Below are 288,358 nucleotides of genomic sequence, written 5' to 3'. Positions count from 1 at the left end.
TATCATAGGCGAGTAGGAAGGAGTTCAAAGTTTCTCCATAAGTATTGTGTGGGAAATGTGTAGCTGGCTCTCCAACACGGTTCAAGGTGCCACACAACATTTGATTAGAGAGAGGGCAAACAGAAATGTTAAAATCTCCAACATATATGAACTCAAAAACTGTATTAGAAGCTTTCATCAATTGTTTGATTGCGATGTCTAATTCTAAAATAACCATATGTCTGCTAACATCAAAGACATTATTATACATGTTAATCAATAAAATATTTTTGTCTGCCTCATCAGCTAACCACAGCAGTTGGGAATTATTGCCCACTGTGATATGCTCCTTCACCCTAGTTCGCATTTTCACAGAAATCAGAATTAGCAAACCACCTTTGGCCCTCCCGGAGGTAGTTGCCACCGCTGGTAGCTCATATGCTACAAAACCATCGAGGCCCTTAAAATTTAGACACCAGGTCTCTTGTAGACATAAAATATCAAATGATCTGATTAGTTCTAGCCACCCTAATACTTCAAATTTAGAAGCTAGTCCTGCTATGTTCCAACTAGCAATATGGCAAGATGTTGATGCCCCCTCTAGGATATTGCAAGATGTACTCACAGGCTTAAGCAGTGTACTACCTATAGTATTTGGGGACAGATTTAGGTCTACTTCTACGGATGCTCCGGCAATCTCATGTCTGACCTCTTGTCAATCACAATTGTTAAGACCAGACAGGGCATCAAACCTGTTGTGTAACAGCAGGCTTGGTACTGGGGGAGTAGGCCAGCGGTTATGCATATTCAAATTGTTATCCCATCCTAATGCTGGCGTTTTTGGTAGGGTTACGTGTTGTTGTTCCCCATAGAAAAATTTTAATGTTAGGGGAACCACCGTACCTCTTCTACGCTGGGGCGGAAAAATATGAGTTAAGACATTTGGGAGTACTTCAGGGTGTGTAAATGTCACCGCCACACAGTCCCCTTTAAATCTTTTGGGGCGATTCCCAATCCAGGGGACGCGTTTAACTGCTTTAATATCGTGCGCCAGTTGCTGTAACCCTCCAGGTGCTAACCTCATATTACCAGAAAGCCAATGGAGGGCCTTACTAGTCAGAGAGCTAGATGACTCAGTGATGCCCTCGTCCAAAAGGGGAACATTAGCTAACACCAGTACAACAGGTGAGGCTTCCTCAATAAACTGCAGTGGGTCTGTACCGTGAACTTGTGCTTGTGGTAAGGTTACTATCAACGGACGCCCTTCTGCTGTTGTTACATGTTGATTATCTTTTGGAGCTGGCATATGGACTTGATTAGTCAGTACACCAGATGTCCCTTCTCCTACTAGGTTAACCCCTTCGGTACCATTTCTTGCTGTTAATAAGGTATTAAGACTGCCTATTTCCTCTGTCAGCTTTATTTGCACACCTCCAAGTCTTTTTACTTCAGCCTGCAATTTATCGATTTTAGAGATCAGAGGTTTTACAATTTCGTTCAATTTACCCTCTACAACCTCGAGCAATTTACTAATCATTTCATCATCTCCTCTGTTTCTTAAAGACCCTTCCCCTACAGCCTTTTGGGGGGCTCTCAAGGAGCTTGGGGATAATGTTCTCTTCCTTTTCACTCTTGGCCTTTGTCCGCCCTGTTTCCGCTGGTTCTTCACACAGGTGCGCACAGGCCGAGGTGTGTGCTCAATCGGTGGTAAGTCGTCCTCCACAGGACCAGTTACAGTTTCTAGATCTGAATCTATAACATTGTCAGTGTCTACATCCAGAATAACAGGGGATGGTAACACGGTCAATGGCTGGCTACCAGACTCAATAGTAGGTGATGCATTTGGTGAAACCCTAGTTTCCACCAACACAAAAGGGCTATCATCAGTTGACAGAGGTAAAGTAGGACTTAGCCTACACAAATCTGGTGACTGGCTTAGCCCAAGTGATTCCCTCCTTTGTTCGTTTATTTTCTTTACTGTTTGCACAACATAGTTATCCATGGTGTTTGCGGACAGAGCAGCAGGCTTCTTTTTGGACATCATCTGTATATAACGCAGTTAGCAGACAATACAGGGACAACAACAGAGTCTTACTTGTGGGGGCGCCTCCAAAGGAACAGGGGGTCGTGCCCTGTCCCTGCCTCTTCCTGCCGATGAGGGCCGTAGAGGGCCCGCCCTTTGCCCGGGCTTAGCCCCGGGCGTCCCGCTCGCGTCCCGCGCAGCGGGTAACTGAGGCGCTTTATTGCGCCTCCTCCTGGCGCCCTCGCGTCGTTGGTAGGCGCGCCGCCGCGTAGGCTGCCGGGAATTGAAGTCCCGGAGCGGCGGCGCGTGTGGTCGTGGAAGAAGATGACTCTCGGCGGTGGCGGCTTTCAACCAGGTGCCTGTTTGCCCCAAAATGACTCCTGGCGGTGGCGGCGTAGCAGCGACTAGCAGGTAAGTGCTTCTCTGTGTCCCCCGCTCCGCCGGTAACTGAGGCGCTTTATTGCGCCTCCTCCTGGCGCCCTCGCGTCGTTGGTAGGCGCGCCGCCGCGTAGGCTGCCGGGAATTGAAGTCCCGGAGCGGCGGCGCGTGTGGTCGTGGAAGAAGATGACTCTCGGCGGTGGCGGCTTTCAACCAGGTGCCTGTTTGCCCCAAAATGACTCCTGGCGGTGGCGGCGTAGCAGCGACTAGCAGGTAAGTGCTTCTCTGTGTTTTAGTCGTTGTTTAATTATTTTATAAACTGTAGAGAATCAGGAAATATAAAAATCATATCTGTTTTTTTGGGCTATGTTTGAGTCTTTCACTGATAGGAAAAATGCAGTTTTCATAAGAATCTTTCCCAATATGTACCATCACATTTACCCTCAGAGATACATCAGCTCCCTTTTCTAGTGAGTTAGTATTGATAGTAGGTAAATTGCCAAACACCCCAACCTTTAAATATTCAATGCAAGGTATAGTGACAGGTATATGTGAAAAGAGTGACGTCACCAAGCATCTGGCATACTGGTGAAAAGATGACACCAGACTTTTGGAAAACATGGAACGCAGTGTCACTTGAAATGCTGCTGCAAAAAGTTCTTACCAAGTTCAACAAAGATTGGAGTGATATTGTTTGTATTTGCAGTGATTCGGCTACATATATGAAAAAGTTGTGTAATGACCTGTCAAATCAATACCTGAGCTAAAGTGCTTCCCTGTAAGAGATCCTTGCCACTTGTTAGATGGTATGCTGAAAGCATCTTTACAATCTTCAGAGTTAATGAAGAAAGCTATTGACGTTTTAGTCCGTTCTGGTGCACTATTTTGTTATGCACGGAAACTAAAATGCAAATATTTCAAATTTTGTGCTTTGTTTGGCATCAAAGAAAGAGTCACCCCAACTGTGTAATTTAGCTGGTGGTTCTCAGTCTTAGAGTCCATGAATGCTATATTATCCATGTGGCAACTGTTTGCAGAACTTTTGCTGAGTAATGATGCCAAAGTCAAGAAATGTGAGGGTCTTAGGTCACATATTGATAGTGATTTGAAAAAAACTACACTCTACTGCAGTCTTATATTTTTGCATAAAAGCTTGACTGCTGTTGTGGACATAATAACATAACTAGAGTCTGAAAACACAGTTGCCTACCAAGTGTTCAGCATATTTGCTGTAGATGTGAAACATCTCATTGAGAGTAAGCTGGTCAACACTTTTAGTGACTTTGGCACTGCAACATGTTCCATGTTAGAGTGCTTGCCACTTGGTAAGCAAAGAAATGTTGAGGAGCAATTCAGGAACTTTTATTTTACAATGTATGAGAAATAGCCCTTCACCAACCATGGCATTTGAAGTCAATGAAGCCTCACTGTGGTACTATGCACAAGTTATAGATCCCTTCAGTAAAGGTAAAATTTCTCCGGAGTTTCAAAAGTGTTGCTTCATTTCTGACCGCTTCAATAACTCTGAGGGCATATGCGCCGAGTTCAACACATATGTTGCAGAACCTGTCACAGAAAACCACAATCTTCAGGTGCACCAGTATTGGCATGGAAAGCTATGTTAGTGGCCAGAGATAGCAAATTGTGTACTGGCTATTTTGGCGTTGCTCATCTCAAGTGCCAATGTTGAGAGGGCCTTTTCACAAATAAAAGTTTACATGGGAAGGAAAGAGCGAGCGTGCATGACCAAAGAACTCTCTGAAGAAGTATTGTATGGTGTACCACGATAAGTTTGTTTTGTAAAAATTTATTTGGAGCTCATATACACTGTACGTACACTGTCTATATACCATGCAATATCAGTGCAGAAAGCAAACACTAATAAAAGCAAAAAGTTCCATAAACACCAGAAAAACACTGTTTCTGTTGCTTTTTCATGGCACGAAAATGTGCAACCACTATTTTTTTCAAGGTATTGAAATCACTTGAATACACTGAAAAAAAAACAGATTATACCAAAAATACAAACCAAAACAAGAAAGCCTAGGTATACCACAACGGGAGACGGCATACAAGGTCATGATGCACTGGTACCTCACACCTACCTGACTTCACACTATCTTTCCCTCAACTTCTCCCAAGTGTTGGGATGTACCTCGGCACCAGGAGACTTTCTACACATATGGTGGTCATGCCCCAACATTACCACCGTCTGGAAAGAAATCCTTTGCCATTTTAAGGGGACAATAGACTACCATATCCCAAACTCGTACCCGACAGTGATACTTGTTGGCTGACCCCAGTACCTGTAGGCTATGACACATGCAGAGTGGCACCTAATCTCTCACACGTTGGGAGCGGCTAAGCAACTTATTGCATTGCACTGGAAACAACCTGCTGCCCCCACAGCCCTATGGTTCACACACCTGTGGCAAGTCCTAGCCATGGAATTGCTTTCCCACACAGTAGCCCATACAAAGGGGCAGTCTACCCATGTTTGGCAACCTCTTCTACAATATTTCTCCTGTTTGGAATACACATGCCTTAAGCCACCTACACTTAAAGCTCTCCAGCTCTTCGACTGAGCCTCAACTGCTAGTCGTGATTCTAGTCACCACTCTCCTCCCTCACCCCACAGATCCCACATATTGGCCCATTCAGGCAAGTGACAGTCTATTGAAGAATTGTTTCTAACCTAGTATGGCATGCTTCTTGTCTTGTACACTCTTTCTTGGTACTCCTTTTCTCTTTCTGTTAAGTTGTTTGGTGGAGGTCTTCTAACAATGCATTGGTACTCCTGGGTACCCTATTACTATATGTGAAGAATTAAATTGCTTTCCTCAGCTTTGGTGGCTTCTTTTCTGTACTGGGATAATGTGGCCTTACTGCGTTCAAGGCATCATGGCATTTGTTGTTGTCTTTTTACCACAAACCTTCAATAAAGAGATGTTTTGCATAAGAAAATAAGAAAAAGAAGCATAACTTTCAGTTCTGTTATTTAAACAGCTGCTTTAATCCGTGGCTTGTTAGCAAGTACGATGGGACCCCCTCAACAGACTAAATATGGCCAAGGAACAAATGTGAAGTTTTCTTTATTTACAATATCTCAATCTTTTTGTATTCTTCATTATATTTTTGATTTATAGGAAACATTTCATTACACATATAATTTATAAATATATACATAATTCATATAGGAAAAAAGGAAAGAAAATATAATAGAACAATAAATACGTACAAAATTGGTCACAAAATATAGACTAGACCTAGTGCGGGGTCTCATACTGTGTCTTTAGACCTATTAATTGGCGTTACTTTTCTGCCGATTAAATTTCAGTTTTCTTCTTCTTGTTGTGGTTGTGAATGAAGAATAGGTGTGATTGTGGTAGTACTTTTTTGATTGAGTGAATGGTACCAGGGTTCTATTTACTTTAGATATTTTGTGACAAATTTTGTACGTATTTATTGTTCTATTTCTCTTAGTAATGTTAATCCGTGGCTTGACCTGCCTTTCCCCTCGGATACTGACTCTGGCAGCAGACAGTGTGACGTCTTAGCTCAACTGTAATAGGTTAGTACTGTTGAGCGCCTAGTTATTTTCTTATAATAGGTGACCGGTTGTGTCACAAATCGCTGATTACAAATAAATTAGAGACCTGATTTTAAAACAGGGTTTGCAGAGTTTCATAAAATAAAATACCATAGTTGAAACCCTAAATTCAGCCAAATGATACATTTCAAACCACAAACGTATGCTTTAAATTCACTTAAAAGGTTTCACAAAGATACCTCTGTAACTCACCTATTACATAGGTGTCAAAAGTGTATCCTGAGAGCTTTTTGACTGTCACCTTTATTCTGAACTCCTCCTGGAAGCATGGATATGGAATAAAATTGTTCCACTCATTAAGCCTATCAAAACGGAGTCCAAGAAAAATGTAGCAAGAAGCCTCAAAGACCAGAGAGTTTCGCTAAAGATAAAGTTTGAAGCTGCCTTAATAATTTCACATAATAATGATAATAATAATTTATTTATTTAAACTATTAGCTTAGTTAAGCAATTTATAGACCTAACACAGTGGGCTAGATATACAAAAGTACTGCACATTCACAAAGTGCAGGTGGTTTTCTAATTTAATGTTTCGTTCTCATTGAAATAATGTGTATTACAATTGGCAGTTCACATTTCTGTATACAAATTACCAGGTCTTGTGAGTAGCAAAGGAAATGGGGTCGTAACTCTGGAACTCAAGTTTAGTTGCTAACCCGATGGTTATTGGCTACTCACAAGTGAATGTACCAATGGTTTGTTACTTCCTGCAGTCACAAAGCTAAGAATTGTTACTGACCACAGAGTGCAAACAGTTACCATTCGCAAAGTGAGAGCTGTCCTTTCCTCTCAGTCTCTTCTGGTGCAGACAGTGGTCTCTTGACCTCCTGCATAGACCCCCTGATGTCACTTTTACACTGAGACACTTTTTGTGGCATCAGGTGCAGCCAGCATAGGTAACATCGGTGGGGTGGTGGACAGATGACGGGATAGGGAAAGTAAGATAAAAAAATAAATAAAACCAACTTGGCGATGCAGCGAGCACAAGGTAAGTGTGTGGTATTTGGAATATTTATGATGTAGCTGTGATGCGGTAGAACAGCATCACAGCGAAGATTCTAGAAATGGCCAGTATTTCTGTATCTGCTGGAGGTTGTGGATGTTTATTGAACTTACCAATAGGTGTGGGTTGATCGTGAGGAAATAAGGTCGAGAGTTTTTGATTGTCAGTGGCATAACAAAATCAACTTTGACAATCGTAAGAAGGTGAAGGATTTGGATATTGTTGGTGGTGATTGGGTGGTGGTGAGAAAAGCTGGTTTTGTGAGGAAGGGTGAGAGTAAGTTTTCCCAACCCCATAAAGTCATGCTAGTTAAGGGGTCAGTAGCTCAGTTGGACGATGGGAGAAAATGGAGCTTTGGAGATTGATGTTAAATATCTCATTCAAGTAGCGTAAAATGCATTGCTGTACTGATTTATGCACATTGTATATTGTTGTATGAATCGTTTTTATTGTAACATAGTTTCTTTCAAGAACCGCATAGTGCATTGCTGTACTAATTATTTTATGGGTATGGGTACGTTGTTTCACTGCATGTTTAACTATCATTTTGTTTCCCTTTTAGGATAATATAGGGGGAGATGTTGGTATTTGGAATCTTTATGAAGTAGCTGTGATGCGGTAGAACAGCATCACAGCGAAGATTCTAGAAATGGTCATTATTTCTGTATCTGCTGGAGGTTATGGATGTTTATTGACCTTACCAATAAACTACATTTGGAAAATGGAACCAGATTCTCTTTAGAGTACTACAAAGTGGTTGTATTTATTTTTTTATTTTACTTTCCCTATCTTGTCATTTGTTCACCTCCCCCACCGCCCGCCCCGCCCCACCCCACCTCTGTTACCTGTACTGGCGCGCCAGTGTCGCACTGTGACCCCTGCACCTCTAAGTTGCGCTAAGTCACAAAGATCACGATAGTGGCACACTACAACAAGCATTGGTAATCCATCGGTTTCACCTATGTAATGAATAAAGAGCTGTTTTCATCAATCATCATGCAGGAGAAGGAAAGACCTCCCTGACAGATATCATGGGCATGGAGCGGATGTGGTGCAGTGACCAGAGCGACTGACTCGAGTCCTGGGGATCCCGGTACAAGTGTCAGCAGCTTGGCGCAACATCCTGTGATTCTGTGCAAACCACTTAATCTCTCTGGGTGATAAATTGTTATATAAATATGCTGCAATAGTAAAAAACAAACCTTCATGAAAATATAGTTCCACCAAAGCGGATATTAACAGTATTTCGGAAGTGGGAAACTGATAAGAGAAGAAGACGAGGAACAAGCATTGGTAAATGAAGGAAAATATGCTACAGCCAATAGAAACAGAGGAAAGGTAATTGGCACACACAGGAACCAATGAGCAGCAAGGAAAGAGGGGACGCAGGATGTATGCCCCTTTTAAGTGTATATTAAAAACAAAAGATTGCTCAAGTACAGTGCAAGCGATGTGCAGGCAAAATCAAAAAACTAAAGCTGAGACAAATGTCTGTTGCATTAGCTATAGTGAACAATGAAGAACACTTCAAGCTCATGCATCCATGATGTTAATGAGAAGAGCCTTTGCACAGCGTGGAGTTAGTGAATCATTTACTACACAAACAGCGAGGCTCCATGCATTGAACTGTGAGGAGCATCAATATAAATGGAACCCAATGTAAAGCAGCCACAGTACAAGAATGTTAAGTGCGCTCAATGAAAATACAGATTATGTCACAATTTCGAAGCAGCACAAGTCGGTTGGTCAAACCTCAATACATTTGACCACTGAAGTTATTGCATGGGAGAATGTAAAAGCAGAACCTTGAAGGTACATTTCTAAATGTCTCTCATAATAAACAAGTGCAATTTAAAGAACTTTCTAGTTATTTTTCCTGTGCATTGATTTATATTAAACACGTTTTAATTTAGAAAAGATTTCTCCAGAACCTGTCCTGTTTTTCTAAAGTAATTGTCAAAAAGTAATGAAATATAACCAATTGGTCTTTTGTGTGTAAACTCTCCAAGTGGGCATACCACACCGTTATTTTGTTTAAAATTGTTACTGTAAATACCCTTTGTTTTGACAAATTGAACCCTGATCACTTTAAATCTGTGCTGTTTGACTCAGATTCTGAAGAAAAAAAATATTTGATGCATATTTTCCATGTTAACCATGAAAATTCCATTAGTGTTCTACGCGTTCTTGCATGCATGATATTTTAAACCGTGGAGTATCAACATCTGTGGTTGGTGCAGTTAGAGAGATAAAGATAGTTTTGCACTCAAATTCACATCTTGTAGTGTTGTGAAATAATCACCACTATTGGGGTGTACTTTTCTCCTTTAGGCATAAGGGTTCCGTAATTACCCCCAACAGGACTACATAACAGTTGTGGCACTGACCTTTTACCTAGTTAGGTGCTGCATAAATGTTGTGTTGTTTTCTCTCAAAACTAGCCTCATTTATAATGCAAATGATTCTTAGTATCACAGTAGCATGACCATCTTCTGCATAATAACTCTGTATATGGGTCACCCCTATTGTCATCCTCGGCCTACATACCCACAGTACCAGGACACATCTAGGTAGAACCCCTGAGGGTACCTTTCGGGTATATAAGCACCACATCTTGGCTAGGAAAATGAGAGGAGAAGTAACTTCCATGCTAACACACTGACACAAGATGCTGATGTCCCTGTGCGCAGACACTCCAGCACTTATTGAAAACATCCCCACCATTTATTCTGTGTGTCTCTCTGAGACAAAGTGAGCATGAGTGACTGAGCAAAAAGTACTGTACTGTTTTCACAATCCCATAGGGTTCAGGGTTGTCATGGTCAATAGCTGCCAGACACATTTCGCTCCTTGGTAATAGGGGCTCATAGTGGCACTGTGAGCTAGCTGGTCTACATGTGAACATATCCTGTGGGGGTGTCTGGGATCACCATCAAAACAACAAAATTGGGGAGTATAGAGGTAGTGGATGGAATCCGCCTCCAGTACTATCTTCATAAACACAAAGATTCAATCCTTAGGTTTTTTATTTGTTTTTGTAATTACTCACGTTATGTGCACAAAGGTGGGTGCTTTTACTCCGGGAGATGTCCAGGAGGAACACTATGTGTTTTTAATACCCCTCACACACTATGAGTCCCATACTGTCATGCTTCTTCATGGGGGTCTTCCCGTCCCTCTACGGGGCGGGGCGTGCTGCGACCGACGGATACATGGGATCACTGTTTTTCTGTAATAGGCTATGTGTGGTGCGGACAGTGGGAGTGGTAGGGAGTGTGATGACTAGTGAAGAAACTTAAAAAATTTCCTGGCTAGTAGAAAAAATATATTTTATTCGCTTCTCTAGCTGGAAATGTTAAAAAGGGGTTAGGTAGGGTGTAATTAGTTTACCCTCCCTGGTCGACATGTTTCGTAAGCAGTCCCCCCTGCTTTACTCATCAGGACCATATGCGATCCCTACTACACTCCAAAAAATCTAATTATGTGTAATAAGCCTATTGTTCTAGAAACAGAATGCAAAAATAGGCTAATCTGTTTACAAAGGGGTTGATAATTCGCCCCTACAAAAATTGCCCGCTACGCCATCTGAAAGAAAAAATCAAAAAGAACAGTATTCGTATGCTTTGCTTCACGACACATCATCATAATGTGGAAATTACGTTGCGCAAAAGGAGTAAACTGTGATATCTTATGTGATATATTGTTACGTGAAATATTTTTCAGAGATATATATTTGTTAAAGATATATTTCTTTAGTCTAGAGAGAAGTTTTCTCCTTAGTGAGGTAGCGTTTCCAATTAAATTACCTTACTATAACTCTTATTTAAAAATTCACATCACTTGCAAGGAAACAAGAAACAGCACTCACACAAATGCTTGGGTAGTATTGAAAATGGAGCGTGAAGACAGACATTTGCACACACACATTCACATGTATTAGACACACGTCAGATTTTTTTAGAAAAACTGTATATATGTATACAGCGATTCAGACATTGTACTGGAGGCGGATTCTATCCACTACCTCTATACTCCCCAATTTTGTTGTTTTGATATTATTGACAGCGCACAGCTGTGGGTGTCCTTTTCCCTTCTTATTGAAACTCCTCTGATAAAAAAAGCACACTTTTTTTAGAAAAGAAAACGACAACACACACACACACCATGACAGACAACACAGGTTTAACCTTCACAGAAGAAGAAATTGAGGAGATTATGGCATCCCTGGGAACCTTTGAGGGACTAAACACGGCTGAATCTTCAGTCAGTAGCAATGACTGGGATGAAATGGAAGAACTGAGACAAACCCAGATAAAAACCGCCTTGCATGGGTTACTAATGTCTGAATACCTCAAGGTGAACCCAGCACCACAAGGGCTAATAGTCCGTAATGAACCCTATATTTTCCAACATGATGAAAGTTTTAAAAAAGATTGGTCACAGATTTTGTGGCACTGTACGAGGGACTGGATCGTACTGATTATAAAAACTGCAAGTAGACTAGCACAGGAATTAAAAATTGAAATACTGGCAATTGAGGTACGCCTTCGCAGCTATGAAACACCAAGCAGCATGAAAAAACACCTTGAAGAACTCAATAAAACACTGAATGACTTTGAAACCACATTAAAACAAAGCAAATACAATAAACTGAAAAAGGACACTAGCCGCTTTAGTCACGAGAGAGTATACCCATATATCAAGGATGACTATAGACCAAACCGTGGCGAAACAACTGACGATGACTCCTCAGAAATGGGGTCCAACAGCTCTGGTTCTAGTCGCAGTAGAAACACTAGATATCAGGACACACGCAGCAACTACAGATGCCCGTATCAACATGGGCCTAGAGGATGGGGTAATTTCCAGGACCACCAATGTACCCACCACAACACTATGGCCCACCACCTTTCCCACATCCACAAGGCCACTACCCGCCCTGGGCCTACCCACCACAAGATTTCCCTCAATATGAACAGACCCATTTTTTAGGGTCACGCCAAGGAAGAAACAAAGGCAGAAATCGGAGAGGCAACAATGTCCACTGGACAGCAAGAGAAGAGGAACAAGCCAGGGTATCAACCAGGAGCATGACCAAAGCAACAACAAACAGGAAATGAGTCTGGTAGTGTACCTAACAGAGGAGAACCTCACTAACGCCCAGATTGCTGTTCTAGAAAAAGGATTAGGGTATGTGCCAACTAACCACATAGACAAATTCCTGCTATGCAAAGAGATGCAGGAGTTTATAAGCAGACTGAAATTACAGGTCTTTTTTTAAAACAAAGAGAGTGATGAATCACAGAAAGGGGACACTGGTCTCAAACCAAAGTCGAAATTTACACCTTTAGACTGCACTCTTCCCATCGAACTGCTAACCTTCGAAAAAGCAGTAATGAAAGACCTAGAAGACCTCGACAACAAAAATGTCTTTCAGAACATTACAAATGAAGAAAAGAGAGCACTGCAAGAACTAGGCAACAACACCGAGCTAGTAATAAAACCAGCAGACAAAGGGGGAGCCATCGTTATACAGACAGCATCCAAATATGACCAAGAATGCAGACGACTACTCCAAGACCAGAGAAATTACTAAATCCTCTCCGAAGACCCCAAAGACAAAATCGAAATCGAAATAATGACCATGGTGGAAAAAGCAATCACACACGGGTGGATGACCAAGAAAGAAGGAGAATTCCTCATCCAAGAGACCCCCATGACACCCTACCTATACACCATCCCTAAGATCCACAAAAGCCTGGACAACCCCCCAGGCCGTCCCATCGTGTCAGGGATAGGATCTATCCTTGAGCCGGTCTCTAAATTTGCGGATGCATATCTTAGACCAATGGTGCAACGTACATCAACATATCTTAAAGATACTAAAGATGTCTTGATCCTCCTGCAGAACCTCGCCTTTGACCCCTTCAATCAGCTCCTAATAAGCTGTGACGTAGAGAGCCTCTACACGAGTCTCCCTCACAATGCAACATTGAATATCATTGAAGAAGTTTTGTTCGAAACTGACTGGGAATATCAAACACCGAGAAACATCATGATGGAATGCTGCCATCTAGCACTCAAATACAAAAAAATTTAATACCACAATACCTTGAACTTCCAAAAGCATGGGACCAGCATGGGGAGTACATTTGCTCCCAGCATACCTGGTCTCTATGTGTACCATCTAGAGACCACAAAATTATTACATCCAAACAACCCCTACCGCAAACACATCAATACCTGGAAAAGGTATATAGATGATATTCTGATCATCTGGACGGTGATGAGGCAACTGCTAGCCGCTTCATTACCTGATTGAACTACCAAGATGATTTCTTGAACTTTACCAGCACTATTTCCAATAAACAATTGGTCTTTTTAGATCTGAACATTTTTCCTAAAGATGGAAAACTAGCAACGACCACCCACTTCAAGACAACATCCAAGAACTGCTTATTGATGTACCAAAGTTTCCATCCTAGACATCTGAGGGATAACCTTCCCTATGGGCAATTCTTACGCCTAAGACCTAACTGTATTGAAATCACTAATTTCAAAATTCAATCTGAAGAGCTCAAAAAGAAACTGGAAATACAAAAATACCCCCAAAAAATGATAAATCAGGCATACAAAAGGGCACGCAACAATTGCAGAGAAAGTCTTCTGGAACCACCGATTGCAAAAAATTAAGAGCAAAGACCTTTCTGCATCACAACATAAAATACCAATTCAAACCAAGTAACGAAAATTGTCAATAAACATTGGAGTATTCTCAACAGCGGCGGTCTGAAGATCCCCAAACCCATTTTCTCACATCGAAGAGGTAGAAGCATACGAGACACAATTGTCCACACTAGACCGAAGAAAATGGTACCACAAGACCCAACTTCCACTCTGGCTAACATACAAGGACATCATCCATGCGGGAGATGCAAAGTGTGTCACCTCACAAAGAAGAACAAAGACATCAAATTCCAGAATGGCACAACATGGGTAGAGAGGAAATTCACTACATGCAACAGTGCCAATGTGGTATATCTAATCACCTGCCCATGCCACCTGGAATATATCGGCATGACAAAAACAAGAATAGGAGGACATAAGAGCAACATAAAATGTAGAAAATCAACTACGAAAATGGCATCCCATTATCTGGAAAAAGGACACGACATGAATGATATCTCTTGGACTGTGATTGAACAGGTGCAACTTGAGAGGTATTTGTTTGAGAAAGAACAGAGATGGGTTTTTCGCCTTAAAACTAACATGAATGGGCTGAATGATGATATTCCGTGGGCTCAACTTTAATTTGACCGACCATGCACACCATATGGTAAAGTTTCGACATCCCCAGCCGTTACTATCCAAGGCGCATTCAAATGCTGACAAACTCTGATATTTCATTTACTTGCGTGCATAAGGTGCCAACAAATATGTGCAAATTATGTCCCCCTTGGAAAAACCTTTTTGATAAACCTTTTTGGTACTAGTTTCTATTATACTATCTACACAAATGCTGCCATCTACATGCTCCATGCATGGCCTTTTCGAATATAAGGCCACCCCAGCCTTTACGAACTTTGAACTCACAACCAACAAGGCACAAAATGTACAGGACTTTATTGCTTTACCTTTGTGCAATTGACATTTTCTACAAATTAACCTCTTGCTGATACACACATATACTTATACTTATATTTAATTTCATAACCTCTTTCCCCCGTATGCACCGGTTTAAAACAGATCCGGAAGTGGGTAGAAAATTTTTTACCATTGGACCAACAGTGGCGGCCATCTTTGTCAGCGCACCAGTCTTTTTCCTCTCGCTGACACACACTTGTACAAAATACGAAGGCCGTCTACCTGTATTTAGACTAACCTCCGTTTTCTATATAGAAAACCTTTTTTTCAACTTTGAAACTTCCCTCCCGCCTGTGTTGGTCTTAAAACAAAGCCGGAAACGAGTAGTCAAAAATTGTTTTCATTGTGCCAACAGTGGCAGCCATCTTTGTCAGCGCACCAGTTTTTCATTTTCCACCGCGCAACACAGGAAGCAAACAGAATGGGATCACACACCGGGCATAGCGCTAAACAGCAGCTTCCTCGAATCAACCGATCAACTATCCAATCAGCGGGTAGTTAAATAGCCCGGCCACTGCACTCCCCTTCACCGACGGAGCAGCACGGAGGCCATTGTGCAGACGAGGGCTGATTTTAGGTCATGTGAGTAATAGACCCGGACCAGGGTCTCTAATAAACGGCACGAACCTTTGAGATGCGATTTCATCAATAACTTTATGCATGGGGTGCTGTGCCAAACTGTCCCACCGTAGCACCCATGAGCATAGCAGAAAGTCTGGATTTATATCGAAAACACTTTCTCTGATTCCCTCGCAGTGTCTACCATTGAAGACACCCTCCCCTCCGAAGCGAGCTCATGTGACCAGCTTATAAAGAAGACAATGTATGTATTATATATATTTTGCTACGTCTCTTCACAATATCTGCCAAACATTGCAAAGGATATACAAAACCTTTCGTTGTATACATATATACAGTTTTTCAAAAAATATCTGACGTGTGTCTAACGTGTGTGGTAATATCTGTCTTCACGCTCCATTTTCAATACTACCCAAGCATTTGTGTGAGTGCTGTTTCTTGTTTCCTTGCAAGTGATGTGAATTTTTAAATAAGAGTTATAGTAAGGTAATTTAATTGGAAACGCTACCTCACTAAGGAGAGATCTTCTCTCTAGAATAAAGAAATATATCTTTAAGAAATATATATCTCTGAAAAATATGTCACGTAACACTATATCACATAAGATATCACAGTTTACTCCTTTTGCGTAACGCAATTTCCACGTTATGATGGTGTGTCGTGAAGCAAAGCATACGAATACTGTTCTTTTTGCTTTTTTCTTTCAGATGGTGTAGCGGGCAATTTTTGTAGGGGTGAATTATCAACCCCTTTGTAAACAGATTAGCCTACTTTTGCAATCTGTTTCTAGGACAATAGGCTTATTACATATAATTAGATTTTTTTGAGTGTAGTAGGGATCGCATATGGTCCTGATGAGTAAAGCAAGGGGGACTGCTTACGAAACATGTCGACCAGGAAGGGTAAACTAATTACACCCAACCTATCCCTTTTTAACATTTCCAGCTAGAGAAGCAAATGTATATATATATAAAAACGAAAGTATGTCTGACTGTCTGTTTGTCCTTTATGCATTACTACACCATTCATCCGATCGCTATGAAACTTTGGGACGTTGTTGAGTACACTCCCGCAAAGGTTTCTGGCATAATTTTTTTAAAAATATCGACCCCCCAGGGCCCTCATAATCTTTTGAAAACTGATGTACGCACCAGACGGAAAAACAAAAAATCATGTATCCACAAGCACTCGAATAAATAAATAGAATTAAAACACCATTCATCCGATCGCCATGAAACATTGGGAAGTTGTTGAGTACACTCCCGTGAAGGTTTCTGGCATAACATTTTTTTAAATATCGGCCCCCCAGGGCCCTCATAATCTTTCGAATACTGGTGTACGCACCACCCATGATGAAGCATGACACTATGGGACTCATAGTATGTGAGGGATATTTTAAAAACACATAGGGCCAGATGTAGGTAGCCAAATACCGGTCCGTAACGGCCGAAATTCGGAAATTTCAGCCGTTACCGACCGGTATTTGGAAAATGAGATATAGGTGGGCATTTTACCGATTCAGTAATTTACCGAATCGGTATTTTAATGAATCGGTAAATTACCGATTCCTTAAAATACAGAATCGGTAAATTACCGATTTTGCTATGTAGGGAGCACTCAAATGAGTGTTTTTCCCATTTTAGGATTAGTTATTTACCACCAACTACAAGTTGGTGGTAAATAATGAAAACTTTGGAAAAAGCTTTTTTTTACTTTTCCAACAGTGCCATGTTGCAGACATACATGTATGTCTGCAACATGTGCACCCATACACAATTGAGTGGTACAACAGGGTGTCAAAGTGACACCCTGCCACCCTTCAATGTTTCCCCCAATTACCGAATCGGTATTTGCCGATTCAGTAATTGACATTCATTCCAATGAATGGCAATTACCGAATTACCAAATCTTACAGATTTGGTAATTTTTCTTAAAAAATTACCTACATCCCATTTGCCTGTTCTTAAATACCGAATCGGTATGATTGGGTAATCTGGGATTACCTACATCTGGCCCATAGTGTTCCTCCCAGAGTAACGGCACCCACCTTTGTGCACAAAACATGAGTAATTACAAAAACAAAAAAAAAACCTAAGGATAGAATCTTGGTGTCTGGGATCAGTCTGGACTCCAATCTCTTAGTTTATGTTGTCTATACGTGCAGATCCTATATAGATTTATAGGAACTACGCCACATGGCACCACCAATGTTGGTTTGGTTCTTATTTAATGGTCACATCTGAGTAGTTCAGTTGTGCTTTCTCAGAAACCACTACTCACATTTGACCAAAGACGTCTGGAATGGGAAGGGAAAAAACCGCCACATCTGAGTAGGTATACCCTATGTATTGGCTGCAGGTTTATTCAAGCTTGAAGGATATAAATTTCCATATTGTGCAAAACTCTTATCTCTTTTTCTATAACCTTAAACGCAGCTGCCAATGACAATGTTAGTACTAGTAAGGAGGAAGCTGAGCAGAAAGGTGCTATAAACATTTAAGAAAATTGCAGAAATGTACTCGTTTCAAAATTAGAAAATTTTGGTCTCTCAGCATTAGGAGGGACCATAACTTTTGTGATTGAGGCACACAAAGCATATAGGACAGAGGTGTTCTAATCATGGGTTAAATTCCCATCTGCAGATGCATGAACAAATACATTCAATTTGTATACTATGGATGAAATACCAGATGAATACTGTCTGTACGAGGACATAGAAGTTCCGCTCACTTACCAAGAGTATATAAATTGGTTTAATGGCGCCCTCCCACATACTAAAGATAAAGTGAGACTCGGTCTGCTCAGCAGAGACGGAGCGACTTAGCCGTTCTTGGCTGCTTACACACTGCATCCAGAAATTGACACACTACCAGAAGGAGAATTACGTCCACTTCACAAAGAAATAATAAATCTTTACAGACACCTGACACAGTTCGTTATGAGAACACTCACACTTCATCCTACAAGGGTTACTCCAGCAGGTCGATTACAAGGGAGCGCAACTAACATCACCCCACAAACACTGAACGCATTTATAGGAAGATTGGCCACTAAGAGTGAGCAAATGCCATTCTGGATAGCACAAAAAATAGCACAGCTAGAGGCAGTGTTCCCACACACAGGCCCACAAGAAAAACATCGATTAACAATCTACTTGCCAATGGGAATAGCCTCAGAGAAAGAGGACTGTACCACTTGGGGCACAGTTTTTGCTGCCAACTATAGCAGGACTCATGGCACAATAGCAGTGATACCAGAGGTATTAAGACAAATTCAGAACGAGTACGGGGCAGAGCCTGCTCTGAACTTACAGATGAAATTAACAGGCAATTTTTCCCAGGTATCTATGAATATGTTGGCAATCATAAAAGGGGAGGCAGCAGCGATGGCTATACACTAAGGGTGGGCGGCAAATTCCGTTCCGCTTGCCCAATTTGTGAAATTTCGGCATTTCTACGTTCCGAGCGGAATGTGGAAATGTCTTAACTTCCACGATCCACAGTGGAACGGAATTCAGGGGCATGAGGTATTAATTAAACGTCACAGGAAGCCCTTACAGATATAAATAAAGCAGGAGCCCGAGTAGAAGTTCAAATTCTGTAACGCATTAATCAGCCCAAAAACCTTGTGAGTTTGGAGAATCCTAGAGGAACGGTAACCAAATTAAAAGTGGCTCTGCTTCCAGATTCATTTTACACGTTATCAGCCACACAAAAAAATCAAAGCTGAAATTGTGTTGCAACTTTTCTCCCACTTATTGCATCTCCTGAGTGAGCCTGATAAACAGTGATTGCAAAACTGAAGATGTCATGCTTTGCGGTGCGGCGAACGCCCGGGATCTTTGCAAATCAATACGCTATGTAATTAATTAGAAAACAATTGGAATACCCAGCCTTGTTTTTCAGCAGCCCTGGCAAACAAATTATGCTTTTAATGCTCGAAACTGAGGCATTATTCCCTGGTTTGCTTTATTTTTCTTGCGAGTTGTGATCGTTTGCAGCTTCCTCCTGGAATTGCAATTGATCGTGACGTTCCAGCTTGTTTTGTTTTTTGTTTTGTATGAAAATGGGCCACCTAGAGTGCAATCTACTCATTACAAAACCAGTTCTCTCATGTAGCCATGTGAACATAAATGAAGATATATGGTCATTTCATAGACAATGTTGTTGTGCACCTCAGTTTACACAACTGTAGCTACTTTAGAATGGAAAAGGGCTATACAATTAATCAATGAGGTGGCACTTACTGATTAGCCAGTAGAATATACTCCAGCTGAGTAGAGGAATTGCACAAAACGGTGGTATCTTCTTTGATAAATATGCAGGGCAGGATTCATTCCGGCACAATGCTCGTCTGCCCCTGAGACCCTGCATAGATTACAACGGGTGTAACAAGAAATCTTCACGAGCAAGCGAAATTCTGCATGCTCGCAGAGATTTCTTGCAGTTTCGTGGAATTTTGCGCAGGGCAACTACGCAAATTCCGCCCACCCCTACTATACACCAATGCCTGGGGGAATGCACTCCTGCCCAACAGGTGCGCGAATTACCAAAAATGATCGAAGATACCTATGCTTCAGTAGGTAGAGATAATTTGGGAGCTAGACCTGAGAAACCACAAGTAATGGGTAGTCCTGAAAAGGATAACTCCAAGCAAACACCTGATTCTTCTAAAAAGAAGTGGGATATCAAAGAACAAAAAAGTAGGCAGAATAGATCACAATCATGGGGTGGGTCTCTTCAACAGGATCGCTCTGACAGGAGGTATAAACCTAGAAATCATAACAATATTAAAACAACTGACAGGTATCCGGACACTAGTACACGTTCCTCTTGTTCCATTCAGGGTTCATCAAAATACTCAGAGAGGGAAGGACGGTCAGCACACAGATCAGAAGAACGAGCAAAGTCAAGCGAAACACATCACCCTTAGACTATAATATAAAAAAAGAAGATTAACCAAAATCCAAACCTCAATTTAAATAGAAGAAAGTAGCTGGCCTTAAAACAAAAAATGGCCAGGTTGCTGAAGACTCAACTTTTGAACGGGGAATGGGCTCTATGGATGCTAGACAGCGCAGGTGAAGTAACAATAGACCACCAGAACCTGATGGAATGTCTGGTGACACCAGAGTTGAATGAATATATCATTGTGGAGACATCTGATACTAGGGTAAGTGTCCCACACAAGTTATACAAAATAACACTCCATATGGAGGGGGACATACCCCAGAAAGTTAAGGGTGTCTTTTGGGAGAACCTGACTTTTGGATATGATATCCTTTTGGCTGAAAAATATTGGCCACCTGAGTTCATTATGGATTGCTGAAAAGGAGAAACAGTAATTTTACTAGAATCACTAAAATATTAAAAAGCACAGGAGTGGGTGGTAGCACTAGCTCCTGCATTATACTGCAATCATTTAGGGCGGAATGCTGAGTCACCTCACCATGTAAAACCAGTAAAAACTTCTCCAACTCAGCAGAGACTGTATCCAATAAAACATGACATGAAACATCAAGTCAGGGAGATCTTAGATCGACTTGAATATCAATTAATAGAGAATTGTACCTCATTGATGAAAAATTCTTTATTTCCCGTAATGAAACATGACAATTCATACGTCTAGTTTTAGACTACAGGCATTTGAACACTTGCACAAAAACATTTGCAGTACAGAATGCACACAGTGCTGCATTAATGAATAACATTAAGCGGAAAAAGGACAAGAGAACACTAGATATATCAAATGGATTCTTCTGCCAAAATATGGCACCTGAGAGCAGATATTTGACAGCATTTTCAGCCCTCGACTCTCAACGTAAATTCTGTAGATTGCCCTAAGGATATAAGAATAGTCCCGGTCTATTCTCAGCAAGAGTATCAGAGTTCCATCAAAATTTTGATGAGGAGGCATTGTCCTATGTAGATGATATCTATCTGACGGACGATTAATTATTGGATCATTTGACACGGGTGAGCAACATAATTTTGGGATTTGCCTATGAGAGCTACAAATCTAACTTTAAAAAATCAAAAATTGCCCACCTCAATGTCCTATTTTTAGGATATGAGCTCTCTAGTGAAGGGAAATGTCTAGCTGCAATTTTTTTTAGAGAAAAGTACGCTGCTCCAACCTTCCAAGACTCTGAAAAACTTACAATCTATTTTAGGATTCCTACATTTTGGCAGAACATACATTTTAGATAAACCTTTCTATGACTTAATTAGACCTGACTTTTCAGTTTGACATGGTACATTGTACACAAGAACATATAGAAATTCTTCGGTCCCTACAAGCTGACATGATAGCTTCGAAACACTTACACCACGAATTTGGTGGCCCGTGTAATCGCGGGTCAATCCAGGTACAATCACCTGACCTTCAATGAAGGAGAAACAGTACTCATAGCATGCAAGTCACAATTTTACAGCAACGCTGAAATACGTTTTGCATCCACTGAAGAAATTCAGACAGCAGTACCGACTGCTGTAGTGAGAGAAAGAGCACTGGCTCAGGGGAAACGAATAATCGTCGTAACTTCGGTACCAACCTTAGAGGCTGTTACTAAAGTAAGCGTTCCTAACGCTAGCACATTATATCCACAATGGGTACAATGGGTTAATTCTCTCACTGCAACAGATGTAGATGACACGTTTGATTCTACATTAAAAACGGGAAACATCACTTACAACGAAACTTTTACAACGCACTACCATTACAACGTGGTCATTACAACGCAAACCATTACAACGCATTACGCTGGGGGGCGCTCTAGGATAGGGAATAGGTTAATTTACTATCCAATAACCTTCCCTAGTGTCCACGGGGACTGGAGTTGGAATAGTAAATTAAACTATTCACTATCCAACACCCAAAAGCGCTATGCGTTGTAATGGTATGCGATGTAAAAACCGCGTTGTAAAGGCATGCGATGTAAAAGCATGCGTTGTAACGTCATACATCCATTAAAAACACAAGCATTTCTGCAGTACGAATAAGAATGTCCTCTTCCAAATGAAATAATGCCTCTAGATCAGTATGAATATATTATTTACACTGATTATTCTGCTCAACCTGCCATAGGAAGTAAACAGCAATACATTGCTGCATGTGCGATGGTAAAATCACATATGCGGGTCGGCAAGTTCCGTCCTAGCAATACGCAGATGCAGTCTCTAGAAGATTGCACGGCACAGCTAGCAGTAATCAAAGCCCTGATACTGGAACTCAAAAATATGGATCGAGATTTCCCCACACTTATTGTGTGCAATTCATTTGACTGTTTCCAACCTTACAATGAATCTCTTCACGACAGGGGCACAACTGCTTTGGGAACGAGTGGCAGAGCTGAAAAAAGGCTTGCCACCGGCTCACATGGTTCATACGCTGAGTCATCAAAGTGTTGGTGTGGACGTTGAAGGGGATTCATTGGCTGATGAATCCGCCAAGGTGCCATTGCTGCAATCACTCGTTCTAGCACGAGAATAGACGGACAGATAATGGTAGCTGTCATCGCTTCGCACAAAAAACAGCTCAGCCTTGCCAAAAGGTTTTCCACTCAAGTACTCCTAAAAGTTAGATGCAAAAAATATTCTGTATTCTCAAATTCCAGGAGTGGGGGATAGAGTAATACCAAACATGGATCGCAGATTAGGTTTACTTCTAGCTGTACACGAGGATCTGGGTTCAGCACATGCAGGTATTACTGTGACAGTTTAATTACTGAAACAACGTTATTGGTGGCCAGGTCTTACAAAGCAGACCAATGGCTTTGTCCTTAAGTACGATATCTGTTAGCAGATGAAAGGGTTCTACCGTAGCATGTCTGTCACAAACACCACTATTAATATTGAACAGACCTCCTGCATGTGTCTATTTGGACCACTGCAGCCCATTGCAATCTGATGGGGCTCACAAGTGCATATTGCTGACAGTGGATTCATGCTCTAGATTCCTGTGGGTTTGGCCTTAGTGCTCGGCTGATGCCTGAACTGTTATAAAGGATTTGCGAGTCTTCATAGGGGCAGACACAATTTGCACATTACATTCTGACCATGGCCCCACTTTTAGCTCTCGGGCTTACAAGGAAGCCATGAGAAGTTTGGGTGTTGTATTGCAGTACTCCTCTCTGTATCATCCCGAGGGAAATTAGATAGTGGAGAGGAAAAACAAGGACTTAAAGCAGTCCTTAAAAGCAAGGGGTATTAGGCTTGTGGCAGTTGTGTCAATCACCTATACGGGGTCCAGAGGACACTAAATAACATGCCTGTGTTTCGTTTGGTCAGCAGTGGGAGCTTCGGACTGTGAGCACGCTGGAGCTGCTCTTCCCGTAATCTTCTTTGTTAACTACTCGCGGTACCCGCTCCGCGGGTCCCGCTTCGCCTTGGTGCTTTACCAGCGCTGCTGGAAGTGCGCTGTGACTGTGTGGACTTCCTACAACTGAGCCTCTGTGGTGTGGTGTGTGCAGGGCTGCGAGCGTGGTCAGGCGTGGACTTCAAGTCCCAGGAGCGCCTGACACTCGGCATCACCAGCAGCTGACCCGCTCTCCCTGCTGGCTCCTCCCCCGCCTCAGCGCGGCTAAATCCAGCTCGTCAGTTTCTCTGGCTGTTTCCTCACCTGTGTTTCGTTTGGTCAGCAGTGGGAGCTTCGGACTGTGAGCACGCTGGAGCTGCTCTTCCCGTAATCTTCTTTGTTAACTACACGCGGTACCCGCTCCGCGGGTCCCGCTTCGCCTTGGTGCTTTGCCAGCGCTGCTGGAAGTGCGCTGTGACTGTGTGGACTTCCTACAACTGAGCCTCTGTGGTGTGGTGTGTGCAGGGCTGCGAGCGTGGTCAGGCGTGGACTTCAAGTCCCAGGAGCGCCTGACACTCGGCATCACCAGCAGCTGACCCGCTCTCCCTGCTGGCTCCTCCCCCGCCTCAGCGCGGCTAAATCCAGCTCGTCAGTTTCTCTGGCTGTTTCCTCACCTGTGTTTCGTTTGGTCAGCAGTGGGAGCTTCGGACTGTGAGCACGCTGGAGCTGCTCTTCCCGTAATCTTCTTTGTTAACTACTCGCGGTACCCGCTCCGCGGGTCCCGCTTCGCCTTGGTGCTTTGCCAGCGCTGCTGGAAGTGCGCTGTGACTGTGTGGACTTCCTACAACTGAGCCTCTGTGGTGTGGTGTGTGCAGGGCTGCGAGCGTGGTCAGGCGTGGACTTCAAGTCCCAGGAGCGCCTGACACTCGGCATCACCAGCAGCTGACCCGCTCTCCCTGCTGGCTCCTCCCCCGCCTCAGCGCGGCTAAATCCAGCTCGTCAGTTTCTCTGGCTGTTTCCTCACCTGTGTTTCGTTTGGTCAGCAGTGGGAGCTTCGGACTGTGAGCACGCTGGAGCTGCTCTTCCCGTAATCTTCTTTGTTAACTACTCGCGGTACCCGCTCCGCGGGTCCCGCTTCGCCTTGGTGCTTTGCCAGCGCTGCTGGAAGTGCGCTGTGACTGTGTGGACTTCCTACAACTGAGCCTCTGTGGTGTGGTGTGTGCAGGGCTGCGAGCGTGGTCAGGCGTGGACTTCAAGTCCCAGGAGCGCCTGACACTCGGCATCACCAGCAGCTGACCCGCTCTCCCTGCTGGCTCCTCCCCCGCCTCAGCGCGGCTATAATCCTCCTTAGTAACACCGCAACGCGGGAGCGCGCGGGAGCGCGCCGGGAGAAGCCCAGGACAAGGGCGGGACCGTCTGAGGCCGTCAGAGGCCGAAGGAGGCTGGGCTGGGCCCCCTCCCTTGGTTTTATAGCATCAATTTGAGCTGTTTTTATCATTCATAGGCTTGTATTGTATTTTAATGATTTTGTTTATTTGGCTTTATACCTTACAATCGTTATTATTTTAATTTTTCTCCCTTTTTTAATTTAGCCTCATGACGGCCAAAAAATTACGCTCTGGACGAGTGATTGTGGGGAGATCTGGATCTAAAACTAAATCAAACCCCCTACGAAACAAAATAGCGTCTACTATGCAATTGAAGGGTCAATGCCAGCTTTTTAATTTATGGGACAAAGGGAAAGACAAACCTACTGAGCCACAGTCTATGAATGAAATTCCAGGTTCCAATGACGTGGTCCCTGTTAACGGGGTTATTGATGTCTCCTCTAGTTTAAGCTTGGCGGTCAGTCATTCTCTGCCAATTCTAGTTAGTCCTGATGAACTAAGGGGCTCACCGTCGACATTAAATAATGTACATCTGAATCAGAATACTCACCTTAATTCTTCGGGCAATATGCCCTCAAAATCTGATGACATTGCTCCTTCCCAAGTTACATTAAGGGATGTCCCTAAAGTTTCAATGAATACAGATTTTTTACCAGCTATGTTAGTTACATCCCCTGTATTAGGGAATGAATTCACTCTGCCTGATATTGATTTAACAGCTCATAGGGCGCGGATGGGATTGTTGCAGGGGAACTCTAAAGGTGTGCCTTTAGAGGAAGTAATAACGATTTCAAGTACTGGTCCCCTAAGTAGCACACCCTCTAATAAATTAGATTTCTCCCTTCCACAATTAAATCTTACATCCTGTTCAGGTCCAATGTTGAACAATTTAGCTGAGGGCTCTCCAAATATTAACGGGAGGCTAATTTCTAACTCTTTGTCCTCTTTGGAATCAATTTTGTCTTCGATTCTAAGATTACTTGAAAAGTTTGTGGGAGGTTCGGAATGTATTTTTGATACTGTAACGCAGATTTTGCAAGTTCTCTTGTTAAGCAAAAACGAGTTAGTGTCAGATCCTCCTATTTCAGTGGCTTCTCTGTTGATGCCCCAGAAAATAAGCGCTCCTTTCACTTCTGCAGTTTTGGATTTAGCGCCTTCTTCTCCCTCGAGAGAAGGTCAAAAGGAAAGTCAGCCCATAGTACTTTCAGCTATTCCCAAACCCTTCAAAGTGGTTTCGGCTGGTGCTAATTGTATAGCCCCACTTAGTGATAAGATAGAGATAATAGCAACTTCCCCTCTTACTTCTAGATCCGAATTGCCTTCCCTCTTTCCGATATTTTCCTTGCCATCAAATAAGGAAGAGGAGATCCCTAAAGTAAAAACGGGATTGATGGGAAATATGAGTCCCCAGAAACATAAAAAGAATAGAATGAAGAAGAGGAAACCTATCCGTAGGTTTGCCAAAAAAAGACAGAGGAAACTTCTCTTTGATAAAAATGTGGATTTAAGTGTAGATGATTCTCCGCAGGTGGAGCAGTCTCTCACCCCTAAGGTAGAAATTAGGGTTGTATCGCCCAAAGAAGACGCCCCCCCCTCTGGTCTAGGTCCTATAAATTTAACTAACCCTTTCCTTCCCAAGGTTTTCCTCCCTCCCGCTAATCCTTTTTCTTATTGTAAGGTTAATTCAGGTTCTTGCCAAGTTATCTCTAAGGTTACCTCTCCATTTGTTGTTCCGCCCCCGTCTTCTTTAAATCCTACGGCAACACCCTTTCAGGCTCCACCCTTAACGACAGTTGTCCTCCCAAAAGAAAAAACATATGTGGATACGTTATATCTTGATTTTTCTCCCCTTTTTGAACCAGATTTAATTTTGAATAGATCTGCCCTTTTGACCTGTTTTAAAGAGATCGAAAGCTTGAAATTAATTCAAACCTCCGATTTAGATCTTGTACTTCTCCTCAATCCTTACGTGGGGAAACCTTTAAGATCAACAAGGGTGAAATTCTATTCTAAGGTTGTGGTAAATCTTGTTCTTCAATGGGCTGAGGATCTACAAATTAGAGGGATAGATGTGATGCCACACTTTGGGGAAAAATGTATTTTAAATACTGCCGCTAATGCTTCATTATCGCTTTCCTCCAATTCGGGTGTGCGATTGTCGGATTGGTCTAATCTTAGATCGGAGAACCTAAAAGTTTGTGTGGCTAGGAATGAAAGGCTAGTTTCCTACAAAAACCCTCCTCTTAAGCAGACAGTGAAGGATGATCAATCTAAATGGAGTTGGCTACCTGGAGTCCTTGCGAGTAAATCTGCTCCCCGTTCCATTCAGGATTCTAATTTTTAACAGGGAGCTGAAATTTATCTCATGGAACACTGCCGGATTCAAAGATTATAAGGAGAAATTGGGTTTCCTTCATTCTCAAAAGGCAGATATAATCTGTTTGCAAGAAACCTGGGTGGATGGAAGTTTCGTTTTGGATAAAGACTATTTTGTTTTGGATTTCAACGCAACCAGCACTAGAAGAGGCCATGCTAAGGGAGGGTTAGCATGCTTATTATCTAATAGATTGCAATGGAACTATTCACACTATCTGGATCCAGGAAAACTGTTTCAAGCAATAACTCTAAAAGATGTATTTGAGGATTGCCCTAATAGATTGCTGATTGTGGTAAACATTTATATTCCCCCCAATTGTTGTTTTAATACTGGTTTAAAAACTCTATTTACTTTTTTAACTAAAGTCTTGGAGTTCTCACCAACTCCGCATGTGTTAATGTTTGGGGACCTAAATTGTAATATATCTAACTGCGGGTTGGAGTTTTTTAGAAATGGCGCATTGGAAGAATCTCTGAATATACCTTCAGCCCAGTTCCCCCCCAAAATTAAAACCAACAAAAGAGGTAAACTTATCTTAGATGGTTTACTTAAAGCGGATTGTTTAATTGTAAATGGGAGGCTTCCATCTGATATCCCGGCAGCTTTTACTCGTAAATCTAATAAGGGAAAATCTATTATTGATTTTATCATGATAGATTATGCCGGTTTTCACCTATTGAAGGATATGAAGGTCATTGAATCGAATCTTAGTGACCATAATGCATTGACGCTTTCTGTCTCCATTAGTCTTCAGAAAGTGGTTCCGTGGAGTCTGGATATAGATTCTGTGAATTTTGATTCCAGCTCAGGGAAATGTTTTTGGAACCCTTGTATTGTTGAAAACCTAGCGCCTCTTTTGTATTTTACCGTTGAGAATCTACCTCTCTGGGAAGGGAGAGTGCTGTTATGTTTTATTAATTTTTTAGATTCCGTAACTGCTTGTGCAAAAAAGAAATCAGGTGTGAAACAGTCCCTTGTAGCCCCTCACCCTCTACGGGCTATAAACAGAGAAATAAATAAAGTTGTAAGGGGACAATTTTTATGTTTTACCCAAGAAGCTAAATGTAAGTTGTCTATTCTAAAAAGAAGGAGAGTCAGGCTTAAGGCCCGTTTAAAACGTTCTAAGGAAGATGCCCTCTGGATTCAACTGAGGGAAGCTTCTTATAATCGCCAAACCAAGACCTTTTGGTCCTTAATTGGCAAAGGCTGTGGTACTAGAGCCAGTCCTACGCCCATTGCCATTGAGGAACAGGTGTGGGTTCACTATATCGAGAAGTTGTACAGTAATAATAATTCTTATGAGTTTAATGTTGAATCTGATAATGTTTCATTTAAATTGGACTGTCCAACAGTAAAGGAAATTGAATGTGCCATTAAGAATATGCGTTCCTCTGGTGCGATGGGTCCTGACAAAATCCCAATTTCAGTATTAAAAAACCAGAGTGAACTTTGGAGTAAAATACTCTTTCCAGTGTTTAAATTCTGCTTTTTTAGCGGAACAGTCCCCCCCTCCTGGAAAGGAAGCATCATTGTCCCTTTATATAAAAAAGGGGCAAGAGATCTACCACAAAATTATCGTCAAATTGCCTTGCTTGACGCCATTGGTAAAGTGTTTGCAAAATGTGTGCTTTCTTTAATTAACGATTGGGTATCTGAACATAAAATCCTTCCCTTGGAGCAAACTGGTTTCAGACAAAATCATGGAACTTTAGATAACCTGACTGCATTACAAGTTATCAATGAAAAATATGTGAAAGTTCGGGGTGGTCAGGTATATGGCGCTTTTATTGATTTCTCCACCGCTTTTGATAAAGTTGACAGAAATTTGCTGTGGAGAAAGTTATTTAACCTAGGTATGCCTGCATCACTTATTAAGTTAATTCGCGCCCTGTACTCTGACACTTGGTGCAGAGTATTACTTGGAGGTGATCGCGGCGTATCGAGATTAATTCCAACATCTAATGGGTTGAAGCAAGGTTGCCTTTTGGCTCCGTTGCTATTTTCCTTATATACTGTTGATTTACCCATCGCTCTTTCGGCTTCCGCCGGTATTGCCCCGTCCTTGGGGGGTGTTCCAATTGCATGCCTTATGTATGCAGACGACATCCTAATTTTGGATCTCACCCCAAAGGGCCTAAATAATCGGTTGCATGCACTTTCTGAATATGCTGAAAGTCATTTTTTATCTATAAATACGGCAAAAAGCAAGGTGATTTGTTTCTCTGGTAGAAAGAAGCCTAAATGTTTTAACTTTTCATGGGTTGTGGGGGGGGAAAAACTAGAATGTGTGAATTCTTATACCTTTTTAGGTAAAATTGTCACTCATAATTTAAGTGACAAACCACACATAGACAATAACTCTCGGAAGGCTATTTCTCAGGGAAAGAGCTTAGTTTCCCTGTATAAAGCCACAGGTAGAAGGCATTTTTCTATTCTTTTAGATGTTTTCAGAGCGAAAGTTCCAGCCTCCCTGTTATATGGAATTGAGTTAGTTGATCCAAAAAAATGGAGTTTTTTAAACTCTGCGGAAGGAAAAACTCTACGGAGTTTAATGTCTGTAGGCACAGCAAATTCGACTGCTTCCTTGAGACAGGAATTGGGATTACGTAGCAGCAGGGTACAAGGTCTGGCTAGTATCATACGCTGGGTAGTAGCGTTATCTAAAGGTGAACCCAATACCTTAAGAAACCTCATAAAAAATGAATTATTAGGATCTTTTAATGACTTCTCATCGATTGTAAAAAACTTCAGATTTGCTGTGTTACAATTGAAATTAGATGAGGAGACTCTATTTCTATTGTCCCCTCATCAATTAAAAACTGTTTTGAAGTCAGCTTCTTGGGAATTGGGGTTTTGTCTTGATAGAGACTTTTGTCTAGCGAAAAAAGGTTGTACGCCTGTTATTGAATCTTATACCTTGCGGAAAGCTCAACCGTATATGTACTGGAACATCTCCCATGGCGTGAGACGCCTGGTGTACTTATTAAGACACAATTTGCTTCCGCTAAAAGTTCTACATGCCAGCTGGTTTGGTTGTTCGGCACGCTGTGATCTTTGCCAATTGTATGATCAGGATCTAGATCACGTCATGTTCGTTTGCCCTACACTGATGCCCTGCAGGCGTAGATGGTTAAGACCAATTTGCTTACAACTTAACATATTATCAGCATCTTTGTTTAAGGCAGCCTTGATTAACCCACCTAATGAAATGTTTGCTTTTAAACTGTACAACTTTTTAAAATGTTTTTTGGACCTGTATTAAGTTATCTCATGTGTTTGTGATGGAAACTTTTTTTTTACACATTTGTTGCTTTGTATGTATATGCTGTTTTATGTGGACCTCATAAAGAGTTCCTTATCATAATAAATAAACTTTGAAACTTTGAAACATGCCAAGAAGTTCCCTAGGAGGCCGTAATCTAAATGAAGTCCTGTTTAAGACGGAATTGTGGGTACCCAACCTCGATTGTGGCAGCACAGTGGTGGATGAAAAAGCATTTGACATCAATTATCGTTTGGATGTTTTACAGCACTATAAAGCAACGTTAAAGTAAAATGAACTTCCACTGGGGAAGTGAAAGCTGGTACGACAAGACCTGCCTGGGTCCCGAATATCCGGGACCTGGTCAGAGAAAAGATTGTGGACAAGAAATAATTTTGGCCATCTTACCGAGTGCCTGTTCCTGACCTGGCTGTCAAAGCAGCAAGAACAATACTTCTACCGCCTCTTGCCAGCAGAAAAGAAAAGAGATTTGTCTCCATTGATCTGATCAACCCACACTATGTGGCCGATACTGAATAGCAGGCCATGTGGGCTCCTCGGTAATTGTCGATCTCCTCTCACTACCATATAGGAAGTTCAGACAGAAAGACTGATAACGTTTGAAGATTCTACTTTACTAAGTAATGGAGTTACCAACAACGGAATGTAATTCGTACCTGTTGAAAAGGAACAGCTACAAAACACAAATGAAACACGAATCTCAACTCAACCTAATACCGACATCTATGTGAATATGTCTCAAAACGAGTCAATATCCAGTTCAAAAAAACCTGCTGAGCTACCGAAGATAAATCTAACGACGTCTGGCTACTTCATAGATTTTGACACCTTTTCTCTGGATCCGAGAGAGCCGGAGTCACCACCAGCTTCTGTACCCCTCAAAGAAAAAATATTTAAACTCTACCTTTGGCTAAAAAAGTCTTATTTTGTTTCTCCCTGGCTACACCTTTGGGTGGCAAATGGTCTACTGTTCCCAGACCTCTGGATTAGTGTAGTGACTGTCTTTTTCATGCTCCTGAATGGGCATTATCTCCACAGTACAACATGTGAACTTGGTTCTGAAACCACATATATCATCTCATCGTGAGCGGAGAGATCTGTCCTTTGTGAACATTACAGCAGTTCTGATTCCTGAAGGAATAGTGTGGAATATGGTTTCGTATACTGTATTTGGTCGTACTGAATTTTTAAAAATGCCATATGTATTTAAAATTACTTTGGATTATATCATCACCTCCAGTACATTCTCTGATGATTTGGACTTTGAAACTGTGAATGGTATGCTGTCTGATTTAGAAGAATCTGCTGCATTCTCTAAAGATGAATTCTATGATTATACATGTGATTTTGATACCTTGTATTGTTACCAACATTATGGTCATAATTTCTTGCACACAACGGGTATCCCACATAATGTTTTTGCTTACCATCGATGAGAACATTGCCCGACACCACCAAAAGGTAATTCACACAAATGTTCACAAAAGTTTGATTATTTTTCTGGGTTTAACACTTTAGACACCTGCAAAGAAAAATATGCTTACCAACACAAAACAGATATACTATGCTTCCTTTATTTCCCAGCTGTCTTTACAGGGTTTCAACATTTGGAGCAACACCATAGACACAAAATCTGTCTAGGGTGCTAAAGATTAACAATTTCAGGGGGACTCCATTACAAGCATTTTTCTTTTCTGTAGCCTACCTTCGTTGCTGGGGGCATAGCGTGCCGAACACTGCCACTTGCCTGCTGGACCTACCGCTGTTTGCCGCAGTGCCTGCTCTCCCCCCGCCGCCGCATTCCTGCACCATCTGAGCGCGGCTGCTGTGTGGGGGGGCCCTGCGTGAGGGAACTACATCTCACAGTCTGCCCCGCGGCCGGAAGCCGCCTACTGTTAATTCGCGCCAGGAGACGCTTAAAGAACGGCGCTATCCCCCGCTACGTGAGCGTCCCGGGAGAAGCCCGGGACAAGGGTGGGGCCGTCTGCGGCCGTCTGAAGCCAGACGAGGCTGGGCTGGGCCACCCCCCTAAACCTTGCATCAGAACTGTTTGAGTAGGACATTATAAGTAACTGTAACGTGGCAATACTCCATCTAAAAGCGGTATTTGTTCTATATGTAACCGTCATATTGTATCTGCCTGCATATTTATATATTCTGATAACCTAAGCTAAGTAAAACGATGTCAAAACTGGGTAAGCTTAGGAAGTCCGTGGTGGGTGGTACAATAACAGGGACCTTGGAGCAGTTCATTACCAGGGCAGCCTCTGTTTTAGAACATGAGATTCCCATTACGGAGTGTCGCATATCACAAGAACTACTTAATAATAGGCGGTCGTCTTTAGGTCCTATGCAGTTAGCTATAACACCCCCAAGATTGCCATTAACATCTAGCAATGATATACACCGAATTAATTCGGAGAGTACCTTGTCCCACCTAACTTCTCTGGACCCATCTAGAGTCTCAGATAAAGAAACTATTAGAGAGGACTTAAATGTCGAGCAGATATTGGATATTATAACTGAAGAGAGTGACTCTTGCCCATCATTTCACAGTACCCAAATTACTTTACAAGACCAGGAGTATACCTCTAAAAGAAAGCGCGGGGTCAAAGCACAGGGGTAGAGCGGCTAAAACCCCAAATCTGTGTGTAATTCCCCCTAAGGACAATACCCGTGCCTCTAGGAAAATAGTGCCAAAGCCGCCAGCCACGTTGTCCCTTCAGTCCGAAGCTCTACTTGAAAAAACCGAGCAAATGCTCAAACTATTTATCATTCCACTGATGGAAAGGTTAAAAAAAATAGGGGAAAAGTTGGGTACTTTAGAGGAGGAAATAAAAATCAATACGTCACTAATTAATAAAATGGCTGCTTCTCCTAAAAAACAGATTCAACCGCCGATCCTACACCACGATAACCTACCAATTATATCTGGGCCTAAGATTGGTAATGATCAGAACGAGGTGTGGCAGAAGTCATTGCTCGTATCCAATACTGACCCAGCGCTGAATAACGACAATGGCCATATAACACAGAAAAGGGAGCTCAAGGCGGACAGTGCTAAATTAGCCCCTAAAATTGATACATTTGATAAAAAACTCAGTACGGGGAAAAAATAAACAGACGCTTACCCCGTATCGATTTACCACCTGAGTCAGCCCCTTACGTAGCTGTGTTAGTGAGGGTCCCTGAACTATCTGAAGGGAAAACTGAGGGGTACTCTGAGTTGAAAAATAAAGTAATTCATTGGTTGAGTAAAAATAGACCTCTCCCGACATATATAAGTGGGGAAATCCTTCATGTAAGGAGAGTGGGATGGATGGGACATAGCACAAAAAACCTACAGGGGATCTGATCATTGTCAATTTCAAGGATGGGCGCGTAACTTTCTTCTTACACGGTTGTCGTGCTCAGAGGGGGGAGGGTGGTATATCCACGTTAGACTTAAGTTACTTCTATCCTAGGCTACAAGTTATGCCCCGGACAAGATACCAGCAAGGAGATTCTTATATAGATAGAACACCTATCCCAGGGGCAATGCATCATTTTGGTGCTTACCATTCGATTAGACCAGTTGACCCTTTTTATGATGGTTTCAATATCCCAACATGTAATCAATTTGCCCCGTTATCAGAGTTAGAGTCTGTTGACTGACTCACTAATGAAATGTCTGGTTCTGATGTAAGTAAAATAACCTTTGAGAGTCTGTCTAATGGTGATCAGCTGGAAGGGAGAGCAGCGAGGGAGCCGAAGGAGGGGAAGTGGCATGGAGACCAACTCCCACTAGAAAGAGGTGAAATGGCTAAATCTGGAAAAAACAATAATATACAGGAATGCTTTACTAAGGGGAAAAGCCGTGTTCCTGGTAACCTATACACTAGGGGAGATGTAGATGGGGAAATCCCTGCAAGAAATGAACCAAGTAGTTCTACTATTACAGTGGAGAATGGGGATGTATGCCGTATAATGTTTTGGAATGTGGCAGGCCTCAGTGCCAAAATAGCTAATTCTATATGGCTAAATATCACAAACAAGTATGACATTTTATGCCTACAGAAGACATGGTCAACAGTGCCACTCCATCTCCCTGGTTATATAACTTTATTCACACCAGCAGAGGGCGTTCCACATGGTAGGGCTAAGGGGGGTTTGTGTATATTCTTATCAAACCAGCTTCAATACCATAAAGCTCACTTATTATCTGACAACATCTATTATCAGTTAGTGAGTATATACACAAAAAAGACGGAGTGTGTTATAATTGTAAACTTTTATAATAATATTCCTGTAATTGATATAGAAGTAACATTAAAAAAACTCTGCTATGATAAGATCAAACAAACTGACACATATTTGAAGAACTTCTCGGTGATTTGGGGAGGTGATTTTAATTGTAGAATTGTAAAAAGGGAAAGCTAGGAGTATGTGGAATTATGCTTGATCAGGACACTAATTTAACACATTTTGAGCATTCTATGTGCGGGGATCTGTTAAATGATATTGTCTTTTCTGGCGACTTAGGGTATGCAAACGAAATTGGTCAGAGTAGGTCTGGATTTGTTCCAACTTTTGTTGGCAGGGGCGTGTCCTCTACAATTGATTTTATTTTAGTCTCTGTTTGCTTTGGACCCCAGACTAAGTCCTGTCAGGCTTTGAACGTTACATTAAGAGACCATTACCCTCTAACTTTAGAGATATTAAACTCATTTGTTGAATCAAGTGTTGCCCAAATTTGCAGGCTGAAAGTCCCGGATGTGTGTACGGGAATACAAAATGGTTACTCTCTGAAATGGAGTAAGGTGGTCCCTGTTGATTTCTTGGCTAATTTGCTATCCAGATGTCTATCTAGTTTCCTGGTCGTCTTAGATGAGAAATCTGATTGCCGGGATATTATTAAACAGTTTGATAACATTGCATCCCAAATTAAGGATAGTTTATGGGTGGACTCCAAAAAACGGAAAGTGTACTCGAGAACCTGGTTTGACTCTCTCTGCACAAAGGCCCACATTAAACTTAAACAAGCATTACAGGCCATTCCCCTTGAACCTTTACTGATTAAGGAGTCTCGGAGATACTATTATCAGGTACTGAAAAAAAAGGAAAATGGCAATTAAAAGGGAGGCATGGGAGTCTCTATGTGAGGCTTCACTGAATAGGGATTCCTCTGCTTTTTGGAAAGCTGTAAATGCTCCATTTTTCAAAGACAATACTAAAGCCACTATTGAAATTGCCATTCCCGAAGATGATTGGGTAAACTATTATTCTCAACTGTATAGTAACCCAGAAGGGGGACAACAACCTCAACCCCAAATGTTAGGGGAATCAAGAGTTAATGATTTGAAACTAGAGGTCACCTTCGAAGAGGTATTAGTGAGCCTTAATGCAACTCGGGTAGGCAAGGCCCCAGGGCCAGATGGAATACCATCTGATCTCTTTAAAAATAATACCGATTTGTGGGGACCTTTTATAGTACAATTTTTTAATGCAACTTTCATGATGGGCATAAATCCATCTTGGTATGTTTCTGTTATTGTGCCCATATTTAAGAAGGGAGATAGACACAATCCTATATGTTATCGACCAATCTCCCTATTGGATTGTTCTATAAAAATCCTGGGGAGAATAATTTTAAGTAGACTTCAATGTTGGGCGGAAGATAACTCCATTATTAGCGATCTACAGTACAGGTTCCAAAAAGGGGTAGGAACTGTGGATCAAGGCCTAAATGTATTTATTTTACAACAAAAATATATCAGGGCCAGGCAGGAGCGCATTTATTTTGCTTTCGTAGATTTAACGTCAGCATTTCACTGCGTTTCACATAGCAAATTATGGTCCATTCTGGAAAATTTAGGGGTGGAAGAAAAACTTATCGACTTTCTTAGAGAATTATATAGAGGTACCTCCGCGACAGTGCGCTATGGAAAAAATGGAGAATGTACTAGATTGTTCCCAATAGGGCGCGGGGTACGGCAAGGGTGCGTTCTCGCCACTGTTCCCACGAGGCCGCGCGCCTGGGCGCGCGCGCATTTCGCTACCCCCAAGCGCGCAGTCCCATGTGTGGAGCGCGCACAGGGGGCACATCCGCAGAGAGTAATCGCGCCGCCACCGCTTTTAAAAGGCGCGCGGCGCGAAAAACGGGCATTTCCAGATTGCGGCGAAAGGAGTGTGTGCTTTTTCTATTGCCCATTTGTTTGCTGTAATGTTTCATTAGTAACATGAGGCTGCGGGGGAGATTGAGTGCTTTTAAGTTTCCATGTTAATTGCAGCCTCTTCCCGAGCGGCGATTAACATGGATACTTAAATGAAAGCACTCAATACCCCCCGCAGCCTCGCTTTGCCGGATTTGAGTGCCCTCCTAATTAGGTGAAAGTTCCCGGTAAGGGAAGACCCCTCCCCTTTCCACCTCTTTCAGCAGACAGGAGAAAGAGGCATTTAGGGGTCGTAGTTGCTCTGTAGATTACTGTAAAGGTCAGGCACAATGGCCGGGTAAAGAAGCCAGGAAGGTTTTTTTTGCAAGGACACACTCAGACCACGTTTCTGAGGCAAGGTATAAGAGGTGTTTGGCTGAGGAGTGCTGTCCTGGCTCTTGATGAAGGTCAGAGAAACATCAAAATACGGAGCTACCTTGCCACTACCTACCTCGTTTGGGGAATACATTGTATTTCTTTTCCATCGGTGTCCCTCGTATTTGCGTGTAATTATGTTCCTGTGAGTGTGCAAGTTAGCTCAGGGTTCTAAACGTCCACAGGTTTGGGGCCGCCCGGTACTTAGCGGATCAATTTCAGTTTGTTGCATAAACCTGTGTGGCATGGAAGAGGTTAACTGCGCGGCTGCGAGGAGTAGATGTTTATTGTGAGCAATTCGGGTTTGGCCATTAAGGTACATTAATAAATGCAGGAACATGCTAAAAGTAAACTTTGGATTTAAAAGCTGCTCGCTGCAATGTTTCACTGTTCACAAAATACGTTTGTAATTTAGGGACGGCTAGTTCCAATGCATAGCTGGCAAGGTTTCAGATTGCCATGTGTGACATTTTCATAATTTCGAGGTAATTATGAGTGACATTTCAACAAATATGAGTGGCATTTTTATACGAACAATATCGAAGAATGAAGATGAAGATGAAGGAAACATTTAAAAATCAGAAACTTGTTGGAGGAATGAGAAACTCTAGAAATGTAAGGCCACTAAACTATTAAAAACAGTTACAGCTAATCCTCATGAAATAAATGCAGTGTTTCAAACCTGCGTGGGTCATGTCAGTTGACCTATACTGTGAAAGGCTATAGTTTGTACGTTTCTCTTTGTCAAAGAAATATGTCCAGGGTGTTAGAAAACCCATGTTTTGCCTAAAATACAACGCTTTTCCAGCTGAGAGGCCTTGAATGAGGCCTGTAGACCTTTTCCCCAGACTCCTTTCAGGCAATGCCTGCCTGTGCCTTCTCCAAAGCGTCACATTAACATAACACACAACAGAAAAACACAGAAGTGCAAAATAGACACAAGAAACTGCAATTTGCTGCACTCATAATCAACTGCATTCTTTGCAAACAAGCAGGTGCGCGATGTGTGCCTATATAATGGTCAGCTGTGAAACGTGGCCATAATTAAAGAGGAATGTATAACCGCACGGGCTGTGCGTGGAAGCACATCAAGTTATTAGGATATTAAAATAAAGGTACCTCAGGGGCTACATTGGGCACTTCCAGGCGCGGTGCGTCCATTGGGGCGTAGGGACATTGCTGTTCTCCTGTTCTCACCTCACGCCCGAATATCGGAGTCCGCGGCGCCAGGGGGTGGGGCTGGGCTGAGCTGCTGCAGCTTGAGTGACAGTTTAATCACTCTGCTGCAGCAGCCAGTAGTGCACAAACTGCGCATGTGTATTTATGGACATTATTCAGCCCGCGCATGCGCTTACTCTTCCCCCTTAGCGAGGGACCCAAGGGGGGTGCTGTTTCATACAGCACCCCCAGGGTCGCAGTCCCCAGGGTTGATAGGGGCGAATCGTATCTGTGCCCCCTAGCCAATCCTGGCGTTGCATGCAGCGCCAGGATTGGTTAGTCCCAATGGTCCACTGCGCAGCAAATGCCAGGGTGCCAGGGTGCAAAGAAGTAAACAAGGGTCAGCCGCCTCCCGTCGCATCCAGTCTCCTGATTTAGCAGTTTAGAATTTGCAAAAGGAAAGAGCGGGGAGAAGTTAGTTCCACCACGTTGCAGAGCAGAGCAGAGGAGACGCACAGGATCGGAGGAGAATGGAGATGCCCGGTAAGTTTATTTTTGTATTGTATTCATTAAATTAAGTGCTAGAAATTGCTGCCACGCACTCAGTCTACTCTAAGTCTAAGGGCCGTTATTAGTAGGGAACTCCATACCGCACTCGGGAGTCTAACTGAAAGAAGCACGATGAGGATTCCTTTACTTTTTTCGCTACACAGACACTGATGTTCGCCGCCAATCAGATTGCAGTAGTAGGTGAATGTTCCTGCATATGACTGTGGCATGGTGAGGTAAGTTTTGCTTGCTTTTGTTTTATATTTAATTTACCCCCCTCCCGTGCGACATCCCTCTCCCCAACCCCCCCCGCGAGCCGTGATTGCTGTTTGGTTGCTGCTTCTGGACAAAAAGGGCCTACGTGCAGTAGTCGTTCATTGTTTCAGTCACATGGACTTTCAATTTGATTGGGCCCGAGTTTGACAATGTTTCGGCTAACTCCTGAGGCAGCAGATCTTCAGAGTTTACAATGTTTGGTGCTTCCTGTCACAGCCACAGAACTTGCGCTTTTTAACGTGGTATATAACACATAGCAAAAGGCTTTCTGATTATCGCTGCATCGATTGAACAGCTAGTCAGAACACTCTAACTCTTTCCGGCAGTTTAGACCAATTCTCAAGTATTGGGTACCTGCTAACAAATGGTTGTGAACTGGGCAGATTAGTCTTCGGCACAGCATCCCGCACGGCCCTCCTGCCTGACGCCAGTGCAATGCACATGACAAAGCTTCAGGTATGCCGGCTTGAGAGCAGAAGAGAGGCAGGCCACTTGAAAATAGAACAGTGCACATATTCACGTGACCCACGACCAACTGTTTTTATGTGCTTGTGGGTGAGATAAAAGTGGACATCATTAAATGTTTTTCATGGACTTCGGTTTAAGATTGTTCTAGTTAATTGAATGTGTACATATGAGCTCTTTAATGAACTAATCAAAAGTGTGTGCTTGGGCAGATATGCAACACACAGTGAAAATGTGTCTGACAGTAAGCACTGGGTATTGTGCAAAATAGATTAATTTATTTTTCTTGCTCAAAGAGAGCATTTGTTAAAGTTTTCATGTTAATTGCAGTGACCACCATGAGCTGAAATCAACATGAAAACTTGAACAAATGCACACAATCACCCCGCAGCCCAGCTCTATTAAGAAAAGAAATGCAGCAACATATCTGCTAAGGTTTCAACTTGCTATGTGGGACAGTTTCAAACCTGCCTTAACACCGTTCACGTGGATCTGTATGTGAGGAAATGCACTCTTTTCACTTTTTTAAGCAAAAGTTTGGAGTGATATTTAGCACTGCACCCACACGCACACCTGGTTACTGGCGCACACAGCCTTGGAAGCAGCGCACATAGACCTTACACTGCCGCACACAGAGGAAAAAAATTAGAGGGAACATTGGTTCTCGCCCCCTTTTTATTTTTAGTTTATATAAATGGTCTTGTGAAAGCCTTGATGAATGAATCTAGGGATATGCCTATGGTAGCAAGGAGGCCGATACCTGCTCTTCTTTACGCAGATGATGCGGTTATCATGGCTCGGACACCTGTGGCACTACAAGGCTTAATAACTTCTTTTAACATCTTTATGTCAAGTTTAGACCTGAATATTAACTGTACCAAAACATTTTCTATGAATTGCAGTTCGGGCCCTAATATTAAAAGAAAGAAGAAGGTTATGTATATTAATGCTAGTCCCCTAGACTCCACCCCTACCTTTCCATATTTAGGCATCCTGTTCCTTGAAGCTGGCACATGGGCAAGCGCTATAAAAGCAAGACGAGTTTTGTTCTGTAAATCAATTATGGCCTTAAAAAATATTTCTAAAAAAATGGGGGAAAAACCAATAGTTGAGCTTTTAAAAAATTTTTATGCAAAATGTGTATCAATTGCTGTTAACGGTGCTGGCATATGGGGATATGCCAACGTAAAATCTATCCAACTGACAGAAAATATGTTTTTGAGACACAACTTAGCTGTACCTGAGAGTGTTTCAAGCTATATTTGCCACATGGAGCTTGGACAACCGTATATTGAAGACACAATTAGAGTCCAGCCAATATTAACATGGCACAGGGTCTGGACTAGTGAGGAATGTGCATTGAACCGCGCTATCATAAAGGATGCTCTATCTTTAGATCATGTGAGTAGGATAAGATGGTTCACTTATGTGAAAGATTTCCTGGAGAAAATGGGTTGTCACAATTATTATGAAGATCCATTTTCAATGTGCAATACCTCAAGGAAGTCATTGAAAGAACTTTGTATGAAACATCTTGAGGATATAAGAACTAGTGAGGAATCAAAGAAAAAAACTGTTGTAGCTCACCAAATGTTATTGGCACATGATAAAATACAACCATATCTAACCCTTAGTATGAGTGAACATGAGCGGTTCATTTTAACACGTTTTAGGTTAAATATATTGTTTAGAGTTTTTAGCTTCCCCATCATGAATTTATGGTCACGTGATTTAATTAAATGCCCGTGTGATGCCCTTTCTGAACAATCAGATATTCACATTAAATTTTTTGGGAAATTTTATACATTACCACGGAGAAGACTGATTATTCCCATTCTGAAAGAGATGGAAGTTAATCGTTGCCGCCCTGCATTTCTTATACTACAGAGATTAGATGTTATCTGGATTGTGGCATCTATGTCTGAATTTTTAAAAAATGTTTTTAGACTGCGTAAAACAATTTGTATTATATGAAGTTTAAGCTTATATTTATATTGGTATATAACTGTGCAATGTATCGTTTTCTTTTTCTGTGCCCCTGATTAATGAAATTTTGTGTGTACTTTTATGGTTACTTGTTTTAACCGAATAAAGTTATACTGATGATGAAGAACAAGTTCAGGGAACAGAGGCATTATCTAGAGCATTTCACATACCACAGCAGATTATCTTCCTGAACAATACCATGCAACAGACTTCTTGTCTTGGCCTAGCCAAGATCAAGGACATGACACACCTTGGATTCCTATGCTTTCACACTTTGAAGGATTGCAAAACTATAAAAAACATAGTGACGGTACGCTAGATGACATAATACATGAAGTTTCATGCAATTCTTCAGACCCCAATTGGAAGGGATGGTTAGTTTGGCCTAAGGACACAAATGGGTGTCAGTCAAGATTCAAGGGTACCACCGAAGAGTTTAGTATCCATATGCCGGACCAACGCTATATATCTGGGGGTGGTGACACCCTACAGTGTTGAGAAGTTATGCTTAGATTTGCTCAGAACCTCAACACTGTCCCAGGTGAAACAACACTTGTCCTTATTTTCAGATGACATGGATCTAAGGGATTTTTTACTAGGTCCCCGGTAAAAACCACGTCATAAATGCTTCTTATGTATTCAATTTACAACGAAGTATGGAAGATCTCTCAACAGGCAGCTGCGGAGAGATTGCGTGAAATTGAAAGGGTTAACCTAGAAGAGGCTTTGGCAGTGGTCGACAATGGCATGACCAAACTAATATCCAGGACGTATTCCCTGGGCTAAATTGTGTCTTCTGCAATAGATATAATAGAACAGGACCTGTCCCTTCTTCAACACGGGCAATCGCAGTTGCGATCCATCCTGCTATTAAGCTGGACGCTACAATCATTGCACTCTGGTTACATGCCCTGGTGATATATCAACAGTACGTCTCTGTCTGTTCTCTGTTTATATTCTAACTGAAAGGCAGACAACAATAGCACAATGGGATGCAACATATACAATGCTACACATTGAAAAATTGGACCAATTACCTTTCACCGTGGCTGAGTCACCTTCCACAGAATGGTTAATCCATGGCTATATAACATTGCCAGTGACAACATTCCATTTTCAAAATTGTCTACAACACCACCAAGTAGGCAGATATTAAGCATTTGGTAAAGATTACATCCATGAATCTTGGGAATTACCGTACAGATTTAAATACAGGAATAGGGACACTGAAGTATTTCTCAGCAGTATAGACTGTGAGAATTCATTAAGTGGGTCTCTAATTTGTCAGGAAATATTATCTTCATGGAGCTTGCAATGCTTTGGTTGCAAACCTGTCTTGTCACTTGAAAGGATCCCCAGCTGCCGTGATTCTTCCGGAGTTCAAACTACTCTCGAACAGGAGTTATTTGATGTTGAATGATCAAGGTTGTTGTTCTTGTGGGATGCTGCCAGGCATTGCATAGCTTGTCACAGTAAGTTCCGGGTTACTTGTTGTATGCAAGTATTGTTTCCTCCGACTCACACAGTCAGGGAGGTACCACTGTGGTCTTCATTGAATGTTTCCCTTATACGATTTGATTCTCTAAGCAGACTGAAAGCCATACTTTTACAGAAGGAGGTGACCTTAATCACAGCTCGAGGATCTTTTGATCTCCAGGTAGCAAGGCCTGCAGCTGAGAAACGGCACTAGTTCGAACTAACTTCCTGCTCCGTTTCAGGGAAATGGAACATCGTATCTTTAACATTTCTGATATGAGTGGGATAGTACACCTATTTAGGAACATAGGTTCCAGCTCTTAAGCGTCTTTCAGACAATCTTCAGAATTATTCCATCATTAATGCACTCTGTATTGGGAAGCTTCCATCGAGGGCTTCCGCTGGTCCTACTACTTGCAGCGGGTATTGTGGTTTTAATTTTCCTGCTACACAATGACATCCCAAATTTCAAAGAGATCCAAAAGGCTCTATTGGAGAGACGCTGCCGTGAATGCATGGTACTCCATCTGGGCACACCTTGGCTTCGGATGCTAAGCGACCATTGGTTTCTCTCATTCAGATCAGTCTGGGTTGAGTGCGTCTTGCCTGTACTCCACTGCTTATTCTGCAGACAAGAATGCTTGTAGGACATCTGTCTAACACTTTCATCCGTTGCGCCTTGGAACGTAGACATACTGCTGGACCCGTTAAAGGCCAAGTAGTGCAGTGTCGTCATTGTATTCCAATTCTGATGTTGCCATTCCTGGAGCTAACAAGGCATGCTTTAGCTCCTGTTGGACTGGACACCGCTCTGTACCAGGCTTACAGGCATCAAGCGCTTGCTCAGCAACGGCTGTGGGACCCAGAGATCACCTTTGCTCCATGGACCTGATACAAGAGGTGTTACATGGACCGTCGTCTGCGAAGGCAAGCAGCAGTAATGTTGTGTCTCCCACACAGGACACATAAACATGTGGCTCTCCGTGTGCTGGGAAAAATTTGCCCTTTTTCGAAAACAACATAAATTAAAATTCGAAAATATAATTTTTGTTTTATTTTTTCTCTTTTGCTCTCACTGAGCACCATGGTTTTCGGCATACTCTGTTAGTTTAACAGTATATTGATTATTTAGAAGACTCATAGAGCCTTTATAACTTTTACATCACTTTTTTAACACATGCTTACTTTTTAAGATGTTTTTCTACTCACATATTAGAAATGTTTTTTATGCTTTTTTAAACTGCCACATTTGAACATTTGTTACTTTGTCGTCCAGTCAAATGAGAAGTGGGTGTTATGAACTCCAAATAGGTCTAGGTTTTGCACAACCTTTTACCTACATTTGTCCTACCATTGTTCTACATAACAGTTCTGCCGCTGACCTTTTACCTAGCTAGGTGCTGCATAAATGTCTTTTGGTTTTCTCCGAAAACTAGCCTAATTTATAATGCGTAAGGATTATCAGTCTCACAGCAGGATTACCATATTCTGTATATTAACTCTGTATAAGAGTCACCACTATCTTCATCCTCGGCCGACATACCCACGGTACCATGACACATCTAGGTAGAACCCCTGAGAGTACCTTTCGGGTATATAAGCACCACATCTTCGCTAGGCAAATGAGAGGAGAAGAAACTGCCATGCTGACAAGCTGACATGACGCGCTGAAGTCCCTACACGCAGACACTCCATCACTTATTGAAAAGGTCCCCACCCCTTATTCTGTGTATCTCTCTGAGACAAAGTGAGCAAGCGTGACTGAGCGAAAAGTACTGTACTGTTTCCACAATCCTTGAGGGGTCAGCATTGTCATGTTCGATAGTTGCCAGAAACTATTCGCTCCTTGGTAAGCGGAGCTCATTGTGGCACTGGGAGCTACCTGGTCTACATGTCAACATATCCTGTGGGGGTGTCTGTAATCAGTCTGGACACCAACCCCTTAGTTTACGTCATCTAAACGCACAGATTCTATATAGATTTATAGGAACTACACAACATTACTGTGCAATAATTGCTTGTCATTCAATATTCTGCAGTAATATTCCTCATCACGCACTAAGCACCCCACTCCTATTGGCCAACAGTTCTCCTACCATTATACTCCAATCATCTGGTAGGCCTCTGATCAGGCTGTAGTATTTTCCACCAGAGAGTAGCGCTCGCCAAACTGTCCACATGGAGGGTGGACTCTATAGCTGAGCGGTTCTGGTGACACCTGCTTCCCTTGCCTAAATCTTCACTGACTCCTTGAGGGACCGGGCACAGCCATTGAGGTTTGCGAGATAACAGAGGCACCAGTTCTCAAGGCACAATGCTGAGGGCTCTGGCTTTGAATACCCACTGTACTTTGGATGCCCAGTGGAGTGACCAACAGTGACCAATATTTACAGGTCTTTGCACAGGTGTGGCAACGGTTTGATCTAAGAGGGACGGTGTACACAGGGACACAGATGGTAGTTTATCTGTGTGAGTTGTGCCCCATTGTTATTCTATTTAAAAGTGTTTCTGTAAATGAGCTTTGTTTTGACCAGCGACAGGCCTGCTTAAGGCCTCTACACATGTTAGATTAGTGTGTCACCAGGACCAAACAAAAAGTCAAAATACCAGATTCATGAGCAATCAGGCTCTCAAGGCAGGGGCACAGGCCTGTCAATCAGTAGGCATATTTTTCTTACTACAGCTCCCTGTGCCCTCAGCATGCTCCTGCCTCCTCAGCTAGAGCAGAGAAACAAAAGACTTGTTTCAAGAGTGTCTCAGAAACGATGCCTCATGAGGTTGCAAACGCCGTCTTGAACTTACAGCAGGGTTACTCAAGGGCCCTACAGCACAGCAAGTATTTCAGTATCAACCATGGTTCACACGACTTTGTCTATGAGAACGATAGCATGATTTTTTAGCAACTCGTTGCTTTATGTATTTTGATATTATTTGCAAGTTTATATTCAGAATTCCAAGGCACTGAAGGAAGTTATGTATCGCGCCCAGAGCCCTGAGAGCAATGCCTAGTAGAAGACTGTCAAATTTCTGTGTGGCTTACATCTGCAAGCCTGTTAGCAAAACATATTTACCTACAGAGTCCCTTCTTATAATGCATAAAGTAATTTCGGCCTGACATGTTTTTTGGGGTGGCTTTAATCCACAACTAGAGAGAAACTCCTCTCAAAAAACGTTTTTTTACAAATATTGCTTTAAACCTTCCAGCGTGCGCTTTATAGAAACACAAACCGCTGAACTAAGTGCTGAGCTGCGTCTTAATAAAAAGTAATTATCATTCCCACTGATTAACGCCTGATCAGTAATTGCTCATTGAGCAGAAATTAGTGATCTCATTACTGGAGCAGCCGTAGACGATGACAAACGTGGCTTTAGAGGACTCTCTGTCTGCACTAATAGATCCAGTTCGACGAGACTACTCCATTATTCATCACAGCAGAACTGCAAAGGCCTGTTATTTGTTTTCAAAGACCCTTCTAGGTTGAATATTCAACCGATAGTAGCTTCTCACTACTCCTGCCATGTTGAATACTTAACTGATTATAGCTTCGTCGCTTCACCTGACATTCTACCGGTTGAATATGTTCTCAATTGTAGCTTCCTAACTACTCCTGAATATTACAGGATAAACATATTATTTATTGTAGCATCCTCACTTCTCTCGACTTTTTACAGGTTAAATATACAACCGATTATAGCTTCCTCACTTCTCCCGACGTTATATGTTGAAAATACAACGGATTATAGCTTCTTCATGTCTCCTGGCATTTCACTAGTTAGATATACACCCAATTTTACCTTCCTAACTATTCCTGAAATATTACAGGTTAAGAATATTATTGATTATAGCATCCTACTTCTCCTGACATGTTATATGTGGAATATATATCTGATTATAAATCAATCAATCAATACATTTGTAGAACACACAACTCACCTGTGATGGTCTCAAGGCCTTGGGGGGGGGGTTAGGGGGAGCGGCTACTACTCGAACTGCCAGGTCTTGAGGAGTCTCCTGAATGCTAGCAGGTCCTGGGTCTGTCGTAGGCAGATGGGGAGGGTGTTCCAGGTTTTTGCGGCGAGGTGGGAGAACGATGCGGGGGACGGGGGCGAGGGCGAGGTCAGCCAGGAGTTGAGGAGGATCCCCCCTCCTTCCTTCTGAGGCTCAGTGACTCTGCGAGCTACAGGAGGCTGGAGGGGGAAGGCTCCGGTGTGCCCTGCAATACAGTGCTTCCTTTTCATCTCACCACTGCCTACTCCATGCATTCTTGAGAGGCAGGGAAAAGAGAAAGGCAGAGGCTGTTTATTAGACCATTGAAATGTTGAGAGCAGTGGGCTCCAGTTTATCTAGGCTGCTGCTGCTCCATTGTCTTCAATGGAGCTCTCAACATTCCAGTGTTCTAATACAGGTTATATATTATTGATTTTAGCGTCCTACTTTCCCTGACGTTTTAAAAGTTGAATATATAATGGAGCTTAGCTTATCAACTTCTGACATGTTATTACAGGTTGAATATACCACTAACTGTGGCATCCCTACTTCTTTGTGTAGTAGTAGTAGTAGTAAAAACGTAATTTTGCCCGATTGGCCATTCAAGTACAGACATAAAAGGCACAAACAAGAAATAAACAAACGGAGTACAAAACTTCTTGGCAAATTTACATAATCCAACAGCTCATTCTGAATACTGAAGATTGCATACACAATAAAAACATTGACGACCAAAAATTAATAATGCTCAACTGGATGAACATAGGATAGCTCCATACAACAGCAGAATACAAAAGATCTATTGATATAATATAATTGAGTACAATGTTGGGCAAAAGAGCGTCATTGTGGCTAGAGACTCTAATCGAATGAATAAAAACATTGAGCATTAAAAATTGTAGCTGCAATTTAACATTCAAACAAACGGAACGATTCAGGTGGAACTCGCCGGATAAAGTGTGGTAAGAGAAAAAAAACACATGCCGGCATACAAAAAAACTCTTTTCGGATCCTCTATGCACTCCTATCAGTACATTAGGGCTCCTAGACGTCTAAACACCACTTTAGAACAGATGACCCTGCTCTATCAATAAGAGTTGTGCAAACAGCAAAAGTATAACATTGTTTAAATGGTGTTTAAAATATACCAACTTCATAAAATAATAAGCCTAGTTTAGATAGTTTCTGCCTTAGAAGATGGAGTGCAAGCTTAGAATAACATTCAATTCTGAAAATGTCACAAAATATCAGCAAAATACCGTTGATATGGACACATACCGGGAAATAGTCAATTACGAGCACTTCTAATCACAAGTATTATGGGTGTTTTGACTAAATAACACATAGATCTTAAGTCAATAATACCTGCCTTTGTATTATGCCCATTCTGCCCAGAAATTTTGCAACTGCGCAAGTAAATACAGGCTTAAGGTAGGATCTCAGTATTATAAGGGTCACATCAGTACAGCGAGTACCAAGTTTCCTGCACATAAACTTGATCCATATGGACTGCAGGCGAGCAGAAGCCTTGCAGGCATATAGGACATGTGCCATAGTTTCTTTAATAGTTTTGCAACATGGACAAAACATTGCAGACAATGATGGGGTGACCTATTAAGCAGTGAATTTCAGAAAAGGCAGGGATCCCAACATAAATTGAATATACAACTTCCTATCCGTAGGTAATATCCAGGTATTGCTCATATGCATCAATAGCTTTGAAATCAACAAACGCCCTTGTCAATATCCCATGTGTGGTTTTCAGCTCATCATTTTGCTCTACCCATGCCCAATAGGTCATCTGCAATTGGGTTTTATATGGATGAGATCAGGACACCAGGATTTCCAAGCCTCCTGCAAACCCCAGGGCAGACAGGGACTTTTTGACATTGCCATAACATACTATTTTATGAAATAATTTATACAGTCTGACTACTTCCTTAAATGCTTCGGAGTGGGTTGCTAGTTCTGGTGTGGTGAGAAGTCTCCTCCAGAACAAAAGTAGATGTGGCCTAGTTTGTTCTTGTTTTGGTTTCTTGGCCATGTTCAACTTTATAGGGAAGAGGGGAATACTAGTTGGTAATGATACTAATATTCTTAGATATTTGTTTTCTGACCTCTTAGATTTGTGATTTACAAAAACCCCCAAAGTTCAACCCATAGAGAGCCATGCCCACAGCCTTAGCATCATACATCTGCAGAGCTGGTCTAAATGGCTTGCTATCAGATATGCAGTGTTCTTTGAGTAGGGCACCTACAACTTGTTTATGTTTTAGACCCATTTTATCTAGATGAGGCTTCCAAAACATGTTGACTGATAACTTGATACCTAAGTAATCAATATCCTCCACCCTTTCCAGTTCAGCCCCTCCAAAATAAATCCTCTCTGGTGCAGCTTCCTGGCAGGAGATGGAGACAGCATTGTCAAAGGCAGACCAGGCCCATTAAAGTGTGAAAGACATCTCTTCCCCCCACTCTGAATGTAACCCAGGTCTATTCAGCCCAGCCCTGACTCTCCCTGGAAAGGCAGGACACACCTCACCCCCCTCCAGTAGCTGTCTGAACAGAATGCACATCCCCAGCCCCTGTCACTCCAAAGCCAGACAGTCAATAAACAAACCTAGCAGAGTCACAAAGGATTGCTAAGCAAGAGAATACCTACTTTCTAAAAGTGGTATTTTCAAACACAGAATGTAAAAACCATCCTCACTAAAAAATGTATCTTTATATTCTGAGTTCAGGCATACTAAACTTAATTTTCCTATCTTGTTCCCATGGGCAGTTATCCTTATAAGATGTTATAAGCAAATTCCATATTCTATCCTATGGGACAGATAGATTTTCAATAGTGAAAACGAAATTGGTAGTATTTCACTATCAGGACCTGCCACACACATCAGGGTATGTCCTACCTTTCACATACACTCCACTCTGCCCACAGGGGTACCTTGGGCCTACCTTAGGGGTGTCTCACATGTAAGAAAAGGAAAGGTTAGGGCCTGGCAAGTGAGTGTACTTGCCAGGTCATCATGGCAGTACCAAACTGCGCCCGGACACTGCAGTGGCAGGTCTGAGTTACATTTATAGGCTGATTAGGTGGGTGATGCTGCAGGCCCGCTAACAGCATTTGATTTGCAGGCCCTGGGAACACACAATGCACTAGGGACTTATTAGTAAATCAAATGTGCCAAACATGGATAACCAATCAGTAACACAGTTTGCAGAGGGAGCACTTCTACTTTAGCACTGATCAGCAGTGGTGAAGTGCACAGAGACAACAAACCTGCAAAAACGAAGGCCAGCATACAATCAAAAACAGGAGGTCAGGAAGCAAAAAGACAGGGGAAACACACCAAAAGATGCCAGGTCAAAGAATGCTATTCAACTCTATGCCATTACATTGTACGCTATTCCACTCTACGCTACTTCACTCTACTGTACACCACTCCAATATACACTATTCCACTCTACGTCATTCCACTCTATGCTAAACCACACTGTTCCACAACACTGTACTTCTCACTTTATGCTAAACCACAGTATGCCAGTACACGGGACTTCACTCAGCTGCACCTTGATCTACTCCACAACACTCCACTCTATGCTACTCCACTGTACGCTATTACACTCTTCCACAGTCTTCTCTTCACCCCTCCACTGTACACTATTCTACTGTATGCCACTCCACCATACGCTACTCCACTCTATAGTACTTCCCTCTACAACACTCCATTGCACACTAGTCCACTCTGTCACTCCACTCTACGCCCCTCCACTGTACCCAACTCCACTCTACGCCACTCCACTTGATGCTGTTCCACTGTATGCACCTACACTCTATGCCACTAAACTCCACACTACTCGACTATTTGCCACTCCACTCTACGCCATTCTACTCTACGCTATTCCACTTTGTGCCACAACACTGTGACCCTCTCCACCATACGCTGGGCCACTCTATTCCACTCCATGCTACTCAACTGTATGCTATTACACTCTATCATCCTCCACTCGACCCCACTCCACTCTTTGCTATTCCACAGTACGCTATTGAGCTGTTTGCCACTCCATCATACACACCTCCACTCTATGCCACTCCACTCTATAACACTCCACTGCACGCTATTCCATTCTACACCACTCCACTCTATGCCACTTCACTACACCCCACTCCACACCATGTGACTCCAGTATATACTGTTCCACTGTAAGCAACTACACTCTGTGCCACTCTATTCTACCCCACTCCACTGTACTCCACTCTACTGTATGCTCCTCTACTGTAAACTACTACAGTGTACGCCACTCCACTCTACACCACTCCATTATACGCCATTCCACTATACACTATTCCAGTCTATGCCACTCCACTCTATGCTACTCCACTATATGCTTTTTCACTCTATACCATACTACTCCAACTCTACTGTACACTGATCCACTGTATGCCACTCCCCTCTTTGCCACTCCACTGTACACTTTTGCAGTGCATGCTACCCCACTGTACCCCACTCCACTCTACACTACTTCACTCTATGCTTTACCCCCTGTATGCCATTCCACTGTACGCTGTACCACGGTGCACCATTCCACTGTACCCCACTCTACTCTATGCCACTTCACTCTAGAGGACTTCACTAAATCTTATGTCAATTTATGCCACTCTACTCCACACCACTCTAATCTGTACCATTCAACTTCGCGAACATGTACTCTATGCTATTCCCCTGTATGTTATGCCACTCTATCCCACTCCATTTACACTGTTCCATTCTATGCCACTCCACTCTATGTCACTCCACTGTAAGTCACTCTACTGCATGCCATTGCACTGTACACAGATTCACTCCACACCACTCCACTGTATGTTAATCCATTCTACACCACTCTACAATACTCAGCTCCACTCCACTGTACTCCGCTCAACAACACTACACTCAACAGTCTACGCCCCTCCAATGTACCACACTGTACTCCTCTCTGCAGCACTACACTGTACAACAATGTACTCCTGTAATGACAGTGTTCAGCACTCTACTTTACTCTATACCACTTTATGGCACTCTACTCCTCTCTATGATACTATACACAACTCCCTCTATGTCGCTCCACCCCAGTTAATACACTCTACTCCACTCTACTCCCCTGCATTCCACTACTGCACTATACACCACTCCACTGTGAACTACTCTATTAATATTAATTTAATTTATAATGTGCACAAATCACACCAGGAGGGGTATCTTGGTGCAAACCAGGTTATAGGCCACAGAAAACTAAAAATTAAAACAGCACTGTTTTAAGTAATTTTCTAAACTTAAAGTGATCAGTGCACAAGAGAATGTGCAGTGGCACCTCATTCCAGTAAAGCGGAGCAAGGTATGATAAAGACCTTCCCCCAGTTTGGACTTTCTGACTGTGGAATGGTAAGTAGGGCTTTGTCACTAGGTCGTAAAAAGTCTGCCAGAGCATTACAATAATGGATAAGTTTAGCAGATGGGTAACTGGGGCCTTTTCTAATCCGAGCTTTATGAGTAAGGCAACAGATTTTTTTTTTTAACTCTGAATTGGTAGCCAACGTATTGAGCGCAAAAGGGGAGAAGACGCTATCCAAGAAGGAAGAAACTAAATGGGCTGCAGCTTACTAAACCACTTGCAGCATGTACAGCTATGTCTCATTTGCTGAGGCCAGAAGAGCATTACCATAATCCAGACAACTAATAACCAGAGCTGGACTAAGGTTTTCCTTGCTAAAAGTGGAAGAAAATGGAAGGCTCGCCTCAGCAAACGCATCATATGAAAGCAGGTACCAGTAATAGATAGGACCTGATCTTTCATGGTGAGTGATTGATCGAGTGGTATACCTAAATTCCTGACTACCTCTTTGCAAGTCAGGCCAATCCTGGTTCAGTGGGCAACTAATCAGGGGTCTAAAGTTGTTGGGCCTTACCGAACAGCATGATCTCTTTACCAGCATTTAGCTGGAGGCAATTCTCCGTCATCCAAGCAGCGATAGCTTTCATCCTGGCGGAGAAGCTATCTTTCACTTTGGACAGGTATTTGTCAAAGGAGATTATTAGCTGCGTATCGTCAGCATAAGATAGTATTTCAAAGCTGAAGGCTTTGAGATTCTTAGCAAGAGGAGAGACATACATGTTAAAAAGCTTAGGGCTCAGGCACAAGCCCTGGAGCACACCCTTATCCATGCGTGATTTATAAAAACCCAGAGTGATACTTTGGGTTCTATTGTTGAGAAAATCATGAAGCCATTGTAGCACAATGGTATTTATAGCAATCTTAGGAGCAGCCTAGAATGAGACACATTATCCAATGCTGCTGACAAGTCCAACAGCGCCAGCATGGATGGTTGATTCGCATCAAGAAAATGTTTGATATAGTCAGTAACTGCCAGCAGGATAGTCTCTATGCTACTTGAAGGTCGGAAACCATATTGTGACGATTCCAAAAGCTTATTAACGTCTAGATAGTCCATGAGTTGTTGATTTACTTGTCCCTCCAATAGTTTGCCCAGTAGAGGAAGCAGATTGATATACATATAGTTAGTAAGATTAGTAGGTGCCTTATTGGCCTTCCTGTGAATCAGTATCACCGTGCCACTTTCCATGGCAAAGGTATTTTCCCAGTATTAGCTGAAAGATTGAATTGAGAGGAGATCACTGGAGCAAGCTGATTAGAAAGAGCCTCACAGATCCTAGGGGGACAAATATCCATAGGTGAGACTGATTTGGCTGATGCAAGCACTTTCTGGATTGACTCTGGCAAAAAGTCATTACATTTTCCAAAAATTGGTAGCGCCATAGAAGGAGGGTGTGTTCAGGTACCTGCTTAGATAAGCTGTAGAAGTTCTGATAGATCACATTGATTTTGCTCTCAAAGAAATTAGCTAATGAGTCACAAAGTGCTTGTGACGCATCTGTTTCTTGAGAGCAAGCACACGGTCTAGTAAATGCATTATGCACTTTAAATTAATTGTTCTTTAGATAAGTTTTCTGCCTGCTCGATGTGATTGGAAATGTAGAATTTCCGTGCTTTTTTTTATTTGCCAATGATACACTATTAAAGAAGCTCTGTAGGCCTCCTTATGTAGTAAGTTGTTTAAGTTGTTTGTCCGATGCCATTGTCTCTCCACTTCTTTGCTGGTAGCTTTTTCTTCCTTAGTTCTATTGTATACCAGGGCTCATTTGAAACTTGGTTAGAAATTGAACGATTTTTTAAAGAGTCTTTCTTATCAAGAGCCAAATTTAAGGCTTAATGATAATCCATTAATGCTTGATCAACATCTAAGTCTACAAAAGTAGTAATCGACTCAAATTCATTGGCGAATGAGTCTGGAGTTACCTTTCTCCATTGCCTTGAAGCATTTTTATGGACTTTAGAGGTGGTTTCACTCACTTTTGCCTTGGGAATCTAGAAACAGATCAGAGAATGGTCCATCCAGAGTAAAGGTTGACTGGATTTGCAGGTCAGAAGTACTGAATTTATAAAGATTGGATCAAGTGTGGGCTCTGCAACATGTATGGGCCCATTAACTTTTTGATGCAATTCAAGTGTGGCTAGGTCAGAAATGAGCTGTGCAGGCTACACCATTAGGGAATCTTCACTATGATAATTACTTTCACCCAACAAAAGAAACTGTTGAGATGACAGAACATGAATAGCAATAAATGCAGTTAGGCGCTGGCTAAAATACTTTTAGGGCCCTGGAGGAGGATATACTAAGGCACCTTTTTAGCAATCTTTGGGGGAGAGTTCAAGTTTGAAAATGCATATCTTGGCCCACTCTGCCTGTAAGATGTCAATAAGTAAGAGTTTGACAGAGTCTTTATACACAATACCACCAACTGTCCTACTCTCACTGTCCAATCTATGCATACGATAGTTGTCTGGGAGAGCCAGCGTAACAGCCGGTAAAGTAGTGGAACTTAGCCGGGTTTCCATGTTTCAGTAAGGAAGCCAAACTCTGGTGACAAGGAGGAGAACAAGTCCCAGAGTTCTATTATGTGTTTTGGCAAAGACCAGACATTGCAGAGAAGGTTGACAAGCTGCTTAGGCACAAAAGAATATAAGGGGGAGAAGTGGTGTTTAATAAATCTTTAGGTGTGTCAGCTTTCTGGTGTTGATCATTCTTTGCCTGTCAAGTTAGCCCACATGTTACACTGAATACATCATGGGAACAGTGACATTTGCATTTTAAACATGCTATAGGGCCTTCCAAATAAAGTGGAAAAGGACCATTACAGTGGGTAGCTACAGCATCATAAGCTTTATGGAGATTCTTGACTTTTTCTAAAGCTTCTGAAGTATAGGTGATCCTGGTGGGGTACCTGGGTTCTGAAGTGAAAAAGGCATAGGTCCTGGCTCCTGTAGATGGTCTTGTGTGGACGGGCGCAGACGAGCTTGCCTTTGGTGTGCCATTGGCATGCCCGCTGCACGTGACTGCTTCGTCTCTGCACAAGCATCAGCTTTATGTAGCCTGCTGGATATAAGCAGCTGGACCACTGACCTCCCTTTTTTAAGCAGGAAGTAGGGTATTAAATGCTTTCTCCACATGAGTGGAACAGATCGTGGTGGACCAGAAAGCATAAGCGTCGCAGTTTAAAAGCACAACCAAAGTTTTTAGAACAGAATATCAAATTAAAACACAGCAAAGTCTGCCTGCCTGTAACCTAATGGCAGCACTTCGGCACCGGGGTCAGCTTTATGTAGCCTGCCAGATATAGGCAGCTAGACTACTGACTTTGCTATTATAAGAAGGATGTGGGGTAATAAATGCATTCTACACATGAGAAACCATAAGTGCCACCATTTAAAAGCACAACCAAAGTTTTTAAAACTCTATGGCACTCAACTCTACAAGAGTCAATTCCACTCCACTCTACCATACTGTACCGCACTCTATTCAACTGAATTCCACTCCACTTTCAACACTTAAATTCACTATGTGAAACTCTACTCTAGTCCACTCTAGGACACTACTCTACATTACAGAGGTCCATTCCGCTGTACCACACCACACCACTTCACAACACTTTAGTTAACAACACTTTAACCCACTCTATGGCACTGTGCTACACTCCACTCTACACCGCTTCACTCTATCACACTCTACTCCACTCTATGCAACTCCACTCCACAAGACTCTACTACACTCGGTGCCACTATACAACCCAGTGCTCCACTCTAAGACCCTAAACTCCACTGTGCAACACTCTACTCCAATTAAAAACACTTTCAAACACTCTACAACACACCACTCCACTGTACCGTACAATACGCTACTCCAAATTATAACACTTTACTCAACTCTATTCTACGCCCGTCCACTCTAAAGCACTCCACATCACTGTACTATACAACACGCCACTGCACTATATAACAATTTACTCCACTGTATGCTACGCTACTCCACTCTACTCTGCTCTATGACACTCTACTCTACTCCACTCCACTCTATCCCACCCCAATGTATGCCACTTCACTCTTCAGTACTCCACTGTATGCTATTCCACTGTATGCCACTCCACCATACGCACTCCAATCTACTCCACTCTGCAGCACTACACTTTACGACAGTACATTTATGACACTCTCAACCACTCTACTGTACCACACTCCATTTAATGACACTGCACGTGATGACACTAAACTCTACTATTTGAAACACTCATATTTAAAGAAAGGAAATTCAATGAGAAAATCAAAAGTTAACCCTTTCAACTCGGTAGTCACACTACATTAACTGTAATTTGCACTTCACCATGCACTGTATTCTCACAAAAGATGTGATTTGCAATGTTTGTAATTATTATTGTAGCTGCTAATATTTTAGGTGGTGAAAGTGAAATAATAAAAACAAGCATTTGCAGTGCAATCGGTCCGGCCTTTGGGACCTTGTATTTATTCAGCTAGGCAGCACATTAGCCTGGGTGCTGAAACATCGACTGTTCTTTAACATGGATGGAAAGTAAGCACCAAACTGCATGACATGCCAGGTATGGGAACACATGGAGAGAAATATTCCCTTTCAGCAGGAAATGGTATAGTCCAAAGCTCTGTTTTTAATATAAATTCAGGGCCTTCGGTGGTCATATTACTGAAGATTTGAAAAAAATATTATTGTCTACGGGTGTTCGTTATGGACTGGAATCTAGAGAATGCCAAAGTGATTCTGGTATTTTACTGACCTCTGCTGGTCGTTTTATATCAAGAAAGTTATATAGAGGCAGTTGCCAGAGAAATAAAAAGAAGAAAGTCCCTCAGCAGAAAGCAATTCTGGTATTCTACTGACCTCTGCTGGTCGTTTTCTATGACGACAGATAAATAGAGATAGTGGAACAGAAATAAAAGTCCCTAAGAGGAAGCAGACAAGTCCTAGGGCTGATCTCCAGAGCCCATAAAGTACAAACACATATAAGTATATAATAAGTATATACTAAGGTATATACCAGAGGTCCCAAATGCTCGACCTAAAGAGTATAACCAGTGCATTGAGAAGGCGCACATTATAGTTAATGTAGTGTAGTTAATGAGTTGAATACACTGTGTACTGAATTGCATGAGTTATAATAATTTGAAGGTGTTGCAGAAATTATAAACTGAAGGTATAAGTAAAACTCTTGAATTCTGCATTTTTTTGTAGTTTTAGTTTGGTTTGTAGATAAAGAATAAGTAAAGTTTTATTAATTTAAAGGACCTGCATAACTCACAATTTTAAGGTATAACTATAACTTTAAGAATTGGTTATATTTGTGTATTTTAAATTTTATTTGTATAGAAAAAAAATAAAGTTTTCCTAACTATAACAAAAGTTTAACCTTTTGCTTTGTAGAAGCATTGCCCTCTTATGGAAAAAAAGAGTGGCTTTCCCTCAGAATCATAGAAGGGATAGGTTGGGAGAAGATTTACCTTCTTATGAGTCCAGCTGTAAACAGCTTATACAGCTGTATTCTACATGATTTTGGTATAATTGCATGTCGCCACTTCCTTAGGGTGAGATCACTTTATTTTCTTCTGCACACAGAAATGCTACAGGACATGATTTGGTCAGCCACGGCCACTGCAGGTAAGAGCAGTGGGGTGGTGTGGCCGGCTGCTGGGAGATGACCACAAGGGAAAATTAAATAAATAATTAATTTTCCCTCATGGTTGTCTCTGAAATCTCCCCCAGCCGACCCCACCGCTTTTACCTGCAGTGGTCGTGGCTGAATTTTGTACTGCTTGACCAACAACTATTTCCTTTTTAATATGATTCTGTTACCAGCATACCCAGGGCACTGCATATAGAGATCTGTTGCGCTCCCAGATATGCAGGCCTTTACATGGGCTGGTGGGAGGAACGGGTCACAAGTAACATTCACCTATTTGAGGAAAATGTAGTGCTCTGGGTCCAATATATAGATTATATTTTTGTCATTTGGAAGGGCTCTATAAAATCAGCACAAGTTTTAGTACAAGTATCAAACAGTAATGACCTTGATTTTAGATTTTCCAGCCACTTGAGCAGAAAAATAATAGATTGAAGTTAAGGAGACCAAATTTGAAACTAAACTATTTTGAAAGACCACAGTGGGTAATGGCCTCCTACATGCTTCCAGTAACCACCCAAAAAATCGAACTTCTAGCATCCTGTATTGGGAACATTTACGAGCAAGACTGAATTATAGCAATGAGTTGAAATTTCAGGTCACAAAAGAAAACATGATTAGGAGATTTCAGTAACAGGAGTGCATCACACAGATGATAAAAGATGCAGCAAAGAGAGCAGAGATAATTGAAAGACAACTTACTAACATCTAGGAACAGAATTAGGAAGGAGTACAATAAAGTTAGATTCATTACAACATACAACAACAAGGCCAAAGATGTGAGGAAAATACTCCAGAAATACTGACACATTTTACAGACAGAAGAAGCTCTTTCAAAATACTTGGAGGATTATCTGCAAATGACATTCAGGAAAAGTAAATCTTTAACGGATATTCCCTGTGAAAATATGATCCTTAAAAACGAACCTAATAAGAAACAAGGTTTACCAACTGGTTTTATCATATGTACTAAATGTAAAACATACAAATATAGAGTGAATGTACAAAAAATAATGGGCCCGATCATGATGTCGGGCAGAAAGCCTCCGACCAACTGTCCGATGCTTCCTGCTCGACATCATAGGCTTCAGTCCTACCTCCGTATTAGGATGATGGCAGTCGGAGTGAAACCTGTGGGGGGATTCTGACGCGGTTCCTCCAGGCTCAAGGAGCCCGTTGGAGCATTGGAAGCCACCATAATCCCCTAATGAAGGCGGCCGGACCCAGGCTCACCTCTGCCATCGGGATTATGATGGCACTTTCTGACAGCCTTTTCATGTCAGGCTTTCCGGCATGGAAAGGCTGTCAGAAAGTGTCTTTCCGGGTCCCTTGCAGGCCCCCCTTTCCCCTAGCCCTCCTCTATGGGGCCGAGAGGCACCAATGGTGACCCCCTAAACTCCACGCACTGTGTGGCAGGCACCATGAGTGCAGGGATGTATAAAAACATCCATTTCCCAATGGCAGCCTTTTTCGCCCACCGCACAATCCTGCCATTGGGAAATAAATGTTTCCCACTACCTATAGGGTGGTCGCATCGAAATCCGGCAGTGAGAACCGTCAACCTATGGCCGGTTGGTTCCAGACTGCTCCACCCGACGTCGTAATGAGGCTCTTAGTTTACATCTGAAGAAAAAGAGTTTACAATTCGCAAGATGTTTTCCTGCAACTCTGATTATTGTATTAACAGCATGAAATGCCCTTGTGATAAGTACTATGTAGGTAGGACTATAGATAAAGCTAACAAGCATTTGCAAAGCTAGTAGGTCTTTGCAATGGCCGAGATAGTGGCCTTGTCAATGGGAATGCCATTTTGCCATGTTGTTTAGAAGCACATTGGCTCTTTAGCATGGCTAAAAGTCACTAAACAAAGTGTTATGATGCAGTCAGTGCAGGCCACGTTATAGCTCTTTTTCTATGTGAAGAGGGGATGCGGGTAGGTGTGGGAAAAGAAACAACATGAAAGAAAATTAATATTATTGTATTAATAGAACATTCTGCGTTGTGAGCAGTCAGTGTGCCCAGACTATGTATTTTGGTTGCAGCATATACTATTGAGGCATCACGCTGAATCAGGCAGGTAAGTCAGGCTAATTAGATGTGCGCAGCTCATCTAGCATTGTGAGTGGTCATTATGCCCAAAAATGTTATGTGTTGAGGCCACAGTATATAATAGAGCAGTTACAACAAACTACTAGAATGGGGCATGGTATGCCCTTCTATCCCTCAAGGGTTGAATCCTAGTCTTCCGATGTATTTGATGTTTGGACAGCGTTGTGTTTGAGCGCCAATTTTAAAGGGGAAGGGAGTATTAGTCCCTCTACAGTTATTGTTAGCATCACCTGGAGATATCTTAAAATGTTGTTTTGGTCACCATTTTGGCGTGTGGTGCTCTTGTATATGTGGTAATGAACCTGAGGTGATTTTGTCTGTACGGGAAGCATAAGAAATCAGACTAATTTAATAATCAGGTGACTGGGATACTGTAAATAATGCACACATCACTCAAGCACAAGATTAACAATAATTGAGAAATCCTACCTTCTCTCTTACTGTAAATGTATTTACTTTGTACATTTTTTTTCATGGCTCCCTTTTTTGTCAGGTTTTTTCTCACAATTTTGCACCAGTTGTTCCTGGTCTAGTTAGACGTAAGACACGTGTGGCTATAATTGTGTAAAATGCATTGCTAAATGGTTTGTGTTGCATTTGCTATACCACTCTCATTCTAAGCACCTGAGTTTAACCACTTCTCAGATGTCATTAAAAATGAAATGTTTGTGTTTTAGGATCCGGCAATGTTTTAATTACACCTGTGTAATTTTGCAGATATTTCGATTAATTGGTTTCACACAGCTCACATTATTTTTTGTTTTCTCCCCTTAGTTGTAGTTTTCTTTGGCGGAATCCTAGCTTGAGCAGAAAATGTGTTGCAGGAACTGTCAAACTGAATTTGTGCCTTTACTGAAGGCGCTGCACGTTGGTGTTTACCACTGAGTGGAATAGAAGAGGTGTCTTTTTACTGATGCCTGATGATCCTTGATCTAATCTCGTTTCATTTCAAGAGTCCTTGCAATGTCTCCTGTGCTGGCAAAGCATTGCAAACAGCACTTATCAGAATGAGTTACAGTTTGCCAACAACAAATACATATTTGTGTCTTAATTAATTTAATTCTCTAAATCAGCCACAACCTAATTTGCAAGCTCCCTGTGAATATGAAAACTTGGGCATGCGAGGTGATCCGTCTTTTCCGCAATTGCTTATCCAAATTTGCAGCAATGCTGCTGCCAGACTTTCGGTTTGTGCTTTACAAAGTGTGCAACGGGAAGAGAAAGGCGTTGAGCAATTAAAAAACATAAATAGCAACTTTAAAGCATTCCCGTGAAAGCCGAAATGTTCGCAAAAGAAACAGAGCATCTCAGGGTCTTGTTTGTCAGCATTTGCGATACAAAAATACATTAAGGCCCTGCTTATGGATGGTCCGCAATCGGGCAGAGATATTAACTGCGCTCAGTAATTACCGACAGCCGAGGGAAGGGGGTTTAGCGACAGTAATCGTGGGTGTGTTAAAGTTTTGACCTGCAAAAATGTACTAATTTATAAGGGTAAAATTGCATCATTGTGATAATTACCACGGTATTCCTACATACCGTTTGTACAGAAGGCTGCACCTCAAGTGTGAGTCATAGTTATAATTTTAATAAATATATCGACTTGTTGACATGAGATAAATTGCACAATGAATTTTCCCAGGTCTTATGTATGTGAATCATTCAAATGTTGCATACAGTACACACACGAAAGGCCTAATGGCAGCTGTAGATCGAACGGAGATTCTGCTTCGTGGCCAAGTATGCTGTTTGTGTGCATACATTATGGTCCGCATTTTACAGGTGGCCATTACTGAACGTCAGTTACTCCTAATATGACGTATTAGTCAGTGCCCTTCAGGCAGCTGAGCAGAGATGAGCAGTGTGGTCCACCACCAGTGTATCCAGAAGAGTGGAAGGTAGAAGTCTGTTCTGCTGGTTGGGAAAAACATTTCATGGGGGCTCAGTGCTTAATTTGAGCAGGTGTTTTCAGGTGCTCAGCACCTGCACTTCTTTCACAGGGTCGGGGATACAATTTCTGAACTTGCAGGTGGTGGTCTCAATATTAATTGTTCAATTCAAAATAAAAAGAATTACATGCATTGCATGGTGACTGGCTGGTAAATGTTCATAGGCAGGCCGGCATACGCCTGTCCGGGCAGGCATGATTGTGTATCATCACTTAGTGATGATGTCATCACACTGATCACAAATCCAAGAAGTCATCGACAAACTATGGCTTGCATTCTATTCCCCAAGTCTGCTGCACCCTGCCACTGCCTGAGCCGAAACCTCCCATTGGATAATTGTAGCTGGGGGCTGGCTCATGACGGAGTTGAGGCAAGGAAGCTGCAAGAGCGCATTTGGAACTTGGGAGTGAGGGCTCTTGAGGAAGAATAAATGAAAGTAAGTGTGGACTTTACACTTGTTGCTTAGCCACAGTAGCATATCCGGCAGCACTGCATTGCTGCTATCCTCAATGTGCTCGATGCGGCTGTGGCCCGACACAACTTTTGTGCACCGTGGCGTCACCAGTAGAATCTGTGCGCTGCACGCCAGCATGGTAATTGCTGAGCGTGAGTGAGCCCAGTAGGCACCACTGCCAATCTTACCGGCATTGGTAGCATTACTGCTGGGGACAATGCCTGTGCTGTAGCAGGCAGGATCACAGCAAGCTGAGCAGTGGATGCCGATGCCGTCGGCATCCCTGGACCTACTAATTACAGGCAGCACTAGCAGTGACATGACCTGCTGTGCTCAAGCAGCCACCTGTTCCGCAATAAACCCAGTCATAGCACACTGATTAATATATGTAAAAAAGCATTTTCATTTGGTGTAGATTTTGTTTTTGCACTCGGTGTAGGTAAGAAAGTAAAACACGTAATCTTCCGCTTCTTTAGGAATGACAACAGGAAAATGCAGAGTTCAAAATAGCAGGGACATGTACAGGCTGACGACAGGTGTCACAGGCAGCAGCAGTGTTAGAGATGAGAGACAGCAAGAGTAAAGAAGAGAAGAGACAACAAGAGAGGAGAGAGATAAAACGGAGTAAAGTAGAAGAAAAGGAGGAGAGCAAATCAGATACAAAGAGAAAGCAGCCATGATGTGAAGAAGAGAGCATTAAGAAGAGAGAAGAAAGAATGAAAGGATGTGGAGGACAGGACAGGACAGAGGAAAAAAAGCAGACAAATGATAACATGGAGACAGAGCTAATATCTGCTAGAGAGTGATAGTAAAGAGCCAAGATCGAGGGGAGAGAGAGCAGAGCATGGATAAAAGTGAAGAGAAAAAAGGGCAGGGCTAAAATGAATAGAGGGCAAATCAGAAATACAGGGTGTGACAAAGACGATAGAAAACAATTAGAGAGGTGAGAGGATAGACTCTTAGAGCAAAGACTTAGGGGACAGAAAACAGATCCAGGTTAGAAGATAGAGACTGAGGCAGTGAGAGTGTTGAAAGTGGGGCTCACCGAGGAAGACGTGAGCGGTGGCCTCCTTGGCAACATTTTCAGCACCAGCACTTCTTTTTTTACAAATTAAGCACTGGTATGCAAGGCCCTATCCACCACTGCTCTCATGTACTGGGGGTGGTAAGGCTGGCAGGGCCACTTTCGTGTTGTGTGTGGGATATCCCAGTGGGTCTCTCCAAGATCGATCTGGCAGTGGGGGTTCCTAGAGAACGCCTGTTACCCCTGGATGCAGGTTATTTGGGACCTGTCCTCCACATGTGCCAAGCAGGCTATTTCTACTTCACACACCAGTAGATTTACAGATGGAAGAAATATCCGGGTTGGCAGGTTATACATGATTCAGTCTGTTTTTTGGCACAGCTAAGTGAAAATGGATTACTCTTAGTAATCCCATACAGGTGAGGCTTTCTACCTGTGACCTATTCCACTGTCTCACAGATAAAGTGGTAAAGTGTGTGTAACAAAGGCCTATGACCTTTCCCTCGGTGAAATTCAGGCTTAATCTGTGAAAAAAGCCCGGGGGGTTACCCCTGTGTGATACCTCACTGAATCACATTCCCATCGACAGAACAATCTGAAGAATACCATCTGGTAAAGGGTTTTCATGTGTTTGCAGTTGATAAGCAACTGTCAAGATTACACATTAGGATTTAAACATGTGTATTCTCAGTAATGTAAACTATACAGATGTACAATAAACAATAATGAATCGCTTAGGGAAAAAGGAAAATGATGAAAGCCATTTATAGTAGGTAAACATTATTTGTTCATTTATGGTATTTCTTCTTACAAGTGATTACTTTAACAGTGACCAGGTGCGCTGCAGTATTAATGCACTGCTTCTTGGCTTCTCACTGGGGTCTCTGCTAACTTTCACCACGAGTAGGTAATGCTAATATGGCATGCTCTCTGAAGTGTAAGAAAAAAAATCACTTTAGTGTGAACTGGCTGTTGGGATCTGAAGGCAGGTATTCTCTGCTGTCGCGTAGGAATACCACCAGGCACTGCTGGACTCTGGCTGACTTCAACCAGAATATTTCATGTGCCCAAGGCAAATAATGTGAAGAGCATGAAAAAGCGAGATAAGTGGAATGAGCATTAACACACTGGATAAGCAACTTGGTCTGTTTGACTGATATATTATATGACAGGAAATTCCGTGAATGGCAAATATTGAAATAGAAAAAAATACCAATTCGTATAGTGAGAGCAATGTGTGATGTGTGATAAACGCTTAATTGGCTGAGAACGCAAGGAGTCATAAAAAACACACACATCAAATATCTATACGAAGGCAAAATAAGAGAAAACCAAATATGAATATCAAAAGGCTCTGCTGTGCTGTTTTATGATGCCCAAAAATACCTTTGCGCTGTCTGTAGATTAAAAACATACTTCAAAGAGAATGGGACAGCAATGAAGAAAATGTGAACTCATGCATTGCGAGTACTAGTCGACATGTATTTCTTTTTAAACGTGTACTACATTTGTACTAATATTGGAATTTTTTATACCGATCCATCTTTATTTTTTTATCCCTTCGATTTAGTAAGCATTGAAAGGTTATGTAGAAATCTTTTCCTTTAAAGATTTGCCTATCTTTTTAAGTAAATTCAATAATTACTCTTAGTAAGCAAACTTTTCTATGAAGTTATCCTATTTATCCTATATTTTCTGCAACTCTGTCCTCTCTCCTTGTGTCGGTATATATTTTAAAATAGCTATATATAATTGATATATACATACGCAACTATATACATATGTATATATTTAGTTGTGTGTATATATAAATAATATATGTTGCCACCTTCCTGGGTCTAATTTAAATTACATGGGGGAGCCTTGCAGAACCCCCTGCCCTGGGCCACACTGTTTAATTAAGTAATGCATGGGAGACTGTAGGGCCTCCCCCGCTGCCCTGCTCATGCTGGAGTGTTTCCAATTCCAGGGTGTCCACAAAAGGAAACCCCATTGCGGAAAAGCAGGAATCAGCTGAGAATACCACAAATGAGGAATAACAGCTGGGAAATCCCACTGAATACGCAAGAGAAAATGGAGTGGATAAAAGCCGGGATTACTCCAAAGATGGTCTGAAAAGAACTAAAGAGGCCGAAGCCTATAACTTAAAAAAAAGTGGACAATGCCAGCCGCACTAGAGACAAGTGCAGGGGAAGGTCAGTGTTTAACAATGACTGTAATTCACTAGAAGTTCTAGCCAAATGCAATCTAAAGGTCTCATAAGCATGTGTAAGAGCTACATCTTGTTGAAACAATGCTTTGAGTCTGCTCAGCTTGTTGAAATCTGCCTTCAAAGTCAGAATGGAAAGCCATAACGAGCTATCTATAATCCCATGTGGAGGGGGAAACAAGACATTGTTGCAACAAGTAACTAACTGAGAAACTGACAAAATATACAGGACCCCAGCCCACATTCCACAACAATCTTGATCATTAGGCATGAGATAACTCCTGTTAGAGAGTACCGTAATGAAAGGGAGATTTGCAGGAACCGGAATTCCTTTTAAATAACAAGCTAAATTGGGCACTTAAGTGTTGCACGTGCCGTGGATTTTAACATGTTTACAAACAAGTGAATGTCCAACTGTAGAATTGCTATGTTCACAATGATAAATGAAGGGGAGGGACCTTAATTCATGTATGTAACTGCTACCTAGGGGTTTGTATCTACCCACAGGAAAATGTTTCATGAAAGCTGTGAATTGAAATGTTGAAATAGGCAGTCAAATAACTCCGTGTATTAACCACATAGCCAAAAGCGTTTCAGCTATAGTGAATGGGAGTTGTTCCAATTTTTCTAAATGCAGCATTGAATAGGTTATGTTTTTTATGGCCATCAATTGTTGTTTACATGTCAAATTAAAATGCAGAAATAAGTCAATCAACCAATCAATCATATCATTTGTAAAGCGCACTACTCACCCGTGAGGGTCTCAAGGCGCTGGGGTGGGGAATGCTGCTACTGCTTGAAAAGCCAGGTCTTGAGGAGTTTTCTGAAGGTCAGCAGGTCTTGGGTCTGCCGCAGGTGGATGGGGAGGGTGTTCCAGGCCTTGGCGGCGAGGTGGGAGAAAGATCTGGTGCCGAAGGTCGCTCTTCGGAAGCGGGGGGACTGTGGCGAGGGCAAGGTTGGCGATCGGAGCTTGTGGGTGGGGGTGTAGAAGCTGAGTCGTCTGTTGAGGTACATTGGTCGGTGTTGTGGAGTGCCTTGTGTGCGTGGATGAGGAGCTTGAAGGTTATCCTCTTCTTGACCGGGAGCCAGTGCAGGTCTCTCAGGTGGGGTGTGATGTGGCTGCGGCAAGGGATGTCGAGGATCAGGCTTGCAGAGGCGTTCTGGATGCCTTGAAGACGTCTCAGGAGGTTGGCTGAGGCTCCTGCGTTGAGGGCGTTTCTGTAGTCCAACCTGCTGCTGACGAGGGCCTGGGTGACTGTTCTTCTCGTTTCAGTGGGGATCCACTTGTAGATCCTGCGGAGCATGCAGAGGGTAATGAAGCAGGAGGAGGAGCCGGCGATGACCTGTTTAGTCATGGAGAGGGTGGGGTCGAGGACGACCCCTAGGTTGCTTGTGTGGTCGGTGGGTGTTGGGGCGGTTCCCAGTGTGGTCGGCCACCAGGAGTCGTCCCAGGCCGAGGGGGTAGATCCGAGGATGAGGACCTCCGTCTTGCCCGAGTTCAGCTTTAGTCGGCTGTTCCCCCTCCATTCAGCGACGGCCTTCATTCCTTCGTGAAGGTTGATTTTAGCGGGGTGGGGGGTCCTTGGTGAGGGAGAGGATCAGCTGGGTGTCATCGGCGTAGGAGATGATGTTGAGGTTGTGCGGACGGGCGACATGGGCGAGTGGTGCCATGTAGATGTTAAACAGAGTTGGGCACTGGGATGAGCCCTGGAGTATGCCGCAGATGATCTCAGTGGCTTCGGAGCGGAAGGGGGGAAGGCGGATGCTCTGTGTTTTGCCAGAGAGGAAGGAGGTGGTCCAGTCCAGGGCCTTCTCTTGGATCCCGGCATTGTGGAGGTGTGTTCGTAGTGTGTGGTGGCAGACCATGTCGAAGGCGGCTGACAGGTAAAGGAGGATGAGGGCCGCCGTTTCTCCATTATCCAGCAGGGACTTGATGTCATCGGTGGCGGCGATGAGGGCAGTCTCAGTGCTGTGGTTGCTGCGGAACCCGATTGGGAAGGGTCCAGGATGTTGTTCTCCTTGAGGTAGAGGGTCAGTTGTTCGTTGACGGTCTTTTCGATGACCTTTGCCAGGAACGGGAGCAGGGAGATGGGCCAGAAGTTCTTGAGGTCCTTGGGGTCCGCCTTGGGTTTCTTGAGTAAGGCATTGATCTCTGCGTGCTTCCAGCTCTCCGGGAAGTTTGCTGTCTTGAAGGAGGTGTTGATGACTTTCCGGAGATGGTGTGCGATGGCTGCGCTGGCTTTGTTTATAATGTGGTGTGGGCATAGGTCTGGCGGAGATCCGGAGTGGATGATGTTCATGATCTTGATGGTGTCGTCGTCGTTGATGTTGGTCCAGTAGAGCAGGCGTTTGGTGCGGATGGTGGTCATGGGGGCGGAGGTCTCAGTGGTTGTCGGGGCAGTCGGGGCGTTGAAGCTGTCGTGGATGTCAGTGATTTTGCGGTGGAAGAAGGAGTCGCACAGGACTTGCGAGGGTGAGACGTCGCTGGTTTTGGAGCTGGGGTTGGAGAGTTCCTTCACGATGTTAAAGAGCTCTTTGCTCTTGTGCGCATTGTTGTCTAGGCGGTCTTTGAAGGAGGCCCTTTTGGCAGATCTGATGAGGTGATGGTGTCTGCGGGTGGCGTTCTTGTGGGCAGCGTGGCTGTCCGGTGTTCGTTTACGGAGCCAGATCTTCTCCAGCTTCCGGCAGGTTTGCTTGGAGGCCCGGAGGTCTTCAGTGAGCCAGCTGGCTTTCTTGATGGTGTGACTGTTGGAGGGTTTCTTGATCGGGGCGAGGGTGTTGGCGCAGTCGTTGATCCACTGTCTAAGGTTGCGGGTGGCGGTGTCGGGGTCAGTGGGGTCGGCGGGTGGGCTCTGAGCGAGGGTGGTGGTTAGCTGGTCTTCAGTGACTTTGCTCCAGCAGTGGCGAGGCATCTGTTGGGTGCGATGGTGCGTGGTGGGTTTCTTGAAGGTGAATTGGATGCAGCAATGGTCAGTCCAGTGGAGTTCGTGGTGTGGTTGAAGGAGACGTGGGGGTTTGCGGAGAAGATGGGGTCAAGCGTGTGACCAGCGGAGTGGGTGGGTGTTGTGACGAGTTGTATGAGTCCGAGGTTGGCTAGGTTGTCGATCAGGGTGGTGGAGTTGGTGTTGTTGTTGTTCTCAAGGTGGAAGTTCAGGTCCCAAAGGAGGATGTAGCCTGTGGAGGAGATGGCATATGTGCTGCCGAAGTCGGCGATGGAGTTGCTGAACTTCGGTCGGGGTCCGGGGGGGTCTGTAGATGAGGGTTCCTCTGAGGATGGTGTTGGGGTCGGTGTGCATCTGGAAATGCAGGTGTTCGGCAGTGCTGAGGGTGTCGTCGGTGTTGGTCGAGACTCTGAGAGTGTTCCTGTGGATGATGACGATTCCTCCTCCTGCTCCGTAGGTGCGGTCCCTGTGGGTGATCTTGTAGCCTTACGGGACGGCTATCGCTATGTCAGGTGCCGATGCGGGGTTCAGCCAGGTCTCCGTCAGGAAGGCGATGTCTGGAGAAGTTGAATTCGAGTAGGTCCCAGAGTTCAACGGTGTGTTTGCGGGTGGAGCGGGTGTTGAGAAGGATGCATCTGAGGTAGTTGGGTTCTTTCCTGGTCGGCAGCATCGTGGGGCGGATGCTTGTGAAGCTGCAGTTCCGGCAGGTGAAAGCTCCATGGGTGCGCTTCGGGCAGCCAGGAAGCAGATGTGTGATTATCCGGTGTTGAGTGCATGGAGTGTTCTGGCATTGTAGCGGTATCGGGCGTTGTGGCGTTTGCGGGGTCCAGGGGTCCTGGTGCTGGGCGCGGTCCAGGCGCGGACAGGCGCAGATGGGCTTGCCTTAGGCGCGCCTTTGACCACAATTCAAATAATGTCATGCAACGCTCCTATTTCTGAGTGTTTAAAGTATCCAGCTAAATTGCATAATAGATATAAGCTCACTCTGCCCATGATACAGCGTGGACAAGTCACTCTGCATACTAGATCAATGACAGATGAAACAATGTTGTTCATGTTGTAAATACGAGATGACAGCATATTAACACCTTAGGAGCTAGTAAACAAACCTCCCCAGTGCTGCGCTGTCCATTATCCAGTGCTGAACTGGACGTCCAGCGGTCGCACGCAGCACTGGGGAGGTAGTGCCCGTGACGACCGTTGGCCGACGGCAGCACCTAAAGGGTTAATACTATTATCAACAACAGCCAGCACTTTTTCCAAATTATCTTGGTCTATTTGTCTTAAACTTACAGCAGCTTCCATCTGGGATACTTTCTAAATTTCATTATAGGTAGCATGTATACATCTTTTTTAAAGTGGGGATTTGATACCTAAAAGAAAATCTGGCAAAATGAATGTCCTCTGATAATAGAGACAGGTGTTATTTTACTGCAGAATGTGTAGAATGTTTCAACCATTGTGGACATAACTTTCCTAATAAATAAGTGGTAATAATATCAGAATGTGTTGACTGTGAGCATCGGGGATTAGGTCTACTTGATTAAAACCCAGGTGTGGATTTAAGAAAATGAGTATGACAACAATGTATGTCCATTAGCCACAACAACCACCCAACAGGACTCAAAAACTAAGGATTAAATGTACCATTCTGCATCATGCTATTTAATTGTTATTCTGTGTAATTTGTCAAACTCTGCCAACTATCGAAGCAGGCAACTGAGGGAACAGTCGGGGCATTCATATCTTCAGTTTTTGCCAATCCCAGGCAAACAGTTTGCTAGATTGTTTCATTCAAGAAAATAATTTGCATGGGAATTAGACAGGCTCAAAACAAGGTTTCCGTACCCCGAACCTATCAGGATTTTTTTTTACCCCAAATCGACTTCAAATCAGTAGTGTCCTTCCATTAATCACAACTCTCAAGGGCCAACTGATTAGCAAACATTGCAGTATATATAAACTTAGTCTGAGTAAGAATATATTTCCTTTATGGTGTTAGAGTTAATTTAAAATACATACTATGACATGGGGTCTGAAGTGTCATATCCCGAAAAATATGCATACTTATCTTTTTTCCATTTTAGAACTCTTTGGAGGGGAAGTTGTATAAAGTCCCCACTGTGTATAGTTAAAATGGGGACGTTGTCTACCTGTTATTTGTAGGAAATGGTGTCCATAATGGTGGTAGCGGAACATCTCAGCGTAATTGGCAGAGCTAAGATATAAATCTTCTGATTCAAAAACAGTATAATACTCTAATTAAGACAGCATAGAATTTACAGTATCAACATCCCTGTCATCGAAATGCAACCCAGGCACTATTACATCACTCATAGAAACTTTGAACACATAAGGACTGTGCAGAATCTCTGTCAGACTGACTATGTCAAAAGGTACTTTATCCCAAACATTTCCATCAGTCACTGGAATGGCTGAAATGTTGACAAGGGACAAGTCTCTTTTCATTTTGTGCATTGAAGAATGGGGCCAACACCCCTTTGACCAGTTCTGCAGCAGAACATTCTGGAAGGTAATGACCATTAATTAATAGGAAAAAAACTGTTACAAATCCAATCCACATGGACAAAAATACCACGGAAAGTATGATCCCGATATATATCCGAGGAGGGACTAGATAAATGCATTTTAACCATGAAATAAAAACATACATCTGGACTGGAGGCTGAATCAAAACCGAACTGTCAGAAGAAAAACCATCTTGATCCATATAGTACCCAGGGGTACTCATCTGGAAAACAGGAGGTTGAGACTCAGCAATAGGACTTGAAAAGCCAACTCGGATGGACCCACCAATAGTTGTTCATGATTAAGGCTCCTGGGTTTCAGTTTTTACAGATTTTTACAGATAAATACAGACAGAAAACAATGTTTTCTGTCTGCATTTATTTTTAAAAGTGGATAAATACAGACAATTGGGCTTGTTTTAATTGACTGTGTGCTGTCTTTCATAAATTATAGGCCAATAGCTGAGCAGATAAACAGCATGGGAAATTAATAAAACCGGATACAATTTCATTAAATAATGCCATGTGTCAACATACATTTGTGGTATAATGCTAATATTTACCAGTGGATGTTTTGTTATATAATGTTTGGCAGCTGAAATAGCTAAAACAGGCATACATCAAAGTATGAATGTGCATCTATTAGTTAAATAAATATGGAAATGTACAGTTTTACAACTTCATTTATCCGCAAAACACAAAATAAATATGGATAAATACCGATAAAGGGGACAAAAAATATATATGGATAAATACAGACGGAAATGCTAGAAAAAAAAATACCATAAAACCGGGAGCCCTAATCATGATAAATTACATCTGTTGTAGAAGATGTGATAGTTGAAACAGGAATCGTGTCAGAGAATGTGTCAGCAGAGGACTTGGCTTCCCCCTCCTTCAGTCGGGGAGTATCAGCATCGGTGATGCTCATGGGCTGCGGAGAAAAGTATTGCGGAAAAAACGACTGTTCCGTGCGTACTATGAAGTATCAGCTACATGGTGTAGTTTGGCATGCTCAATAGAGACAAAGCGTTTGTCTTTATAACCTGAGAGTGGTGGCAAAATGACAGTTTGTGTACCATAAAGGCCAAGGATGGGAACAGGAGCATCGTACGTTGAGACAAATTAATTTTTGATGCCCGCCTTCTCACGAACCAGATCTCAAATTTTCGGAATTTTCGGACATGTTGCAGAGACTGACGAGGCAGCACGGCAAGGAGGGACGCGCTGGAAATGGGAGGATCTCTGCTGGAATCGGAGGAGCTGAGGTGCTGGCTTGGCTGGCGTCTGCACAGCACGGACACGGGCAGCTGCCTGGGGGCCGTGATTATGGGAGAAGGACCGGGTGAGGTCTCCCCACATTGGCCCCAGTCTTGCAATTGCATCACTACTTGCAGGGGGATTACCGGTGTTCAGACCGTAGCGGTCTTGGCATTTCATTGCGGCGCTCCTCGCAGTTGGGAGCACGTATCCCCGAATTCCTGGGCATAATACAAGGGGGTCACTGTGAATGGAAACCTTTACCGCATTACGGTGAATAGGTGCACTGGTGTTTTTCGGCCCTACGCACTCGGCCTGATGATCGTGGTGGCTCACCAGAATTACCATAACCCGGATAATAGGAGCACAGTCGTTTCCCGCGCCCTAGGGTTGCCGGCTGTAGTTCCGTTTTTAATCCCATAAACTTTGGTATTTCCTGCTTCAATCACGCATGGTGGTGACATGCATATGTGGGCAGGAGGATGTGTTTGTGGAAGGTGCACTCTGATAAGGACTCCCTATGGTGCACTGCTGATGAAGTCTATGAGTAAGGTGCTTTGCTAAGTACCATTATTTTGTTTATGCCTCATATTGTGCCCTGCTTATGGTATATGTGCCATACTGTGATGTGTAATGCCCTGATGTGATTACGTTTTAGGTATTACATTGCTAGGGCTGCACCACCTGTACAGTGAGGGGATGTGTTGATAATATGTACACGCGGGAGGTGTTTACTATGGTGCACGGCAAATTATGTTTCGCCTTTGCTAAGTGTACTCCCACAGGTGGCTACTGGTCCCTAACTGTACTGCCTATGAATGAAATGAAATGAAAATGTGATTTGTAGAGCGCTGCAGCTGCCCTGAGGCGTCCAGGCGCTGAAACAGAAAAAGCCCTCATGAGGTTATTTATTAGGCGTTAAACAGTAGGGTTTTTAGCTGTTTGCGAAAGCTAATCAGGTTGGGGTTGTTTCTCAGCTGCAGAGGGAGGGTGTTCCAGAGTTTGGAGACATTATACGAGAAGGAGCGTCCTCCTGCTCTGGCTCTGCGGATTCTAGGAATCTTGGCCAGGAATGCTGTTGAGGAGCGGAGGGATTTATTGGGCCTGTACGGAGAAATCAGGGAGCGGTTGATGTCTGGGCCCGTTTCCCAGAATGTCTGGTGGGCAATGCAGAGCGATTTGAATTTTACTCTGTCCCTGACAGGTAGCCAATGTAGGGTCTTTAGGCCGGTTTTTATTGAAGTCCTCCGAGGAATTCCCAGCAGCGCTCTGGCAGCACAGTTCTGGGTGCGTTGGAGCTTCTGTAAGGTGTAGTCTGGTGCTCCCAAATAGAGGGCGTTGTTAAAATCCAGACGAGATTGGATGAGGCCCTGTATGATTATCTGTTTGGCCTCGAAACAGAGGAGGGGAAGGACTTTTTTGATCACCCTGAGGAGGCCAAAACAGGTGGCTGAGATCTTAGTGGCCTGTATGTTAAGGCTCAGGGACTTATCGAGCCAGACGCCTAAGCTTTTGATGTTGTCTCTGGGGGGTGGGGCCACTCCCATGCTTGATGGCCAGATCAGCTCTATGGAGGCTGGAGAGGCTGGGCCCAGGAGCATTAGCTCAGTTTTATCGTCATTTAGTTTTAGGCATGAGCTCATCATCCACCTCTTTACGTCCTCCAGGCAGGCCGCTAGGTCTGGTGTTGACTGGAGGCCGCTCTTCTGTGCAAGGGAGACCACCAGCTGGGTGTCGTCCGCATAGGAGATGATCTTGACACCATGCGGACGAACCACCTCAGCCAGTGGCCTCATGTATGCGTTGAAGAGCGTAGGGCTTAAAGAGGAGCCCTGGGGGACTCCGCATCCCAGAGGACGAGTGGATGAGCGGGATGTGCCGTCGAAGATCTGAAAGGTTCTGTCAGATAAAAAAGAATCGAACCATGTCAGGGCATCTCCGGTCACTCCTAAGTTGGCAAGGCGGGTTAGCAAGATTTTGTGGTGTACCGTATCAAATGCGGCACTTAGATCGAGGAGGATCACTGCCACTGATCCTCCTCGATCCAAAATTCGTCTTGCCTCCTCAGTTACAGCCAATAAAGCGGTCTCTGTCCCGTGTTTGGTACGAAAACCTGTTTGGGAGAAGTCGAGGAGGTGGTTTTCCTCGAAAAACATTGTCAGAATGGTATTGACGTGTTTCTCCAAAATTTTGGACGCCCAAGGGAGTAACGAGATCGGGCGATAATTACTGGGATTGGCCGGGTCAAGGGAAGGTTTTTTTAGTAGAGCCCGTACCATAGCATGCTTCCATGTTGTGGGAACTGTCCTGCTTACTATAGAGGAGTTCGTAAGATCCAGGAGCGTGGGAAAAATAGCAATGCTGGCAAGGTTCAAAGAGCCTGGAGGAGCAGGGTCGCAAGGGGAGCCGGATTTTATTTGTTGTGCCAATTTCTTTACGGTTTCCAATGTTAACAGGGGAAAGGATTCCAACCGCTTGATCGGGTTTAAGGTCGAGTGTGGGTTTTGGACAGGGGAGTCGGTGGATGGATTGGGGAAGGAAAGATACATTTTATTGATTTTTTGAAAAAAGAATTCCACCAGATCATTGCACTTGGCTGGTGAGTTGTTGTTATCTGTGATTGGTGGTGGAGGTTTGATCAGGGAATTAACTATACGGTATATTTCTTTGGGTTTGGATTTCGCGGTGGTTATTTTAAGGTTGTAGTAGGCAGCTTGCGAAGATTTTATGGCCAGCTTGTAGTTCCTGATCATTTCCCTATAGGTGACTTTTTCTTCGGGGTTATATGAAGTGCGCCACTTTCTCTCCTGTTTTTTGCAGAGACGTTTATGATTCCTGAGCTCTTCTGTGTACCAGGGAGCTGTTTTGCTATGTCTCTTGGATTTTGATGAATGTTCTGGAAGGACCGAGTCAAGAGAGATGTTTATCCATTCCTCCTATTTTGTATTATTGGAGGTTGGGTCTTGGGAGAGGGAGGGTCTCGTGGTGGTTAGAGCCTTCACCCAGTTGTCGATGGGGAGTTTAGACCAGTTACGAGTTTTTCTTGTAGTAAATGAGGAAGGGGGTGATTTGCTCGTGGTCCAGTTAAAAGCTATTAAGAAATGATCTGTCCAGGGAAGTCTGGTTATGTTGCCTACTTTGAGCTGGTCGGAGTTGCTGAAGATTGGATCTAGCAGGTGACCCTTTTCGTGTGTAGCGGACGGGACCCGTTGCTTAAGTTGAAATGCAGCCAAGCTTGACTGTGTCTCTTGTGCCGAGGGGTCTGATGGATTGTCAAAGTGGATGTTGAAATCTCCGAGTAAGGTGAAATTGGATGGAGAGACAACCGACTGGGAGGTCACCGAAAGTAGGGAGGTGTTGAATTGTCCTATAGGACCGGGAGTGCGGTAAATAGGAATACCGGTGAAACAGGCATTGGGAGAGAAATCGATGGAAAAAGAGAGGTTTTCACAGTCCTCGATATCTTCCGTCAAATAACGACAGGTATAGCCTTCTTTGTAGATAATCGCGAGGCCGCCACCTCTACCCAGTGGTCGGTCGGCCCGCGCTATCTGATATCCCGGGATGATAGCTTGTGCTAGGTCTGGCTGAGAGTCTTGGTTCAGCCATGTCTCGGTCAGAAAGATTACATCTGGGGAGTGTTCCTCTAGTAGTAGGGACATTTCTAGGCAATGTTTTACAAGGGACCTGCAGTTGAGAAGAAACATGGAGTAGTTCTTTACCTCGACTCTGGGTTTGGTGGTTGTAGTGCATAGGTCTGAGTTGCAGTACTTACAGTGTCGAGGGATCTCCAGGGGATGTAAGGGAGGCCTGGGCTGTATACCAGTCTGTCGCCTCTAGGGAGGCCAGGGGACATGGCCCTTGGCCCCGGCCGGGCGCGGACGAGCGCAGACGAGCTTGCCTTAAGCGCGCCTTCGGCGCGCAATCGGCGCGCCCGCTGCGCTCGTCCGCTGCGCGTCCTACGATTGAGCATGGCTATCAGGGCGAGGAGGGAGGAGTAGAAGGGGGCATGGCCTATCGGATGGGCGTGTCTCCTCTCCGCGACAGCTTCCAATCAGCTGTGCGGGGTGCTGGCTGAACGCGAGGCGAGTGGTGGTGAGTGAAGTTTTAAAATCGACAACAAACACACACAAGTAAGCACAAATTACAATTATATTTTTAAAACAGGCAGGGCGTCTCCCGGCTTTTCGCCTCAGGAGGGATTAGTCTGAATAAGCGCCGCTTCCAGTCAGCGCGCGCTTATGTAGTAGTAGAAGGGGGCGTGGCCTATCGGATGGGCGTGTCTCCTCTCCGCGACAGCTTCCAATCAGCTGTGCGGGGTGCTGGCTGAACGCGAGGCGAGTGGTGGTGAGTGAAGTTTTAAAATCGACAACAAACACACACAAGTAAGCACAAATTACAATTATACTTTTAAAACAGGCAGGGCGTCTCCCGGCTTCTCGCCTCAGGAGGGATTAGTCTGAATAAGCGCCGCTTCCAGTCAGCGCACGCTTATGTAGTAGTAGAAGGGGGCGTGGCCTATCGGATGGGCGTGTCTCCTCTCCGCGACAGCTTCCAATCAGCTGTGCGGGGTGCTGGCTGAACGCGAGGCGAGTGGTGGTGAGTGAAGTTTTAAAATCGGCAACAAACACACACAAGTAAGCACAAATTACAATTATATTTTTAAAACAGGCAGGGCGTCTCCCGGCTTTTCGCCTCAAGAGGGATTAGTCTGAATCCTATGGCCGTGGTCCGATTGGCCAGTGATTTATGTAATCCCTGTGAAGTCAAGACAAGTGCCAGTGGCACAGTGATATATGTGGTTGTGTTCTAATGTGTTTTTATGATTAATACAAAGGCTATTTTTATATAACCTTGTGTGGAGTTTCTTTTGTGGTGTGCCTAGGTTGTCGCTGCTGTGTGAGTGTGTTGTGCAAACGCTTTACACCTTGCCTCTGGGATAAGCCTGACTGCTCTGCCATGCTACCAAGGGGGTGAGCAGGGGTTATCTTCAGTGTGTAACTTTGCCCTGACTAGAGTAGTTGTTTCTGCATGGCTTAGGCGCATGCCCTAGTCAACCAGAAATCCCATTTCTAAAACTCATGAATTAACTTCACAGAACATTTGTAGCTTCTGTAAGACAGGACAATGGTTATCTACGTGAAAGGTTGTGACAGCCTGTACAACGTCTGGATCGTCAAGGTCCGGAACAGACATATTGATGCCAGAAAGTACTTCATAATGGGTCCGCCCACCCAGAGATCTTTTATGGAGGTTATTTAATGCTCGCTGTACCCCATATAGACGGTTCAACCAACCCCACCCTGTACCTTGTACTCTACCCGTTATGGACTGCTTTAAGTTACGGTTCATTCTCTGCACAACAGAATTACCCCTGGGTCTATACACAGAAAAAAAAATCACTTGCACACCCATTGACTTCATCAAATGGTATGCTTTAGAAGCGACGGCTGGACCTTGGTCCGAGTAGAATGCGCAACAGGCCTAAGTCCTGATGAAGACTTGCAAGTCTTTAATAACAGTTCGAGCATCAGCCAAGCGATGTGGACAAACCCAGAGGAACCTAGAGCAAGAATCAACTGCAACAAAAATAAATGTAAACACAGTATCTGAAATCAGTGGACCGCAGTGATCTAAATAAATACAGTCAAAAGGCGGCTTAGAAGTAAAGAGGTGTGTCTGCGGTGGACAAGACAAAGTAGAGCTTTTAATTTGCTTTCAAAAGGCACCAAAAAAACATATTAGAAGGAAAGCCCTTCAGTAAGGGGGGGTTGCTTTTAAAGCTTTTACAGCAATCAAAATATAATTGTCAATTCAAATCTTAGAGCACGTGATCACTGATATTTTAACTTTGGCGACTGCAGATTTGGCTGCTTTTTCAGATGTATGTATAACATAAGTTTGTGGCAACCTATCCTTAAGATTTGCCATCCTGTGCTTGATTTGCTACCTTTATAATCTCTGAAATCATAATCTCTGAAATCATTTTATCACCAAAAATGTAAATTAGCTTTAAAAGATTTACGCAATTGTACGAATTGCACACAATAAGCATGGGGATTTCAGGATCCGTATTTGCAAGTGCCAGAAGTAAAGCCTTCAGTTCACAAGAGACTGGATGCGAGTAGTTTGAGGGTGAAAAATGGCATCGGAGGTTTTGTCTAAACCAATGGTGAAGACAGCAGAATATTGCTGCTTAGAACCTATAGCTGGTTGTGCTGACCCATCAGTATAAATGATGGATTTATATTGGTTGAGTGACAGATTCGAAGAAGGCAAGGGATAAATATGTTCATATTGCAATATACAATACACCTGGCACCCACTGAAACCAAAGAAAGTTGGCCTTCAGAGACCAAGAATATACAAACGTGGACCAGGCACGCCCTTGCACTTTTGAATGCTGCCCAGTCTCGAACGCTGGTACAGATCCAACTCAGGACCAAAGAGACATGCTCTAAGGGCCTAGCTCACCACTACCAAACACAGCACATGAGGTAACCTTGCACCATGAGACCACTGATTACCTCCTTGTCCATCTTCCATCCCATTCCTTGCACATGAGCAGCTCGTCTGCTCCACAGAAACCTATTAGCTAGCCTAGGTCAAATACTTCAACCAATGTGGCGCAACCTACCTCGCATGCATAAAAGGGAAAGTGCATCACCATGACAGCCTGAGAATATCAAAGAAACCCAAGGAAAAGAAAAACACAAGTAATCGGCATAAACAAAAACAGGTACGGGCTCAGGAATGGAAAGACCAGGACTCGAAGTAATGAAGATTACCAGTGAGTAACACGGCATTAATTGAAATGCGAGTCAAATAACACTTAAGAGAGGCCACTGCACACCCTCTAACAAAAAAAAGTATTCAAGGTACTTTCAGGAAGCCCTTAAGATGTAGTGGAAAACGAAGAGAGCACAAAGTAAAAGCAAAAGGAGGAAATGGAACAGTGGAATTTATAGGAGGAGGGAGGTTCCTGTTAGTAAATATAAAAGACAGTGTGGAAAGGTGGTAGCTTGTAGGTAAGGACAGACTAAAGCTCAAGGAATGGGAGGAGGAAAGAGATGAGGAAGTAATGTTACTCTCTAATGTCAGTACAAGGACCACCTTGTACTGACATTGTGTGACACTTTGAATTGCCGCTTAGAGTTCCCGGAGTCTTTCAGCGCAGGAAGTTTATTCCATCAGTGCAGACACATTAATGCAAATGGTGCTTTTATCACTTAAAACTGAGTGGCCCGCTCAGTGCGAAAACGTACATGTCCTGTGTGCAGTCCTTTCAAAGGAACAGAGTTTCTGTCAGTGCTCAGGCTGTCAGTGGGGTCTCGCCCCGTCTACTAAGGTGAATCTGCAGTTTTCGGTGCTTTGTTTTAATCATATTGCTTTGATCTAGATTGCGCTCAGTATATGTTAATAAAGCATAGAACACTTTTAACAAGACCTCCAGTCACATGATGAAACCAAAATGGTTGGAGTAACTGAAGTGACTTCACCTGCCTCTTGCAAGCATAAGGCATTTGACATCCTTTGTATGTTAATAAACAAAGACAATTGGACCCCCTTGTCTAAGTTTGTGTCTGAGACTAAGTGTTTGCCACCTTCTCCCCTGCCTTCTCTTTACAATGTTCGCAGGAAATGGCGCCCTACAGGTAGCGATGCCTGTGCAGTCCTGATGGAGCTCGGCTCCAAAGAGCGCAACAGTTGCTGCACCAGGCACGCGCATGCCTGTCACCTAGATATTTCCGCCTCGGCGCAGTGGAAGGGAATCTGGCACTCGGAGTTATTTCTGTAGGCGCTGCACCACAGGGCAATGTCAATAAAAATGGATGCATGGCCTGAATGTGATCATGATGCAGTCCAGGGTCAAGGGCGTAGGGTCACTCTCTTTTTTCCTTTCCTCCAGGCAGGTATTGATCGCTGTTCCCTACAGCTCAATAGCAGAGGGTAATGCTTGGGAATGCCATGTCTGCTTGAGCGACAGAAACATGAAATGTCAACATATAAATGAGTGGCTGCATTTTTGGTGCAGCAATCATGTGGCTTCAAATACACCCTTGTTTAGGAGAAAGTGTGAGGATGAACGCAATCTGGCACATCTTCTGATGTTTCCTTGTGATAGGCTTTACTAAAGCAAGGCATAGGTAGCAGCCCTTTGAGAGGACAGTCCTACATGACTGATAGAATAAGCTGTGGAGATGACCCAGGTGCACTGAAGTTGCAACCTGCAAGACTGTTATGCGTGTGAAGAAGTCAGAGAAACAAGATGTTTCATGTATCAGAATAATAGACTGGCTTCAAATGATTTTACAAACCGCCACTCTTATAATATTATATTACTTATCATTTGCCCATGTGGTGAAGGTTATATTGGTGAAACAGGGAGAGAATTTCACTTTTCGCCATAAGAAATAAAAACAAAGACACAACTCCCCTCCTGAGTCACAGTATTGAGATGGAGCATAAGGAGACTGACTTGAAATGGGTGATTGTTGAGAATATCAAGGACGATGTAAGAGATGGCAATTTGATGAAAAAGAGCCTAGTCTAAGGGACTTTTTGGATTTTTAAGCTAAAACCCCATAGTTCAGGTGTGAATGAAAAAAACATCAATGGGAAAATGTATGAGCGACCTTCTTCTGTTTCCACAGGGTTTGGTCTTCAACTACAGCAGGGTCCTTCTTTTTAGCCAATGGGGCTTGACAGTTGGGTTGAGTAATTTTGGGATGTTTTTGGGGGCAAATTCAAGTTTGTTAGTTTTACTTGTTTTGAGATTTTAAAAATTCTCTAAATAGTGAGGTATATGTTCATTAATGATCTGTGTATGAATAAAAGTATGTATTCACTAAAATAAGAACTTTTGAAGAATAATTTTCTGCTGAGGCTTAAAAGAGTTGTGTGTTTGGTGTTGTATGATAAGTGGGGACTATTTTGTCCATTTAAATCCCGCATCCTGTTGGCCTGTTGTAGCACCCTGTAGAAATCTACATTATGCAGCCAGAGATGCTTTGCGTTTTGAGGAATCGAATCAGGACTGGCTAGGGGCATCTCATCGAAGCACACATTATACCTCCACCCTTAGTGGCTTGAGCGTCTGTCAAGCAGTGGCAAATTAGCAACCATAATACTATCAGCCAAATATATGTATGTAGATGCCAGTCCAAAGACATCAATAGTTATACAATCAGCCATTCTATATGTTCAGGAGTATTAGAATGCTAGATTGGCAGGTCTGACAGGGGTCACACTGCAGAACAACCAATATGCTGTCAGAAAATATATGCCTCAATACAACAAGTTTTGGTCACAGCCACTGGAATTATTTTGCAATGGAAGACCAAATTATACTACAGAGTTGACTAAATTATATGTCTATAAAAGGCTAATTATGTGGCATATTGCGGCCTATTCTGTGTCATTGTTAATTCTCTACTTAAACATGTTACTACTGTCTGGACAAAGATTAATCTTATTAATAGTAGTTTAAAACGTATATACAGCAAAAAGTAACTGAAAGGAGACCTGCTAACTTTAGCAAAATGTTTTCCACTGTGCAGCAATGTATATGGTGCTTTTGTAAATCGCACGTGATTTATTTGAGCTATAAACAAATTATTTTGGGGGTGAGATCTGGTAATATACAGCACCTGGTAGATTATAAGGCAAATTCAGAAAATCAATAACTACGTGGAAACTCCACAGCCGCAAAATGTCATACTACATTGGCTCTGGCTATGTTTTATATACTGAGGTGTCCTCACTAAGCAGAAATAAGGTGACAAACAATTGGCAGTTAGAAAACCATCCCTTTGATATTCTCGGAGCCGTCTGCTGGGAGGGAGTTCCAGAGTTTTGTCACTTATGTGAAGAAAGTGGTTTAATTTATGCATTTCTTCTTCTAAAATTAGATAGCCAGCTGAGGTACCTGGCTGGAGTGGCGATTTCTTTTCAGTGTGTATATCTGAACTTTACTTGGATGGAAGAATAGCCTTTGAAATGGCTGATCCTATAAGTGATACACAGGATCTTGAGGGATGAGGACCTCATGAGCATCACATGCTGGGGTGTATGCGGTCTCACAGATGGATATGTTGAAGTTGTCTTCACAGAACATTCTAAAGTCTTAGTATTTATTGCATCAAAGAGCTCTATGCAGATTTTCTTTACATGATCAACAAATGATGGAATGAAGGAGATGGTAGCCTAGAACCTGTGGGGGAACCCAGGTGCTGGAAAATATGCTTTTAGTACGCATGTTATAGAAGAAGATTCTTGTTGGTATTTGGTGTATTTGGGGGAACAAGAAAACTTTGGAGATCAAAGTCAGTCTCAGGGTTTTCACTTCTGTTGACTCTGCAGGTGGTGCACCACATTTGTGATATTTTTTCTCGTCTTTGCTACTCAAATTCTTTGATTTAGACAACTTAAAGATGCTTCATCGATGTGAATTGATTGATGGTCTGTAGGTAGTGTTTGGAGGAGTGATTTTCTAGGTAAGGTTGGAGCAAAACTCTTTCCAACAGATATACAACCTGAAGGGTACAATGGTAAGAGGACTGAAATGAATCAATTTCATTGGTTTAAATTTAAATTGAATAATAGAGTTTCGTATGGTTAATTGTATTGCTCTAAGAAAGGTCACTCTGGCTTGGCGTGATCAGAATAATGTACATATCATTAGGGATCACAATAGCAGAGAGCATGTATTGGTGGTAGATGATAGTGTAAGAGTGGGCAACTTGATGTTGAAGACAATTGTAATGTTGTTAGTAAGAGAATTGCTAGTTTAAATGGGTTTGACATAATATTAGCTTAAAAGAAAATGCTATGTGTGAGAAGCTGGGTTTCTGTTGCAGTAACCCCCCCCCCCCACTTTTTGCCTGACTACTAATGCACTCTGACTTGATGTGCCCTGGGTCCCTGCCATTCAGGTTCCCATGGCCTGTGTTCTTCCCCAAAACTGTACCTTGTACACCCAATTGGCAGTCTCTGGTCACAGGACAGCTGCTGGTAAATGGTACCACAGGTAAAGGTACCCAGGGCCCTGTGACCAGGGAAGGCCTCTAAGGGCTGCAGTACTTATTGTGCCACCCTTAGAGGTGCTGTACCTTTACACTCACACACTGCCCTTGCAGGCTGCGTGTTTTGGTGCAGAACAAAGTGAAGAGTTGACATGTCACACATCCCTATGTGCCATGCCTACAACCCGCTGTCCTGGCATGGGTCAGTCACCCCTCTAGATGGGTGCCAGATACCAGTGGTGAGGGTACAGGTGCATGAGCCCTGTACCTCTACAGTGTCTAAGTCAATTCTCAGACATTGTAAGTGCAGTGCTGCCATTAAGAGAACATGGTGCTGGGAGTTGTCATTATGAACTTCACAGTACCATAATGGCTGCACTGAAAACTGAGAAGTTTGGTATCACACTTCTCAGCACAATAAACCCACACTGATGCCAGTGTGGGATTTAATGAAAAATGCACTCTGTGGGCATCTTAGAGATGCCCCCTGAAAAATGACCAGCCCCTGGTGGGTTCCCGACTGGTACACAGCAGCCTGCCACCACAAGACACGTTTCTGAACCCCTATGGTGGGAGCCTTCACTCCCTGAGCCCATAAACAAAGTCTTTCCTGGGCGAGGTGTTCATACCTCCCCAAGGCCAGGAAGTGCCATCTGTGGCAGGGGAGCTTCAAGGGCCTTGCAGCATTTGTAATGCAACCCCCAGCCTCTCCTGCTATCAGCAGCAGGCCCCCTTCCTGTCTTCCCTCCTTATCAGCAGGAAGACAGGTGGGAAAAATTAGCCAGCCCAGAAGGTGGGCCCACATCTGCCAACTGCACCCCTCAGGTGGGGGAGGCGAAGTGAACCCACCCTTCAGTGCCCACCATCTTGCAGATGGCAGGCACTCCCCAACCAGGATTAGGGCTAGTGCTCACACCATCACGTGGAATGAGCACACCAAGGGTATAGTCAGCCTAAGGTCAGTAGCCCATTGGCTACTGAGCTCAAGACCCCTAAAAACGCCCCTTAAATACAGTATTTAGGGGGCAGCCCTGAACCAAGAATGCAGACAAGAACCTACAAGAAGAAAAGAAGAAGAAGGACCAAACAGCTGTGCCGAAGCTAACAAGAGGAGGACCCTAACTGACTTGGACCCAGCCGTACCGGCTTGTCCCCACCTCGAACCTGCGCCAACAAAATCTCGGTGTGCCCTGTGGCCAGCAACCTCGAGAAACCCACAGAACCTGCCTGCCTTCAATCCCAAAGACTCTGTCTCCCGTGAACACCGGATTTGTTCAAACAACAGACTCCAGCTTCGCAAGGATCTTCAAGTTTGCAGCATCATTCTGCACCCGACGCCCACGGCCCGAGTTCAAGTGGCACAACACCAAGAGGAGGTCTCCCCAGCGATCCTGACCAGAGATCCAGCAACTCCTGATCGTTCTCAAGCTTCCAGCCGCCGCCTGCAGCCTCTAACTGGAAGGTCTCCTAACTGCGATCAGGAGCTGGTAAGAAGATCCAACCCTAAAAGGCACCTCTGCACCCGACACCCCACGGCTTTGGTTGTCCCAACTGATGGTGCCTAACCAGCCCCCAACATCCCAACTTATCTCTCCAAGTGGTGGTTGCACCCAGAAGACCTTTGTCCCTGAACCTGCAGTGCTTTTGCAAACCGGAGACTCCCTATTGTAAGCTACAGGGCACCCAATGCCAAAACAGCACTCTGCACCCGGCCGCCCCAGTGCCACTGAGGGTGCCTCTTTTGTGCTGGCCTAAACCCCCATTTGCCATGAGCTTAAGTCCAGGAGATTTGCTCCCACAATCCAGTGGCCTGCTCATCAGCAGCCACCAACCGGAGGTCCGCTATTCCCCGTTGGATAACATTGGGCCTCAACACTCTGCACCCGACAGCCCTTGTGCCACTGAGGGTGTAGAAAGAGTGCATCCTTTACCCTGGGGGACCCCTGAATCTAACCCCAGAATACCAAATCCCACAACAAAGTACTTACCTTTAAACTGATGATACTATTTTCCTCCTTAAGGATAACATTGCCTGTTTTTCTGTGAAAAGTTTCTAAGTGTGGAGTTGGGAAATCTATGAAAAGCTTTTAAACGGTAATCAAATAACCAAAACACTTTTATTGACCCGTTTACAGGAAATGTCCCAGTGGAGTATCCAGGCATACTGCACTGTGTAAGAAAAGTGATCTCAAAAGTAACTTACATGTAATTTTACTAAAAATCCTATGCAAAGTATATGTATTGTATTCTAAAAAGCATTGCATTATCAGTAACTCTATTGTAATCAAATCAAAGTACATTTACAATTGCAATTGAAACTGTGTTTCAACAGTATATATACTGCAAAGTATTTATCACTTACCTGTGCCATGCTCGCTTAGTTCTAGTAAATAAAATAACTAAAAGAATATTTTTATACAAAAACAATTGGTCTGAAGTTCAGTCTTTGAGTGTGTAAATTCATTTGTTGACTGAGTGTGTACAGCACATGCTTAACAGTGTCCTCTGATAAAGCCTTACTGCTCGGCCACACTACCACAAGTAGAGAGTAAGGTGCTATCTACTTTTACCTCTGCCTACCTTTGTGGTTCCACTGGACTCTCTGCACACTATACCTCACTTTGGTATAGTATATACAGACCCAGCTACCCAAACGATGTCTAAAATAGACAAGGCCAGGAACATTCCCATGTCTTTGAGGGAAGAAGTAGCAAATGAATTGGAAAGTTAGTAATCACAGATATAATTGAGCCTGTTGAAGCTTCTGCATGGATTTCACCTTTAGTCATGGCATGCAGTAGTAGTGGCAAATTAAGAGTGTGTTAATTTATGCCATTTAAATAATAGTATTGTAGTCAATCAATTTTCATTACCTAGGATAAATGATCTATTGTCTGTGTTGAAAGGTGCTAAATCGTTCTCCACAATTGATTTGTCAGTGGTGACCCACCAAATTTCTTGTTGGATAGTTGGATAATAGTAAAGAATTAACTGCATTTATTACACCTAGTGGATGTTATCAATTTAAATGTATGCCTTTTGGTTTGGCGTCTGCTGCAGATTACAACTAATTCAAGTCTTAAAGGGTTAGATGCTGTATTGACACAAGTGGATAAGGATAGTCTTGAATGTATAATTGCATACGTTTCGAGATCTCATTTTCCCAACGGAAGAGAGGTATTCATTATTGATAAAGAAAATCTTGCTTGTGCAATGGGTTGCCGATCATTTTAAAGCCTTTGCTTGGAGAAATGTGTTGACTCTTTATGTGATCATAAGCCATTGATTAAAATTCTCACTACAGAGGGCACTATTAACACATCAGCTATAATAGGTAGATTTTCTGTGAGACTGCAAGATTATGAATATAAAATTATGTGTTGGCCTGGAAATGAAAATGGTATTGCTGATTTTCTTTAACGAATGCCAAAGCAATTGTAAATGTGTGAGGATGAAATTTGGAATGATATTCAAATTGTATGCGTGCAGGACAGTGGCACCACATGTATCAAAAAAGATGTTCGGGAACAGGAGTTTAAAAAGGATTGGGGATAGTTGCAGATTTTGGTGTATCTCAGAAAGGGATGGCTAAGCAAACAGGTTCTGAATGCAATATTGAAACTATTTTGGGAAATAAGTTCAGAAATATTTGGACAGAGTGAGAAAATTTAGACGGGTGAGAGAGTTATTCCACCAGAAATCTTAGGTAAATTGATTATGGAGTTATGTCATGAGGGTAATTTTGGAATTGTTAGAATGAAACAGACTGTTAAAGCCTCTTTTTTGGTGGGCGGGCATGGATATTGAAACTGAGCAATTTGTACGTGACAGTTCTGTTTGTAAAAATGCAGGCAAGTCTTTGATAACTTTGAAACCACCTTTGGGCATATTTCCCATGCCAAAATCACTGTTGGAGTCTGTAGCTATTGATATGCTAAGTTCTATTGGGGTAATACCCAAATTTCTCATTGTATTATTAGATATGTCTTATATATGGTCTGTTATTTATGTTGTGGAAAGAGTGGGTAGAAATGCTATTTTGTTTTTTGTAAGAGCAGGCATTTATGTTGGAGGGTATCCCTACCACAACAACGTTATGCAATGAATGTCAAACAGGGCACAATAATATTTTGACAGACTGGGAATTAAACACACAACTATATCTTTGTATAATCAAAACAGGTATGGTATGTTGGAGTGTTTCTATAGGGTGACTAACAACACCATTTTATTGGCTGTAAAGAGTAAGAGTGATTGGAAGGTACAATTGGAAACCAGTATTTACAATGCAATAGGTCTAGCAATACTAAAAGTGTGAGCTATTGGCTTTGCAAACGATAATGCAACACAAATAGCTCGGCTTCTGGTAGCAATTTTTGAGCCAGATAAAAAGTAAAAAAGAAATGGAGATAACATTTTTATTAAAAGATTGCTTACAAAACTACCGTAGGAAACAAAAGGAAGTATATTCTATCCAATATTACCTCATTTAACAAAAGCAGGCTCAAATGTGACCTTAAGAATCGTCGTGTGTTATTTCCTAAGATTCAAAGATTGTTGTAGCTATAAAGCCACATCTGTTGTTGTTTACATTTATTTGTTTTGACTAACAACCAGAAAGCTGTGCTCATTGGTTCTTTAACTTTCACTGTGCACAAGGGATGTTTGGGAATGTATTGCTGCACTGGACTCAGACACACTGTTACCACAAAGGGAAATAAAAGCGTTCATGTTTTGCGGGTTTATCCACAGTGTCAGTAAAAAACAAAGAGAGAAACAGTTTAATAAATCAACGATGAAAAACATTAATGGAGAAACCAAAGGTAGAGGAAGTGGCTTAATGGCTAGAGCAGTGGACCTTGAAGCTGGGGAACCAGGTTTGAGTATCTGCTTCAGCTCAAACATTCTGTGATTCTGGCCAAATCACTTAATCTCCCTGTGCCCAAAAAAACCTAGGAAGGGCGCCTTCCAGGGTCTACAGCAGATAGCACAGCTCCGGCCAGGAAGGGTTGAGCTCAGTAAATACATAAATCTCCTTGCTAGGCCAAAAGGGAACCTTGTCAATGTCAAAAGAGGATACATTCCTAGCTAGGGATCGTTTCTGCCAGTCTGCTGTAGCAGTGTAACTTCTCATAGCGAGCACATTCCTGGCTAAGGATCCATTTAAGCAACCAACTATTTTCCAGGAAGAATTTCCTTCAACTGCCCAGGACGGACACATTTGAGGTACCAAGATAAGTGGTGCTCCGAGCCAGCAAGTATTATTCCTAACTGCCCAATGCCCACAGGCAAAACCTCCCAAGGCCATGAGAGGGTGACCCAAATCCTGAGTCATTCCAAAAACATAGAAGTAGGACTACAATTTGTACAACCCAGGATCGATGAATGACTTAACTGACAGCATTGATCAATATAGAAAGCACAGATATTGTGGCACTAAAGGAAATTAAATGGGACAGCACAGAAAATGTTGCACTTAAGGAAATAAAATGCTACATGTACACACAGTATCATCTGTGTTAAGTAAATTGAGTTCTGTTTGGGACTGCTACAGAATTCTGCACTAAAGCACATCAGAACGCGTCTCCCTCTGTGTTCCGTCGACCCTCTCTGAAAATGTAATTTTTGCTAAATACAAAACAAATTGACAGCCCACATGATAAAAAAAACTGTTGTTTCCAAGCAAATTCAGGACGCCTGGTCACCCTACCATGAAGGGTTGTTCGACCCTCCCATATCGCACACACCCCTCCCCAGAAATGCCTCCCAATAAAACCTGTGTTGATGGGCAGGCAAGAAGGTTTAATTCCAGTCACACATAGCAGACATGCTCGTGGATAATGTGGTCTTCTTTTACTCTACTCAAACTTCAACTGGAAACTTGGGAGAAGGCACAAGTTATTAGGTGCCAGATTTGATTATAAAAACAAGCTGCACACAGAGGCATGTTTTAACACAAAGTAAATGTGACCTATATTTCACATGCGGAATAAGCCTCACAAAGCAAGTATTCAACCTCGGAGAGCACATACTCATAAAATCAAGATATTCTAATTTCATTCCGAAACGCACACTTCTGGCAAGATACACAATGCCAGACAAACTGGTATTATGAAGTTTCCTACTGCAGTGCTTTCGACAGGGCTGATTTACCGACTCACCCTGAGAGCGTGTGAGACCTCTGTCAGCTGCTGTCCTCACACCATGGAGATAGGAGATTAGTGTGGATATTGGTGAGTCTCCTATTGTTTATCCAATAAAAAAATGTAATAAATAAACATCACATGCCCAAAAAAGGGAGAGGCGGATGAGGGAGGTGGTAAATAAGGACAACAGGAGGGGCGGCAGGAGCAAAGGCAAACCGGACAAGTTTAGCACTTGGAGCTGATCATACATATCCATAAGGGGAATGAGAGCAGCAATAGCAAGGTGGATTTGGGGGGTAGCCGACTGCAGCGAGGTGTCCCCTCTGGCAGATTGGGAGGGGCGGGGGGCAGGCTTCAAGCCAGCCATTTTGTTTTGGGCTTTACATTTTTGTAGCCCAAACGGAGACCAATTATAAATTCTTTGGGCTCCTGCTTCCGGCCACCATTTTAGGTTTGGTGACCTGGTGGCTGGGAGCTTAGGCGCAGTGTAATTTATTCAGTATTTTTGGAGCGGTTTAGTGGCGTGTGGTAGGTAGTTTAGGGGCAGGGTAGTTTAGAGCGGTGGTTATTTGCGATATTAAAATTCAGAGGGGCTCTTACCTGGGCAATGGAGGACTATCGCGTGTTGGAGGCACTGCGGTTGCTAAGCGAGGTGGGCAGGATGGATCTGGTCGTCGGCATGCCCTGCACGGCAGGCTTCAGCAGGCGTTGCGGCGACGGTGGGTGAGTGAACGGGGCCGCCCATCTGGCAAGAAGGTCGCCCGGCGTATGCTGGGTGGATTGGGGTGGGGAGGGCACCGGGACGGTGGGTGGTATTGTGAGGGGGACAGGGAATCCCTGGTGAGGCGAGTGGATCTGGTGGTGGGTCCATAGGAGTCGTTGCAAGCCTTGGGCCTGTGGAAAGGGCTGGCTCTGCTCCCGCTGTACTTGGGAAGCGTGGCAGGAGGCAGGGCGGGGGGAGTCGTGCGGCCTCGCTGTCGGCTGTGCGCGCTTCACCTGAGGCGGGAGACGGCGGCCTGCCTTTGGGACCATGTGCTGCCCTTTCAGTTATGAGGGAGAGGCGACGCAGCTGGGAGGGAACTGAGGGATTCCCCCACGGGCGCGGCGAGGAGGGAGGAGCAGGGCAGCTGATTGGGGGTTTGGGGAGCCCCAGTTTCCACGCGCCTCTCACTGGTGTGGGAGAGATGGGAGATTCCCAGTCTCATGAATGGGGCATGGAGAGAGGGTCTTTTTCAGTGGGGGATTTGGAGGCAGGCTTTGGGGGGAATTTGGGTAGCCCTCTCCTTTTTTTTGCCACCAGGCTCAGTAAAGAGGGAGACGAGGTCAGTGGGGGGGGAGTTCCAAGGTGGATGGGGAATGGGCCCAGGTGGGAGGGGCACACTACAGGATGTCTTTCAGCCAGGGAGCAGTGTCCGACTGGGTAGGCCCCCCCATATAATTGGGGTGAGTCTGGGGCCTCCAAATTGGGGCCTTAGGACACGGCTTGGGGTGATGGGGCCAGGGGCAGCGATCTGGTCCAGATTCTGAGGTGGCAGGCGAGCAGTAGCCAGCAGGGGGAGGTCTGACTTGGGAGGGCCTGGACATCTTTCCTTCTTGGTCAGAAGGGGTGTGCAGTCGCGGTGGCGGGGAGCAGCCGGAACTTCATGGGCTTCTGGGGGGGTGAGGGAGGTGTGCAGGCCGGGAGGGTCGTAGGCGGGGGTTGGTGACGGGGAGGTTCCCGGGTGGGGCAAGGAAGCAAAGGCGAAAGGGGGGAGGGGGTAAGGGTTGGGGCCCAGCTTTGGCTGTAATTGAAGCCATGTTGGAGTGGAGTAGGGAGGAGGAAGGGGGGATTCCCCCCTTGGTATGGGTTGGAAGGTCAGAGCAGACAGGTCAAGATAAGGGGTGATTGACTGGGCATTTGCTCCTGGCTGGCAGGGTGCAGGCTCAGCGCTCAGAAGTGAGGGACCCAGCACATCAGTCCAAACTTTTTCTTTGTCGCAGCACAGCGGACACGGTAGGGTGGGGAGCAGCCCAATTACACGAGGTGAAGGGAGGGTGGAGCCTCATGCGGCGCAATCCGTACCGGCAGGGGGGCCCGTCGTGGCCAGCGCACAAAGGTCCAGTACGACTTCGCTGGCCCTAACTACAAGCAGGTCAAGGTGATCTGCCATGCCAGCGAAGACGGAATTTCAGAGAGGTCAATGCAAGGGGGAGTATCGGTGTGTACAGTTGGTTCCCCCACAAGGAGTGCATGCCGGGTCCGGTAGGGCCAGCGTAGGGCATGCTGGGTCCTATACGGCCTGTGGTGTGGATTTTGCTAATGATGCGCTCCAGGTGGAGGAGCCTATTGTGTTGGATTATGATGAGGATAGCCCCGAAGAAGGGGAATTGCTGGATAATGAGGAGGAGGGTCCTTCTCATGTGTCTTTTAGTGTTTTGCAGGCACCGGTGGTGGCACCGCACAGAAGGGCAACAGCATTGGAATCTGGGAGAGAGTTCGGCCCCACGGTGAGGGCCCCACCGACAGTGGATCACAAAGAGCCAGTGGCGAGACGGTCGGCGTCCATCCGGGTATCATCCTTAGAGCCAGGTGAGTCTAGTAGAACAAAGGCCAAACCTAAAATGGTGTCTGTGGGGACGGGGGAGGAGGGAGGTGGGGGGGAGATTACACCGATGGAAATATGTTAAGGACACGGGGTAGGAACAGGGGACGGGGGAGTAGCGCAGGGCACCAAAGTAAAGAGCGGGATAAATACAGAGGCAGCAGGGGGGGTAAAGAGCCTTTGGAGAGTAAAGAGTTGAAAATTAGGAAACTGCCATATATGGGAGTGACAAAGCCTTTGGACCTAATGTGAGTTTGGATGGTGTGTTGGTTACTGGGTGCTTGTAACGCTGCTGCACTTTTATTAAGCTTTTGAAAAATATATTTTCATGTTACCTTACTTTTATTTTATGCGCCGTAATTTGTAGGAAATCGAATTTTTAAATAAATAGCTGTCAGCTGTCTCGCACTGTTTGCCCCCTCATTTTGATCTGTGACTTTCACCTCTAGAGCGCTAACGCGGAGCCATGAACTTTACCTGACCCGCCAGAAAATTAGCGCTCTAGTTGTTAGGGGTGTTGCACACTGTTGGCTCCCCCCCTCCACTTCCTGCTGCCTACTTAGCCACGGATGTGGCGAACGCGCCGGCGGCGCGCCAAAGGCACGCCAAAGGCAAGCCCGTCTGTGCCCGTCCGCGCCGAGTCCGCGACAGGCACAGGCCATGCTGGACAAATTCCGACAAAGCTGACTTATCATGCAAGCGACCTTCTCACGTTTAACATTCCTAGTAGGTGTTTGAGCTGTACCCCAATGGGTCGGATATGGGGCCCTTTTTCGTGTAGAACTTGTAAGTGGACCACACCATGGTCCCAACCTGACCCCTTGCCCCATCTAGATACTACTCCTTCCAGTCTTCTTAATTTTAAAGGGAGGCTTATCAATGCACGTTCCATGTGCCGCCATAGTCAAGATATCAAGGATTTAATCCTCGATTATCATCTAGATTTTCTTTTTATAACCGAGACATGGCTCAATGACTCCAGCAATCCAGATTTAGGGATTGCTCTTCCGTCTGGATACGCCATTTTTAGACAGGATTGGCTGAGTGGAAGAGGAGGCGGAGTCGCCTTAGTTATTAGAAACTCCCTGAAATGTCACACATTTAACTTGGGCCTCCTTAAAGGCGCTGAAGGCATAGGCTTTTCCATCATGCTTAATGCGGCCATGGCCTTCACGGGAGGCATAATATATCGCCCCCCTGGTAGCGCATCCATGTTCTTAGAGTCCCTGGGAGAATCTTTAGGCCAACTCCTACTCCGTTATCCACATTTTACAATCCTAAGCGATTTCAATCTTCAACTGGAATCTAAAATTGACGCCCAGGCCATTAATTTCTATCAGACACTTGAAATTTTCGGGCTCCACCAAAGTGTGACCCATGGCACTCACTGTGTTGAACACACTCTCGATGGGGTTTGTTCTAACTTCCCCTTTCTGGTGACACAGATGCCTATCCCGCAAATTTGGAGGCACCACTGTCTTATCCTGTTCAACATCAACGTGCCCCGCCCTTTCAAAATTGTAAAAGCAATCCAGCGGCCCCCATCCAATTTGAACTGGAGGGTGGTAGCTGAAAGTATTAAGCTCAAGCCTCCGTTGCAGTCGCAGGTTCCTAGCTTGTCCGGGGAAGTGGTCCAGGATTCACAAACTTTTCACACTTGAATGCAACAAGTTATTAAAGATCTGGTGCCCCCAAAGCGCCCCTCCTCAAAAGAGAAAAGGAAAAAGATAAGTGCCCCCTGGTACACACAGTCCCTTGCTGAAACACATTTATTGTGCAAAAAAAGTGAACGTAAATGGAGAAAAACGTATGACCAGATAGCTAAAGACCTCTATGTAAAACATAGGAAAGCATATTTCTCTAGCATCAAAATTGCCAAGAAGGACTACTACACTAAAGCTATTGAAGAAGCCCAACAAAAACAAAAAACTGTTTTCTCCATAGTGAAATCCTTCACACACCCGAAAGCCCTCCATTCTGAAATCCCGCCGTCTCAAGGTTTTTGTAACCAGATTGCTGATTACTTTGAGGAGAAAATCAAACTTCTACAGGGGGATTTCCCTCCCATCCCTTTGCCCTCTATGCAGGCCACTGTGACACTACGGAGATAAAAGCCCACACTTTTAGCATGTTTAAACCGGTTTCTCTTTTACAAACTCGCGAAGCCATTATGGCCTGCAAATCAGGGGCGCCCTCTGACTCCTGTCCCCCACGGATCCTGCACCAGATAATTGACGTAGTTAACCCCAGTATAAATGCTATAGTCAATGCCTCACTTACTTCAGGTACTGTCCCCCCCCGACTGGAAAAAAGCAATAGTCAAACCGTTAATGAAAAAACAAAACAAAATTACTACTGACCTCTCTAATCTTCGTCCAATATCCCTCCTCCCAGTTCTTGGAAAGATAACAGAGCATATGGTCTACCAAGAGCTAAGGAACTTTGTTGAAACGCATAACATTCTTCATCCTCAGCAGTCGGGCTTTCGCCCAAGGCACTCAACTGAAACGGCCCTCATCGAACTCACCGACTCCATCAAACTTTTACAGGATGAAGGTAAAAACGCCGGCTTGATATTATTAGATCTAACGGCGGCGTTCGACACCATTTCCCATAAAATATTGATTGGGAGGTTGAGAGAAATAGGTATTACAGAGGTCGCCCTTGACTGGATAAATTCTTTCTTATCCGAGAAATCACAAACCATTTCATTGGGCCCCTTCCTTTCTAACGAAAAAAAGGTTACATCTGGAGTTCCGCAGGGCTCTATTTTGAGTCCATTGTTATTTAATATTTACATTGTGCCCCTCATCACTTTAATTGAATCATATGGGATACCAGTAATATCGTATGCCGATGACACTCAATTGATTGTATCCCTAGATAAGAACTCTACAAATGCGGAACAGAATCTTCAGAACTGCCTGACGGATGTCTTTTTGTGGTTGGAAAATAATCACCTGAAATGTAATGCTAACAAGACGGAAATACTGCCCAGGGGTAAAAATGTCAACTTCAGCCCAAGTAAATAGTGGCCAGAAGGTACCCCTGCACCACCCCATTCGGTGGAAGTAGCCAGAAATCTGGGGGTCTGTTTTGACTCCGCATTGTCCTTCAACCATCATGTAAGGAACGTGGGGGAAGTTGCTTTAGCATTAAAAAATCTCTAAAGAAATGTTTTGACTTCCTCCCCACCAAATCAAGAAAGGCGGTGGCAGTGGCCCTCATACTTTCACGTCTTGATTATTGTAATGGTCTTATGGCAGGGGTTAAAAAGGTTACGTTAAAAAAACTGCAGAGCGTGCAACACGCTGCTGCTAGACTGGTACTTAAATTACCCAGAAAATCCTCCGCATCCACAGCCCTTAGGACTTTGCACTGGTTGCCCCTTCACAAGAGGATTTTGTTTAAAATCCTTTTGACCACCTTCCGAGCTCTTAGCAACATCAGCCCAAGGTATCTCTCAAGAAGATACACCCGTTACAATCCTACCAGAGTGTTGAGATCAGTAGGTTGTAACCTCATTACCATCCCTAAATTTCATTACAAAACCAAGGGGGGGGAAACCCTTACTGTTTTGGCCTCTAAAGCTTGGAATGCCATGCCTAAAGAACTTAGACTTATGAATTTAGAGAGCCCTTTTAGGAGACAATTAAAAACCTGGATCTTTAATTTACCTGATGCCTATGTAATGGACGCCATCTAGTGCTCACGGCTGTGTCTTGTACTTCCCTTAGCGCCAGGATGCTCCTTTCGGAGCGACAGTTCGCGCTTTATAAATACCATATACAAATACAAATACTCACTTAATGCTGGCAACCAAGGAGCATATTTGAAAAGGAGAATACGTGGAACTGCTGAAGCTTCTACACAGGGAAGTAAGGTCTAAGGAGGGCTCTAAGGAGGAGGAATATGAGTTGGCCAAGAGGCCTAAGGTGCCGGTGACCATAAAGAATTGGACGGCAGCGTTTTTAATTTACGCCAGTGTTTACTGCCAAAAGTTTACTGAGCTCTGCATAGCCATGTTTAAGTACATGGACGTAATTCGAAATCCACAGATCATGGGGGTGGCTTTGCTTGGGTCAATATGATGAGGAGTTTCGGGCCTGTATGGCTTGGGACCCAGAAGCGAAGTGGGGGGAAGTGGACACAGATTTTTGGCAGCACACGATGGGGTCTGCGACAGGTGGTAAAACCATCATCACGGCTAGCGGTTTGCCTTTGGTGTACCGGCCCTTTCAGGGGAAGCCCACCCTGGGAGGGGTGGGAGGTGCAGCCATGACACAATCTAGGGCTGGAGGTGCATGCTGGGACTTTAATAAGGGCCTGTGCGCAAAAGAGTACTGCAGGTTTAAGCATGAGTGCTCAAAGTGTAGCGGCCGCCATCCCCTGGTTAATGTCGGTGGGGCAAGGCCTAGGGAGGCCAGCAATGGCAGCAGCCAGGCGCAGGCACATCTGGACAACCTCAGCAATACCAGAATAATAGGGGGGTGCAAAGGACCTCAAGGTGCAGGGCCCAAAGGCTCCAAATCCAGTTAGGTTAGTAAAGCTGGAAGAGGGCCTGCGGGATACAGGGATTTGAGGGCAAAGCTGGTGCTGCTAGAGGGATTCACAGAGGGGTTTCATCTGGGTTACCAAGGGCCACATCAGAGGAGGTGGGGATAACCTAAAATCGGCTTCAGAACACAAACAGGTGGGGCAAGACAAATTGAACAAAGAGATGCGTGAAGGGAGAATGGCGTGCCACTTTGATGATTGGCCAACTGAGAATTTGTTTATTTCACCAATTGGAGTGGTGCTCAAAAGAGAGGAGGGTCAATACAGACTTATTCAGCATCTCTCATGGCCAGAAGGGTTTTCTGTAAATGATTTTATTGATGAGGAGGCAGCCTCAGTTTCATATTCCTCAGTTGACGTGGCCATGTCACTAGTAGTGACCATGGGCGCAACTGCAGCGATCGCAAAATGTGACATAAAGTCGGCCTTTCGGTTGCTTCCAGTCCATCCAGATGATTGGGATCTTCTGGGTATCCATTTTGGAGGTAAATGGTATGTGGACACAGCTTTACCGATGGGTTGCTCTATGTTGTGTGCTTTATTTGAATATTTTAGCACCTTCTTGCAGTGGTACTTCATGCAGCACACAGCTCACACATTGGTGAAGCACTACTTGGGCAACTTCTTCTTTGTCAATTCACCGGTCTCCACGGAGTGCCAGACAACTCTGGACACTTTCCAGGAGCTCATAGATGAACTGGGGGTGCGGTTGGCACCAGAGTAGACAATGGGTCCCTGTACAGCTCTGTCTGTCTTAGGGATTGAAATTGATTTTGTGGCAATGAGGGCTCACTTGCCAGCCGAAAAAAAAAGTTTCAATGTGGGAACTGTTGGATGGAATGCTGTGACAGTAAAAGACATACAGGTGCTCGTCGGTCATCTTAACTTTGCGTGCAGGGAGGACATTTTGTAGGCGGTTGGGGTGGGCACTGGCGGGACATCATTTACCTCACCATCATGTTCGCCTATCAGCAGGGGTGAAGGAGGATTTGCGCATGTGGTCAGTTTTTCTGCAATCTTTTAATGGAGTGCCATTGGCCAGGGAGGAGGGTGTCCAGTGGGAAGTGCAGATCTTTTCTGATGCAGCAGGCAGCGACAGATTTGGCCTTTATTGGCAGGGCAGGTGGTGTCCTGAGCAGTGGCCACAGCATTGGAAGGATGGTGGGAGGAGCATAGCTTTCCTTGAGCTTTTCCCATTACTGATGGCACTAAAGCTGTGGGGTGAAGAGTTGGCACACAAGAAAGTTTTGTTTCGAGTTGACAACATGGCAGTGGTGGAGATCATCAACAGGCAGCCCGCAAGAGATGACCAAATCTTGAAGTTGCTGTGGGTCTTTGTGCTAGGTTGCCTCTGACATGACATTGCTATCAGGGCTCTGCATATACCAGGTGTGGAAAATGACATAGTTGATGCTTTGTCTCGTTCACAGTGGGGGAGATTCCGTGGGCTGGCCCAATGCCGGATAATCTTTGGTATGTAGGCAATGTAGGGTGCTACAACTGGTGGTAGGCTCTTTGTCGGCATCTACATGGGCAGCATATAATCTGGCCTGGATGGATTTGTTGGCATCTGGCGCCTGTAAGATATCTGAGATCTGGTGTCGGGCTGAAGATTATTCTGGACCTCATTGAGAGGGGCCTTTCTAAAGTTACCATCGCCGGGAAATTGGCGGGCATTGCTTTCAAGGGGAAACTTCTGTGGGGTTACACCCCGTCATCAGGGGAAGTAGGGATGAGGATGTTAGACGGTTGGGCTAGGAAGAGGGGGGGAGAGTTTGGTGCGTAGCCCCCTTTCTTGGCAGACGCTAGCCCGATTACTGGAGGCTTTACCAGCAGTCTGTAGGGATGGTTTTGCGACTTGTTTGTTCTCAACCCTTATGGTATGAATGTTTTTCAGGGCATTTAGGGTTTCCGAGCTCTTAGGCAGCAAGGTTAAAAAAGGGGTGCTTTGGAAAGATGTGTCCACGAGGATATTGGTTGTCCAATTCCAAAACAGAGCAGAGGGGAGTGGGAAAAGGGGTCAGGTTGGAAGTGGCTGTACCACCTTCTACGTGCCCACTTCATTGGGCCCGTCGTTGGCATGCTTTGTCAGGAGGTTTGGGGGCAGAGGTGGTTTTCAAGCATTCTAATGGGATAGAGGGTGACAGATTACCAGCTGCACATAGGGTTGCTGAAGGTTTTGTACAGTATTGGGATGGATGAGGCTGGTTATGGGATACATTCTTTCAGGATTGGGGCAGCAACGGAGGCACACAACAGGGGCTGGATGCCGGGGGACATAATGCAGCTGGGGCGCTGGTCTTCAGACTGTTACCAACGCTATGTAAGAAGGAATGCGGAGGAGGCGCAAGCGTCATTCTCCTTTGTTTGAGTCTCATTCTATTTTCTCATTACAGGTACTGTGGCTGGGCCCCAAACGAGGGGATTGACAATTTGGATTGTGGGGCATTCGTTTATCAAATGGGCGCATGTCCAGGCATGCCGGTGTTACTTTGGTGCAATGTTGGGTTTTAATGAACATCTTTTTTAAATTGTTTGAAAGGGTAAGGGAGGGATGCTGTGGAAGGAATTGATACCTTGCCTTAATAAATGGATGATACGGGGTCATGGCCCAGATGTTTTGTTGATTCACCTGGGCGAGAACGATTTGTGCGGTATAAAGGGTGTTGTCTTGATGAGGGCTATGAAGAAGGACTTATCAAGATTGAGGAAGCAACTGTCTGGGTGCCACGTTTTGTGGACTGAGTTGGTTCCGCGCAGAGTTTGGAGGGGTGCTTTGAACCCGAGGGCCATTGACAGGGCGCGGAGGAAGGTGAACTCGGAAATGTCTAGGTTTTGTCGTCATCTTACTTTCGGAAGAGTGGCACATAAGGAGCTACGCTTTGAGGCAGTGGAATTTTTCAGAGATGATGGAGTACATCTATTGAGTCTTGGCATGGACCTTTATTTACTGGAGATCAGGGAGGTGTTGTCGAGAAGGACAGCAGCTAGCCTACGTGGGGGGGCAGAAAGGGGGGTTAGTTTCTCTCCCCCCTTCTTTCTGGGAGGCAGGGGTTATTGGAAGTTTGCCAGGGTTGGCAGAGGTTTTTTATTCTTGGAGTTGGGTTATCGACAGGGAATGGGTAGGCAGGTTAATTTCTAGTTCCGTTACACATGTTCGGTGATTGACAGCTGTAAAGAAGCAGGCAGGGGAGATTGTTTAACGGATGGGTTAAATTTATGGGGTTATACTTTGATGCATTGCTTTGTATTGTTTGTAATGTACGGGTGAGGCGGGTTCAAGGAAATATTAGAGGTGGGGTGCGGTAAATGGTCAGGTATATGGTTGATTAGTGAGGTTTAGTTTTGTAAGGCATTTGCCGAGGAATTATGATGTTATGTGAACCTGTTTCAATAAAGCGGCCTTTTACACACAATCCTGAGATTGTGGTCTGCTTCCCCCCCACACCTCCCTCCCAAACATGAAACGTCGCAGGAGCATTGAATGCCAAAAACAAAAAGAGTGCACAGAACAAAGGATATATAAACCCGACAGTAAGGGCACATGCAACAGGGGCAGTTGCCACTAAAAAGTGGAAACACGCCCAAAGGCGGGACAAAAAACAGTGTTTCACGAGTAGAAATAAAGCTATTTTGAAAGGCACACAAAGCAGCAAATGGTAAGTGGTGGGTGTGCCTTAACCCTGAGAGGGGTTACAGCATGACTCCCAGAGCAGCGCATGTGTGCTGCCTCTAGGCTCGAACTAAAAACTGTATGGGCATAGAGTATCTAATTGTGACGCTCCAGGGTATTATATATTTGTGCTGATGCGGGTTAGAACCCCGAGATCTAGATATAATCCAGGATGGTTATTAGGAGCTAGTGTTGTACAATGGACAGAAGATGTGATTTGTGGCAGAATTGAATCTACATGTTGCAAGGGTATAACCCTGTATGACATTGAGCATGGAATGAAAGATTGAAATATTGATGTGGGTCAGTGGGTTCATGTCAAGAAACCAGGTAAAGTTTCAAATAGGGAAAGTCAATTTTATGGTCCTATGGAAGTCATTGAATTGTTAACAAATGCAGTTAATTTGGCGGATAGAAAGGTTTGGAATTTAAAAAGAGTAGCATTATGTTCCTCGGCAGGTGGGTCTGCATCACTGTCAGCTGACCATTGTTGTAATGATGGTTGGGGCAATGGTGGATTGAGGGGGGGAGTGTCTGGATCTAGAATGAGTAATTCAGCTGATGCAGAGTCTGCACCTGCAATGTCTGATGGTGTGTCATCAGGGAGTGGAGCTGAAATATCTACCTGATGGTGGGGTGTTGTTTCACGATCTGAAACTGATATTAATATTAAGCCTGAGCTTTTCAAGATGACTGTTAATAGTCCGGCTAATTGTTCTAAGTCTGTTCAAACTAACTTTGATCCTGTTGAATCAAAACGTAGTAGGAATCCACCTGTATGGTTGAAGGATTATATTTGTCAACGTTTTCCTCTGGATTCAAGTGTAATGGGAAAATATTAAGGGTTAAATGCTAAACCCTGTGAAGTTTTGTTTTCTAGTAGTTCTTTTTTTAATATTTCAAAAGTGTCAGGGGTGATTACCCTAACATTAACTTTTCACTGTCTGATTTTTGGGGATTTTTCTTTCACGGACGTGCCTATAAATGGTATTCTGCTGCATTCATTTTCAAACCAGATGCTAAATGTGTTTTTGTCCAATTTAAAATGAGTGTGCAGATCTCAAGTTTGGAGGCACATTATGTACTTTCTTCAGGAATTTGAGTACCCACAACAGTAAATAAAGTGGTATATGATGCGGTGAAGATAGTTTATGCACATTATTTCTGATTAAATAGAAAATTTGCAAAATCTAGCTCAAAAAGCAATCCATTACCATTGTTAATTATATAGTTGCGTGCCTTTTTTTCACCCGACCTTTATCTAGTATTTGTAATGAGGGGCCTAATCTAAAACATGAATAGTCTTACCAATTAATTAAAAGTAAAACTGAGCTCTTAATTCTTTCTTTGTGTGTTTGACCACTGCAGCATACTTTTTTTTAAACCGTTATTAAAGGTAAAAAATGCATTCACAGCATAATGCCTACATCCCTGAAAGCGCCGGCATAGCGATGTGATCTGCTATGAGTTGTTAGAGATGGGAAAGGAGTACACAGCAAGCCGCCTACAACCACATCGGGCCGGCCGCGTCAGTTGGAGCAGGAAGTATCAAGGGCAATAGAGTTATCTGCAAGCAAGGGGTATTACACAACAACTTATTAAAAAAAAAAACATTTCCACTACCGCATTGTGTGTAGATTAAGCATGCCTGTATGTTTTGATGGATTCTGATCATTTGGGTATGGAGTGATGTTGCGTGGTGATTTATCGTTTCCCGTGTGTAGCGTGTTTCATACAAGGTGGGGGTTCCCGTCGTGTCAGTTCACTTTACTACGTTGGGGAGTTGCAGGGCGGGGTCGTGGAATCTGTGGTGGTGGTGTGTTCCAGTAGGTATATTTGTAGGGGGTCCCATATATCACGTGGTCGGGAGGAGGGGTGTAGGAGTTCCGCATAAGTATGCAACCACTGTAGCATATTTTATTGCAGAATTTTGGTGTCAAAAAGGAAGTTTGGGACTTTGATCCACATATTCAACCGAAAGCTGATAACCACCCGTGCAAATGAGCCTCAGTCTACAGTAGTGGGGCTGCGGGAAATTACTTAGGAAATAAGAAATTCTATGAATAAATTGAGTGGAGGCGTCCTTTTTGACACACTTTAGCACATAACTTGCCTTAACTAATTGTTTGGACATAAGTAGGCTTAAGCCTGAAAAAGTAGCCTTGTAACCAAGAATAATATACATCTTTTCTGAAAAGGTATTAATCATGTAATGTACATACGTCTTGCTTAAATACATGTAAATACATGTACATTTTGATTTAGATTAAATATAATGAGTTTTCACACCTGAGTATCAGAGGCGTAACTGAGTAAATAAAATACATATTTGATTGCCATCCTCAGTAATAAGGCCCAAATTTACCAAAGTGTCACACAATGCAGCGCATCAACCAAAATTGCTGTGCTGCATTGCGTGACAGAGAGAGCAGGAAAGCCCCATATCTGCAGAGATATAGCTCTATCCTGCTCTCTCCCTAGCAAGAGCACACAATCAGTCTGCCGAGTGCCACACACACACCATTGGGCCATAGTGCAAGGGTGTCTATGTGAGTCTAGCATAGGTTATGTACTAGAAGGGAACCCTTCCAGTGAAAAATACTATGCTTAGAAAAACTTAGCTCAATTCACCTGTGTGCCGTACAATGCAAAGTGGGAAAGAGTAATGGAAGAAAAGCATTTCTTCTTTTTAATGCCGGCTTTAAAGTGGCATTATTTTTGGATGGAAAACCCTGTCTAATATTGTTAACAGACCGCATCCTTTTTCATAATAAAGTCTTTTCGGATGACGGTGGTTTTTTAATTCAAACCTTTCCATGTGGCGACACCTTTCTCTGGACACTGCTACGCTACTCCAGAGTTGACCTCAGGCTTGAGGCTGGCATGTAGCACAATAGATCACCCAATGACAAATGCCACAACGTTCATGTGGGGCGGAGAACCAAGATAAACCGCACTAATACATAACGTTTATGAGGGTGATCTATATTACTGAACGTAACGTAGTTACAAGTGTCTTATTTTTCCAAAAGTATCCAAGTCAGACGCGCACTCAGAAATCAAGTGGTACACAGTGCTGCTTTATTGCTGTTACGCGTTTCGGAAGCCTCTGCTCCCTTGCTCACACAACAATCCATTAGCTTTCCACCAGTTACATACACAGTTTGTGATAGCCATAGAAACAGGACTGCACATTCCATTTTGGCTGACATTTTGGAGTGTACCTATTCCACATTGTTATGTTACACCTAATGTCTCATTTTACGCAACCATTTAGTTCAATATAATAGTTAAGTACATTTCATTCTTTGTTTCAAATTTCATTCGCCACAGTGGCTTATTGTGCAATTACTGGTTCTAAAACCCTCTTCTTTCGCCTAGTGGCTTAGTTAGGGTTCAATGTCTCTGGGCAAAGCTTATCTCTTAAAAACATAAAGTGCCAAACGTGAACTAAAGTGAATACATTTCTACTTAGTGAAGAAGTCTTCTATTCTATCCTCCCGTGAATCTTCTGGGTGACAGGCTCAATTGCTCGTGAAGTGCACGTGATCCCTAATGAGAGCATCTTGATTCTACCTGTTTAGAGTAAAACAAAGATTAAAATTACAATTTTGTTCCGATTCTCATTAAAAACGTATATGTACATTTCAAGCTTAGATTCTCTTATAACAACATCATTTCATTGTGATAAGCATACATTCTTCTGATTTTCTTGCATTATTAGATATAGTCTTCATGCTTTCCAACTATATTTCTATGACTCATATAAGTGGACTACTAGTTCCTCATGGTCATTATGTCCATTCGGTTGCCGCGTTTCTAATTCTAGAATCCATTTAGATTCTTTCTTTCTTAACTGTACCTCTCTGTTACCCCCTCTCTGGTTTTGCCTTATTTGTTCTATTGCAAAGTATGTTAACAGATTGCAATTAGATCTGTGATATTGGGCAAAATGTCTTGCAACTGGGTATTGTGGGTCCTGGTTTGTAATTGCCCTTAAATGTTGCATCACTCTATTTTTGGCCATGACTGTCGTGCTGCCCACATATCTTTTCTTACACGGACATTCAAGTACGTATATCACATGTGTTGAGCTACACGTCAAAAACTGAGTTATCTTTCTATTTGTCTTTACATGAGGGATATCGAAGTCTTTTCTCATAGGGCTATATTTGCAGGCCTTACAATGCCCACATGGGAAGAAACCTACAAGGTTGTGTTGGTTCCTATCCGTATAGTCCGTAATGTCTCCCTTCGTAATTATGTCCCTCAAACTACGACTCTTTCTATAGGTGATAGCTGGTCTAGTACTCAGTTCAGGGCCAATGATAGGATCACTTTTTAAGATGTTCCAATTCTTTGCAATTATTTTCCTTACCTTATGAGACCCCTTATTGTATGTTAAGATTACTCTGGTGGTCTCATTTCCCAGGTCTTCCTTCTCCTTTGTTATCAAGGTACTTTCCCTTGTTACGTTCTCCATTTTAAACAGGGCTCTATCTAGGACCCACTTGGGGTAACCCCTTTCTTTAAATCTCTGTATCATGTTTCCACTTTCTTGTTTATACTCTTCTGTACTAGAACAATTTCGCCTTGCTCTTAGAAGTTCCCCATAGGGGATACTCCATTTTAAGGTGTCAGGGTGGCTGCTAAGGGCATGGAGGACACTATTGCCTGCGGTGTCCTTCCTAAACAGTTTCGTTTTCAAACCATCACTTTCAGCTCTTACCTCTACATCAAGATATTCAACCTTGTATCTGTCCTTCTGATGGGTCAGTCTTATATTATACTCATTGGCATTCAGTTGTTCCACAAATTCATCCGCTTCTACATCGCTTCCACACCACACCACAAACAGGTCATCTATATACCTGAGCCATACTTTGACTCTATTGAATGCCTGCCTGTACTGGGGGTCCTTATGTATTTCTTCTTCCCATTTCCCTAGGAACAGATTCGCGAAACTCGGCGCGAAGCTCGTGCCCATACAAGTTCCAGTAGTCTGCTTGTACAATTCACCATTGAACATAAATACGTTGTTTTCAAGGCATATTTTTATCATTTCCCCTAGCATCTTCGTATGCTCAAGGTACATTATATTTCGTTTTTTTAGATAGTGCATGCATGCATCAATGCCATGTTCGTGTTCAATGATAGTGTACAATGAGTTAACATCCATTGTCATTAACATATATTCTGGTTTCCAATTTATGGTGTTCACCTTTTTCAAAAAATCTTGGGTGTCCTTCACGTAAGACGGGAGTTTCTTTACATGTTCCTGAAGGAAAAACTCGACATATTTTGACACATTTTCATATACACTCCCTATGGATGACACTATGGGTCTCCCTGGTGGTGTTAGTGGGTTTTTATGGATCTTGGGGAGGAAATAAATTATTGGCAATTTGGGATAATCTTTCTTAAGGAAAGTGAACTCCTCCCAAGATAGGAGGCCATCCTCCTGCCACTTTGTAAGATTGGACCACATGGTTAGGATGTTATTTTTGTACACTCCACCATTACTTTTACAGTAGAAGTTTACATTGTCTAACTGTCTCATTGCCTCTGTTATGTACACCTCCCGATCTTGTATGACCACATTCCCACCTTTATCTGCTGGGCGTATTATGATAGAGGAATCATTTGCTAGGGATTCAATTGCTTTCTTTTGTTTCAGATTTAAGTTGAAGCCTCCTCCCTTCCCCCTCGGGCAATGTTTATATTCCATTAATAACTTAGTTGTTATATCATGAAAAGTGTCTACATTGTCGTGTGGGAGATTTGGAAAAAACACAGATTTGGGTTTAAAACTCGTCCTGGCAGCTCTATCTGTAGTTATGTCAAGTAACCCGGTGCCCCCCTCCCGGAGGTGTGTTTCAGTGATGTCTCCCTCATATATTAGCTCTTGCGCTACTTGAATGGCATTAGCGTCTCCCACTTCTAAAAAGGGCTGACTAGGGGGTATGGATTCCTGTACATTCCAGTTACCAGTATTACTTTTTAGAGCATGCCATTTCTTCAGTTTTAATTTCCTTATGAAACGGAATATATCAATTCTGGTATCACTGTAGTTGAACATTTCTGTAGGACAAAACGAGAGGCCCAAACTCAAAGTGTTCTGTTCAATATCAGTTAGTTCTCTACTCGATAAATTCACTATAGTTTTATTTACCATTTCATTGTTCTCCATTATTGATTGCGTTTCTTGTAGCCACCACGCCTGGTTCCCATTGGCTCGTGTTCCACTTCTCTTCCTTTTCCTTTGTTTCCTTCTTTTCCTGCGTTGCTTGCTTCTTCCGTCCCTCTTCCGGCTCCTCTCGCTTATCCCCGGGGCCTTCCTCTCGTGCCTCTTCCTCTTTGTGCCGGAGGGGGTGAGAATCTTCCCGACTGCCGCCCCCTCTTCAGCGCTTGGAATTCGTCTAAATACGTCGGTTTGGAGGTAATTATTTCCATCTCTGCGATTGTGCTTGTGCTGTACATGGATCCCTCAGTATCAGATCCATCTGTGGTCTCTATATCTGGTCCTGCCCCCTGGATTTGGGGAGACTTGCTTGAAGATGCAGGTTGCTTTCTGTCATATAGATGGTCATACTTCTTACTGTATGTCAGAATGCGCCCGGAGTCATAATCATTGCAATCTCTATGCAGTTTTCTTTGTTTTCTTAGTTTAATATCTTCCTCATACTGGATCAGTCTGGCTTTCATTTCCTCCTTATATTTTTTCACACTTGTTTGATCACTCTCATTACTGAGTTCTTCCTCGATTTCCAGTATCTCTTTCAAAATCCTCTCTCTATCCTCCCAGGCGTATTTAACCAGTATACATAACATAGTTTTAGAGCTGCTTGTTGAGTTCTCAAACCACTCTTCCAGCATGCGTGGATTGGGAGATTCATGTGAGGGCGTGATATATATCCTTAATCCTCTCGGGATCATGTTTTTATCTACATAGTCTTGTAGGGATACTGCCTCCCACCATTTGGATGTTTCGTTCTTTTTTAATTTTTCATATTTTCTCAGTTTTCCTATAAGCGTGGTTTCCACTTGTTTTTGGGTTCCCACTTGTTGCCCCTTGCCAGGTGCTCTCGCCAATAATGTCTGTGCCACGCGCCTACGTTGCGCGTCTTCATCCATTGCTCGTTCCTTTCAGAGTATTTCAAAGTTTATCACAATTCCAAGTTGTTCTTAAGCTCGACAAAACCAATGATCAGACGCTAAGGTTACTTCACCCTAGCTTCCTGATCGTGTGTTCACGTTTACAGTCTTTTCATAAAGGTCTTTCTTTTCAAAGCCCTGTGTACCTCCTTGTTTCCCTCCGTAAGTCGGAGTTCCAGATGCCCTCGTAATTGCGTTTCTTAATCCTGCCGAATCTCGCACATTTAATGTTTTTCTTAAATGCGTTTCCCAAGCGTTTGCACTTTTCAGCTCTCAGTACAATTCTAGCCCATCGGTCCACTTCTATTCGTCCCGTGCCCCTGACACCCGTCGGCTCCCCCGCATCCTCGGCTTTCCCTTCGACAAGCTCCGCGTCTCCACGCTTTGCCGTCGAAGTTCTAGCTCCGAATTGTGGGCTTACCTTCGGACTGTCACGCCAGGCAACTTTGGGCTTCTTCGCTTGTTGTTCCGGACAGGCGTCGCTCTCGCTTCCTTCTCCGGCGACTTTTTTCTTTTCGATGTGGGCCGGCAGTTCCACCAAGTTTAGCTGCTTGCTTCCCACGGCTCATTTACGGCGGAACCTCCCGTAGTCTGGTGGCGCGTTTCACACTGGCAGAGCCCCGCCAGTCAGTTAATTTTCCAAAAGTATCCAAGTCAGACGCGCACTCAGAAATCAAGTGGTACACAGTGCTGCTTTATTGCTGTTACGCGTTTCGGAAGCCTCTGCTCCCTTGCTCACACAACAATCCATTAGCTTTCCACCAGTTACATACACAGTTTGTGATAGCCATAGAAACAGGACTGCACATTCCATTTTGGCTGACATTTTGGAGTGTACCTATTCCACATTGTTATGTTACACCTAATGTCTCATTTTACGCAACCATTTAGTTCAATATAATAGTTAAGTACATTTCATTCTTTATTTCAAATTTCATTCGCCACAGTGGCTTATTGTGCAATTACTGGTTCTAAAACCCTCTTCTTGTGTCTTAGTCCACTTCTGATAATAAATATCTACCCTGGGGAACAGACTAGACACCTATTCCTCCTCCCCCTTCTGATTAACTACATATTAAGCAGCGCACAGCTGCGGGAGTACTACTGGCTACAAAGTGAGTAGCATCACAAGAATTCATCAGACTAGCACTATGGAGGATGACGTTGGCTTGAGTTTCACGGAGAATGACATCAGTGAGATATTAGCGGCACAACCATTAATACAGAACACAGAATTGACCCAGGCACTAGCACAGACAGACGATTGGGAAAACCTATCGGAGAAAAAATGAGACCAGATTAGAACAGCCATACATGGCATCATAATGACGGAATATTTAAGATCAAAGGCGGCACCAAGAGGATTGTGGGTCAATAATGCACCCAGAATTTTTCTACACGACCTGGCATTTAGACGAGACTGGTCATCAATATCGTGGAAATGCACCCTTGACTATCTGGTTCTCATAGTTAAAACTGCAAGGAGACTATCGGAAGCATTACTGGTACAAATACAAATTTGTGAAAATGAATTAAAGAAAGGGATATCTCCATCAGTATTCAAAAAGAGACTTGAAGAAATCAACAAGGAGATAACTGACACCCAATAATACCTTATGCAAAATAAATTTCAAAAACTTGCAAAAGATCTGAAGAGGTTTAGTCAAGAGAAGATGCATCCCTATAGCAAGGAGGAATACATACCACCTGACCAAGACTCTGACAAAAACTCAGGTGGATGGAATTCCAGTGATGGTTCTGAAGATGGCTCTGAAGACTCAACCCCGAGAGGAGGGAGAAATAATTTCCGTCACTTTCGCAATAAAAGAGGTAACAGACGACCAAGACAGAACTTTACTGGAAGGGGATTCATGGGAAATCAAATCCCATATTTCCACCCATTTATGCCACCGTATGGAGCGTGGATGAACCCTTTCGATCAAAGCATGTCTCACATGCCCCACATGATGGGCCTTCCAATGCAAGGAGCAGAGAATCCCAATCAACAGCCTTTTTTAGGAAGAGGCCAACAACAACAAAGAGGACGTCACAAGACCCTCACTTGGCAAGACCAACAGAGAAACATGCAGACACGCAGCATGACAATCGAGAAACCAGGGACGAGCAAGAACAGTCACTAATTGTCAATTTAACTGATCTGATTGTCTCTGAAGACCAAACAAACGTCCTGAATAAAGGACTTGGCTTTGTGCCTACCCCAAACCTGGACACATTTAAACTTAAATGCGAGCTGGCTGAATTCTGTCGGACTTTAAAATTGAAAGCCTATTTCTCAGGCATCGAACAGAGAAGAGAGAAAGGAGATACCAATTTGAAGAGAAAATCTACTTTTAACCCTCCCAACCTATCAGTACCTGTAGAAATCCAAACCTTCGAGCAAGCCATCCTGAAAGGGATTGATGAAATGAGTAATGAGAACAACCAAACGTATCAAAATCTGTCAAAAAAAGAACGAAAAGCATTGGAAGACCTACGCAGTAATGACAAAATTGTCATAAAACCCGCAGATAAGGGTGGAGGGATTGTTATCCTTGGGAAAGAAGGCTATAAACAACAATGTCTAACGTTACTTGCCGATGAGAGATTCTACACAAAAATAATCTCTGATCCTACACCGAGATTACAGAACTCCATTGCCATGATGGTCTATGAAGCAGAGACTAATGCCTGGATATCCAAGAAGGAGGCAGACTATTTAATCACGAAGTAACCCAAGACCCCTTTCTTCTACTCATTACCAAAAACCCATAAAAATAGATCTCCTCCCCCGGGACGCCCAATAGTCTTGGGTATAGGCTCAATATTAGAGCCCTTATCACAATTTGCAGACCAATTTCTGAAACCCATAGTCCAAAAAACACCGACATATCTGAAGGACACTCGAGATCTCCTCAACCAGATTTTTTAAATGCCTTTTGACACATCAACCATGCTATTAGTAGGACTCGATGTGGAGTCATTATACACAAGTCTACCCCAACAAGAGACATTACAAATGCTGGAAGACATACTATTTTCTGAAGGGTGGAACTTTCGAACACCACGCCACTTTGTTCTCGACTGTTGCCGGCTGGCACTGACTGAGAATTATTTCGAATTTGATGGTAGCTTGTTTTTACAAAGACATGGAACCTCGATGGGCAGTGCCTTTGCCCCTTCGGTGGCAGGCCTGTATGTCAGCCATTTTGAAAGTCAAAATGTTTTTTCTGACACCAATCCATTCGCTTCCAGTATCCTGTACTGCAAGCGTTATATAGATGACATCCTGATGATTTGGAAGAAAGAGGAAAATCTGGATCTATTCATAGAATGGCTGAATACAAGAGATGAATGCCTAAAATTTACCTTTTCATCTAATGATATGAGCATAGATTTTCTAGATCTGACATGCTTTGCAAAGAACGGACAACTTGAGACTAAAACCTTCACCAAACCAACAGCCAAAAACAGCTTACTATCATATAAAAGCTTTCACCCCAAGCCTCTGAGGGATAATCTACCCTACAGTCAGTTTTTAAGACTCAAAAGAAACTGCAGCCAACAAATCGATTACAGAAAACAGGCACAAGACCTGAGTATAAAACTTCAGAGACGAGACTACAAACAGGTCACCATTGCAAAATGTCGAAAGAGGGCGAATAACCAACCCAGAACTGCTCTACTGGATACTTTTGTAAAAGAACCTATCAAAGATCTGGTCACCTGTGTAACTACATATTGTCCGGCCACCTACAAAGTTCAAAAATTGGTGAATAAGAATTGGTGAATTTTAACATCAGGGAACCTTTCATGGCCAAAACCTAGATTCGCAAATCGCCAAACTCGTAACCTAAAAGACATACTAGTCCATACCCGCCCTAAGAAGCAGCTCACATTTGGAAACTTAAGAAATCCATCAATGACCATAATAACAGGACATTATCCATGTGGGACCTGCCTTGTCTGTAATCTGACCACCACCAGCAAAACGTTGCAACTGACAGAGAATTTGATCTGGACTCAGAGACAACACACCACATGTAATTCAACACATGTTATTTACATGATCACATGCCCCTGCAAAAAACAATATATTGGAATGACCTGCAGGAAGGTGAAGCTAAGAATCGGGGAACACAAAAGCAATATACGGCTAAAAAAGAACAACACAAAACTCTGCTCACACTTTGTCGAAACAGGCCATAAAACAGAGGATTTAAAATGGACTGTAATTGAAATGCTGATGGACAAAACTCGGAATGCAGAAAAAACCCTCTACGAAAAAGAGCAAAGATGGGTGGATAGACTTAAAACCCACCAAATGGGCTCAATGATAATGTCCAATGGCACCAGTTTGCATAAATTCATTATATCATTAACATCATTGATATTTGATAAACTGAGAAAGCAAAAGCTGTCACGAACGCTAGTCCGTTTTTGATGCCCATTCAACACTAACTTATTCTTGTCCGTTTTCAGTGACGATGAAACTGTGCTTAGAAATACTCCACTCTGACGACACTTCCGCGTCCGGGGGCAGAGCCAGCACCAGACGCGGAAGACGCCTTCCTTAGCGGGTGAGATAGACGCACGGCGTCTAACGAAATTGGTCTTACATCTATAAAGCGGTAAGCGCCTTAAAAACCTTCTTTCTGTCCACAGCCTGGGACCTATGTGTCAGTTACCCCCGAAGATACGAAATCCGTTACTCTGAAAGGTATTGTTTGCGTGAATGAAAGCGATTTGAATGTGTTTAAAAGTAAGACCATGCGAGATTATTTTAAACCACGCTATATAATACGAGTAGGGTTAAACTCACCTCTCACTGTCTTTGATTAACATCTGGTATTTGAATGTATACGATAAAAAGATAGCATCATGTGGAGACAGTATAAACCATGTGGTACAATACAAGTTAAACTCACATTCATAAACTACGTTTTAACAAACACCAACAGACTCACTATAACGGACCCAAAAAACATGATATAATAGAAACCAAAACCTACACGGTTTTTATCCCTTGACCTTACAAACACAAGGTTGAATGTCTCTCACGATTAATTTTCCTCACTGTGATTCGCCAATAATCCCCACATATGCTAGCGCTGTTTTTAAAAGAATTCAGATAAGCATAATTTGCTTGCACAGACACCTAAAATTGAATTAACATTAAACATGCCAAAGTACATTAGCCACAACAAATATGCAATGTGTTTATTTGTGATTTCTTTTTCAGGTTAAATGAACCTTCTAAGTAATTCACAGAGGGTAAATTGAGAACCCTTGACATACTGCACAAAGGGTGTGAGTATTAATTTTATTTTTGTCTTTGTCCTGACGAATGCTCCACAGACCCGGCTGGGCCAAAAGGAGCAGAAACATGTTGACAGTCTTCTTTAAGTGATATACAAGGACCCAGTCACACGATCCATCTGTATATCCAAAAACTTTTTAATAACAGACCGCATCCTTTTTCATAATAAAGTCTTTTCGGATGACGGTGGTTTTTTAATTCAAACCTTTCCATGTGGCGACACCTTTCTCTGGACACTGCTACGCTACTCCAGAGTTGACCTCAGGCTTGAGGCTGGCATGTAGCACAATAGATCACCCAATGACAAATGCCACAACGTTCATGTGGGGCGGAGAACCAAGATAAACCGCACTAATACATAACGTTTATGAGGGTGAACTATATTACTGAACGTAACGTACTTACAAGTGTCTTAGTCCACTTCTGATAATAAATAATATTGTTAATAAGTAGGGTTTTTATGCTAGAAACTAAGAGTGGCTGCATGGGAAGCCTATTTACCACCTATTGAATGTTCCTTTAGTGCAAAGTACTGTAAAGCATACATTTGCATTACCTTCTGGCAACTTTCCAGTTCAAATGTTATTCTGGAAAGAAACTTCAACAAAAACAATTTCCAGCAGATTTGCATCTGATGCAAACCCAGTGCAATACGTTTTTAAATATAGCCCAGAGTGTTTTGGTGTTCATAAAGACACTTCTCACACTACCCAAGCACTTTATTTACACACACATAGACCAGGCAGAAGTGATAAATATAGTGTGGGAAAGTTTCTCAATTCATAAGCTTTTGCATGATATGCAACAGAATAAAAACAGTTATCAATAAAAAATATTTTCAATACACAACAAACGAGGGGCAAATAAGCCCCTATTTTTCTAAAGGCTATGTCTGATGGCTGCAATATGATAATAATACACATACAATTACGAAAAGGACAATTACCTTTTTTTCGCGACCATACATATACATATTACAACAGGTATACTTTATGTGCGAGTCACAAGTAAATACATTTGAATATTCAAAAAGTAGTAAATTACACAAAAACGTAAGTGCAACTTCAGCAATGCATTGTTTACAATCTAAAACGTTGACTTCGACAATCATTTCCCAGTGAGTTACACAATCATTTTATTAAACGTACTTCGGCTGACTGACCATTGGTGTAATGAAATGTATGAAATATCGAAAAAAATAAGTAGCATTAGGGCAAGTGATATAATTGGTAAATCATTAAGTTTTGGATAGTCCTGCGGGTCAAGATATGAAAAACAACTGGGCTGTTCTATGAAATATTGATAGTTTTTTTTGGGGAGAGGTGTGGCGCAGCGGCCAGGGCGGCTGATTCCAGAGTGGCAGGGCACGTGGTTCGATTCCAGCGTGGCAGCTCAACTTACCTCAGCACCATGGGACTCTGGGCAATAACTCACTTAATCTTCCCGACGGACCACAGCGCCTTGAGACCCTTAGGGGTGAGTAGTTTGCGCTTTACAAGTACTGGATTCATTCATCCTTTGGAATATATGGTAAATTATGTACACTAAAAATGATGTCAATCTAACTCTTCATGAAAATAAAAATAATAGAAGAAATCATGGGGATGAAGGGTTTTGCCTTTAGGATATGTGTGATCACATCAAATTCAGTGTGCACAAAGACCAAGTTAGATCAGAGGTTTCATGATGAGATTGCTTTTCTTTACAAATACAGGGCCTGGTTCATAAAGGTAAACTTACACATTTGGTCTAAACTTACACTAAACGTCTAAGTTTATGACTTTGGGAATTCACAAAGGGCATTTACGAGTACTATCTTTATGTCTGCCCCAAGTGCGGAAATAATGATAGTACTCGTAAATACCCTTTGTGAATTCCCAAAGTCGTAAACTTAGACGTTTGGTCTAAGTTTACTCTAAAATTCTAAGTTTACTTATATGAACTGGGTTCACGGTTTTTTGGCTGCACTCAGGATTTGACAACTCCTGAAATATGTAATATCTGTTACAACAAGTGGCTGCAATCTGCTTTGTCTATAAGCCATACTCCGCTCTTAGTTAATAGGCATCTCTCAGGTCTTTCTTCATGACTTTGAGATCATATTTGATTACAACATTCTTCTCATCCTCCACCGGGGATCACATTTTGTTGTCAATGTTCAATGTCTTTTCAGGCTTGAGCTTCAGTGTAAATTCATCAGGCGTAGCTGGACGTTGATACATCAGTATCTCTCTCGGTATCAGACCTCTCCTTTGCCTTGCTTTGGCGGTGGGGGGGGGGGGGGGGGCGGGTGAACATCTGCTATTCCTCATTACATTGATGGCCTTGTGTGATTGTCTCCATTTATTCTGTTTGGGCTGATCTGTCACCTGTCCCAATCAGGCTGATATGTACATATCGGCATTAGAGTTAATGTCCTTATTACTGTTTACGTGATTCTGTCATCCGTATTTTTCTGGGTAGGCGGGTGTTGATTACCCTTTTCGTCTCACTTCAGACAGGATGCCCATCATCCCTGTTATTTCTGTCTGCAGGCACCCAGTCAGTCAGTTCTGTACCTTTAGTATTGCTAGCAGTTGAGATGACGGGGTCTTCTCCATCAGCTGATTAATGGATCACATGCCCCTTCGTGACTTGCAGGAATCTATTTCCTGTCAAGACATCTCATGTCACCTCTTGTGAGTATGGCTTAGTGTCTCCCCTGGGACTCCAGTATTTATAGTAAGTGTAATTTTCTGAAAATGCAAAGTTTTGATCGTGTTGCCTTGTGGTTCCCTCCAAGTAACAGGATTATTTGGGGGCATCATGTTGTGATTTAGTTTGCCGAGTGATTCCTGGGAGGAACTTCTTTTCTGTCATGACTTCCATCTAGCTCATCCGTTCACAGTAACTCCATCCTTTTCACCCGTCACTCGCTCTTTTTATTCTAGAGCGTTTGCTTGTTCAACCTGAAATTGAGCATGTCTGCCCCCCTATACAGTTGGGACACTCAATGCACCTTCCAAACTCCCCAACTCCTTTTTGTTCTGGACCTGAGGTCGGAGAGTGTAACTCTGAGAAGAATGTTTAAAGTCATTTTAGAGCATTTTACATCTTGGATCTCGAGAGTGGTTGCTAGTAGCTTTTGCGCAATTTGTCCATATGGATGGGTAGTTAATAGTCAGATGGGAAATTTAGAGCCTGAAGGATAGAGGATGGGAGTGCAATCGCCACTGGCCTGCCACCTTTGTTTCCAGTGGAGGCAGGTGCCAATCTGAAGTGGAGGGGCAGCTCAAGAGGGTGGGGGGTAGGGGTGTTAGGGGAATAATAATAAATAAATAAAGACTTACCTGATGCTGACGCTGTCGGACACCTCAGTGCTCCCCTTCCGGCTCTCCTCCCGGCAGTCCATGAGCCACAGCACAGGTTCCCCACCCAATCTAAATGATGCCCTTTTGTGCCGCTTTCGGCCGCCATAAGTGTGGCAGGGTATGCTCAGACATGAGTCCCTTGCTCACTTTGCCACTGGATTCAAGCAAGCCGGGCTGAAGACTGCTGGAGTGCTAGAAACCGGTCCTCGGAGGCTTGTTTCCGGTCCAGGAAAGACATGGCTTGGCAGTTTGGGCTGGACTGTTCCCATGAGGCACAGGGTCAGACTGATTTGCATATAGCCATGTCTGAACTGGGGTGGCAGAGTGGGCTAAAGAACGGTGATGGATTAAACCCTGATCTTTTGACTGGGTGTGAGTGTTTGATTGATTCAGATGCTCCGTCCATCACCACCCCCTTTTGTACCGCTTTCGGACGCCATAAGTGTGGCAGGGTATGCTCAGACGTGAGTCCCTTGCTCACTTTGCCACTGGATTCAAGCAAGCCGGGCTGAAGACGGCTGGAATGCCAAAAACCGGTCCTCGGAAGACATGGCTTGGCAGTTCGGGCTGGACTGTTCCCATGATTCAAAAAGGGGGGTGGTGATGGACAGAGTATCTGAATTAAGCAGAACACTCCTACCCAGTCAAAAGATCAGGGCTTGATCCATCACCGTTTTTTAGCTCACTGCACCATCCCAGTTCAGAACCTGGCTACATGCAAATTAGTCTGTCCCTGGCCCAGTGCATCATGGGAACAGGGCAGACCAAACTACCAAGCCAATTCTTTACTGGAAAGGAAACAAGCTTCTGGGGACCGGTTTCTGGCATTACAGCCGTCTTCGGCCCGGCTTGCTTGAATCCTGATGGTGCAGTGAGCAAGGGACTCACATCTGAGCATTCCCTTCCACACTTGTGGTGGCCAAAACGATTCAAAAAGGGGGGTGGTGATGGACAGAGTATCTGAATTAAGCAGAACACTCCTACCCAGTCAAAAGATCAGGGCTTAAACAACGGTGATGGATCAAGCCCTGATCTGTTGACTGGGTAGGAGTGTTCTGATTAACTCAGATACTCTGTCCATCACCACCCCCTTTTTGAAATAAATTTGGCCACCACAAGTGTGGAAGGGTATGCTCAGACATGAGTCCCTTGCTCACTGCACCATCAGGATTCAAGCAAGCCGGGCCGAAGACGGCTGTAATGCCAGAAACCGGTCCCCGGAAGCTTGTTTCCTTTCCAGTGAAGAATTGGCTTGGTAGTTTGGTCTGCCCTGTTCCCATGATGCACTGGGCCAGGGACAGACTAATTTGCATATAGCCAGGTTCTTAACTGGGATGGTGCAGTGAGCTAAAAAACGGTGATGGATCAAGCCCTGATCTGTTGACTGGGTAGGAGTGTTCTGATTAACTCAGATACTCTGTCCATCACCACCCCCTTTTTGAAATAATTTTGGCCACCACAAGTGTGGAAGGGTATGCTCAGACATGAGTCCCTTGCTCACTGCACCATCAGGATTCAAGCAAGCCGGGCCGAAGACGGCTGTAATGCCAGAAACCGGTCCCCGGAAGCTTGTTTCCTTTCCAGTGAAGAATTGGCTTGGTAGTTTGGTCTGCCCTGTTCCCATGATGCACTGGGCCAGGGACAGACTAATTTGCATATAGCCAGGTTCTTAACTGGGATGGTGCAGTGAGCTAAAAAACGGTGATGGATCAAGCCCTGATCTGTTGACTGGGTAGGAGTGTTCTGATTAACTCAGATACTCTGTCCATCACCACCCCCTTTTTGAAATAATTTTGCCCACCACAAGTGTGGAAGGGTATGCTCAGACATGAGTCCCTTGCTCACTGCACCATCAGGATTCAAGCAAGCCGGGCCGAAGACGGCTGTAATGCCAGAAACCGGTCCCCGGAAGCTTGTTTCCTTTCCAGTGAAGAATTGGCTTGGTAGTTTGGTCTGCCCTGTTCCCATGATGCACTGGGCCAGGGACAGACTAATTTGCATATAGCCAGGTTCTTAACTGGGATGGTGCAGTGAGCTAAAAAACGGTGATGGATCAAGCCCTGATCTGTTGACTGGGTAGGAGTGTTCTGATTAACTCAGATACTCTGTCCATCACCACCCCCTTTTTGAAATAATTTTGGCCACCACAAGTGTGGAAGGGTATGCTCAGACATGAGTCCCTTGCTCACTGCACCATCAGGATTCAAGCAAGCCGGGCCGAAGACGGCTGTAATGCCAGAAACCGGTCCCCGGAAGCTTGTTTCCTTTCCAGTGAAGAATTGGCTTGGTAGTTTGGTCTGCCCTGTTCCCATGATGCACTGGGCCAGGGACAGACTAATTTGCATATAGCCAGGTTCTTAACTGGGATGGTGCAGTGAGCTAAAAAACGGTGATGGATCAAGCCCTGATCTGTTGACTGGGTAGGAGTGTTCTGATTAACTCAGATACTCTGTCCATCACCACCCCCTTTTTGAAATAATTTTGGCCACCACAAGTGTGGAAGGGTATGCTCAGACATGAGTCCCTTGCTCACTGCACCATCAGGATTCAAGCAAGCCGGGCCGAAGACGGCTGTAATGCCAGAAACCGGTCCCCGGAAGCTTGTTTCCTTTCCAGTGAAGAATTGGCTTGGTAGTTTGGTCTGCCCTGTTCCCATGATGCACTGGGCCAGGGACAGACTAATTTGCATATAGCCAGGTTCTTAACTGGGATGGTGCAGTGAGCTAAAAAACGGTGATGGATCAAGCCCTGATCTGTTGACTGGGTAGGAGTGTTCTGATTAACTCAGATACTCTGTCCATCACCACCCCCTTTTTGAAATAATTTTGGCCACCACAAGTGTGGAAGGGTATGCTCAGACATGAGTCCCTTGCTCACTGCACCATCAGGATTCAAGCAAGCCGGGCCGAAGACGGCTGTAATGCCAGAAACCGGTCCCCGGAAGCTTGTTTCCTTTCCAGTGAAGAATTGGCTTGGTAGTTTGGTCTGCCCTGTTCCCATGATGCACTGGGCCAGGGACAGACTAATTTGCATATAGCCAGATTCTTAACTGGGATGGTGCAGTGAGCTGAAAAACGGTGATGGATCAAGCCCTGATCTGTTGACTGGGTAGGAGTGTTCTGATTAACTCAGATACTCTGTCCATCACCACCCCCTTTTTGAAATAATTTTGGCCACCACAAGTGTGGAAGGGTATGCTCAGACATGAGTCCCTTGCTCACTGCACCATCAGGATTCAAGCAAGCCGGGCCGAAGACGGCTGTAATGCCAGAAACCGGTCCCCGGAAGCTTGTTTCCTTTCCAGTGAAGAATTGGCTTGGTAGTTTGGTCTGCCCTGTTCCCATGATGCACTGGGCCAGGGACAGACTAATTTGCATATAGCCAGGTTCTTAACTGGGATGGTGCAGTGAGCTAAAAAACGGTGATGGATCAAGCCCTGATCTGTTGACTGGGTAGGAGTGTTCTGATTAACTCAGATACTCTGTCCATCACCACCCCCTTTTTGAAATAATTTTGGCCACCACAAGTGTGGAAGGGTCTGCTCAGACATGAGTCCCTTGCTCACTGCACCATCAGGATTCAAGCAAGCCGGGCCGAAGACGGCTGTAATGCCAGAAACCGGTCCCCGGAAGCTTGTTTCCTTTCCAGTGAAGAATTGGCTTGGTAGTTTGGTCTGCCCTGTTCCCATGATGCACTGGGCCAGGGACAGACTAATTTGCATATAGCCAGGTTCTTAACTGGGATGGTGCAGTGAGCTAATAAACGGTGATGGATCAAGCCCTGATCTGTTGACTGGGTAGGAGTGTTCTGATTAACTCAGATACTCTGTCCATCACCACCCCCTTTTTGAAATAATTTTGGCCACCACAAGTGTGGAAGGGTATGCTCAGACATGAGTCCCTTGCTCACTGCACCATCAGGATTCAAGCAAGCCGGGCCGAAGACGGCTGTAATGCCAGAAACCGGTCCCCGGAAGCTTGTTTCCTTTCCAGTGAAGAATTGGCTTGGTAGTTTGGTCTGCCCTGTTCCCATGATGCACTGGGCCAGGGACAGACTAATTTGCATATAGCCAGGTTCTTAACTGGGATGGTGCAGTGAGCTAAAAAACGGTGATGGATCAAGCCCTGATCTGTTGACTGGGTAGGAGTGTTCTGATTAACTCAGATACTCTGTCCATCACCACCCCCTTTTTGAAATAATTTTGGCCACCACAAGTGTGGAAGGGTATGCTCAGACATGAGTCCCTTGCTCACTGCACCATCAGGATTCAAGCAAGCCGGGCCGAAGACGGCTGTAATGCCAGAAACCGGTCCCCGGAAGCTTGTTTCCTTTCCAGTGAAGAATTGGCTTGGTAGTTTGGTCTGCCCTGTTCCCATGATGCACTGGGCCAGGGACAGACTAATTTGCATATAGCCAGGTTCTTAACTGGGATGGTGCAGTGAGCTAAAAAACGGTGATGGATCAAGCCCTGATCTGTTGACTGGGTAGGAGTGTTCTGATTAACTCAGATACTCTGTCCATCACCACCCCCTTTTTGAAATAATTTTGGCCACCACAAGTGTGGAAGGGTATGCTCAGACATGAGTCCCTTGCTCACTGCACCATCAGGATTCAAGCAAGCCGGGCCGAAGACGGCTGTAATGCCAGAAACCGGTCCCCGGAAGCTTGTTTCCTTTCCAGTGAAGAATTGGCTTGGTAGTTTGGTCTGCCCTGTTCCCATGATGCACTGGGCCAGGGACAGACTAATTTGCATATAGCCAGGTTCTTAACTGGGATGGTGCAGTGAGCTAAAAAACGGTGATGGATCAAGCCCTGATCTGTTGACTGGGTAGGAGTGTTCTGATTAACTCAGATACTCTGGACATCACCACCCCCTTTTTGAAATAATTTTGGCCACCACAAGTGTGGAAGGGTATGCTCAGACATGAGTCCCTTGCTCACTGCACCATCAGGATTCAAGCAAGCCGGGCCGAAGACGGCTGTAATGCCAGAAACCGGTCCCCGGAAGCTTGTTTCCTTTCCAGTGAAGAATTGGCTTGGTAGTTTGGTCTGCCCTGTTCCCATGATGCACTGGGCCAGGGACAGACTAATTTGCATATAGCCAGGTTCTTAACTGGGATGGTGCAGTGAGCTAAAAAACGGTGATGGATCAAGCCCTGATCTGTTGACTGGGTAGGAGTGTTCTGATTAACTCAGATACTCTGTCCATCACCACCCCCTTTTTGAAATAATTTTGGCCACCACAAGTGTGGAAGGGTATGCTCAGACATGAGTCCCTTGCTCACTGCACCATCAGGATTCAAGCAAGCCGGGCCGAAGACGGCTGTAATGCCAGAAACCGGTCCCCGGAAGCTTGTTTCCTTTCCAGTGAAGAATTGGCTTGGTAGTTTGGTCTGCCCTGTTCCCATGATGCACTGGGCCAGGGACAGACTAATTTGCATATAGCCAGGTTCTTAACTGGGATGGTGCAGTGAGCTAAAAAACGGTGATGGATCAAGCCCTGATCTGTTGACTGGGTAGGAGTGTTCTGATTAACTCAGATACTCTGTCCATCACCACCCCCTTTTTGAAATAATTTTGGCCACCACAAGTGTGGAAGGGTATGCTCAGACATGAGTCCCTTGCTCACTGCACCATCAGGATTCAAGCAAGCCGGGCCGAAGACGGCTGTAATGCCAGAAACCGGTCCCCGGAAGCTTGTTTCCTTTCCAGTGAAGAATTGGCTTGGTAGTTTGGTCTGCCCTGTTCCCATGATGCACTGGGCCAGGGACAGACTAATTTGCATATAGCCAGGTTCTTAACTGGGATGGTGCAGTGAGCTAAAAAACGGTGATGGATCAAGCCCTGATCTGTTGACTGGGTAGGAGTGTTCTGATTAACTCAGATACTCTGTCCATCACCACCCCCTTTTTGAAATAATTTTGGCCACCACAAGTGTGGAAGGGTATGCTCAGACATGAGTCCCTTGCTCACTGCACCATCAGGATTCAAGCAAGCCGGGCCGAAGACGGCTGTAATGCCAGAAACCGGTCCCCGGAAGCTTGTTTCCTTTCCAGTGAAGAATTGGCTTGGTAGTTTGGTCTGCCCTGTTCCCATGATGCACTGGGCCAGGGACAGACTAATTTGCATATAGCCAGGTTCTTAACTGGGATGGTGCAGTGAGCTAAAAAACGGTGATGGATCAAGCCCTGATCTGTTGACTGGGTAGGAGTGTTCTGATTAACTCAGATACTCTGTCCATCACCACCCCCTTTTTGAAATAATTTAGGACTGTTCCCATGAGGCACAGGGTCAGACTGATTTGCATATAGCCATGTCTGAACTGGGGTGGCAGAGTAGGCTAAAGAACGGTGATGGATCTAACCCAGATCTTTTGACTGGGTGTGAGTGTTTGATTGATTCAGATGCTCCGTCCATCACCAAACCCTTTTGTACCGCTCTCATGCTATAGCATGAGAGAAGTGCCTGGATTGGTCTGAGCAGTCTGGTCTGACCCTCGCTTTCTCCAACCTGGCTGTGCAACACAGCTAGGTTGGAGAAATATAACTGCACATTTCTGTTTCGCTTGCCTAAGACAGCCAGCCAAAGTGACATGTGCACATATAAGTACCCACCACTTCTCCTCCCTGTCATCGCCTGAGGCCCCCCGCCCAAGACTCCATGGCTCAGGCTGCTCAGGCAGTGATAAATAAAATGATAATAACATTTTTTTATTATCATTTTATTTTTTATCTGCTGGCAGTGGGGCGGCGCTCCTCTGCTATTATAATAATAATTCCTATTTATACAGCGCAAACATATCATCCCCTTAAGGGTTTCAAGGCACTGGGGGCCATCAGGGAGAATAAGTGAGCTATTACCCGTTATCACATGATGCTGAGCTAAGCTGCTGCCAAGGATCGAACCGTGAGCCCCATGCTCCTGAGTCAGCCGTTCTGGCCACTGCACCACACCTCTCCTCCTTACACTATTACAGAGAAGCTGCACCTGTTTGTTTCTTCCTTTGGACCCTTGGATCCCTCTAGGGAATAAATCTGATATTGTCCTCTGTTTCTCTCCATGAGTGACTGCCCTTGGGATGGAACCTGTCAGGACAGATTGGACTTCTTTACACCATGTGGGGGCCATATGAAGTGTGTGATCACCATCTTGTTTTCGTTTAGCTTTGCAAGTAAAGATAATTGTGAGTTCAGTGAAAGTAGCAGTTTGACACTTTAATCTGTGCTGTATGTTGTGAAACCATGTGGTGTATGCAATGCACCAATGTGGTTGGCAGCTTGCAGTTCACTCCCTTGGTTGCTAAAGCAGCTCTAGGGAAGCTCTTCCCACCCCACTCAAACCTCCTCGTCTCTCATGCCAAGCACGCCTTACCAATCCCCTGGCTTCCCTGAATCCTCACAGCTAAACTCTGGCCATCTCCACTGAACGTGTCAACTTGAAGTGACAACTTAAACAGTCACTGGCAAGTACTGGACAGCTTCAGTTTCAAGCTAGCTTAGGTCCGATTTCAGGTGATGTTGTCTCTAGTCACAGCTGAACATCACGTAATTGTGGAACAGGGAGTGGAGAGCTGCCAATCACCTGAGCTCATCTGGCATCAGGGGTCCGTCTGGTGAATGAGTGAAAAGATAGAGCAAAATAGCTCAGCAACTGCTGGATGTGAGGTGTCAGTAGCTATGCCAGTCACCTCTGTTTGCACCTGCTGCCCACAGCATATGTACGATTAGCATGGTACGCAGCCCTATTACCCATCCCTAAGGTTAAAACTTGTACTCAATGCTGCCAAACCCGGAACCCTGCTATGTACTTACTATTTCTTAAAACGAATCTTCCCCGAACTTCACTGTAATGCTCCTCTCTACTTTAGTCGGAGGCTGCCCTGTTGCCCCTGCTCCCAGGACACTTACCATTGCCCTATAAGACACAGCATTTTTCATTTTTTTGTAACCAAACTTTTTTCATTCTATTTCTTCACTAGTTGAAACTCTTGACACAACTTTTTATCAGTCTGCTTTTTTTCCCTGCAATATTTTCCGTGCAAACCATAATTCACAAAATCACAGTGATTGTGCTTGCAAAATTACTTTTTCAAACGTATTAATTCCATTTTAAGGTTCATAATTTGTGTTTTCAAATCACAAAATGGGGTTACTGAACCATACCGACTCGCAATTTGGAAGGGGTGTGTAATCCCTGTTCTTTGCAAATTGTGAGTCAGTTTAGAAAGTATCAATGATGTGAGACTGTAACTCCCGTCGCAAACAATGGATCAGTTAACAACTCCCAAGTTGGAATGGTAACCGATTTGCCCCGGTGGAAGGGGTGCCCCTTGGACCCCCTTTTGTTTGTGAATCAGGGTGGCAGCCTCAGGGGCACCAGGCAGCAGGCCAGGGTTCTCACTGATGTTTTCCTATTTTTTAAAGCAGCAACAGTTACATTAAGGGACAAGGTCAGCTTTAATAATAATATGTTTTTTTTGTTTTGGAGTGCAATTAGGGAATGGTGGTCTTCTGCCCCTTGCAGGCCACCACCCCAGTAATTGTAGATAACACATGGGGTCACACATTTCGAACTGCTTAATAAATATTATTTAGACGGGTCCTTCAGCAACTTCCTGTGGGTTTTTATTTTCAGAACCGACCTATAAGTACTAAGGTCATTTGCAAAAATAAAATGCTGGTTACAAAAAGTCAATGCACAATTTGTGACCAGGGGGTGAAACATGCAGCCCATGGTCACTAGCACAACTCTTATCATGCTAACTCGTCCTTGCCCCATTCCATGCCGCAGGAGGTCATATTGACTATATTGAAGCCCCTCTGCTAGAATGAATGAATGATAGATTTATAAAGCACACAGCTACTCTGAGGGGTGTCCCTGCATTTTCCCATTGATACAGAATGGGCAAAACCCTTTCATACATACACTAGTGATTCGCATGCAAAACACCCTAAAAACCTACAGTGTTCTAACCGTGAACAACAAATGGGGCAGGCTCTTACTAAAGCTTCCAAACGGTGATTCTTATCCGTAAGTGTAGCTTTATCTTTCTTACAGCTCTCTGTTTAGATGAATGCCCAAAAAGGGCTGTAACTTCCCTACAACATAATTGGAGTACCACTCTGAACCTCACGCAGAAACCCCAGTTTTCCCCACGTAGGAGACACCAACAGCCAACACTTTACCAACTGTAAACATGCAGTGTTCCATTAAATTAAAAATGTTAAATGTAAATGCTTATGAGGAGAACAATGCCCATTGTCACATGTATCAACAATGTGCTGAATCCAATACTTGCTGAAAGCATTGCCGAGATTAGACAAAAATGAATGAAGCCACCCAAAGAATAGTGCTAGGTCGAGTGTGGTCGCCCCAGTCTCTCCTAGTTGAGCGATTGAATCGGGCGATGGGTTTTACTTCTGGTGTTTCGTGGTTGTGAGCCCTTTTGGCATGGGGCATGCCTGTACCTGGATGAATTGGAACTTAAGGCTGCTGATCTAACGTTCACTTTTACAGTAGGAAATCTCTGAAATACGTCACTTTCCCTTTGCCCAAGCTCACAGCATACGAAGCAGTAGCACGCGTTTGGCAGCAGCTCACGGGCACTTCTCTCATTTGCATATTTGGACTCGCCTAATATCAAGAAGCACCCCATTTCCACAAATACACATGTACAAGCACGCCTCGCGGAGGCAGGCAAGAGTGGAAAGTGGTGATCGGGGACTTCTGCACATCCTGGCCGTTTAATCATGTCGTGTTGATGCTCGACTCAAAACGTCACGAAGGGGAGTTTCAATCAAACCTAAAAGCAGTTAATTATTTAGAGAGCAGCCGCTTCGGCCGCCCGCACAGCTGTTTGTCATCCGACCATTAAATTGACAGGAGCACTTCCTATGCGGACAGCCACGAGCGCTTTTCAATCTAAACCCTGTCTCTTTAAAAAAGCGCACCCCACCCCCTCCTTCACGACACACACCTCAGGAACACACACACCGCAGGAACACACACACCGCACAATTAGTGATGTTAAATAGGAAGTTTTACCACGGTCAGCATTTTTTGGGATGTTGTAATGACAAGTGGAATAAAAAAAACGATTGATAATATGGCATTCGTTCAGGGATTTTTTTATTTTACAAACTTTACAATTGAGTATAAGTGACGCCTTAGTGTGTGCCCGTTGTGACGTGTATTATACATCGAAGAGCTTTATTAATTCGCTGAAGTTGGTAGCCCAGAGTGTGAAATTCTAGATGGTATAGTTGTAGGGCGGTAGGAATTCTACAATACTATCATTAACACCCAATCGCCCATGCACCGGGAATGCCACAACTCTTGAGCGGCGGCAGCTTCGGGAGCTCTTTCAGGGCTCGATAATGGAATATTGCTGATCAGCCATGAGACTGGAAAGCCCTTTCACATTCTTCAATTGGTTTTCTGGCTGAATTGCTTCACAATGTCGACCATAGGTATGAATCTACAAAGTCAGGCCTCGTCTTCGGGTATTATTCAACTGTCTTAGAAGGTCCAAGTGTCATTTTCACCTCATTTTATTTCATGGAAATAAAAGAGAATTACATTATAAGATCTACGGACGTCAGTGGCAGGGAGTATGAGCGTCCATGCTGAATTCTGATATTATATTATTTCAAAACGCGTGCAAAAAATACACACAGTGGTTTGAACTATCCACATGACACAAAGCACGTGGCTGCGAATAAGCCAAGGTCCATTGTGCAATTTGACAATGCTCTGCGTTGTACCAAAATACCAAAAATACATGGCAGTGGCGGGATCTGGGCAGCAACAATGCAAATTCCACCCGTCCCAGGTATAATGGAATTTTACGAATTTCAAGTTATCCAGAACTACCTGGTGTGTGCACAGTTAAAGCAACATCTTTGTGTCAAATGTAAAGAGGGGCAAACACTGGGCACTGTTGGACTTCACCCTTTCTGCAGGATCGTCACCAGGTTTTCTAAAACACTTTATTTAAGATGTTTCCAGTATCATAAAACATACAACAACCAGAAAGGGTTTGGAAAATTACGAGTATGGTACGTGGCAAAAGAACAATGTAAAGCACGCCGTATATTGGTTCCCAGATGGGAGAGACAAAATCGTACTTAATAAATATAAGACATCACATGTAAATGTAAATGTACAGGAATTTATATAACGCAAATCACCGAGCGGTTTCTAAGCGCTTGCTTAGGGAACCCATCCTGGTATTCCCCTGTGAGATAACCCCGGCAGGGTATCCGCAAGGTGAAAGCCAGGCATCCCGCCGCGAGGGGCCGTTGTGGAGATTAAGCAAGCTATTGCCCAGAGTGTGAACCCGTGAATTGAGTAGGCACCGGAGCGAGAATTGTCAAGTCCATGGACATTTTAGGACTCAAGACCCCGCCGAGCCGGGAATTGAACCCTGGTCCCGGACTGACCTCTGCTTCCAGGTCTGCCTCCTCTAACCAGTGAGCCACACTTCTCCACAAATATATCAAAGGGGTAAAGGGATACAGGTCTATAACACTCTGACAATGTACAGATAGCTGTCATGGAGGAGCCCAATAGGTTATGTGCCTAGAATGATAAACAGAGTAGGTAGGAAGGAGTCAGGGCCAGTGGGCCAAGGAAGCGTCACATAAGCTGAATCGTCAAATTCATTGGAAAGCAAGTATTCCCTCAGTGGTGAACATACATATCTCGGCCAGTATGTAGGAGGTTGCAGCTGTGAATATTGATCACTGATTTGATCACATTCGGACATGTTCTTCAACCAGGCGGAGTCCATAGGGCAGAACCTGCTGCCCCGGTTAAACAAGGTTTCCTGTTCTCAGAGGGGTAAGGCAGGGTTGCGTTCTGGCGCCAACCCTGTTTTGCCTCTTTGTCAACAGCGTTATATCTCACCTTGACTGTGGAAAAGTCAGCCCATAACGCACCTGATGCCCAGGCTGCTGGCGCAGGACGCCTCTTAGTTCCCATCTTGAACAATTACCAAATAAAGAGACGGGCGCTGGAAGCAGGAAAACAAGAACAGAGTTTTATTTCTTATTAGGAGAGCCTGTCATTTCGGACACTCGCATAGTGTCTTCAGGAGGTGCTCTCTCCTTCCTACCCAACACCAGTTTCTCTGAGGCTTCGTCTTTTATACACATGTTTATGATGCACAAACATTCCTTATTACAATAAAGACGCTTTGAAGTAGGAAAAGGCATGCTTGGAATCCCAGCTTCAGGCCTATTCCCATACCAGTCGCTCAGATGTCATCCTCCCCTCCTGAATGTAACAAGAGATTGTGATCTCTCAGCCGGACATTCCTACAGGACACGAGGGCAGGAGGGGATGATCAGATCAAAGGTTGGGCAGGCGATAAGATCGGGCACTTCGGCTGGTGTATCACGGTTTTGTTATGCTGGGCAGGAAAAAGGGGGGGGGGTGGGGTACATCCACGAGGCTTGGTCTTAGGACTTGGGACCGGGTCGAAAGGCCAAGTGCAGCTGGGGGGGGGCTCGTCAGCTGAGGGGAAGGGTGTTCTTGGGAGGAAATGGGGGGTGCGGGTCAAGCAGGAGTGTTACTTCTAGAGCAGGGTCACGCAGAGGGAGAGGGTTTTATGGCCGATGCATGAGCAGTGCGCGCGGGGAGGGGTGCCGGGGGTTTAACAAACGGGCAGAGAGGCCATGGTGCCTAAAATGGCTGTCGTGTACGTGTGTGCATGGGTCTATGCTGGCGGGATAACACAGTCAGTGTTTAGCGATATCCGTTCTGCTTACAACAAGGGGTACAGTGAACACAAATGAACGCCGCTTATGTGCATATACATTGCCATTTTCAACAGTCGCCGCTTTTTTACATAAGCTAGTTCATTTCTATACAGTCGATACGATTGGCGGAATGCGGTACATATGATTTTACATTTGTTGGGTTATTCATACAAGTCTAGAGATCGGCATAATACTTAGTCGGGGTCAATCAAGAAAAAGGTTCCGACACATTATAGAATCAGGTTCTGACTTTCTCTCCGGTGACATCAAAATACAGTAAAAAGTGCTCTGATACCTTCGGGTCTTGTCAGTGCTATAAGAGACTTTTGGAAAACTAAATACATGAGTGACCGATGAAACATTTTTGAAAGCAATACAAAATGGTTGAGGGAGGAATTCAGTTCGATACAAGCAATTAGTCAAGGGGTGGGCAGAAAGTTCAGGAAGGGGGGGGTCTTCGTCACAGTGTCTTTTTAACAGCGAGCCATCACTGGTAGGCTCTGGTAGTCCGTCTTCTTTCATTGGCGCTGTTGAGCACCGGCGGTGGAGCTATAGGTCCAGCTCGGATTCATCCTTACGCGTTGCAGGGTGCGATCAGTCCTCTGCTGTTAGATCACAGTCCTGTTTCCTAACTGATCTTCTTAGGGGTGCCTCATGCTGGGCACCTGCGTGTCTTTCTTCTTCCGTATTCCATCTAAATGCTGCTCTTCTTTTCTGAGTCAAAAGTTATGCGAAAAGGGTGATGTTGTTGAATAATCAAGGGAAGAGAGGGCGGAGTGGGATCAGATCTTTGAACACACCAAGGGACCAAAGGAGCAAAGGACGACGAGCAGGCAGGCCCATCAGTCGGGCTCAAAAGGGACGGGGACTTCAGGCACGAGTGGGTCAGCAAATCGAGGGCTTCAAGGCAGCCCTTCATTCCTTCACCTGCCGAGTTTGAGAGTGGTGCCTCGTCCCGCGTCTCGTTGCTCTGCGACTCCACCTTTGGTTGCGGTCACACGTGCTTCATGATCTGTGGCCAGGCTGTGCGTCACGTCCAGCTCCTCTCCTCCGGTGATTGTATCTTTGAATGGGTACAAAACAAGTTTTAGAAAAACTGGCAGGCGAAGACATTTATACATCTCAATTCCGTCCCCAATCCTAAGTAGGTGGGGGATATGTTCATCAGTCACAGTCAGAAGTCATCACTTATGGAGTATGTAGGAGGGCATTTCCACTGAATTCGTAAGCCTATTTGGCGTTCATTCGTGACGTACGTGGAGAGAAATCGGACTCCCATTGACAGTGTATTCTATCAAACTCGAAATCGAGTCCTTAGGTAGAGACTCGCCCTTTTTCTTTTTAACCCAAGTACTGACAATCTTACATTTCCCTTCGGGGTCGGCAAACTCTTGCAAGCAGGGGGGTTATCATCATGAGAGGGGGGCAGAGGTTAAACATGCTTTTCTTGGGGAGCGACGGTTAATCAAGGTCATCAATTACGCTTCGGGGATAGCTGATATGGAGCTGGGGTCAATCGGGAGAAGCGAGGACGCTTTGGACAGGGAGCTGGGGTCAATCGGGAGAAGCGAGGACGCTTTGGACAGGGAGCTGGGGTCAATCGGGAGAAGCGAGGACGCTTTGGACATCCGCACTTAAGTGCAGAGGGGTGAGGCAATCTGGGCATTGGGGATTGCATTTCTGATGAACTGAAAAACAGAAGACCATTGACGTTATAGTCCCCCTATAAAAAGGCCAGATTAGGGGACATCAGTCGTCTTACCTGTCCTTTCTTTCATTACCAACTCGGGTTCTATCGTTTTGCAGAAAGGAGAGGTAGTAATATGGCAAGTTACAATCGTTTTAGTTCCTGTCAATTTTGCCGAACACCTTTGTGTTCGAAGAGACCCAATTAGGTTTGTGCCGGTGGGGCACAACGTTACCACACAAGGGAGGAGGGAACAGGGGGACCCTCAGAGAGAGAGAGAGAGAGAGAGAGAGAGAGAGAGAGAGAGAGAGAGCAAGTCGTCCGCACTCTAAACGAACCATTCGGTACACGTATGACATAGAGAGAGAGAGAGAGAGTGAGAGAGAGAGAGAGAGAGAGAGAGAGAGAGAGAGAGAAAGAGAAACGTGTACAATAATGGGCCATTCAGTGCGCACACAACACAGAACAGCAGGGGTCAAGTAATACGGAAACACAGGCAGAGGGACGACGTAGATCCATACATTACGTGCACACAAACTCAGGCGGGGGAGACAGTACATGTATTATTTACAAAAATCCAAGACAAAACATAGAACAGTTATTGGCCAAAATGATCTCTTCCTGTATGCTGCGCATCCTTAGCATCCTAAGCTCTTTTTACCTTTTTCTTCTCTTTTATCATCGGCTGCCTTCACTGGTGGCTTTGGTTGCATACACTTATATGCCTTTGGCAATTGGTCAAGAACTAACCTGGTCGGGCTAATGCTCACGGTGGGCTGAGGCAACAGTGGGTGTCAGTTGGGAGAACAATAGGGCAGCTTTGAGTTTCATGTCTATGAGGGTGCGAAAAGGATGTAGTAGATTTTAAATACTGGCAACATTCCTAGTCCTCCAAGCGGAGGGTACTTGGGTAAACCTCACCTCGGAATATTCCTTAAACTTTCCCTATTTAGTTAAACGTAGGAATTTATTCATTAGTGCACGTCATTCTTGGTTGTATTATTCGGGGTGCCAAGCGAAGTCATATTTTGTAGTTTCCGCTTCAGGCTGTCCTCCCAAGCGCTAAGTTCAGGGAGAGAATTAGTCATTGTTTGAGAATCATGTGTAGGCACCATAATCGAACCCCTTTTTCCCATCTCTTCGTCCGCTAGATCACCATTTTTTTTTCGTACTTTAATCGACGTTCCGATGTGACCTGCAGAAAGAGGGAAAAAGAAGGGGGGCGGGGGCAGCATTTTAAAAACACATCAGCGCGCATAAACCCGAAAAGGCTTTTACTTACTACATACTCGGCCTATCTCCACGGGATGCAGTCCCTGCCAACTTGGCGTTTAAGCCCAGGTGGACCGTTTCGTGTGGGAGAGATGATTATCGGAAGTCTGTGGATAGCATAGGTCGCCCAAGTGTGGTATTACGGATCGTGCGCAGGGGGGGGGTCAGAACAAAGGGCAGTCGGTGCAACGTGGGGGGGGGCGAGCTCGTGCTCTCCTTTGAGGAAAAGTGATAACCTACAGTGGTACGGGGTCGTTTGTCGTTCGTACCAGGGGGGGGGGTCAGGTGGCACTCCTTCGGGGCGACTTAGGGACATTTTTTAAACAACTTTCCTGATACAAGTAGCATATCAAGTATAGGCTAAATACAAGGATCTTTAGCGGTTGCTTTAGGCTGTACAAAAATGCAAAACACATACAACAAAAACCTGGACCGTTCATATTTGCAATATTTCTGCGTACTATACTTTTTAACCCTTAACTAATCGAGCTGAGCCATTTCGCCTGTAATTTAGTTATATCGGAAATAGTGGTCATTTATTCGAAACTTACCAATTTACGCGTGACAACTACGTTTGCTTTTTTCCAAAAATCTTTAATAAAAATGTCGGTGCATAAATACGGGCCTACAACCCCGTGGGCCGGCCACGGAGCAGGCTGGAACTGTACATGTGGGGATACTTATTAGTGGAAAACCTAATGGAGTCGGTGGTCGTTGATTTCATAATAAAAAGTGCGACAAGTACAATAAAATCATATCGAAACTTCATTGTGAGCGAGTATCATAAGTGTTGAAATTCGAACTTTCAACAATCATGATGCGCCAAAACTTAACAACAATTCATTGTCCGAATGTTCAATCAGTACCCATCTCATGTCAATTCATTGTCCGAACACATAATCAGTACCCATCCCATATCAATTCATTGTGTTTTAAAAAAACTGCATACATATCTCATGACACCAAGGCTGAGCAATCGGGGTGCAATCAAGGAATTGAAAGTTTCATTTGTACCAGCGCCATTTTGGGTGCAGCCAGGCAGATCCAGGCATAGTCAAAATCTCCACCAACTCGTGGTTGGCCCAGAGCCTCTTTCGGCAGTCCAAAAGTTCCGTTAAAGGGCAACAGAAAGGATTGGCGGTATGAACCATCAGCCAAAGGGGGAGGGAGGCAACAATTTTTTCTACCGGGTCATACTGGGTTTTCACCGGAACTGATCCGAACTGTAGTCTGCAGGATTTTAGTCATTCAAACTGAGGCTGGCGCCAGCATGGGAGCGCCGACGTCTCGCGGCTACATTTTCATCGTTCCGCGGGCAATCATGGCAGTCATTCCCCATCGGGGGTGTCTGCGGGGGTCGGGGGCCCCCGTGGCTCCTATAGAATCTTCAAAGTCGAGGAGAACACTTTTGATCGTGGGACTCATTTCTGAATCAACAGTTTCTCTGAGGCTTCGTCTTTTATACACATGTTTATGATGCACAAACATTCCTTATTACAATAAAGACGCTTTGAAGTAGGAAAAGGCATGCTTGGAATCCCAGCTTCAGGCCTATTCCCATACCAGTCGCTCAGATGTCATCCTCCCCTCCTGAATGTAACAAGAGATTGTGATCTCTCAGCCGGACATTCCTACAGGACACGAGGGCAGGAGGGGATGATCAGATCAAAGGTTGGGCAGGCGATAAGATCGGGCACTTCGGCTGGTGTATCACGGTTTTGTTATGCTGGGCAGGAAAAAGGGGGGGGGGTGGGGTACATCCACGAGGCTTGGTCTTAGGACTTGGGACCGGGTCGAAAGGCCAAGTGCAGCTGGGGGGGGGCTCGTCAGCTGAGGGGAAGGGTGTTCTTGGGAGGAAATGGGGGGTGCGGGTCAAGCAGGAGTGTTACTTCTAGAGCAGGGTCACGCAGAGGGAGAGGGTTTTATGGCCGATGCATGAGCAGTGCGCGCGGGGAGGGGTGCCGGGGGTTTAACAAACGGGCAGAGAGGCCATGGTGCCTAAAATGGCTGTCGTGTACGTGTGTGCATGGGTCTATGCTGGCGGGATAACACAGTCAGTGTTTAGCGATATCCGTTCTGCTTACAACAAGGGGTACAGTGAACACAAATGAACGCCGCTTATGTGCATATACATTGCCATTTTCAACAGTCGCCGCTTTTTTACATAAGCTAGTTCATTTCTATACAGTCGATACGATTGGCGGAATGCGGTACATATGATTTTACATTTGTTGGGTTATTCATACAAGTCTAGAGATCGGCATAATACTTAGTCGGGGTCAATCAAGAAAAAGGTTCCGACACATTATAGAATCAGGTTCTGACTTTCTCTCCGGTGACATCAAAATACAGTAAAAAGTGCTCTGATACCTTCGGGTCTTGTCAGTGCTATAAGAGACTTTTGGAAAACTAAATACATGAGTGACCGATGAAACATTTTTGAAAGCAATACAAAATGGTTGAGGGAGGAATTCAGTTCGATACAAGCAATTAGTCAAGGGGTGGGCAGAAAGTTCAGGAAGGGGGGGGTCTTCGTCACAGTGTCTTTTTAACAGCGAGCCATCACTGGTAGGCTCTGGTAGTCCGTCTTCTTTCGTTGGCGCTGTTGAGCACCGGCGGTGGAGCTATAGGTCCAGCTCGGATTCATCCTTACGCGTTGCAGGGTGCGATCAGTCCTCTGCTGTTAGATCACAGTCCTGTTTCCTAACTGATCTTCTTAGGGGTGCCTCATGCTGGGCACCTGCGTGTCTTTCTTCTTCCGTATTCTATCTTAATGCTGCTCTTCTTTTCTGAGTCAAAAGTTATGCGAAAAGGGTGATGTTGTTGAATAATCAAGGGAAGAGAGGGTGGAGTGGGATCAGATCTTTGAACACACCAAGGGACCAAAGGAGCAAAGGACGACGAGCAGGCAGGCCCATCAGTCGGGCTCAAAAGGGACGAGGACTTCAGGCACGAGTGGGTCAGCAAATCGAGGGCTTCAAGGCAGCCCTTCATTCCTTCACCTGCCGAGTTTGAGAGTGGTGCCTCGTCCCGCGTCTCGTTGCTCTGCGACTCCACCTTTGGTTGCGGTCACACGTGCTTCATGATCTGTGGCCAGGCTGTGCGTCACGTCCAGCTCCTCTCCTCCGGTGATTGTATCTTTGAATGGGTACAAAACAAGTTTTAGAAAAACTGGCAGGCGAAGACATTTATACATCTCAATTCCCTCCCCAATCCTAAGTAGGTGGGGGATATGTTCATCAGTCACAGTCAGAAGTCATCACTTATGGAGTATGTAGGAGGGCATTTCCACTGAATTCGTAAGCCTATTTGGCGTTCATTCGTGACGTACGTGGAGAGAAATCGGACTCCCATTGACAGTGTATTCTATCAAACTCGAAATCGAGTCCTTAGGTAGAGACTCGCCCTTTTTCTTTTTAACCCAAGTACTGACAATCTTACATTTCCCTTCGGGGTCGGCAAACTCTTGCAAGCAGGGGGGTTATCATCATGAGAGGGGGGCAGAGGTTAAACATGCTTTTCTTGGGGAGCGACGGTTAATCAAGGTCATCAATTACGCTTCGGGGATAGCTGATATGGAGCTGGGGTCAATCGGGAGAAGCGAGGACGCTTTGGACAGGGAGCTGGGGTCAATCGGGAGAAGCGAGGACGCTTTGGACAGGGAGCTGGGGTCAATCGGGAGAAGCGAGGACGCTTTGGACATCCGCACTTAAGTGCAGAGGGGTGAGGCAATCTGGGCATTGGGGATTGCATTTCTGATGAACTGAAAAACAGAAGACCATTGACGTTATAGTCCCCCTATAAAAAGGCCAGATTAGGGGACATCAGTCGTCTTACCTGTCCTTTCTTTCATTACCAACTCGGGTTCTATCGTTTTGCAGAAAGGAGAGGTAGTAATATGGCAAGTTACAATCGTTTTAGTTCCTGTCAATTTTGCCGAACACCTTTGTGTTCGAAGAGACCCAATTAGGTTTGTGCCGGTGGGGCACAACGTTACCACACAAGGGAGGAGGGAACAGGGGGACCCTCAGAGAGAGAGAGAGAGAGAGAGAGAGAGAGAGAGCAAGTCGTCCGCACTCTAAACGAACCATTCGGTACACGTATGACATAGAGAGTGAGAGAGAGAGAGAGAGAGAGAGAGAGAGAGAGAGAGAGAGAGAAAGAGAAACGTGTACAATAATGGGCCATTCAGTGCGCACACAACACAGAACAGCAGGGGTCAAGTAATACGGAAACACAGGCAGAGGGACGACGTAGATCCATACATTACGTGCACACAAACTCAGGCGGGGGAGACAGTACATGTATTATTTACAAAAATCCAAGACAAAACATAGAACAGTTATTGGCCAAAATGATCTCTTCCTGTATGCTGCGCATCCTTAACATCCTAAGCTCTTTTTACCTTTTTCTTCTCTTTTATCATCGGCTGCCTTCACTGGTGGCTTTGGTTGCATACACTTATATGCCTTTGGCAATTGGTCAAGAACTAACCTGGTCGGGCTAATGCTCACGGTGGGCTGAGGCAACAGTGGGTGTCAGTTGGGAGAACAATAGGGCAGCTTTGAGTTTCATGTCTATGAGGGTGCGAAAAGGATGTAGTAGATTTTAAATACTGGCAACATTCCTAGTCCTCCAAGCGGAGGGTACTTGGGTAAACCTCACCTCTGAATATTCCTTAAACTTTCCCTATTTAGTTAAACGTAGGAATTTATTCATTAGTGCACGTCATTCTTGGTTGTATTATTCGGGGTGCCAAGCGAAGTCATATTTTGTAGTTTCCGCTTCAGGCTGTCCTCCCAAGCGCTAAGTTCAGGGAGAGAATTAGTCATTGTTTGAGAATCATGTGTAGGCACCATAATCGAACCCCTTTTTCCCATCTCTTCGTCCGCTAGATCACCATTTTTTTTTTGTACTTTAATCGACGTTCCGATGTGACCTGCAGAAAGAGGGAAAAAGAAGGGGGGCGGGGGCAGCATTTTAAAAACACATCAGCGCGCATAAACCCGAAAAGGCTTTTACTTACTACATACTCGGCCTATCTCCACGGGATGCAGTCCCTGCCAACTTGGCGTTTAAGCCCAGGTGGACCGTTTCGTGTGGGAGAGATGATTATCGGAAGTCTGTGGATAGCATAGGTCGCCCAAGTGTGGTATTACGGATCGTGCGCAGGGGGGGGGGGTCAGAACAAAGGGCAGTCGGTGCAACGTGGGGGGGGCGAGCTCGTGCTCTCCTTTGAGGAAAAGTGATAACCTACAGTGGTACGGGGTCGTTTGTCGTTCGTACCGGGGGGGGGGGTCAGGTGGCACTCCTTCGGGGCGACTTAGGGACATTTTTAAAACAACTTTCCTGATACAAGTAGCATATAAAGTATAGGCTAAATACCAGGATCTTTAGCGGTTGCTTTAGGCTGTACAAAAATGCAAAACACATACAACAAAAACCTGGACCGTTCATATTTGCAATATTTCTGCGTACTATACTTTTTAACCCTTAACTAATCGAGCTGAGCCATTTCGCCTGTAATTTAGTTATATCGGAAATAGTGGTCATTTATTCGAAACTTACCAATTTACGCGTGACAACTACGTTTGCTTTTTCCAAAAAATCTTTAATAAAAATGTCGGTGCATAAATACGGGCCTACAACCCCGTGGGCCGGCCACGGAGCAGGCTGGAACTGTACATGTGGGGATACTTATTAGTGGAAAACCTAATGGAGTCGGTGGTCGTTGATTTCATAATAAAAAGTGCGACAAGTACAATAAAATAATATCGAAACTTCAGTGTGAGCGAGTATCATAAGTGTTGAAATTCGAACTTTCAACAATCATGATGCGCCAAAACTTAACAACAATTCATTGTCCGAATGTTCAATCAGTACCCATCTCATGTCAATTCATTGTCCGAACACATAATCAGTACCCATCCCATATCAATTCATTGTGTTTTAAAAAAACTGCATACATATCTCATGACACCAAGGCTGAGCAATCGGGGTGCAATCAAGGAATTGAAAGTTTCATTTGTACCAGCGCCATTTTGGGTGCAGCCAGGCAGATCCAGGCATAGTCAAAATCTCCACCAACTCGTGGTTGGCCCAGAGCCTCTTTCGGCAGTCCAAAAGTTCCGTTAAAGGGCAACAGAAAGGATTGGCGGTATGAACCATCAGCCAAAGGGGGAGGGAGGCAACAATTTTTTCTACCGGGTCATACTGGGTTTTCACCGGAACTGATCCGAACTGTAGTCTGCAGGATTTTAGTCATTCAAACTGAGGCTGGTGCCAGCATGGGAGCGCCGACGTCTCGCGGCTACATTTTCATCGTTCCGCGGGCAATCATGGCAGTCATTCCCCATCGGGGGTGTCTGCGGGGGTCGGGGGCCCCCGTGGCTCCTATAGAATCTTCAAAGTCGAGGAGAACACTTTTGATCGTGGGACTCATTTCTTAATCAACAAGCAACCGGGCCATCCCTTCACGCCGGGCCCGCTCCTGCAGGGTCGACCGCCATTTTACGAGTGGACGAACCCTCGTCGGGTGAGTGGAGCGTTGGGGGTGCCGCAGGGGGCCTCCACCTGGGGAGGTGGGAGAGGCTTGTTCGCGCCGCCTCTCCCTCCCAGCGCACCCCATGCCGTTTTTCTCGGCGTTAACATTCATGATGGCCGGACCAGGCGATGAGAGGGGGGGGGTCGGAGGCACAGGCAAGACATCCCCCCCCCCGGTGGCCTGCAAGGCGCCGCTTCAGGGCCGAACAGGGAGCTTCTACCAAGCCGTGGCTGGACCAGGAGATATGAGGGGGGGGTCGGTGGTATGAGCAAGACATCCCCCCCGTGTTGTCGCAGCCATTATTGAAGAAAGAAGAGGGGACGCCCGGATCCCGTCGGCCTCGGCTCCTCTTCTGGCCCACTTTATGCGATGACCTCCCCGGCCGACGGCTGGCAGCAGGACCCGCCCTACACGTGCCGAAGATCTCGTCTTCCGGATGGGCGTAGCCGCGGACCTGTTGCACTTCGGGAGTTTCCAGAATGGGGGTAGGTATCTTCTGACTTGTATCTATCTCATGTTACCGTTATTGGGGCGTGGCAGGCGGGGGGACAGACATGTTTGGAGCAGTGAGGGGTGGCGAAGCCTGGTTGCCTCGTGGCCGTTGCGATGTCAAGCTTGGCTTCTCTCACCATTTTCATGTTTCTTATTACGGGCTTATTTCTAACGTTTCTTATTTCTAGCGAAATCATGTGTTTTATCGTGAGCTATTTCTAACATTTTCCTATTTGTTGCGAAATCAAAAACTCATCAGTGGCCTACTGATTTTGCTTTCTTATTTCTTTCTTCCCTTTTTTTCGTAGCGTGTTTCATGCTAAAGTTTCTGTTAACAGGATACGGTGATTACTTCGTTATTGTTGCATATGTCCTTTTTATTAGGGGTGCCCTCTGGTCGAGCCAGATGACCTACCTCTAATAAATGGTCCGGGTGGAACTAGTTTACCAATCAGTGGGGAGTACATAGGCCCGAGAGATTACAACGGGGGACAAAGGTCCACATTACCTACCCTTCACTACTTGCAAAGATTAGACAGAATATTTCTATTCCACGTTATTTGCAAACAGAGAATACCTCAAAAGAACTATTCCTTGAACAATAAATGTCCAGACAATCAATCAATCAGTGGGGAGAAAAACAGGCATGACGGATTACAACGGGGACAAAAATCTGCATTACCTATCCTTCACTATCTGCAAAGGGGGCAGAATATTTCTATTCTTCCCTGTTTGTAAACAGGGAATATCTCAAAGAGCAATAATCGATAAAAATCGATAACAAACAATCAGTGGGGAGAAAGATAGGCATGACGGATTACAATGGGGGACAAACGTCTGCATTACCTATCCTTCACTATTTGCAAAGAGAGAGGAACGTTCCTATTCATCGCTGTTTGCAAATAGAGAATGTCTCAAAGAGAACCAATACTTCAAGTACAATCAATCAATCAATCAGATGGATAAAGCCATCCTACCAATCGGACGTAAAGACGTCCTACTTAACCTTACCCGGACCGGACCGTGTGGGCAATTCTTCGCCTTCCCTTTTCCAGCGCCCAATCGTTCTCTTTCTCCATGTTTTTACCGCAGCATTCCTGTGGGATTCCAGTCAGGACAGTAGGTCACTTGAGAGAGGTCCGTTCGGAATCGGTGAAGTTCATTCAATCGGCAGCCGGACGAGGGCCCTCTCAAGGCAGGTATACTCCAATCATTTAGATGTTCACCCCATCGTCTGGACCTCTCTTACCGGACCTTATGTCGCTGATGGGCCCCGCGTTGGGCGCCAATTGTGGAAAAGTCAGCCCATAACGCACCTGATGCCCAGGCTGCTGGCGCAGGACGGCTCTTAGTTCCCATCTTGAACAATTACCAAATAAAGAGACGGGCGCTGGAAGCAGGAAAACAAGAACAGAGTTTTATTTCTTATTAGGAGAGCCTGTCATTTCGGACACTCGCATAGTGTCTTCAGGAGGTGCTCTCTCCTTCCTACCCAACACCAGTTTCTCTGAGGCTTCGTCTTTTATACACATGTTTATGATGCACAAACATTCCTTATTACAATAAAGACGCTTTGAAGTAGGAAAAGGCATGCTTGGAATCCCAGCTTCAGGCCTATTCCCATACCAGTCGCTCAGATGTCATCCTCCCCTCCTGAATGTAACAAGAGATTGTGATCTCTCAGCCGGACATTCCTACAGGACACGAGGGCAGGAGGGGATGATCAGATCAAAGGTTGGGCAGGCGATAAGATCGGGCACTTCGGCTGGTGTATCACGGTTTTGTTATGCTGGGCAGGAAAAAGGGGGGGTACATCCACGAGGCTTGGTCTTAGGACTTGGGACCGGGTCGAAAGGCCAAGTGCAGCTGGGGGGGGGGCTCGTCAGCTGAGGGGAAGGGTGTTCTTGGGAGGAAATGGGGGGTGCGGGTCAAGCAGGAGTGTTACTTCTAGAGCAGGGTCACGCAGAGGGAGAGGGTTTTATGGCCGATGCATGAGCAGTGCGCGCGGGGAGGGGTGCCGGGGGTTTAACAAACGGGCAGAGAGGCCATGGTGCCTAAAATGGCTGTCGTGTACGTGTGTGCATGGGTCTATGCTGGCGGGATAACACAGTCAGTGTTTAGCGATATCCGTTCTGCTTACAACAAGGGGTACAGTGAACACAAATGAACGCCGCTTATGTGCATATACATTGCCATTTTCAACATGACAACATCAAAGACAATGACGCTTCCCTTTTGGCCGGCAGGAGGGTGCCAGCAATCATGTTTGCTGACGACACCCTCCTGCTTTCCAAAACCCCCATGGGGATTCAAAGGATTTTAGATGGATTTGATCTTTTCTGTAGACAACATGGTCTAGAGATCAATACAGAGAAGACCAAATTCATGATCTTCAATCCATCCCCAAAAACCAGACCCAATCCCACTCTGGGTTCAGTTAGCCTAGAAAGGGTCACAACCTTTCAATACCTGGGGGTAACATTACACGAAAACCTATCTTGGGACCCCCAAATCGTAAGATCTCAGCTCAAGCTGTCCCAACTTTCTGGTGCAATTTTGAAGGTTGTAAATACTTCAACATTCAAACCGATAAGTCCTGCGCTGGAAATGTACAAATCGCAGGCCAAAGCGGCTGCATCTTATGGCAGTGAGCTATGGGGGCATAGAGCAGGTCCGGTTCTCGCCAGAGTCGAAAATAACTTTCTTCGGCGCCTTCTGGCCCTCCCCCGTAGTACACCTCTGTTTCCCCTGAGATTGGACATGGGTCTACCACCTATCTCTGCCGAGTTGGAGTCTAAGCCAATAAGATTTTGGCATAGGCTTTGGTCTACCAGTGAGCTTGCTCATTATAGGAGTGATCTTGCCCACGTAATGGACCTGAACCAACGAGACAAAATTCCCTGGCTGGCTTTCGTAAAGAAGGAACTGTACCGTTTAAAATTACCAGAGCTATGGGAGGCTCCTGAATTAGGCTGCCAAAGCCTCTCCCGCAAACGATTAGTCCAGATCCACAAGGAGAAAAGCTTAGATCTTCTCCTGACTTCATCTAAACACGGCACCCTAACCGAACGCTTCTTACAATCCAAAAATTCATATGTATTCGAAGGTTTTATGGATATCATTTTCCCTATTTTAGCCAGGAAGTTGTTCATACAGTGGAGGCTTGGCACTTTGCCTGTCAAAACCTTCACTTGTAATTGGTTACACAGGGATGATAAAATTTGCCCAGGATGTAACTCCCATGACGAAGATGAAACACACTTTCTCTTTTTTTGTCCTGCTTATCAGAAACCAAGGAAATACTGGTTGGTCCCCTTATGCAGGAACTTGGGTTTTAGGACCCATATGCATGCGTATAGAGTGTTAAGAACTAGTACTGTACCCTACATAGTGTTTGCAGTGGCGAAATTCATCATGGCTATGTGGCAGATCAGGAAAAAACTGCTAAATGCACAATTGCCGTAAATATGAAAATTGTCTTTATACTATGGATTGTGCTTTTCGATCATGCTATGAATTGCTGTCCCTAACTATGAATTGGTTTCTACCTTTATCATGTCTCGAACAACCTGGTAATCATTTTACATGTAATGTGTTCTTAAAATCGTATCCCTTTTTCATATAATTGTTTAAATGTATGTATATGTAATGTATCTTTTATGGTCTAGAGGACCGAAATAAAGAATTTTTGGATTGGATTGGCTTCACAATGTCGACCATAGGTATGAATCTACAAAGTCAGGCCTGGTCTTCGGGTATTATTCAACTGTCTTAGAAGGTCCAAGTGTCATTTTCACCTCATTTTATTTCATGGAAATAAAAGCGAATTACATTATAAGATCTACGGACGTCAGTGGCAGGGAGTATGAGCGTCCATGCTGAATTCTGATATTATATTATTTCAAAACGCGTGCAAAACATACACACAGTGGTTTGAACTATCAACATGACACAAAGCACGTGGCAGCGAATAAGCCAAGGTGCATTGTGCAATTTGACAATGCTCTGCGTTGTACCAAAATACCAAAAATACATGGCAGTGGCGGAATCTGGGCAGCAACAATGCAAATTCCACCCGTCCCAGGTATAATGGAATTTTACGAATTTCAAGTTATCCAGAACTACCTGGTGTGTGCACAGTTAAAGCAACATCTTTGTGTCAAATGTAAAGAGGGGCAAACACTGGGCACTGTTGGACTTCGCCCTTTCTGCAGGATCGTCACCAGGTTTTCTAAAACACTTTATTTAAGATGTTTCCAGTATCATAAAACATACAACAACCAGAAAGGGTTTGGAAAATTACGAGTATGGTACGTGGCAAAAGAACAATGTAAAGCACGCCGTATATTGGTTCCCAGATGGGAGAGACAAAATCGTACTTAATAAATATAAGACATCACATATATCAAAGGGGTAAAGGGATACAGGTCTATAACACTCTGACAATGTACAGATAGCTGTCATGGAGGAGCCCAATAGGTTATGTGCCTAGAATGATAAACAGAGTAGGTAGGAAGGAGTCAGGGCCAGTGGGCCAAGGAAGCATCACATAAGCTGAATTGTCAAATTCATGGGAAAGCAACTATTCCCTCAGTGGTGAACATACATCTCTCGGCCAGTATGTAGGAGGTTGCAGCTGTGAATAATGATCACTGATATGATCACATTCGGACATGTTCTTCAACCAGGCGGAGTCCATAGGGCAGAACCTGCTGCCCCGGTTAAACAAGGTTTCCTGTTCTCAGAGGGGTAAGGCAGGGTTGCGTTCTGGCGCCAACCCTGTTTTGCCTCTTTGTCAACAGCGTTATATCTCACCTTGACAACATCAAAGACAATGACGCTTCCCTTTTGGCCGGCAGGAGGGTGCCAGCAATCATGTTTGCTGACGACACCCTCCTGCTTTCCAAAACCCACATGGGGATTCAAAGGATTTTAGATGGATTTGATCTTTTCTGTAGACAACATGGTCTAGAGATCAATACAGAGAAGACCAAATTCATGATCTTCAATCCATCCCCAAAAACCAGACCCAATCCCACTCTGGGTTCAGTTAGCCTAGAAAGGGTCACAACCTTTCAATACCTGGGGGTAACATTACACGAAAACCTATCTTGGGACCTCCAAATCGTAAGATCTCAGCTCAAGCTGTCCCAACTTTCTGGTGCAATTTGTTTTTCACAACAACTTTTTATTTTATTTGATTGGGCTGAGCAGAGTGAAAGAAGTGGTTCCCCACAATCTGGAGAGCTCCACCAGTCATTGTAGTACAGTTTACTTTGTCATAGCTGACCCAATTTAGAGTAGAATAAACCAATAAAAGTAGCCCCCTCCCCTACCCCTGCCCCACCAACTCCCAACCCCCAACTGCCCCACTACCCGCCCCTTATCCCTCCCTAACCCCATGCACGTGCAGTAGAAACTCAGTTGTATCCGTTCGTAGTGTGACAGGCATGGCACAGTTCACAGGCCCGCAAGGCACCCCAACTTATACCTCTTCCTCATGTTCCACAGGGGGATCCAAAGGCAACTCCCTATAGTCCGCCCATCTCTTCCAGATCTTGAAGTGTTTACGGGGGCAGCCTCTCGCCTCAAACACAGGTCGCTCCAGCCCCATATAATAGTCCAGGCCGGCCTTCCATACACACAGGGGAGGGGCTCGGTCTCCCTTCCACGCTCGGGCTAGGTCCCGTTTGGCAACTACCAGCCCCAAGAGCAATAGGTGGCGTTTGTATAAGTTCCCACCAACTCCCTCGAGTATGTGGAGTAGCCCTAAGCGGTGAGTGCGTGGGAGGTCCCATCCCAAAACTTCAGATAGGCAACTCCATACACCCCTCCAGAATCCAATCAGTCTAGGACATGACCACACCGTATGCATTAGCGTACCCACAGCAGCGCCACACCGCAGACATTCCGGCGAACCAATCAGTCCAGCCTTCCAAAGCCGCTCCCGGGTATAATAAGACCTATGAAGGTACTTGAACTGGATCAATCTAAGCCGCATTGCTATTGCGGTCCCCCGCGGGGATTCTAGGGCCTCCCTCCAGTCATCTTCATCTAGGGGACCGATGTCAGCCTCCCAAGCCGCCTTCAGAGGAAGCAGGGTAGAGGAGCAATGAGTTACCAACGTCTGGTAGATGCGAGAGACCTTCTTATCTCCAAGGTCTCCCATGAATACCTTCGCCTCGACAGGACTAAATTCTGGGAGCGAGTCCAGATCGGCAATACTGGGTGTGAGTGCATGGCGAAATTGTAAATAACGGAAGAAGTGGGTTTGGGGCATACAGAACTCAGCACTGAGTTCCTGGAATGATTTAAGAGTAGTCCCGGACATGACATGTCCCAGCGTCGAAATCCCAATTGCGTCCCAGCCATCGAACCCCGGCAGCGTAGACAACTCGGGGAGTCGTCCGTTATGCCACAGCGGCGTTTCCGCAGTCAGTTTACCCCACCAACCCATGCGACGTAATGCCTGCTGCCACACGGCAAAGACCACTTTCGTGACGCACGGCTATGTCCGCCGCAGCCGGGCTGAATAAAGAACCGTGTGTAATGTACTATCGCCCATCAATGAGCGTACCAGGGCATAGGCCGGGTCTCCTCTGTCACCATACCACCACTCATTGAGTACCAGCAGCTGGGAGGCTTGGTAATAAGACAGCATATCAGGGGTGGCTAAGCCACCGCAATACGTGGAGAGGAAGCACGTCCGTAGTGCCACCCTGACCGCGCTCCCAGCCCACAGGAAGCGACTCAACGCCGAGTTAACCTGCCGAAACCACTGGGGGGGGATGGGATGGGGATAGTTCTGCAACTGGTACAATAGACGCGGCAGGGCCACCATCTTGAATATTGCGGATCTGCCGAAAATAGTTAGGGGCATCCGGGACCAAGTTTTAATATCCGCTTGAACCTTTTCCCACACGGGCACGACGTTGCGGTCCCACGTGGTATGTGTGGATTCCGAGAGGAACACCCCCAAATATTTCAGACCGTCGGTTGCCCGCTGTAAGCCCGTTGCCCAGGGGTTAGTCTCCACCGCGCCTCCCAGCACCCAAAGGGTGGACTTGCCTAAATTCAAATAAAGGCCCGAGACCTCTCCAAAGATTCGCATAATTTCTAAGACTCGGGGCCCGGACCGACTCAAGTCAGTGAGGAAGAAGAGGACGTCGTCCGCATACAAGGCAATTCTATCGACCAGAGTTTCAGTCCAAACAAAGCCCCTGATCTGTGCGTCAATGCGCACCCAGGAGGCCAGGGGCTCCATGGCCAGGGCGAACAGGTACGGGGACAGCGGGCACCCCTGACGGGTCCCCCGTCCAATGGAAAACGTCTCCGATATGGCCCCAGCAACCCGAACGGACGCCGTAAGATCGGTGTACAGCAGTGAGATATATGACAGAAACACTGGGCCCAGGTTAAGACGAGATAGGAGCGCAAAAAGGTATGCCCAGCTAACGGAATCAAAAGCCTTATGAATGTCCGCCAGTAGCAAAGCCGCTCCTTCCCCGGAGGACCCCATGGCATCCACCGCTGCCTGCGCGCGCCGGATGTTGTGCCGTGTCGCTCGATGAGGCATAAAGCCTGCTTGGTCAGGATGGACCAGGTCCGTCATATATGGGAGTAAGCGGTTCGCTAGTGCCTTTGCCAGTATTTTAGCCTCTATATTGAGCAACGAGATAGGGCGATACGAGTCATGTCTGTCAGGGGGTCTACCAGGCTTTTGAAAAACCACAATTTCAGCGTGACGCCAGTCAGGAGGCAACCTACCCCGCTCACGTGCCACCTCCAGTGCGCATCGATAGTGGGGTCCCAGGAGGAGGTGGAATTTCTTAAAAAATTCACAGGGGTAGCCATTGGGTCCAGGCGCCTTCCCTACATTAAGTTGGCCCAGTGCTTCCCCCAGTTCATCAGCTGTAAGGGGAGCATCGAGTGCCTTCCTGGCCTCGTCGGATACCGCCCGAGGCGGCAAGTCGTCTATGAATTTAGCCACGTCGTCCACGTGGAGGCAGTCTCGCGGGGTATATTGTGACCTGAAATAATTGGCAAAGCTTGCTGCAAGTTCAGCCGGGTCCGTAATCGCCACTCCGTCCTCTGCAGTAAGGCCCGGCAGTGTGATCGGTTGGAGACTGCGCTGACATAGCCTATGGAGCATGGTACAGGACTTGTCCCCCCATTGGTAAACTCTGCTCCGCGTGGCCAGCCACGCCTGCTTAGCCTCATCCATCAATAAAGAGGCATAGGACTGTTGTGCTTGGAGAAGCAACCGCGTCGCTACTTCGTCCCCCCTCCCCGACTCCGTCGCTCCAGCTCTTCCACGAGTGTGGCAGCCGTAGTGGTCGACTCCCGCTGTCTGCGGCGAGCCGCAGCACACCACGCGATATCTACCCCCCTTACAGTGGGTTTCATAGCCTCCCACACTACCGCTGCGTCCATACCGTCCGCTAGATTTTCCCGCCAGTAATGGGCGATGGCTTCCCGCAACTGTTGGACATAGCCGGGCTGCTGAAGATGCCACGAGGACATCCTCCACCGGAAGGGTTGCCGCTTCCTAAGGAGTTCTACCTTGACTGATACTGGGGAATGATCCGATAGTCCTCTCGGTAAGATCGCAGCGTCACGCACCCTGCTCAGGCAGACATCAGGCACAAACACATAATCTAGTCTCGAAAACGAGCCATGTACCGCAGAAACATACGTGTACTCGCGCGCTACTGGGTGCATATGTCGCCACACATTCACCCATCCCAACCCCTCAACCATAGCTTGCAATCGGGTAGGGGAACCTGGGAAAGAGCCAGCGAGTACCCCCTGTCTCCTCTGACGGTCCACACAAACATCCATCTCCTCATTCCAGTCGCCCCCAACCACAGCCAGGGACTCCGGGATATCACCCCATACCGTGAACAGCTTTTCGGACAGGGCCCATTGCAGTGTGGGGGGGGCGTAGACAATTCCAAAGACCACCGGCTCAGCACCCACCATACCCTTGACAAATATATAGCGGCCTTGCGGGTCCGCCCACTGCCTCTCATGAATGTAGGCCACTCTGCGGTGTATCAGAATAGCAACACCCCTGGACCCCCTGACGAAACCAGCATGAAAGACCTGATGATAGCCAAACCTCTGCAAGCTAAGTACCTTAGAGCCCATCATGTGTGTTTCTTGAAGCAAGAGCACATCAGCAGATTCCCTCTTTCCCCAGCGCAAAACAGCTCCCCTTTTAATTGTATCAAGCATCCCCCTGACATTCCAGGTGATTATCCGTAGGGACTCTCTGGGGAGTCCATGAGTAGTGTCAGCCATAGTCAAGTGAGGTCCAACAATTAGGCCCCCTGTGCCACTCCCACACACCCCGCACTTTCTTTAGGACCTTAGTAAACAGCACGTGCATGTTCCCCCCCTCCCGTCCCAGACCCTCCCAACATCAACAGTAACAACTCCAGTCTGATCTCCCTTCCCAGCCATCCACAGTCCCACAGGTCCCTCCCCTATCCCCTGCCCCAAACACCTGCCACCCCTATACCTCATAGAACACTGAAGTATCTGTCGCGGCATGGGCAGCCCCGGGCCCAAAACAGAGGGCCCAAGACCAACCATACCAATGGATCCCAACACCCCTTAGGAACAGGAAAGCCCACCCCTCCCCTAGCCAACACCCACAACGTGTGGTGGTTGGAGGCCCCCATCAAGTCACCCCTGAACCTCTATCCGCAACACCATTTACAGCTAAACCATCCCCAAGAACAAATACCACGGGCAGCACCCGCACTTCTCAGGGACGAAGCCCGGCCGTGGGCCCTCCGGCAGTCCGAGTTCACTGCATCAGCCGAGTAGTGTAGCCCTTCCTAGGGTCTCAAGAGTTATCCTCGGATTGATCAGATGCAATAGTTCCACTATCCTGAGTCGCGCCGGCGGAGGCGGACCTCTTCCTCGACCCGGACCTCCGATGTCGTCCGCTCCGGACCGGCTGACCTCTCCGCTCCTGCGACGAACCTCCAGGGGCACCAGGATTCAGACCCGGTTGGGCATGCGGCCTGATCGACACAGACTCGTCCGTCCACTTAAAGACATCCTCAGGAGAATCGAAAAAGTGAGTCCGGGACTGATATACAACCCGCAGGCGGGCCGGGTACAACAGGGAATATTGAATTTTCAGACCTCGTAATTTGGCTTTGGCATCTAAAAAGGAACGACGCTGCTGCTGCACCAACTTGGTATAGTCGGGAAAGATCATGATCTTCCGATTTTCGTACATGATGGATTCTCTGGCCCTCGCCTCCCGCAGGATAACCTCCCTATCATGATAGTTCAACAGTCTGGCGATTACAGCTCTGGGTCGCTCAACCTCCGGCGGTCGCTGTGTCAAGGCGCGAAGTGCACGTTCAATTATGAAGCAATTGGAAAGGGCCCCTGAGGGGAGCCAGCTCTCCAGCCAGTGGGTTAGAAACAGTTCCATATTGTCCTTCTCACACCTCTCCGGAAAGCCAACAAAGCGTAGGTTGTTTCTACGTGCGCGACCTTCAGCATCCTCCACTCGGGTCGCAAGGTTCTTTTGGATGTGCTCCATCGCAGCCATCTTGCGTTTCAGGGTTCCCACATCATCCTCTACCACCGAGATCCTCGACTCCGTCTCCTTAATCCGTTCCACGGCATTTCGCAGATCTTGGCGCAACAGAGTCACATCTGCGCCCACTGCACCAATCTTCGCGTCCAGCATATCCCTGGACTGGGTGATCGCCGCCATGAGCGCCGCGTTATCTGGTCCTGTTCCACTGCCACCTCCGGACGCTCCAGATCCTCCGCTGGGCCCTGTGAATTTGTCGATGGGCCCCTGCTTGGGCGGGCCACCACCTCCCCTGGTCATGACTGTGTGTAGCTGTAGGACCGCAGTATCGGAGGGGTCTGCAAAGGGGGCTGGGGAGATCCTCCACCGACAAGTGAGCCCGTCCGTGGCACCACGGCCACCGGAGATGAATCGGTCACCAGCCAATCCCGGGCGGTGTCAATGTACCAATGTAGGCCGGTCGCCAGTCCGCTTCCTTCTTACCCCTCTCTTCGGCCACTCTGTGGGCCACTCAGCAGACCGCGCCGGATCCGGCGGCCTACGCAAGTCTCCGGGTGTCCCCACAGCCCCACTGCCGGCCACGCCAACAACGTCGTGGAGGAGGATCAAAATAGCCCGCAGGCAGCCTCAGGTCGGTCCCGCACTACAATCCGTGGTATAGCCCAAGGGTTCTCTTCCAAAGGCAGCCCGGCGGCACCACTGACAGCCGGCCACTGTCTCTACAGCCACGGAGGCACCCAGGCACCTCCCGCAGTCAGCGCCGGCCCGGGCTGCAGCCGACCCCGGGGAGCGCGAAAATTTAGGCCCCGGCTTACCGGCAGTGAAGTAGGCCTCTGCGTCGTCCAGGCACTCCAAACGCAGTCCCGGTGTGCAGCGAGAGAGTGCGGCACCCAGCCACAGCGCCTCGGAGCCTTCGCCACCCAGGGCCAGCCCGCCAGCCGAGTAGTCCGCCGGCCCAGCAAAGCTCCCAGAGCTGCGCCAAAATTGAGGCCCCGGTCTCGGCGGCAAAGACAAGGCCGCACGTCTCCGTCGGCCGCACAGCCCCGCCGGGTCACCCAGGGAAGCCGCTCGTGGCGCCGGAGGGCTCTCAGCGCCACTGCCAACACTCGCCCCGCTAAGGTATGGCGGAATGGGTTCAGGGGCCAGGAGAAGTAGACGGATAATGTCCGGGCCGGCGGGAGCTCCTCTAGGCTGCGACCGCCATCTTCGCCCGTCAAGCCACGCCCTTTCTGGTGCAATTTTGAAGGTTGTAAATACTTCAACATTCAAACCGATAAGTCCTGCGCTGGAAATGTACAAATCGCAGGCCAAAGCGGCTGCATCTTATGGCAGTGAGCTATGGGGGCATAGAGCAGGTCCGGTTCTCGCCAGAGTCGAAAATAACTTTCTTAGGCGCCTTCTGGCCCTCCCCCGTAGTACACCTCTGTTTCCCCTGAGATTGGACATGGGTCTACCACCTATCTCTGCCGAGTTGGAGTCTAAACCAATAAGATTTTGGCATAGGCTTTGGTCTACCAGTGAGCTTACTCATTATAGGAGTGATCTTGCCCACGTAAAGGACCTGAACCAACGAGACAAAATTCCCTGGCTGGCTTTCGTAAAGAAGGAACTGTACCGTTTAAAATTACCAGAGCTATGGGAGGCTCCTGAATTAGGCTGCCAAAGCCTCTCCCGCAAACGATTAGTCCAGATCCACAAGGAGAAAAGCTTAGATCTTCTCCTGACTTCATCTAAACACGGCACCCTAACCGAACGCTTCTTACAATCCAAAAATTCATATGTATTCGAAGGTTTTATGGATATCATTTTCCCTATTTTAGCCAGGAAGTTGTTCATACAGTGGAGGCTTGGCACTTTGCCTGTCAAAACCTTCACTTGTAATTGGTTACACAGGGATGATAAAATTTGCCCAGGATGTAACTCCCATGACGAAGATGAAACACACTTTCTCTTTTTTTGTCCTGCTTATCAGAAACCAAGGAAATACTGGTTGGTCCCCTTATGCAGGAACTTGGGTTTTAGGACCCATATGCATGCGTATAGAGTGTTAAGAACTAGAACTGTACCCTACATAGTGTTTGCAGTGGCGAAATTCATCATGGCTATGTGGCAGATCAGGAAAAAACTGCTAAATGCACAATTGCCGTAAATATGAAAATTGTCTTTATACTATGGATTGTGCTTTTCGATCATGCAATGAATTGCTGTCCCTAACTATGAATTGGTTTCTACCTTTATCATGTCTCGAACAACCTGGTAATCATTTTACATGTAATGTGTTCTTAAAATCGTATCCCTTTTTCATATAATTGTTTAAATGTATGTATATGTAATGTATCTTTTATGGTCTAGAGGACCGAAATAAAGAATTTTTGGATTGGATTGGCTTCAAAATGTCGACCATAGGTATGAATCTACAAAGTCAGGCCTGGTCTTCGGGTATTATTCAACTGTCTTAGAAGGTCCAAGTGTCATTTTCACCTCATTTTATTTCATGGAAATAAAAGAGAATTACATTATAAGATCTATGGACGTCAGTGGCAGTGAGTATGAGCGTCCATGCTGAATTCTGATATTATATTATTTTAAAACGCGTGCAAAACATATACACAGTGGTTTGAACTATCCACATGACACAAAGCACGTGGCTGCGAATAAGCCAAGGTGCATTGTGCAATTTGACAATGCTCTGCGTTGTACCAAAATACCAAAAATACATGGCAGTGGTGGGATCTGGGCAGCAACAATGCAAATTCCACCCGTCCCAGGTATAATGGAATTTTACGAATTTCAAGTTATCCAGAACTACCTTGTGCGTGCACAGTTAAAGCAACATCTTTGTGTCAAATGTAAAGAGGGGCAAACACTGGGCACTGTTGGACTTCACCCTTTCTGCAGGATCGTCACCAGGTTTTCTAAAACACTTTATTTAAGATGTTTCCAGTATCATAAAACATACAACAACCAGAAAGGGTTTGGAAAATTACGAGTATGGTACGTGGCAAAAGAACAATGTAAAGCACGCCGTATATTGGTTCCCAGATGGGAGAGACACAATCGTACTTAATAAATATAAGACATCACATATATCAAAGGGTAAAGGGATACAGGTCTATAACACTCTGACAATGTACAGATAGCTGTCATGGAGGAGCCCAGTAGGTTATGTGCCTAGAATGATAAACAGAGTAGGTAGGAAGGAGTCAGGGCCAGTGGGCCAAGGAAGCATCACATAAGCTGAATCGTCAAATTCATGGGAAAGCAAGTATTCCCTCAGTGGTGAACATACATCTCTCGGCCAGTATGTAGGAGGTTGCAGCTGTGAATAATGATCACTGATTTGATCACATTCGGACATGTTCTTCAACCAGGCGGAGTCCATAGGGCAGAACCTGCTGCCCCGGTTAAACACGCTTTCCTGCTTTACAAGCAGGAGAGCAATGGAAGTGAATTGTCTATTACTGAACGGGACGTCGTGTGTGTACCCTAGGAGCGCCACCAAGGGAGAAGGAGAGAGTGTGGTGCTGGTCATAGTGCATATCAAAGAGAACATGGTGGTCCAGTAGGAACTGATGGGTGGGCATTTCCAAGCAAGGTGGATAGTAGGGCCAGATCGTCTCAGAGACTGGGCTCCCCAAATCAGCCTCCCAGGCCATCCTGGCCCGCCCTGTAGGTTGTGGCTTCATGGCAAGTCAAGCACAGTAGAGTCTAGTTATCAGTCACCCACCGTCATCATCAGAGATGCGTAATGTCAGGGGTGGGAAGTCTGCCTGGGCCAAAGAGTAAGATGGCAATTTGGGGTGCATCGTGTGATGAAGATGCCGTAACGTGAAATGGTCTATGTGCAAGGCATTGGGTAGACAGACGGTGTCTGCATGTGAGATTACATGGCCATGAGGAAAGACATCCCCCACTGTGCGTAATACATAATGACCAAGACAGCATTGGACCAGAATCTCCTGGGTGAGGAGAAGCCAGGGGTTATTGGCCAGTGGTAAATATGGGCAGTAGAGCCCCCCCTCCAGTACACCGCAAAGCTTTCGTCATTCTCATCATTTAGTAGACACATCTGTATATCAGAGGAGACTAAAGGGATCCCTTCTGGGAGTATGGAGGAAAGGGGTAGGTCGCCAGCTTGATCCCTTTCCGGCTTAAGATAGGGGATCCATGCGTCCGGGTGCTACCAGCGATGAGTATATTGGCATAGTGCAGCCAGGTAATACAGCTGGGGGTCAGGAGCTCTAAAACAGTAGCGGTCGGCAGTAGGTGTTTCTGTAGGGCAGTGACGTGGGCAGGGGGAGGGGCAGGGGGGGTAGTAATGTATGGATTATGGAGTTTTACAGGTAAGTAAACATTTAAATAAATAAAATGAATTTCGTTGCGCGCACTGCATCACCAAATGTGATGCAGTGCGCGCAACGAAATTTGTTTTATTTTTTTAAATGTTTACTTACCTGTAAAACTCCGTAATCCATACATTACTACCCCCCACCCTGCCCCTCCCCCTGCCCACGTCACCGCCCTACAGAAACACCTACTGCCGACCGCTACTGCTCTAAAGACCGCCACACTCATAATGGAGGGCTAGTGTATCTGAGTGGAAGCTGGGCTGGCGGCCAGCCAAATCAGACGTATAAGAAGACTACGTAAGGTGATGAAGAAATGCTGCTTCAGGGGCAGTAGAATATTAAGATAATGATAGAGAAACCGGGGGAGGACCACCATTTTGATTATGGTTATGCAGCCTGCCATGGAAAGCGGAAGAGTGATACAGCGTTTCACCAGTACGGGGGTTTTTTCTCCACGGCTGGGCCATAGTTAAGACGGAGGACTCGGTCCTTTTCCCTGTAGAAATGAATACCCAAAAATGTGGTAGAATCGGCACACTGTGTCAAGGGATACTCAAGAGCTACTGGTTGGCTGTGATCAGTGAATGGAAAAAGCCAGAAAGGCCTCCATACTGCAGAATTTCATGAATCAATGGGAGAAGATTGTCAGAAGGTTGGTGAACAAAAAGTAATATATCACCAGAGTACATAAAGAGTAAAATAGGGCCATGGGTGAGTTGCAGCACCCAATGTGGGGGTCCTTCCTGGATATGGTGGGCCAAGGGGTTCTTAGCAATAATAGAAGGAAGAGGGCAAGGGTACCGCCTTTCCTGGCCCCCTGGCAATGAAGACCAGAAAAGAGAGCCATTAACCCATAGGTATGCCACATGGCCGGCATAGAGAAGCATATTCAAAGCAATGAAAATTGTGGGGGAGACCTAATTTAGTCAATGTTGCCATCAAGAATGCCCATCCAAAGGAGTCAAGTGCCTTCTCTGCATCAAGTAGCTCTACAGCTGCGGGGACGGTGGGGGAGACTCCGGTCGTATGGCAAATACTGTTTGTAAATTAAGAGAGGTGGACATATCGGAGATAAATCAGCTCCATCAATAAAGAAAGACGAGTCGCAAGGACCTTGTTAGATTTGGCATCTTTTGGCGTGTTTCCCCTGAGTTGTTGGTTTCTGACCTCCCGGTTTTGACTCAGTTTTTTCTGGCTTCGTGTCTCTGCGCACTTTCTCACTGCTGATCAGTGTTAAAGTGCAAGTGCTCCTGTTGTAAATTGTGTTATGGATTGGTGTTTCCATGATTGGCATATTTGATTTATGTGTCAGTCCCTAGTAAAGTGCACTGAGTGTGCAAGGGCCTGTAAATCAAATGTTGTAAGTGGGCTGCAGCACTGGATTTTGCCACTCACACAAACAGCCTGTAAATGCAACTCTGGCCTGCCATTGCAGAGCCTGTGTGCAGTCTGGGACTGCCATGTCGACTTGTCAAGTGTACCCACTTGCCAGGCCCTAATCTTCACCTTCCTTACATGTTAGCAGCCGCAGTCGGTAGGGGAGTACCTGCCGGGGCGGTGACGTGGGGAGGGGGAGGGGCAGAGTGGGGGTTAGTAATGAACAGATAATGGATGTTTGCAGGTAAGTAAACATATTAATAAATCAAACGAATTTCGTTGCATGCACTGCATTGCATTTGGGTATGCAGTGCACGCAATGATATTCGTTTGATTTATTTAAATATTTACTTACCTGCAAACCTCCATTATCCATACATTACTAACCCCCACCCTGCCCCTCCCCACGTCACCGCCCCGGCAGGTACTCCCCTACCGACCGCGGCTGCATGTTAGTCACCCCTAAGTAGGTCCAAGGTACCCCTGTGGGCAGGGTGCAGTGTATGTGAAAGGTAGGACATGCCCTGGTGTGTGTGGCATGTCCTGATAGTTAATTACTGCCAATTTCGTTTTTCACTATTGCAAGGCTACCTGTTCCCATGGAAGAGAATGGGGATTGTGTTTATAACATCTTATAAACATAACTGACTCTGGGAACAAGGTAAACAAATACAGTTTAGTATGCCTGAATTCAGAATCAAAAGATGCATCTTTTAGTAAAGGTGATTTTTACATTCTGTGTTTGAAAATACCACTTTTAGAAGGTAGGTATTTTTTTGCTTAGCCATCCTGTGAGCCTCTGCTATCATGTGTATTGACTGTCTGGCTTTCGAGTGATGGATGGCTGAGTAGACCTAAGCTGCATTCAGAGTAGTGGGAGGAGTTGTCACTAGCAACTAAATAGGCCTTAATTGTTTACTTACCTGTAAAACTCCGTAATCCATATATTACTACCCCCCACCCTGCCCCTCCCCCTGCCCACGTCACCGCCCTACAGAAACACCTACTGCCGACCGCTACTGCTCTAAAGACCGCCACACTCATAATGGAGGGCTAGTGTATCTGAGTGGAAGCTGGGCTGGCGGCCAGCCAAATCAGACGTATAAGAAGACTACGTAAGGTGATGAAGAAATGTTGCTTCAGGGGCAGTAGAATATTAAGATTATGATAGAGAAACCGGGGGAGGACCACCATTTTGATTATGGTTATGCAGCCTGCCATGGAAAGCGGAAGAGTGATACAGCGTTTCACCAGTACGGGGGGTTTTTCTCCACGGCTGGGCCATAGTTAAGACGGAGGACTCGGTACTTTTCCCTGTAGAAATGAATACCCAAAAATGTGGTAGAATCGGCACACTGTGTCAAGGGATACTCAAGAGCTACTGGTTGGCTGTGATCAGTGAATGGAAAAAGCCAGAAAGGCCTCCATACTGCAGAATTTCATGAATCAATGGGAGAAGATTGTCAGAAGGTTGGTGAACAAAAAGTAATATATCACCAGAGTACATAAAGAGTAAAATAGGGCCATGGGTGAGTTGCAGCACCCAATGTGGGGGTCCTTCCTGGATATGGTGGGCCAAGGGGTTCTTAGCAATAATAGAAGGAAGAGGGCAAGGGAACCGCCTTTCCTGGCCCCCTGGCAATGAAGACCAGAAAAGAGAGCCATTAACCCATAGGTATGCCACATGGCCGGCATAGAGAAGCATATTCAAAGCAATAAAAATTGTGGGGGAGACCTAATTTAGTCAATGTTGCCATCAAGAATGCCCACCCAAAGGAGTCAAGTGCCTTCTCTGCATCAAGTAGCTCTACAGCTGCGGGGACGGTGGGGGAGACTCCGGTCGTATGGCAAATACTGTTTGTAAATTAAGAGAGGTGGACATATCGGAGATAAATCAGCTCCATCAATAAAGAAAGACGAGTCGCAAGGACCTTGTTAGATTTGGCATCTTTTGGCGTGTTTCCCCTGAGTTGTTGGTTTCTGACCTCCCGGTTTTGACTCAGTTTTTTCTGGCTTCGTGTCTCTGCGCACTTTCTCACTGCTGATCAGTGTTAAAGTGCAAGTGCTCCTGTTGTAAATTGTGTTATGGATTGGTGTTTCCATGATTGGCATATTTGATTTATGTGTCAGTCCCTAGTAAAGTGCACTGAGTGTGCAAGGGCCTGTAAATCAAATGTTGTAAGTGGGCTGCAGCACTGGATTTTGCCACTCACACAAACAGCCTGTAAATGCAACTCTGGCCTGCCATTGCAGAGCCTGTGTGCAGTCTGGGACTGCCATGTCGACTTGTCAAGTGTACCCACTTGCCAGGCCCTAATCTTCACCTTCCTTACATGTTAGCAGCCGCAGTCGGTAGGGGAGTACCTGCCGGGGCGGTGACGTGGGGAGGGGGAGGGGCAGAGTGGGGGTTAGTAATGTACGGATAATGGATGTTTGCAGGTAAGTAAACATATTAATAAATCAAACGAATTTCGTTGCATGCACTGCATTGCATTTGGGTATGCAGTGCACGCAACGATATTCGTTTGATTTATTTAAATATTTACTTACCTGCAAACCTCCATTATCCATACATTACTAACCCCCACCCTGCCCCTCCCCACGTCACCGCCCCGGCAGGTACTCCCCTACCGACCGCGGCTGCATGTTAGTCACCCCTAAGTAGGTCCAAGGTACCCCTGTGGGCAGGGTGCAGTGTATGTGAAAGGCAGGACATGCCCTGGTGTGTGTGGCATGTCCTGATAGTTAATTACTGCCAATTTCGTTTTTCACTATTGCAAGGCTTCCTGTTCCCATGGAAGAGAATGGGGATTGTGTTTATAACATCTTATAAACATAACTGACTCTGGGAACAAGGTAAACAAATACAGTTTAGTATGCCTGAATTCAGAATCAAAAGATGCATCTTTTAGTAAAGGTGATTTTTACATTCTGTGTTTGAAAATACCACTTTTAGAAGGTAGGTATTTTTTTGCTTAGCCATCCTGTGAGCCTCTGCTATCATGTGTATTGACTGTCTGGCTTTCGAGTGATGGATGGGCTGAGTAGACCTAAGCTGCATTCAGAGTAGTGGGAGGAGTTGTCACTAGCAACTAAATAGGCCTGGTCTGCATTTAGAGTGGTGGGAGGAGATTTCCCTTGCACATGAATAGACCCTGTCTGCCATGGACAATGTTGTCTCTGCCTCCTGCTGGGAAGCTGGGCCAGAGAGGACCAAACTGGTTTGGACTAAGCACAGACACTCTCTGTCTGAGAGGACAAAGGAATTTGGAGTATACATATTGGTACCCAGACCCAGAACTTTAGAACTCTTTTGGACCAAGAAGACTGCCAAGAAGAAGAGCTGGAGAAGCTTTGAGGAGGAACTACCACTTTGCTGAGTGCTTTGCTGTGTTGGCCTGCAGTGGCTGCTTCTGTCTTGGGCAGTGAAAGGACTGGACTGAACTTTCTGCAACTTCTTTCTTTGAGTATATCCAAGGGCTTGAGGTAGTGCTTGCCCCCTGTTCAAGCAGTCTCAGGAACAGCAAAGACTTCAAGTTCTTCTGCCATCAGCACTGGGGACTGTGTGTTTTGTGCTGCAACAGAAGGAAAAGCAACCCGATGCCATTTGCGACTCCGCTGCCCACTCTGTGTCCTGAAGGCACCACAGAGGGCACCGCTGCAACGCGACCCTGGTCTCACCAACTACGCCATCCGATCACACCACGAGCCGGTGCACACACATTGACCTTTGGGCACCGCACCTTGCACTGCCTCGCTTCACACCACTGCCTTGCTTTGCAACGCTGCCTTGATATCCCCGATGACGCCGCTTCATGCCGACATTGATGCCACTGCTTGCACCGTGGTTCAAGGGCACCTCTCGTAAGTTACACGATACACCATCCTCATCCTACACCGCAGCCTTGGCCTACTGACGCTGGAACCATCAACTCCAGTTCGTCAACCGATGACAGCGTGTTAGCAACAACAATGCCGCTGCTTGCACTGTGACCTGATAGCACCGTGATGAGCACCGCATCCCTTTGCACCGCGACTCTGGTCTCACCGATGACGCCATCTGATGCTGTCATCGAGCTGCTGCTCACACAGTGACCTGAGGGCATCGCACGCCACACTGCTGCACTGCAGCACCCGACGCCCGCCGACGCCAGCGCTTCTGACTTCAGCCGCGAGGAGTTCGATCTGCAACGTGTGTGACTTCGAGGGCCCGATGAATCCTGCACCGACCTCCGGAATCGATGCCTGCGGACGCCGTGCTTTCAGAAGCTCAAGGTTACCGAAGGCCTGCATTTCTAAAGGTACTATTTTGTGGGTCTACCCGACACGGCAGGTGGCCCGCAACACCGCGGTCAGCCAGAACTGTTTGGATTTGTTTGTTCACAATGCCATGATAGCCCCGGACAGAGCTATCAACTTCAAGGAACTTTATTTCAAGGTTATTTTGATAACTGAAGATTTCTAAGTACTGTATTGTGGATTTTTATCATTTTTTGGTCTTACCTTAAGAATATAAAAATATTGGTTATTTTACTAAACTGGTGTGGTGTCCTTTTGTAGTGCTTACACTTTATTAATGTTGGTTATGTGCAAATGTTTTACACACTGCCTCTAAGATAAGCCTGACTTCTTGAGCCAAGCTCCCAAGGGCGTGAGCAGAGGTTATTTTAGGAGTGTAACTCCCTTATCCTGACTACGAAGAAGGGTCTCTACTTGGACAAAGGTGCAAGCCCTTTCCCACTAGAGACCCCCATTTCTAACAGACCTTTTCTAGGATTTTATTATCAAAATTAAGGAGGGAGAGGGGGCGGTAGGAGGAACATAAGTGACGGTCTTTGCCGGGTTTCAGTAAAGTGTAAGCACTGCTTCACGTAAGGAAGCAAGGAAGGCGGCAAGAGGCCTGTCTGAAGTAACCATGGGCGAATTTTGTGGATTTGCGGTCCGCAAATTCGCAAAAAAATCCGCGAGTTTGCGCGAAAATCCACTAACTAGCGGATTTGCATAATGTGACCATGACCATGTGTGTCTGTAACTTTGCCACCGCGCCGACAGGCGCCGAGGTCCCTCAAGTGAGCTGTCCATCATAGTGAGGAAAGGGCGGGAAGAAGTTCCATACCCTAGTGTGTGTGGGGCGGGGCCAAACGGGCGGGGCTTCTATGCGAGTTCACATGCCTCTTGTTTTTAAAGGGTCAGAGACCGATCAGAGCACCAGATGAGGAGAAAGCAGCCTCCTGTTCACAGGAAGTACAAGGGGATTGCGCTAGAGAAACTCATGGATGCAAAGACCTCCATCAAGGATTACATCTAATTGTAGACGGTAGATATGGGGAGGAAGCACACCAACCTAGCCTAGACCGTGCTCACTGGTTGTTTGGGCTGATTATAATGTGTGAATGAATTTGAGCTTCAACTCGGGCAACTGCTTTATTTATATCTGTAAGTGCTTCCTGTTGATGTTTAATTTTTGTGACAGGAGCATCATGCCAGAATGAATCCTGCCTGCATATTTATCCACGAAGATGCCACCGTGTTGATACCTTTACTGCAAAAAAAAAATCCACCCGAGAGCGAATTTGTGGATTTTTCGGCAATTTCGCGAGATTCGCAGATCGCAAAATTGCCGAAAATCCGCAAATACAGCGTGCTGGACGATTTTGCGCCCACCCTTAGTCTGAAGAGACTCGGTATACAGGGTGTTGAGATGGGGCGCCAAGAAATGCTTATGGGCTTTATAAAACGTGCTGGTGAGGCCATCCAAGCCAGGGGCCTTGGAGCTACCAAGGGACTCTATGGCCTGTATAATTTTTTTGCAAGTGAGGGGCTCACTGAGGAATCACTGCTGGCCGTTTATGAGCGAGACCATCACAATCTTTTCCCCTCGCCATATTGCTGAGCCGTGGGGTGTTCTCCCAGAAAAGCGACTTCTCTATCTGTGTGGTCCTAAAATTCCGACATCAAGACAGAGCATCGATGGAGCTGAGTAGAGCAGACGGCGCCAGAGTCCGAACTATCCAGGTCCCTAGCTCCGATTAGACATGCAACAGATGGAAGGGAATATCTTGAAGGATGATGTTGTGTTTAGAAATGCAGACTTTAAATGCCTCCCAAAGAGTGCCTGAGTCATGGCCAAGCCAACATTAAGAGCAAAGTATTAAAAAAACATGTCTCGAAGCTCATAACAAAGGACGGCATCATGGAAGACTTCACTTGGGAAGTGCCAAGAGTGCTCCTGGTCACCGCCATAAGGGATCTGTAATGTCATGTGAACCGGACAGTGATCAGATAGTGTAAGCGGCGAAGACATCACTTCTGTAGCCCAGCTTAGGGCGTTTGCAGGAAGGAGCCAGTAGTCAAGTCTAGTTCAGTTGTTGTCAGGAGAGGAATAAAAGGTGAAATCAGGAGTCATAGGGTGGTGCATGCACCAGACGTCGTGGAGTAGGTGGGTGCCAATGATGCTGCGGAAAATCCATGGTGCCTGTGGCTTGCCAGGTGATTGCATCCCAGTAGTGTTTATACATGGGTCTTGAATCTAGTTGAAGTCCCATGAAAATAAAGTCTGCCTCTACCCGCACTAAAAGGGAGTGAAAAGTGTGTAAGAGTTGGATGCGTCTATGTAGGACCAATGACATTTACTAGTAGGACACAGGGGTTGACCAGGATGCCAGTCAGCATGATGTAGCAGCCATCATGTTCTATGAAGCTGGCAGTGAGGGAGAAAGGGATGCTCCTATCGATGAGGATACACACTCCCCTTGAATAGGAACTGTAGCAGGAGACATCTAGTGAATTCCAAGAACAGTCAAAACAAATACAAACATTTAAACAGTCAACAAAGTGGTATACATCTCTGGAGGGAGGCACCACCCCGGTCAGTATAGACCACATGTTAAGTAATACCTGAAAAGGAAGCAAAAATCAGGATCACATTTAGGAGACAATAAATGTAAAAAAGCAGAGTCTGACATGGAAACACAGCGGGACAGGGGCGTCAATGCTTTGCCACATAATGGGGGGGGGGCAGAAGGGGAGGAAGAAAGTTCTCATGGGCCTATCGGTTAGGGGAATTGGGCAAGAGGGGCCAGAAGGAGTCAAACATCAGTTGATGGATCGCTGCATCGATGCAGATGGTGAAGCGGAATGCTGTGGCGTGGTGTGCCTGGAAGGGGAACCAGAGTTCTGTTTACAAAAGGCCACAACAGCTGCAGGAGAGTCAATTAGGCGGGGACAGGCGTTGACATGAATTCAAAGCAGTGCAGGATATAAAATGCGTATTTGAGGCAAAGTTTAAGCAAGGTGTTTTTAACATCAGCATATTTGCAGCAAGCTTCCTGGATGGCAATGGTGAAGTCTGGGTACAGGGAGATAGCAGAGCTTTGATATTGCAACGTACCATGCTCATGAGCAAGAGGGAGTGCTGTGTACCTGTCTCTATAGTTTAGAAGATGAGCAATGATTGGGGCGGCGGAGCACCAACCATTGGCTTGGGACCCAGCAACCTATGTGCATGTTCAACCACCAGGGAGGAGGAAAAGTTGTCCCACCCAAAAAGTGCCCCAAGGAGATGTTCCACAAAAACTCTGGGTGCCCCATATTAGTGTTTTCTATAATGCCCATTATACAGATATTGTTTCTGCGCAAGCACGCTTTTAAATCTTCGTTTTTCGCCACCCCTGTCTTCAGGATACACTCTACTCTCCAGGCATTTTGACAGAGTCCCAGCGCTAAACCTCTCTCTCTGCTCCGTCAAGTCCGGCATCTTGCCGCTCCAGGCATTCACCCATCTGATCAAGGCGGCTGGTGAGGGGGTCGAATCGGGCATTAATAGACCAAAATCCTGCCTGTAACTCACCCATGATGGCATCAGTACCATCCTCGGGGTTCCCACCAATTTCTCTGTCTGTGGGTTTATCAGTGTCTGAATGGGAGCCCCGGTTACGGGGAGGTATAGCTACTCAAATAGCAGCTTACATTGTTAGGGGTCCTTACATCCCATCATAGAGGAGAAAAAGAATACAGGTGTGCAGCAGGACAAGATGTAAAGTGGGAGTGTGGACAACAGCAGTACTGTTGGTGGTGTTAACGATCAAGTCACACAGTAGAGCAACACTTCCTGCAGGTATCCACAGAGGTTTCCCAGGATAGGGAGAATACGACGAGTAGGAAACAGTGACGGGCCCAAGGTACCTTCGAGAGGGTAAGGTAGGGATATGCAGGCTTCAGCAGATGGAGGACGTGTGAATCAGCAGTGGGAGGTGAGGCACGTATGTAGGGCAGGCACTTTTGAACAGATAGCTGGGGTGGTACACATGGAGCCCAGCATCAGGAATACAAATTTCAAATTGCACTGTTCAGTTCATGTGGGTGTCCATGTGTAGCTGTGCCGCTATGAACCCAAGTGCAAGGAGGCCACCGTGGAGAGTGCAGGGGCTGCTAGTGACATGAGTCAATTAGGAAGGCCCCAAACCCCTGGGGCAGCTCACAACACCAGTCACAACTTTATTAGTGTCTCAGCCCGTCAGCTGATGCCATCTCCACGAGGAGGAGGTTCTGCGGGGGATGGCGGCCAGGCGAGGGACCAGCACCACAGCTAAAGAGCCCCCAGGGCCTAGGCATATACCTCAACAGGAAAGTAGGGTGGCTTTGGGGGCATCACAAGCATCCACTCCTACAGCCAATGAGAGGGGTAGATGTATGGGCAGTGTGAGAATTGGCAGTCTCAGCCTCAGGCTCACATGTGGTCCCCTGTTGCAGCAGGACCTCCGAGGCAGTGCCAGGCTGCACAGGCCACACTTGGAGTAGAGGGTTATGCAGTAGCCTCAGTTGTCATCAACCCATCCATCCACATCACATGGTCTGTCCCCATTGTTTAGATGACATGGGATGGGGAAAGGAGTGATCCTGTGGCATTTGTGGTCCACGTCTGCCAGAGCTCCACGACTAGGCGACAGAGGTGCATCCACGCCCCTCCATCCTCAGCCTTTTTTACCTTCACCCTCCTATTTTCTGAAACCATTATTGTTGGTGTTTCAGTACTCTGTGCACTGTACCACTGCTAACCAGTGCTAAAGTGCTTGTGCTCTCTCCTTTGAACATGGTAACATTGGCTTACACTAGGGGTGGGCAGTAAATTCTGCTACACCGGCAGAGTTCGCGGAATTTTGTCACCGCCTTTGTTTTGCTTGGAACATGGAGTTCTGGAAAAATTCTGACAACCGCCACGTGGTACAGTTTTTTCTCATGCGCAGCTCACCAGTGTGAGGTTGGCGAGTGAGAATTTGCAACCCCCAGCATGATTTTTGGGTGCTACATCACCTCCCGGAGCGATTTCTCAATGCAGAAGGTTGCGACGGATCGCATTGAGATGGCATCTGGAGTAGAAAATCTACTTGAGCAGCAGAAAGAAGCAGCACCCTCTGGCACACTGCGTGGTGCCATTTGCAGTGATTTTACAGTGCGGAATAGGCTTCCGGTGCTAAAAATCAGCTTGAGCAGTGCAATGTGTCGAAGTCCACCTGCACGCAGAACTCTGCGGAATCTCGCTCCACTGATTTCCACAGAGTGAATCTCTGCAAGTTCCACCCACCCCTAGCTGATACCCAATTGGCATATTAAATTTACTTGGAAGCCACTAGTAAAGGGGTACCACATGTATCCAGGGCCTGTAAATTAAATGCTTCTGGTGGGCATTCTTTGTGCCACTCACTTAAGTAGCCTTTTAACATGTCTCAGGTCTGCCGTTGTAGCCTGTGTGGGCAGTTTTAAACTGCAATTCCGACCTGGCAAAAAAACCTCTTGCTATGCCCAAACCTCCATTGCAGGGTGCAATGTATTTAAAACGTTGGACATGTACTTTAAAGTTTTATTTGTACTGGTAGAGAAAAACTCTTACATTTGTTTTGCACTATTGTGAGGCTTACCTCTCCAAAAGGATAACATTGGGCTCCTTTATTACATTTAATTAGTGGTGACGTTCAATTAGGAGCAGATCGGAAAATCGAGTTTAGTGTCTAAAGAACTGTAAATTAAAACTCTTTCAATGGTAAAATTAATTTTTAAATTCACAATTCTGAAAATGCCAGTTTTAGAAAGTTACCAGAAGGTTCTCTGGGAAACCTAGTGCACTGCGCAAGTCACTCCAATGAGTGTACAATATCAGAAACAATTGTTAACACGTGATCAACAACATTCATTTACCAGAATATAGTTAAACATAAACCAATGAACCACGTTAGCAAAATGACATGTAGTCTGTAGACTTCGAACGTTGGATTGATACTCGCCCTTCCTATTTTTCCCTTATTCTAATTAGCGGTTGACATTATTTGTCATTATTCATAAAGGTTTCACAACATTCCTAATGCTTTTTCAACCTCACTTGTAAGATTTCATGTTTTTCCGCTGTGTGTGATATATATATTATATTGGTTGTTATTGTCTTTCATAGAATCCCCTGAAGAAGGGCATTTTCTATTGCCCGAAATGCATTGGGATTTTTAAGTCACATTTATGATGTCACTACGGAACACTACCATTTGGATTTTGTGAAACTTGCAACAATTTCCATGAACTTTAAATAAAACGAGTATCAATCCAACGTTCAAAGACTACAGACTACATGTCATTTTGCTAATGTGGTTCATTGGTTTATGTTTAACTATATTCTGGTAAATGAATGTTGTTGATAACGTGTTAACAATTGTTTTTGATATTGTACACTCATTGGAGTGACTCGCGCAGTGTACTAGGTTTCCCAAAGAACCTTCTGGTAATTTCCTCATTGTATGCTCAAAGGCTTGCAGGGCCTTTCTCCTGGTGCACGCGATTTATTCATTTTGTTCAAATTTTGTTGAGTGATATTCTAGAATTGATTCGTATGTTTACTTGAGTGCATTAAGGCTGCTTTCCCTTCTAGTTTTAGAAAGTTGGCATTTTTTTGTCATAACTATTTGGGGCCTGCAGTCTGTATCATGGGTCACATAACTAGGTGTATCTGGCAGTTGGTCTTTATGTAGTACTCCAAGACAGTGAGACAAAGGGACAATAGGTGTTGGCAGGATGGGCCTTTTCTGACATGTTGGGGTGTAGCTGTCACCTACCACACTTGCACATCACAAAAGCCTCTGCCCCAGTAGTCTCTCAAAGGGTTTGATACAAGTCTTTTGTGATCTCAGACAAGCGGAGGCCAGGGCAAGGAGACAGGAATTTCCAAGCACATCTGGTGGTGGAAACCTCCTAAACCTTCTCCTACTTCAAAGTGGACACCAGGTACAAATATTGGACCCTCAGACCCAACTCTTCAGTACACATCTTGACCTGTGGAAGACTCAGAATAAGGACTGCTGTGCTGTCCAGCTGAAAAAAGGACTGCTACCCTCCTGCTCTGGTGCAGGAGTGAAAAGGCCTGGACCATCATCTTGAACCCAGGACCACCAGAGTTTCTCCATGGACTACTTGGCTTGCCTGATGAGCAGAGCCCCAAAGACAGACAAGGCTCCAACCACCTTGAACCCAGGACCTTGACCCTGTCTGCTGTGAATCTTGACTCCCAAGTTATACCACCCAAGTCCTGGTTACCCTTGGAAGTGGGTCTGAAGGTGCCCTGACAGCCTAGTTGTGGTCTAAGGAGAACCAACACAGTGAAATGCATAGCTTTGCATCTGAACTGTTAATGTACCATGCAGAGGCATATAGAGGATGCTTGGTAGAGTGGTCTGATGGCATTAGACTAACCTTAGTCACTGTTAGATCCCAGTGGTGTGACTGGAGCTGATACATTTATTGTAGGTCCTTTTAACATACTGTTTTAGTGGCAGGCCATTTGGGAGAGGATGAAGTGCTGCGCTGGGAGGGATGCCATATGAGAGTGAACTTTAGGCCATGTCACCGGAAGAGGGTGGGACTCCTGTTTAGATGATTACCAAGACAAGAAAGCAAACCAAGAGAGATAAGAAGGACTTTTTCCTCCCAGCACAGCAAAAGAAGAGTGCACCCAGGGTAGGAGAGGAGGAAATGGCATCTGAGAAGTTGATGAAAGATTAAAAGGAATACAAAATGACCCTGGGTGTTATTCTACTAAAGTTGCAAAAGATGAAAAAATCAATATTGGCAGTTGAAGCACATTTGGAGAAGATGGAGAAGATGGGGGAATAGGTTTAAGCTGTGACAACAGCAATGGACTCAAAGCTGCAAACACTGTGGGCTGAGTAGATCATGTTGAGGAGGAGGCCAGTGCTTATACAGACTTCCAGAATAGAGTGACTGGAGCACTGTTAGTCTTGGGTGGTAGGGTGGAGCCTTTGAAAAATGCCCAAAGCGCAGCCTATGTTAGAGTGTTGGGATTTCTTGCCATCCATTCAGACACGACAGTGGTGGAGGCGATGGAGGCTTTAGTAATTGACTACTCAAGGTTGCACTTCAAGGAAGGTGCTGAGAAAGGCCCACAGACTACAGACTTAGGGTCTGATTACGGGTTTGGCAGTGTAGGAGTGAACCACCACTCCAGCGGTCTGCTCCTGCACCACCAAACCTGTGTGCCCACCGCCCACCAGATTACGAGTTTCTTCGTGTCTAGCGGGCTTTTTTTGGCGGTCCCAAGGTGGTGCTCCTGAAAATGGGCACCGCAATGGGAGTGCCAAAAAAAGTTCCTGCACGACATGGACTGTAAAGTCCATACCATGCATGGACTGGGGTGCATGCACATGGGCAACAGTTTAAGGACCGCCAGCCCTTTCATGGAGGTGAGACCTTCATGACACCGCTGGCGGTCCTGAAACTCGTGGTACACATGGCTGTGCAGGAGCAGCACCACGAGTATATCACTGTGGCCCAGTCATTTTTGTAGTCAGTAAAGCATGAATGTTTTGTGACCAGAATTTTGGCGCAAAGCATTAATGTATACCATTCCAAATCGTTTTTTCAAAGGGATACCCTAAACTTGCCCCTTCCAAAAAGCAAATCTATATATACTCATAATTCATAATTGCGATTTGGTAATGTGTTATCAAATTGCAATTTGGGTTTGGTACATGTAAAAAGGCCTTTTTTCAGTCACAAGCGGGCCCATTCTGCGAATTGGAACTTTTGCAAACACAAAAAAAGCTTTGTACATCTGGCCCTTCAAGGTCAATGTCCTGGCCCTAATGAATTCTGGAGAAAGTAAACAGTGCTTGTCAAGGCACAGTTTACCTTTTGCTCTTGCAATTATTTTCCACCTCTGGGGCAAGAAGTCACAAAGCAGGGCTAGAGGAGGCATTGTGCAAGCCAGGGATCGCTGTACCAACTCCTAGCGGCACCTAAGTGACAGTCTATGCTGTAATCAGATTTTAAATGTTGTTGGTTCCATAGATTATACAAACATCACTTTTGGGCCACCTCCTGAACTGGCACACACATATCTAAACTTAAAACATGTGTGCCATTAATTTGCAAGCAATATGTGTTGCAAACTATTGCTTTATAAATGTTGTAACCAATTCTCCAGTAAGCAAACTTGATGCTTATATACTTAGATTTAGACAAATCAGTCAACATTTAGAAACCGGAGCCTGCAGTCAGAGGTGCTCATTTCAAGTTTTGGGGGATAAAAGCAACAGTAATACAGCACTGTCAGCAATGGGGTCTCTACTTGGCCGAGGTATGCACCCTGTCCAAGTAGGGACACACTACTCTAGACAAGGTAAGTCATTTGCACACTAAAAGATAACCTGTACTCAGTCACTGGTAGCTTGACACTGATCAGTCAGGCTTATCTAAAGAGGCAATGTGTAAAGTATTTGTGTGACACACACACACACACTAATGGTTAGATGTGGCTTTTTCAGCAGATTTACCCCCAGACTATTTGCTCTTTGACCTCCTATGTGTTACCCTGTTTTTGTTGGTTTTAGAACTCACGGCACTTTACGATTGCTATTCAGTGCTAAAGTGCATATGCTCTCCATGTAAATTATGTAAATGGATTAGTGTTTCCACGATTGTCTTTTTTGATTTACCTTTAAATCCATAGTACAGTGCACTGTGTGTGCCGAGGGGCTGTAAATCAAATGCTGCTAGTGGGCCTACAGCACTGGTTGGCCCACCCACACAAGCAGCCCATCAAAGGGTTCTCAGACCTGCCACTGCAGTGTCTGCACACAATTGTGACTGCCATGTTGACTTGGCAAGTGCACCCACTTGCTAGGCCCTAACGTTCCCTTTTCTTACATGTAAGACACCCCTCAGGTAGGCACAAGATACCCCTGTGGGCAGGGTCAGTGTATGTGAAAGGTAGGACATGTACTGGTGTGTGTGACGTCCTGATATTGACATACAGTGTATTTTGTTTTTCACTATGGAAAGGCTATCTGTCCCATAGGATTGAATGGGAGGTAATTTGTAACATCTTACCAGTATAACTTTCCATTGGGACAAGATAGAGAATTGGAGTTTAGTACGCCTGAACTTAGAATGTAAGAATGTATCTTTTAATAAAGATGATTTTTATGTTGTGTGTTTGAAAGTGGGTATTTTTTTACTTAGCCATCCTGTGTGCCTCTGCTGGGTTGTGGATTGACTGTCTGGCTTTAGAGTGACAGGGGCTGCGGATGTGCATTCACTGTAGACAGCCACAGTTGAGGTGTGTCCTGCCTTTCCTGAATGAGTCAGGGCTGGGCTGATTAGACCTGGGCTGCATTCAGAGTAGTGGGAGAAGTTTCACTAGCGCCTGAATAGGCCTGTTCTGCATTTAGAGTGATGGAAGGAAATTTCCCTTGCAACTGAACTGCTCTGGTCTGCTTTGGACAATGCTGTCTTGACCTCTTGCCGGGAAGCTAGACCAGAGAGGACAGAACTGGTTTGGGCTGAGCACAGGCACCCTCTGTCCAAAAAAACTAAGAGAAACTGAGTATAATTATTGGGGCCAGACCCCAGAACTTTAGATCACTGCTAAACTAAGGAACCTGCCAGGAAGAAGAGCAGGAAAATCTGTCAGGAGGAACTGCCACTTTGCTGCATGTTCTGCTGTGTTAGCCTGCTGCTTGCTACTTCTGCCTTGGGCAGGGAAAGGACTGCTGTTAGAGTTTTCTCCAAGGGCTTGTAGTAGAGTTTGCCTCCTGTTAGAAGTCTCAGGGAGATAGAAGACTCAGGAAAACTCATTGTGATCAAGGAACCTGCCAAGGAAAAGAGCTGGAAGAGCTGGCAGGAGGAGTACTGCCCCTTTGCTGTTGTTTTGCTTTGCTGGGTTGGCTTGCAGTTGCTGCTTCTGCCTTGGGCAGTGAAGGGCTGAACTGCACTTTTCTTCACTTGTTGCTGAGCCTCTCCAGGGGCTTAAGATAGAGCTTGCCTCCTGTTCATGAAGTCTCAGGGACAGCAAAGACTTCTATTACCTCTGGGTACCAGCTCTGGGACTGCGTGTCTCAGTTGCCACAGAGGGAAACTGCAACCCGATGACATCACCAAGACCACCGACCTGAAGGCCCTGCAGAGGGCACAGCTGCACTTTGCACTTCCATCTCTCTGATGATGACGACTGCCACTGAGCTGCTGCTTGCACCACGACCTGTGGGCACCGCACACTGCACCGCCTTGCTTTGCTATGCCACCGTGGTCTAACCAACTACGCGGTGGCCAGCTGACATCGCTGCCGAGTTCTGCACCATGGTCTGGGGTCATCATACGTCTCACACCGAAGCCCACCAATGCCAGCCCATCGAAAGCTGTCAAAGCTTGCACCCTGACCGTCAGTACAGCAATGAGCACCGCCCTGCTTCGCACTGCAGCACTGGTCTCACGACGCCACTGGACGACCGCCACCGAGCCAGTGCTTGAACTGCGGCCTGACAGCACCGCATGGCACACCGCTCCACTCACACCGCTGCCTCAACAACCACCAGAACACACTGCCTAGGACGACTGAAACAACAACAATGTACTGTTTACAAGTCTTCTGACACCAACTCTTGTCCGCACCAACGCCGTTGACTGTCCCGGTTGAATATGGTTGTTTTCAGTGCCGCAGTAGCACCGGACGGAGCTACAGACTTCAAGGAACTTCATTTTTAAGGTTATTCTTGCAGAGCACAGATTTTGATTATTGCATGTTGGACTTTTATCGTTTTGGCCTTGTTTGCAGGTATAACTATTGTTTTTTTTCTAAAACTGGTGTGGTGTCCTTTTCTAGTGTTTTCACTGTATTACTGTATGTTATGTGCAAATGCCAAAAAGCCAACAAGCCATGGAGATCGCTTTGGTGCAAAAGCAAAGTCCAACTCTCCTTGGTAGAGTCAGAGAGCAGCACAATAGAAAAGCAGGCCTTTTCATGTCAGCAGTCCAGCAGAATGCCAGTCCTTAATGCAGCTCAGCAGTTCTTCTGACAGCGTCCAGTTGTAGGTCCAGAAGTGTCTTATATGGTGGGGTCAGAGCCTCAGTACTCGTATCCAAATGTGCCTTTGAAGTGGAGGTGACATCAAAGCAGGCTCTTTGAAGTATACAAGTGTCCTTTCTTCCTCGGCCCTGGCTCCAAATTATATTTGGGGGTAATCAGCTCTGTGTGTGGGGTCTGGCTACTACCTAGTCAGATGTGAGTGTCAGTCAATCCCTCCCTTCCTGCCTAGGAAGAGCCATCAGAATCAGGGGTGGCCCTCCTGTATGTCGGAGGGGCACCGCTCCTCTTGACAGCAGCACATAAAAAATAAACCAATAATAACCCCACGTTTATTATTTTATTTTGTTTACATGCATCTTGGGGTGGCGTGGGGGTGGGGCCAGGGGGATAACAGGCACCCACCGGGAGTGGAATTCACTGTTATCAATGTGCATGGCAATTTGCAGGCCATCTCAGGCCAGGCCAACTGCCACGTGCATTGATGCTCTCTCCAACACAGTTGCATTGATGGGTTGGGGACAGAAAAGCACAGGCTCCCAGTCTCCCTGGGTGTGCAAATAATCGGCGCTCAGGCCGATCCTGTAGCTGCTCTCATGCGTGAGCACAGCTTCAGGATTGGCCACAGGGGAGGCTGGCAGTCGCTGCCTACAGTGGAGCCATGAGAGAGGCAGAAGACGGCAATGCGGCGGGCTGCAGGTTAGTTCTTTTGTTTTAATCCTATTTTTAATTGTTTGTCGTCTTCCTCCCACCACTCTCCTCTCCTTTGACACTGATCAGAATGCAGATGAGTACTCTGACCCACCTAACCCTCCTGTGTTTGTTGCTGTCTAGAGGAATGCACAAAGTGTATCTGTCCTGCACCCCAGAAGTGTATTGGAGCTAGTCTACAGGCACACAGAGCTATAAGAGCAGAGAAATGTCCACTTTCTAAAAGGGCCTTTTCAAAAATAGTAATGGTAAATCCAACTTTACTGGTAAAGGATTTATCATTACCATTCCAATGATATAAAACTTGACACAGTTACTCCTTTCAGGTCGGGAATTAGAGCTTAAAAGAGTATTAAGGAGTTGGCAAAGTTCATCTATGAGAGGAGTAGGCATTCACAGTAGTGAAAAACTGATTTTGGTGTTTATTACTACCAGGACATGGAAAACTCAAAAGTACATGTCCTACCTTTTAGTTACACAGCACCCTGCCCTATGAGCTACCTAGGGCCTACCATAGGTATGTGTAATAAAAGGGGAGGTTCAGGCTTGGCAAGAAGTTTCAAATGCCAGGTCTAAGTGGTAATAAACTGCACCCACGGTCCTTGCAGTGGCAGGCCTGAGACAGGTTTGAAAGGCTACTTGTGTTGGTGGCACAATCAGTGCTGCAGATCACCACCCCCTTTTGTACCACTTTGTTCGCCATAAGTTGGCAGGGCATGCTCAGACGTGAGTCCCTTGCTCACTTTGCCACTGGATTCAAGCAAGCCGGGCTGAAGATGGCTGAAATGTCAGAAACCTATCCTCGGAAGCTTATTTCCAGTCCAGGGAAGGCATGGCTTGGCAGCTCGGGCTGGACTGTTCCCATGAGGCACAGGGTCAGAGTGATTTGCACATGGCCATGTCTGCACTGGGTTAGCAGAGAGGGCTAAAGAACGGTGATGGATTAAACCCAGATCTGTTGACTGAGTGTGAGTGTTTGATTGGTTCAGATGCTCCGTCCATCACCACCCCCTTTTGTGCCACTTTGTTCGCCATAAGTTGGCAGGGTATGGTCAGACGTGAGTCCCTTGCTCACGTTGCCACTGGATTCAAGCAAGCCAGGCTGAAGACGGTTGAAATGTCAGAAACCGGTCCTCAGAAGCTTGTTTCCGGTCCAGGGAAGGCATGGCTTGGCAGTTCGGGCTGGACTGTTCCCATGAGGCACAGGGTCACACTGATTTGCATATGGCCATGTCTGCACTGGGGTGGCAGAGTGGGCTAAAGAACGTTGATGGATTAAACCCAGATCTGTTGACTGGGTGTGAGTGTTTGATTGGTTCAGATGCTCCGTCCATCACCACCCCCTTTTGTACCGCAGACTCACTAGTAGCATTTAATTTACAGGCCCTGGGTATAAGGTATACCACTTTACAAAGGACATACACGTAAATCAAACATGCCAGTTGTGTAGAAGCACATGCACTAAAGCACTGGTCAGCAGTGATAAAGTGATCAGAGTCCTAGGCCCAACAAAAAAAATCAGCAAAAAGAACAGGTAATCAGGCAAAATGTTTGGGAGAATGACAGGATGACAGGTCTAACAAGCACCCAGAAATGATCAATTCAATGGGATATGGTAAATACTAGGTGAAGTATGACCACATCATCCCAAGTTTTACCTTGGGGTGTGCCTTATATAAGCGGGAATCACTTTGCTCACCACTTCCCGGACTTGATATGTAACACATGGTACCTTTTTGGAATGGTGGTTTAGATATGTAGGATTGTAGAAGTCAATTCACCTAACATGTAAGTATAATTTGGGTCGACGAGGAGATGATATGGCAAGGGATGGGACCACGGTTTGAGAACGGGCATTCCCATAGTTGAGGTTTCCAAATATTGTTAGTATTCTGGATACCTTTTATTTTCATTGTTGGACACAATGGTGAGCACATTTGTGGCAACATTGTGTTCAGTGATTAGATGTGAATATGACTAGGTAAGAAGGCACATTAGGGACTGTATTTAGACGTGATACATGTACTCAATGTTTGGCTTGTTTGAGAACATGATGATTATGGAACTCTTTTGTTGTTTGATCTGTAGATGTTACAATGTTTGTGTGAGGAGAACTGTAGCCAGTGATGTCAAGATATAATCAGAAATCTTACTGGGGATGACACAGTTGACCTTCCAATTGGTGTTTATTAAACAATTGTAATAACAAAGAGATAGGCGGTTTAGGTCATTTGACCTCAATATCTGTAAATTCCTGTCTTTTCAAGGATTGCTTATTTCTTAGTTTCTGTTCTATATTTTGAGAAGTAAATATGTGCATGTTTTAATTATGTTGTGTGGACGTATAGCACTTGAGTAAAATAAAGTAGTCTTTTAAATGGTTTATCTTGTATCGAATCTCATCTTTTATTATGATTTTTAATGTGACTATGATTAGTGTTTTGGAATTTTGTATTAATATGTTATATAATTGAAGCTGTTAATGTGTTATTTTACAGCCTTGCAGAACTTGTGTTTTTACCGCGAATCATGTGTTGGCTGCATATGCACTGTTTTCTTATGAACTATGAATATCAAGCATTTATGCTGTCTAAATGCAACATAGAGCCTGTGATTTTGTGAACCATTTTATATGTTGATTTTTATGCAATATGATCTAATGGAATGTGTTTTAAAAGATTATTTTTTTACCAAACAAGAAGAATAAATGTTAATTCAGGTTAAGATGTTGGTTGTGGTAAATACCATAATACTCCCCATACCTTTATAATTGTGTTATTAATTTTTTAGATCAGAGGGGAAATTGGTCCAGCAGCTAGAGTGCACATGGCCAGGTTTTCAGTGTTTCCCCAATTTGACTGTAAACCATTATGCAGATCAAGAACGGTATTGATATGACTGTGATCTTTCACACTTTGCACATGTTAACAGTACAAGTCGATGTACCCCTGTAGGAGCATCCAGAAAAGGAAGGACATTATTTGAATGATGACATGCACATCATATGCAGAACTGATACAAACTCAAAATTCTTTGTGAGTCTATGCAAAGATGTTGACCAAAGTCTTGTGCTATTACTTGCTAGCAGATCATATCACATGTTGCTACAAATTTAACTTTTTCAAATTAAATAGATTTTTGTTAATTCCCCTCTACACAACTTTGTATGAATCTGGATTATGGTAGTAAGTATACATCTATGTTCATGTGGCACAGGCCTATTCTGACACACATCCAGGATGCACCGTGATACACCTTGGCCAATATGGTTAAAAACACACACACACACATCTTGAAAAAACTGGGAATAAATATGTCAACTGGCAATGTCTTCTAATGTAATCATCTTATAGACTGATGTATTCCACAACATATGTTTTCTTCATACTCATGAATGCTATTTAGGGGTATCAGTGGGTAGCAGCTTCATACCTTAAACTTGTGCATTGGCATTCATGGCACTGTCCTTGCTGCCCCTGGTCCCAGGGATCCTGACGGCAGCCAGCAGCAGGAACTGAAAGTAAATAGGACTTTAGGAGCAGTGTGTCCATTCTGCAGTCTCACTCCAGACCTTTCTCCTGGCTCTTCAGCAGCAAATAGGAGATGCTTAAGAGTCTTATACCAGGATAAAGCATCAGTCCTGCAATGTCATCAGGGCCAAATAGTCTCTGATGTCTCTTCTGGTAGCCTGACATTTTGGTGATTTTATGCCTATATTTCCACTAATCCTTGGCACTGAGTCCCTGTTTTTACTGGCTTACCCTCTATGGCTGATGATGATTTGGATGGTAACGTTTGTGGTACTCATCCCCTAAGACCTAATTGACCAGGGTGCTCACAACTGCTCTTACATCTGTAGTCCAAACAGTGTCTCCTTGGGATCTAAAAATGTGATCCTTGGTGCTCAGGTTATGTCTTGCATACACATGTATGCCATATGCTAGAACACTTATCTTCACATTCGTTAGGTCAAGGCAAGCCTTGATGTCAACAGACACATTGTAAATTGCACTATTTATGTCATCAGACATATACACCAGAGCATTGCCAGGCATAGCAGGTATACCGCTCTATTTCTATGCCATAAATTGCACTACTGTCCTGGATGGGTTATTTGACTTCCAATAGGCTATCCTCCAAACCCATCTTTAATGTGCTGAGGTAGTCTGGCTGCTCTGCTATGGCCTGCACAAGTTCTTTGCTTTATTGCAAAGGCTTCCAAGTTAGTTTGAGTCGAGGGTCTACCAAGTCATCTCTGAGAGCAGTGCCTGTATGACCCTGAAACACTATAATTTTATGATCGCAGTCATTTCTATCAGATGCTCCTAGGCCTCTGTAGACAGCCTGAGTGATGTCAGTGTGTATCAGTTGCTTTTCCCAGTACCTGATGTAGGTGCCAATTTTGCAGCAATTCTTCTGTGTATGGGTTTGGTTTGATTATTGTGAGGTTGTTTTGTTATATCCTCAGCAGCCAAATCCTGTTACATTAACGTCTACAGTGGTTGGTGTCCCATTGTCTGATGTCCAAATGCCATAATGTGATTTTCTAGCTCAGTGTTGCATGTGCCATTACCTTTTTGTATTATAAACAGACTTCTATAGATGCAACATCATATGAATGACATTTAACAGCTAAGAATCAATGTAGCACCGGTTAATGCGAGGCGTCCTTAGGCGTCTTGCCATTTGCATATGATTGAGGAACATATCATGGATTAATCTCTGCAAAAGACAAGTAATGCATAGCAAGGCCTTGCAGCATCGCTGTCCTGTTCAGTATGTGCAGAGCTGCCGTGTCCCTATTTCATGCGAGAGCAGCCCCTCCAATGCAGGGCCTCTCTGCTCCCTGACACTTCCACTCTATCTCCTTGTAAGCCCAGCCCCACAAGTACAAATATTCAAACTAAAAATACGGGATGGACAAGCTTCATACTCATGGAACAAGCAAAAATAAGTTATAATTGAACCAGTACACATAATGCTATTTTTTAAAATGTAATTGCCTCATTAGGGTGAATTAGAAGAGGTCTAAGTTCCGCAAAATGTCTTATTGATTTAAACACTCACAGTGATCTGCAACTGATGACTTCCAATCCTGGCAAACACCAACCTGCCTTTACCCTTTCCAAGCGTAATAAATAGAGAACCTTTTGCTTTGAAAGTAGTATCACCAGCTAGTTGCAATGCTTACAAATGGCTCACGTGAAGTAATAAAGCGCTCTATAAAACAAGTTACTATAAATGTACATTTCTTGTATAATGCGTGAGGGATTGTGTGCCAGAAGGTATTCAAGAGGCTAGAAGGTATTGCTGGTGCATCCCGAGACACAGCAGCATGCAGTGGCGAGAGATACCCCATCTTTGCATTTCACTGAAGCAGGCAGTAGCATAGAGAACGAACACAACACACAGGAGGTAACTCTTGAATACTTTATGCTTGCAAATGCCTCCTGCTGCCCTTAACTTGCTAGTGTATTATATTCAACACTGTTCTCCTTTTCGGAAGTGAGCAGAGATATCACTAGATGCAGGCCGAGGACATTAAAGGTGGCCTGTAGTCAGCACAATGTGGTGTGCTTGAGATCCTCCCTATGCCTCCGCCCCGGCCACTCACTGTCATGCACAAGCCCATATACCGGTCGGCTGCTGTGTATGGATAAGGATGCCAAGTGTGCAGCTCGTGCACGGACACACGCACAGTGTGCTTGGGACCATGGCTAATGGGACCCCCTCCCCATGATTGTTATTGACAAGTTCCATCTCGAGTAAGATAAGAGGATTTCAAAGAGGTATATAATGACATTTAAATGCAACTTTCTTATAGAATCAAAACAACCATTATGAGTCAGTTACAACGACTCCATGATTCATCGTGTAATGGCAAATTTGAGGCGCATATGTTGAAACTGTCTGCACGTTTCCAACCTAATGTCGCTCAGATGTCTTGGCTCTGAATAAGAGATTGCATGGCGCGTATATATTGTGTTCACGGGCATACATTCATAGGAGTTTTTTCCGGGACTACAACACTCATCATTTTTCAAGAAATGAGTTGATCCCAGGTTTAGCTGTCAATGGTGCATCTGGCGCAGTAGCACCAAGGCCCAGAAGGAGGCGAAGCTCGCGCACTGGCTTTCCGGGTATTTCGAAGATGTCTCTTTGACTGACCCTATTTAAGGCAATAGGAATAGGTTGCCTCCCTCGTCATATGACGTCAAGGTGGCCGCAGTGCGTCATGCTGGACGGGCTTCCAGTCAGCACTGCCACCAGTCAGCACTACCACGCCTTCCTGTCGGGCACTCCTACTTGTGAAAGAAGTTCACGCAATGCAGATGCAAACGCCAGGCGTGAGTGTATTGGTTAGAAGGCATAGCCTGGACATAGGCATTTCTTTATATCTTAGTTTGTGTCACTATGGGGTGGGTTTGGGGGGGCAGCTAAGCACCGCGAGGTCTGCCCCCCAGGCAGATTGGGAGGGGGGAGGGGGCTAGATGGGAGCAGCCATTTTGTGGCTTTGGGCTGCCTTGGGAGTAGCCCAAAGGCAGCCCAATTTCGAAAAATAGCCCAAGGCTATTTAGGGGAGTGTTGCGCCTGTCCAGCCACCATTTTAGGTTCTGGTGACCTGGTGGCTGGGAGCGCTGTAGATGAGGTTTTTTGGCGAGGTCTCTTGCTGGGGTTTGACGTTTTGCAGACTGTTGTTAGTGTCGTTACTGCGGTGTGTACTCGAAGCCATTCGCCTGCTCAGCGAGGCAGGCCAAATGGACTTGCTGGTGAGCCCTCAGGGTGGGTCGCGCCCTGTGAGGTGAGCATCTGTGGGCGTGGCGGTGGCTCTGTTCGCCTGCTTGCCGCCACGCAAGTCCGCAAGGTTTCAGGTGAGCTCTCGGGGCCGCGCTGGGGCAAGGGGTGCGGCCCTGGGCGAGGGCAGTTTGGGCGCAGGAGGTGCGGGAGTGCGGCAGCAGGCGGTAGAAAGTCTGGGCGGGGGCGCGGTGAGCGTCTCTCAGCCGCCCGCGTTAAAAATGTCTGACCGCTCAGCTCTTTGGTGGCGGTCGTGGCACAGCGGGATGAGGAAGTGAGGCCCGGGGAGTCCTCCCCGCCAGCCGCGTTGTGAATTTCTGACCGCCCTGGTACTTCGGGGGCGGGCGCGATGCGGCGCGAGGAGGGGACGGGGCGTGGAGGTTTTGTGCGGGCTCAGCAGGCCCCTCAAGGGAGCGTGGGAGCGCCTGGGGCCGTGGAGGGCGGCCTGTGGAGGGCGGGAGCTGGTGGCACCTCCCTGCAACTGGCACTGGAGCCGTCGGGTGCCTCTCTGGGTAGGAGCGGCGGGCAAAGGGGAGGGGGTGCAGCTAGAGGCCTGGGCACCCGAGGTTGGTCGGAGTCAGGAGCGAGTCAGGAGTGGGCATGGGAGGTGGGCAGAGAGCCCCTACCCAGTTGGGGCCCATTCAGGCAGGGGCTGGTCAAGGACAAAGAAAGGGGTCAAGCGAAGGTGTTGGGGGGTTAGGGGTAGGAGTCCATGGGCATAGGTGGATGGGAGGGGTTTTGGAAGGGGTTACTCTAGGGAGATCTGGAGGGTGGCACTGGAGTAGGGGAGGGGTAGTGCGGTGCCGGTGGGGTCGGGAGAGGGGGGGCAGGAGGAATCGGGGGATTGGTCCCCACTGCTCTTGTCAGAAGGTAGCAACAGGGATTGGAAGAGCCTGGATGTTTTTGACTCCTGGGCGGAGGGAATTAGGGAGGCACAGGAGATGGGCGGGGTGCAACCAGGCTGCGGGGTTTTGGGGTCCCCAGAGCAGGGGAGTTGGAGAGGGTCATAGGGGCGCGAATGGGGAAGAGATGGGCGTGGAGGGCTGGGGCGATGGGGGGGCCACCTCGGATGAATGGGGTCGGAGGGTTGGCATGGAGCAACGACTAGGAGGATGGGTGAGGGGGGCGATCTTGGTGCGGTTGTTAGGGCTTGGGTGGCAGGCACACGTGAGGCACTAGGGCGGCAAGGGGGGCAAGCGGGGTGCAGAGAGAGGGACCCAGCACACCAGTCCGGCCATTTCTTTTACAGGAGGAGACACGTCGTAGGGCTCTAGACTTGGCAGGGCTAGGGACGGCCCATCGGCGCCAAGGAGAAGGCAGGGCGGAGCCTCCCGCGGCATGCCCGGCACCGTCAGGGGTTCCCGTCGCGGCCGGCAGACGAAGGCCCGTGGTGGGCTCGCCGACCCTACACCCAAAGGGCCGTTATGGCTTGGGGAGCAACACCGGAGGAGGAGCTACACCCAGGATGTTTTTAATGTGTTTGGAAGGGGGCAGTCAGTGCAGCCAGCCGGAAGGGGTTATGTTGATAGAGATGTGCAGTTAATTGAGGATGGGGATAGTTTGGAGGAGGGAGAGCTGATACATGGTGAGGGTGGAGGGGGCTGAATAGTCGTGTTGGTTGTGTGTTTCAGGTGTCACGGGGCTAGCTGGAGCATCGCGGTGGGAGGGGAGGACGGCATCCCAGGAGCGGAGACGTGGAGAGTGGCGTGCGGCCTCCTTGGCTCCAGGTAAACATGCAGCGATTGCAGCGGCGTGCATGGTCTCAGTGGGGGTGGGGAGAGGACGGGTTTGGGGGGACTGGTTAAGGAGGGGGAAATATGTGTCTGACAAAGGGGTGGGCCCAGACGAGGAAATGGCGCGGCCCGGCGGGAAGGTGCCGGAGGGTGGCAAAGATGTGGGTGTGGGTCCCGCGGGGTCAGGGGTTGACGGGACTAAAGGAAGCGGGGCCGCGAGTGGGGCTGGTGTGGCGGGTGATGGCGCGACTGGGGAGGATGTTGAGGAAAATTGAATTTTGCCTTGTTATATGTGCCTACGTGTTCCCCATCCTATGTTATATGTGCATGATCGATATGCATATATCCCCCTATGATCGATTAAAGATGCAATTATAGTTGTGTCCAACTCTAGTATGTCAGTTTCCAGTTCTCGTGAAAGCAACGAGTATTAGGCCTATGTTGCCACGTTTTACAGTGTGCACGTTAATTCATTGAATTGTCCCCGTTTCTAGGCCTCAAAGGGCCCGGACACCAGATTCAAGCTCCAGTCTCCTGAACCCACTCCGAGGAGCGATGCAGCCCCCACCTGCATCCCTGACCCTTCACTTACTTCCTGCCGCGCAGCGCGGTGCCCGGCCTGGCTCTGCCTGCCTGTCTGCCAAGAATATGTTATGCCTCTAGTTATCAGTTCAGCTCTCTGTCTTCACATTCCTAAGCTACTGAACCGTATAAACAGCTCCAGCTCTAGTCTAGTCTTTCTGTCTCCATGCAAGAGAATTACTGTATTAATATATATAGAAGATTCATAGCACACGCAATACATGTAGAATATATGCATGCACCAGTCTTAGTGTCAAGTAGCCTTTGCCCTGATAACTTTTAGATTCTATCAACATGTACTCCAAACACCAGATACCAGATATGCTATAGGTACATGTCGTCCTGACACCGCAGACTTTAGTCTCCTCTTCTAGTGCAGAAGTCATAGCCCCCAGTTCTCCCCGGTAACACGTCATTGTCCGTTTGCACGCACCACTAGGTTAAAGGTCCCAGCTGCTCAGGTAGCCCCCTCCATGTTTCCGCCCATTCATGACACTTCTGTGACGTTCTCATCACATGTCTACGTGCAAGCCCTGTGCACGCCTTCTTTTCACGCCCATGTGTTCTTATCTTACGCTTGTCACTAGTTACGCCTACTGTATGTAATGTAATTGTGATATTTTACTATATATACTTTGTACTGCTGATGAAACGTTGCAGCTGCCTTCTATGCCCTTTTATTTCAGGCTGTCCCGATCCTGTCCCTTCCCTTTTGCCTGAATAAAGCCCGTTCGACTCAGATTCCTCGGATCCTGCCTCTTATTTATTGAGCTATCTGTTATTATTAATGTATTCAAAAATAGTACCGGTATTTAATTATTTATTTACCACATAAATGGCGCCCGAATAAGGACGTGCCCCTTCCCCACGCGCTGGCGATGTAACGCAGGCCCCCTGACCCTCTGCAGCCGTGACGGAACTCTACCGTGCACGTGCAGATATTTCTGCTTCAAGTCTCCCTCAGGCCCACGGAGGAGACGGAGACTGCGGTCCGGCATCCAGACGAGGCGGTGTGGAATGCGGTTCGTCCCGACCAGAGCCCAAGCCGAGAGAGCAAGGTCCGAGGTATCCGGAGGCCCACCTGTTTCTGAAGTCCGAAGTTCGTAGTCCGACGTCGTAGCAGTCCAGTCCAGTTCGAGGCCTTCCAGTTTCTGCTTCCCGGTGAGTACCGTTGCGGGGGAAGTATCTAGACAGGATCATTAGTTTGTTCCTGGTCCGATGGGTTTGGGTACACAGATCCAGTCCGAAGTATTCACCTAGGTGGATACGGTATGACGTGTCTCTTTATGAGACCGGTATGTTCTGTACTGTTTTAGCAGTGCATCCAGTAATTCTAGTAAGTCCGTTCTCGAGAAATTCAAGTGTCATGTTTTCAGTGTATCAGGTAGTATTCTGCTCGAACTGTCATTAATGTATTTCTATGTCGTGGTATGAGTGATTTGTTTGCCATTTCATTACCGTGATTATTGTGTATTGTGTTTAGTTCCAGTAAGATCCGATCATGCCTCTGTTCTCGAAATTACGTCAGATAAAAACCAGAAAAGGGTTACTCGAAGAAGCAGTTCCTGTCCCTCCTAGGGACAGTCCTGGACATTTTATGTATCACAAGCATGGCTTAGATGCCATATTATATCTAGACTTATGGGCGGATTATACTAAAGATCTTGAAGAGAAATATAGATGGCCTGTATCAGGTACATGGGATGCCGAGTGCATCATGCGAGTAGAAGAAGCATTATGGAAAAAGAAAGCCAGACAGTCCCAGAAAGATGCCATCGAGTTATGGCGCAAAGAATCTCATAAAAGAACCGAAAAACAATTCAGAAAAACGGAATTAAGTAGGGAATCCGCAGAAAAAGCCCAAGAAAGGGAATTAATCGAAGAAGGTGAACGAGTTAGAGCAGAACAGTCAGACAGACAGAGAAATGCCCTTATTAAAGGTATGTATCCTCTTCTTGCCGAGGGCTTGCCAAAGGCAACCCCGGAAGCACCCTGTAATTTACCGCCACCATTGGTCCCGATTAAGCTACGTCATAAACCGACCGCAGCTGAAATTTTTCTTTCGTCCTACTTGGACGATACAGTCCCAGAATATGCAAATCCTATTCCGCCTGCTCACCCGCAGCACCCTGTTAATAATGTAATTCCTGTTCCTCCAGCCGCTGGTCCCGTGGGCCAAGTTAATGTGCCAGTACCCCCGGACCAGCCCACAGTAAATGTACCCGCTTTGCCAGTCACTTTACCGGCACGTCCAGTAGTAACTGACGATTCTAGTTCAGGAGCAGTGGGGGGAAGTGCTCCTATCACCCCGCCTCAAGTAAGACGACTGACGCCGCGAGACGCAGCGTTACAGCGTACGCCAAAACTAGCTACATACGCAGACCTCAAGAGACTTCTTACCGACTGTATATATGATCCAGTCCCAGGCGAAGATCACATGATATTATATTCAGTACGTTTAAGACGGGTTGCCAACTTTTTGGTCACCCTGCCCGACATGAAGGATCATCTAGACAGAATATATAGTTTTGTCCGTACAGGAGAGAATCCAGGGAGTATTCACGAAGCTATGACACACAGAAAAGTCGAGACTCAACATATGATTTTACAGTTCTTGATTAACTGTTTAATAAGAGAGCAAGATTATCCTGATAAAGACAAAGACGAGATGAAAGGTCTGACTAAGTGGAGTGACAATATAGCCGAGGGAAAGCACAGAACACAAGGTAGTGTAGAAAGTATGTACAAGAAAATCCGTAAGGAAATTATAAGTATACACCAGAAAGAGGAAGCAAAAAGAGCAACCGAGAAAGAGAATGACTCTTCTAGTGAAGAGGTAGACAGCGAGAATCCCTCCAGAATAGCGTATGTAGGTAGAACTAGACTTTCCGACCGACATTCACGTCTAGATTACAAGAAAGTTTTTCCTCCTCCAGTACCAGAACAGTGTTCTCTTGAACAAGTATTCCAGGCCACCGATCAAATTCTGAAATCACGAATAGGTTATAGCGAGCTTAGTACAATGCATGAACAAGAACTAGCCCGATCAGCAGTCCGATGGACTAGTGATTCTACCACATTTCCAGATGAAATAGTGGCCCAAATGTTTCTGAAACTGCCCCCAGCCGAGCAACGTCTGGTGGGTACGTATATGATCCAGCACCTCATTACATTGTATGAGGGTCAGCATTCTGATCCAGGTCCTTTACATGATGTACTGAACGAGTTACTCCTAAACAGATGGAAAGGTCTAGGTACCGATTTAATTAGTGTCATATTAGAACAGCGCCACAAATACAGAACGTTTCTGAATCCACATTTTGTTCCCGTTCCACCCCCAGAAAGAAAATCATTCTATATCGACAGACAGAATCCGTTACGAGAAGTACATCCAGTTAAGGTAGAAGGGGGTGGTCTAGAACGAGTATTTGTTTACACCCCTATCACAAAAATAGAACTCTTGGAAATGAAAAAGTTAATTCCCTGTCACGACAAAGATCCAGCAGGGTTCCACCGTGAATTAAAGGACATGCTCCGTATGGGAGAATACACGTATCCTGATATCATTAAAATGTTAAAGGTCCTGTTGCCTGCGGGCATATATGAAAAACTCAAAGAAAAAGAATGGGAGGTGGGAGAGAAAAAGATAGATTGGACCGCATTAGAGACTGAAGATAACACACGAGTCCCAGGTACTGGTCTTGGGGATAAAGCTAAAGCATTGCCCGAGTTACTGATACAAGTTTTGCCAAGATTACTAGCCACGAAAAAGGAAGATTGGGATGCCATCTCAGCCTGTAAACAGAAACAAGATGAAGATACTAGTGATTTTTATTCTAGATTTGAGAAATGTTTCATTATTAATAGTGGTCTGAAAACAAGTAGTGAGTCGTATCCACATCTTTTTGTTACCAAGCTAGTCGAGAATTCAAGTCCACAAGTTAAAAAACGAGTACTGAAAGTCGAGAGTACCTGGCAAGCTAATACTCCGTCACAAATGCTCCAGATGCTCCAGTATCACCAGAACAGAATCAGGGAGGAGCAGGAACACGAAAGGAGACGCATGAAAGACACGAAAATGAAAGTGTTAGTTGCACAGTCCGTTCCGCAAGACAGTCAGAAGAGGGGTCCGAGTCAAGCCAGTCATCCTGCAGCTTCCGTTAAAGGGACCTGCAATTACTGTAAACAGCCAGGTCATTATATAAACGAATGTGCAGTTCTGAAACACAACATAGCTACAGGTAAGACGAAAAAGAGACCACGTCCTCCAAGACAAGAACAAGTTTCACAGACTTCCCAGCCACCGCAGAACGCACAACAGACAGTTACAGTACCGCAGCCTATAGCTGCAACACAACACGTTACACAGCAGATGTACCAGTACGCACAGTCAGAGTATCCAGATTATCAGCCATATTCATGAAACAGCCTAGAGAGGGAAGTTGGCTTGCCTCTCATCGAGATTCCTGTAGATCAAGAGGGTCCCTATGTACACAGTCAAGTATTAGGGAAAGACAGAAAGTTTCTGATTGATACAGGGGCAAGTAGGACTACTATCAGTCATGACGAGGTTCCAGGGGCTCCACTCTCAGGCTCTAGAAATGTTTACCTTGGATTTTCAGGAAAGCCTATTGTTAATGAAATATCGAAACCAGTTACTCTAGAAGTTGGTCCATTGTCCCGAACTACAGACTTGTTACTTACGAAATCATGTCCAGAGAATTTACTAGGCATTAAGACTCTGAAAGAATTAGGAGCAGTTATATGCTGTTCCCCAGAAGGAGTACGATTGTTTTTGCGCGATTTTAAAGGTCATTATGTATTACGTGATTTTGATCCAAGATTATTGAATGTACCACAGCATTTATGGGCGCAAGGTCCAACTGATGTAGGTTGTATGCACATCACACCCCATCGTGTTACCCTGAAGAAAGGTGTTGTATTACCACGAATCCGACAGTACAAATTGCCACCTGAGGCTGTAGCAGCCTTATCCAAAATTATTGACGAGCTTATTGTTCAAGGAGTAGTTGTAGAAACTGACTCCAATGTATGTAATTCTCCTATCATTCCGATTCTGAAACGTACTGATCCCAATGCACCTCCAGTTTATCGATTAGTGATTGACCTTCGAGAACTTAATAAATGTATCATACCCCAGTACCCTGTGGTCCCGGATATTTCTTCCCTATTGACAGCCATTGATTCTGAAGCTACGTTCTTTACAGTCATTGATCTCAAGAACGCATTCTTTAGTGTCCCCATTCATCCAGACAGCCAGTTTCTTTTCGGATTCTGTTTAAATGGAAGAAGCTATAAATTCACACGAGCTCCTCAAGGTTTCACAGAAAGCCCTAGCATTTACAGTCAAGCACTTAAAAGACAACTAGACAATATTTACATGCCAACTGACACTGCCCTGCTCCAGTATGTCGATGATCTACTGATCACAGCCCGTTCTGAACGTGAATGCGAACGTGCGTCACTTACAGTCTTGTATTTCCTGGCCGAGATGGGGCACAAGGTGTCCCCTTCCAAATTGCAATTCTGTGTCCAGCAAGTGGTCTACTTAGGACACTTACTGTCCAAGAGGGGTAGGCAGTTGACACCTGACCGTATCCAGTTAATTGCACATCTTCCACAGCCCAAGACTCAGAAGGAGGTACGAGCTTTTATCGGCCTCACTTCTTACTGCAGACAATGGATTCCTCAGTACGCATATCTAGCCAAGCCACTGATACAGTTAACGACACAGGAGGCAGCCGTATCGACTGTCCTCCCTTGGACCCAAGAACATACACTTGCTTTCAATGAGTTAAAGAAAGCTTTATGCCAAGCACCTGTTCTAGCAACACCAAACTACAGTAAGCCTTTTACACTTTTTGTCACTGAACGTGATGGTACTGCATTATCTGTTCTCACACAAGACCAAGCAGGACAATACAAGCCTTGTGCTTATTTTTCTAGCACATTAGATCCAGTGGCCCAGGCTCTGCCTGCGTGCCTCAAGTCAGTTGCAGCCACAGCTCTAGCTATCAGGCAAAGTGATTCCATAGTGTTAGGACACTCCCTGACAGTACAAGTTCCACACTCCGTGGAAGTTCTTTTAAACCGAACACAGACTCAGCACTTGACAATTGCACGTTTAACAGGTTATGAACTGACACTGTTTCAGCCACACATAGAAATCAGACGCTGCAACATTTTAAATCCCGCTACACTGTTACCGTCAGTTACTTCAAATCCTGCCACACATGACTGTGTGGAAGTTGTTAACACCATGACAAAGCCAAGACAAGACTTGACAGACATTGCATTACCTGACCCCGACCTGACACTTTATGTGGATGGTTCATGTATGAGAACAAGTACAGGAGAACTAGTAGCCGCGTATGCAGTGACTACTGAAACCGAAGTTATAGAAACACATCGTATTGACACCCTGTCTGCTCAAGCAGCAGAGCTCATTGCTCTGACCCAAGCCTGCATACGAGCAAAGAACCTGAAAGTAAACATATACACAGATTCACGTTATGCATTCGGAGTCGTACACGACTTTGGAGTGCTCTGGCAAGAAAGAGGTTTTATGACTTCTCATGGAACCAAGATTCAGCATGGCCCCCTCATTCAAGCTCTGTTAGATGCAATACATTTACCGACAGCTATCGCTATCATGAAGTGCAAGGCACATACGAAAGTCACTGACATCATTTCCCAGGGTAACGATCTAGCAGATCGAACAGCCAAGCTTACAGCCCAGACTCCAGACATTCCAGTTAACACGACACAGACACACATTTCAGATCAGACTACTTGTATGACAGTTAAGGACCCTACACAAGACGTAATAGATATACAGTTACATGCCACTCCCGATGAAATTAAGAAATGGTCCGAACAAGGAGGGGTCCAGACAGATCAAGGATGGTTGACGAAGGGAAAAGCCACATGGTTTCTCCCCGACTCTATGGTTCAAGTGATTATTAACACCGCACATAGTCCAGCACACTTAGGAGAAAAAGCCATGTTAGACAGTATTCAGAACCTCTGGTTTAACAAGCATTTACGAGCAGCAGCCAAGCAGAAAGTGCGTACCTGCATGATCTGTTGTCAGTTCAATCCAGGTAAAGGTGTCCCGGTGGAACAAGGTGGTTTCCATCCTCCTGACCACCCTTTTGAAGTCCTCCAGATGGATTATATTCAGATGGAGCGATGTCGAGGTTTCAAGTATGTCCTCGTAGTTGTATGCGCTTTGTCCAGGTGGACAGAAGCATATCCAGTTCCAGATTACACCGCTGCGACCACTGCCAGGCAGTTGGTTCGTGAGTATTTCCCCCGCTATGGTTTACCTAGGGTCGTGTATTCAGATAACGGCCAGCCATTCTCATCCGAGCTCATGAAACAAGTATCTCTTCTGTTAGGATACCAGTGGAAGTTCCACTGTGTACGACATCCTGAAGCAGCCGGTCTCGTAGAGAGACATAACCAGACTCTGAAAATCCGAATCGCCAAAGTATGCGCAGAGAAAGGTTTAGATTGGATCATAGCACTGCCAGTCGCCCTTTTCTATATGAGAATGGTCGCTCATTCCCGTTCAGGTCTATCTCCGTATGAGGTTGTGTTCGGTCGTCCCCCAAATATGTGGGGTACACCTAGACCACGTACAATTACAGATGTTGACAGTAATATGCTGACAGATTACTTGGCCGCCTTGATGTCTGCACTACAATCTTGTCGTTCACAGGTTGCCGCTGCTTTTCCAGACAACACCGAAGTGAAACCGCACGAGGTCATACCAGGGGACCTGGTACTTGTGAGGAATTTTGATCGTTCAAGTCCGCTGGAGCCCCGCTGGAAGGAGCCCCGCCTTGTACTACTCACAACAAGGACCGCCGTGAAGATCGAAGGCAGGAAGGGGTGGTTGCACTCCAGTCATGTAAAGAGATTTCATGGACTCAAACCAAAGACATTTCTCAAGGACTGCCCCGTTCTCAAGGACTGCCCAGACTCTGAATCTAAACTTCCCCTGTTAGAGAAAACTCCGCAGCAGGAGTATAAAGATAAGCTAAGGTCTAGTAAGTCAGCCAGTTTAATTGTCTAAGTCCCTCTCGGGTGAAACGGTTAGACAGGTTCCTGACATGTATGAGATAGACCCACACAGTGAGAGAGTTAGTCAAAACTCTAAGAGAATACGTTATCAAAAGAATCTTCGAAGTAGATGTATCGTTACTCTGTTTTTCCTGATATTTCTGAGTCTTATGGTTACCTGCATAAGTTATGCCTTACATTCATGTTTTCCTATTTCACATGTACATATGTTTTCTAATGTTACAGTAGAGCACACCTTTAGTGACCTGCCTCCTCACGAGTTATCCTATCGTCTTGCTATGCGTAATAATACTTTTATCCGAATGTTACACTATTCACACCAGACCAGCAATGCCATTAATTGTTGGGTGTGTGGTCGACTCCCCCCTTTCCAGACACCGAAGGGAGTTCTGCCACTCTTTCCTTATCCGTTTTCACATAATGGTTCGTGTGGAGCATGGTCCACGTTAACGTCATCCCCGAATGATATGTCCCTTCTGAATAGAACATGTTTCCCAGACAAGGAAGGATTTTCCCATAGAACAGGGTTAGATCTCGAAAATGAAGTATATGATCTAGGTAATTATTCCTCGAATTTCATGGTTTTGAATGTTCAGTCCGAGACTACTCCAGATTTGCCTGCTATTTCAGTTCTACCAGTTAAAGGCGAATTATGTGTCAGAAAGAATGGTCCGCACATGTAGGTCATAGTGATTGTACTACTATGGTCGAGTATAGTGACAGTGGGAAATCTATTTTCAAAGCCTCACGTCATTCTTATTTTGTTTGTGGCCAGACCGCATATGTTCGTCTGCCCCTAGATTGGGACGGAACATGTTACATTGCCTTCCTACTGCCACCAGTTTTCCTAGCCCCATCCGATTATCACAGAAACACACATCTAGTACACGTTAGACATAGAAGGGAGATTGAGTCCCCAATTGTCGATCAAACTGAAACTGCCTTAGAACAGTATCAAGACTTCAATAAAGGTTTCTTTTTCTTCATAGGTCCTGTCCAGAATAGTAAGTTAATACGTAGGCTAACCAGAACCCTTGAAGCAGTAGTGAATGAGACTACTTCCGCTCTAGGTAACTTAACTGAAGAGCAATCTGCTATGAGATTTGTCGTGCTCCAAAATCGTCTCGTCCTTGACGTCATACTGGCCGATAGGGGAGGAGCTTGTAGAGTCATCGGATCTAGTTGCTGCATTTTCATTCCTAATAACGCACCGTCTGTTTATTCAGCTATAACCAGACTTCATAAAATTGCCCATCAGTTACACCAGAATCCAGGCACCTGGACATGGTCCGGTTGGCTCTGGAGTATAATATCTGCCTGGGGATGGAAAGTATTATCATTCCTAGGTATAGCAGTAATGATCATATTCAGTTGCTGCCTCTGTTTACAATGTGGCCCTGCGATTTGCGGCTTGTGTGCTACCTCTTGTATTCCTAGTCCTAAGTCCCGTTCCAAGACAATTCGAGACGAGCAAATGATGCTATATGAACAGATAGATGGTATCATGAATATTGATGTTTCCTGATGGAAACGTAGGGCACAAGGAGGGAATGAGGAAAATTGAATTTTGCCTTGTTATATGTGCCTACGTGTTCCCCATCCTATGTTATATGTGCATGATCGATATGCATATATCCCCCTATGATCGATTAAAGATGCAATTATAGTTGTGTCCAACTCTAGTATGTCAGTTTCCAGTTCTCGTGAAAGCAACGAGTATTAGGCCTATGTTGCCACGTTTTACAGTGTGCACGTTAATTCATTGAATTGTCCCCGTTTCTAGGCCTCAAAGGGCCCGGACACCAGATTCAAGCTCCAGTCTCCTGAACCCACTCCGAGGAGCGATGCAGCCCCCACCTGCATCCCTGACCCTTCACTTACTTCCTGCCGCGCAGCGCGGTGCCCGGCCTGGCTCTGCCTGCCTGTCTGCCAAGAATATGTTATGCCTCTAGTTATCAGTTCAGCTCTCTGTCTTCACATTCCTAAGCTACTGAACCGTATAAACAGCTCCAGCTCTAGTCTAGTCTTTCTGTCTCCATGCAAGAGAATTACTGTATTAATATTCATAGAAGATTCATAGCACACGCAATACATGTAGAATATATGCATGCACCAGTCTTAGTGTCAAGTAGCCTTTGCCCTGATAACTTTTAGATTCTATCAACATGTACTCCAAACACCAGATACCAGATATGCTATAGGTACATGTCGTCCTGACACCGCAGACTTTAGTCTCCTCTTCTAGTGCAGAAGTCATAGCCCCCAGTTCTCCCCGGTAACACGTCATTGTCCGTTTGCACGCACCACTAGGTTAAAGGTCCCAGCTGCTCAGGTAGCCCCCTCCATGTTTCCACCCATTCATGACACTTCTGTGACGTTCTCATCACATGTCTACGTGCACGCCCTGTGCACGCCTTCTTTTCACGCCCATGTGTTCTTATCTAACGCTTGTCACTAGTTACGCCTACTGTATGTAATGTAATTGTGATATTTTACTATATATACTTTGTACTGCTGATGAAACGTTGCAGCTGCCTTCTATGCCCTTTTATTTCAGGCTGTCCCGATCCTGTCCCTTCCCTTTTGCCTGAATGAAGCCCGTTCGACTCAGATTCCTCGGATCCTGCCTCTTATTTATTGAGCTATCTGTTATTATTAATGTATTCAAAAATAGTACCGGTATTTAATTATTTATTTACCACAATGTGGTAAAACCGGAGAGTAAGGAATTGAAGATCAAGCGGCTGCCGTATATGGCGGTAACAAATCTGTTGGGAGCACATCTGATGTTGACTACTAAGGAGCGGATCTGGAAGGGGGTGTATGTGAAGATATTAAAACTTCTCCAGCGGGAAGTGAGGGCAAAGGAGGGTTCTAAGGAGGAGGAGTACGAACTCCAGAAGAGGCCGAAGGTGCCGCTTACGATTGAAAATTGGACGGCGGCCTTTTTAATATTCGCCAGTGTGTATTGCGAGAAATTTCCCGAGCGGTCGGTGTCCATGTTTAAACATATGGACGTCATCAATAAGGCCCAGATTACGGGGGGAGGCTACGCATGGGCGCAGTGTGACAAGGAGTCCAGGGCCCGCATGGCATGGGACCCCGAGGCGAAATGGGGTGAGCTGGACACCGATTTGTGGCACCACACGAGGGGTTTGGCTGTGTCGGAAAAGACCATATTTACAGCGAGCGGGCTACCTATTATCTACCAGCCCTTTCAGGGCTGCCCCACCCGACGGGGGGTGGGAGCAGGGGCCAAGGGTCAGTCGGGTTCCACAGGAACATGTTGGGACTGCAATAAGGGGGAGTACGCTAGGGAACACTGCCAGTTTCAACATGAATGTTCGGGCTGCGGGAAGTGTGGACATCCCCTGGTTGGATGCTGGGGAGCTACGGGACAACAGCAGGAAGAACAGACGGGGCAGGCAGGGGGTGCCCGGTCAGGGACCCTCCAGCACACTGGGGGTGGTAGAGGGGCCAAGGGACTTGGGCCAAAGGGCTCGTACTCCTGTTAGGGTAGACCTTTTGGTAACGGCTCTACAGGACTATCCGAATAAAGGGGCTGTGGATCAGTTGCTGACGGGGTTTTTGGAGGACTTTTGGCTGGGCTATGAGGGGTCACGGGTTCGGAGGTGGGCTGACAATTTGAGGTCTGCCAAGGAGCATCAGGTAAGTGGTGCAGGGCAAATTGGATAAGGAGGTGACTGAGGGCCGCATGGTCGGACCCTTTGGTGAATGGCCATTGGGGATTTGATTGTGTCCCCCATTGGGGTAGTGCCAAAGAAGGAAAAAGGGCAGTTTCGCCTCATTCAACATTTGTCGTGGCCAGAAGGTGGCTCTGTAAATGATTACATCGATGAGAGGGAGACCGCGGTGTCTTATTCCTCTGTTGATGCAGCCAAGTCCTTGGAGGTGACCGCGGGCGCAAAAGCGGAGATGGCAAAGTGCGACATCAAGTCGGCTTTCCGGCTGCTTCGAGTTCACCCAGACAAGTGGGGCTTGCTGGGGATCCAGTTTAACGGTCGCTGGTATGTGGACAAAGCATTGCCGATGGGCTGCTCGATGTCTTGCGCACTGTTCGAATGTTTCAGTACGTTCCAACAATGGTTGTTTACGGAACGGACGGGTCACCAAGGAGTAACGCACTACCTGGATTACTTTTTCCTGGTTGGCACCCCAGGCTCCACGGACTGCCATATTGCGCTATACAGATTTCAGGAGACCATGGGGAAGTTGGGTGTGCCATTGGCACTGGAGAAGACAGTGGGGCTGTGCACGGCGCTGTCATTCTTGGGAATTGAGCTGGACTCGGGGGCAATGGAGGCCCTTTTACAGCGGAGAAGAAGCAGCAAATGTTGGAGCTGCTGGAGGTTATTCTGGCACGACACAAAGTCACGGTTTTGGAAATACAGGTGCTGTTGGGTCACCTTAATTTTGCTTGCAGAGTGGTACGAGTGGGGCAGACTTTCTGTAGGAAACTGGGCAGGGCGTTAGCCGGGCAGAGGCCACCGCATCATCATGTGTGGCTGTTGCGGGTGTTCGGGAGGACCTGAGGATGTGCCAGTTCTTTTTGCAGAACTGTTTTATAGGATCCCCATGCTGAGGGGGGATGATCTGGTATGGGATGTCCAAATCTTTTCAGACGCAGTGGGGAGCGACGGCCTCGGGCTGTACTGGCAGGGGATGTGGTGTGCGGAGAAGTGGCCCCCCGAGTCGATGGGGGGTGGTAGGAGCATTGCGTTTCTGGAGCTCTTCCCTTTGGTGGTGGCGATCTCGCTGTGGGGGGACTTGCTGGCCCACAGACCAGTGACATTCCATGTGGTTAACATGGCTGTGGTAGAGGTGGTGAACCAGCAGTCGGCCAGGGATGCACAGGTGCTGAAGCTGCTGCGAGTGTTTGTGCTGGGCTGCTTGCGACATGATATTGCTTTTCGCACGGTGCACTTGCCCAGGGTCGATAATGACATAGCGGATGCTTTGTCTCGTTCGCAGTGGGGAAGATTCAGTGGGTTAGCCAAGGACGCCGATTGGGACCCGACCGGCATGCCGCCGCAACTGTGGTAAGTAGGCAACACAGGATGTTGCAGCTGGTTTTAGGGTCCTCGACGAAGGTGACTTATGTGACAGCACGGAAGGATTTCCTGGCATCTGGGGCGAGATGGCGGTCTTCGGAGAGGGGGAGACAGGAGGACGTTATACAGTTTATCCTGTCACTGAAGGGGCTCACGCTGATCACAATAGCGGGGACGCTGGCTGGGATTGCCTTTATGGGTAAACTTCTATGGGGTTATGCGCCATCTGCTGGAGAGCTCGGCTCTCGGATGTTAGAGGGTTGGGCCAGGGAGTGTGGGAAGGTGTGCCGGGTACGGCAACCCTTGTCCTTGGCTCTGTTGGAACACTGTCTATTCGCCTTACTAATGTCATGGATGTTTGCGGGGGCCTTTCGGGTGTCTGAGTTGTTGGGAGCCAGCGGAGGTGCTGCGATTTTGTGGTCCAAGGTTTCTTTTAGAGGGACCAAGGTCTGCATTTGGCTACGAAAGTCGAAGACGGACCAGAGGTGCGTTGGTCGGTTGGTGTCTTTGCCGGCGGTGGATTCGGAGGGGATATGCCCTGTGCGGTGGGGGTTGAGACTGAGGGCGGGGGCGCCGGCGGAAGGGGTGGTTTTCAGGCATGCAGATGGGCAAGAGGCTACAGGCTCGCAGCTGCTGGCTTTAGCCCTGCTGGGTTTGGATGGGAGGAGCTATGGTACGCATTCCTCCCGGATCGGCTTGGCATCGGTGGCGCACAGCCGAGGGTGGGGGCGAGGGGACATCATGCGCTTGGGCAGGTGGTCGTCCGAATGTTACATGCGCTACGTGCACTGCGCTTTTAACCAATGATAGCGCGGTTGTGTATGTTGCTCCTGTTCTTACTCTTGTTTCTCGTTTCAGGTTCAGTGGCGGGGCCCTTCGCCAGGGATATGGTAGTGTGGATCGTGGGTCATTCTTTTGTTAAGAGGGCCCAGGTGCAGGCCCGGGACAGTTATTTTGGAGAGAACCTGGGGTTTAATCCTAAAGTTTTTAATGTATGTTGGAAAGGAAAAGGGGGTATGCTCTGGAGGGATTTGTTGGCGATCCTTAATGGGCTGTTGGTGGCATGGAGGTGTCCTGATGTTTTGGTCCTTCATTTAGGGGAAAACGACATGGTCAGAGACTCGGGTTTGTTGTTGATGAGGGCCATGAAGAGTAATTTGGAGGAAATTGAGTGGTCAGGGTGCACGGTGATCTGGACCGAGTTTGTTCTGCACCGGGTGTGGAGAGGTGCAGTGAAGCCTTGGCCAGTAGATGATGCGCCAGAATTGTTTAGGGGCGATCGTGTTCACCTTTCACACATGGGGGTGGACCTTTATTTGTTAGAATTACAAGAATTGCTGTCCAGGCTGCTGGAGGTGCCCAGAGGGTGAGGGGGTACAGAGCGAGGTTCGACAGAGCAGAGAGTGAGGGGCAGTGGGGCAGGAAAAGGTGGAGGCAGAGTAGTCGCCTACCCTCCCGCCGTTTCCTGGGTGGCGGAGTTGTTTTTTAAGTTGGCCAAGTTTGGCTGGAGTTTGGTAGTTTATCGTTAAGTTTGGGGAGTTGGTGAACAGGAGCGGGGGAAGGTTAAACAGGTTGGAAGTTTACATTAAATGTACGTTAGTTACAGTTGCAAGAAGGCAGATAGGATTGGAGGTCTTGGGAGGGTAGGAGTTTTAAATGTTATGTGATAAGATTGTGTATTATTTAATGTTAATTGAAGTTATGCATTGTATGTGGCAGGGTGTTTTTTTTATCATGTGGGGATCTTAGGGGTGGGGAGAGGAAAAGTCAAGGGGTCAGGTAAATCGATGTTTAGAGAGGTTTTAGTTTTGAAAGGCAAAGTGCCGTGCCAGTTTAAATAAAATTGTGATATACACCTGTTTCAATAAAGCGGCCTTTTACACACACAAATGGTTAACAGAATACACTGAGCACCTCCAGAATTGTCTCAAGCCCTGATCTTTGTTTTCCATAAAATAGCACAGCTAAAAATGTACAGTTATACTCTTGATGCTGGTTAATGAACCATACGTGAACAGCTATTGCTTTCACATCTTGTGAGATTTCAGTTGATGTTTTTAGACCATAATGCACTTTTGCATCTTTTTTGGATATAAGGAAGCACCTAAACAGTGCAAAATGCCAGGCCTTCATTTCAAGTAAGTTTGCGTAAATCTTTGGGCCGTTCTAGTCACTTCTGTGAAGGGACTAAAGCAAATTTCACCCAACCTTAGTAACAAGATTGCCATGGGTCAAAATGCGCATGTCCCCTAGCCAAGTGTGATAAAAGATACATGTGTAAATGGGCCTGTGCACGAAGGCACGATGATAAAAGTCACCTGCAGAGTTTGTCGGGCACGGCAGCAGGGGCGCTGCGTCCATTAGGGTGCTGGGGCATTGACCCACAAGCCGCATCCGCAGCTCCCTCGGCGGCTCTGTCTGAACTGACAATGCATGTCCGTCAGCATGATGCCAGACCACCCACCCCCTTCAGAAACTGAAGGGGGTGGGCGGTCCGGCGTCATGCTGACTGACATGCATCATCAGACCAGGGGGTGGCGCAGAGCACATAGCAGGCAGCAGCACAAGTGCGCATGTTGGGTTTAGGTCCGAGAATTTTTCCGGCCAGCACAGTCATACATAGTAGTGTTTGCTCTGGCTGGCGGCTGCGCATTAGGAGAGCGAGGGTTGATCAACGCCGCAACCCGCAGTCTCCTAATGGGTGGGCGGGCAGCGAGTATCCCTGCTAAGCCAATCCTGGCACTGCTGGAGCAGTGTCAGTTTTGTCTGAGAGGGGCTGCCAGTGACGCAGCTGTTCCTGTTCAGAAGCTGAAGGCGCCAACGCGGGACCCCGGCCCAGGAACAGAGGCGGCGCGGACCCGGTCAGGCAAGTTTTCTTTTTTAAATTTTCAGCTCCCTTGCGCCCACCCATGCACGACCCCCACGACTTTTTCCTTGTAAGATGTGTCTACATATAGTAGATTTAAATTTAACATATTTAAATAGTCCCTGGTTATTTGGAAATTCTAGCATTGTCCTGGCATTCTTGGATCTTTTTTGCACATGCCTGCTCAATAACAGCACAGCATTCACTTAACGAATGTGTCGGCTGATGTTGAAGAAATGACAACATTTTCCTAAACTTTCTGTTTCTTGATTTATGGAACTTTGTGAGTCCGTCTAAATCAGCGTCATGTCACATGCCACGCACTGTATTCAGTCAGTATAGCTTATGAACAAAACAGTAAAGGTTTGTCCTTTTATTTAATTGCGGTGCACTGTTGTAATGTTTGTAGTTCTCCCACAGGACACGCAGAGACAAGTTAGTGTATGTAACTCAGGTTTATTAAATCATTACAATAGGTTGAGAGCTAAGGGCGCCGAGCGTCTAGCTATGTCAAGCTCCGGTCGCCAACTGCCGTTCCTAGCCTTCGCGCCTTTCCTTTTTCCTTTACTGCGCATGCGCGCCTATCCGCTCTAGTCTAGTGCGTGCCGCGTCATCGCGTATACGCGCATAGACTAGAGCGCATACCACATATCTCCCCCCTTTAATGGAAACAAGGTTATGACGTTCCCCCCCGAAAGGTTGAGTGTCCTCCAACTGTGAAAGTGTCTTAGTGGGGCACCAAGGGGGGCAGCAACAAACTAGTGTCCTTCCATCTCAAAGTCTCTATAACGAGAGGGCACGATAACTGCCCTTCCGCTGCGGGTGTGTCTTACCGGCATGTTCTCTCCCTCTTCTGTCTCTCCTCGGGACACCCCAGCTTCTCTCGCATCTGCTCTCTGCTCTGCATTCGCCTGTACATCACCGCCGTCGGAGGTCCTGGCTCCCCGGACCTCCGCTTCACTGTCATCACCTGCACCTTCTTCGTGGTTGTCTGTGCCGTGCTCCGAGAGGGCTCTGGCCTCCTGGTGGTTCATGCAACTCTCTCCCTCCTCAGCCTTGGGCCAGACTAATATTTTGTTGACTCTGGCCATGCGGTCTTGCGACCAGACCTTTCCGTCACTGAGGAGAGCCGCCCTACCGCGCACCTCCTTGACTTGTAGCGGCTGGCTGAATTTACTTTCGCCTTTCTTTTGCAGAGTGGGGAGTTTGATCCTAACCCACTCCCCTTCTTCCAACGCCGTGTCCTTCGTGCTGCGTCGCTTGTCATAGTGGGTTGCATAGATCTTCTGGGCCTTCTCCAGATTGTGTTGCACCACCGCTGGGGACCACTTGCTGGTGATGGTCTTCTCCCTCCATGCTACATTGTCCCGGGTGAAGGGATATCGTCCCCTTAGCACTTGGAACGGACTATACCCCACCACCGAGGGCGTTATCCGGTAGGCCCATAGCATGTTCATTACTTCCACCTCCCAGTCTTTTCCTTGCGATATGGCTGTCTGAATGGAGCCCATGAGCACCCTGTTAAACCTTTCGACCTGGCCGTTGCAAGCTGGATGGTACACAGCCGTGTGTTTCACCTCGATCCCATTCCTCTTCATGTATCTCCTCCACTTGTCCGATACAAATTGCGGTCCATTGTCACTGAGAATGGATTTGGGTATTCCCTCTCTGAGGAACACCGAGGTTAGGAACTTAAGGATCGTCTCCGTGTCCATCGACTCTTGTATGTCCACTTCCGGCCATTTGGAATACTTGTCAATTATCACACAGATGTACTTATTCACACCTCTGCTGTCCAGCACAGGCCCCAGAATGTCTATGGCCACCTCTTCCCAGGGGCCTTGCGGGGTGTCGAACTTCCCCAGAGCTGGTCTGAGTGGGCGGAGCACCTTATCCGCTCCTTGGCACTGTCCGCACTCCCGCACTTGCCTCTCAATGTGGGTATCCATTCCTGGCCACCAATACATCTGCTTGACCAACGCCTTGGTTTTCACAATGCCCAAATGCCCCTCATGGAGCAATTTCAGCAGCCTGGGTATCAGTGTCACTGGGGGCACCACTTTCTCTCCTCTGTACAAGAATATCCCCGAGTCACTCAGGGACAATTCTTCTCTTATTTCATAGAATCGTCGCACACCCTCCGTGAGCTTCTTCTTGTCCGGCCACCCCACGGTAAGGTGTTTCCTTACTTCCATCTTTTCCTCATCGAGCTCGTAAGCCGCCTGCCATTCCTGTGCACTGATCGACATTTCGTGATCCTCCATGCTGGCAACCATCTCCTCTGTGTCCGGGGTCTCACCCGGCGCCTCCTCCATTGCTGCTGCCCGGCTGAGGTAATCAGCTACCTTGTTCTGCGTTCCTGGAAGATATTCTACATCATATGTATAGTCTAGCAACTTCAAGGTCATTTTCGCTATTCTCGGGGTGGCGGTGTCATGGCCCGATGATGTCAACACTTTGATGAGTGGCTTGTGATCCGTTTGAAGTCTGAATCTCGTGCCCCATATGAACTGACGAAACTTGCTCAACGCCCACGTGACCGCCAGCATCTCCTTTTCAATTACGCTGTACCTTTGTTCCGTCGGGGACAGCGCCCGGGATGCAAAACTGATCGTTTCCTTGGCTCCATCTTCCCTTTCCTGCGCCAAGACAGCCCCCAAGCCCTTGTCGCTTGCGTCTGTTGTCACAACAGTCTTGCCGGTGGGGACATACCCTTGCAATGGGATGGCATGGCTGATACAGTCTTTAATGGACTCGAATTCGGATTGGGCTTCTGCGTCCCATTCGAATTTTGCATTGTTTCTGATTAGTTGTCTCATCCTGTACGTTCTAGTGGCAAAATGTCTGACAAACCGGCTGTAATACTCGGCCATTCCGAGGAATGACCGCACTTCCTCTTTGGTAGTTGGGGCCTTGGCGTCCCTTATTGCCTTCACATTTTGCTCTTTCGGCGATATGCCATGCGTTCCTATCTCGTGCCCCAGGTAGGTCACAGAGCGGGACCCTATTCTACACTTGCTCCATTCCGCCGTCAATCCTTTGCCTTGCAGCACTCCCAGCACTCGATGTAGTTTCTTATCGTGCTCACTTTTGTCGGAGCCCATCACTAGGATGTCGTCTTGGAAATATTGCACTCCCGAGATGTCCTTAAACAACCTGTGCATCAGCTTCTGGAACACGGCCGCAGCGGATGCTAGGCCGAACGGCATTCTCCTGAATTGGTAGCATCCAAAGGGCGTTATGAAGGCTGTGTACTTCCTACTCGACGGATGCAGTTCTATCTGGTAATACGCAGACGTCAGGTCTATGGTGGAGAAGTGGGTGATGCCTTTTGTCCTAGCCAGCATCTCCTCTATTCTAGGGAGCGGGAACCTCTCCACTATGAGGTTTTTGTTGAGCTCCCTTAGGTCCACGCAGAGTCTGACCTTGCCATTGGGCTTCTTGACCACTACCAAGGGCGATAGCCATTCCGCACTGTTCACTGGCTCGATGATGTCTTGCTCTTCTAGCTTCAGTAGTTCCTGGCGCACCGCCTCACTCGTGGACATCGGTATGTTCCGGACCTTATGCACCACTGGTACTGCTCCCTCCTTGAGGACCATTTTATGCACGAATTTGTCCAGTTTGCCAACCGTGCTCTCAAAGACCTTGGGGTATGCTGCCTTCCAGTCTTCCTCCTTCGAGAGGGGCCATTCGTCTGTTAGCAAAATCTGTTCTTTCCCCCCAGGATTGAGTATGATGCCGAGATCACCTGCGTCTCTCCATCCCAGTACCGACGGGCCTTTTTCTGCTACATACAGGGTGCACGTGGCTGACCGTCCTCTGAATTCGAACTCCAGGTCCCTGCACCCAACCAGGGGGATGGCATTCTCGGTATACGAGATGGGTCTGATGTCCGGCGGCATTAGGTCAGGTCCTATGACTGGCGCGAAGTCCTCTTCCCATATTGACCTTTGTACGATGGTCCAGGAGGACCCTGAATCCACGGCCACATGTACTTTGACGCCCCCGATGAGCATGTCGGTGCGGGGCTTATCTCTTCGCTTCCCGGACACGTCCAGCACTTGATCCTCTATGCACAGAACCAGATCATCCTCATCCAATTCGTCTTCCTCACGTACGTTGGCCGTGGCCGCATCGATGCACTTAACAGTGGACTTCGTCCCTTTCTTCCGGCAGACCTTTTCGAAGTGACCGGTCAACCCACAGAACGAGCACCTGGCGCGGAACGCGGGACAACGCCTGTCCTGGGCCGCGTGTGCTGCACTGCCGCATCTGTAGCACGCGAATTTTGTCCCCGGGCCGGAACGAGCCATCTGTTTCCCAGACCCTCTTATATCCTTCCTCGGGTCTCCGTCATTGCTTTTGGGTTTGCTGGATTGTGGTGCCTCATCAATCTTGTTGATCATCTGTCTCGGCCCACTTTCCCTTTTCGCCGCGTCTGCGCCTCTCTTCGACATTTCCGGCTTTTTGACCATCGCCACAACTTCTTTCAGGGTTGTCTCATTCATTGCCCATAGCTTGTCTTGAACTGCTCTGCTGGTGGTGTGCATTACAATTTGGTCCTTGATGTATTCATCCTGCAGATTCCCATACCGACACGTGATTGCTAGCCGACGGAGGGCTGCCACATAGTCATCAATGGACTCTCCCGCCTCTTGTTTTCGCTGTTGGAAGTTATAGCGGTCTATCGAGACGCAGACCGCTGGGCGGTAATGGCTGTCCAGGTCGTCCAGGGCATTCACAAAAACATCCGTCTCCGTTGCACCCCTCTCCTTGGGCACCAGGTTCTTAAACACCCTCACCCCTTCTGGGCCTAAGTTGTGGAGCAACAGTCTCTTTTTCCTTTCCGGCGTGTATTCACCTTCACTCTCATCTCCAAGAGCCTCAATGTAATTGAGGAAATAATCTTTCCAGTCTTCCCATTTTAGTTGGGGTTCACCTGGTCTGGGTAGGAACGGGACTGGTGCCATTAGGGCTGACGCTTGATTCGCCATTTTGCCTTCACCTCTAGGTTCACCTTCCTGGGCCCTTCGTTGGGTGGGTTCACCAGACGCTCCTGCGCTCTCTGCCGTGTCGCCTTGGCCCCTTGGGCTCCCTGGGGTATTATCCCTCGCACTGTGCGCAGTCTGTGCACTCTCCCCCCCTTCCTCTGGCTTGGGGGAGTCTCCCTTGGTTGCCAGGCTGCTGCCTGGGGGCTCCTGGAGTCTTGGGCCACACTAACCTGGCTTGTAAGGTTGGTGTTCGGTTTCGTGCCGTGCTGCTGCGCTGCTGCCACGCCCTTTGCTCTTCCTTGCAGGTGATTTGCCTTGCTGACTCGTGGGTGTGGCTGTGGGGGTGTTTGCTGTCATCCACTGCACCTGGTGGTGTCCGGGTCCCAGCCTCGTCGCCACTGTAATGTTTGTAGTTCTCCCACAGGACACGCAGAGACAAGTTAGTGTATGTAACTTAGGTTTATTAAATCATTACAATAGGTTGAGAGCTAAGGGCGCCGAGCGTCTAGCTATGTCAAGCTCCGGTCGCCAACTGCCGTTCCTAGCCTTCGCGCCTTTCCTTTTTCCTTTACTGCGCATGCGCGCCTATCCGCTCTAGTCTAGTGCGTGCCGCGTCATCGCGTATACGCGCATAGACTAGAGCGCATACCACAACTGTCTGCAGCCTTTTCAGTTTTTTTGCGATGCTGCTGAAGTCACACGGACAGTAAGCAGAAGGCTGAGAGCTGACGGATACCCGGCTTTAACTCGGGCTTATTGATAAAGCCGGTTAGTAAGGGGTTGTTGAGTCAGCACCAGCAAACTGTTGTAAGAGCAGGCAGACAGTGCAGTGATGGTTTTAAGATGTATATGAAACTATTTTAACAATATTGACTTCCGAGTTCCGGCAGTGCTGTGATGGTTTTATACACATGATGGTTTTATGATATATTTTAAACTATTTTAACAATATTGACTTCTGAGTTCGTGTTATCAGTCGCTAGTCTTAGCAGCAAAGTAAGGACAGAGGTTATTTTCCAGAACGGTGCCGTGACAAAAAGTGAAATACCATCAAATTGGTTGTTTCACTTAATAATCACTTCAGCTGGCTCATGACGTACTGCACAGTGTTACTGTCCCTTTGGCATAGCGAGGTGTTGTATGTGGTGCGCCTTCCCATACATCTGGAGTTGCTGTATGGTTGAGTCTGTTCCAGCATTGAGCACCTCTTCTAAATAACCAGAAACTGTGTAGTTGCATCTGTCTCTACATTGAGCTCCTCTTCTGGCCTAAGACATGCTGTATGTTTATGTCTGTCCCTGCACTGAGTTCCTCTCCTGGCTCAAGAGGTGCTGTATGTTCGCGTCTGTCCCTGCATTGAGCTTCTGTCCTGGCTTAAGGCATGCTGTATATTCGTGTCTGTCCGAAACTGAGCACCTGTCCTGGCTCAAGAGGTGCTGTATGTTTCTGTCTTTGTTAGAACAGATTCACAATTGCTTTATTAACCTAACTTCTTTTTCAAATTTGCTTGAAAATGCACCATTTACCCGCTCCCTTTTCAAAATTTTTATGGGGGAGAACCCCCCCAAACCCCTGTAGGTGGTTGGGACTAGTTTGCTCACTACAGTGCTGTACAACAATTGTTTTACGCCCACGACCTCCAAATGTCACCAGCCGCCACTGGGGCACGGTATCACTTTAGAGGCGCACATTCTGACAGGACCTGTATCACTATGGAAGTGATGTGCCTAACACACTGTACCAGGATATCTATCACTCCAATAGTCTCCTGTCCTATTCATGTGACAGGACAGCTATATGCTTTGTTGTTCCCTGTGCACAGTGAAAGCAGCTGCCCTAACATACAATAGTTGTGATGTGCACACTCAGAGTCTGTTCTCCATTGAGTGGATAGTTGTTAATATGATTCTGATCGCACTTCAGGGCCGCCCAAGGACCAGGCCACAGGGGAACCGGCGCTTGGCAATTGACACCGGCATTTTTGCGACAGCGTAGTTGGGGTAAGACTCGGTCCCTCAGCAACCACCTTGCGGTGCGGGGAGGTGCAGCCATTCCTCCCGGTGCCTTTGCATTCCCGCAGTGCGGGATCTCACTTCAGAGCCACCTGAGGCACAGGCTACAGTGAAACCGGCGCTTGGCAATTGACACCAGCATTTTTGTGACAGTGTAGCTGGGGTGGGACTCCATCCCCCAGCAACCACCTTACGGCGCAGGGAGGCAGAGCCAGTCTTTCCAGCACCTGGCCAATGGCGAGCCCATATGCACCTGTCAGAGGCTGGAGGACACCGGCCAGGGCGTCCCTCTTAGTCCCCCAAGCCCCTCTCCCCCACATTAACTTGAATACTTCCGTACAACTTTCAAGCAAGACGGGTGAGGCATCATTGAACCTGTGAACTGGATTGGACTCCGTCTCCCACACAATAATGTAGGCCTACTGGGGTACTGTCACTACAATTCCACTACAGTTCTAGGATTAAGAGGATTGTGGTTCCCTTCACCCACACCATGCATGCCAGCACTCATCACTTCATTACTCTTATTACTCTTTTTATTCTTGTCATTCTTGTTATTCTTGTTCTAACAGTTTCTGGGGCAGTGTAGCCAAACCTAGGTTGCTCGGTCCCGGGGCTTATATAGTATGTTTCTACATTGCTTATCCTAAAGAGGCACCGTCATCACTCAGTAAGGTCCAATGGGGAAATGAAAGATGGCGGTAGAAGTGCACACGGCACCAGCAATAACATGTATGGACTGTTCCCTACAGACAGTAACGGGGGCCCTTGATAAGGAAATCGGGCTGGTGGGTCATTGGCTCTCCCACTCGCCGGTAAATCAGCTCCATCCACGGTTCTCCAGCCCTTCTAATGGCCAGGCCCCTTTACTGCATACCCCTGAACTGGTGGAGATGGAAGTGCCTGCTATACCCCTCTCTGAGTAGGATCTAGGCCAAGGCAGGGTTTCAAACAGGCAGGCCAATGGGCGGGGGAGCCAGTAGGGCACAGGCTGCACCAGTGACTGTGCCAGGCAGAGGGATGTTTCCCATTATACAGGCAGTGACACAACCAGATGTCCAGGGGTGTGGACCTATCAAGGGGAACGGGTCCGGGGCCATGCGAAAGTGCTTCCTGTCAGGGGCTAGGGCAAACCGACCCAAGGTGGATGTCTCGACATCTACCACCGCAGGAGCAGCACCCCTCTTGAAAGATGAACTGGCAGCCATATTGGAAGCATGTGTGGGCTCCTTGATGGTCTGGATTCCAAATTGGCTAGTAACACAGTTAATAACGGTCACAAGACTCCATTGGCAAATGGGGGACATAGGGCCTATAGTCAGCCTGTTCCCCCACCCGTAACTGGGGAGACTCATTTGTCCCGTACCCTTTTACTAGAAAGCACCATCCCTGCATCCTTGCACCGACTAGGCTTTTTCCCCTTGAACCCCTAAAAGAAGGATCACAGAAGATAGTATCATCCCTGGAGTTTCCCAGGACGAATACTCACGGTTTTAAAAATAGGATCATGAGGAGGAAGTCTGAGCAAGGAGGGTGTCCTAAACTCATAAGCAGGGAGCTGGGGATGCAGCCTCAGCACCCTATTACCAGCCACTTACCCCCGGAAGACACTCCGTTGGTTGTGGTCCTAGGAAATGTACCCGTGTTAAAGTCCGTTGCAACCGAAGATTTCCATCTGGTAAAAAATAAAGTGTTGCACTGGCTGAATAACAATACAACACTGGGTCTCACAGTGGAGAAGTATATTAACATGGTCTGGAGAGTCGCCTGGATAGGTAGTGGTGGTGACTGAGTAATAATTAATTTCAATCGGCCTCACCTGGCGGAGAGAAATCTTCATACGGCCAGTCTTCATACTTCTATGGGCCCTGTTACCTCCCTTATGGCCCTCCCCCTGGGCTTTTTTTTATAGATCCCTGTCTCAAGCCTTATTTTCAAAGTTCATGGGTCCCAAGACACCAACTGGTCTGGTCTTCCCGGAGTGGTAACAGGTTCCGACACCCCTCCAACTTTTCAATGCCTTTACAACCATGGGGTTCCTAGATAATTGTGATTGACTCAAGGGGCCAGCACTAATGACTCCAAACATCCCCTTTTTTGCAATCTGACCCCATCTTCCACCAGCCGGACCGAGGCAACCTTGGATCTCATTGCTTGGACACTTCTCATTGTAATCTCATCTCTTGGAACAAAGCCGGACTGGCAAGTAAGATCACGGTCACAGAGTGGTGCCGTTTTGTTCAAATGTTTGACATTATATGCTTGCAGGAGACATGGGCTATTGATAACTCTTTTTTTATGGAGGGGTGCAAGTCATTCCATGAGGGTTGGACGAGCTAAGGGGGTCTTGCTGTTTATGTCTCACTCAGGCTTAAAGGCAGTATTATTGAACTAAATACAAGTAATTCATGCCTGCAGGCCTTGCTAATTTCCCTCGCGTCCAGCAGATTATTGCTTCTGAATTTTTACAATGCTACCTCATCCCTCTCATAGGTCTGTAATTTGTCTCACCTGGGTTCCTTTTTGACTAAATTTAATGCTAATACTTTCTACACTCTTCATTTTGTAATGGTGGGAGATTTCTGTGTGGGAACCCAAGACTACAGGGTGTTGGGGGTGCGTTCCTGTCTTCCTGGCACACATTTTGAACACCGTGGACATGGAGACATCCTGAATACCCTTGTGTGTGACTTTGAACTCCAATCAGCAATGGGCAAGTTGGGCCCAGCCCAGGAGGACATTACTCCCACTTTTATAGGGCAGGGTAGTGATTCATTTATCGATTTCATTTTTGTTTTGACCCCCCCCTTTTTTATCTAATATCTGAATTCTCTATCAAAGTGAGTATCCATAGTGACTTCAACCCGCTATGCCTCAGAGTCAGCTGGCCTTCATTGGGTATGAAAAAGGGGGAGAGGGAGGGCGTTCACTTCAGACTATAGACGAGGGTAGATGGCTCAAATGGGCCAAGATTAATCCTGGTTCTTTCTACTAGACCCTCCAAACCAAATGTCAAAACGAGATCAAGATCTGTCTGGCCGCACAGCCGTTGCCAGATGAGACCATTATCAATGCTTTTGTATCCATCTCTTGCTCCATTGCTGACCTATTGATGGTCCCAGCTCCCAAAAGGTGTTGTGTCAGGGCCCTAAGATGGTTCGATTCTGCATGCTCCTGTGTGGCTAGAAAGTTAAAAGAAGCCTTACATGCCATCCCTCAAGATAGCTCCCAAGTCAGTACCTGCAGAAAGCAGTACAAAGAAGCCCTGGGTAAGCGTAAAGGGGCCTAGAAGGAGGTTGCCTGGAGTAAGCTTATGGAAGCCAGCATTATTAAGAATAGTACCAAGTTCTGGAATATTATAAACAGCCCTTTTCTGGGAATAGACACAGTAAATACCCTGGATGCTCTTATTACAGAGAATGAATGGGTGAGTCACTTTGAGGATATGTTTAGGGGCCACTGGCTCAGAGCACTTTTAGGGGTGCAGGTGTCAAAAAATCAGCCTTGACAGTCTCGGAGGGAGGAGTCAAGTCAAGTCAAGTCAAGATATTTGTATTGCGCACATATCACGTCCAAAGAGTCTCATGGCGCATGCAGACAGTTCTGACAGAAAGGTAAACAGCTGAAATTAGCAGAAAAGCCAGGTCTTAAGCTTCTTTCGGAAACTAGTATGTTCAGAGGTTGTGCGCAGGTTAGGAATTGCTAGATTGACACACAATAAGGCCCATGATTGGTCGGAATCCCTCCTGACCTCTATATTTCTAACCCAGAGTTGTGGGCCCCTGTGCTCACCTCTGTTATTAACGCAGCGGTCAGGCATGGCCCGCCGGCCTCATGGGCCACTTCCATCTTTGTTCCGGTTTTTAAAAAAGGGAATAGAGATAGCACTCATTGCCACCTGGGCTCTCGAGAACAACATCCTGTCAGACGTTCAATATGACTTCCGCCCCAGCCGTTCCACAATAGATCAGTGTTTAAATTTATTTATGATCATTAATAAGTACACAGTTGCCTGCTCTGGTACCATCTTTTTGGCCTTTATGGACCTTTCCTCCGTGTTCAACTGTGTGAATAGCAGCAAGTTGTGGCAGACCTTGCTCTCCCTGGGGGTGGATAGGGATATATTTCTCTTTTTAAAAGATCTCCATCAAGATATAAAGGCGGTGGTGCAATACTCGGGTGATCTGAGGGCTTCATGGCTGTTCCCTATCCAGAGAGGGGTCCGCTAGGGCTGCATCCTGGCTCCTTTTTTAATCAACATTTATTAATTAGCTAGAGAAAACCCTTTTGGAGGGCAAGGCGGATTATCCCCAGGTGGGGCGGCGTGGCCTACCAGTTCTGTTGTACGCAGATGAGGCAGTCTTGATGGCCAGGACAGAGCGGGGTCTGCAAGCGCTTTTAAATTCCTTTGTTCAGTTAGTGGAGGATCAGGACCTGATGGTTAACAATTCAAAGTTCTACATTATGCAAGTAAGTGCTTGCACAAGTAGGGCTTATATGAAATGGGGGTCCCAACTAACTTGTAAGAAAAGCGATGTGACCCAGGAGACTGCAGCTATTTTTTACTTTTCCTCTAGGTTGGGAAAATGACAGGTGGGGGCAACATTAAAGATTTATAGGGCCAATTGTGTCTCAAAAGCGCTATATGGCAATGAAATTTGGGGGTATACCACCTCAGATGACCTTCAGATAGTGAAAAATAAGTTTTTGAGACATATTTTATCTGTCCCTCAGGGTACCCCTCTTTTTCTGTCCATGAGGAGCTTGCTCTGACTTACATCACTAATTTGAATGAATATTGTCCTGTGTCACTCTTGTTAAAAATCTGGGCATCCAAGGTGACATTGATAAATAAATTGATTTTAAAAGACTGTTTGGCACGCTATTATGCTTCTCGAGTGCCGTGGCTCAAATGCACTGAGGAGAGTTTGTTGAGCCTGGGGAGAGGATAACTTTTCACTAATCCTGACCTGATTAATAAGAAGGACCTTTATTATATAAAGGCGGCTTTCTTTGTGCCAGGAGACCATGGCCAGGGAAGGGAAGGAGCTTTTTAAGCCCAGTGTACGTTGCTTCATCATCTTAAGAACCACCCTGATGGTGGAGTTGTACTTACTGGGGTTTGTAAACTCATATGACCGATTCCTTTTGACCACGTTCAGGTTCAATCTCTTCCACCTCCTTCTAGTCCATACAAGGGGTATAAGTAAAGGTCAATACCTGTTGCCCTGTGGCTGTGATAGAAAATATGTAACAACAAGGAGGAGAGTAAGGGATTTTATTTACCAAGTGTGAATGGAGATTACTCTTGGTCCCCTAGGTAGGTTTATAATTAACAAAGGAGGAGTATCGCCATAGAGAATCGTAGATTCTTAATGGGATGTGTGTTTCAAAAAAGGAAAGAATTCATCCTCTTGTAAAAAAAAACCTCACTCACCAGCCTGGTCGTGACATGCTTCATCATTGGGGTCCACCCTGATGACCGAGTGCCATCAGGGTGTGCTACAACACCTGGAATACAGTGGAGCTGATTTTGTGAGTGTTGAGTGCAAAAAAATTTATAAAATTGTCCTGGTTTGACTAAAAAAATACATGTTATTCGTAAGTAACTGGACAATGTTAAAAGAAGTGTGGAGATACTTTGAGGGTAGTTATGGCCAAGAGTATCTCTGTAGGTGGTCTGGTCTACATGTTTCAACCTTTGTGTGGAAATTACCAGGTTTTCTTCAGGACCAAAGTGCAAGAAAATGGACGGTCTACACCCCCTAAAAGGCATATCCAATCCTAGATTCTTGTAACCAGATAAGCAAAAAAGTTTGCTTGTGGCGTGAGCTCCTGCCAAAATGGGCGAGCTAGTGATAAAAAAGAGACTCCTATTGGGTGTCTTAAGGCCTCGGAGGGCAGGGGGAGGGTTTTCCTCAGCTAGAACATATTAGTTCCACTGTGCTTAGGACGGCTATTTACCTATCCGCCGTGCCCGCTTTGCGATAGAAAATATCCACAGGACATGGTTCATTTTATGATGTTTTGCAGCTTTTATGACACTCCCGGATAGCTCATTTTAGTCCCTGTTCTAAAAAAGGCCAATTTTAGGCAAGTGGGACCTGCTCCTATTTTTTTAGAAATGCCTATGGGCAGCACTGGTATTTATGTGCTTAATTTTCTAAATTCTGCAATCATACTCAGGTCTAGTTATGATTAATCACCGGGTTTTCTACACATGATTTATGGCATTATGCACCTTGTATTTCTGCGTTCGCATAGCCAATCATCAAATGTTCTTATGAGATGTGACTTATTGTGTTAATTTGAGCGATTTGTTGTATCTAGTACTGTTTGTGAGATGCGGCAGACTTTGTACTCCTGATTTAACCTAAGTTTAGGTTATTATCCATCTTGGTATGTATTAATGAGTAATGTCTACTATGTTATATTATATTTTAATGTGTGCTTTTATGGTTTTAACAATTGAAACAGAATAAAGATGATTTGATTTGATTGTGATATTTAGTACATGTCGCTACACACAGACGCACACACAATGAATGTTTCAGCAACCTCACTCCAAACTTTAAAACTTCTTCACAGAAGTGAGTGAGATTGAGTGAACAAATTAACAAAGATGTCAGGTGCCACGAATCAGGTTTGGTAAGTTCACTGATTCCTAATATTTTGCTGGCGCCTATAGTCAGGATCTGTGAAGAAAAATGCAATACTGCAATAGTTAAAATGCATAGACAAAACTTGGAAATCTCTTAGCAAATGAAAATATCTTAAGCATACTTTAATAGCACCCATTCTCTAGTTGTGATTGTCAACCCGCGGAAGGAGGTGGATGGTTGTTGATGAGAGCTGGCAGTGCAGATAACATCAAGTTGTGATACAATCAGAGTGCAAGCTGGGGTTCCCATATAACTAGGGCTTCCTTTCCCCTCAGTCTGTTCCTTAATCCTCGCTTTTTTTTTTAGGACAAAACAACCTTATTTGTAGCTTTTCTATGTAAAAAGAGTAGGTGTAAATGCCTGGTATCTAGTCATTTTCAATGTCATGTGTTAATCGTTCAGAAATTAGTTTTTTCTCCAGTACAACAGCACTTTCCATTGTATGACTTGCAGTTTTTCTTTTATTATTGTAAGTAGTGACTGCAAAAATTTCCGCATGCAAAGTGCTTTTGGCACTGCCTTTTTGAGAAAGAATGAACGCCAAGATTCAAAGGGTTGCTCAAAAGCCCATACCCAGCACTATCGAATGCCAGAGCCTAGGTGCTGAACACCGACACTGCCAAGCCTTGATTCCGCCTCATGCTTCTTTCTTCCACTGCCAGACACTCTCTGCCCCTTTATCTCACTCTTTCATGTTGTTTTTCAGCCATGCTTTGTTTATTTGTCAGTGTTTTCCCTTTTTTTTATTCTCCTTCTTTTCCACCTTTTGTGTTTTTCTCTCTCTTGCTATGCATCATAACAGCCGCACTGTGCCCATTCCAGGAACAGTACCATACTTGTGTAGCTGCATCACTAAACACAGCCAACAGTCATTGTATTTTGTGGTGGTTGTTGGCCACAGTTTTATTACTCATTACATACGTCATATTTGTACAACTCCCCTGTACACCTTCTTGGGGTCTGGTCATAAATCATTATCATACATTATCGCAAATTGGGTATCACTCAGTGTTATTTGGGCATCATAAATCAGGGGTCATAAATCGTCGGGTATCATAAATCATTCTGCCGCAATGGGCCATCATTTTGTTGTCATAAATAAATCTACCTGACCATCGTAAATCAGCAGCCATAAATCACCGGCTGGCCATAAAACACTGGTTTGTCTTTTACTCATTTGCATCTCCTAGGGTCGTAAATCACCCTGACTGCTCATAGATTGTTCTTTGTTGTTTTCCACGCCGCTTTGCATGTGGGGGATAGCCTTTCCTCGGAGTTAGGCCCCAATTCGCTACCTTGCTAGTCTCTTTTGTACCCTGCCATCTGGCGGGGGCTGGGCTGGGCTGGGCTGCAAGTGCCGTCTCCGTTTGCTACCCCAATTTTTGTCAGGCGTACTCACCCAGCCTTGAGGCATCCCAAAGTGAGTGGCCCTCATTCTACACACTGCCCTGTCGGTGTAATTCCATAACCAAACCAATACACCTTTTATTTCCGCCCTTTTTGGTTGGATTTACACTCACTTTGCATGAGGGTAGCTTCTTCCCGTAGTTACCCTCCCAACTAGCTACCTTGTCAGACTCTTTTGTCCCCTGATTCTGATACTTCTAGTTTTGTTTTACCCGTTACAAAACCAAGACTAGAAGTACCACCATGAAGAGTAAAATCCAAACTGAATAAAATAGGAACATCTGGCATGAGAACTCCTGACTGCATAGCAGAACCTTCTGGAATACATACAGAGATGTCTCTTAATAGAAACATCATTATTATAAAGCGTGGTTGCCAGATGGCCTCCGGCCACGTGCAACATTGCCAGTCATTCCTGGTCTTTTACCTAGCAGGACTTTGCATTGTGGAAGGCTTCAGTCCAATTTAAAAATGTTGTAAGCGATACTACATGTCAGCGAAAGCAACATTCTGCTCACACAAAGGACAGGTCCACCTAGCACATATAGAAAATGGAGGGAAAGCGGGCAGGGCCTCTTGTTATCCATTTTGCTGTTTCCCCCTTAAACACCCTAACGAGGTTCTTTGGTAGCACCTTCTAGTGAAGTTATTTTAGCTATTCATTGGCTGATTGTATTACACTGGCTGATTGTGTTATATTGTTGCATTACAAGCATCTCTGGAAACCACAAATATTCTCATAGAAATTTTTATACCACGTTAGGGACATGCATATATGTCTCATTCTAAATCCTGCCTATGCAAATATAGTTTGTGAAGAGGGTGGTATTCTTTGGTGGGAGAAGTCAGAGTGTGAAACTGCAAAGTGTTGGCTGAGCTGTGTTAGGAAGATTAACGCTCAGTCAGTCAGGTTGTATAGGACGTCTACTACCAGGGTAGCATTCATCAAATTGTCTGTTATTAAACTGTTACAGCCTTCCTTCCTCACACTTTTCCGCCATACAGGGGTGCCAGGTGTGAAGAAATCTGCTGATTTGTTGGAGCCCACATAAAATAGAGCAATTCAAGTGCAGAAACAGCCCACCCTGCTGACGCTGCTGCGCCTTGAGACCCTCACAGGTGAGTAGCACGCTATACAAACCCCTGATTGATTGATTGTTACATCAATGATAACTGTTCCCTTGCTATCACAAATGCATAGAGCTCCCCCTCCTTCCCCCACTGGAACCACATAGCATCTTCTGAAATCCTCCCAGAAAATCTCCAGAGACGAGGGCTCGGTGCACATGTTCATCAAGCATCCTCCAAAGACCCTGTAGATGAAACTGCCAGAGGTGGACAATGTCTAAAGGACAACACAGAGAACAAACTTTGAACAGTAGGTTCCTCCAACGCCACTGTTCCTGAAGTAGCAACGTAGTCTTTAAACACTGACTGATTCAAAAACAGAACCCTCTCATCCACATATCCTACACAGTGTAGCATGATACCCAGGTAGGTAAGTGATTCAGAGACCCTCGTAGGGCTCATTAAGTATATATAAATTTTACAATACAATACTGGACTTCTGTATATGGTTTACACTCATATCAGTAGGGCAATGTATGTACTTATGTATACGTTATTGCGCAAACCTTGTCAAAAGGCAGTGGAGAGCTGACATGGTTGAAGATAAGCATAAAGTCAATGAGTAATAAGCGTGGGAGCTGGGTTGTTGATGAGTAATCAATTATGGAATAGTGCTCTTTAAAGCCCTGCATCTTCAACTCTTTCCTAAATTGGAGCACTGTTGAGGCAGTATGGGGATACTGTTTGTGATCCTGGGTGCACAGGTCTGGGTTTTTCTTTTGAACACTTCTTAGTTTGCAGTCCTCTTAGTTTGTTGTGCTGGCTACGAATCTGCAGAGAACCACCAGAGATGGTGAGTTTGTCTAAGAGATAAGCGAAGGTACTTAGTGGAAGGTCTCAGTGACATTGTTAACCATTCTGCCCATTGCGTCATGATCATGAAAGCAGGAGGTTTAATTCAATTCATGGATCGTTGGTAAATGCAACCCAAATGACCAGGGACACATTACTGATCTCTAATGGCTCTTTATGGAAAATTCTAAACATAATTTAGATTACTTCAATGATATAATTCAAATTGTAATATATGAGCCTGCCTAATACATATAATAGGCTACTTTGACAGATTTTACAAATACACTTAATGTTGCACAAACACAATGCTTAACAATATGAATGCGATTCCACAAATTGCATGCTGGGCTGGAATATGGAACTGCAACTCAGAGAAATGAGAATTACAATTTCACAGTTCAAGGGAAAAAGTGTCAAGATTACAAGCGAAAAGGTCATCATAGTTCAGTAATTGAAATGTCTTTTAAGACTGTGTTTTGTGCCCGAGTGTCATTAGGGTGCAGCATCTGCATTTCTTCCAGAAGAATGCTATATTTGCTTTTCACAGAATGGTCCAGTCGTCAGTACAGAACCCCAGGAGAGTGCAGCTAATTAGAACTTTAATCAGTGCCTAGCTGCAAAGCGTAAACACAACTCAAGAACAACAGTAAAGAATAATTATTTTTTAAATGCACACCTTTTAGTAAATGCGAATATAGAACAGGGATAACCCATACCCGCCTGGGACCAGGAGCAGCAGTAAACACATAAGTAAATAGTGGATTCTTGAGGAATAATCCATTATAGGAGAACACTGGAACAAGTTGTTTTGTCATAGAATTAATAAGAAGCAAACAATGACATAAGCCATAACCATACTTTTGTATTCATGATCTTTTATACATTTTGTGTTGACATTGTAATCTACACATCAATCTACACATCATGCTGACAGCAGCACTGCTGCTCTTTATGGGGGAGGAGTTTCACTCTCCCTAGCCTGGTCCTTCATTCCCACAAGACACAGCTGCACTTTGGGTTCTCTTTGCAGGCCCCTTACAGTTGTTTCTATAGATTTGTATATAGAATTCTATAGATTTTTTTGTGGAAAGACTGTTCAGCTTCGTGAAGAAACACTTCTAAACAAACTATAAAAACGTATTCTTACGTATAATCGAAATATAACCCTGTTCTCCAAACTCCATGTCCTGATGATGGCCCTTTAACTCAACACTGGACAAAATGCCATCAACGCCTTTGGCAATTGGATTCTTTTATATATGACCCTTTTACTACCTGGCCTCCAACCCCCCCCCACCCCCGCACCGTGCCAGACTCTTTTTAGGTTATTTGGGGTAGTTCGCGCATAGGCCCCCATAACTTTTTGTCCACATAATATCTACACCAAATTTGCTTTCTTTTCTTCCAATGTACTGAGTATTCGAAAGATACCCAGGGTTTTTGAATTTCCCTGGAGGGGACAGAGAAAATAGGCAGAATATAGCAACATTTTAGGTTTTTGGGGAAAAAGTGCTGCAAATGGTATCAACAAATGGTTTGTGGTGTCAAAATCACATTCTTCCCAACTTACATGAACAGGCAGACTTTTGTCAGAAAATCGACATTTTCTACACAGTTTTGGCCTTTTACTGGGACATAGCCAGTTTTTCCTATTTTTCGTGCTTTCAACCTCCTTCCAGTTAGTAGTAGAAATAGGTGGCAAATCAATAATGGATCCCATAAAGCTATACATTTCTGAAAAGGTATAACATTTTTGTATTCAGCAAGGGGTCATTTGTGTAGATCTTTAAAGGTTTTCCTATAGAATGTAACATTTGAAATAAACAAATATTGAAATTGAGTTGAAAAAACTGCCATTTGTGCCTACATTTTCACCTGTAACTTCTTCCAACTATGGCAGATTTTTGAAAGTAATATACCGTTACGTTATATAAACGCAGGTGCCCTCATTGCAAAAACAGGTTGTTTTGTGATAGATTGGGGTCATTTGCGTTTTTGGTCCTGGGCTCGGTGGCCATCTAGGGAAACCTACCAAACCCAGACATTTCTGAAGACTAGACACCAGGAGGAGTCCAGGGATGCGTGGTTTGTGTGGATCCCTAAATGTTTTTCTTACCCAGAATCACCTGCAAAGTTCAAATTTAGCTAAACATTTCTGTGTGGCAAGGTTGTGAGATCACCGCGCCGGCACATGTTTCCCACTACCCCGCGTTCCCCTCAGTCTCCCAATAAAAATGATACCTCACTTGTGTGGGTGCGCAAAGCAGAGCCAGCCTAAAAATGTATGAAAAAAACCTGCCCTTTTGGACCCACTTTTGTTCCCCCCTCAGTTTTTCATTTTATACCTTTTCAGATTCTCTGCTTTGGGCACCCAATCAAGTGAGGTATAATTTTTATCAGGAAACCGAGGGGATCCTATTACGTTTCCACACAGAAATGTGAGGAAAGTGTGACTTTTTAGCAAAATTTAAAGTTTGCAGGGGATTCTTGGTAATAAAATGCTGGAGGATCCACACAAGCCACACTGCCACCCAAGCAGCATCCATGCACATCACCAGCCAAGCGCCATCCATGTGCACCGCCAACCAAACGCCATCCATGCAGACTGCCAGACAGACTGCTAGCCAAGCGACAGTACATGCACATTGCCAGCCAAGCGCAAGTCCACACACACTGCCCACAAAGCACTAGTCCACACACACTGCTAGCAAAAAGCAGGTTCATGCAAAGCCAGCCAAACACCAGAACACACATACCGTCAGCCAAACTCCTGTTCACACACACACAGAAACTTTCACTAGTGTTAAGTAGTTTCCTGCCCCGTGGGGGCAGATGCGCATACGAATATTGCTGATTTGCCCCCAAGGGGGAGGGCAAAGCACCCAAAATGTGTTCACAATAAAAAGGGTAGCATCGCTTGCCTAAGGGGACGCTCCCTGACATGCCCACAAACATATCTCTGGTGCCTAGTAGGCTTTCGGCCCCCCTGGGAGGCAGAAAGACTGGCTATTTGTTTGGGAGGGTGGGGGTATTGGCATAACCCATTATGGGAAGCACCCACCACTCTTTTATTAAAAAAAAATCCCTTGTGTCTAGTGAGCTTTCTGAACCCCCGGATGCAGGTTGGGGGTTTTAACCCTCATCTGACTCCCAGGGCAGGCATAGAGACACTTTTTGTTTTGGGGTGGGGGCATTGGCCCATTTTGGGCAGCCCCCACCCCTTTGAAACAAAAAAAACCCTGGTGCCTAGTCGGCATTCTGCGCCCTCGGGGGGCAGATTAGTGGCTAGTGCCCTCATTTACCCCTCAGGGGGGCAGAAAGACTTCTGTTTTTATAATTGTGGGAGGGGTCATGGTCTTGTCCATTGTGGGCAGCCCCCATCCCTCTTTTGTAATAAAAATAATCCCTGGTATTCAGATCGGGGGTAAAAAAAAAAGCAGATGCCTCCAGGGGTTCAGAAAGGCTTTCCCTTTTGCTTTGGGGTTTGGGACATTAGCATACACATGCTGGGCACCCCCACCCCTCTTTCAGAAAGAAAAAAAATCCCTGGCATCTCATGGGCTTTCTGCCTCCCGGGGGGCAGATTCAGGGTAATAACCCACATCTGCCTCCCGGGGGAGCAGAAAGACTGTCTCTTTTGCATCGGGGTGGGGGTATTGGCATGCCCATTGTGGGCAGACCTCACCCCTCTTTTAAAAAAAAAATCCCTGGTGACTAGTGGACTTTCTGCCCCCCTGGGGGGCAGATCAGGGCCTATTGCCTTTAACTGTGCCCAGCGGGGCAGAACGACTTTGGCAATTTTTGGGAGTGGTGGGGGCATTAAAATGTCCATCTAGGGCAGCCCCCACCCCTAAGTATTAATAAAAAGAATCCCAGGTGTCTAGTGTGTTTTCTGCCCCCTCGGGGCAGATTGGGGGCTAATGCTCTATCTGCCCCCCAGGGAGTGCAGAAAGACTGAACATGGCCAAAAACATATGGGGGAAGCAAAAGCCTTTGCTCAAGGGACCACTCCCCCCTTCCAGGTGTCTAGTGGTGGATCCCTGCTTGGGGATTGCCCTCCTGCAGCTACCCCTAAGCAGTGATACACTAGGGAGGGTACCATTGGAAAGGGGGGATTCTTTCTTCTCCAATCATACCTCTCCTGTCTGCCTACATGCTCGAGGGGCTGAGATAGCCCCGCAAGCACATAGGCAGTGAAAGTGAAATGAGCCGATCGGCTCATATCACTCTCACTTTCAGTGTAATAATAATAATATAATATCCACATTTGTAAAGCGCACAATCACCCGTTAGGGTCTCTAGGCGCTGGGGGCCGTCGGGAAGATTAAGCAAGCTATTGCCCAGAGTCACATGGTGCTGGAATAATCTGCCGCCGGTGCCGGGGATCGAACCGTGATCCCCAGATTCCGGAGTCAGTCGCCCTGCCCGCGGCGCCACACCTCTTCCTCATCAGCGTGACATGCGCACCGATCGTCATTACACTGAAAATAAAATGCCTCAGGCAGCTGAGGAAGCTCTTCCCCAGCTCCCGAGGCTGAACAAAAAAAATGCTGAATGCTGTGCTTTGGACGTAATGGTTGCATCCAAGCCACAGGAGCACCACAGCCTTGGACATAACCGTTACATCCAAGGCATAGAAGGGGCTAATTGAACAAACAGCAGCTAAAAATGATTACTGTAGCACTGCCTTTTCTTATATTATACACACCTATATGTTTTTTTCTATTGGTTATATACTGTGTGATCACTGGACCACTGAGCATAAGTTACATGTATAAAAGATCATGAATACAAAAGATTGGTTATGGCTGATGTCATTACCTGCTTATGATATTTAGCATCCTCAAAAAATATTTTAGGAGCAGAAGCTCCGAAAAGGTCACAGATAAAACTGTTGAGACCACTGTCAATGATAGAGGGCCTGATTATGATCTTGGCAGATGTGATTCTCCGTCACACACGTGACGCATATTCTGTTCGCCATATTATGAGTATCATAAAACATAATGGAATTGTAATTTTGCGTACAGGATATCTGTCATGTTTGTGATGGAGTAACCCTGTCCACCAAGATCGTAATCAGGCCCAGAGTATGTTCATTCATGTATCTGTGCCAATTCACTGTTGTGTGCCAAATGGTTAATTGTGACTGCCCCATTGTCAATGTCAAAGGTTCTTATATAGCGCCTTTTTACCGCAAGGTCTCAAGGCGCTTGCTTTGGGAACCCGTCCTGGCTTTTCCCTGTGAGATAACCCGTACTGGGCATCCCCAAGGTGAAAGCCAGGCATTCCGCCGCCGGGGGGCCGTAGTGGAGATTAAGCAAGCTATTGCCCAGAGTTGCAGAGTGTGAACCCGTGATTCGAGTAGGCACCGAAGCGAGAATTATCAAGTCCATGGACATTTGGGCTCAAGACCCTGCCGCGTCGGGAATTGAACCCTGGTCCCGGGTCTTACCTCTGCTTCAAGGTCTGCCTCCTCTACCCAGTGAGCCACACTTCTCCCTGATTTTTCTCAGGTATACTGTTGAACAACCTAAGGAATCAAATATATCTGCACTATCTTGCAATATTTATAGTTAGTAAGAGCCATCCGGTTGTGATGAGGCATAAAAGGGGGTCAGGAGAAATGCATCACGGCCATCTATAATCAGTCAAACCCATAAACCGGTAACACAATTGACATTTGAAGGTTCTGCAAATATACAGAGTCACTAATGGTGCATGTTTGATCTCCTCAAAAGTATATATGTGTGATGTTTACATTTAAGTTCATAATTATTCATGACTCCTAATCTTTCCATCCAGTGGGGTTAGTCAGTAAACAATGTGGTTGGGTCATCGCTATGCACAGTGAATGAGATGTCACATTTTCTGGCCATCAAAAAACTACCGCCACTTGACAAATCCAGTGGAGGGAATTATATAGCTACTAATGAATATGCTGGGCTTTGAAGAATTTGATTTGAGAGCTCCTGGCACAAAGAGAGGCAGTGGGGTCATATGCTCTTTTAAAGTTCTGGAGAACTGAGATAGATTTAATGTAGAGTTATAACCCATATTTGGGCTGCCAAAATGTTGCGCAAAAACGGTGTTTCTCGTCAAATAAAATGAAATTATCCTGTAACCTCAGCAAGCTCTAACAGAGAGCAGAACTTTCCTCTGTAAGGATATATCATAAAATGTGTGATTTGGGGTATTATATCGGGCACTGTGCTCAGATGAAGAATTGCAAACTGGTGTAATGAGGTATTGTACATATTTGGAACTCTTCCCTGTCGAAGCATCCACATGCATCTGACGCTTCTTTTTGTGTGGTAACAGAGTTGACTTTGGTCAAGCGGTATGTGTTGTGTGATAGCATTAACCAGTAGGGTGTTTGCATCTTATGAAAGCTTTGATTTTAGTGTGTTTTAAAATAAATGTGCTGTTCAAATCTTGCCATGTCCATGGGCTGAATTATAGCATAGTTGAACTATTATCTCTTATGAAGATTGCAGTATTCAGTAACTGGTTGCAATATGATGTACATTATGAGTTCTGTAAGAGAATCCCTTTTGTTGTGGGATCATCCCTATTTTTCTGACTAGTATTGCTGGTTTTTAAACTCTGCACACTGGGGCAATGCTGCCCATTCTCCCAGTGTAGATGCGCTGACTCCTAAAACATGGTGAAAGATACAGAAATTATTCAACTATTGTAGAGTAGACTATTTAGCATTAGCCTGGTAGCAGCTGCCCCTTGTAAGTGCTTTCCTCTTAATGAGATGTGAAACTGCTCCCAGAGAAGAAACAATGATTTAGGGATTTTGATAGGAATACATGGGTCTGAGGTAAGAGAGACCTTCCAATACAGGAAGGGCAGTTGGGGAGGGCTCAGGAATTTCATTAACTTGAAAAGGGCCAGGATGAGTGAGGCCTTCCCATTTATAGTTAAGTGAAAAAGGAGACCTAGAGAAAAGAAGCTGTTTGTTCTCAGGGCCAACTGTAACCAGCAATGCACAAGCCCAGTGTGAGAGCTAGTCCCAGAACCAGTTAGTGTGCTTAAGGAGGAGGGATCTATTCATTTCCCTAGACACGCCCCAGTTGAAACATCAGTCACCTCCAAATTGAGACATGTTCTGACATATTTGATATAATTAAAAAATAGTGCCATTTGGTATAATTTGCAGGAATGTAACCAAAGTGTGTTGCAAAAGTGGGAAGGGTTGCTTTCGATACTTTTTTCTCATTGGTTAAGGAATGTTCAGGATGGTTGTATGATGAAGTATCTGGTGCAAAATAACGCAGTACAAAAATAATGACAAAAATATATTCTGGACAAAAATATCAACTTTATTTACTTTCTCTGTAAAGGACACCATATCTGTGTATTGTATTCTACTACAATAATAATATCATACAATAGACAAGTATATAAACATTTTAATAACAAACAGCACATTATCTTGTAAAATATATTATAAATACAATATGTGTAATAATTAATTAAATTAACAAATGAATAATTAAAAAATGAAGTCTTTATTAACAACCCAAAATAAATATAAAAAACTTCCCAAGCAATGCTCTGACAAACCCAACATCCCCTGTAAATAAATATAACATAAAATAAAAACATTATTTAAATGTTACCATGTCAAAAAATAAACTATACTAAAAATAATTACACAGACTTAACTTTAAAGTACTAACACCCTATGAAAAAAATCTAATAAAATACAACACAAAATATTTTAGATTGTATACGATTGATAGAGTAGAAGAATTTAGCTTAAATAAATGCCATATTTTATACCAGACATTAACACGAAAATGCTTAATAGAATTAAACTTAGGTGAATGTACCTTTTCTTAAACATGCAGAATTAACATGTTGCATAATTTTCGCAGTAAGCAATCATTTCTATTGTAATTACACCTCTAGGCAGACTAGGCCTCTTCTGTTTTCTTTAAGTTAATGTTCTTCCGTAATAAACATATGCTTTTAGGAAATGTTTAACTATGCAATATGATGTGATAAATGATTCACACTTGACTTGTTTAAACGTATCTGTTATATCTTACTTGTATGCCATTTCCTATTTGTTATGCAATCTTGTGGAACCTTGTACTTGCTTAGCAACCTGTGTGTTCTGATGCTCTTTCAAGTTCTGGAGGCAGATCCTGTCTGTTGGAGGTTGGAGAAGCTGTGTCCTAGGGGTCCTTTACTTTATAACAATAAACCTCATTTACTCAAGAGTTCCAGTGTCCTGTCATCATAAAATTGGCGACGGAGGATGGGATACCCATTTTTTACTTAATACATTTGATGGACTTCATGGACATACCACAAATGTATTTATTTATTTTTGTGTGAACTTTCGCTCATAAAGAAGAAATGCTGAAAACTCTTGAACTGTAAGTGACCCCTAGATTATATTTTTATTCTGTGACACTGATGGATTGTAACCACAGATTTAATAACTATTTCTAAGCGTCGTGGGACATCCTTGCTTCAATTTATTTTTCTAAATTTGCATTCTACCTGCCTGTGTTGTGCTCCGTTGCAACCTTACTAAGTCCTGGCATTTCAATTACATCGACATTTTTTCATAATTGGATTGCAGCAGTTTAACATGCTCTGTGTTATTGTACTTCGGAAAATGTTTTAAAAATATCGAACTGACAACCCTATTCGGACTTTCCATATGGTGCTATCTTAATGTGAGGTTTCATTTCAACAATGTTTTGGATACATTGACTGTCATTTTCATTCATACTGGTATCGACAGTTACTGCCGAGTATTTACCTTTGAAAAGCTGCGGGTGAGACTGCTGGCGAGGTAGATTCTAAGAAGCCGTCATCTTTTGGAACTCCAACAACGTGTATGCTGTCAGCGTTTCCGGAGATTTGCTTTCGACGTTCACGTCACGTCAGCGTGGAAAATGTGCTGCCGCCATCTTGGAAGTGCTTTTCATCACTCATTATCGGCGATACACTTACCAGCTACATAGTGACACTGACGTTCACGTTACGCACATTTTAACGTGAAAAACGTGCAGCCGCCATTTTGAAAGTTCCAATTTTAATCATCTTCGGCGATACGCTAGCTTACAACAGCGTATTCTGATTCCCTTGACATTTTTTTTTTCAAGTGAAGTGCAGTTCAACGGTGATACACACATCTGTGTGTCAAGTAATATTTATTATTAACTTAATCCAAAGCATGATTTCTTATTATCGTTGTACCATTTATGACAAGTTAATGTGTGTTCGGTGAAGACCTCATACTGTCAATTATTCTCATCCAACCAAACGTTATTTGTTTTCAAAGTACGTTTTATATGCCTTTTATTGGTAATACACACATCTGTGTATTAGATTAGTCTGATTTAAGCTTAGTATATTTTAACATTTTATTTCTGTCCTAGTACTATATTAGTCTTGTTATCTTTTACATGATGTCTGCCCAAATCATTCCAGCACCAGCATAATTTTACAAAGTCTGGGACAACCTTGCATGTTATGGGAACATTGGAAGGAAACTTTTGAAACATACTTAGAGGCTATTGGGGGTGATGATTACATTTCAAAAAGGAAATTAGCCATTTGAAAACAATATTTAGGCTTGGAAGGAAGGAATGTTTTGAAAACATTACCATTAATGGAAACAATACGAGTGGAGACTATCATTGATAGTGAATCCTCGGGTGATAGCAACATCGATGTATATGAGATTGCGTTAAAAGCTTTGGAAGACAACTTTGGTAAAAAAGTAAGTGTTGTTGTGGAAAGACACAAATTCTTTTCACGTGCACAATCTTCAGGTGAAACCATTGAACAGTATGTGGCAAGTTTAAGAATGTTCGCTGTCACATGCAAATTTGATGCAAAATGATGAGAGATGATTTAATAAGAGATCAATTAATTAATAGGATGTCTGATCTCAAAATTCAAGAAAAACTTCTTGATTTAAAAGATCCCACTTTAGAGAGAACTCTATCGGTAGCCAAGAGAATGGAAAATACTTCTAGATACATGAAGGAACTAAATGTTGTTCCAAAGAAAGTAGTGCATGATGAAGAATCTGTTCATGTTGTTAAGAAAGGTTTTAAGAAAGATTTTCAAAAATATTCTACAGATAGCAAACTGGAGGTTTCAAAATCCAAACCCAGGTATTGTTTTAGGTGTGGTAGTCCAAAACACACCGCTGATGCAAATTTTTGTCCAGCCATCAAAACAAGATGTCACAAATGTAAAAAGCTAGGACATTTTGCTAGATGGTGCAAAACTCCTGGTTCTGCTCCAAGTGCAGTCCATCTTATTGATCACAGTAATGCTAATCATGGTGAGGATATAGATTATAATAATGAAGTTGATGAGGATGATGACATTGAAGTTATGATAATTGAACATGAACAGGTACTTAGTGTGATGCTAATAAACAATATGGTTATCGTCATCCAAAGTGTATTATCAAAATAAGGGACAAAGATGTGCAAGTTTGGGCAGACTTTTGTTCTCCGATTACCATTATTGATAAGTTCACGTGGGAAAGTTTAGGAGGCAAGTTAGAGGAATTACAATCTGCAGATGTAATTCCAAAAGGCTATTGTGGAGTAAAGCTACCTATTATTGGATTTATTGAAACAGAATTGCTATTTTGTAATAGGAAAACTATGGCAAATCTGTATGTAGTTCATAAAGGCAATTCTCTGTTGGGGTAGAAGGATCAAAGAGCTCTGGATATTATTTTAAATTCAAATCATCCTCAACAGGTACTAACAATGTCCTCTAGCAATACCTCAAAATGGTGTACCAAATTTACCTAATTGTTCAGTGAAAAATTGGGTTGTCTTAGAAAATTTAAGCACAAGATAATTCTTAAAGAGGATGCCGTTCCCAAAGTGCACAAAGTTAGAAATGTGCCCTTTGTATTGAGAGACAAATTGAAAGAAGAGCTACAAAGACTTTGCAATGAAGGAGTAATTGAAGCTATCGAAGCGTCGGATTGGTTACGTCCGATTGTTTTGGCTAAAAAACCTAACGGCAAGGTTAGGATGTGCATTGATTTAAGAGACGTGAATGATAAAATTTGGATTGACCGCCATCCTCTTCCCCGAATTAATGAGATGTTGGCTACTGTGAAAGGGGGTACACATTTTACTAACTTGGACCTATCAAATGCGTACCACCAAATCCTATTGCATGAAGATTCTAAACACATCACATCTTTCATTACTCCTGAAGGGGCTTTTCAATTTATACGCATGTCTTTCGGATTGGCGTCAGCTGTGGCTGTATTCCAAAGGGTGATGCAGTCGGTTCTATCTGGCTTAGATAAAGTGGTAGTATTCCAGGACGATGTTTTAGTATGGGGAAAAAATTATTCCGACCATGATCACAATCTAGAAAAGGTGCTCAAGAAACTAGCGGATGCGGGTCTAACTGCAGCTATGGAAAAATGCAAATTTGGCATGAGTGAAGTAGAATATCTTGGTCACACATTGTCCAGTGATGGTGCCAAACCTAAACGAAATCTAGTGGAGGCGATTGAAAAGGCCCCTGCCCCAAAAGATAAAGACCAGTTGAGGTCATTTCTTGGCCTTGCCGAGTATTATTCTAAGTTTGTTCGCCATTTCTCAGACAAAGTACATGAATTAAGGAAATTAATGAAGAAAGGGTCAAATTTGAATGGTCAGATGCATGTCAACAGAATTTTGATTCAATTAAGAAATATATTGCCAATGCTGTCACATTGAAACCTTTTGATCCTGCTGACCAAATCATTGTCTCTACAGATGCCAGCAACTATGGGTTAGGTGCTGTGCTTATTCAGGTACATGAAGGTGTGGAAAGGGTGGTAGCTTTTGCTTCTCGCACATTAAAGGGTGCGGAACATACATACTCTACAATTGAAAAGGAGGCATTAGCCTGTTGGTGGGGTGTGCAATATTTTCGGATGTTTGTATGGGGTAGTCATTTCCAATTGCATACTGATCATAAACTCTTGATTGATCTTTGTTCTACGAAAGGAGCGAGCAAAGCTACTCCAAGAATAGCTAAATGGTTGTATCTTCTGCAGGAATATACTTTTGACATAAAATATATTCCTGGTGCCAAGAACGTTAATGCAGATTTTGTGTCGAGACTACCTTTGGAGGATGGCCAGGATTTTGAGGAGGTTGATTGGGTAGTGGCTGAGGTGGAGGATGTGTGTAGTGCCATTAGCCAAGTAGATTGGAAAAAGGCTCTTGATGATGATGATATTTTAAGTAAAGTTAGAGATGTATTGTCTGATGAACAAGGGTGGAAATCTCACAAGGATCTGTTGCCATTCAAACTGATATGGTCAGAATTGAATGTTATGGATGGTCTACTTAGAAGAGGAAATAGGTTGGTCGTACCGGGGAGCTTAAGAGAAAGGTTGTTGAAGATCTTGCATGAGGGACATGGAGGCATGTCAGCATTGAAAAGGAAGTGTAGAGAGAGTTTCTGGTGGCCAGGCATGGACATTCGAATGGAACGTTTTGTTCGTGATTGCATTGCATGTGCTTGCAGTGACAAGACTCATTGTTCTAGGGAGACAGAAATTGCTTCACCTTCTTTGCCCAAGGGTCCCTGGGAGAGGTTGGCTATTGACATTTGTGGACCTTTTGATATTTTGGGTGTAACAGAGAAATTTGCCATAGTTACGATCGACTATTTTTCTAAATGGCCTGAAGTTGCTTTTGTGAAGGAGATTAAATCTAGTAACGTAATTTCTTTCTGTGAGGATATCTTTAGATGAGAAGGGTGTCCAGCTGAGATTATTACGGATAATGGTCCACAATTTATTTCTGAAGAATTTAAATCTTTTCTGGATAGATGGGCTATAAAGCACAGTACCACTCCACTTTATCATCCAAGGGGCAATGGTCTTGTGGAGCGCTTCAATAGAGTGTTGGTAGAATGTGTCCAGTTAGCATGCATGAATGGTGACTCGTGGAGACAACAGGTAAGGGATATGCTATGGTCATATCGCACAACACCCCATTCAGTAACAAAGGAAACACCTTTTTGTCTTCTTAAAGGTAGAAAACCGTGTTCGCTTGGGGTGCCAGCTTGGATGAACAGTTCTGAGAAACTGGAGGTTGATTTGGATAAAGTGCAGAAGAGAGTAGAAAAGTATCAGGAAGCTTATTGTAATCGGTATAATAAGAACCTAGTCAGGTCAAAACGTGTGTTTTCCCAGGGTATGTTTGTTAGAGTATATGTGGGAGACAGATCTAAGAAAGGGTGTTCAAAGTGGTAATTTCCAAAAAAGATAATTCTGGTGAAGGGTAACAGTGTGAAACTGGATGATGGAAATTGGTGGAACACCCAGAAGATATCACCTTGTTCTGATACTGAATTAGCTGTATTTCCAGCTTCTCGAAATAGATCAAACTCAAACAAGTTGGTAACTAACCCTAGTAGTTCTAGTTGTGTTCCTTATGTGCCTGTCAGAAGATATTCTGAATGTTCACGTCATGCCAAAGAAATATGATGATTATGAATGTACATAGTGTTTATTCTGTATTAGTTTTCTTTCTTGCATTATTGTTTTTTTATTGTTTTTTTTCCTTAAGAAGGGACATATGTTATATCTTCCTTGTATGCCATTTCCTATTTGTTATGCAATCTTGTGGAACCTTGTACTTGCTTAGCAACCTGTGTGTTCTGATGCTCTTTCAAGTTCTGGAGTCAGATCCTGTCTGTTGGAGGTTGGAGAAGCTGTGTCCTAGGGGTCCTTTACTTTATAACAATAAACCTCATTTACTCAAGAGTAGTTTCCAGAACTACTCTTCATGAAGAGTTTGCTTCAATCTGGTTCTATTTCAATGCTCCTTTAAATGTTTCTCTTTTCTAAAAGGACTCTTTATGAGTTCTCACAGGTTAGAATCTGCTTAGAATAGAATAGGGATTAATTTATTTTATGGAACATGCTGTAATTTAATTGATTGATTCCAACTATGAATTTTCTTGATATTTCTGTAAACAGATTTATCTGAGTTACTACTTTGAATAAAAAGACAAAGCACATACTAAACCCTTATTGATAAACAAAAGGTTTTTGAACTGATCCAAAACGCTCATCATTGAATACATTAAATGACTAAATTGATGATGTTTTTTGAAATGTTTTTGACTGATGCTCCATTCTAAAACAGTTGCAAAGATACATTGCAGAGAAGAAGATTTTGGTGTGGAGCTGGAGACCTCTACTGTAAGTTATGGTTGGTACTGGGTTTATTAAAGAAAAATGTTTCCACACCAGCAGTTTCTGGTAGCAGAGATATGGTTCACACCCTGAATGGAGCTATAAAATAATCCCCAAGTTAGAATAACATTCCCGGTTCCTGAATCTAATGTCCAGAACTTGAAGATCTGATGAGGCAGTACTAGAAGATGGTTGCGGTTTGAAGGTGTGAGTATTAATAGGGCGATATGTTGTTTATGGTAGTTGTGTTTTGGTTTAGATAGTGGTGTTGTGAGTATGAATGAGTGAGTTTAAAGAAGTATTAAGAAGCTGATAACGAAAAGAGATTGAAGAATTTAGACTCGCTGTAGTCAAAAGATCCCAGGAATACATACATAAAATAGAATAGAAGACTTGTTTGCAGGATAAGGTGTAGTTTTTGAGGTACCATCACCTATACAATTGGCATAGAGAAACTAAGCATTGGTATGATTGATTAATTTTAGTTGGTGTTTGTGGAACCCAATTGTGCACACAGGTGAAGCTGCATTGATTTGGGTGATTTCACACTGGTCAAGATTTCATTTGAGGTTGTGGAAAATACTTGAGTGATTGTAATACTGTTTTTTCTTTAGTGGAAGCAAACAAGAAGGAGTCTAAAGTTTATTGTCGAAGTTGTAAGAATGCAAGAGAGATTGTAAATGAGGGTGAACTGTTGCAAATAGTGAGATCATACATCATATTGTTTTGCTCTGAGTTTGGTCATTGGTGGGCTTTCACTCTGGGATTGGTTGGTCAGGGTGTTGCGGTGAGATTGGATTACAAGATAGAGAATAAAGTGCTTGGATTTGATTACGATATTCAGAAAACTAGTAGTCGTAATTTGATTGGTTTATTGAGATTTGACGTACACGGAACAAAACAATAACATTTGATTGAAATTTGCCTTGTCTCTTGTGACATTGCAAAAATAAAATATTTTAAAGAATTTAAAAGATTAGTAAGAGGGGATGTTACTATTCCGTTATGGAAAGGTGAAGAGGCACCTCCTGAAGACACACCTGCTCATTTTTGACAACTGAATATGGGTAGATCTTGGAGCTCTGGCACATAACATTGTTTTAAAATAATTATGTATACACTAAACCCTTTGTACTGATGATAAATGAGTTTTATTTTGATATCTTTGGCATACAAGATCATGTTTCTAAATAAATATGAATATGTTTTAAATGGTTCTTTCAAATTTTATGTAGTATACTTTTATGGTTTTAAATAAAGTGATTTTGACTGACTGACTGGGTTCCATACTTGTTCTTGGCTTCGCCAGGTGAGCAGAATCACTGACAAAGAATGTGCATTGAGCTTTCCTGGATACGGGACATTTAATTCCAAGTTTGTGGATAATTTGAAAGCAAAGTTGTATGAGATGAAGCCACCACCTAGACCCCCTCAATATGGAGCTCTAAGTATATGGGAATGTTTGCAAGGGAGAAAGGCAAAAATACCAGAGTTGGACAAAATGAGCGGTGCAGAATTATGCAGATGCTTGATGGGATAAAGAACAGCGTAGGTGGAGATAGACTATCCTGGAGGGAACAAGATTATATTCAGCTATTACTTCGGAAGCAGCTAAGAAGGGAAGTGAGAACGATCAACACATGAAAGAAGGAGGTGAGATGGATACTGGTTCAGGGGATGGGATTCTAGAGCAAATGCTAGCTTCCAGATCTCCACCATATACGACCGTTACTGATGAAAGAGAATCATGTGCTGGTATGAGGGCGCCAGTGTCAACTGCTCCCGTAGATCCAGATTTAGCACAGATTGAAAGACCCATACAGATACTCCAAATTATCCCACTAATTGTGGCTCAACCACAGGTTGCAGTTCTTACTATGACTAATATGACTGGAGTGAGTACCAGAGCCCAAATAATGCCTGCAAATGCCCCGATATTGCCCATAGTGATTGCAACTAATCCTCTAAATATGAATTTAAGGCCTGAAGTTCATCAAGAGACTGAAGGTGTACCTACCACAGGGTTAGTTCCGACTTTGCAAAATTCTCAGATTGTGTGAAGAACCCCACAGATGGTACAAGCACTAATGTAGCGACATTAATCTTCATAGCACCTATTACACCTAGTGACATAAAGGCTACAGAAGAGGGTTTTATGCCAGCTTGGTTAGAATAAGCAGCTTGAATTAGAAAGCCAGAAAGCGCAGAGGTACAGGAGAGGCCAGACATGGAAAGGGAAAAGCCTTTAAATGCTACCCAGTTGAAGGTGGAATTAGAAGAAATTTAAGAATTTTAAAATGTAAAATTAACGAGCAATACCAAAGGAAGGAACTAATCTACCTGTGTAAGGAGATTACACAAAGAGCAGCTTTTCTGCATGAGTAACTAATATACTTGGCTCAGATATACCAGATTTATTTTGCTAAAACTTTCCACTTGCAGAGAAGCTAAACGGTCCAATTGGATGATCCAGCAGTAGAGAACATGAGTTTCAGGAATGCCTTTACATATAATGGAGTTAGTAAAATGCAATTAGTAAAAGGAGTGAGACAGAGACATTAGAAATCAAATGGGAAAAGAAGCATGAAAATAAAAAGAGAGAAGCAGCTATAGCACAGAAGGGAGGTAGAATCAACAGCATACCCACTCTGAGAAATAGCAGGAGGTATGTTACTTGGAGTAGTGGTGATTTGGCTGCATTTACAAATAATTTGTGAAATTGAGAGACACATTGATGCACTGGTATGCACAAGTGGAACGATTCATAAAGATTTCAAAGGCATTGTGGACAGATTTCAATAGGTTTTTTGTCAAAATTCTGTTTTTAATATTCAGCACCATAATCAGATACAACAACAATGGGACAGTAGTGCATGCAAACCCCTGAGGCGGAAGAAACAGCTAATTACAGTCCAGTTGCTCATAATGCAGGGTCAGAACATTTTCCCCATGTTCAGCAGAAGGGGTGCTTATTGTGAGTCCACATTTCATAAGGATAAACCATTATGGAAGAATAGAAAAAAAACAAGCCTAAACCCAAAGACCCCCCACCCTGAGTCCCTCCCTTCCCCCCCCGACCCCGGTGGTGGTGTTTCCGCATTGTGAGAAGTTGAATGATATAGCTGTGTTATGGGAAGGAGGCTATAGCAGATCGGACTTGGCTTGTCTATGGGTGATGAATATGTCCGCCTGGCACCCCTGGCGGGGATTACACCTGGAAGAGGTGCATAGTCCTTATGGAGGGCGGGCAAACCACTGATGGCAAGCCCTGGGACAGCTAAGTTACCAGTGGGCCCCATTTATACTCAAAATTCTTATATTCATCTCGAAAGATGTCAGCCAATCGCTCCATGGAAAGTATTCTCCACAGACAGGAGTGCCACAGCAATATGTCAGGAGCATCCTTCTTTTTCTATGCGGCTGCTATGGTGATTTTAGCCACTCCTAGCCCAGCCCACATGAATGTCTTATCAGCTCTCGTTTGGTGTTCCAGCGCAGGGTCTCTGATACCCAAAGTGACCCCTCTGTGGTCGTCGGGTTGGGGTACCCCAGCATGCCCTTAATATGTGAAAGGATTTTTTCTCAGAATGGCCGAATGCTGCGGCAGTCCCACCAAATATGTAATAAGTTCCCTTGCAACCCACAACCCGCCAGAATAGATCGAAGGTGTCAGGGAAGAGTCGCTTGAGTTTAGTGGAGTATAGATACCAATCTAGTAGCGTCTTATAGTGGGCCTCCCGCAGAGTGATCAAGTGGTTGTGACTAGAAATGTCCCCCCAAACATTTTTCCACTCCTCTCCTGTAACGTTCCAACCCAGCAACTGTTCACAGAAATGCATGTAGTGTGCCCAGGATGCTTGTGTGTTATTCAAGAGTAGAGCATAGAGTGAAGAAATGGCCCCCTTCATGTTGCCTGCCTTTAACATCAATCGCTCCATGGCCGTCAGTTCCCGAGTGGCCGCCTCCCTTATATGTGGTTGCATGACCCAATGTTTAAGCTGGAGGTAATGGTAAATGTTCACTGTGCGGGATCTGAAACTCTCTTTTGCAGCTTTCAAACATCAGGATATCAAAGTTGTGGAAGAGGTCCGAAAGCTTTAAGCAACCTCCTTCCTTCCAGCAGTCAAATGGCCTTTGGTGTAGGGCCAGTGAAAAGGCCGGGTTAAAGTGAATTGGGGTGTACGGGGAGGGAAAAGTGGTTGATCCCTGTCATCTCGTATTGTGATCCCAGACTGTGAGGGTGGTGTGTGTGGGGGTGCTCAGATATGCATTCGCCGATCTATCTTTCTTGGGCTTTCATAGGACATCCCAGATGGAGCGGCCCACAATGGCCCTGTCCATGTGGAGCCAATGTTTTTCAGATTCCAGTGCTGTCCATTCCATGACTACTCACAGTTGCGCCACTTGATAGTATAATGGGAAGTCTGGTAGAGCCATTTGCCCCTCCCTCTTGGCTCGCCGCAGCTCATGAAAGGGCAGGCATGCACTTCTCCCATGCTAGATGAAGTTGGTGGTCAGGAATCGTAGGAGAGACAGCAAGTCCTGGGGTAGCTCTATGGGGAGAGCCTGGAAGAGGTATAGGAATTTTGGCAAGACCACCATTGTGACGGCATTGATGTCCCCAAGTCAAGAAATATAGAGAGGTTTTCATCTCTTAAAATCTTGTTCTGCCTGGGACACAAGCATGGGATAGCTGGCTTTGTATAAGTCCCCAATTGTAGGCATGAGGTGGACGCCCAAGTAGAGGAGGGAGTGTGTCCCTCGTAGGGAAGTTTGGCTCTGCAGTCTAGTTGCTTCAGTGTCAGGGAGTGTGAGATTGAGTATGGAAGATTTGGTAAGGTTAACTTTAAAGCACTCCACTCGTTCAGAACTGGTCAATTCCTCCTGCACTGCCTGTATAAAGCAGACATGTTCCCGGAGAGTGAGCAATATGTCACCTACTAAGAGAGACGCTTTATAGTCTGTGCCCCCAAAGTGTATTCCACGGATCTCCTCATTAGAACGGAATATCTCGGCCAGGGTTCAATGCTGAGGGCAAATAAAAGCTGGGATAGCAGGCAACCCTGCCTCGCGTCCCTGCTAAGGGTAAATGGGAGAGACGCACACCCATTGACCAGCACTCGGGATTGTGGTAGATGGTAATTCGCCCAGACCATATGGAGCAACCCCTCCCCAAAGCCAAATTTCCGCATAGTCAGGAAAAGGAACGACCAATCCACCCTGTCAAAGGCCTTTTCGGCGTCAAGGCCTACTAGAATTGCTGGGAATTGCTGGGATGTTAAATTTATAGACTTCCTCAATTAGATGTACAATGCGACGGATATTATTGTGTGTTTGTCCCCCCTTTATAAAGCCGGATTGATCAGGGTGGATTAGTGTGGGCATCAGGTCATTCAACTGGGCTGCCAGGATCGATTAATATAATTTTGCATCAAGGTTGAGGAGTGCTTGGGCCTGTACGAGGCACACTGCTGGGGGTCCTTCCCTGGTTTGGGAATGACTTAGCCATAGTATCCGAGACTTTGGCATTGGCCGCTATTACATTAAGAAGGTAATTTGTAAAAATTTGCTGTGCGTCCGTTGGGCCCCGGGGTTTGTGAAGCTTGTGTTTAGCGATAGCTTGTCTAACCTCCTCTATGGCAATGGGTCCCTCCAAGGGTTCTGCGGTTCCTGGGGAAAGATGTGGGAGGTCCACCGTGTCTAAGTATTGCTTTTGTAAGGCTATGTATGGTGCCTGAGTATAGTCTCCGTAGAATTTTCCAAAGGCATTAGCTTTGTTGTCGTCTGCATGTGTAACCTGGCCATCCCCGTCCAAGATGTCCCCAATAAACTTGCGTTCCCTCTTCTCCCAGGGTTATCGCGCTAAATGTCTCCCCACTTTGTCCCCCTGATCATGAGCTGATTGCTTCAGTTTCAGAAGGGTAACCTCTGCTTCATTGTTATGGATCGCCCGGAGTTTTCCCCTAAGCATAATGAGCTATCACTGGGGCGTGTGTGTGGGAGCAACTGTGTGAGCTTTTTCCACTGCCTTCAATTCCCCCTCAACCGCAGTGCATTCTTTTGCTCTCTGTTTATTCAGTGCTGCATTGAGTTGCATTCATTTGGCCCTCACCACTGGCTTCAAAGCATCCCAGTTGTTCTGCGGAGAGAGTTATCTTGCACTGTATTAAGTGTAAAATACTCTGTGATCGAGGTCCTCAGTTCGGTGCATAGGGTTTTGTTCCGAAGGAGTGAGCCCGGGAAGTACCAGTGTGCTGTGCCTGACCTGTTCCGGTCCCACTCTAGACTACCAGATATTAGGATGTGTTCTAATATCGAAAGAAGTAGAATTTGAACTACCTGCAGGGAGCCCACCAAGTCCTGGCTAATGAAGTTGTAATCTATCCTGGAGCAGGACTGGTGAATGTGAGAGTAATATGTGTAATCTTTGGTAGTGAGATGGAGTGTTCGCCAGGCATCACTGAGACCCAACAGGGAAATTTTCTGTTTAACCAATTTAGAGAAGCCATTGGGAGTAGCCCGATGTACGTGGGAGCTGTCCACTGCCGCTTGCCAGGCTGAGTTAAAATCCCCTAGGAGAATGACCGGCCCCTCTGCGAAGCCACCAATCATGTCTAGCATGGCAGATAACAGTTCGATCCCCGTCCCTGGTGGCAGCTCAGTTCAGCATCTGGCGACCCTGGGCAATAGCTCACTTAATCTCCCCAATGACCCCCAGTGTCTTAAAACCCTTAATAGGTGATATGTTCATGCTTTACAAATAGGACTTATTATTATAATTATTATAAATTATAGCAAAGGCAAATGCTGGTGCAGGTCAGGTCCCAATGATGCCATCCCCACCGGTTCAAATGAACTCCCAAAATATGGGGAAACCTCGATTAGATCTAAATCAAATTCCAAACATGAATACAACCTCTTTCCAAAGTTCCATGGCACATTTTCAAAATCTGAACTCAAGTGTTTTACTGCAATATCCATTTTTTGAAATTGATGGTTCAGGTTCTGATAATTCCCAATGAAGAGGCCTGGGAGGAGAGGAAGATTGTGCATTTGACACAGTCTTAGAGGTAGACCAGAGTGATCCATATGTGGATGCTGAAGTGTATGGCCACCCCGTATCATTTTTGATTGATACAGGCACTACTGAATCTACAGTTAGAACAGAAGAAGTTCCATATCTACCTCTCTCGAGGACAATCATGCAAGTTGTAGGAGTTACAAATGAGCAGTTTATTAATCCTGTTTCAGAAAAGGTCCCAGTAAAGATAGGTTCATTTGAAGAAAAGCACAGGTTTGTTGCCTGTGACTCTACCCCTGTAAATTTACTAGGGAGAGATTTGGTGTGTAAGTTAACTTCCACCATTTACTTCACACCAGATGGTGTTGCTTTTCAGACCCACGATGAGTATGTACATTTTAAAATGATCAGACAGTAAAACGAGATAGGAGTGTTCTCTTTATTTACGATTGAAGAATTACCTGATGATTTAAAAGAAACATGGAATGCAGAAGTTTGCGAACTCATGGGGAAGGATATCGGACTTATAAAAGGTGTACAACCAGTCCATAGTACTGCAACGATAAATACAGTGTTTCCCAGATCTCCCCCGTACCATTTGGCACCAGAGGCTATTGTAGGAATAACACCAGTCATAGAAGACTTCTCCCATAATTTTGAGAAAATTGATTGGAAGTTCTTGTAACTCTCAAATTATGGGTGTGAGGAAGCTCAATGGAAAGTGCAGATTAGTGCAGGACCTGAGGAAAATGTATGAAATCATTGTCCCCTGTTGTCCCGTGGTACCGAATCTAGCCACAATATTGTTTCAGATCCCGTGTTCTGCAGAGTGGTTTACAGTCATTGATTTATGTCCGGCTTTCGTTTCAGTACTTTTGCACGTATAAAATCAATATATTTTTAGGTTTCGGCATGGCGAAAGCAGCGCATGGGCTGCCCTCGTCATACGAGTGCTTCTTGGAATCAATACAGATTCCAAAGCTCTCGGAGGCGGAATTGAAGCCGCACCCATCTTTTTAATTGGTTAGGGTCATCTTACATTCAAAACGCTATCTTCTGATTGTAAAGGAGGCTTCTTAGTCCCTCCTTGTTGCAGCCTTGTCTCCTTTTGACCCCGCCTACCAGGATTGGATAATTTACTGGCAGCGTGACACTCTCTCCTTGATTAGTCCCCACGCACTTTTTTCTTTTCACTCGGCTTTGGCAAAGTCAGCCACGTGTTTATTTTCGCATCGCGCTTCCACTTAAAGTGAAAGCAAGATGCGAAAATAAATACGAGGCTGCCTTTGCAGTACTGCTGACGGAAACAATTTTCACTCTCAAGTTAAGTATTGTTTTCGTAACTTGGCTAAAGAAGGCTTCATCTCAGCTAAGTAAACTCCCGCTGTTTGAGGGATGTTGTTTATTGACTGATCAAGCTGATTAGATCTAGTGTGCGACAATCACTTCTCTGGAAGAGCCAGCCCACCTCTGGGGCTACCCCAGCCTGCATCAAGCACGAAAATAAAGTATTTTATTGGCAAGGCAAGTAATGCGGAAACCAGACACTTGCTGCATACAAAACAGTGTGTGTGTGTGTGTGTGATTGAGCCAACGTGTGAAACTCGCATAAGGCTGCACTGAAGTCTCTTGTGTCAGTCGAATCAAACTTGCCCCTCCACCCCAAAGAGAAAGGAACCAAAGGGTTCATCTGACCCCCACCCAGTACCCCTCAAAAATACCCCCACCTGCCTTCATTTCCAGTAGAGCTGCTCATGGGCCAAGCACACTAATCTTGGTCGGGCCAGCTCGGCCTTTCATCCCACGGGAGCTGATAAAGTGAGCACTGCGGTTTCTGGCAGTAAGAAACGCGATTAACCCCAGAAGATGATGCGAATTGTGGTGTGCGCTATCAACATGCTATTAAATCCCCCCCACTCGTCCCCTCTCAAGCGCACCAGGTGCCGCCCCGGAGTCCCTTACCCGGGGTGTTTCGGGACCAGCTGTGCACTGAGATTGGAAATAGAAGACGCCGGCAGGTGTTACATCCCAGTGTGCATGGGGCCCATGTTAACGTGCTCACGGGCATGATCGTAGCACGGAGGCAAACCCTTCTGTGCAGGCATGCACTGTGCAATCAGTGTCCATTACAGGCTGCACCAAGGGGCAGAGAGGGGGGTTACTTAAACTCGACCCCCCAACAATCTCACTGCACTCCCACCCGAGAGTTTGCCTCAGTGTGTGTAGAGTGTGTCACACACATCCTCCGGCCTCTGCGCGTGCAGACACAACCTTCAGAGAGGGCCAGACACAGCCTAGTCTCAGCGTGTACAGTGAGGGCCAGTGTTTGCAGAGAAGGTCACACAAAATCTCCAGCCTCAGTGTGTACAGAGAGGGCCTCAGTGTGTGCAGAGAGGGTCACACACAACCTCCAGCCTCAGTGTGTACAGAGAGGGCGTCAGTGTGTGCAGAGAGGGACAAACACAACTTCCAGCCTCAGTGTGTACAGAGAGGGCCTTAGTGTGTGCAGAGAGGGTCACACACAACCTGCAGCCTCAGTATGCACAGAGAGGGCCTCAATGTGTGCAGAGAGGGTTACACACAACCCCCAGCCTCAGTGTGTACAGAGAAGGCCTCAGTGTGTGCAGAGAGGGTCACACACAACTCCCAGCCTCAATGTGTACAGAGAGGGCCACAGTATTTTAAATTAATTAATAACATTTATAGAGCGCGCTACTCACCCGTGAGGGTCTCAAGGCACTGGAGGGGGGGGGGGGGGTGCTGTCACTGCTTGAATAGCCAGGTCTTGAGGTGCCTCCTGAATGTGAGATGGTCCTGGGTCAGTCATAGGTGTGTGGGGAGGGAGTTCCATGTCTTGGCGGCCAGGTAGGAGAACGATCTTCCTCACGTTGTGGTTCTGCGGATTCGTGGGACGATGGCGAGGCCGGCTGAGCGGAGCTGGCGGGTGGGAGCGTAGAACGAGAGGCGGCTGTTGAGGTATTCTGGGCCCATGTCGTGGACCGCTTTGTGTGCGTGGTAGGAGGAGCCTGAATGTGATCCTCTTGTTGACGGGGAGCCAGTGCAGGTTTCTCCCGTGTCCGGTTATGTAGCTGTGGCGAGGTATGTTGAGGATGAGTCATGCGGAGGCGTTCTGTATGCGTTGTAGTCGTTTCTGAAGTTTGGCGGTGGTTCCTGCCTATAGGGTGTTTCCGTAGTCCAGTCGGCTGGTGACGAGGGCCTGGATGACTGTTTTCCTTTTTTCGGTGGGGATCCACCTGAAGATCTTTCGGAGCATGCGCAGGGTGTTGAAACAAGATGACGAGACGGCGTTGACTTGTTTGGCCATCGTGAGAGAGGAGTCCAGGATGAATCCCAGGTTGCGTGCGTGGTCCGCGAGTGTCGGCGTGGAACTGTGGAACCCAGTACTGAGGGCCACCAGGAGTCGTCCAGGCCGATGGGGCTTGTCCGAGGATGAGGACCTCCGTCCTGTCCGAGTTCAGCTTCAAGCGGCTGAGCTTCAACCATTCTGCCATGTCCTTCATCCCTTCCTGTAGGTTGGTTTTGGCGGTGGCTGGGTCTTTGGTGAGGGAGAGTATCAGCTGGGTGTCATCGGTGTAGGAGATGATGTTGATGTTTGCGTGCGATGGCTGCGAGGGGGGTCATGTAGATATTGAAGAGGGTTGGCTGAGCGAGGAGCCTTGGGGTACGCCGCAGATGATTTTGGTGGCTTCTGAGCGGAAGGGAGGGAGGCGGACTCTCTGGGTTCTGTCTGCAAGGAACGAGTATGTACAGAGAGGGCCAGACATAACCTCCATACTCAGTGTGTACAGAGAGGGCTATGGCACACAACACCCAGGCTCAGAGATGGCTAGACAGAACCCCCACAACCTCCAGCCTCAGTGTGTACAGCGAGGGCTAGGCACACAATGTCCAGCCTCAGAGATGGCTAGACACAACCTCCAATCTCAGGGTGGGCAGTGGTGCAGCCACATAACCGCTAAACTCACTGTGTACATAGGGGTCTCGACAATGTATTAGTGGCAGGGATATATAGCGAATAAGGGGAGGTTTCCTTTGAGGTGGGGGTGATGCGCTTGTAGTTTGGAAGGGGTTGTAGATGTGAATGGAGGGGGGGAGGGACACAAGTCTTTGGTGGTATTAAAGATCCCACCCGGGGCAAAGTGATACCAGAAAGGAGAGCGCATGACGTGGGAAGTTCTAAGGGTGGAGGGGGTGATGGACATTGATTAATCAGCAGACTCCCCACCACAAAAGGACTGCTGGGCAGGCAGAGCACACAGCACAATCACAAGGAAAGCTGAATGAAAAGTGCAAAGGAAGCGGTCCGTGAGGGGCAGCGATGGGAGAAGGGATAATGGGGGATTTGGCTGTAGGGGGGAGGTGGAAGAGGAAGGGAAACCAAGGAGAGAAGGGGGAGGGGGAGTACATGACAGAAGAGGGTGGTAAGAAAGTAAACGAGAGAGGAAAGAACAAGCATTGCAAATGCAATAGGTCTTGCCTTTAATTAAGTTTAAGCCATTTGCTTTGCTAATGGTATTGTATAGCAAAGCAAATAACTTTAACTTAATCAAAGGCGAGACCTATTGCATTTTCAATGCTGGTTTCCTTTGTGTTCCAACAGAAAGTATTAGCCTGGTGTCATGTCTCACAAGGGTATACCGAGAGTCCATCTTTTTTCAATCAAATTCTGAAAAGAAATCTGGAGACCTTACAAATGGCAAGCAAATTGACCCTTGTACAATATATTGATGACTTGCTGGTGCATCAGAAATGCATGAAGCTTGTACACAAGACACCATTGCCTTATTGAACCACCTGACTGAGAATGGGCACAAATTGTCCCCAGGAAAGCTGCACTATTGTCAGAAAGAAGATTAATATCTGGGACACATCATTGTGAGAGGATCTAGAAAGCTGTCACCAGAGAGAGAGTAGAGGTAATCTTGCAGATGAATCCAACATGAACTCAAAAAGGAAGTCGGGATGTTTTTGGTAATGAATGGCTACTGTAGCTAGTGGATACCAAACCTTTACTTAATGGCAACACTCTTACTAAGGTTGACAGGCAGGGACTTGTTAGATTAGATTCCATGGCTCAAAAGCAGTTCTAGAGTTGAAAGACAAATTGTGTCATGCCCGGTACTGAAATGACTGATAATTACAAATAATTCACACTATTTTGCAGTGAGAGAGATGTGTGTGCTCTCTCAGATGCATGGAGATGCCCGAAAGTCTGTGCCCTACTTTTTTACTAATCTTGATCCAATAGCTGCAGGTCTTCCCGGTTGCCTAAAAGATGTTGCTGTGGTGAATACTAGTCTGGAAAAGAGCGAGAACATATTTATGGGTTACTCCTTAACTAGTATGGTCCTAAGCTATGTAGCATTAGTATTGACATAAACAAAAACACCGTACCTAACACATGATCCTTTGACAAAATATGGGCACACTATTCTGTCCTGTGACAATGTAGTTCTCAAGAGAAGACAAGTGATTAATCCTTCAATATTGTTGCCTTTAAATAATGCTCATTGTGATGAAATTGAAAACGATTGCCTAGATGTCATGGATGTATGCACCAAACCAAGACCAGATATTAAAGGAAAAAAAACTTTTTGGACCCGACATGTACTTTGTGTAGACGGCTCATGTCTAAGAGGTAACGATGCAACACTAGGAGCAGCATAAGCAGTATGCACAACAAATGATCGAAGCTTCATCACTTCAAAGAGTTGCCTTGAGACAAGTTGCCGAATTAATTGCTCTTACCCGAGAGAGTCACTATTTTTACAGATTGCTAGTATAGGTTTGGTATTATTAATTATTTTGGGTAATTGTAGTCACAATGAAGTCCTTTGACTTCTTCAGGTACACTGATCAGGAACAGAATCCACATTAGGAATCTGTTGGAGGCTTTGCAGTTGCCCAGGGAACCTGCAGTGGTTAAATGTGCAGCTCATCAAAATGGTGATGATTATGTTGCCATTGATAACAGATATGTGGATTCAGTTGCATGGTATTGTCCTTTGTTGGCTTGTACATTTAATGAAAATTTCACATGTGAGTCCAAGGAATAAAGTTAATTCACAATGTTTATGAAAGTCACTGATAAATGGGATGAATTCAAAAGAGTGCAGGAAAATGTTTCAGAAACAGAAAAGAGCAGGTTGTGAGAAAAATGCAAATTACATTTGGATGTCTGCTGATTGGAACCCAGCATTTCCCCATAGCTTGTTGTTTTGCCACTGATGTGTAATACGTCAACAAATGAATGCAGGAAAGAAAGAGAACACACTTTAAACTGACACTCATAGGGAGATCAGGTGGTTCCTTCAGCAGGATGCAAATGAGCTTCATCAGGATGCCGGTTTACAATGGTCTGAGATAAGTCCTGGTCATTGCATTCATTTTCTCAAGATGTGTGGAGGCCTATCCAACCAGGAGAAATTATAGCCTCACAGTAGAAAAACTGTTATTGCCTAAGTTGATACCCAGGTACCGAACAATGATTTCTCTTGGGTCAGATAGAGGAGCTTATTTTAATAATGAGGTTCTGAAAATGATTTGCACAGCATTATAGATTGAACAAAGATTGCACTAAATTTGATATATTTTGGATTAGTGCAAAGGATTGGCTGCTGCAGTTCATTCTATTTCTCATCTGGATTTTGCACCAACACAAGATCCATACCAAGAACAGTGCCACAACCTCAGTCCGAGTGATTGGGTCGTGATCAAGTAGCATGTTTGGAAAACTTGTATAGAGCCCAGAAAGAAAGGCTCCTTGGCCTTTTGACGACAAATACAGCTGTTAAGTTTGCTGGAATTCCAAACTGGATTAATCCCTTACACACCAAGAAAGTGGGAAATCCAGAGGAAGCAATAGTGATCTATGATCCTGAAAGAAGAACATTGGTGACTGCACCACCCAAAAGACCACCCGGACCAGCAGCACCATTACCTGTACAAAGAGCAAGAGGAAGAGAGGGGTGAAGATAAACAAGCTGAATGAGAATTTCAAGTGCATGTGTTAATATCAATCAATATAAGCTTTATTTCGACAACTCTTGTCATAAAAGCTAAAACAAATGCACAGGTTAAAGTACAATTAAGAACATGAGAATAAGTGGTTCGTACACCACATGTCAAAATAGGCGTGCGGAATCTTCCTTACACACAAACGTGGTTTCTGCAGCATGCTGCCTATAAAATGATGTCATTTTGGACCAACATACAATAACTGCTTAAGGCGCTCGGTACTGCTACAGACACCAACTAGGATGGGAGACAATCCAGTTTTTGAACCATGAACAAATAACATGAACCATTTAGAAACAATTTGTCGTACAAACTCATTCTTACAATAAGAATTAAGTTTTGTTTAAATTATTTTACACCAATAAAAAGGATAAACAAAGTCTAAATAGGAATAATAAAAACAACTATTGAAATATTTCGAAAGTTAAAATATACTTAAGACAGTCTCAATAATGAAGAAGAACTATCATGATATTTCAACAATTAAAATGTACTAAAATGATCTAAGCGCCCAACAGTCATATTATTTTCCTTTTGAACCCTCTCATAACAAAAGCTGGTGGGATAGTTATTTTACAGTATAGTGCTTGTGCAATGCATCTGAAGAAATCAGGATTTTCATAGATAGAAATGCTGAGAACCCTTGGACAGCTAGGTCTAAAGGCCCGCCTACTGCTTACTGTAGTTCTTTCTTTCGGGCCTTCCTCCTAATACCCCACATATGGCTTAAAAACGTGGCCAATGCTGTCAATGTGAATGACGATCCATTCATGTATGAAAAATAAATCGAATCTTTATTGACAATTTCTCCTATTGTGAACTTCACATCAACTCTGACTCAGAAATACGTAGTTAGGCAGGCCCTGAGTCCCAGGCCAGAGGTTACTGATTGACAGATCCCAGGTGGGGTGGCACAAAGCCAGCAGACAAATGCACGAACAGGATGTCCCAGATCAATCCCTCAGATTGGCGCAGCGACACCACAATGGTCCAGAGAGACTGGCTCCAAAAAAGCACACATGGCCAGAGGGGTGTGCTTGTTCCCAAAACAGCATAATGTCAGCTGCCACATGAAGTTAGGAACACTTAGCCAATCAGGACACAGCACACATAATACATGCACTGATCATGCACTCCCCATGCTGGACATCTGGACACATTACCCACACATTGGCCTCATTGTGTCCATGCAAGGTCAAAGCCTCTATGGATACCTCATCCAATACATTCATTTATGACTCCAAAGACAGATATTCATATTCCTTACCAAAAAAGGATCACCAGAACCATTTTATTGCATTCAATGAACTGTATAAAAGTCTATGTTAGACCGATTGTAAATTGAGTCAGTCCTCAGACCCTATGCCTGTGCTCCTGGCTGCATTGTTTAATTACACAAACAGTTTCATTTTTCCCAAACGGCTCTTGTCTCTTGATTTTTCAAGATATTTTATGTTTAAGCAACACCTGACTTCACACAGAGTGGAGTCCAAGTCGCTAAAGAAAAAGAAGCACAGACTAATCCTCAGAATGGAAGTATGACTGAAATTGTGCCCCCCCAAACAGAAGATCCAGGTGAAGGAACAAGTACTGGATCAACGAGAGGAAATTGACCAGCTGAATTGCAACAAGACTATGAACACATAAACCGGAGAATCCAATGATGAAAGTTGTACAGAACCAATACAGCAAACTCTGAAAAGATCCAAAAGAGTGAGGGTGCCTTGCCATAGATACTCGGAGATTCCAATGATGAAAGTTGTACAGAACCAATACAGCAAACTCTGAAAAGATCCAAAAGAGTGAGGGTGCCTTGTCATAGATACTCAGCACCAGAGTGGCCATACTACGTAAACACAGCATTTAATGTCATTTTGGAAGACTTGTGCAAAGTGAATCCTGAACTGTTAGAACTCCCTTGAAAGCAATCAGAAAAGGTGAGGGGAAAAGATTTGAAAGGACGAAAAGACGAAACCCTAAAAGTACTAATTGATAAAACAAATTGTGCTGTTAGACCTTTGTTATTTTAGTCTTTTATTTTACAAAAGTTCAACCTAGGCTCTAGTAAGCAGTAGAAGAGTACAGATGACAGTTTACAAGAACACATAGTAGGGTTATGGATTGTCTAAACTGTAACTGAACCTCTGAAGACTAACATTGTCAAAGGTAACCAACAAATAAAGCTGCTGATTTCAAGATGCACTGGAACTGACTCAAGGAAATGTGTTACATTAAAAGTAAGTGAAAATCTATCATGTGTTTAAATTTCCTAGTAACAGTAATGATGATTTCTAAAGTACTAATAGGATTTTACTTAACACCAGAGACAGAACCCATAGCAAAGAATTTTACTAAACCACATGTACCTTAGCAAAGAAGATCAATTTAAATATTCTTTTGTGAGCTATGAGGAAGATGATTTTTCTACCAATGTTTACTCTAGCTTAGTACAATAATTCCCTAACGCTTTGAATGCAAAGGACTGTTATGTCTGCGCACGCTTACCAACATCTGTTTCAGGAGAAGTAACATACTACCACATGCTTTATCTTATGTAACTTCATGCAGTATCTTACTTTCTTTAGTTTACAGACGAAGACATTTTTAATGCTTTCTAGGGTTCCTTTGGTATAAAACATGAATTTACACCCGCAAGCAAAAGGAACGGACACAGCCCGGTATTATTTCTTTCCACACAGATTATAGATAGTGTCAAACCTTATAAGGATAATCTGACAGGTTTAATGCAGCAAATGAAGAAGATACACATAACTTACTAGAAAGTTACTCTAACATAAAATGACCCAAAGATAGTGATGTATTAGGAAATGTTTAGGAAAAGTAAGAGAATGAATTTAGAAAGAAAATGACTTACCCAAAATTAAGATTAGAAAGCCAACACAAAGGAAAAATGAGCATTTACAGAAGAAGGATACCCAGATAAAAGACATGTAGGAATTAGTGGTTGTGAACACACATTTGAATTCACAGGCAGAACTAGGCGAATTTTGCAAGGAGAAGAGAATGCAGATCAGTCCTGAAGTTTACTATATCTGTGGAGTAAATGCTTATCTCTTGTTGCTATCTGATTGGGAGGGTATTTATTATTTAGGCATTCAAATCCTTAAGATGTATTATGTGCAAAGCGTTTACGCATTAACAATTACACCATCACATAGACAGAAACGCAGAAACTGGAACAGGCTTAGTAGGAGACATATTTGTAGCAATCATTCCACCTGTAGGCATCATTTGATATGACGGAAAGATCAGGAAGTTGGCTACCGTTGTTGACAAGTTGGCAAAGCGCACATCTGGAGCTTTGCTTATAATTACAACTGAGTTAACTGGTCTATTGTACTTCAAGACCAACTTGCACTAGACACTTAACTTGGGGAGAAAGGCGGAGCCTGCAAAATGCTTAAAGTAACTCCCTGCTGTTCATACATACCTGACGGAAGTAACAAAATGAAAGCTATGGAAAGAACATTTCAGGTTTAGAACCTGAATCACATGAATTGGAAAAAACAAGTGTTTTGAAAATTTTGGGAAAGGAGTTTACACAATTGGAAATTGGTTTTCAATGGCAGGAAAGGATATTTTGAAAGCTATTCTAATAACAATAATACATTTAAGTATTTGTCTAATATTTCTTGATGCTTTGTTTGTGAACTGTAGATGTATTTTACACAAAAGACAGGAAAAGATGCAAAAAAAGTTTTATGAAAAGGATTTAGGTTTGAGGGGATTCATGAATGATGATTATATGAAGTCACTGGAATTTAGAGGTCAGAAAAGAAAGAGACAAGCGAGTGCTACGCCAAAGGTGCTTCTGGTAGTCTGCTTGTTAAGTGTTCAATTATAGATGGTAAAGTAGGCAATATTGTATCATTTAAAGTGCAGATACAGTATCATTGAAGCAGTAGTGTCAGGATTCCTGTCACTTCTCACCTCTCTTGACTTTCACAATATACCGGCATGACTCATATCATACCTCCCAACACTTACGAATGAACAAACATCTTGTACCCTGACTTTTGACCATATTACATGCTGTTGGTAATACCTAGCTACAGCTGGGAGAGGGTGTAGCCTCATCAAATTAATCATCTACGCCTGTTCATTGCTATAAGCAATTCGAATTCAGATGATGATTGTGCACTCTGAAATGAACTCACATGGGAAATGAATTTGTGTGATGGTTAAGATAACCATCAAATGTGTAGATTGTTAGAGTAGAAGAATTTAGCTTAAATGAATGCCATATTTTACACTATACATTATTACAAAAATGCTTAAAAAAGGAAATTTAGTAAAATGTGTCTTTTCTTAAACATGCAAAAGTAATGTGTAGAATGATTTTTGCAGTAAGCACTTGTTCTCATTTTGATAACAATCTTTATTGTGTGATTCTTTATAAAAACCATTGCAATGCCATACACAATAAAACATTAGTACAATTCATGAAGAAATGCACAATAAGTAATAAACATAAACAATTCCATCCTCACAGCTAGAAACACAAATGATTGAGAATTTATGTGGATGATTGCAAAGGGGGGACCCTTCCTGATGGATTGCCTGCGAGAAGGAGTTTATAGCTTAAGCCCTAAGGAAGGGGCGTGTTTCCAAATGTGACAGCGGTTCCTGGTGAGTACATAACTGCATTAAAAAATATATTGTTGCGATCTTTGTAACCAGAAAGTACAAGCTATGAAGTGCAGTAGCAATGGAACAGTAAAGTGCGAGGGATACGCCAAAGGTGCTTCTGGTGGTCTGGTTGTTAAGTGTTCAATTATAGATGGTAAAGTAGGCAATATTGTATCATTTAAAGTGCAGATACAGTATCATTGAAGCAGTAGAGTCAGGATTCCTGTCACAGCTCATCTCTCTTGACTATCACAATATACCGGCATGACTCATATCATTCCTCCCAACACTTATGAATGAACAAACATCCTGTACCCTGACCTTTGACCATATTACATGCTGTTGGTAATAGCTAGCTACAGCTGGGAGAGGATGTAGCCTTGCCGTTAGAACTGTCGACCTCGAAGCTGGGAAACCGTGTTCCAGTCTTGGCAACGACGCTCAACATCCTGTGATTCTGAGCAAATCACTTTATCTTCCTGTGCCTAACAAAAATGATTGTGTCCGTCTGTACCGAAACTGCTGCTCATGTAAAGCGCTCTGATACCCGATGTCTCTGGTCTAGTTTGCGCTATATAAAACTCTTTAAAAAAATAGGAAAGCTGGTGTTCTCTGGTTTGTTTGAAAAGGCCTAATAGTTTTTACAAATGTTTTACCATGCATGTACAAGGTCAGGTTTCAGGGACCACTTGAACATCCAGAAAATCCTACAGAATAAGCATCAAGCAACCGGCATAGATTACCTCAGCATAAACCATCTGGAAGATAGCCCTCATCAAATTAATCCCCTGCACTTGTTCCTTGCTACAAGCAATTAGAACCTGACCTTTGTGAATATTCTAAAACACCTTCTGTAATGCAGCCTCATCAAATTAATCATCTGCACCTGTTCCTTGCTATAAGCAATTCGACTTTATGAACTTTCTAAAACACCTTCTAGAAGAAAGCCTCATCAAATTAATCATCTGCACCTGTTCCTTGATATAAGCAATAGAACGCAACCTTTGTGAACATTCTAAAGCGCTTTCTACAAGGCAGCCTCATCAAATTAATTATCTACACCTGTTCCTTGTTACAAACAATTAGAATGTGACCTTTATGAACGTTCTAAACCAGTGTTATTTAAAGACCTTCCACCACCCTCCCCTTCTCTTAGCCTCTCTGCCTGCCACTTACCTGTTTCCTGGCTTCCAGGACTCTGTCTTGCTAGCTCCCATGATCCTCTCACTTCGACCTCACCGCAAAGAATGTCCTGCATTAATCTCGCACCTGGAGGGAAAAAAGAACAAGAAGAAAATGAGAGACATATTAACAGACTTGATTTTACCACACACTGAGCTCAGTTACAACATTGTGCTGCAAACAAAGCTAATCAGTGTTTTTGTTCAACTTGTACATGCGGTTGTCAGGGCTCCGCCAGGGAGGACTTGGGTGAAGCTAACCCTGTCCAAATTTGCTTGTGGGTTTGATGCTGAAATCATACTCACTACAGTTTCGAGAACTTTGATTCAGAGGCCTCTACGGACAATCTAAATGAAAACAAAACAACAAAACTAAAGGTTGGTTTGGATTTGAAAAGGTTTCGTGAGGTGATACCTTAAGAGAGAGAGTTAATACTTGACTAAAGCCTTATAATTTGTTTGGTTATAGGTACCATATCTGCCGGTACCATTCATCAGACTGGTGTGAGTGCCTGCTGCAGTGTTGCTGTTGAGTAGACGAGCCACAGCATCTTTGACTCTACACGCTCTCTCCATCCCAACCCACTTCCCGCTGGGATTTGCCACCGGCGCAGTGTTTCCGCTGTAAACCAAGGGCAAGTCTTGGGAGGATTCGGGAACTAGCATTGCTGCCCCTCTGGATTCATCTGGGATCTAGGTGGGTGGCTTCTGACTAGAAATGTGCAGATACTGCGATATAGATAATAGGAGAATATTAAGTGTCATGTTCACAGGCGAGGACAGAGTGTTCCAGTTGAAATGGACAACATAAAAGTGAGGTGCAGCTAGTTCAATGAATAAGGTGTTTGCTCAGTACGTGTGTGCCTCCGCTACTGATACTGACTGAGGACAAGCGGTGAGGGAGGTCAGTAAGTGTTATGAATATACAGTACTAGACTTAAAACTTTGTTTTGACTGGTCCCCTCCCTCCCCTACGACAGCTGGGCCCTTGCCTCCATCTTTTTCCTGACTCTCTGAAGGAATTACACCATTGCACAGTTCAACCTAATGTCCGTTGGATTGAAGCAGGCCATCATTGCCTCCCTACAAGACCTTAAGCTTTGCTCATTCCATATTCTTCACAACAAACATCTCTCACTGGTTCCCCATTACTGTGGTGCACAAGCATGACAAATGAGTGATGTCTTCCTGGCCCTAGCAGCATAACTGACATTTACCTTGTACTTCCCATCTGATCCATACAGGATAGTGTCTTGAGATCTGTAGTGCCCCAGCCTACATTTAAGGAACTAGATCTTGGTCCACTGGTGTATCTGTGTTTATGTTGAGACAGGGAGTCCTTATCCTCAAGCAGTGACAGCAGCTGTGCGCTTATTTTAATCAGCTTATTGAACTCCTGTTGACTTACAGTTAAAGCCCAGCATTGGTTAAGCTAAGAGTACTCAATGCCTGTACAAGATACGTCCTAGCCAGGGACAAGGCCTAACTTCTAGATCATACCAGAGATAATGTCCCAGGGAGCCCTCTTTCAAAAATGTGCGCTTATGGCAGCACACCATGAAGGCCGCCTTCTGTGCAAGTGATTGTTTGGCGATCCCAAGCTCCAGCCTAATCTGGGCAGGCGAGGAGTAGGAGGGTAGCTGGAAAGTTGACCTGTACACCTTGAGTAGTAGTTTATCCAGTGTTGCACTGTCCCACCCTGTAAGAGTCTCTCTTTCATAAGTCAGAGTTGAAAGTACCTTTGCCTGGGTGTTAGCAATGATCCTCTCAGTTTTCTGTAGAGGGACCTTAGGCTAAAAGCCAGGGCATTGTCCTTCCTCCTGATTTCTTTAAGCTGTTCTCGTTGAAGCAGATTCCAAGGTACTTAAAGCTTTTTGCTAGGCTCAATTGATCTCGATCCAGGAAAAAGATTGACTTTTGGGTTTTATAGTCTTGGACGGCTAAGATTTACATTATCTTCCTGTTGATTGTAAGTCCATTCCTAGAGGACTTGGCCAGGGTAGCATCAAGAAAACACTGCAAGCCCACATTGCTTTTGCTGATCAGGAGTAGATCATCTGCATAAAGCAGATTTGAGAGTTACTGCATTAAGAGTCGGAGTAAGATCTGACAGGAACAAGTTCAATAATGAATGATTGGCCTAGATCGTTGAGTACCATCTCCAATTTTGACTCTGACACATGTTTCGGTGTGCAGGAGTTCAAGGGCCCCTAGCAAAGTGGCTGGGATTTTAAGGTTGGCTAATTTCCTCTACAGCTTCCCCCAGTCGACCCTATCAAATGGGGACTTGTAATCCTTGAAGCCCAGGTAGACTGGGAGGTGATGAATCATTGCCTAATCAGTTAATAAGGAGAGTGTCATGATGTTGACTGAGGTCCTGGTATTATTCCTGAAGTCAGTTTGATTTGGCGTTATGATGGATTTGTACTCACAGCAGCAGCTCCTCCAGTAGCACCCTAGTAAAGTATTTTGCGCAATTGTCGATTACGGCTACTAGGTGATAGATCCCAGGAGTCCCTCCGTCCCCCTCTTTGAAGATTTGTGCCAACATTGACCCACTCATTCCTATTGTAATTACACTACTAGACAGACCAGACCTTGTCCTTTTCCTTTCTTTCAGTTAATTTTCTTCCTTAATAAGCAAATGCTAATAGAAAAAGGCTGAACTATGCAATATGATTTGATAAATTATTCACACTTGACTTGCTTAAATGTGTCATCTCTGTAGAATGCGCTGACTTTAAAAATGCATTTCTTCTTTTCCTAAGCTGCATGTTCTCATTGTATTTAGGTAGTTTTTTAGCTGCTACTTATTCACAATGCTGAATAGTGTATTAAAACAAGAATGCTTACGTGAAGACGTGAATCTTGTGATGTAATATTGTAGGTTACAACTAGAATGTTTCTGCCTTTAGAATAGTTTATTGTTATGCAGTGGAATACTGAATGGCTAATAGTTTAGACTACAGGGACCTCCTGGGAACTCAGAGTGAAGCTAACGCAGATGAATGTTTAGCAACTAAGTTGACAATTGTAGATAGCACCGTGTTGACTTTGTATGTTTACAGTGGGAATGAAGGAAGAAGCAGCAGACAATGCTTCCTCGTTGGCTCAAGATGACTTAACACCAGCATGGATTATTGCATATGTTTTTGTGTTTATAATATATGTGTTCCTAGTTAGAATTAAGACAGTGCTGTCCAGTCTGGTCCAGGCCATTCTTCTGCGACCATCCCTTTCTCCGTTAGCACTTTATACTGCATTCACTGTGAGCTACTGCTGACGGTGATCTCTGTCACCTACTACTTTGTGGGTGTCTATTTTCTTTAATGGCTATGACTACTGGTGTGACTATTTTTTTGGGCTTAACCTTGAACAGGTCTTACTGCAACTGTTTGTTGATGCTGATTTGAGAGAAGAGAATCAGAGAAGTTTCTGGAACCACTCTTCATGAAGAGTTCGGCCTCAATCTGATTATATTTCAATGCCCCTTTGAGTCTTTCTCTTTTCCAAAATGACTCTTTATGGGTTCTGATAGGTTAGAATCTGCTTAGAGTAGAATAGCAATTAATTTCCTTTATGGAAAATGCTGTATTTACTAGATTGATTCTAACTATGACTTTTCTTGATATTTCTAAAAACAGATTTATCTGATTTACTAATTTGAATAAAAAGACAAACAAATCCTAAACTCTTATCGATAAATAAAGGTTTTTTAACTGATCCAAAACACTCATCATTGACCAAATTAAATGACTAAGGGCCAGATGTAGGTGGCCAAATAGCGATCGCTAACGCTGAAATTCGCAGAATTTAATCGTTTACAATCGCTATTTGGCTGAGAGCAATGTAGGTAAGTTTAAACCTACTAGTAAAATAAGGAATCGCAAAATTGTGATTCCTTATTTTGCTCTTGCATTTATTCCTTAAATGCAATGCAAGTAGCACAAAAGAAAGTGCACTTTAGCCTTAAGGAATCGCTAATTACCACCAACTTCAAGTTGGTGGTAATTCGCGATTTCCTGTTAAAAAACACTTTTTTGCTTTTTTTAAAGTGCCATGTGGCACACATTCATGCCCTTAGGGCATGTATGTGCGCCAGATGTGCACACATGCACATTTCAGGGGTGCAACCCTTGAAATAGCGCTCGCTATTTGCGATTCTCTAACAGCGAATCGCAAATGGAGAATATCTTCCTATTCATTCCTATGGGCCTCCTAGCCCATAGGAATGAATGGGTAGGTATTCCTGATTAGCGAATCTCAATTTGCGATTCGCTAATGAGGAATATTGAAGATTTGCTAATACTTTAACGATTGCCACCTACATTCAATTTTGAGAGTCCTAAATAGCGAATCAGTAAAATTCGCAATTAAGGATTCGCAAATTTGATTTTACCTACATCTGGCCCTATATTGATGGTGTTTATTGAGATGTTTTTGATTGATGCTCTATTCTAGAACAGTGGCAAAGATCTATTGCAGAGAAGAAGATTTTGGTGCAGAGCTAGAGACACCGGGCCCGATTCACAGAATGAACTTAAGACTAAATCCTAAACTTACTACTATTTTGGTATTCACAGAATGCACTTACTACTTTTGGTATTCACAGAAGTTAGGATTTTGTCTTAAGTCTGTCTTTAGTCTGTCTTAAGACAAACTTAAGACAAAATCCTAACTTCTGTGAATACCAAAAGTAGTAAGTTCATTCTGTGAATACCAAAATAGTAGTAAGTTTAAGATTGAGTCTTAAGTTCATTCTGTGAATCGGGCCCACCTATTGTAACTTACAGGTTGAACTTAATTTAACAAAGAAAAGGGTTTCCTCACCAGCACAATTATATTACAGAAAGATTTAAAGTACCTAAAAACAATATTGTTACCAAATCATCCACACCTTATCAGAACATTTTCTGACTTGTTAAAAGAACAGAAGAGAGTTAAACTTGATTTTTGTGACCTGTCTACAGACCTGATAGCTGGCCCAGTATTCATTTTGATCCACTGGCTAGTTAGTCCTACAAAAGTGGCACCTCTCCCAAGCCTCATCAGAACACTTTCTAAACCTGTTGCACAGCAGAAGAGACCTGGAGGACTAGCTGTTTGTGATCTGTGTGGAGGCCTGGCTTGAGAACTGATTCTGCTCCTATTTGTACACAGGACTGAGAAGTCAACTCCAAATGAACTCCAAGGGCCAAGTGGCTGACCACCTGTGTGGCTAAAGGGACACACAAACTGCAAGAAGCCACTTTCCTGGAATGATTAGCTGACCAGTAGCAACTGATTAAGACTGACCGTGCTGGTGGGTCCTACCCCTTAGGTCCTGGGAGCCTTAGAAGAGGACAAGAAGAAGTGCTCTAGAAAGTCTTAAAAGTTGGGGATTACAAAATGTTTGACTTGGGGGTGTGGTTTCAGCACCAACCAAGATGGGAGTGCCTTGCTGAGATACAGCAGTCAGAGACAGCCTTCATCGATTTAGAGACCACTCCAGCACTCACTGGAGGCGTACATACAATGTGTCTCCTCCTGATTAAGGTGAGTTGATGGAGCTTTTCATGATTCTTATGATCCTTGCTTTTGCTCATGGCCACCTCGGGGGATATTCTCGTGAGGTTGTGCCCGCTATTTCTCTCATCACAAATGCACTGGGAAATTGCTGTGCTTATGCATATATAGCGCTATATCTGCTCACTGGTGCACGCTTTTTTTCTGGTGGCCCGGTTTTCTTCTAGCAGTTTTATATTTTGGCCTGAATTCCTGGTCATCACCTCAAGATTTTATCTTACTTTGTATGGCCGTTTTCTGGAGCCTTTTTTATTATAACTGATAATCCTGTTTGGCACGGCCAAAGGCTCCCATATTCCAGCATATTCCAACATATTTCTCTGATCAAATTCTTCATGTTTCAGAGTCTCCAGTTAGCTGCTTTCTCTCTCATGGCTAAATTACCTCTTTTTAAAAGGGAATAAGTGCTATTATTTTTTGGAAAAGTTTTTCTTTTTCATGCTGTCCACCGATCCAGAGCTTTTACCTGCGGTTTTTCAAGCTTTGTTAAAGCTTTCACAGTGTTGTATATAACTTTCTACCTCATATGCTCACTGAGAACTTGCACTCTTCTGAATTTTTCCTTCTTTTAAGCCTATTTTTTAATCTTATATCAGGAAAACCAGAATCCCTAAACTCTCTGTTACCTCCAACAACAATACCATATCAGACTCAGACTCTAACTACAAAGATATGGATTACGCAACTTTCCAGAAATCTGACTTTCAGTTAGGTACCATTCCAAAAATATTGTTACAAGGTAAAATGCATGTGGGGTCAAATAAAGGCAAACAAAAGAGCCCCCATTTTCTTGAAATCCATACCAGTTTCTATGGATGTGATTCTTGAAGAAATACGTGCATTAAAACCCTTCATGGAAGAAACTAAGAAGACATTACAACATCTGGATGATTTTTTTTTTTTAGAGTTTTATATAGCGCGAACTAGACCCGAACCGAATCAGGTATCAGAGCGCTTTACATAGCACAAGTTACGTTTTTTACATGAGGACACACGCTTTCATTTTTTAGGCACGGGGAGATTAAGTGATTTGCCTAGAATCACAGAAGGTTTTGGTGTCGTTACCGAAACTCGAACCCAGATCCCCATGTCCGAGGTCGAGCGCCTTAGCCGTTAGGCTAACTCCTCTCCCCTAAATGGTAAATGGTCTTCTTTGGAATCAAGAGTTCAAACGGCAGAACAAAAAACAGAAAGTCTCCAATTACAAGTTCACATATCTCCCATTTGGAGTCGGAAATAGCTCTGCTCAAAAAACACACTGAGGATCTTGAAAATCACCTCTACGTATACGTACTTCCTGAAAATTCCAAGGGCTTGAATCCAACTGTCTACTTCCAAACTTTTCTGCCAACATTTCTTGATTTGTCTACTACCGCCCCTCTCAATATACAAAGAGCTCCCATACTTGGTCCCAGAGTTTCTACAAAACCATGAGGAGCCATTCTATCCTTTTTGAAATACACTAACAAGCTATGTCAGCTGTCAAACTAAAAAACTAACTTTCTGGGCTGGTTAGAGACTGTTTTTCTCTCAGGATGTAACCAAAGCTACTGAAGATCGCCAGAAACAATTTCTAGAAGTGCGTCCTCAGCTGAGAGCTATGAATGGTAGACTTGGTCCAATCCATCCTTGCCTATTTAAAGTGACATACAAGGATAAAACAACCACTTATGTGGAGCCTGCTATGCTTAAGAACTCTCTCCAGCAACGTGGAGCAGAGAATATGGACACTTCAAAGATTACTTGAATGTCATTTTGTTTTCCTTGCCTGCTTTCTTTGAATGCTCATTAAGTGATATGTTCTCTTGAATCCAAATGTTGTGATGCTTTTGCTCCTGCTTATTCAGATTTTAATTCTATATTGTCTTTTTCTTATGATACAGGTATATATCTTCACGTCCCATTCCTGTAGGGTCTCATGTATATGTGATGTCTTCATTCAAGTTATAGTGGTACAAAAGGGGGTGGTGATGGACAGAGCATCTGAACCAATCAAACACTCACACCCAGTCAACAGATCTGGGTTAAATCCATCATGTGCTCCCCAATATTTGCTTAATTTTCCGATTCATTTTTTATTAATATAGACATATAATTTGTGCATGTTATTGTTCTAGTGTTGCCTTCTTGGTTAGCTCGTGGAATGTTAAAAGGTTCGCTAACCCTACTAAGAGACAGAGGGTATTATCCCATCTAACCAAACTCAAAACAGATGTCCCATTGCTTCAAATGCCACGCCTTTCTGAGTTAGAGGCTGCCAAACTAATAGGATGTTAGGTAGGCACTGTGTTTGCCTCTCCCGCTCTGGGGAAGTAAAATGGAGTCTAAATTCTGTGTCATAACAAATCACATATTACAGTTGCTAGCCAAGATGTGGATTCAGATGGTCGATGGATTATTGTTAAACTTCTTGTTGACAACATACACCTGATTATCTTTAATATGTATTGTCCAGCTTCTGTTGAAAATACCTTCTGGACTACAATTTTTGATTAATTGGTTCAATATAATGATGGCTATATTATATTTGGTGGTGAGTGCAATCAAATTTATGATTGTATACTGGATAGGAACTCACAATTTAAATCCACCATCCAACGTAATTCCTTAGTTGACGTGTAGAAATTATACCACCCAGATCTCCAGGAATATACTTTTTACTCAGCACCTCACCATTCCCAATAGCAAAAAGATAACCTTTTTTCTTAGAAAATCCCTAGCACAACATGTTCTTCATTTGGATATGGGATCAATTTTGGTATCAGATCACGCACAAGTGTATGCAGATCTTTGTCTTATACCCTTTTCTCCACACGCAGGTAGATGGCACATCAATTATTCATTACTTTTAGACGCTACATTTTCATCTCAATTTTAAACTTGTGCTTCTGAATTGTTTGATTTTAACTCCGTACCAGATATCTCTTTAGTAATAATATGCTTTTAAAGCAGTGGCAAGAGGCTTCATGATTTTTGTCACACAAAAAACGAAGTGTTTGGAAGCTCAATATAATAAGTTAATTGACAAGATAATGAAATTGGAGTATAACTATTTTCGCTCTAAGAATGAGACTTCTTTGCAACACAGTATGGTTTCCAAAATTACCTTTAATAAATTAACCACTAATGCCACTTCCTCATACCTATTTAAAAGTGTTGCAAGACACTATGGGGCCCAAAACAAAATGGGGCAATTGCTTGCAAACTATTTTAAAATCTGAAGGCGCAGGACTAGAATAGAATCTATACCAAATAATGTAGGGATCACTTTTCTCAAAGATAAAGATTGCGACCGGAGGCAAAATGGTGGCCGTGTAGAACGGCCGGGAGCGTGAAGCAGTGGGCATGTGTGCGGTGCCCTGAACTCGGAGAACACGACACCATGTAACTGCAGGAGGAGTATACTAAAGGAATAAGTGAGCAGTCCACAGCAGTTTTTGGAAGTTTTTAGCATCGGAAAAAGCGGCGAGATATACATGCTACTGACCCATTCCTGCCGCGGAACCATTGGGAGGTTGTTGCGGGAGCTGACGCTGGCCGTGAGAGTGCTGGCAGCCGGAGGCAGGGCTCAGGTGAAGGGGAGGAGTTGGGAGCCTCCGCGGACTCCGCGGAGCTCGTTGAGTAAACAGCGGGCTGCTGCTGAGACGGCGATGGAGCCGTTAACAAGCCAAGGCGTCCAAACCACACGGAGCTGCAGGAAAAACGATAAAAAAGGTCAAAGTGGAGTTATGGCCCCAAAGGCGATCGCGAGCTCCAAAGCTGCCTCGAAAAGGAAACCTGCTGCCAAAGCGGCTGCTGAAGTCGAGGAGGAAGACAGCCGGCAGAGGAAGCAGACACCGGTAAGGAAGAATCAGCTTGCGGTGAAAACCAAACAGACTGGGTCTCCTATTTCAGATATCTTTGCTAAAATAGGCAAGGAAAAGGGCCTTAAAGTTGATGCTCTGCTGGGAAAAAAAAGGACAGGAGATGGGTGCTGAGGAGGTTCCAGTAGTCATAGATGTGGAAGGGGGGGTAGATGTGCTATCCCCCTCATCAGGACCAACGGCTGATCCCTCCTCAAGCCCAGTAAAAGCAGATGCGAAGAATGAGGAGCAACACAATGCTTTGCCTCTGCCTCTGTCGAAAGAATCCCCAGTGATGTCAGGGGGAGCTGGAGAAGGTATAGGGCCCATAAACCCAAGTTCAGAAGAGCAGACTAAGACCGTGATAGAGACAGCAATACCACAGGGGACCCTGTTGGCAGACAATACAATAAATCTAGTGGCTGAAAAATTAAATGATAAGGAGAAACCTCCCAGTGAGTGCTTCTTTTCCGTCTCAGAAGGAGGCGAGTGGTCGGAGGATGGAGACAGCTCTGAACAGGAAGGGAGCAATTTAGACACAGAGAGTGAACCTGAGCAGGATCTTGGGTCACTTATATCTTCTGCCAAACCGCCTGTTGGAGTTAAAGAATAGGACCTTAGCTGGGATCATTCGTCAGCCACCCCGCTAGTCGGGAGTCCGCATGGGGAAGCTGCACAGATGTCTCTCCTCGAGGTGATACACAAGGAGATCCTAGCTCATAGGGAAGAAACTCGACAGGACAGCCGCAAGGCACAGGCTGCTGTCAGAAAGATGCAAGGAGCCATAAGGAAATGCACTCATTTGGGCGATCGAGTTTCTAATTTAGAGGAAGGAGTTGTCTTAACCGAGGCGGAGTCAGTAGCTGCTTCAAATAAAGTAGATGCCCAAAGTACTCAAATAACAGATATCCAATGGAAGTTGGAGGACTTGGAAAACCGACAGAGACGGAATAATCTTCGTATTTTGGGGGTACAGGAGGGGGTCGAAGGGACAGATGTGAGGGCATTTGTTATCAAGCTCTTTAAGCAAGCATTTGTAGATTTGCCAGGCTGGAATTGGGCAGATGAAATCCAGCGGGCTCACTGCACTCCGTTCAAGCTTGGCAGGAATTCAAAGGAAGGAGACAAGCCGAGAGCTATTCTGATATTCTTAGGTAATTTTGTGCTAAGACAGGCGATATCGGAAAAAACAAGACCTGATTCAAGGAAGGTAGTAGAAGGAATTTCGTTTTTCTTCAGACCTGACTTCTGTCATATAACAGTTGAGAGACGATGGAGGTTGAGACAATTGATAAAACCCTTCCAAGATAAAAAGATGCAGGCGTACCTGATTAATCCGGCACAACTCAAAATAATTAATGCTGGTAGAACTCTGTATTTCACCTTTGAAATCAAGGCCAAGGAATATTTAGATTCTCAGGGGGTCTGATTCTGGATAATAACCTACTTTTGTTGTTGCTCAAAGAGTTGCTTAATGGAATACTGACTAGCTTGATAAGCTTACTAGTGGGTCAAATGTAATTCACTTTAAATTATCATTCATGGCTGCAGTTGGGTGGTGTGCTGTGTTTTGTGACATCTAGGGATTTCAATTTTTGGTTTATCGATTTTCAGGGTTTGTTAAGTACGGTTTTGTTTAGTTTCATCTCCACTGCTTCAGATGCTTTCCCATTGCGTGCACAGACCAGGTCTGAGCGCCTCACTTGAGTGGGTGTGTGGGTGGGGAGGGGGGGAGGACAAGAAAGGGAGGTGGGGGGGTGGATGGGAGGAAGGGTGAGGGGTGGGAAGGGGGGTAAAAAAGCAAAAAATTAGATGTTTTGGAGTAAAGAGGTTTCTGGTAGCAGGATAACATTGATAACAATGGCCAAGTTATGGATAACGGATATCTCCCATCAGGAAAGATTATCTCGAGAGGATGTCGCACATTAAAATTTGTTCCATCAACGTTGGTGGGTTAAATGATTGGAGAAAGCGCCAAAGATTATGTCATTTTGTTAAATTTAATAATCTGGATGTTCTGTGTGTGCAGGAGACCCACCTTCCATGGGCCAGGAGAAATGTACTAAATATAAGGGGTTATGAGCTATTAGCCTGCTCTTCACAGACTTCGATGGTCAGGGGTGGCTATCCTTGCCAAATCAATTTTAGGTGGGGTTAAGAGATCTAAGGTAGATAGCTCAGGGAGATGGGTAATAGTGGAATTGACTCTTGGATATACGATATGTACGGTGTATGGGTCAAATCAGGACGATCCGGAAGTGTTTGACACACTAGAGGGAGAACTCGCAGATTGGCCAACCCCTAATATAATCTGTGGGGACCTCAATATTTCGGTTGACTGGAATAGACCAGATAGTTATTCAGGGGGTAAACCAAGAGTGTTTCGGGCCCTGACCTCCTTAATGAGTTTGCACGGTCTGAAAGATGTCTGGAGTGCAAAAGAACCTATCGTTCCAGGTTTTACATATTACTCTTTCCCACATCAAACATACTCCAAGCTGGACTATTTTCTGCTATCCTCAGAGAAGCTTGGTAAAGTTAAGATTAAAAAGTTGCCCAAATCTCTATCTGACCATAGCCCTTTGATTCTAATATGTGATGTAGATAATATCGAAAGGCGACAAACAAGCTGATCATTTGAGAGAAAGCTCCTTGCGGATGACAGATTTGTGAGACATATAAGACAATGGACTAGGGAATTCTATGAGATTAATCGGTATAGTGCTTCCCGCAATGTAGTCTGGGAACTTTTAAGGCCTCTCTGAGGGGTGAGACAATAAGTTGCTCAGTCAGATTGAGGAAGGAGGATAGGATGAAGGTTGAGACTCTGATTGGGGAACTAGGAATAGTAGAAGCACAACATATTAAAGAGATAGGGCAGGGGGCTGATGGTCAGGCAAGTTTAAACAGAATGGCCACCATCAAAGCGGACCTCCAGGGGGTATTGACGCAGAAGGAGTCTAGGGAGTATCAGTCTTCTAGGGCAAAGAGATACAAGACGGGGGAACAGGCAGGAAGAGCATTAGCACTCCGGATCAGGCAGGAGAGCTCTAAAAACTTGATCACCAGTATACAGGAAAATGGGACTGAAAATACTGAGCCTAAAGAAATACTGAGAGTTTTCCAGACGTTTTACCAAAAACTGTATGATGAAGAGGGTGGGGGGGGGGGGGGTGGCACCAAGTCCTGCCCTCAAATATGATGGCCCAGAACTAGATGAAAGAAGTAGGGAGATGTTGGAACGCGACCTGACTATGACTGAGATAAAGATGGCGCTTCAGGAACTAACAGCTGGTAAAGCTGCGGGACCTGATGGGATCCCCCTCGAAGTATATAAATGCTTAGAGGAGGAAATTGCCCCAATCTTGCTGGATCTATTTATCGGCATAGTGTGTTCGGGTTTAATTCCTGATTCCTGGAAGGAGACAAACATTGTCCTATTCCATAAGAAAGGCAAACCCAAAAATAATCCAGGCTCATATCGTCCGATCTCCCTTATTAACGCGGACACAAAATTATATTCCAAGGTCTGGGCGAAAAGATTGGGGGGGGATCATTGGTCGATTAGTCTCCCCGTGGCAGCATGGGTTCGTGCCAGGCCGAGGCACTACGGACCACATAAGGCGTGCTATAGCATTATTCGATGCCCATACTGCCGCGGGCGGAGATATGGCCATGATCCTCCTCGACGCGGAGAAAGCATTCAACCGTGTGATTTGGGATTGTCTGTGGGGAATCTTGGCCAGAAGAGGTTTTGGGATTAAGAGCATGAGGGCAATCAAGGCGATGTATAGTGATCCGGTTGCTAGAGTTATAGTTATGGGTCAAAGCTCGGATGAAATAATAATCAGAAGGGGGACTCGTCAAGGATGCCCCTGCTCCCCGATTTTATTCTCGCTGTATATCGATCCTCTTATACAAAAAATTCTGGTGTCTGAACAGATCACCCCAGTGATACTCAATGGCCATACTACCAAACTTCTGGCATACGCTGATGACTTGGCAATTATAACAACGGCCCCTCAACAAGCTATGGCCGAGATATCTCAGTTGGCTAAGGACTTTGGTGTACGGTCAGGGTATCGCCTGAACGAGGAAAAAACACAGATCATATGCACAAGTAACATCATCAAGCTGGAAACTGTCCGAATTTAACACCGATTATTAGGGAGATACAGTTATTTTTGGAGGGGCTGCTAGAACAAAACATTGTTCTATCCCCTACCGTGGTTTTAGTAGGCACGGACGGCAAACTGAAGGCAGAAGGTGGGGTCAAAGCCCTAGTTTTTATATCAGTGGCTATACTGCGTTTATTAATTTCTGCTGGATAGAAAGATACTACAGCACCCACATTTCAGCAGTGGTTAACTAGGCTTTTAGGAATGCATAATATCGAGGAGTGCCTGTATGATTTTAAGGGAAAGAAAACACGGGAACTGGGTAGAAACATATGGGCCCCAGTCAGAAAATGGAGGGAATCTAGGCAATGAAAATACAAATCGAATTGTTTATGAGATTGGACGGTTCTTATGCCTACTCATGTCTACCTCAGTGTTTTTTTAAACCCTGCCTTTTTTTACTTTTTGTATTTACTATTTATTGTTGTCATTGTATTTATTCCGATTGTGTAGTGAATTGATATATGTAATGACTTTTTACCTCAACACCCCGAAACTTCTCAATAAAATAAAATAAAAAATAAAAAAACAAAGATAAAGATATTTTAAACAAATGTGTTGCTTTTTATACCAATTTATATTCACCTGAAGCACAACCACCACAATTGGATTTGACTAGTTATTTCCAATCCATTGCTCCCCCTCCTTCATAACATATTGATTTTTATTCACTAGGGGCAGATATTTCACTTACGAAAATCACTCATGCCGTCTCCTTATTGCGCAGAGGGAAGGCTCCTGGACCCGATGGTTTCACTATTGAATTTTATAACCATTTTGCAAAACGTCTCCTCCTCAACATTTTACTTTTTTTCAACTCATTTATCACCAGTGGTACATTTCAAAGCTTCTTCCAGGATGCAATGATTTGTTTAATCCCAAAGGACAATAACGATCTTTCACTCTGCAAGAACTATCATCCCATTTACCTTGTCAATACTGACTATAAAATATTCACAAACGTGTTGGCATTACGTATTGATCCTATTTTGCCAGACCCTGAGCAACCTGGTTTTGTTAAAGGCAGATTACCCTTTGACAACACCCAAGTCTTTTTTTTAGTATCCTGAGTAAGGCCTCTTCACTTGATCATCCTATTTCTGCTAATGCATTAGATGCGGAAAAATCTTTCAATAGGATTGGATGGGATTTTATTTATCAGGCACTGAAATGGTTTGGTTTTCCTCCTAATTGATTGTCCTCATTTCTCTGCTATATCTAGGTCCTAAGACCACAATTTTTGTTAATGGTATACTTTCAGATTTCTTCCCTTTGTTAAAAGGGGTGCGCCAAGGATGTCAACTATTGGCTCTCTTGTTTATTTGCACTAGAACCATTTCTAACCAAAATCAGATAAGACTCAAATTGGCTTTCAAATTGGGTAGCAACAAATTAAGATGTCAGTCTATGCCGATGACATTCTGCTTTATTGTGCTGATCCTACACTTTCCCTTCCTCAAGCAAGTTACCAGTTTTTCCTAGCTTTTAGGATAGCGCCTCAATACTGATAAATGTGAGGTATTACCCTTAAATGTCTTGTGTAATAAGCAACTTTTTAAGCATACAGGTTTAAATTGGCGTCCCTCCAAAATAAAATATTTGGGGATGTATTTCTCACTACCTATCAAGGATACTTTAAAATTAAACCTTTATTATATTGTCAAAACATTAAATGATAATATTAGTAATTGGCACCCACATTTTCTCTCTTTATGAGGTAGGATCGACTCTATCAAGATTATGTTCGTACCTGTGAGATTATACAGTATTGACATGATCCCGGTTCACATTTCTGATAACTATTTTAAGAAAATGGATTCTCTTTTATCAAAATTGCTTTGGAAGGGCAAGTCTCCCAGTATAGCCTATCAGTAATATAATGGGGGTATTGAATTTCCAGATTTAAATAAATATCATTGTGCTTTTTCTTTGAAACAAGCTTTTCAATGGCTTTCTCCATGGTACCTGCCATACTCTCTTTTGTGGCTGCAGCTTGGGAATACTCTCATTTCCACTTTTGATTTTACAGAAATTCCTGCTTTCACAACAAAAATATCCCAATCACGCTCTCCGATTATTTCCCATTCCTGCAAAATCCTAGCACCCCTTCTGCCTTCAACATACCTCTTGGCTACTAATTTTCAATAGCAACCTATTTGATATAACAGATTATTACAAGTTAGGAATCATTCTATATACTGGAAAACATGGCGAACCAAGGGATCGTGTTGGTTATCACAACTCTTTACTGATGGTCAATTTCTATCCTTTTCCAATCTCCAAGCAAATCTGATCTTTTAAGTGCATCTCTCAACCAGTATATTTCTGTTTTACCTTCTACATCTACTTCTCCAGCCATCGCCATTACACTTTTTCCATTATTAAACACTGATCCCTCAGTTTGTACTATTTATAAGTCATTACATGTTCTCTCAGATAGAATCAAGATAGAATCAAATCAAAAGCTGAGTTCACCTGGGAAAAGGATTTAATGGAATGTTGGTCTACTGTCATATGGGACATGTTATGGTTTAAACTTCATAAAACTACACGAGCTGCAAATACTACGTCAGACTGATTTGCGTATAGCCATGTCTGAACTGGGGTGGCAGAGTGGGCTAAAGAACGGTGATGGATTAAACCCAGATCTTTTGACTGGGTGTGAGTGTTTGATTGATTCAGCAGCTCCGTCCATCACCACCCCCTTTTGTACCGCTTTTGGCTGCCATAAGTGTGGCAGGGTATGCTCAGACATGAGTCCCTTGCTCACTTTGCCACTGGATTCAAGCAAGCCGGCCTGAAGAAGGCTGGAATGCCAGAAACCGGTCCTCGGAAGCTTGTTTCCGGTCCAGGGAAGACATGGCTTGGCAGTTCGGGCTGGACTGCTCCCATGAGGCACAGGGTCAGACTGATTTGCATATAGCCATGTCTGAACTGGGGTGGCAGAGTGGGCTAAAGAACGGTGATGGATTAAACCCAGATCTTTTGACTGGGTGTGAGTGTTTGATTACTTGGGGCAGGGACAGCCTAACTGAACGGTAAGGTGATTGGGGGAGGGCTGGTAGGTCCGGCGCTCAACCTATGGATTTGAAAGTCACCCGACCGGCAAAAGGGATGTTACTAATCACTACATACGCTCGATATCTTTCAGATTGTGTTCACGGGCAGACCCACCTGACGGACACCAGTTCGAGTTTATGTATCTCATAAACTCGGTAAGTTTTATATTCAGCTGAAATCCACAAGCCTCTTTTTAAGTTTTTAAGTTTTCAAATTATGTGCCTAAGGGATAGGTGGCTTACTGGTGGAGTGTGTGTGGGGTCAAGGGGGTCCCGGGCTTGGCTTGGGGCTCACAAGTGTTTTGTTTGATTAAGGACCGTACTGACTAGCGGACAGTCTTGATTTAAGACTTAGTTATTAAAGCTAGTCTCTGGGAATGTTTAATGAGACAATCCAGGCTAAAATGACATACAATTGAATTTGTTGTGGAACATTGTTGAAGCACTGTTCTTTTAGTTGGAGAGATACCTGAGTTAGAAATATAGAAATCTCAGGGGGGAGCTGAGTAGAATTATGGGGGGCGAGTATGTGCACCCTTCTTATTATTCTTTACTCTCTTCCAGTAAATGCTCTCCCCTTGACTTTGGGGATATCTTCTCCACTATACCATTGGAAGACCCGGAAGAGTATGGATTTATGAGACCTACTACATTCGGGAAACCCAGTGACCGAACTACAGCATAGGGTAACAAGTGGATTTGACTGCGACAGTCCTGAGGAAGACCGATGTGACCTCTCGGGGTACAATTGAAGCGGTCGAAACATGTTGACTCTAGCAGTGGTAGGAGGGAAGTCTTGAGGAACCTTATTTTCTCCATAAGACATTTTCCCATCCTCTTTCTTTATTTTTAATCCTGATAGGGGTATCAAAATTGGGCTTAATAAAGTAATTATTTTTATTGGCACCCTTAATCAGTTTTAATCACATCCTAACTGCACTTTTTTCGTCGCACTTATATCAGATCCACGAGGTGTTTACTTACACGTTCTATCACTCATGTATGTTATTCGTTGTACGTATTGACTGACTGTGTTGTACGTCTTTGTGAGGTGGTATTTATTATTTTTTTCCCCTCCCTAATGCTCCGCCCTGGATGTGGCTACACCAGGGCGTTTGTAGCAGGCCCTATGATGAAGCATGTCACATACTTCGGTATGTGAGTGAGGGCAGTTTTCACAAATTGGAGAATTTTCCTTTGTTGTAGTCGTGTACTCTATATAGCCCCTGTGTGTGATCATTGATGTGCATATAGCCATGTCTGAACTGGGGTGGCAGAGTGGGCTAAAGAACAGTGATGGATTAAACCCAGATCTTTTGACTGGGTGTGAGTGTTTGATTGATTCAGATGCTCCGTCCATCACCACCCCCTTTTGTACCTATTTATAAGTCATTACATGTTCTCTCAGATAGAATCAAGATAGAATCAAATCAAAAGCTGAGTTCACCTGGGAAAAGGATTTAATGGAATGTTGGTCTACTGTCATATGGGACATGTTATGGTTTAAACTTCATAAAACTACACGAGCTGCAAATACTACGAAAAACCTTTATTTTGTTTATCACCACTTGCTATTTACCCAATGACTCTAAAATCCTTTTCACCAAATGCATCTTTCTGGTCCTGCTCAGGCTCAAATGTTGATTTAAAACATATGTTATTAGAATGTCCTTCTATCCTTCAGTTTTGGAATCTGGTTTGGTGCCAGAACAGTAAGATATTTAAAATTATTATCTCTTTCTCCTTTCCTGATGTTTTTCTGAGTAGCTTGGCTCCTCAGTGGCTATGCTTATCCTCTAGCTGTAAGCTGATAGAATTGTGTTTAGCTGTTGTTTTTCATTAAATAACATCCATTTGTAAACAAGTTTATACTGTTTCTTTTAGAGCCTGGTGGAATGCCATTTGTTATCATCATTTTCTAGATACAAACCGGGCATCTCCTAAATCCTTAGCCATAAAGGAGATCTTTTAGGGCTGCCACTAGCTTCATATCTATTATCCTCACCTGTTAATAAAGCTATTACTCTGTCTGATGAAGTCAGGAAACCACCTTGAATTGACCTGGTTGCTTTTGTATATTTATTCTATAAAAGACGATTTATATATTGTCATTATTATGCATATATTTTTGTTTTCCTTCTTTTTACATTGTCTACTGTTTTATTAGTATTTCTCTTTTGAACTTATATAATATAGCTATTTATTTCTTCCCCTTGCATTCCTCCCCCATATTCCCTTTACATTCTCGCAGTTTCATAAAGCATAGAATGCACACTTATGTTTATTTAAATCTATTTTAGAACAATTTTTGCTTTTATGTATTGCAGTTTTATGTTAATTATCATTGTTCTATTTCTTCCTCTCCTATTTTACATAATGCATTAAACTGTGGCTTCTTGTTGTTCTTAATAATCTTACACGTAAAAAAGAAAATGTTGCACTTCAAGACCACTGAATACCTCTGAAGTTTAACCAGGTAGCAAGGGTGTCCAATTTTACGAGGACTTCATTGGATATAGCTACCGGGTTAACGCTTCTGGAATATTTGTAGTTAAAAAAAGAGGCTAAGTCCGAAGACAGAAATCTTGGCTTGGTGCAGGCACAAAAAGTATCACATTGACAAGAGGACTCCAATGGGTGCAAATTTTGAAGTTTTCTGTTCAAAGCCTTCCAACACCAATGTCTTCAGTGGGTCACTCTCACTTGTTTGCTTCTTATTCAATGGGTTTCCTTCCCTTTTCTTGTCTTGTGTTTGTCCCTCCCCTGTAGCATACTCTCTTTACCATCCTTTTCACTGAATGACTTGTATCCTTTCACTGCTAATATTCAGGGAACTCATTTGTCAAATTTCTTTAATCAAAACATATGTTTTCTTGTCCTGTCCTATGTGGGCTGCTTCCCTCCTGAAATTCCCCCCCCCATATGCTCTGTGTTGCCCTTCCTCCCCACACCTCCACTCCAATCTACTGTTTCTCCATTTGTGTTTCTCACTGGAGTGCCTCCACCCATCCCTGGTTGCTCTTTGATTCCCACCCCCATTCTGGCAGGGGTGGGCAATTCCTGTTGTCCCACTTTTGTCAAGGTTTCCTACCCTACCCCAGAAACAGCAGTCTGTTCCTGGGATCAGGGTAGGAATACTGAGAGCAACATCCTTGACACTAGCCCACTCCTGAACAGACCACGAGGCACAGTGCCTCACTGGGCTAGGTAAATTTACCCTCTGATAATCCTTTTTTCTTTCAAATGATTCTCTCATTCCTTTCGATCCTTTGCATGCCACTGCTCTCTGAACACAGCCTACTGTCAAAATTGCCCACACATTATTTCAAAGATAACAACCTCCCCTTTAAAGGTTACACCCTTCACCAAATACATAAATATTCTCCTATAGCTCATCCATTAATACTGCCTTCCAATCTATTACATTTCCATATCGCTTCTTCCACTAAAGATCACACCTAATTCCTACTAATGTTATCTGCCACTTGGAAACTGGAGTACAGCAATTGACTACTCCCAACAATAGCTACCAGAAAACACTAACTCTGGGACCTGGAGCAGTTTTCTGTCCAGTGGGAAAGCACAATAATGCCAACTATGGGGTAGTAAGTGCTATATAGCTCAATTTCAATACAATATATAACCCAAATTAAAACTAATACCATAGCACTCAGCAGTTAGATAGTTGATTGTAGTTCATACAGGCTACTTAATAAGTCCCTTTTACTGCTTGAAATTCTTATACTCATATATTAAAGAATTGTTATGGGCCATATTCATCACTAAGTACTATACCAGTCCACAAAAATTAACCACCCATCACCAATCACCAATCAGACAGGCAAGGGATAACTGAAGAAATCTATCAAATAATGTTGTCCAATGGAGGACTATAATTTATGCCAGCACTGAAGGTCTGGACTAGCAACATACTCCGACAACTTCTTGCTATTGCACAATAACAATCAGATATGGGATGATATTATCAAAGTCCATTGCAGCACATCTCTCCACAACTTCTCCCTTTAACCTATGCCTCCTGGGGACCATACATTTTAAACTAAATATCTCATAAATATTCAGTACAGTAACCAGCTAAGGGGACTATGAACAAAATGCCAAAAACGGATCTGCAGAGCTGCTCAAAGCTGCCAGCTTACTGAAAACCATAAACTGCGCACCTACCTCTCACACTTCTTCATCCATCAAACTGCTGAGCGGTGTCCTATGACTCGATAACCCACCTCAGTGGTCCTCATGCATGACCATCAAACGGGATCAAAACAAAGACAACACCTTCCAACCATGCACCATACACAGTGTAGTGTGCTACCCATGTAAATAAGTGCTTCAGTGACCCACATAGGGGTGGTAAGCACTATGTAAATGCTGAAATATAATACAATACAATAAACTGTATCTTTATATTTCTGAAAAAAAAACTTGGTTGAATTGTTAATCTTTTCTTGATTTCATTCCATTTAAACCGCAGAAGAACAGATAATTGTATTTTTTCACTAGTAATAACATTTGAATGAACTTTGTAGTCTAATGCTGGAATAAAACAATGTTCACTTAGGTGATATTGCCTGTAATATGTTGACATAATATTTTCTATAATTATTCTGTGTGATAATAATGGTCCAAGAGAATAGGATTGTACATAAGTCCCACCAGAATTTCCATTGTTTTTAACTTTTACTTTACATGTGAGTATTTTTTTCATTTCATTCACAACTGGCTACAGTATGGTTGCAGTGGGAAGGTACCATGCTTATACCCAATTCTTTTCTTTAAGAGGCCTACCACCTCTAACCTGTGCAGCCCTGAGCCGTACTAGAGTAAAAATCAAATTAGCACCTGTGAAACAGGTGAGTGAACAGAAAGGGTTCACACCTTCCTATCAGAAGTGCAATGCAGAAGTAGCAGTTGGTCACCAGAGTGGTTTGTTAATGTGTATTGATCAGTGGGGGCCCATGAGCACATGGTCTTAGAGATGCACAATAACTGTGAAGACTTGAATCAGTGTGGCCACAAGAAAAAAGCACCCCTCAAACAATGTTGCAGAATAGGGAGTAGGTCAGACTCCACCTCACACCACCACAATTCACAATCGCCTCTCTTTCTCACATTTAGGTGGGTATCATACTCCTCACGGACCCTGATGAGTAATTGAGGCCTGGTAATATTGGGCACTTTTGCATCTTACTAATTGGAAGAACTGCCTGGGGCATTTAAGGCTCATTAATTGTCAATAGAATCTGCATCCCGCATCTGTGAAGACAGGACAAGGGGTTCTTACATCTCAGTGAAATATTCTAAAGAATCTACTTGAAAGTCACCTCTGTTCCAAACATCCAAAACTTCAAATGCTGTGTGTAGCTCATCCAGAACTGGCTGTCCAGTAGCTACCTGATGCTCAGTCACACATATACATAAATATTATTTTTCAAGAACAACAAGCAACTAGTCCAAAACTAGCTCAATGACATGACATGTTCGAACCCCAACTTTCATCAAACAGCATATCACTTGGCTTTGCCCTACATGCCAACCTCACCCTCAAGGAATATATTGCCAAGAAAACAAAGTTGGCCTGGTAGCAAATCCCTTTATGAAAGAAAATAAAACTGTTTCTCCTAGAAATTTACTTCAGACCTGCTGTTCAAGCTCTCTCATACCTTGCTTCTGGTAAATGGCAATGCCCTGTTCCTCAGTCTCACAGACATCACATGTAAGACCTCCGTTATGGGCTTCTTAGATGGCACATGATGCCTCATCTAAGAGATGAACAAATATGATCTCATCACCCCACCCCCAGGAATACCATTAAACCTCCTCTTTAAACCAGTGACATCATCTACAAAGCCATCAAGGTCAGCATCCGTGTCTATTTGTCGGACAAGTTCACCTTCTTCGGTAGCTCTTGACATGCATGCAGCAGGGATTCCATCAGGCTGGAGGTGAAGAAGTGCATTAAAGATCAAACAAGGCAAGATGCCCTCTCCATGTATGCATCTAGGATCAGAATCATCCCAACCCTGCTTCAGTTTAGCATAGAGCTGATGACATTCCAGTAACAGTCCACTAATGCTGTCTGACTGAGCTACCCGTCCAAACACTTGTAGCCTTTCACTCTGTGCATCATTTCACTGCTTTTTTACTTGTTAAATGTTATACACATACCGCATGCATACATAGATTCATTTATGAGGGCTGATTTATACTCCTCTACCTGGAGCAATTGAGCCTGAGTAATCCGTAACTTTCTCTGCATATTACAGCTGTTTGTACCCAAGAGGGTCCTTTAGTACAGAGTACTCTGAACAGCTTTTGCATTGCACTCCTTGGTGAACCTGACAGTTCTTTAAGGCCATTATAATATCTAATATTCCCCTGCATCTTACATCAGATGGACCTGACAATGCTGTATTTACCTAAACCTGATATGGCTGCCTTTACCTGGATCGCATATGTGAGTAAACCGCAGTTAATCCAGTTTGTATAATATCTTGGTTTTGCTGTAACTGTAAAATATGTCCTGCAAGATTAAACTGGCCATAGGTAATGCTGCTTCCACAGTAGTAATATCTATATTATCCCATTGACACAAAAAACACAGTTGTATTACTCTAAGTAGATTTTATGTGCATCACTAACAAATAAACCACTCATTCATTGATCCTGCCTCCAAATAATTTGTCTCTATTCAAGGGAATGTTTCACAATTCTTTCAAAATAGGACAGGTAAATCATGTATGTTAAAAGAAATAGTTTAATTCAAAGAGATCATCAGGCAAAATGTGCTTCTTTTGGACAATGCCACTGAAAAATGTGACAGGAGAGCTAATAAATGGTGGGTCGTTTTACAAAATCATGTATGAGGATTGGAAGTTGAGTACTGTTTTACATAATATTTCATACCTTTGTGAATTGATCCCAAAAATGTCAACTCACTATTAGGGCACAGTCCTTTCTCTTTGTGCTAAACGTAATTGAATATTCCATAAATAATCCGATGTTGATGTTGTGTGGCCAATTCAATTGTAAGGGTACTTGAAAGCACTGAGAGTACTACTTTGCATACTCCAAAATGGCTGTGCGAGTAGGCCTTAAGGTGTAATCCATTGGCAGCTCATCAGTCTCATTCTGCCAGGATTGTAGGTTGAAGACTGTACATTTCTTGCCAGTCATCCAGATTCTGTTCATTACCGGTGTACTGGATGGTGGCGGTGGAAAGAGGGAAAACCTGTCTTTTTATTGTGTCAGTTCTCCTGGTGACAGAGATGCATTTGAGATTTTCGGTGACTTATTTAGAATCAGGATTTGTTTCTGATGTAGAGTCTGGGGCTGATTTTCCTCATTCCCAACAGGTCAGCAAAGGGAGGGTCCTTTGTGTGAGCCTTTTCTGGTCTATATAGCAAATTGTGGGCAAAAATCCCCTCTGTGACAGATCCAAATGGGTGATGCCCTTTCCTACAATAAAAGGCACCTGAAATACTAAGTTACATAAATTAAATGTGTGGCCAAGCATTCTAAAAGTCGTGTCTCACAATTTGAAAAGAACAAACAGTGTTTAGCCGCCACCAGGCTCAATTTTCTTCCCAGCATTAGACACTCTAATTAGTGCTGAACGAAGTGGTTGGTTCATGGAGTCAGCCTAAGTTTTAAATGAGGCAGACTCTGTGCCTATAACAAGTATTCTCAGGACATAAGGCATTATTAGTTAGCTGTTACTTGTATACCAATACAGTCTCCCTTATGTTACAGATGTGCACAATTGGAAAACACGTCTCTCTGTGCACATCCCCATGCCAATTGACATAAATCCTCCAATTCCAGTCCAATGCTCATTACTTCTTTGTGTTCAGTAATAACTAGACCAGAAAATAAATGCTTCTGTTTGGCAGTCAGCTAACAGTGCATCACAAAGATGACAGAGGAGACGCATAAATATTTCAAAAGTGAAAGTATGGAGCCCATCCTGGGTAGACATAACAATTAAATAAGTTTATGCAGCTGTACTGCCTTAAATTGTTTTGCTGTGGAATTGAGTATGATAACCCTGTCTACTAATCATGGAAGAATAAGTAACTCACAAAAGCTTTACATTTTGTGCATTATGTTTACTATTTCACAATACCTGCAGGTACGTACTACAAATCCTTTGCTAAATATCATGGGCTACGACAGTGTATCAGATAACCAAACCAGCATTATTTTCAGGGCAGCTCAGGGGTTTCTCGTGATAAGTGAAAGTACAGTTTACACTTACATTTTGCCTGTCTTTAGTTACGTTTTGAATTGTATTTCCTCAATTGGTGCAGAATCGGTGTTTTTCAACCTTAAAATGCTCTATTATTCAGTGCTTAGACAATTTTCTTCACCACCTGGTTTTTGAATCTCAAGCGGATGGCACTTCAAGAGTCCTTTTACCTTATACATGCACACGTGGCACAAAGCTCTCACTTCTTTAGGCTGTGCTCATCCGATATCGTTGGTGCACAAAATCCACATTTTCTGCGTGATCAGCCCAGATATTTTGCCTTTTAAAGGACCCTATATGTGTGCTGACATTAGAACTCTATGCACTTTACCCCTGCTAACCAGTAGTCTCTTTAAGCATGTTTTAACTTGCATATTCCTGACTGACATATTCAACTTACCTATAAGTCCCTAGTATATGGTACAAAATGTACCCAGGGGCTAGAATTTAAATGCCACTAGTGGAATGCAGAACCTATCGTGGCATCAACTGCAGTGGTAGTGGAAACATAGCTTCAGGCCTACCAGTGTAGCCTGACTGTAGCATTGTAAAACTGCAATTCAACCTATCAAATTAACCCTTTTGTTAGGTCAAATCTTCCCTTTTAAATATTATTGTCACCCCTAGGTAGGCCTTATAGTCCACAAGGCAGTGTGCATGCCATTTAAAAGTAGGACACGTAATAATTTAATGTTACCATGTTCTTATGGAGGCTAATGTTTAAAAGCTATTTTTTTACTATGGCAGACCTAGCTGTCCGATGTAGAAAACCAGAGGAAAGATTAACATCTTAAAGCTGTATTTTGGGATTGAGACTAGCAGGGAAAATAATGAAACAAATATTTTCATAGCTATTAAAAATCGAATTCAATGGTGAAATCAGATTTTTAATAAATATTAAAGAAAAGTACCCTTAAGAAAGTTACCTTTTTCCTACTTGAATTTTATGGAGCCATATTTGCATTTGCTCTTAAACATTTCCCAGCTAAGGATTACCACTTGAATAGGTGTGAAATGCTTCCCAGGACCAAACAATAGTCTTGCATGAATGGTGAGAGATGATTCTTCTGGATCTCACCGAAAATGAAGGGTGGGGACTGTGAGTGTCCTTTTTGACATTACAGTGTCATGTCCTGCTTGAGTGTCAAATCATGCTTGGCAGATCTGCTGGGCTTACATATAACACTTTGGGGTGCACTGGAAAGGCACAGAACATGATGCAAGACAATTCTTATATATCCACTGTTTTGGTTGCTGATGAACCATACTTTGTCCAACCAGAACTTTGTCTCTGGGTTTTGCATGTAGCTGGGGCACACTTGAACGGAAGAGAAACAGATTGCCAAAACAATTATTGTGCATTCACTGTCTGTTCCCTGGAAAACCCACTTTTGTTCCACCAGACTTCTATTTCTGATTTAACTGGGGGTACACTCGCTGCCTCAAACTAGATTATGGTGTTAGCTGTGACAGCACGATAGGAATACCATAGTACACTTCCTACACAAGCACACCCAACCCTCAGGGTCCAAGTTTAATGTGGTCAAAGACTTCCACCTTCTTGAAAATACCCAAAGTGAGTAGAGCTTTTACCACAATGGCTAGAACATGTCCAGGAGTCATTTCCACCACTAGCCCATGCCAGGCATAAATCTGGCATCTCCAGGCTCCCACATGAGGACATGTTCTGTGTACTGCTGTTGTAGTTTGTGACTTAATGGACCAAAGTCAGAAGGGAAAATCTTTTACCAGGATGAACCTGGTAGGTATATCTGACCCGCCCTTACTTTGTATTTGGTCTTAAATCATGCCTAGTTCCTGGTCTATGTGACCATTGACTATCATTGGCAGTTTGTGCTTCATGGCACTATTCCTACTTTGATTTTGAAAAAAATCATATCTCCATTTATCCTTTTTGGATTTTTGTCATTTTGGTGTCATGTTTTAAGTACATTTTACTCTATTTTTCTAGTTCATTTTGGGATTTTTCTTGTTTTGCAATTCGACTTTATTTGATACTGCAAACACACTTTACAAATTGCCCTAAGTTAAGCCTGTCTACTCTGTGCCATATTTTCCAGGGAGTTGAGCTCAGATTAATTTAGTCACTTTAAGAGTTTACCCTGCCAAGTGCTGTGGTAAATCTTTGAGGAGGGTAGTCAAAGACCCCAGTTAATAATTCATTTACTTGAAGTTGTCATAAGGCTTAGGGGCAGTCTATGGCCATATGGCCCAACTTGCATCAAAAATCCAATGTGCATTGCAAATCAGTCCTTTTTATTGGCAAAGAGCATAAATATTTAATAACAAACCACCAAAATTCACTTACATTTGTTTTTTTAAAATACATTTACAGAAAGTTGAACCTTTAGTAAGAAAACAAATATTCCTAGTAAACACTCCAGTTAAAAGGATGCTGAGGTCCATCTGTTATGTGAATAAATAACAAAGTTATAACTCTCTCTCACGCACTGCTTATGACCACACATGTGAAAGAGCACGTTGGGCACAGCAGTGCTCTATCTATACTCACCTCAGGATTGTGCAGGGCCTGGCTAAAGACATGGCTTTATTTTAAATGTAAATGGAGCAATCAGGATCAAACTGTCAAACTAGGCCAGAATGTCAGGACCTGCACCCACAATACACAGGGTTTGGCTAAAGTCCATTACTATTCAACTTTTAGGGTAGGTGTGTTTAGGCCAGGCCTAAACACATGCATTTTTTGTTCATGAAAGAACAGATAAACTCAATGTGAAATTGTAGTTTAAAACCCATTAGAGTAATTGTAAATACCACATACAGATTATTTTTGTGTCCCAACTGTGGCCCTCAAAAATGATGTATGTTAATGGTTACATATTCTGTTGGATATATTCTGTTGGACCTGACATCATGGGCATGGTGTTCCCCCAACTTATTTTCCTTCAATCCCCCTGTTTTTTCTGACTTCATTTGTGCTGGCCTTTGGACTCAGCACACTTTACCAGTGTTAAAATGCTGTGTGCTCTCCCTAAAACATTGTGACATTGGCTTCACCCAAATGACACATTTATTTGACTTGTAAGTCTCTAGTAAAGTGGTACCACCTGTACCAGGGTACTGTAATTTAAATGCTACTAGTGGGCCTGCAGCACTTATTGTGCCACCCACTTAAGTAGCCCTTTTAAACATGTCTCAGGCCTGCCAGAGCTGCCTGTGTGTGCAGTTAAAACTGCCATCACAGCCTAGCAAAATAAATCTTTTGCCATGCCTAAACCTTTCTTTTTAATTCATAAGTCACCCCTTGGGTGAGCCCTTAACAGCCCATAGGAAAGGTTATAGTGCATTAAAGAAATTAGGCATGTACTCTCAACTTTGTTTTTTCACTACTGCTAGGCCTACCTCGCCTAAAGGATAACATTGGGTTACCTTATTACATTTAGTAAGTGATAACTTTCAATTGGAAGAAGGTAGGAATGTTCAGTTTGGGGTCGAAATATTGAAATTTAAAAACCTCTTTCATGGTAAAGCTGGTTTTTAAGTCACAGTTCTGAAAAAAGTTACTTTTAGAAAGTTGGCATTATCTTGTCCCAACAATTTGGTGCCTGCAGCCTGCATCCTGGGCCACATGACTAGGTGTAGCTTGCAGGTGGTCTTTGTGTATTACTCCCAGACAGTGAATCAAAGGGGGAATAGGTGTTGACACAATGAGCCATCTCTGTCAGGATGAGCGGGAGGAGCTGTTACCTACAACCTTTTTCATGAAAATGTATTTCCCCTTTGGAAAATTATCCTGTTGCCACAGACTAATCAGTCACTCCGCTCACCAATCTTCATGTATCTCACTCAAGTCAGAAGGCAATCCTTCAATCAGACTAGTACCACAACAATAGGAAAACCTTTACAGGTTCAATAAGGTATTTAATAAACCCCATCCATTATTTTTCTAATACAAATAGTAGATTCAATTGATACCAAAGTGCAGACCACTGTGATATAGGTTAAAACATTGTTATACAATAGGATATTAAAAAGCGGCGCAAAAAAATCATAAAAACATTTCATAAACAAAACTACAAGGATGGGAAAACATATAAGACACCAAACATTTGTCTATTCTGTTAATACCACTCTGCTGAGCACATTATCCTCTATACATTATATACTCCAAAATGACCATCTGTTATATCAAGAAATTGCAGCAGATTTGGTCAATTTAAGACCGTTGACGTGTTTCGGTGAGCTTCCACTTTTAGCCACCTTCTTCAGCACAATAACTCTCCTACAAATAATAACAAAAATAAATAAAACCGGGATATATTTTCCCACATTTAGCACAGGACCTGTCTCAAAATGACCATCTGTTATATCAAGAAATTGCAGCAGATTTGGTCAATTTAAGACCGTTGACGTGTTTCGGTGAGCTTCCACTTTTAGCCACCTTCTTCAGCACAATAACTCTCCTACAAATAATAACAAAAATAAATAAAACCGGGATATATTTTCCCACATTTAGCACAGGACCTGTCTTTAATCAATCACAGATACCCAGCTTGTACTCATTCAATGTGGTTGGGGTCTGCTTAGGACCTGCTTCCGTATTCTCTGGTTCAGCCACTGCCCAGTTTCAATTGCCTCTTGCACATCTTCATTCCATGGGCCAAGCTTCAATAATATCTAGGCTTTTTGTAAACAGCGTGTGGCTTACAAATGGACATATCTGCAAGACAACTATTTTGCACCTCTTTCTTCCTGTCACTGCTGGGTATGTCACTGCTATATATTTGGGGGGGTATATTGTCTGCTTAGTATTATGTCCACCCAAGCTTATCTTTTACAGGTTTCTTGATTTTTGCCATTTTGGGCCACTCATCTTCTTTGATATATGTGCCACGTAGCCGTTGGTGTGTATATCTACTACACTTACACATTGCAAAGAACCTACCTCAGCACATTTACAAAGGGCTTTGCAACCGTCAATTGTACCTCCAGACAAGCTGGGGCCAGGACAGGGAGGCAGGAAATTCCAGACACCTCTGTAGGGTGAGGACTCTAGATGTCTCTACCACTTAAATGTGGGCACAAAGTATAAATATAGGGCCTTCAGACACAAACCTTCGGTACACATCTGGGCCTATGTAAGATTTAAAAGGACTGATGTGCTGCAAATAGGACTGCTACTCTTCTGCCCTGCTACCCTGCTGCCTGAGTGAAAAGGATTGGACCTGCAACTTCAACCCATGACCACCAGAGTGATTCCAAGGGCTAGTTAGGTGGCCTTTTGATCAGAGCCTCAGAGAGAAAAGGTTCCAACTCTCTTGAATCCTGCATCTGGACTCTGCCTTGTTTGAACCCTAACCACCAAAATGGTTCCCCTCCAGTCCTGTACCCCTCGAAGTGGGAGTAGAGATGCCTTGGTAGCCAGGCTGTGGTCTTTGCCAAATACGGTGTGAGCCGGAGCCCCACAATGCCTTACTGCACAGCTACAAGTTTCTTCGGAACTAATGGCAAGTGACGCTAAGCCCTGCAGAGCCTTGTCGCATAGTTTCTAGCCTCAAAGGAATCAACAACAAGCAGCATAGAGCCTCACAAAGCCTCACCTCCCAGCTTCAACAGGACAAACGCAACATAAAGCTTCGCAAAGCCTTGCCACACTGCTTCATTGGGACTGACACAACCCTACAAAACCTGACGCAGGACCTCGGATCGTTGGCCTTGCAGACCCCCAGAACTGATGCTGGATAATGCAAAGCCTCACAAAGCAATGTTCCGCAACAAGTATTTAAGGTACTTCGTCCAGGAGGCCTAACTTGGACTCTCTATCCAGCCCGTGCTGCATCGCGGTCTGCCAAACCTGTGACATTGTCCCAATTCAGCACGGCCAGATAACCACAGTTGGCGCTTTGTGGTTTTAAGCACTATTTTTATCTGAAGATTTACAATTACATATCTTAGGTTCTACTATTTGGATTTCTGTCATTTTGGTGTCAAATAATTTATTAAATATTACTCTATTTTTCTAAATTGGTGTCGTATTTTTCTTGTGTTCTGTTTTCACTTTATTTGTGGTTTGTTTGTGTTTTATCCTGACAAGAATTGTGGTTACAACTTGAATAGGGGTTCACCACCCTCAACCAGCAACCCAATGTCTTACATATTCTTTATTAAAAAAATCATTCTTTTTATTTCTTTTTCCTGTCTATTGCTATATGACTCTTACAATGTTGTTTGGAATAGTAATGGAAAACGGAGTTCTTTGGTAACAAAGGTACATATATTGGGGCTAATTATAAACGTGCTCATTACCACTTGCATGAAAAACACTCAGCCTTCTCTCACTGTTTGCAAGAAACCAGAAGGTGTTATTAGGTTAACTGCCCTCTTACACTTTCTTTCTCTTTCCTATTGTTGCTTTGGAGTCCTTCATCTAAGCACTGACTGTCTTTCTAATATACCTCCAATGATGCCAAGGAAAGAGGGAATCACTAGATCAGCAGAAGACTGTCAGTGTGGAAAGACGAATATTTTACTTGTAGTTCTCACAATATTTACAAGTGTCATAGGATATTGTACACTTCTAAAGTAATGAAAAACACAGGATATCTGTAATGGAGTAACCTGTCCTCTAAACTCTAAATCAGGCCCTTAACTGCTATCTTTCCATACCTGAATGTCTAAATTTGCTCCCCTATTTTCTTGCTTCTCCTCTGATTCACTTCATTCTTATATGGATTTTCCTGTGATATTTAAAGTGGAAAACAGCCTTTACTCCACAGATTGAACCACGCTGTGCCTTAACACTGAGGTCCAAACCACAAACACATCTTTATTATGCTTTCCTTTACCCCACAAGTCGTTACAAGAACTTGCCTTAAGGGAAGCATTGTTGGATTGATGTTAGACTTTCAGTCCAACACTTTCCCTACTGTTGCACAGACTGGAATTGGAATAGTAAATTATACTATACCAACTCCAATGCTTTTTCTATGGCAAGTCGTTGGGACCATGTTGTACTTATTGCCCATGAAATTAAGTTTTTGTTATACAAAGACATTAATAAAATAAAATGAACCCATCTCTTTCAAATACAGTTTTAATCAACCCTATTAAGGGTGTTTATCTAAGGAGAGGGTAGCTAATGATTCCACATCCGTAGTTAGAAGGTTCTGAGCACCAAATAAAAATCTATTATTATATATGACTCTGTGGCCATTTTTTTTGATAATTCTAGTTGCACTCACCCAGATTCCATTGATCAACTTTGTACAGTGGCAGCTCGCATAGGGCGTGCTGTGGGGCGGTGACCGGGTGGGGTATGGGCAGGGTGGAGGGGTAGAAAACTCGGACATACAATGGAACGGAGGAACGTAATAATTACTTTTCTCCATTCCGTCATATGTCCGAGTTTACTACACCCCTGCCCTGCCCCTCCCCTCCCCCGCCTCACCTCATGCCCCGCAGCACGCCCTATGCGAGCCACCACTGATTTTATATTCATCCTTTCTTCTAGCCTGATCTCGACATCTACTGGAGGTTTTCTTTTATTGGATACTTAACTACATATGAAGTATTTCCCCTGTGGATGTCCCTTTCTAACTTACTTGTTATGGTATCATTTGTTTAGACTTTGTTTACTTGTCAACTGCTTTACTTTCATTATTCATTCATCAGCAAATAGAGTACAAATTATTCAGGTGTACATGTTAAAAAATACTGATGAATTGCTGATCAGACAGCTTTGGTTGTTCTTTTATTTTTATTCATTTAGTTGATATGTGAAGCCAAGCGCAGTTTCTACAGATCACTCTTCCCTTTAATTATCATAGTTATTATAGTTTTTCTACTTGCCATTCAATAACATAGGAATACAGAACGCAGAGTAAATCATTTTTTATTGGTTTCCTCTATAACTTTACAGTGAAAATGATATAGTGAGAAAGTGTCCACTTATGTTGAATGGTTTGGTTTGTTCATTAAAAATAATTGTTTTTCTTCTTGTAAACTATGGTCCTCCATCTTTGTCCAGTACTGTCCGTCACATAATTTCTCCACAAACCATACATTTACCCATATGGAAGTATAGTGAATAAGCCTTGCCTACTAAAGTATACAACAATTGTATCTCAGCCACCAGTAATTACCCGAGCAGCATCCTGATCCATTGTTACTTTGCACACCATGCCACCACAGTTTTTGACCCAGACATATGCAAATCAATCTTGACCCTGCACAGCATTCCTAACTTGGACACAGCATTCCTAACTTGGCACACAGCATTCCTAACTTGGACACAGCATTCCTAACTTGGACAAAAGCCAGCCTGCCAGAGGAGACGCCGAGCCCAGACCAACGTTAAAGCCGAATTTAACTATAATATCCTGGAACATAGCAGGGATCAGCAAAATCGGTAAAAACAAAAACCTGAAACAGTTTCTGGAAAGCGGTGACATAATCTGTTTCCAAGAAACGTGGGCCTTGTCCACCACTCCTCTGGCAGGGTACTACGAACATCAAATACCAGCCGTAAAAATGAATATCTTCGGTCGCCCAGCCGGCGGTCTATCCGTCTTTACAAAACATGAGTGTGCACTCACAGTCACCTCTATTAACTTGAACTTCCCCGGTTTGCAAGCTGTGCAGATAAGAGGCTTGAGACTCAATAAACAGCCAATGAGCCTACTGGTAATAAACTGCTACATCAACCCTGCACAGACCTTAATGAAAGTCAAACTGGAGGCTCTGGCACAGAAACTTGAAGATCTGCTAAACAAGCACAAAACTTCCCAGGTCATCCTCGCTGGGGACTTCAACTTGAAAAATCTGGACAAAACCGAAACATCTCCTGGGGGCTTGGGCAGGGCAGCCTCCCTGTATGATTTTTTAAACAATCACAAGCTGATATCCACCAACGAACTGAAGAGAGCCCGCTCGACCGGATGGCAGCCCAAGCCCACATTCCGGGACGTTTCAAGAATAGACTACATCATGATCAGCGAAGAGCTGGCGGCCAGAATGGATGAATTCGAAGTGGAAGACAGGAAGGAAAGCGACCACAGGCCACTAAGAGCAGCATTCCAGCTGGATGTACCGCCCGCCATCGTCTACCAATCTATCGGGAACTCAAGTGGGGAGGAGAAACACACTGTCCTGCGGAGGATTAAGTGGTCAGAAAAGATCAATAGTACACTTCAAATTTGGCTGGACCAGGCTCTGGAAGGCAGCTTACTGAGAGAGCCCTCACTCATAAAAGGATGGGAAAATATAATAGAGGATCTACAATCCAAGCTTGGGAACCCCAAACCCCAAAACCCTACAATAGACCGGCCACACAGACCAGGAAGTACCCTCCCACAGGACATACGTGACCATAAAAGACAGTTGCGCAATGCACTTGCAGACAAGAAAAGAGGTCGCCCCCAAACGGAGGGAGTATTGATTGCCTCACTGAGGGCTTCACTCAGGAAGAAGGTTTGGGAACACAAAAAAAGCTGACACGGAAAGCAAGTGGCTCAAGGTCTTCTCCCTGCTTAAACAAAAGAACTCAGCACAACTCTGGAGATATATAAATCAGCTGAGCAACCGAGGCCCATCACGAGAAAATGGGATTGCAGAAAGGGTCTGGATACAACATGTGAAGCAGCTATATGTAACGGCCTCCCCACCAAGGGATAAAGCGGAGTCTGCAGAGCCGGTGCAACTGAGCGGCACAAAACCTGGAGCTCCAATTCCGTGCCCAGACAAGGTCCCGATGGGAAATAGATCCCCGGACATCGTAGATGATACTCTACCAACCTGGGTAAACACCCAACAGGTCATCAAAACCATCAAGAGCATGAGGAACGACGGGGCCCCGGGGCCTAACGGGATTCCAGCTCCGGTCTTCAAACAGGCACCGGAATTCTGGGCCAAACTCCTGACCCCGCTCATCAACTACTCCTTTTCGACAGCAACAATCCCTGAGTCCAGGAGGGGCTCCATACTCGTCCCAATCTTCAAAAAAGGAGATCGCCTAAAGCCGACAAACTACAGGCTCATCGCCCTGTTAGATCTGGAAGCTAAGGCTTACGCTCGCCTACTATTGAACGATCTAGAAAAATGGGTAGAAAAGAGAAACATAATACCCATGCACCAGACAGGCTTTAGGCCCCAGGCATCAACAATGGACAATGTCATGGCGCTCGCACACATTTCAGCCCAGGCAACATTGAAGAACCACCTCCCACTCTTTTGCTGCTTCGTGGACTACAGCACCGCCTTCGACAAAGTAGTCAGAAAACGATTATGGTGGAAACTAGAAAAGTGGGGCATCCCTCCAAATCTTTTGAAGGCAATAATGTCATTACATGAGGACACCTGGGTGAGGGTAAAAACAAGTGCCCGCACAGTCTCCCCCAAAATAAGCATAGAGAACGGGCTGAAGCAAGGGTGCGTGCTGGCCCCCACCCTCTTTAACTTATATACGGCGGACCTGGGAGAGGCACTAAAAGGCGCCAGCCTAATAGCCCCAAGATTAGGAACCGTGAGGCTTCCTGTTCTCCAGTACGCCGATGATACAGTCATACTGGACCATATGAAGGTGGGACTACAAAGAGCATTAAACGCTCTAAATAGCTTCAACATAGCAAACAACTTGACAGTTAACCAAGGGAAAACCAAGGTCATTATCTTTGGGCCCCACCAAAGGAAAAAGATAGCACAGTGGCAAATGGGGAACGATCTAATTAGTTCGGTGGCCTCATATAACTACTTGGGGGTCTGGCTCACGGAACGGGCCAAGGCGAACATTCATATAAACCAGCAGAGCTCGAAAGCCAATAAGGTCATCCACGCATTAAGACAACTCAGCCAGAACCTGTCTAGCCCTTCCGCCAGCCCTATTCTGATAGCCCTAAGAGCAAACCTTCTTCCAGCTATCAGCTATGGCCACCTAGCCTTCCCCGGGAAACTGGATACTCTTCTCAATCTTGCTCAGGCCAAGGCATATAAATCGGTGCTACAAATTCCAAAGCTGGCAAGAAAAACCAGGCTAAGACTGGAGCTCGGCCTTGCAAGACCAGATATGATATGTCAAGGTGAGACCATAAAGCAATATTTACGAATATTAAGGGCCCCGGCCAACTCTTTAAAATATCATCTGAGATCTATCTTCGAGCAGCCAGGTTCGGAATGGCACACAAGGCTGGGAAAGGCAATACGAGTCTTGAAGATCGAGGAAGAAAGCATGCCGAGGCAGGACATCCCCCTGAGCGCATGGAAGAAAGCCATTAACAGACAAGTGCGCGAAACTTCCTTCGACCTTGACCACAAATCACTTCGCCGAAGCCCGCATTTGGCCCCACTAAATGACTCATATAGGGCAGGAACAGCTCAACCCTACCTAAGTGAGTCCCTCACAATTCAGACCAGAAGCAAAATTCTATACATGAGGCTGACCATGCTGGGGATAGCTGATTTCAATCCCGTTTGGGCCCGAAACGGGGAATCCATAACGTGCAGATTGTGTACCTATAAGAAGGAATCCTGGCTGCACCTTCTCTGTTGCTGCCCAAACCTCAACAACGACCGCCGGCGACTGCTGCGCCCAATTTGCCTCAGTACGAATATTAAGTCTTGTAGCGAAGCATCAGCACTATGTCTGTCTAATACCAGCACAATGATCCTGGCAAGACTGGCGAAATTCATCCATCAAATCAGGCTGGCCTTAAAAGCTGTGGGCCACAGCGGACGGGATCCATTCACGCAGCTCTAATGTCAGTGTCACATTTGCACGTCCCCTTCCAAGAAAACAACACAACTAGTAAGAAACCCAAACGCACCATCGATAGTAGCTTATACGCTCACCTGCAACAGACTAACTCCGAGGCACATAAGTTGGGGAACGGACAATCATGTGGGTCTTAGTCACTCGAATAAAATACTTAATTGCTAGTAAAGGATGGAACTAATCACAGTTCTGATTTTAGCACTAGCTTTTAAACTCAGTTTTTTTAAGTATCTATTTTTCATATATACAGAAATTGTTTCATTGTTGATTTTACTGTAACGATTTTAATTAATTATACAGTCAATAAAATTGTCAAAAAATCTTGACCCTGCTACAATTTGAACAGTCCAGCCCAAAGTACCTGGCCAGGTCCTCCTTGAATCTGAACACAAGCAACCCAATACCAGTTTCACCCTTGTTGATGCGTATCTGGTAGGCATAACGTGGTTCCAATGACAGTGTGCACGGTGCCCACATCTGGGCATTCCTGTCCCACTTAGGGTGGCACACTGAACTATAAAAAAAGTAATGAATGGAATGCTTGTATTAATCTCAGTCACTGGAAATTACATTGGCCACATCTCAGTCCATTGTTATGTTGCTCACCATGCTATCTAAGTTTGAACCCAGCCATATACAATTCAGTCTTGACTCTGCTCCAGTGGGAACAGTCCACCTTGAACTGCCAGACCAGGTCCATCCTGAACCAGAATACAAGCAACTTAGCACCAGTTGCACTTTAGATAGGGCTCCTCAACCAGGTATAACTTGGTTCCAATGACATGCAGTGCATGGAACCCATATCCAGGCATACCTGTTCCACTTAGGGTGACTGACTAGCATATTCATTAAAGTGCTGAATGGAATGCTTGAATTAATCTCAGCCACTGGTAATTACTTGGCCCACATTCAGGCCATCATTATTTTGCACACCATGCAACTTCAGTTTGGAGCTAGCCATATGCAAATCAGTCTTGACCCCACTCCAGTGGGAACCGTCCAGCCCAAACTGCTAGCCCTGGTCTTCCCTGAAGACCAGGGCTAGCAGTTTGGGCTGGACTCAAGCAAACAAGGACTGGTTTCACCCTAGGTAGGTCTCATCAGCCAGGTATAGCTTGATTCCTGTGACAATGGAAGGAACGCTTGAAATGATCTTAGCCACTGGTTATTTGTGTCGCATCCCTGTTCTTCAGTATTTCATAGCTGGTTCAACCATGTTGGACTGCATCAAAAGGAGGATTTACGGCAGCACGCTCATTTTACGTTGTTATGAGAAAAATTGGAATGCCATCAATAATTTTAATGAGGTAAACCAAATATCTTTTGTTCTTTAGGTCAGTAATCTTTTGTAAAATACACTGTATATACTTCAATTTTAAATATAATCTTTTTTGTTAATTTTTTTACTAGTATTTGTACAAAAATGCACATCATTGCTGCTTTTTTAATCATACTGCAATACATGTTTGAAAAGCCATTAGCACTCTTCCTAACTTTCTTCTCTTATTGAAATTATACAATCATTTTGTTCTAGCCAATAGGTATTTCTCTCCTTAGGGCTTTGTAGGGGTCAGTGGGCATGCTGAAACTGTTGGAATTAGAGCTTCCCTTCTCGCAGCAAGTGTTCTTTTTGATGCATTTTCTGTAGGCTCATAGCAACTTAAACATTGTATATCTTCTAATAATTTATTCCATGTTCAGCCAGAGTTTAAGCAAAGGATCATCTTTATAAAATGATTTTATGTTTTGCTTACCTATTATCATTAACACCTAAAAACAAATATAGCAGTGAAAACAGCATTGTTTCGGACACCTGGAAAGACTTAATTTTACATTCTATATACAAGACATATATACATACGTTACAGGCCAACAGCTACTCTAGAAATTGTAGCAAAATACTATTCCAAGTTGCTCTTGGTCCAGGTGAACAGCTAACCTTTAGTAGACAATCTCTTGGAGAAAAATAGGCGTCAGGGAAAACAGCAGCAACATTGATAATATTGCACAATCAATGCTCAGCAATAAGAGTGTGCAGTGTGACCTTTTATTTTATGCCTGATTTCTACATTTAAAAGAAGCCTTTGGAAAAGCTGGGCTTGACCGCCTCAGAGGATGGCCGCTTGAGCCAAGAGCACCATGCTGCAACAGTGCAATTTCGAAGAGGATGGCTTCCGCATGCACATAATTTCCTCGCAATTAGGTGATTTTCACTGGAAGACCCTGAGATAAGCGGGAAGTCATTTTATAAGCTGAGCAATACACTCCCTTCATTTCCAGCATCGAGGCATTTCTGTTTTTTCTTCAAGAAGGGTCCCGGCGGCCATCTTGGATCTCCTCTGCGCTTTTGATTAGTTGCAGATTCCTCCTCATAATCATATTTCTTTTCACAAAGAAAGGATGAATAGCTGTAGTTTTTTTCAACAATCTTTATTCGATCTGTACAGATCATAGAAGAGAAATACACATAAATACCAATATTATCATTAAAAAACACTGTATAACAATGACAATTCCATAAAAACATGATTAATACATCTCAAAGGTGAAAGCACTCAACAACCAGTGCATTAAAAACATACACATATATAAAAATACATAACATTATACTGCTAATTATTCAGCAAGTACTAATTAACATTCATTAGACACTCTAAACTAGCATTCCTTTTCTTAACTGGATAGCCCATTTCAGAAAAGCACAGACTTCAAGCATTCTTAAGAATTATAAATAAAGCAGAGCTACAATGCCATTGGTACAATCTTATTTTTCTACAAAAGAACATGAAGTGCAACAGTGTTTGCACAGACTGATTATCGCAAGGGTATGACATAATAACCTTACGATCTATATCCAGCACTCTTTTAAAATAAAGGGACCAATATATAGTACCTGCCATGAAGCAAAAAAGAAG

The sequence above is a fragment of the Lissotriton helveticus genome, chromosome 1_2 (genome assembly GCF_964261635.1).
Source record: "Lissotriton helveticus chromosome 1_2, aLisHel1.1, whole genome shotgun sequence".
Taxonomy (NCBI): domain Eukaryota; kingdom Metazoa; phylum Chordata; class Amphibia; order Caudata; family Salamandridae; genus Lissotriton; species Lissotriton helveticus.
The sequence above is the reverse complement of the archived record's forward strand: the minus strand, read 5'-3'. Positions refer to the sequence as shown.